Here is a 288,358-nt window from a genome sequence, read left to right on the forward strand (position 1 = left end):
TGGATTCGCCATTTTGAATTTCTGTATTCTTTTAATTTCACATTTTGCATCTGAGAAAGTTTCCAAATGTATAAAAAATTATAACAGATACCAATCTATTCATTTATAGTGCACTTCTAGATGTCAGTAACAATGCTAACTATGTTTACTTGGAATTTGACAAAACATGTTATCATTAAAACTGAGCTAAAAACAGATTAAACCGAATCTACATACAATCTACATACCATTTTTTAGAAGAAAAATTCACCTTTACAATAGTGCAAAGAAAACGAAAATATCTCCTTTTTTGACTAAGTTATGAATTCTTAAATATGTTTCTGGTAACTATAGTTACCAGTAGGCGTTAAAGGGTTAAAGTATAAGGCATATGCAAAAATGGTTTATATAAAAGTTGTAATGTATTTCGTACTCTTAGCAACTGTGTATTCAGATTTTACAAAATTGAAAAATTTTTTAAACCACCTCCCCTTCTCATTACTTTCAAAAATTTTTAAGTTGTTCTTAGGGCAAAAATAAAGAGCATCGTATATTAAATTCATTCATATATAACAATAGAAACTGGAGACGATTACAGTTTTTAATTATAATTACATAGAGCTATAAGCGCCGTAAGTAGGCGCTTTTGAATTACGCTGTACTCGATAACTGCGTCTTGTTATCGAGTTGATATTTTCCCATTCTGCAAGATAATAAGAATTTAATTCTAATGACATTGTAACATATTACATAAGATATGAACAAGAGCAGAGATTAATTTGTTGATGTAAAAATAATATTGTGTGCCAAAGGATAGGGATGCTGCGGATAAGGACATAATTCTCTGTATGCTGACAAAAGCTTACCTTGCACGTAAAATAATAATCTTGGTAGGATTCGAATGCTGCTCTTAAAAAAAAAATATTACTTCAATATTGTTTACTTGTCTGTTCTACATGTAGTATGCTACATGAACACCACTAATCACACAGCACTAGATAATTCATATGTTCTGCTACAATTTTTGAAGCAGCGATGGAACAATAAATTAACGTTAAAGACGGGCAATCTGCTTAAAAATACTCATGCATACTCGCGCATACTCATATATACTCGTCATAATTTTTCGCTCTATACGCTGAGCGGGCTTGAGAGTGCAAGAAACGAATATAAAAATGAAGAAACGAGTAGAAAATAAGCTAAAGTAGGTCAAAAACGGGTAATATGAGGATAAAAACGGTGAAATATTTTTGTAAGGGAAAGTAATAGCTGATGAAATAAGACAAAAATTTGAGGATTAAAAAGGAATGAAGATCATTTGTTTTTTACTCTACATTTGTTTATGTACCGAAGTAATTTATTAAAAGTTGAACTTACTAGTTGTCACCACTTTCAGATTGTACCAATTGGTTAAACACAGACGTTTCCGATAACTGTATTCATACAATTGTATAATTAACAAAATCGCATATCTATAGTCGTTCACATAAAATTCGTGATATTCTTTTACGAGTTTATGAACACGGAATTAGTAGAACTGCGAATCTCTGTGCACGAGCTTACGTATCGAAAACTCTGAAAGCTGTCATTTATAAATACGAAAGTAATTAAATCACGTTAATTTCGAGTGTTCATGAACTTATAAAAAGTGTTGCAAACTTTACGGAAACGTAAAGTCCGCTTTGCGTGTAATATTAACTCGGTCGTTTGACTCCAAAAATTTGATAATAATCAAATAGTCGCATTTGCAATACTGGATGTAGTAAACGAATATGTACAGACTATAATATATTTCTTTACGGCTTGCTGACACTAAAGACAATTAGATAAATCAATGAAATCAGGACACTTCATACACATTCGCTGCGAAAATACTGTTAGATGTTGCGCATAATTTAGGTCAGAATTAAAAAGTTTATTTAAGATTGAAAACAAAGACGCAATGTAGAACAGATCTCTTGAGCCACATGCACTCTGAGCAGCCACGCATTCGCATACTTATAATGATATAATTAGTATTTATTATGATTATGATACAAATGTTACATGGTTAATATCTTTATAGTAAGTCGGCAGTCAATGCTGGTCTCTGTAACACCGCCACCACGTTGAATGATCCTCATTATGTTCTAGAGAATATATATCTTGAGAATATTCTCGTTTCTTTCTATACTTCTCTAGGGCATAATTGATAGATCATACGGGGGCGTATGTCGGCTCAGGTCCCTAAGTATCTCCTCCTCCATCTTCTTCTTCTCCTTCACCATCAACTATTTACATAATTGCCTTGCGGAATCTCCGTAACATGCTGCGTTTATTTTATTCAATAAAAAAAAAAAGAAAAAAAGACGATTTTTTACATTGCTTTATCCAAATTTCCAGTCGCAGCGTATCAACATTTCGTCGCAATCTTTCACCGATTTTTTTCTTCAAATGAAATATGAATGTGATCACGCGTTTTTGTAGTAGAAGTACAATCTGTAATAAACGCGTTTGTGTGATACTTCAGATATACGAACATCTACAGTGAAATATCGTACAAAAGAAAAAGAAAACTGAAGCAAAAAACGAAGTGAAGACGAACAGAACCAATAATATAATACATCTGCGCCGTCGTTATTAATTATAGCCGAGACATCTACTAATTTACGGTACAATAACGTGCTTTTCGTACCTATTGGACGTTTCGTATATCACTATCTATTGTTCATTTCTTCTTACGTGGATATATATAGAATTTTGTACCAACTGGAGTTACTCGCGATCTTGTTCTCTCGGAAAAAATTCATATACTCTGATCTCCCCATTGTTTTTTTCTTCTATACAAATCTCATTAACATATTCTACTCTATCAATTAATCTTAGCGAGATACTCAGTAAATTATGACGTTTGTACAATTCTAAAGCAAACGTATCATTTGATAAGACGCAAATATAAATTTCTATAACGGATGTATCATTTCGTAAAATTATTTATGAATTATACAAGACGCTGAGTATCACGCTAAATACGAATTTGCAAACTACATCGCTATATTGGGGGGTTACCCAAATTCTAAGAAATTGAGACAAGTACAAATTCTCTTGGTTATTCTTCAGGCTTTCTGGAGAACTCACCAATTTAAGCACTGCTGCTTCTTTCAATATCCGGATAAAACTAAGCTATAATCATTAATGTGATACAACAGATGTAATGAGAACAATTTGGAAAAAAAAATAAACTATTCGCGAAACTTATAAATGCGATAATGTACAGCAAAGGGGAAAATTGATATTACGAAATCGAGCAACATGTAATAAAAATATTAATATAACATTGCAGAGACAGAAATTGCTTTGATGGAAATGAAAGATTTTTACAGTTATATACACTACTATCTACAAAAATTTCAATGTTTGGATGTTAACATACTCTCCGTATTACGCTTGTGTTGCAATAAATAGTTGATATAATTCTTTTATATAGGCAATTTTACATATGCTACTGTACAATATCGAGTGTAAAAAATCACTTATATCTTCATCGTTCCGGTTTCACTGAATACTCATCTATCGATGTAAAAAAAATCTACACAACATTAGACTCAAATATAATTTTTACAAAATATCCAATATTGAAAATACTTTGCCATAATGTATAATTTCAAAATAGCATTACCACATTATCATTTATAGAATTGTACAAATAGATTGAGATGATTAAATTCATTAATAAAATAATTATTTGCTTCACGTGTGCACACGAATATGCGCTCGTAAAGCATAGTAAATTAAAGCTGCTTATTATTACTCATTATGTTACATTTTACTCATAGGTCAAATTTGTCCATATCTTATATCTCTATTTAAATCGTAACACACTTGCTAAAATGTTAACAGAGCAAGACAGTTAAGAAACGTTGGAAAGACCGACCCTGTAAGACAGTATTGAATTTACGTTTTTGTTAATCCTCCAATATTATGCTATCAGTAGTAGAAGTCCGGTCTCCAAACCTTTTTTTTTTCTTTCATATACACACTTCAATTCTGATAGAATCATATCATTGGTAATAAAATAATTTTATAATATTAAGTCGATCGTATATCAAACTTAGAGACGTCATTTAAATCAACGTTTATTCTTTCTGAAGGCATTCAAAATAAAGTATGAAATAGTGTTTTCACCATAGGATCATAAATCAAACTGAATGAGATATACTATAGAACGAATATTAGATGAATTGTGGATAGACATAACACTTTGGAAGATTGACAATGTACACATCCTGTCCATTCAATTGTGGCTTTTACAAATTATATTTTTATATATCACAGAATGCATGTGGTAGATGTTCACTATTTATGTATATTGTAGAAAAGGAGTGTATATTGGAGATATTAAATTATATAATATAAATATATGAGTGTCCTTGAAACTTTTCATTATCTTTAGTGTCAGCTATCGGTAGAATACAAATTATACAATTAATATTACTAATAGTAATAAATAAATATTGTATGAGATATTTCATGTTGAATATTTCTTAAAGTAAACGCATTCAGATCATAGCTGCATTTCTTTTATGTCGTGGCAACAAGTAGATCAACAAGTAGTCAGTTATTGCATATTAATATCCTCTTGCAATACAATATGGAAAGTTACAAAACATTAAAATATTTCAGAAGAATCTTTTCAGCGCATATAAAATACACATATACTAGACATATCTGCATTATAATGCGCAATAAAAATAATTTAAACTGCTCATTAATTCATGTAAATATATGAGTGATATACATATAACTTATTAATATATTTAATTTGATATATTTCCTACTCAAGTTATTGTTTCCAGTTATAGAGACGATAAAATGAAGTTATTCCTTAATAGTTTAAGGAAACAACACTAATGTTCTTTTGAAACTTAAAGTAAGAATAGGATTGAAATGTCTTTAAGTTACACTTCCTGGTGATTAATATGAATCAAAAAATGATTACAGCAATAACATTTAGCAAATATCTAATATACAGATATTAAAACATTTCTTTTGGTTACTTTTCATATGCGTATCGAATAATTTTTTATTTAACATGCACCGTATGTATTATATGGATGGAATCGTAAACTGGTAACATTTTATAAAAATGGAAAATTCATTCATTGACGCCAGTAACGATTATCATGCTATTGCTTCGTGAATTTTACGATAATGATGAAATCAAACGAATCTTTATAACTGAAATAAATTTATATTGACAAGAGTTTTGTTTAACAAATTTCTCTCTGAATAAATAGTTTCAAAGATGATAAAGATTAAAATAATTTTGAAATAATAGAATAAAAGTAAAGAATTTTACGTAATCACAGTCGGTGCATCACGACCAATATGTTGACAAAGTTCACTTAATTCTAACGCGATATTAATGAGAGGCTTTAAAACCAGTTGTGCGTCTTTCACAAAAGTAGATGGATCATCCTCGTAACTATCGATATACATACGTATAGTAGCACCAGAACTTCCTGTTCCGGATAGACGGAATATTATACGAGAACCATCCTCAAACAATATCCGTAAACCCTACCATATAAAACAACATGACTAGTTTAAAAATATAAAACTATCATTACTAGTATAAAATGATAAAACATACCTGTTTCGTAGCTTTGCTACCATCAACAGGATCTATATAGAAATAATTGTCTGCTTGCTTAACAACATATTCTTTATTTTCGTACTGCAACTTTCTACCGATAAATTCTGGTTTTTGAATCAGAGCTTCGATGCCCTGCATCATTTTATCCGCGCTCACAGAGTCGCAGTTTTCATAATCATACCTGAAATCAGTAGACTCTTCAGAAATTTGAACAGACAAGAAGAATTAATACAATGGTCCTTAAATTTATTAATTTGTGATGCACTGTAAAAGATAACCATTTTGTGACGCCGTTTTTGTACAAAAATATATACTTTACAAACATTTTTCAGTAATATTATTTATTAGCTGTAAAGAACTATTATTCTAGAAGCAGCTCACATACACACACACACGCACCCACACATGCACATACACACATACCCGTACATCCACACACACACCATACCTACCAACCAATGTCATAGATGTAATAAAATTTTATATAAATTTATTTATCTTTTTAATATATGTTCATGATGTTCGTAGCACACCTAATCACTTTTTGTAATGTATTATTTGAAAATCGTTAATTAATGTTACACAACATGAATATGAGAACCAAAATAGCAGATTATTGATACATGCCTAGTAAAGAAATTTCTTCCATAAAGTTTCCAATGGTCCAATAAAATATTCTCAACAGACTTCCCAAGTCTTGCAATCACATTAAGCCATGCTAAGCACGCCCATATACCATCCTTTTCGCGAATATGATCAGAACCAGTACCAAAGCTTTCTTCTCCACATAGTGACAAATCTCCAACATCCATTAAGTTCCCTAAAATTTATATGAAAAAAAAAATTAATAATTTTTACACCAAACTGACTTTTATAATAAACTTATAATTTATAATTTTTATAATAAATTTATAACAATGCCAGAAAAAGATCTCATATACCAAAGTATTTCCATCCAGTAGGAACTTCAAAGAACTTCACATTATTCTTCGCGGCAACTCTGTCAATAGCTGCAGCTGTTGGCATAGACCTAGCATATCCTTTAATACCAATCTTTTGGAAGTACGGAATTAGTTTTAAATTAGCAGCTAACACTGCTAAAGAATCAGAAGGAGTAACAAAAAAGGCCTTTTCGCCCAAAATCTATAAAAATATGAGCCATATATTGATGTTAAAATAATATCTTATACAAACATGCTAATTTCTTATAATATTTTGCAACTGATATTGTTTACCATATTTCTATCTCCATCTCCATCAAATGCTGCACCAAATTCAAATGGTCCTTCCTTCATAGCAATTACTAAATCTTTGGCATAAGTTAAATTTGGATCAGGATGCAAACCACCAAAATCTTCTAATGGCTTTATATTTACTAAGTTTGTATCATCAATACCTAATTCATCACTAAATATTCGTTTTACATATGGCCCTGTAACTGGAAATTAAAAACAATTCATTATAATCTCTATTTATAATATTCCAAATTTTATTTTTTCATAAAAGCAAAAATGAAGTATAAATTATATAATATCTAACCTCCATTCATTGAATTGATGAGAACTTTAAATGCTGGTTTATTAGCATCACCTTGCAACAATTTTTTAATACTTGTGAAATCAAAGATTTCTTTCATGAGCTCCACATAATCATTTATAGAATCAATTATATCAATAGTAAATGGTTTACCATCAATCTCGATTGATATAGTTTGTATTTTATCAATATCTATACTAACATCAGAAATAGTTCTATAATGTTCGAGCGTTTTAGTAATCTCATATATTTTACTTGTCACACTGTCTGGTGCGGGGCCACCATTGTCACAATTAAATTTAATACCAAAATCAGCATCAGGGCCACCAGGATTATGCGATGCAGTTAAGACGATTCCGCCTTGTATTTTATACTTTCGTATTATAGTTGATACAGCTGGTGTTGAGAGAATACCATTCTGACCAACTATCAATTTTCTAACCTAGAAAAAGTGTAATTTTGTGATAATAATTATAAGAGAATTATAAAATTCGATTAAATTTTTTTTCATATAAAACTAGCAGTACTATTAATCGTTTAATATAAATCTTGAAAAAACTGTACTTTCTCAGCATAATATGTAACACTAGCAGAATTTCATATACTATATGCTATATATAGACAAATGCTTCCGGATATCACGTTTCAAGCTTGTTAAAATTATTTGGCACTTATTTGCCTTTAATATACTTTCATATCTTAGTCTCATAACCTCGGTATAAAATTGCCAATATCTATATCTGACTCAGATTGATCATTCATATCGTTCAATATAAACTATGCGATATTCCTGATAATAGTTTGTTGCAAATGAATCAAGTAATTGACCTACCCCATTTGCTGCGGCGATCCGAATGATTTTTGCCACCGCTTCTTTCCCGTAAAACCGTCCATCACCGCCGACAACGAGAGTACATCCAGGCAACTGGTCACCCAGAGCTTGCAGTATTGCCTGGATAAAATTTTCCGTATAGTGCTCCTGCTGAAAAACCTTCACAGCTTTTCGCAGGCCTGAAGTACCCGGCTTTTGATCCTCATACACTCGAGTGTTCACCGTAAAACTCGTCACTGTAGCGGACATATTTCTGTAATCGAAGGGAAACGTTACGATAAGAATGTAATACCTAACTCATGTATTTCGACTGACAGACAAATAAGCTAAAAGGAGATCGTGCTCTCGCAATAGTTATCCGATAACTGTTGCTGGCGAGCTGAACTTTGCCTGTCAATGACACGTAAGGACACAGTCGCCGGCCCATCGCCATCTTTTCTAGATCGCGCGCGCGCTCTCGCGACAGTTGCGCGCACGTGTACTTCGTCAAATCTCTTTAGCCACTCTTTAAAAAGAATGCACGATGTTAAACCCCTCTGCACTCTAAACGAACATACCTACGAAGTAACAAATCTGTCTTGATATATATGGTGTGCCCGAAAAAATAAAATCGAAAATAAATGTACACAGATAATGCAATTAAGAGAAAAAGAAAGAAACTATTGGGAAACTCTTACCTTAATATTTACTTAATATTTAAACAATGAATAGGAAATATTTTGCAGTTTTCGGAAAGTAATGGTAGAAAAATTTAAGACAAGTAGTTAACAGTATTAATAGGCAACAGTATTTAAATCAAGCTTAACACATATATCAAATATATTTGTTAAATACGTCGTTTCTACTCAAAATCTATAGTATACATAACTGTAGAATTAAAATAATTAAAATAATTAATAAATAACTAAAATTTAAAATAACTAAATTGAGCCTGCACGCGATATTAATGTGAAATAATAATGATACAAAATTTAATAAAAACCTGTCTAGTATATAAAACAAACGTTTCAACCCTGTATTTGGCACTCATCAGTGATTAAGAATATGTTATTATGCTGACCAACTCATTGCCATCTCTGCTATCTTTTAAACTTGTTGAAAATAAATCGATTCACATCCTTGGTAACGCACTGCACTTCCTCAAACCATGAAGTCAAAGTGGATAAATAATGAGTCAATTCCATATAATTGCTTTTCTGGATCTGTATACCACCTAACTCTCTTGATACGTGAAAGGGTATCAGGAAATGCAATGAAAACTCACTTGTACTCTTCATGTGACAATTTTTAATGATGTTAAGCCAAAACATTTCAAATTGAACGTGACACATATATGAAGCAAGATTTTCATACTTGACATATAATTTAATATAATGCAAACAGAAATCTTACATGTTTGTATGACATGTAGGAAATACAAACATCGTCAGTGTACAAAATTCACATCCCAGCAAATACAATGTAACATATAACATATTTGTTAGCTGTAATTTTCTACTCAATAATGCAACTGTTATACAAGGTGTCCCACTTTAAATGAGCCAAGCAAAAATCTCGAAAAATATGAAAGATACTAAGAAACATTTCAGACAAAAGCTGCATAGTTTCAAAGGGGATATAAAACAACTACATAATTTTGTTCACAGATGGCACCATTTTCGAGATTTTCACTGATCACTTTTCTTAAATAGAAACCCAAATTTTTTATTGTATCATCTTTTTCTACCAATTAATTTTAATATCTTTTATCCGCAACATTTTGTTATTTGCCTAATATTTCTTGAGATATTTAAGGAAAGCTTGATAACATTTTCAATATTTAACTTACGATATCTCGCTAACTATTCGTCGGAAGAAGAAGTAATATTAAATTTTTTTACTCTATTTGGTCTCAGAAGAATATAATGTTACAATAGTGCCTTGACTTTTGTTAATTTGATGATTTTGAAATCTCCAAAAATCGATAAGTTAACAAAAGTCAAAGCGCTATTATAACAATATATTCTTCAAACCAAATAGAGTAAAAAAGTCTAGTACTATTTTTTCTTCCGACAAATAGTTAGCGAGATATCGTAAATTAAATATTAAAAAAGTTACTAAGTTTTCTTTAAAAATATTAGGCAAATAAAAAATGTTTCAGACAAAAGTTGTTAAAATTAATTGATAAAAAAAGATGACATAATAAAATTTGGGATTTCCATTTAAGAAAATTGATGATCAGTGAATATCTCGAAATTGGTGCCATTTGTAAATAAAATGATATAGTTGTTTTATGTTCCCTCTAGAACCATACAACTTTTATCTGAAACATTTCTTAATATCTTTCATATTTTTCGAGATTTTTGCTTGACTTATTTAAAATAGGACACTATAAAATATAACTGTTATATAATATAATCTTATATAATACAACAGTTGCACTGTTAAGTAGAAAACTACAACAGATATGTTACATGTTACATTTGTTTGTTTGTATTTACACCGGGATGTTTATACATGAAAGATATCTAAGGACATTGAAGACAGTAAGACTCATTTAATAACAAAGTGTCTGTCTGCAAATTAATGCCGTTTATTGACTGTTTTATATGTAACTGTTTTATATGTCTGAAATCATGTTTTTTCTATGCTATAATTTTCTTATGCTATAATATGACATACAGTCTAAAATTTCGGAGTTGTATCGTGATCAAAGTCATGTTCATTGTTCATCCACCATCGGTGGGTTTCCGTATAATTAATTCTTTTATATTCCCGTATTATATTCAGGTCTGTAACAATCTACAATCTAGTTTTATCCGCATAACATGCGTCACATTGTTTGCAATATAAACGGTGGATCATACTTCTGTGCACAAGTAAACTTTTCAGCATTGGCAGAATATAGAAACGCAGCCTTAATCTCTAAGTACTACGTCACAGAACAGCATTGCTTTAAATTAAGATAGCAGCATATAGGGTGTCGCAAATACATTGTATGCACTTATTAGATAATATAAAATTTTTATATTCGTTTATAATAAAAATAGTTTTGCTGCCTTAAAGTATCTCAAATACCAACCATTCTTGCAGAAAAAACATAAATACAGATAACTGAAAACGAATGTAAATAAAGAGTCGCATGATCACATCATGAGAAAAAAGAAAGACTTTTGAAATAAATGTAGCGCACGCAATGCGAACATTTCGGACATTTATATTAATGGAATCACTCCAGTAATTTATGAATTAGTCGAGCATCAAATGAGCATCAAATGATCGATTATATCTTACCTTTCTGTCTACAATAAACACCAATGAACACATATCTCGGACTCTAAGATCGAAATGAAGAAAATGAAGCGATCAGAAGTGATCAGACGCGTATGATTGTAGCGGAAAACAAACGATACTCGCAAATTAGTCTGAGTCGTACTCAACGTCGGTTTATTATCTTACTGCACGCGTTTTATGATCAATTACAAAGCGTCGGTACTGTCGGAGAAAGCAGGAGGAAAAAAAGAATCCGTCAAAGAATCGCGTCGCGAACGCAATCGTTTTCCCTGATCGATGTCGCGATCAGCGCGTTTCAAAGTCGCTAGTACGCGTACGAGCAGACGCTCGATGAAAAATGCGCGTGGAGGGAGCGTGTTGCGTCAAGGATAACTGATATAAAGTTCACGAGTTTATAAAACGGAGATGAACTTACTTCAAAAGCCAGTTTTCCGAGCGACCACGCGGCCAGACACGCGATGTTGCCGAAATAAAGTGTCCGTTCAAATGCTTCTCAAAAGCCATTATCGTCCGCCGTTTATCTCACAGTGAAAGCATATGGAGAAATCGGTCGTTTAACTATATATATATATATATATCTATAACGAAAAGAGTCGGATCGGAAATTTTTCAACATACGTCAGTTCAACGGCGGCTCACTGATATCGGATGTTATACTTTTGTCACGCGTAACTTCCCCCGTATTTTTTTCGATGTTCCGTAAGTAGATATTTCTAAATTTAATAAGTGTGCAGTACGTATCTTGATAAAAATGGGTATACACATTATAAGAAAGGGGGAGTACAATTGAAATACTCAAATATTGGATTATAAGAGAAATAATTGCAGCTTACTGGCTCCGTACGCATCTCTTACGAAACGAAACATTTGATATTTTCGTTCAAAAATGATGACGCATGACGTGAAAGAGGATCTCGTCGTATATGATAACATATTAACACGACGTAGGTTATTTAACGGCGACCTTGTTTAACTACCGTCATCGGTGAGCATACATTTTTATATTTTGTATTATATGCATCTTCAATATTTTCGCAAAACTGTACCGACGCACAGGGTGCAAATTTAACAAAAAAAAAAAAATTATTTTATTACAGAAACTTTAATCGGTTCCGTCAAAAATATATTATGTATAAATCTCATATTTACCGGAGCAGCGAAACGCCGCCACCAGACAGCGAATCCGAAAACGCGCCGTTGCTCTCGTCGGAGTCTCACACGAGCCTAGAGCCAGCGGTGTTGTTTGGTGATTCCGAAACAAGCGACTTTGATCCGAGCCCGACAGGCTGCTCGTTCAAGTACAGTATTTATAAAATGGATCTATCCGCGAATTTCCTATATTTACAATCAATCGTAAAACTCTATATGTACCTTATACATGTTGTACGAATACATATAAATTTTCACGACTAGATGTACATGTTGGTTTATAGGCAAAAATCACTCTGGACGAAAATATCACGTGCAAAACATTCGTTGAAGTACAGAAGTGTTCTTGAAATATAAATCTACTTCCAAAATTTGTCCCTCACGTCACGATGATTTCTATTCAACCGATCATACTCGCGATAATTGCATTCTCAAATCTTCTTTCTTGTATTAATAGTGATATTTTTTATCTTATTGTATGGTTATGAAATTTACCTAATAACAATAACAATTCTAACTTCCAACAAAAAATTGTAAAAAATTATATACGCTTATTTGTACGTCATATGCGTAACTTTTGCTCTGATCGGAAAATTCTCCTGAGTTCGAAAAAATGAAACCTGAAAATTTGAAGAAATTTTCTGATCAACATTATTGTATCAACATAAACTCAATATTGTTTAAAGAAAAATACGGAGTGCCCGCCGTAACATACGATGAAGCTCATGTGCGGATAGGAGGGGTCAAGATAGAAAAGAATAGAAAAGTCATGTTCTACTTTTAGAAAAATCACGTAAAATTAACGAGTTGTTCATGGAACAAGATTGACAAATTGCGTTGAAGAGGAAAGGAACGAAGTTTCAATATAATACTAATTCAGTTAAAAAGAACAGTATTGATTGCTGTTAGGAAACGATCGCGCAGTCAGCCATTTTCTGTGCTGTCTCACTATATCGTGTGCGCTGATTCGTCAATCTTCTTTCATTAATAATTCGAAATTTTACATGGTTGTTTAAAAAATATATATGAAAAGACTTCTTTTATTCATTTTGACCCGGTCTATCTGCACGCAAACTTTATCATATGTTGTAACGGACATTCTGTATATACCTGTTTTCCAAACGTTTGAGCCTTTTACTTTTTTCTCGACATATCTGATACGCAATAAGAAAACCTATCCTCTGAGCATCATTCAAAAATAAATACTTTTATTGGGAGTTCCAAAGTGCGTCAAAAAAAAGTATTCGAACCATATTCTGCGAAGGAATATTTATTGTACATTCAGTTTTAAAGCAATTTCAACATCACTTTTGGATGTAATTCGGAACACAATCGATGATTCAATGAAAAAACTTATTTTTGAAAAAATAAAATAAAAATAAAGTTCTCTCATTGGGTATGTGCTATGCTCCAAATTGCGTTAAAAGTATTCAAACTATTTTGACACCCAGTATACATATCTGTCATTAACATTACTATTGTATCTTTTATTTCGTTAGGTATGGGAGCGTTGATGCTGCTAGTAATAGTACAATTTTAACAGCGATACCGAAAAAGCCACTACCTTCGAATAATAAATTATTCGTTTGTGCAGCAGAAGATCTGTTGTGCAATCTTAGCCGTGAGAACAATTACGATAGATACAACATCGATCTGGTAAGAGAACAATACAAGAGTATAGTACGTAACAAGATACAAATAGCCATTAATTTTGATTGAATCGATTGATGACAACTAGATCGACGATGAACGCTAACATAGCAATGCTATTTGCGCATAACGTTTTCGTTTTCAGGTATTAGTGGATGAAAAGCCCGACGTGAACGATTACATACTCGGAGGAGATCTCAAAACTGGTTCGCTGCAGTTTCAATCTAACATCGTACCGGCATCACGCAAAGATCTCAGGCCAAAACAGAGCTCGTTGGTCACAATGTGAGTAACTTTATGGTACGAGAAGCTGACGCGGTGTTGGCTATATTTCTGAAATAACATCGCTTTATGCGAAGATCTCCGATACCGCATTGATAATCAGTCTAACGTCATTGAAATCATTGATATACTTTCATCCGTAGTAAGTAGTGTCCTCGATTACGGATAAACTCTCAAAGATTAAGATTATGCAATTTATTTTCCCGCTCGTCTCTCTCCACATGAATTTGTTAGAGAGAACAGAAAACATCATGACGCAGTATGATTCAATATCTCGGGACTCCGACTAAAATATATTAACGTATACAAAATATTAAAGTATCCGGCAAAAGTTTTGACGCGCGGATAGATTGTATACAGAGTGTCCCATTTTAAAGGATCCTCACTCAAATATCTCAGAAACACTGCGTTAAATCGAAAAATGTTTCAAACAAAAGTTGTATGGTTTCGAGGGGGATATAAAACTATATTATTTTGTTTACAGATGGCGCCACTTTCAAGATATTCACTGATCATTACTTTTCTTAAATGGAAACCCCAATTTTTTATTATATCATCTTTCTCTACCAATTAATTTTAACAACTTTTGTCTGAAACATTTTTTTATTTGCCTAATATATTTTGAGATATTCAAGGAAAACTTGGTAACTTTTTCAATATTTATCTTACGATATCTCGCTAACTATTTGTCGGAAAAATTAATTTTTTTTACTCCATTTAATCTCAAGAATATATTATTACAATAGCACCCTGACTTTTGTTAATTTGATAATTTTGAAATTTTCAAAGGTCGATAAGTAAAATGATATAGTTGTTTTATGTCACCCTTGAAACCATACAATTTTTGTCTGAAACATTTTTTTTATTTACCGCAGTGTTTCTGAGATATTTGAGTGGATCCTTTAAAATGGGACACCCTGTATATATACGTATGTGAGTTAGGTAACTTTATTAAAAATTATTTATTTTCTCATCCTATTAACTAATCACCATTATTTTCTATTATCTTTAATACATTGGTTAGTGTAAAAGTTTTAATGGATTTTTCAAAGATGTGACTAATCTAATTTTATGGCAACACTTACAAATATAAATATATAAATATATTGTATGCAAAGTATGACTTTTCTAACGATATTACACACACACACACACACTTTGTCTACTAACCATTAAATTATTCACAGTATCGTTATCAATAGTTAGAAACTGTCCAGATCGTTGCTCATCTTTCAGATTAAAATTATCACATCGAAATTTTGAAAACCATTTTTTATCTTATGAATGACGCATGATTCTGATAAACTTGCTTAATGTTTCTTACTGTAGTTCTAACTTTTACATCTTTTCTAAATTCATAAAACATGATATGCCAAGAGAGAAAGAGAATGAACTTCTTTTTAGTTATACAGGGTGATCCGAAATTCCCGCATTCGGAGTACAGGACATGATACTTTATGCTAAAATAAATAACTTTTTCCTTTAGCAAAATTGTATCCGACAAGTAGTTGTTGTAAAAGAACGTGTTAAAGTTAACGAATAAGTGTTCTTGCCTATGTGGCGCTCAGGGCCGGCACACGTGCCTCACTCGCGTGTACCTAATCAGTGACTAATATTCATAAGTAATGCATTTTAAGACGCTCATACGGCTCTGTTGTGATTAGTTTACGACATCTTAAAACTGTATTTAAGACAATCTTAAATAATAAGAATCAACTATGAACAATAGCGGGATTTGACCTTCTTCCATATTGTATTGCTTAAGTAATGAAAAGTTAATAAAATAAGTACTGCCTTTATTTCTTACGTAATAAATAAATAAAAAATTATCTGAGTGTACAATATCATCTGAAAATAAAAACAAATGTAAATAGTAATATACTTTGCGAATTGTGAAATCCCGGTATTGTTTATAGTTAATTTTTATTATTTAAAATTGTCTCAAGTACAATCTTAAGATGTCGTCAACTAATCACAACAGAGCCGTATAAGCGTCTTAAAAGATATTATTTATGAATACTAGAATATTCACTGACTAGATACACGCGAGTGAGGCGCGTGAGCCGGCTCTGAGCGCTACATATATCATATAAGAGCACTTATTCGTTAACTTTAACACGTTCTTCTGCAAAAACTACTTACAGGACATAAAATATTATGTCCTGTACTCCGAATGCGGGAATTTCGGATCACCCTGTATATCCGATAATTTTTCTCACCAAAGAAATGCGATCAAAGCAAACCAATTCCATGTTTATATGACAGCTGAGAATATCACTTTTCCAGTAATATTATGATATCTAAATTTTACTGAACAATATGGCATTACCAATAATGACGTCTATTAAAATTGGGTGCGAACTTTAGCACTCATCCAGTACAATATATTTCTTAAATCTATTGTCCAATATTTTAGAAGTTGATTTTTAAAATCATCTTATGAAGAAAAATTTATACATATATATGTCAAAAACTTCGTTTTAGAGATATAAATTGTTAAAAACCCTATAAAATTTTTCTTTGTAATGCACGAAAGAGATTATTTTTTCAAATTCAAACCAGTGAATAGGTAGGGTATCACCTTTGTTTTTTATTTATTTCAATGTTTATTTTTTTATTTAAACTCAATGGCATAAAAACAGGATTCAGGTAGTACATTAAAACCCCGAATTTTAATGATAATAGACGAAATCGAAGTTCTTTTTTTTTATATTTTTATTTCATTAATTATAGCTGCAAAAAGTATCGTTGATAAATTTTAATAGAGTTCTCAGTTTAGAAGATATTTGCGTTTCGATATTTTAAATTCCGTCTTTACACAAAATATCAGCAACTTCTGAAACAGCGCCAATGCTTCAGAGTTTAGAGACCATTACGACTTCGTCATATCAAGTACGTTCGTAAATGTACGCTAAGAAGAAAGAAATGTACAAGTAGAAATAGAATTAATGTGAGACGTTATCAATGGTAAACTATAATGTTTATCTCATGTCATTTATCATATTTTCTCATATACACGTCCCGTTCAACAGTCGTATCTTCATAAATCTTTTTTTTATGCGTTATGACGTAGTCATTTATCTCCCTTAGATGGCTGATGGTAGCGAACTCCAAACTTGCATCAGCGCATCTTCAATTCTTTTTATATCGCTAGCGGTACAATACGTGATAGTAGAAATTATATGGTGCATACACACATTACGCTATATTACAAATGTCATCGCGGTCAAGCAATCTCGCGTTCCAAAAAGCAATTGTTAATAATTCGTGATTTGTCGGTAATAAATACTGCGTGTGTGCATACACGGTAAAGTTTATTCGTGCAAAACAAGAAATTAGCTCGTACAACTGATAATTTGCTAATCGTACGAAAACACAGCACAAGATTCGGAAATAACAATCTCTTTTTTGGCTTTGTGTCGCAAAGAGTGACTTCTTTTTGGAAAATAATGAAAGAAATATTTGTTTTAGTGTCACAGAAGCAGAGACAAGTTTCTCAAATTAATCAATATCTTGTTTTTCATACAAAAAAATGATTGTCACTTATTACAAATAGCGAATTAATTTACGATAGTCATTATTTGCAACAAACGAATTGATGATTTGTAATTGGCAAAGCTGCCTAAATTCTAATCAATTCGAGCTTCATCGCACAGTGATGCGCGCGCGCACTCACCCGACACATATTCGTTATTAATCTACATGTGACTAAATAACCTAAATATGTCTCCTTAGGCACTCACAAACGCAGACGTTTCTACAGTTGAGCCTATTTGCAGATCGCGTCATTTAGGACAGAACTCACCCTTTGCGTGAACGTCGTTCCTGCTGTGAACTCGTGGGCCTCCTCGTGAATAAGGATTCATGTGTCCTCGTAGTTGTCGAGCTTTCCGAGCAACGAAACGACTAATCGGGAACGACTAATCGCTAACTTTCGTTCCCGCGTCTGAAAGACGAGCGTCGGGACAGTCGTGTCGCGTGGTCCGACTTTCGCTGGCGATTCTCGGAATCCTCCGCTCGTTGCCATACATCATGTCAGAATACTCAGAGTAGGTTTCTCCTCTTTCTGACTGACACCGACCGAAGACGCGGCACGGCAACACGGCTCTCGTTTTCAAGACGCGGGAATACAAAGAGAGGAACTATTAACTGTTAGCGCGCGCTGCTAGCGTCCACAAGCGCCGACGTCGTCTCCTCGCATCAGGTCGGACGACGGTCGGAACGCGCGCGCGGCGCGACGTCCGAAGCGTCTGGAGCGCGGCGCGACGGGACGCCCAAAGGGGTTACCGCACCGTCTGTTGCCCGGGCAACAGACGACCGGCCTCGAAGGTGAATGCCCTTAGCCAGTAACCCACCGCGCCAGGTCTTCTCTACTGGGTGTACATACCGACCGTACATCCACTTTAGGTTCGGAGGTCACGAACCTCTCTTCCTCCCCCTCTTACCTTTCCTACCATAATATTCGATATCGAATAGATGTGTTTGTAACTTTTTTTTTAATTGAAATGATACTTGAATTATATAATTCTACCTACGAAACCAAATAGACATCGTACATACCATATATTTTATATAATTATATACTTATATATATAAACAATATCATATCCCAGTAAGCACGATATTACATGTAACGTGCATATTAGTTGTAATTTTCTACTCAACAATATAACTGTTATATAACACATGTGTTATAACACATATGTTATGTAACAGTTATAACACATGTGTTATATAACAGTTATATCGTTGAGTAGAAAATTACAACTAACATGCACGTTACATGTAATATTGTGTTTGCTGGGATATTTTCAAAGAAATTGATAATATAAACTTACAAACACTTATAGATTTTCAATATGGAACACGATACTTGGTTCGTCATTGTTGACGATGCCGTGGGGAATCGCAATGGCTGGATTCTTTCCTGGAATCATCATTATTCTAATGATGAGCGGCTTATGCCTGTACACTGCTTATCGTCTTATAGCCGTGTACAAGTATCATGGTAAGAGAAATTTCCTCCTGTGTGACAAATCGATATTTGCAATACATCATATTGGAAGATTAATTATAATTATGTTCACAAAGGTGGCGGAGAAAATATAGAAGTTGTAGACTTGAGTCGAATATATCTTAACAAATGGGCGGAATATATTGCCAAGATCTTTAGTATTGCTGTACTGATGGGCGCGACTATAGCTTATTGGATATTAATGGCTAATTTTCTATATAATAGTGTTAATTTTATTTATGGTAAGATTTCTTATCCTTAAGATAATAATAAAAACATAAACAAAAACAAATGGTAAGATATATTGTTTACAGATAACATAGCTGGTTGGTCAACATATTCTGTACCTGAGAATATTTCACATATAGAAGGTATATGTAACATAATTTTCACATATATATATAGATAAATTTCACTTAAAAATATTTTTGATATATTGATATATATCTAAATTTATCGATTTAATTACAGTTTTATGCCCGAAGAAAGAGCTCCATGGTGATAATGACACTATTACAATCCATGAAAAATCATTTGATACACTAGGACCAGCGTGGGACCTACACGCGACAGTGCCTGTATTTTTAGGATTACTGATATTTCCTTTACTGAATTTTAATAGTACGACATTTTTTACAAAATTTAATTCTCTCGGTGAGTATATAATATTAGTACTATTTGTATATATTTATTTCTTATGTTTTCTTAAGTTTTCTTAACAAAACCTAATTTTAATTCAAACCTGCAAATTACATCAACTTCTCAATATATTTCGCAGGAACAGTATCAGTTATATATTTGGTCGTTTTTGTTATGATAAAATCCACATCTTGGGGTATAAATATGAATGGAATAGAATGGAAAACAAGTTGGATAATACGGCCTACATTTCCAGTCCTTACAGGGATGTTGTCGCTATCGTTCTTCATCCATAATATTATAATCAGTATAATAAAAAATAATCACAATCAAGAAAAGAATGTAAGTTATATTTATATTCCATTTTCTTATTGTGAATATACATGCAGATTAAATAGAAATGGTTCTATTTTTAGGGAAGAGATTTAACTATAGCATATATTCTTGTCACAGTAACATATATTATAATAGGATTGATGTTTTACATATGCTTCCCTCTACCTAAATCATGCATTGAAGATGTAAGTATGATTGTAGAATTTACACATACATATATCATATCACAGTATAGTATAAAAACTGTTAAGCTTACAAAACTTAAGTTTGTTTTATATTTTGCAGAATTTATTAAATAATTTTCAAAAATGGGATGGCCTTACTATAGGTGTTCGTATAGTACTACTTTTCCAGTTATTGACTGTTTATCCTTTACTAGCATATATGTTACGTATCCAATTACTCTCATCAATATGTAAAACAGTATGTAATAGGAGTTTAGTGCTTGTTGTTAATCTCATATTAGTTTCCATATGTATTTTGTTTGCAATGTTTATGCCATATATTGGAACTATCACTCGATATACTGGCGCTTTAAGTGGATTAATTTATGTTTTTACCTTACCAAGTTTACTGCATTTATCAATCTTGAAGAGACAAGGAAAATTAACTATATGCTCTGTATTAATCCACTTAAGTATACCTGTTATTGGAATTTTAAATCTTGTTCTCCAATTTTTTATTACAGATAAATGATCAAATAATTAAGTTATGATAGATTATATAACATGCATATACATTCATAATTTTTTTATATAATGTTAATTATATCTTAATACATATATTTATAGTTCCAGAACTTTCTTAAAAATAACTTTGAACAAAGCAAAGAACATCAGGTGCAAATTTAAGAAAGCATATAATCAAAGTTTGCAACACTTTTTTTCAATATATTTTGTATTGTACTTTCTATGTAATTTTTTATTAATCTTTAAGATATCTATTTTTCTATTAAATATAAAAAGCATCACAAAAAAGTACACTACTATAAGCGTCATAAAAAGTGTTGTAACTTTTAATCAATCTGTACATAATATTATGTATAAAAATAAACTTATATATATATATATATAAAGGATAGTAAATAATTTATTTAATAATAAAAATATTAAAAAAAAATGTAAATTTGTATTTTTTTTATGATTAACACAAAGGTTCTGAATATTCTATATGATGTTATATTTTAATAAATATATCATATTAAATATACTTCACAATTAATGTTATATCTTCTATCCTGTTAATATTATATTCCCTAATAATTCAAGTTGAAAATATATATGTTACCTCAAAGTTGTTTCTGAGATATACTGTAAACCCAAACAGTATCAACTCCATGTCCAATTGTCATAAAAGGATGTGTATTAGGAAGAGGAAATCTACATGCAATTACAAAGGAATCCTTGCACAATTCACTATTAAACTTTCTTTCAAGATCTTCCATCTGTAAAAGTATTATAACCTTTTGACATCTATTATAGAAATTGGAAGAATTATAATAAATATTTAAAAATATATTCTATGTACCATTTGCTCAACACCAAATATAATAATGTTGTCATATTTCTTCAAATTATATTTCCATAGATCCTGTTTAAAAAAAGCAGTATTCTGTGACAAACCATTTATCAATGCTTTAAATCTTGAATACCATACTAGCCAGGTATTTAATTCAATGCCATGAGCTTTAAAGCCAAGCTTTGCTGTGGCAAAAACCTATTTACAAATTAAAATTATTTTCTCAACCATATTAATAATAAGTTATACAAGCATTTTTATGTTCCAAATAACTGCCATTTTTAAATTATACTTACAATACGTCCATCTCCACTACCAAGATCAATTAAAGTACCAGAACGGCCATTTAACGCTTGAATAACATTTTTTATCTGTTGATTTGTAGCTGGTACATATGGTAAACATATCTTCCGAAATGCAGGACTTATAAATGGAAAACATATAATACTAATTGCAGTTGCAATTCCACCTAATAGTGGGCATAATATATATAGAATACAAATTAATACAAAATTATTGACACAAAATAACAAACCTGTAGCTGCAATTAAAAATAAACCAATTCTTGATGATGATTTTTGTGATGCATTAACATTATTTTTGTTAACAGAGAAGTATTCCATCTCAATAACGTATCATTTAACCGTACATAAATTCTTATATTATAAAATAAATGTACATGAAAGATTTTATATTTTATGTGAATCGTCTATATGTGTAATTTTGCTTTTATAGATGAACTCCACGCGCATAACGCTACATCAAAATTTGAATCTAACCTGATCTGTGTAATGTATGATCGTATAGGTTAGATTATATTATCTCTGAAAACACGCGAAACATTTTACACGAAAACACTTCCATCTGAGTAATACAATACATAAGACATTTTTATTCTGATCTATTTTATTATAAAATTATATTAGACGTATATATGTTTATCTATATAATTTTGCCTTAAAGTGACTGAAAATTTTTCGAATACTCGTCGAAATATGGCAAAGCTTAATGCAAAAATCGGTCCGTCGATCTTAAACGCCGACTTAGCACAGCTTTATGAAGAATCACAAAAATTGTTGGACAATGGCGCAGATTATCTACATTTGGACGTGATGGATGGTCACTTTGTTCCTAATCTTACGTTTGGTCATCCCATTGTAAAATGTCTTCGTAATAAAATAAAAGATGCTTTCTTCGAGACACATATGATGGTATCTGATCCGGAAAAAGTAGGTGGCAAAAATGTTTACATATAAGATATTTAATTAAAACTATATATTAAAATAAATTTATATATCATTGCATAAATAATTACAGTGGATTGTACCTATGGCTGATGCAGGAGTAAATCAATATACATTTCATGTTGAGCCAGTAAAAGATGTTTTTCTAGTCTGTAGAAAAATAAAAGAAGCAGGAATGAAGGCATATAATATTGATTAAAACTTAATGTTTCAACTAATTTTAACTCATATTAATTGATTTCTATAAAAGTAGGTTGGTGTGGCACTCAAACCAGGAACACCTGTGGATGTTGTATGCGATTATGTAAACTTGGCTGATATGATCTTAGTGATGACTGTGGAACCTGGCTTCGGTGGTCAGAAATTTATAGAATCAATGTTACAGAAAGTATCATGGTTGAGAAAAAATTACCCTTTGTTAGACATTGAGGTCGATGGTGGAGTTGGACTTACTACAATTGAATCTTGTGCAAAGGTATATGTTAATTTATTAAAATTACAATAATCTATAAATAATTTCACTAAACAATCTGGCTTAAATATGTATATATTAAAATTACTTGATCATACATCTATTATATTATTTTTAGGCTGGTGCTAATATGATTGTATCTGGTACAGCTATTATAGGTTCTACTGATCAGGCTAAAGTGATTACCACCTTAAAAAATACTGTCAATTGTTATTTGAAACAATGAACATTCAAAATAGTGATAAGTGAAAATAATGTGAAAACAAACATTTTTAAGAAAATACTTTATATTTTTATAGAAATGTATATGTACAAAAATCCATATTTTTTTATATAATTAAGTTATAATTAATATGGTATAATCTAATGGTTATAATTAATAGAGTAAGATTTAACAGTTACAATTACTATGGCAAGATCTAACATAATTTTAGAGATAAAATACAATATGTATCTATTTATCTCGACTATTATTTATTTCTTTAGCTAGTAATTTTTTTTGATACCAATTTAGTCCTTAGTTCAGCTAAAGTTATAAGGACTGCTTCTTCTGTTCTGATTGTTTGTGATCCTTGTTGAGGGCATGTGTTCAAATATTTGTGAAACATCAACGATGGGTCATCAATGTCCAAATATGGATCCACATCAACTATTGCTTCTAATCCAGCAAGACCTCCAAATACTATAAGGCAATGATGATACTCTAGACTCTTTGCTTCTATTTTGTCAATTAGTGTTCCCTTGTCAGATGTCCCAATTATCAAATCATATCCATCTTTGCACTGACAATTTGTTATTACTTCTGTTAGATTTTTAGCTAACTTGACAGTGTATCCCCAGTATGTACCAGTTTCTGCACGTGGTACATTGGGTGGTACTACGATACCATTCAATTTTTTAGAGTTTGGTTGATTGGGTGGTATTTTTACAGTCACTCTCAATCCAGGTATTAGCACCTTATCAACATGAACATCATTCACAAGTCCGACATTTACCTGAGAACCTTTGCCTACTTTTATAGGTTTATTTGTAACTATCCCTTCACGGTACAGAGAAATGTCATCTTGTTTCAAATGATGCGGTGCATTTAAAGGATTTAAAACACCTGCATATTGTAGATCTTTGTGAATTGGGAAGAAATATTTTCTCAGATATTGCGGACATTCCATATACTGCAATATTCTGGCTAATTGGAGACATCCAATTCTGGCCTCGCCGAGCACATCATCCTTCCTAATCTTCCTCTTTTCATCTTCTGTGACATCGCCCTTGTCATCAAATACTATGATCTCATCTACATTATAAATGCATGCAGCACGCGCGATCTGCCCTGCTAAATACGTCCGCAACTCCGGAGACTGTGCATTGTCAAGAATAGATCCAGGTACCGCTATACTCACTGTGCAGATATCCGGACGTTCATACTTTGCATCTTCCACGTACTCCTTCGTTTCGTTCAATTCTTTCTCTAGTTCCATTTTTCTAGCTTTCTTTATTATCTTCTCTTCTTTCCATTGTTTTCGCAATTCTTTCTTTTTCCGATTGTATTCCTTCCAATCTTTGGGTTTTGAGACGGACATTTATTCTTCCCCGAAAATTATCTAGTATCAACAAATAGACACTAATAATTCCTAAAATATTTTATTCGTAAAGATATTTCTTTGTATTGCAGCTCCTATAAGAGAAAAGAGTTTAAAAGCAGTTACCGGTGTTTTGGCCCACACCAATTTTCACAGCTGTTTAATGCGCCATCTGCGCGCATTTTAAAGCTGGAACCAGAGAGGAACGTGAGAGCGGCCAACACAGTGTTTTCGACGACACCGATTTTTCGCACTGGAAAAAGCCGCCATCTGCATCCATTTTTAGAGGGGAACTACGAGGCTACATCCACATTCAGGTTTCGGCGGTAAAACCTGTATGTGGTGGCAGTCCGTGCTACATCCATTTTTAGGCGGTTTATGTCCGTGCTAAAACCATAATAGCATATTTGACAAGCACGGTCTCGCACATTGTTACGCGTTTATAACATGAATTAACATGTTAACATGTGCAAAACAAAAAAAGAATTGACATTGTGTATGATTAATATCATGAAGATCATACGAAGTGTCCGGTAATTAGCTGCCAACTCGAAGTGTGAGGGTAGATTGGGTTGAGACAAACATAAAAGTCCCATACCATTTTACGAGATTCGCAATAATTATCGAGTTATTAATGACAGAAATCTGAGGAGTAAAAATGCGCCGACATAGATAATTCGAAAAGCGTTGCAGCTGCTCGGGGCAGCGATCATGAATCTTTTCCCTAACGTGAACTAATAAAAAGTGAAAGACTTCTGTGAATCAGTGAAAAATGAAAAATTTTATATGAATTTGTGAAAATCGAAATATTTCACACGACAATTGAGTTATTCAACATGGCAGTTGCGCGTTTTGGACAATGAATACCAAAGAAATCAAAATGATCAAAATAATAATGTCCGTGTAGTCCGAAGGATATTACGTGACACACAAAATCCGTTTGATATAATATCCAAAGAAAATGTTTCAAAATATGTACGTACAGGTAATATAAACCTTATGTACCGACGAGATATACTACAAAGACTGATGACCTTACGGGATTTAGCGTACCAGAGAAATTTCCCTGGTGAGGCACTCGGGTGAAAGAGACCGTCTCGCATTTAGCGTAATAAAATTTAATAGAAACTAATACTTTTCAATCCTTTTCTTCGGATCAAAAAGATTCAGAAATCAGACATATTCAAAATGTCAATACTTTTTAATACGTTTCAATTCGACATTTTATACAGAAAAGTAGGACGAAGGGAATGGGATGGGCAACGATACATCATGCGTCCCCAGATGTGTCAAATCGTTTATTATAGAGGAGACTTTGATAGGGCAACATGTATTCGAATATTTAATCGTCCCATGGACCACTTATATATAATAAAAAAAAAATTAACGCGGATAAATGAACGATTCGTATCAATTTTTCCTTTTCTTATAGAGCAATGAAAGAGTAAATCAGTATCGAAAATCGAATACCGATTAATACCATAAATCAGTGTCAGAAAATTGTCCAATGACAATTTTTCTCATTTTTCAGGTAGTTACCCCTCTAATCTCATTCAACAAATTAACTCGGATAAACGAACGATTCGTATAAATTTTTTTTGTCTTGTAAAACAATGAGAAAATAAATCAATACCGAAAATCAAAGACCGTTCAATATCTAATATTTTCATCAAATTAACGCGGATAAATGAACAATTTGTATCAATCTTTTTTTCTTTTATAGAGAAATCAAAGACTAAATCAGTATCGAAAACCGGATATTGATTAATACTATAAATCAGCGTTAAAAAATTGTCTATGTGCAATGACAAGTTGTTTTCATCTTGCAGGTACTTACCCCACTAATTTACTCAACAAATTGAGTCGGATAAAAGAACGATTCGTATTCAATTTTTATTCTGTTGTAAAGAAATTAAAGAATCAGTCAGTACCGAAAATTGAAGACCGATCAATATTTAATGTATTCATCAAATTAACGCGGATAAATAAACGTTCCATATGATTTTTTTTTTCTTATTGAGAAGTGAAAGAGTAAATCAGTACCAAAAATCGAATGTCGATTAATACCATAAATCAGTGTCAAAAAATTGTCCAAGTGCAATGACAATTTGTTCTCATTTTTCAGGTACTTACCCCTTTATCTCATTCAACAAATTAACTCGGATAAACGAACGATTCGTATCAACTTTTTGGCTTGTAAAACAATGAAAAAATAAATCAGTACCGAAAATCGAAAACCGTTCAATATCTAATTTTTTCATCAAATTAACGCGGATAAATGAACAATTTGTATCAATCTTTTTTTCTTTTATAGAGAAACCAAAGACTAAATCAGTATCGAAAACCGGATATTGATTAATACTATAAATCAGCGTTAAAAAATTGTCTAAGTGCAATGACAAGTTGTTTTCATCTTGCAGGTACTTACCCCACTAATTTACTCAACAAATTGAGTCGGATAAAAGAACGATTCGTATTCAATTTTTATTCTGTTATAAAGAAATTAAAGAATCAGTCAGTACCGAAAATTGAAGACTGATCAATATTTAATTTATTCATCAAATTAACGTGGATAAATGAACGTTCCGTATGATTTTTTTTTTCTTATTGAGAAGTGAAAGAGTAAATCAGTACCAAAAATCGAATGTCGATTAATACCATAAATCAGTGTCAAAAAATTGTCCAAGTGCAATGACAATTTGTTCTCATTTTTCAGGTACTTATCCCTTTATCTCATTCAACAAATTAACTCGGATAAATGAACGATTCGTATCAACTTTTTGGCTTGTAAAACAATGAGAAAATAAATCAGTACCGAAAATCGAAAACCGTTCAATATCTAATTTTTTCATCAAATTAACGCGGATAAATGAACAATTTGTATCAATCATTTTTTCTTTTATAGAGAAACCAAAAACTAAATCAGTATCGAAAACCGGATATTGATTAATACTATAAATCAGCATTAGAAAATTGTCTAAGTGCAATGACAAGTTGTTTTCATCTTGCAGGTACTTACCCCACTAATTTACTCAACAAATTAAGTCGGATAAAAGAACGATTCGTATTCAATTTTTATTCTGTTGTAAAGAAATTAAAGAATCAGTCAGTACCGAAAACTGAAGACCGATCAATATTTAATTTATTCATCAAATTAACGCGGATAAATGAACATTTCGTATGAATTTTTTTTTCTTATTGAGAAATGAAATAGTAAATCAGTACCAAAAATCGAATGTCGATTAATATCATAAATCAGTGTCAAAAAATTGTCCAAGTGCAATGACAATTTGTTCTCATTTTTCAGGTACTTACCCCTTTTATCTCATTCAACAAATTAACTCGGATAAACGAACGATTCGTATCAACTTTTTGGCTTGTAAAACAATGAAAAAATAAATCAGTACCGAAAATCGAAAACCGTTCAATATCTAATTTTTTCATCAAATTAACGCGGATAAATGAACAATTTGTATCAATCTTTTTTTCTTTTATAGAGAAATCAAAGACTAAATCAATATCGAAAACCGGATATTGATTAATACTATAAATCAGCGTTAGAAAATTGTATTGATTGAATTGAGAATCAGTCAGTATCGAAAATTGAAGACCAATCAATATTGAATTTATTCATCAAATTAACGCGGATAAATGAACGATTCGTATGAATTTTTTTTTCTTACAGAGAAATGAAAAAATAAATCAGTACCGAAAATCGAATATCGATTAATATCATATATCAGTGTCAAAAAATTGTCTAAGTGCAATGACAAGTTGTTTTCATCTTGCAGGTACTTACCCCACTAATTTACTCAACAAATAAACTCGAATAAACGAATGATTCATATCAATTTTTCTTGTCTTATAAAAGAAAAGAGAGAATAAATCAGTACCGAAAATTGAAGACCGATCAATATTTAATTTATTCATCAAATTAACGCGGTTAAATGGACGATTCGTATCAATTTTTTTTTCTTGTAGAGGAATGAAAGAGTAAATCAGTACCGAAAATCGAATATCGATCAATACCAGAAATCAGTGTTAGAAGATTGTCCAAGTGCAATGACAATTCGTTCTCATTCCTGAGTCTTTCCCGAGTCGAAATATTAATTCTACATTGATCCTGCAAATTGCATCCAATTTGAAAAATCAATGTAGAATATCCAGGTGCGCAATAGTGAACAAGCTTTGTCCTACCTGAACGTTACATCTGGCTACTCTCGCAGTCTCGCCCATGATGAGTCTTCAACAGCGACGTATTCCGCAGTTATTTAATACGTTTATTTCGATAATGTATATGTACTTAATCCTTATATTCTTAATTTAAATGAGCAATTTTTGTTGATTTTGATTATATATTCGCTTAACAGCGCAAGAAAGAGAACAAAGATAAAAACGTAAATAGAACTGCCTTTGTTAGAACTGCGCGTGAGATAAATATATAAGGATTAAATAATCATATAAGAATTAGAGGAAATGTGGGATGAAAAACACTTTTTATTCTCATCATTCTTAAAGTTCTTTTTTCCTTTTTTCTTCTCTTTTTTTTTCTTTTCTTTTTTCTAATGAGAATGATGAGAATTGTAGCTCTTAAAAGAGCTGAAGCTGCAAAAAGACAACGGTTATGTCTAATAATGCTGTTTCACTAATAGAGATTTTAATTCTGATTCGATACAATAAGAAAGATAAACAAGAATGAGAAACGGACATTCTAGCAGATTCTAAACGAAAACAGCAATCTGAGCATTATTAGACGAATAAAAATCAACACTTGTAAAATTTATATTAGATTCTAAGATCATTATTCATAGTTTTTTTTTAATTATGTGCAATTTTTCATTGAGAACATAATTAAAAATTTGTATTCATAAACCTTAGCTTGCCTCAGCAACCTTGCTTGAATAGACATTCATATTTTACGAGAAAAGAAAAGTAGAACTCATGTTACGTGAAATCAGTTTAACGAATAATCAAATCTCAAGCTATTTTTCAAATGATAAACTATGAATGCTGATCTAATTTCGACTCGGGTATGTCCTTACTTCGAGTAAGGTCCGTTAAAATTAGAAAAATCCTACGTAATAATAATTACTCGAGGTACCTCGAATATCATACATGATGTATCGCTGTCCTCGGCTGCGTCTCTCGGCGCGCTCCGAGTCCTCTCTCCATCCTGACTTCTCGATCCGACGTCTTCCTTCTAGTTACTCCGTCGCAGCACCCCCGGATACTCAATCGTAGCACTGGCGACGACACTGACTCTAGCTCTAACACTCGCGCAAGTAAGATTCGGGGACAAAGAAACGCGTATTAATCGACACTGCTCTGCGTCGCGGCATGCGCGTCGTTCGTCGGCCCGAGGCGCAATGTCCTTTCCGCAATCACGGAGTCATATATAAGTGTATGAAAACAAACAATCGAGAAGGCACGGTTACCCCCCACCTTGCCGATCAATGTTAATGCCTGCGTCGTCCGTTAGCTGAAAATGAAAACAACTCGTGTTTTCAAAGCATGCCGGAGAGAGAGAGTCGCTTCAAACTTCACAATAATTATTTACGTCTGTTCCAAGAATCATATTATGCTGAATTCAAACTGTCTCTATTTTGACATGACATACACGAGATCTGCGATCGCATCATTGATCTTTCTTTGGACAAGAAAATCCTGAGAGGAACGCTGTTCGAGAATATCACATTTTATGTTTCAGGTGCCTTGCAGATTATCGAATCCGATGTAACAGCTGTTATGAAGAATGATGAGAATAAAAAGTGTTTTTCATCCCACATTTTCTCTAATGTAACAGCTGTTACATCGGATTCGATAATCTGCAAGGCACCTGAAACATAAAATGTGATATTCTCGAACAGCGTTCCTCTCAGGATTTTCTTGTCCAAAGAAAGATCAATGATGCAATCGCAGATCTCGTGTATGTCATGTCAATAGAGACAGTTTGAATTCGGCGTAATATGATTCTTGGAACAGACGTACCCAGATAGCCAAACCTGCGCGAGCAGATTTCGAACAAAGCCTGCTATCATAGTTTGATGGCAAATAGACAATAAATTTAAGAATCTGTTATATGAAATTATGCCACCAATCTGCGGTCAAATATGCGCCAGATCCTGCTATCGGATATTTGGCGGCAGATTTGTAGCAAAAACTGCGCAAGACTTGCAGTAATTTGATGGCAGATTGGCGGCAGAAATCGAGCAAACTCTGCGCGCAAACTCTACGCGTAGTTTGGCAGCAGGACCTGCGAGGTTTCTGCCGACAATCTGCTCGCACGGCCTGTCGCATAGGTCCTGTCGACAAAACACGAGCCTAATGAGGACACAGATGGCTATGGCTTTGATGTGGAGATCTGATCGAAATTGGCGTCAATCTGCGCGCATTCTGCTAGCATTTTGCTTGCAATGGGTAAATAAGTATTGTGAAGTTTGAAGCGAGTCTCTCACAGGCATGCTTTGAAAACACGAGTTGTTTTCATTTTCAGCTAACGGACGACGCAGGCATCAACACTAATCGGCAAGGTGGGGGGTAACCGTGCCTTCCCGATTGTTTGGTACGCTTATATATGACTCCGTGATTACGGAAAGGACATTGCGCCTCGGGCCGACGAACGACGCGCATATCGCGACGCAGAGTAGTACGAGTGTCGGTTAATACGCGTTTCTTTGTCCGAATCTTACTTGCGCGAGTGTTAGAGCTAGAGTCAGTGTCGTCGCCAGTGCTACGATGGAGTATCTGGGGGTACTGCGACGGAGTAACCAGAAGGAGGACGTCGGATCGAGAAGTCAGGATGGAGAGAGGACTTGGAGCGCGCCGAGAGACGTGGACAGCGATACATCATGTATGGTATTCGAGGTACCTCGAGTCATTATTATTACGCAGGATTTTTCTGATTTTAACGGACCTTATTCGAAGTAAGGACATACCCGAGTCGAAATTAGACCAGCATTCATAGTTTATCATGTGAAATATGATAAAATAGCTTGAGATTTGATTATTCGTTAACCTAATTTCACGTAACATGAGTTCTACTTTTCTTTTCTCATGAAATATGAATGTCTATTCAAGCAAAGTTGCTGAGGCAAGCTAAGGTTTATGAATACAAATTTTTAATTATGTTCTCAATAAAAAGTTGCACATAATTTAGAAAACTATGAATAATGATCTTAGAATCTGATATAAATTTGATTGTGTTGATTTTGATTCGTCTAATAATGCTCAGATTGCTGTTTTCGTTTAGAATCTGTTAATGTCCGTTTCTCATTCTTGTTTATCTTTCTTATTGTACCGAATCAGAATTAAAATCTCTATTAGTGAAACAGCATTATTAGACATAACCGTTGTCTTTTTGCAGCATCAGCTCTTTTAAGAGCTACAATTCTCATCATTCTCATTAGAAAAAAGAAAAGAAAAAAAAAGAGAAGAAAAAAGGAAAAAAGAACTTTAAGAATGATGAGAATAAAAAGTGTTTTTCATCACCCATTTCCTCTAATTCTTATATGATTATTTAATCCTTATATATTTATCCTACGCGCAGTTCTAACAAAGGCAGTTCTATTTACGTTTTTATCTTTGTTCTCTTTCTTGCGCTGTTAAGCGAATATATAATCAAAATCAACAAAAATTGCTCATTTAAATTAAGAATATAAGGATTAAATACATATACATTATCGAAATAAACGAGTATTAAATAACTGCGGAATACGTCGCTGTTGAAGACTCATCATGGGCAAGACTGCGAGAGTAGCCAGATGTAACGTTCAGGTAGGACAACGCTTGTTAATTATTGCGCATCTAGATATTCTGCATTGATTTTTCAAATTGGATACAATTTGCAGGATCAATGTAGAATTAATATTTCGACTCGGGAAAGACTTTTTTTTTATCAAATCCTAACTTGTGGAAAACTATCGATTTGAATGTCGGCAAGAAAAAAACGAAGATACTTTTGTTAGATATTTGACAAAACGCTGGATCGGTATTTATCCAACGCTTAAAAAATAACACTGAGAATGTTTTAGTTGGATGAAAATTAATAAATTTTCGTTACTTTCCGCTTGCGGTTTTCGATCGTTAGTGGCGATTTAGAGACGGAGAGAGGAGAGCGAGAAAGAAAGAGAAACGTCTTGCCAGGATTTCTGCAGACCGGTTCATTTCGACAGATTCGGTATTAAAATATTAGACGTAGAAAAAGTAAGAATGAAAAAAAATTTTTTATATTAGTACAGAAAGTCCGACGTACTTTTATCAAATAGAGATCAGTAACCAAATTTTCTACAAGTTAGGACTAGGATAGAGAAAACGTCAAATCTTTTGCGACGATGAAATTAAACAGCAATATAAATTTTGATTTACGATATTAATCGATATTCGATTTCCGGTACTGATTTGCTTTCTCATTTCTCTATAAGAGAAGAAAAAATTAATACGAATCGTTCGTTTATATATCCGAGTTAATTTTTTGAATAAATTACAGGGGTAAGTACCTGAAAAACGAATAAGAACTGAACCGACGAATGAGAACGAATTGTCATTGCACTTGGACAATCTTCTGACACTGATTTCTGGTATTGATCGATATTCGATTTTCGGTACTGATTTACTCTTTTATTTCTCTACAAGAAAAAAAATTGATACGACTCGTTCATTTATCCGCGTTAATTTGATGAATAAATTAAATATTGAGCGGTCTTCAATTTTCGGTACTGATTTATTCTCTCATTTCTTTATAAGACAAGAAAAATTGATACGAATCATTCGTTTATTTGAGTTAATTTGTTGAGTAAACTAGAGGGATAAATACCTGAAAAATGAGAACAAATTGTCATTGCACTTGGACAATTTTTTGACACTGATTTTACGGTATTGATCGATATTCGATTTTCGGTACTGATTTACTCTTTCACTTCTCAATAAGAAAAAAAAAATCATACGGAACGTTCATTTATCCACGTTAATTTGATGAATAAATTAAATATTGATCAGTCTTCAATTTTCGGTACTGACTGATTCTTTAATTTCTTTATAACAGAATAAAAATTGAATACGAATCGTTCTTTTATCCGACTCAATTTGTTGAGTAAATTAGTGGGGTAAGTACCTGCAAGATGAAAACAACTTGTCATTGCACTTGGACAATTTTCTTGACATTGATTTATGGTATTGATCAATCTTCGGTTTTCGGTACTAATTTATTCTCTCATTATTTTATAAGACAAGAAAAATTGATACGAATCGTTCGTTTATCCGAGTTAATTTGTTGAATAAGATTAGAGGGGTAAGTACTTGAAAAATGAGAACAAATTGTCATTGCACTTAGACAATTTTATAACACTGATTTATAGTATTGATCAATATCCGGTTTTCGGTACTGATTTAGTCTTTGATTTCTCTATAAAAGAAAAAAAGATTGATACAAATCGTTTGTTTATCCACGTTAATTTGATGAATAAATTCAATATTGATCGGTATTCGATTTTCGGTACTGATTTCTCCTTTCATTTTTCTATAAGAAAAGAAAAAATTCAGACGAATTGTTCATTATCCGCGTTAATTTGATGAAAAAATTCGATATTGAACGGTCTTCGATTTTCGGTACTGATTTATTTTCCCATTTTTTTATAAGACAAGAAGAATTGATACGAATCGATCGTTTATCTGAGTTAATTTGTTGAATAAGATTAGAGGGGTATGTACCTGAAAAATAAAAACAAATTGTCATTGCACGTGTGCAATTTTTTGACACTGATTTATAGTATTAATCGATATTCGATTTTCGGTACTGATTTACTCTTTCATTTCTCTATAAGAAAATTAATAAACAGAAAATTAATACGAATCGTCCATTAGTCCGCGTTAATTTGATGAATAAATTAGGTATTGATCGGCCTTCGATTTTCGGTACTGATTTATTCTCTCATTTCTTTATAAGAGAAGAAAAATTGGCATAAATCGTTCGTTTAACCGAGTTAATTTGTTGTGTAAATCACAGCGGTAACTACCTAAAAAATGAGAAAAATTGTCATTGGACAATTTTCTGACACTGATTTATGGTATTAATCGGTATTCGATTTTCGATACTGATTTATTCTTTCATTGCTCTATAAGAAAAGGAAAAATTGATACGAATCGTTCATTTATCCGCGTTAATTTTTTTTTTTATTATATATAAGTGGTCCATGGGACGATTAAATATTCGAATACATGTTGCCGTATCAAAGTCTCCTCTATAATAAATGATTTTACATGTCTGAAGACGCATGATGTATCGTTGCCCGCATCTCATTCCCTTCGTCCTGCTTCTCTGTATAAAATGTCGAATTGAAACGTATTAATAAGTATTGACATTTTGAATATGTCTGAATATGTTCTGAATCTTTTTGATCCGAAGAAAAGGATTGAAAAGCATTAGTTTCCATTAAATTTTATTGCGCTAAATGCGAGACGGTCTCTTTCGCTCGGGTGCCTCACCAGGGAAATTTCTCTGGTACGCTAAATCCCGTAAGGCCATCAGTCTTTGTAGTATATCTCGTCGGTGCATAAGGTTTATATTACCTGTACGTACATATTTTGAAACATTTTCTTTGGATATTATATCAAACGGATTTTGTGTGTCACGTAATATCCTTCGGACTACACGGACATTATTATTTTGATCATTTTGATTTCTTTGGTATTCATTGTCCAAAACGCGCAACTGCCATGTTGAATAACTCAATTGTCGTGTGAAATATTTCGATTTTCACAAATTCATATAAAATTTTTCATTTTTCACTGATTCACAGAAGTCTTTCACTTTTTATTAGTTCATGTTAGGGAAAAGATTCATGATCGTTGCCCCGAGCAGCTGCAACGCTTTTCGAATTATCTATGTCGGCGCACTTTTACTCCTCAGATTTCTGTCATTAATAACTCGATAATTATTGCGAATCTCGCAAAATGGTACGGGACTTTTATGTTTGTTTCAACCCAATCTACCCTCACACTTCGAGTTGGCAGCTAATTACCGGACACTTCGTATGATCTTCATGATATTAATCATACACAATGTCAATTCTTTTCTTTTGCACATGTTAACATGTTAATTCATGTTATAAACGCGTAACAATGTGCGAGACCGTGCTTGTCAAGTAGGCTATTATGGTTGTAGCACGGACATATAAACCGCCTGAAAATGGATGTAGCACCGAAGTGCTACATTATTGCTATTGTAACCCGAAGTGTGAAGGTAAATTGGGTTAAGACAAATATAAAAATTCCATACCATTTTGCGAGATTTGCAGTAATTATCGAATTATTAATTACAGAAATCTGACGAATGAATGCGCGCTGAAATGGATGATTGGAGAAGCGTCGTAGCCTCTCGGGTTACAGCGTGGTCCAGTCGACCTAGCAACTATTGGCAGCGTCCGGCAAGATGTAAATGAGGCAAGATAAAACAATGAATAGCGGCGCGTTGTCCTTCCCTTCGTCGCGCATTGGCATCAGTTTTTGAATCGACTGGGCCGCGTTGTGGCCTAAGCAGCTGCAACGCTTTTTCAATCATCTATGTCAGCACGCTCTTATTCCTCAGATATCTGTCATTAATAACTCGATAATTATTACGAATTTCGCAAAACAGTATGAGACTTTTATGTTTGTCTTAACTCAATCTACCTTCACATTTCGAGTTGGCAGCTAATTACCGGACACTCTATATATACATACATGTTTACACATTATTATATGTCACTAGTACTGAATCATATGACGAAAGTAGAAAGATAAGCCTTGCACAACTTGCTTGATAATATGCAGAATATTAAACGGGAGTACGAGGAGTGCGCCGCACCCGGGACGACCAAAGGCCGTCAGTATTAGTATAAAAAAAAAATGTATAAGTCGAATGACGGAGATATTTTGAAAGTCTTGGGTGGTCATTCTAGAAAAGAAAGGTCGTCCAAAATTCTGCGGGATTGTTTGTAAAAAAATGTCATCAAAAATTTTGCTTCAAAGCGGCGATGAATAATTTCATACCCGGACAGAAGCAACCCTTAGTATGGCTCTAATTAAGGAAGATTTAAGAACATTGTCTTCTTTAAACTGTTCTCCTATTAGATATCGGATTGTCGATACGTCGGACGTCGAATGCAGTGTGAATCCTCCATAAAATTATTTTTACGTTTGATTTAAGCTCCAAGGAGCTTGAAATTTTATTACATACTATTTTTGTGTGATAGAACAAGTATAAGTTTATTTATAGTTTATTGTATTACAAAGATTATATTGCAAAGATTTATGTTCAGTTAGTAACTTGATATTATTTATAACAAATGTACATATACCAGAGAAATATATATACAGCTCATTTATAATTGAACTTGATGAAATTTCTGTACACGCAGATACACGTACACAAGTACGATTGTACTCGACATTCTATGGCTTTCTCGACGATGTCTTTGCGCTGCCCTAAATTTGTCTTGAAGATATTCTCGAAGCGTTCCGAAAATATCCTCGTTCTCTCCTAAATATGATCTGCGAATGTTATAAAGGTGTCCTGTAAATCCGATCCACAAAACGTCCCCAGGATGTCCTTAGCACCTCACATTGAACATCTTTATACTCTCCTGAATATTCGTCCTGTGGCTGTCCTGAGGACATCCTCGTGCTTTCCTGAGTATGTCCTGAGAATATCCCAAAAGCATCCTAAATGGGACGTCCTTTGGTGATCCTCAGGATGACCCATGGATCTAACAACGTCTCTACTTAGTTCCAGGACATATTCAGGATAATCCTGAGGACGTCATGTGCTATTTGGGTATGAATACATTACGAACTTCTGAGAAATTCCAATCATGGTGCATATAACATCCCTAGTCATTCTTCCAGTATTCTTTTACGAATTCCTGAGGAACTATAGTTCAGAAAGGAAGAACACTTTGTGAATATGTTGAGAATTAATTATGCTATCTGGGTGCTTATATGTAAAAAAAAGTCCTTTTACAACTATAAACAACTTATATGTAAATGGATATATGTGCTAAAAACGAATTAAAGTGGACAATATGAGAATAAAAACAGTGAAACATTTTTGTAAAGGTAGATAGATAAATAAATAGATAAATAAATAGATAGAGATAGAAAGATAGAAAGAGAGAAAAAAAGAAAGAGTATATTAATATTTATTAATTAAATAGATAAATAGAGAAAGAGAGAGAGGGGGAGAGAGAGAGAGAGAGACAGAGACGGAGAGAGAGAGAGAGAGAATATTTTAGCAAGTAGTTTTTTAATAAAATATATTTATATTATAAAATAAATTATTATTTTAGTTACTTTTTTATCTTGCAACAACTCAAATTTGTTGTATATTTTAATTACTGTTGTAAATGTGCAAATTTATATATATAATGAAATGTATTAATTATCTATTTATTTATTTATTATGTTTCCATGGAACCAGTGCTATGAATCAAAACTCGAAAACATTGCTTCTTTCTATTTGCACATGCAAAGGCTGGTATTTAGAGTCAGATCTTATATTCAAGACCGTCTTGAATCTTCAGATGCTTTTTAACTAATAGAACGATGCATACAGTATCTGAAGATGAACTTAAGATGATCTTGAATAAAAATGTTAAACTTCACAATTCATCGGTTACACGGTTACACATTATGCAGAAAATATGCACCATGGAATTTCAACCTGTATGCGTCTAATACGTCATATGTTGGAGTCGGTTATTATTAAACTTATATTACACTATAGGAATTATTTTTATGATTTATATTTATTTTAATCTTTAATATAAAAAAGCTAAAATGGCACGCGCTTGTAATGTTCTAATTTATCTACAAAAATTATGTATATAATGGACAATAAGTTCTTTTTTATTATAAATTTATAAATATTTTTATTATAAATGTAATTTCTTTTATAACATACAGTTTAATAAACAATATTTCTTATAAATTTATACCATATCAAAATCATCCCTCTGTAACAAAAAAATATATATATGTAAATATCACTTAAGATATCTATTATTTAAGATGTAATTTAATTATAAGAAATATTTTGGGATAAGAAAATTCTTACTTCATTATTGTATTCTAGTACATGTTTTCTAATAGCAGATGTATCTACCCATGTCACAAAGTCTTCTAAATTCCTATAAAATATTATTTTATTTCTCAACCATACAACATATAAAAAGATATATTGTAAAATTTTTTCACTGTAAAATTGAATTGATTAATAATAAACTAAAAAGATATATATTACCTTGTGACTAAAAATGCAGGATCCTTTACTACTTCTACACCAACTCTGACATGACCTTGCTCTATTAATTTAGTTGCTATCATTATCGTTTGACTCATTTTGCTCCGTACCATAACTACTGGCAATCTTCGTCTGCAAAATGAGCTAGCAGTTACTTTCTGAGTTAGAGACAAGTCCCATTTAGTGGAGATTAATCCTAGCATATACAATTTCTCCAATAATAAAGCACTTTGCTCAATACGATAAGGATGGTCAGGATCTATCTCTTTGATTTTTCTACCCAACTCACGTATTTCACATGCCAATTTGTTGTAACTATAAAAAATATATATTATTTCGAGGTAAATTTAAATTATATCATGATATTTATTATGATATATCATGATATTTATATTACTTCAATAAATATCATAATTACATAGTATAATCAGCTCTCTTCTGAATACCATATCGTCTCAAGATTTTAACCTCGTGAAGATTATTATCAGCTGACCATGACATAAAATCCACCTTCTTCAGTAGTTTTTGCTCATGATATTTTAATTTTCGTACCATTGCGAATTAATTATTTATGGCAAACGTTTCACAAATTGGTCTTTAATCTTAAAAATAAATAACTTTTTCTTCTTCTTAAGGGTTTATAGGAATTAAGTAATAAGTACAAATACTGAATTCACTTTAGAGACTTCATGCGGCGAGAATAAGAAACAACGTTTTTATGGCTAGTTGCCACAATATGCGGTACGATCGCCGCGTGGCGGAAGTTGGCTAGGGAATATTATGGTAATCAATGGCTGTATTCAGCAGACTCAACAGTTGGACAATATTACTAGATTTCCCACTGAATCTCGCTCCTGATTGGTAAATAGTTCTGGGTCTATGAAGAATTTAAAAGAATGTTCCAATCACAGACAATAATCACTAAGCGCTCTCTGATCACTTTGTTCTACTGAACGCGGCTATTGACTTTCATTCTTCTCGAGTCGGGATACGTTCCGAAAGTTGCAAAAAAACGGTTACAAACTTTATGTCCGCGACCGTACGACAAGCGTTGCAGGGTCCTGTGTGCAACCGGCCTTAATATCACTAGACATTCTGTTGCGTTCATTTTCGTTTCCGTCTCCGTGCGTCTCTGACAGGTTGTGTACAGGGTTTCTAAGTTTTATAATTTTCAATTTAAAAATCCATTCAATCTATTGTAGTAACGGCATATGTTTCTGAGATTATAATTCTTTCCATTAAATATAATAATAATCCTCCATATTTGCCTATTAGTATTCATGAGAGTAAAGTTATTTTTATTAGCTATTTATATAACCTAATAACCTGACAACTCACAATGTACTATTTTGATTTATTCGAATATTGTTACAGATAGTAGTGAATAATTCATAAAAATGGCGAAGTCGAAAAATCATACAAATCATAACCAGAGTAAGTATTACTTTGTAGTGAGCTATTATCATTGTTGAAACTTAAAGACTATGTTTAGAGACAATGTGCTAAAGATGATTTAAAAAAATTTTTTGAGATTTTACATTAAATATAATGAAATATTTGATATTGCCTGCAAATTAAATGTCAAGATTTTAGAATTGGGTTGTGATATTTTCTTTTAGATCGTAAGGCTCATCGTAATGGAATCAAAAAGCCCAAAAGATATAGGCATGAATCTACACTTGGTGTAAGTTTTCCACAAGTCTAAGATGTTTTATCATCTTATTTATTTAAGTTATGTGTGTTTATAATATTTAGCTGAGTATTTTATTAATATATACATATATGTATGTGTGTATATATATGTATATATACAAGGTATATATGAATTTATGTTACAACTTTTTACTACATAATTTAGCATTGCTGACATCATTGTAGTTAATTGAGTTGTATATAGATATTGTATGCATCATGTCATTATGGGCAAGTTCAGATGATTGCCTCCTGGGCTACTTGAGCTAAGATCCAAATATGAGAAAGTATAGATACTTACATGGTAATGCATTATGAAAATATGAAAATAGCCATAAAAATTATGCCTGTGATAGGACATATTTTAAGACTCACATAACATTTTTTATTATATTTTTATAATGTATTATTATGTTAAGTATCGACACCTTTTTGTATTAGGATTTTAGCTCAAGCAGCTAAAAAACTAATCACCTCCACTTGCATATGATATGATGCATGCAATATCTATACCAGACTCAATCAACTATAATGCTGCAGTAATGCTAAATTGTGTAGTAAAAGGTTGTACCATGAACTCATATACTCTCTCTCTCTCTCTCTCTCTCTCTCTCTCTCTCTCTCTCTCTCTCTCTCTCTCTCTCTCTCTCTCTCTCTCTCTCTCTCTCTCTCTCTCTCTCTCTCTATATATATATATATATATATATATATATTATATATATATATATGGTGTGTGTGTGTGTGTGTGCGTGCGTGCATGTATGTGGGCGCGTGTATGTGTGTGCGTGTGTGTGTATATATATACACATATATGTATAAAAGTATTTTATTTTTTAAGTTTCATGATACATTTGTATATACAGAAGAATTTGTTTACCTTAGTAATTTTTTTACATTTCTGAATTGAATATCATATATCTTTTGAAATTTGGAAAGTCAATAAGATATAATGATATTATCATGAAATAATATTTGAAAAAGTTACATATATATACAGGATGCTTGAAAATTCTTGATACAACTATTATATATAGATAGAAGTAATCATATTGAAAAAGAAAGTTATATCTTGTAAATTTTGCAGTAAACAGAAATTAAATGATATGAATAAATGGACATATGGGAAACAATAAGAATTTTGTAACATCTAATGAAAGATTGCTTCCAATTTGAAAAATATCTTTTTTATAATCTAACAAAGATAAGTATTAATTGATAGCACAAGGCAATGTAACATAGCAAGCGGTATATATTGTAATACAATCCAATATTATGCAATGCTTATTAAGAGATTGTCAGTTGATTTAAACATCTTCTATGAGATTTTAAACTAATAATAATTGGTGTAATGGCTCACTTTATTATATCATGCATACATATTTGCAAATTTCTTATTAATAAATTAAAATTTTAGATGGTTCTTTGCAAAAAACTTTCTATCTCATTTTGATGAATTTTACTTGTACATGAGTAAACATGCATAAATTAAATGAACTGTGTCTATGTATGTATATGTCCTATTCAAAATTATCCTATTTGAAAATATGTAAATATATTTTACTGTATACCAATATGTTCATGTATATGTGAGAAAGGTTACATGTTTATTTTGAGCTTTAAAACTTTCTAGTAAAGAAATTTGTGACAATTACTACAACATAACATTACATTATGTAAAAAAGTTCAATTGTTCCATTAAGTATAAATGCTTTATCGACTTAATTAAAAGAAAAATGTTACAATTTTTTTCTTTCACCATTTGTATCTTTTTTCTTTAATGTAATTTAAATATTTATTAAATAATTAGTTTTATTTACAAGCACTATGCATTCATTGTTTTTATATGTATTCTTCAGATGGACTTGAAGTTTTTGAGAAATCAACGTTTTGCTAAGAAGCATAACCTTAAACCAAAAGCTCAAAAGAAGAGGGCAGAAATGCGAAAGGCTTTACGTGAAGCAAAGAATAAATAAATGTGTTGTATAAACTAATGATTTTATTAAAATAATTTAAAAAACATTTGTCGTTAAAATACTGTCTTATCCGTAGCCTATGATTTAAAACTTTCAATAAATTTTATAAGAAATATGTATTACCATGAAAATAACTGAAGACTTCTAATATTTTACCATGCAATTACTGATTAATGACAGAAGCGAGAATATACATGCTCTAAAATGATAGCAAAATATATATTTGATATAAGGAAACAAATATAAGATAATACTTATAATTGATGGACCATTAGGCGATTGTTGGTAATTCTTTGGTACATGTATCTAAGCATACCAAACTGTATCAGGACGTTTTCACGTATTTGATACTATGTAGTAGAGGAGTACGGTTTACCGTTTTGGTATAACTGGACCTCGGGAATAGTTCAAGGGATGTTTTATAACAATTTGGCGGTTATGTATATCGTCTATGAGGCACAATATCTCTTGTAGTAAAAATTGTATCGCGCGTGACTCTGCAACGTTTGATACTGCTGACGCTTTATTTGTTAATGATAAATTGTTGACTGCCAAATTTCAAAATCTGGCTGTGTAGGGACCTCGGAAATAGTCCAAGGGATATTTTATAACAATTTGGCGGTTATGTATATCATTCACGAGGCAAAATATCTTGTTTTAAAGTGGTGGCTGGAAAATATTCATACACATACACACGCCAGTACTAATGCACTGCTCATATATACGCTAATACTGATACATTGCTCGCGCGAGCGCAAGAGTAGGAAGGTTGGGTCATATAGACTGCACCATGATGCAGGAGAGGTACACTTTCTGTGTTATCTGCACCAAAAGATATTTTGCCACGCAGGCATCATATTTAAAGCCAGCGGCACACGGTGCTTGTTTTCGTACTGGATTGCTTGCTGGATGAAAATATTGCGTTCTGATTGGTGCATTTCCATCCATCTTCGGAAATGTACCAATCAGATCGCAGTATTTTCATCCAGCAAGCAATCCAGTACGAAAACAAGCACCGTGTGCCGCTGGCTTTATTTTGTCTCCCTCCCCTAAACGCAGCTGGAGAATGACGTATGGGTACACCCTTCTACCTAAAGCCATATACCGAACTGAACTGAACTGAAACTTATTTTGTAAACAAAGTAAACAGCATGTCAATGGATCAAGATGTTATTGAGATGAGAAAAGATGCGGATGGAAAAAACAAAAATAAAATTTTTTGTACATTTTGCCCTTCAAAAATGCTTAATGCTGGAGTTGCTAGGTTAATAAACATGGAGGTAAGTATTATATAATTTAAATATGTATTAATATTTTTATATCAAAGAAATTTATAATTATATTATTTAAAATTACACGTTATTTTGTGTAAATATTATGTATTATTATTTGTTGTTAAATATTCTTGTATACACTATTCATAACCAATGACCTTGTCTTCTTTTGCCTCTAGTGCGGCATATAAACTTTTTCTTTTGATTGCTTTAAATTTATTTTTATCAGATTGAGTTATTAAATAATGATTATATCCAATATAAAACATTCTATTTTAATTAAAATATACAATTGATTGCAGTTTGCGCTACCTTACATACATAGCAAAGGAGAAGGTCTAAGCAATCAACCAGAATCCATTTCCAATTATTGGTTAGTGGAAGATATGTATACATTTGAAAATATTGGTGTATCACACACAGTAGATAATGTCAAGTACTTAGCTTGTGCTGATTGTGAAAGAGGTCCAGTAGGATGGCATGATTTATCTACCAAAAAATCTTACATTGCACTGTGTAGAGTGAAACATGAATAACACAATATAGTGAAATCTACTTAATAATAAAATAATTTTATAATTTTATACTCACAATATGTGTGTAAACATGAGCGTATAAAAAAAATTTTGGATCTATGCAAGTATGAGATAATATATATGTAATTACTGTTTGTGAACATATAATTGATAAATATGCAATGTCTATATAAAAATCTATATTCTAGGTTTATATCGAAATAAATTAATTTCTTTTGTATTTGTCAAAAAATCCTATCTTTAAGGAAGTTGTATAAAGAATGTATAATAGTAATCTACAAGTATACAAGTTACTATATGTATATATATAATATCACTGATGCAAAGTTATTTTTATTTTATGTGTCATTGTATAAAAACCAAGTTGATATTACATATAGAGTAATAATTGAGCAAGAAATAAATACAACTTATACAATTTTAGTTGACAATGTAATATTTAATTACAATGTATGTTACAAATGCAGCTGATAAATCAAATAGTAAATTGTCATCCAGATCAATAAATATAACTATAATTAAAAATCATCTATAGTTAATATATGAATTTGTGTGAATCAATTATATCATTATATATTGTTTTTTGATATCTTGTCTTGAATACAAGTTACATAAACAAGTTACATGTCGTGCATTGAATACAGACACAGATCAATAGATGATTAATCTTATGGGTAGCGTTATATGCGATATTGTATTACGTGAGTAATACACATGTAATTCTCTTTTTCCTTCTCTCTCTCCTCTTAATGTGTTTTGATATATGTATGTATAATATTTCTAATATTTATGATATTTTACTTATATATAGTTTGTAAAGTCATTTTTAGTTTAGGTAGAAAACTATTATGTTATATGTATTTATTTACATTTGTTTCATTTTTTAATCTTAATTAATTTTGAGCAAAGATAGTCCTGTGTTTGTGCAAGTCATATCGTGCTGGCATCTGATAACATTACAGTTTTCCTTCTCAAAAGCATTATTGAAGCAAAATATATTAATTTTTATTTTATACGGACGTATGTAATGTATTATACAATTTGAATCTCACTAATTGATAAGAAAATAACCTTGATTATCTTAATCATGTAAACATCAACATTTGCATTATTGTAATAGCCTAAACAGCAAAATCTGCTTTTGCAGATTTTGCATAGTGTTTGCTGCAGATTTTGTTAAAAACTTGTTAGCAGAAATACAATAGAATCTGATGACAGAATATGATGATTAACGACAAACTAAACAGAATCTATATTCATATGTATTATTCCATGTATTCTGAGATAGACAAATTTCGGCATATTGTCTGCGTAGGGACTGAATTCGAGAATTAAAAATAGTAGCATAAATACGTAGAGATGCGTCCTCTTACAAGAAACATAGGAGCATATAAAAGAAGCAATCTAGTACCATGAACATTATGGCATGCAACCATGTATCGTGTCGGCAAGAGGATGCAATTAATCAGCAATATAATAAGCTGATATTTTATTGCAAAGTATAAGATAATAAATATGTATTTTTTACAACAAGTACATTACAAATATATTAATTTACGTTCCAATGGTATCATAAAATATATGGTAAATGCTAGCATGCTATTGCCAACATGTCTGTCTACTTGGGTCCAAATAAAATATACCGCAGATTCTACTCGCTTTTTATCAATTTGTGTAGATTCTGTCAACAGACTCTGTTGATAGAATATGAGCCTAATACAAATGTTTATGAATTCGTCGATAGACCCTCGATCGAATTTGATTGGATAAACTTTTGATCGAATTTGTCGCCAATCGAATTTGCCGACAGACTGTTAACAGATTGTTTACTGAAAGTAAGACTACGAATAGCGATAAAAATGCTGATTGTATAAGAAGTCTAAATACTGCATAATAAACTGCAACTAAAACAGAGTCTTTAACACACACACATATATATATATATATATATATATATATATGTGTGCGTGCGTGCGCATATGTGTGTACAGGTATTCAGCATAATGGCTGGATGATTTTTTATACACTTTCACCGATTTAAAAAGAAAAGTTGTAAGATGAACGTTCATCTGCTATATACAGATTACAACTTGCAACAAATTTAAAACAAAAATTTTTTTTATTGAAGCTCAAAGTACTTTGAATTTTTTTAAGAATCTAATTTAAAAGAATCTATAATTTTAGTATATGGTAGACTTATCAATTTAGAAATCAGTAGTACGATTTCGATCAATGCATTGATGCTTTTTTTGAGCTAATGAACTCTATGTATCCATTAGATCGTTTAAATATAATTTAAACAATTTATTCGCTTTCACATTATTTCATGTTATGGTAAAAATGCCGAATAGGGGACTCCGCTCCTATGACCTTGACCTTGACATATGTTATCAAGGATACCTTCCTGAGTAACGTGCAAAAAGTTTTAGCCGTCGCTCGTTGTTTATTAAAAAGTTATTGCTAAAAATTTTCATAAACGCACAAGTTGAAAGTGCGTTTAGCACGGCGCGCTCCCCCATCTCTCCCCCCGTGCTAAATGCACTTGTATCTTACGACTTTATCTTTATGGGAAAAAGTTCGAAATGAAAGTAAGGTTAGATTAAGTTACGTTACATTGTGCACGAATTTTTTACCAGAATTAAATAATTTTATTCAAGAGTATTCGTTATACAATGCTCACTGTATGAAGACATTTCAATAACTGAACGAGCTATATTACCCAAATGCTACGAACAACAGCGACAACCTCTAGACGTTTCAAAGCAAATATTTACGAATTCGTTTACAACACGAACAGGAATAGGTCGAACTACAATATAACGTAATCTAATCTAACTTTATTTCTATTTCCAACTTTTTCTCATAGAGATAAAGTAGTAAGTTGCAAGTGTGTTTAGCACATAGGGGAGGGATGGAGGGGGGGCGGGGAGGGGGCGCATAGCGCGCCGTGCTAAACGCACTTGCAATTTACGTATAAACCAAACTTTTTTGCTAATAACTTTTTAACAAATAACGAGCGACGGGTGATAATATGTCAAGGTCAAGGTCATAGGAGCGGGGTCCCTATTCGGCATTTTTACCCATGTTATTTCTAATATCTAAGAATATACGTATTATAGGAAAACATTAAAACTGCATCGTACTTATGAAACTTCTTTTGTTTATAACTTTCCAATAAACATTTGCATTATTTATAAACAGTTTTACTTTATTTATATTTTATTTATAAACGTGTTTCTAAGAATGCGAAGCCTCTTCTCTGTTCACGTATATGTAAAGTTTACCGTATCTAAATGTACACAGTTTCAAAAATTATGCTCGATTAATGAAACTTTTTTTGTTGTTGAAACTTTTTAACAAACAACGAGTGACGGCTAAAACCTCTTGCATGTTACTCAGAATGACGTCCTTGACAACATATGTCAAGATCAATGTCATTATAGTATCCTCTTCTAAATAGGAGTTTTATCTAAAAAAATATTTCAGACAAAAGTTGTTAAAATTTATTTGGTAGAAAGAGATGATATAATGAAAAATTAAGGTTTCCATTTGAGAAAAGTAATTATCAGTGAATATCTCGAAAATAGCACCATCTACAAACAAAATAATATAGTTCTTTATGTTCCTTTTGAAACCATATAACTTTTTTCTGAAATATTTTTCTCTACGACCACTCCCTGCAAAGTTACGAGGGGTGATAGATTAAAATTGGACATCCTGTATATCAATTTTAACAAAACTGGCAAGGTATGTCACTACTTTTAATATTTTATAATAATTAAAAAAAGAAAAGGAAAATTAATTAGTCACAATGTATAAATATATGTTTTTATTAGTTTAACAGGTAACAAAAAGTTGATTAAAACAATGAACAAAGATAAATCTGCAAACTATTTTTAACACATCTGCATAACGCATCTGTTTTGTTGTCAGTTTGATATATCGAGATCTGCTGCGTTCCTGGCGTCAATTTGTTATCAACGTGTTCGACACATCTGTTCTTTATTGACCACCAATTTGAGGTATATTGTGACCATGAGATATTGTTGTATTTATGCGGGTAGTAATGTATGCTGACAATATTTGCAATAACAAAACTGCTTAATGTCTATCGACAATCTATCGTCATTACTTTCTACATATTAGATTGCTCTTTTATTAATCTGCCGTGTACTTTGACCCACTGATGCTATTGCAATTGTGCAGACTATTTATTAACGTTGTTTGCGCTAACAAAGTTACTTTGATGTTTACAATCAATCTTTCGTCAATGCTTTCAATAGATCTGCTCGTCATTCATCGTCACTTTGTCATGTAATCTGCCAACTGATATTGGTGAACTTCTAGTGGAATTGTATTCATAGTGTTTTTAATGATAAAGTATGTTTTTAGTATGTAGCATTTTGGCAAATAGAATTTCTTATCTATGTTTGCCTTCACAAAAATGGTTATTGGGATATTTATTATTTTCCATGAAATTTATTTATGTTTTCTAATAGTGTAAATAACGTAGCTTGTACATTGTATGTTTAATGATTATTTTTAATTTGCATTTTTCTTCACTTATCTTGGATATGTATATAGCAATTGTACACAAATTAAAATACATGGTTTTACGAGATCGCAACTATATTATCCGTATCATATTGACGTATATATACAATATAAAACGCAAAATCAATAGATTTATGACAAAATTTGTTATCATTCGAAAATGACAAACTTATCTACCATGTGACATATATTTTATTTATGTATAGACGCGTAACACAGAATGATCCTTTCCACGTTATAACAGGTACAGTAAAAACATACGAAACCAATAACTAATATAAATGATGACATAGGAGATAACTATGATCAAGAAAATGATTCCACTAGTCAAAAATTCTTATTTTTAAATGAATATCTAATTTAATCCCTTAATATCAGGTTGCCCTTATGAAAAAAACCCTCAATTTAGGGTATTAGCACTCAAAAACGTTTAACTTTAAACACCAATAAAAATGCCCAATTTTGGATGTTATACACCGAAAAAACACTCAAATTGGATGTAATTTCGGATCATCAATTGAAGGTTACACCCAAATGACGGTTAACGCTCAATAAAAACCCTCAAAATAATACCCAAGAAAACTCTCAAATTAATACCCAAATAAAATCTTGAAAAGAAAACCCTGAAATTAAATGCACCCAAATTTTGCAATAGACGGCAATACATACAAATGAAAGCATATGTTCGTGAAATCTTTGTTTATTTGTTGTTTTCACTTAAGAACTTAAAAATAAGCCATTGATCGAATAAATAAATAGGCTAAATATGCTTTCATTTAATTGTATCATATTCATTTTGATGATATTCGTTTCCAGTGTAATTATAGAGTTAACCATCAAATGTAATACTCGAATGAGGTGTAATACTCAAATGAGGATATACAGAGTGTCCGGAATGTGATCATTAATATTTTATGTACTGGTAGATTGAGTGTAGCCGAGAATAAAAGTCATGTACCATAATGTCAAATTGGCAATAGTTATCGAGTTATTAATTGAAACATGTGAGCCAATGAGCGCGTAGAGAGCGCTGGGCGGCTGTCTCTTGTCGCTTGCGCTCGCTCGCTCGTCATTCTCGCTCGCTCGCTCCTCGCCGCGCGCGCACGCCTCTTGTCGCTTACGGTTGCCTCTCGCCGCGCGAGGTAAGCCATTTTCTTATACACAGAGCCCGTCCTGTCGCTTTCTCGTGCACTCATTCGTTTACACATTTTAATTAATTACGGAATAAATATTGAAAAAAATTGTAAAATGGCACAGGACTTTCTTAATTGTTTTAACGAGTTCTGCCAGTACACAAAATATTAATGATCACATTCCGGACACCCTGTATACCGAGTGCTTCAGACCACCCGAGTCACCCGATTTTTTCATTAACGCGACATTTTAAAGAAAAATATTTCAAACAAAAGTTGTAGGGCTTCAAAGGATCTATTTACTAACGTTATGAATTTGACCTTGGGATAACTTTGAAAAGTCCAGTCAAGATTAATATAAAAATCTTAAATGGATACCCCAATTTTTTATTACATTATCCTTTTCTAACAATAAATTTGAACAACTTTTGTCTGAAACATTTTTTTATTTACCTAATATGTTTTGAGATATTTAAGGAAATTTTGATAACTTTTTTAATATTTAACTCACGATATCTCGCTAACTATTTGTCAGAAGAAAAAGTGGTACTAGACATTTTTGCTCTATTTAGTCTCAAGAATATATTGTTACAATAGTGCACTGAATTTGGTTAATTTGATGATTTTGAAATTTCCAAAAATCAGTAAGTTAACAAAAGTCAGGGCACTATTGTAACAATATATTCTTGAGACTAAATAAAGCAACATAGTCTAGTACCACTTTTTTTTTCGACAAATATTGGGGACTTGAATAAGTTCTCGCTGTTTCTTCATGAAAATGAATGCTTTATTTAAAAAAATTAGTAAAGAACATGTCATTGAAAGTATTGTCCATCGCTAGCTACTACTTTCTCCCATTTTTCTGGCAGCATACGAACCATGTCGAAAAAACGACTCATCTTTTGAGATTATCCACGAATCGACCCATTTTTTGGCATCTTCATAAGAATGGAAGTGCTGCTCAGCCAGGCCATGAGTCATCGATCGGAACAAGTGGTAATCGGAAAGAGCAATGTCTGGTGAATACGGCGGGTGGGGTAGGACTTCCCATTTGAGCGTTTCCAAGTAGGTTTTAACCGATTTTGCAACATGTGGCTGAGCGTTGTCATGCTGCAAAATTACTTTGTCGTGTCTCTCCTCGTATTGCGGCCGTTTTTCCTTCAATGCTCGGCCCAAACGCATCAATTGTAGTCAATAGCGATCTCCCGTGATGGTTTCGTTGGGTTTGAGGAGCTCATAATATACTACACCTAGCTGATCCCACCAAATACAGAGCATGAGCTTGGAACCATGGATATCGGCTTTGCCGTCGATGTTGATGCATGGCCGGGCTTACCCCACGATTTTCTACGCTTCGGGTTATCGCAGTGTATCCACTTTTCATTGCCAGTCACGATACGATGCAAAAAAACCTTTCCTTTTTTGCCGTTGGAGCAGCTGTTCACACATAAAAAAACGTCGTTCGACGTCTCTCGGCTTCAATTTATTCAATACGGCACTCAATTTCCTTGCCTTTGAATCATTCCTAAGGCTTTTAAACATTTGGCAACTGTTGTGTGATTAACTCCTAATGATTCTGCAAGTTCATTTTGCATTTGATATGGGTCTTCATCGAGTAATGCTTCCAATTCTTCGTCTTCAAACTTTTTCGGTGCGCCAGAGCATTCTTTATCTTCAACATCAAAATCATTATTTTTAAAGCGTCTAAACCAATCTCTGCATGTTGTTTCCGATAGAGTCGTCGTAAGTCTCCACAAAAATTCTATGTGCTTCAGCTGCAGATTTTTTTAAAAAAAGTAATGCAGTAAAATTCCCCGCAAATACTCTTTTTCTGGCACAAAATTCGACATGTTTAACGCTATGAAAAAATATGTTGTTTACGCTTCGGCGGAATAACATATACTGTCACTTCAAGCCTAATGGTGGAGTTTCACGATGAAGTTGGCTGTAGTATTGCCCGATGCAAAAAGGCTAAGATAACACCATCTGTCGGGAAACAGCGAGAACTTATTCAAGCCTCCAATAGTTAGCGAGATATCGTAAGTTAAATATTGAAAAAGTTATCAAGTTTTCGTCAAATATCTCAAAAAATATTAGGTAAATGAAAAAACATTTTAAACAAAAGTTGTTCAAATTAATTGGTAGAAAAAAACAGTGTAATAAAAAATAAGGGTTCCCATTTAAAAAACGCAAGTTGACCTCCAAATGACCTTGAAGGTCATGGCCAAGGTCAAATTCAAAGTCACCATCAAGCCCATTACTCGATTTTCTACAATTTTTATATTTAAAGTTTTTCATGAAAATTCCTGCAAAGTTATCCGGGGGTTTCGGTATTTTTAAGACACCCTATATAAATCGCATGTTTTGGCTATATTTATTTATTTTTATATTGCTTTGAATGGAAAAAGTGTTTCAAGAATTGGTTTAAGCGTATACAAAAATACATAAATGTTAAAAAGGTATATTTTGAAAAACAATAAAGCCATTGTTCAAATTTTTTTGTTTTTCCCATAAACTTCTCCGAAACTTTTGCAACAACCTACGTGAAAACATCAAGTTGATCTTGACCTGACTTTGATAATGCCATCCAAGGTCAAATGGATATTAACGTTGAATATATCTCTTCAAACTTTACAACTTTACAACTTTCGCTAAAATTTTTATTTTCAAAATTACATTATGAGATATTCGACTGTATCCAGATCTTTGGCGCACTTTGTATATGTATTTATACTTTCAAAGAGCCTTTGGTTAACTGAGACTTTTCTACAACCGAATTTTTATTATAATTTACGTTTTTTGCTAGAAAAGATTCTAAACTTTGTTCAACGCGCGAACATGTGCATTTGAGGTTGATGATAAAAATCCAGTTAAAGAGATTCTTACGTACAAATATAAATAATGTGGCTCACATGTCGCTGCTTAAAACAATGCTGCTAATGATATAACAATGTAGTCGTGGGACTACTTGTGTCTTGGTCCGTGGAAGATAAAATTTTAACAATACTAATTAATTCGCACATTAGCATTCCTATCATCTAATGGTTCATATTTATTCACAGCGTAAAGTGTACCAAAGATAATATATTAAATAATTTGTTATCCTTGTCTATTCGCATTGCTACCTGGCTCCAAATACGTTACATTTATTAAAATATTTATTAGGAAAATATACATATAAATTTCTTCTTACGAGTAATAAAAATAGTACAAATGTGTTTTTAAATAACTGAACATTTATTTAAAAAATAATTCGGGACCTTACATGTCTTATTGATTATATCGCGGATATATTTGCGAAAAGATATCTTTTTTGCGAAGAAGATAACTTTTTTGACGTTTTTGGACTTAATAAAAATGACTAAAATCTTTTACAACAATTACAAATTACAATTATAATTACAATTACAATTACAATTACAAATTACAATTACAATTACAAATTCATTGTAACGATTTGCGCTGGAGCCCGGTTGCAAATCACAAACTTCTGACCGTTCGATTCGTTTTATCCGTTAGCAATAAGGTTAATCGTAGTTTTAAACAATACAATAGTACAATTGTTTTTAATACCCGATCCTATGCAATATTCGTTGTGTCGATTGCAAATATAGATATTTTAAGTGTCATTCATAGCGAATACAGTAATAAGACGAATACAATAAATAAAAGATCACAGCGGATACAATAATATAACGATTATATTGTTATAATATAACGAAACATAATATGCAGTATAATGCATATATGTTATATATAACATACATATTATTTAATTTTCCATTCAAATGATGTTACAATTATACAACAAAAATATATTATATAAATAACACGTTTACATATATACAGAATTATATATATAATTGTTATATATATAAGGGGTGTATCGTATATCTTGACTATCTGACATATTTCGGTTATATTCAATGGTATGAAAAAATGTCTGAAGAAAAGTTGCACTGTAAGGGAATAATTATGACGGTAAAAAAATTTTTTCCCAATTTTTCTTTTATTCTTTTCGGGGATTTAAGGTCAAGATAATTTTTTTGAATGGAATCATATTTGTCAGGGCGATTTTTTAATCGGCATCAAATATATTTCAGTACCTAATAAGCAACTTATAATCTACAGATGATTCTTGATACAGGAAATACATATATTCGAGGAAAACAAAAAAAGGGAAATAATGTTTTTTAATAGAAAGATTTATTTTAACAAGTATTCAAAAAGTGATCTCTATCAACTTTAATATTTGAATATGAAAAATAAATTACTTTTTTATATTCTTCATTATTTCTAGTATGATAAAATTAGAGAAATTGCAAAATTCGTTTTCGCATGTTTTGCAGTGCTGTAGGTGCTGTAGGTTTTCATTGAAAATTTTATTTTTAAATATTCCCACAAAAAAAGTTAATAGAATCTGATAACCGGCTAGCAAATTTTAATATCTATTGAAAAGTATAAATTTCTTATTATTCTGTTTTCCTCAAACATATTTATTTTCTATGTAAAAAATTATCCGTAAGTCACATAGATTACTAAAATCCATTTGATACTGGCTATAAGATTGTCCAAACAAAAATATTTCATTTCATTTAAAAAAATGATCTTGATCTTCAATCTTCGAAAATAATGAGAGAAAATTGAGAAAAAATATTTTTATCATCATAGTTACTCCCTTGAACAATGCAGTCTTTCTTCAAACATTTTTTATATTATCAAATACAACAGAAATATTTCAGATAATCGAGATATATGAAACATCTTGACACATATATACTTACATATGCGCGCGCGCACACATATTGTGTATATATGCATGTGTTTATGTATACAGAGTGTTTGACGATGCATATAAAGCTCTCGCGTACGTGTAAATTATACATCAAGTTGAGCAAGGGATTTTTCTATTTTGCGAGCAACTACGTAAAATTTAAAGTTATTAATTAAAAAAGACTTGTGAGTGAACTTGCGTGATCTCTTACGTGAACTATGATGGCGACATAGGCTTATAAATTAAGTCAAACTGAAAAAAAATCATGTATCTCTTTCTTTCTCATTCTTCAAAAAAACACATAATTCTAACTTATTAATTAAAGAAGATTGATATATAATTGTACACAATTATTTACAAATATTTTTTAATTAATAACTCAGAATTGTACGTGGTTCTTTGAAAAAAGGAGTGGGGGGATACATAGAATGTTTTTATTATTTGTCTTAATCTATAGGTGCACGACCACAGACGTTACACGCGCACACACACACACACACAGACATACATACAGAGTGTCCGTCACAATACATGACAAGATTTGCGCATGTGTGATCGGTAAAAGGACCCCGCATAGATCTTATGGGAATGTGCCCTCGGTTAAATTGGATGGAATTGAAGTATGTTATGGTCCTCGACATCTCGAACGAAAGTCTCAATAGGCACGACTCTCTAAATTCAATAATTTTCCGTCCAGAGAGGTTTAAAGTAGCAACCTCTCAATGAAAACCTATAGTTGTACTATGCTTTTTCACGAAACAAATATATGAATATCTCTCACACACACACACACACACACACACACGCACGCACACACGCACGCGCGCACACACACACGCGCGCACGCGCACACACACACACACACACACACACACACACACACACACACACACACACACACACACACACACACACACGACAAAAAATATGTAAATCCGACTGGTTAACCTCCACGTGGTATATCTTGACTAATGCCAATACTAGCGGTACGATTTCTATATGTATATGTGTGTATATATATATATATATATATAGAAAGAGAGAGAGAGAGGGGGAGGGAGGGGGAGGGGGAGGGAGGGGGAGAGAGAGAGAGAGAGAGAGAGAGAGAGAGAGAGAGAGAGAGAGAGAGAGAGAGAGATATTCAATATTTGTTTCGTGAAAAAGCATGGTACAACTATTTCAGGTTTTCATTGAGAGGTTGCTACTTTAAACCTCTCTGAAAATTATTGAATTTAGAGAGTCGTGCCTATTGAGACTTTCGTTTGAGATGTCGAGGACCATAACATACTTCAATTCCATCCAATTTAACCGACGGCACATTCTCATAAGATCTGTGCGGGGTCCTTTGTGTGTCTATGTGTGCATATCGGTAGCTGAAATATTAGCTAAGTTGAGTGAGTTAATGTTTTCTTTAAATTAATTATTAATAACTATTATAAATTATTTAACTATTAGGAGGTTGCATTGAAAGCGGCTGTTTTTTTGTGTTTTTTGAGCATTTATTTCAATAACAAAATGTATGAATACATCAGTCAAAGTATTTGCCCTCGGAAGCTGTGACATTTTCCTATTTTTCTGGCAAAAGTTGAGTCCCGCGACGAAAGAACGGTTTGTTTTTTGAGCCAATCTATTCAGCAACCCAATTTTCGATTTCTCCGTGCTTATGGAAATGTATATATTCCATAGCATATTGCATCGATCAGAAATCGCTTGGAGTTAGGTCCGGAGAATACGTTGGGTGCCGGAGAATTTCCCATTCGAGCTCCATCAGTGTTTGTTTCCCAACAACATAGGGCCGAGCGTTGTCATGATGAAGAATCACTTTTCGGTGATTTGAAGCAATTCATGGTCGCTTTTCCACCAAATTATCATTCAAACGCTCTAATTGTTATCGATAATCGTTCGGCGATGACTGTTTCGTTCGGTTTTAACAGCTCATAATACACGACACTCTCCATATCTCACCAAATAGAGAGCATTGCTTTGTGACTATGGATATTTCGCTTTAGTGTCAACGTTGATGGTTGGCTAGGATCAACTCATGATTTCTTGTGTTTCGGATTGTCGAAATAGATCCAATTTTCATCGTCAGTCACGATACGTCACAAGAAACTTTTCTTTTTATGCCTTGTAAGCAAAGAAATCGAGATGTTTAAACGATTAGCAATGGCATTTTCGGTCAATTCATGTGGCAGCTATTTTCCTTCTTTCTCCCTTCTTTCCTATCCCAGTCAGAACCATAACGTTGATTCGACATCGATTAAGGTTGAATTAATGTTAATTCAACATTTTATCGATCATTTCAATATTAAATCAACGTCGAATCAACGTTATAGTTGGGATAGCTTGTAAACGTTGTGAAATGGTTTATTTATCGACTTCGAGCTGTTGAGCCAATTTTTTGAATTTTTGAACAGGGTTTTCTTCCAGTAGAACTTGCAGTTGTTCATTTTCGAACTTTTTCGATTGACTTGTCCGTTGTTTGTCGTGAACGTTACAATCACCACTTTTGAATCGCCAAAACCAATCTTTACATACTGTTTCCGATGGAGCAAATTCACCATAAGTTTTCGCAAGCAATTGATGAGCTTTAGCTGCACTTTTTTTCAAATCGAAGTAGTGTAGAAGTATACATCGGGAAAACAATTTATCGTGTTCCATTTTAATTCGGTTATAGAAAAGCACTTGTGTAAACGAAGGATGGCGTTTGATGGCTGAATTTTAGTGGGAAATGTCCACACTTCAAAATGACATAAGAGACATCTATTACTGTCCACAGCATACACAGCTAGAGTTATCTACATATGAACAGCGGCTTTCAATGCAAGCTCCTAATAAATAACTGGATATTCACGTAAATTGCAAATATTTCTGCCAGAGACATAACGTTCGTTTTATATGTTATATTTAAGTTACGTTGCTGTTATATTGTTATAGCCAATAAATAATAAAACACAAGAAAATATAACCATTTTTAAATAGTCATTTTAGAGTTATGAATGGAAATTAAATAACTTCAATATTAATAACATATAACAGAATTTAGATTACGTACATGTTACATTTATATGTTATATATAAATTATATTCTACATTTGCTGAAATCGATAACGTAACGATGCAACCAACGTCACGGAGTAATTTTTTTGTTTTCTATCTGGAATTATGATTTAAAGTTCCATAAAGTCAACAATGAATTCAATGTACACGGCAAAGAGAAACGTTAATATTGTACATGTGCGTGTGTATCTGTATGTGTGTATGTGCGTACATACCAGTGCGTCTGTATTAAACTTTACGTAAGAGGGATTAAGGATTCAGAAGTGTATCGATAGTTATCGTAATCTTCCCGTGATATGTAGATAATGACTTATATCTAATTTATTCGGCTTACTTAGAGCATACACGGAATTTAGAATTCGAATAAAAATTTCTTGTGAAACACCGAAATATATATTAATCCGATGAATGTTTCTTGCACAGCACTAAATAAAACATACGAGCGCTGTATAGGCATTACACGATGCTAATTCTCTTCCACGAATTAAATTTTGTATATGGCTCAAAATTTATCGCATTAAATACACATATATTATATTGCAATTACAAGTAAATAACAGATACGGTAAAAGTGATGCTTAGAGAGGGGACTCCAATGGTCTTGATTTTAAAATATAGATGTCACTCTCCTTAATAGTCTTCAAAAAATTTTAACCGTCGCTTACTGTTTATTAAAAAGTTATTAATAAAGAAAATTTCATAAATGAAGCATACTTTTTCATAATAATGTATATTAAAAATGATAAATCGTACACGCGTATATGCATATACTTCTATAGTCTATAATTCTATATATCTCAAGATCAAGATTATGGTGACCGAGATGAATCCCCTAACCTCACTTTTACCATAACTGCTTCATCATATGTTGGTAGACCAACATTATTTTCTTTTTCTTCGATATAATTGGTAATTCCCTAGATAGCCAAATCTGCGGATAACAAAATAGCAGATCCATAGCCTACTGTGTCCTTATTGTGCTCATGTTGTGTGGAAACAGACAGCGTCTGTTGAAATAATCTTATGGCAGGTTGGCGGCAAAAATGGCTATTTTTGTTATTATTAACAAACGCTGTCCACAGAACACGAGCTTAACGCAGACACAGTAGATTATGAATCCGCTGTGGAATTTTGTTATCCGCAGACTAGCTATCTGAGTTATGATTTTATCATAGATAAATATCAATTACACAAAGAATTATGTGATTCTTGAGTTTGTAGTGAAAAGTGCTACGGACGTTCCTGGAAGTTGGTCTCAGAAGAAATTTAACTATGCACGTTACTGCCTCTCGAGCATGCTTCGTGCATAGTTACTCCATCCGTTGTTGATAATGAAGAATGGCTGCAGTATGTACATAGCCCATATTACACCGTCCCGATGAAAATATCTCGCAAAATGTTTACACGCAATTACATATCATACTGTTGTCATGAATAAAGTACATACATGTTTTACGTGTAGCGCGCATCCGCATGAACTCAATAAACATCAAAACTAAGAAATATTATATTAATATCACTATTTTCCACTCACCAATGTAAGTTGTAATATATATATGTTGTACGTAACAGTTACATTGTTCAATAATAAATTATAATATCCATTTAATGTAGATGTTAGTTGGTGTTTACCCGGAAACTTGTCATCGATGGTACAGAATGTACATATTATTTTACGAAGTGTTTCGCTATCAAATGCCACAGCGTGTAGATTTCACACTTGCCTTGTTCGATAAACAACTGATAGGTTTTTTCTTTGTAATTTGATTATGTGGCAGTGCTTTGAATAATAAGATTTTAATAGACGCGAATGAATTGCACGAAGAATATCAGTTATGAGCGTTATTTTTTGATGAAATCAACTTATACGGTGAGAGTATTCGATATAATATTAAGATGTTGAATTAATTCTGATCTTTTGTCAATTTTTTATCTTTATTTTAAAGAAATGGTTAAATTTACATCAATCAAAATATTTTCTGTTGTTAGCTATGACTTTTTTCTCATCTTTCTGGCAACATAGAGATTCTGCGATGACAATGATCTGTCTTCCGAAGCAATCCAATTAGACACCTATTTTTGCACATTCTCGTAATTATTGAAATGTGTATCTGCCAAAACGTGCTGCATCGATCGGAATAGATGGTAATCAGATGCTAGCTCTGAAGAGTATGCTGGATGCGGAAGGATTTCTCATTCGAGCTCTAACAATATTCGTCTAATGGTTGAAGCAACATGTGGACGAGCATTATCGTGTAAAAGAATTACTTTGCGTCTATGGCTTATTGCGTCTGGCCTTTCTTACATCAATTCTATGGTGTATATTGGCCTTTTTTACATTAATTCATCATTCAATTTCAATTGTTGCTGATATCGCTTCCCCGTAACTAGTTCATTCACTGTTAGAAGCTCATAGTACGCCATATCTTCTATATCCCACCAAATATAAAGCATTACTTTGTGACCATGAATGTTCCGTTTTAATTGATGTTGGTGATTGTCCTGGATTATCCCATGATTTTTTTCGCTTTGGATTATCAAAATAAATCAACTTTTCATCTCCAATTACAATTTGCCACAAAAACTCTTTCTTTCTATCTGGCAAACAAAACATGGCGATATTCAAATAATTTGCAATGGCATTTTCATTCAATTGGTATGAAACCCATTTGCCTTCCTTTAAATCTTTCCCATGGCGTTTAGAAATTGTTGATTTATCGACGTTGAGTCAATTGTTTTTCCGTTTGAGCAGTGTTTTCACTCAATAATGCTTGCAATTCAGAATCTTCGAATTTGTTTTGGTTGACCAATACATTCTTTATCACTCAAATCAAAATCACTACTTTTGAATCGTTGAAACCAAAATTTAGTTGGAACACGATGGAGCTTGATCACCATAGGTTGTAATAAGCATTTCATAAGTTTCAGTTGCCGATTTTTTTAAATCAAACAAAAAAAGTAATGGATGTCGAAAATGCAATTTATACGATCCATAGACGCGTATAAACAATGAAAGTATCAGTAATAATAGCGCGCAACCTGTTAAATGTCATAGAGAAATGTCAAATCTTTCAGTGTTGCCAGATTTCAACATTCGTATTAACTATAGCTTGTTACTATTGCTAGGAATCAGAATTAATTCAACCTCCTGATATATTCTTAAGACGGATTTCTTCGTAAGTTATGAATTGCACAGAGATTATTTGATAACGCGTATACGGTTCAGTGGCTGCGGAGTTCAGAACGGAATGGATCAAATGGATAAAATAGATTTATATAAAAAGTAGTTTATCATCTAAGTATTTTTTTATTTTATTACGTATATAGAATTCTCGCGCAGCTGTGTAACTTCAAGTACATATGAAACTCAAAATGATCTATCACAAAGCGGGCAAGTCGAAAGTGGCGTAGCGTAGATCAAAAGGAGCAACTTATTTCGTCTTTTTGATGCGATGAACGGATATATCATTGATGACAGATATCTTGCCTGTGATTAATATTGAAAAATTTGCTCCGTAATTAAAAATATGGGAACATTAAAATTACTACACAACTACCACACGACTTTTTCTGGAATTTTCTTATTTGTCGTTTTTACATTAATTAGTAAAACCGTTTTATTACATCTATTTACGTTTATTTGTCTCGTAAGTTTTAAATTGGGAAAGTCGCCAATTGTATATTTACTACTAACAAAGTTGCTCGTTCCGAGATGCGCTACGATCTTCTTAGAGTTTGTTCCCGCGGTAATGCGACGTTTTATTGCATCCGACCATTGCATTTTGTTATACCTTATCTGCACACAGGGGTCAAGAAGCAAACGCATATGATTACTATTCCCTTTTTTCTCCTGCCCATGCATTGTTATATAGAAAAAAGAAAGCAACAGTTCCCTGTTTATTTTGAAAAATTCGTGCTCAAGATGATTTCGTTTCCTTTTTCATCTGTCTTAAGTTTGAAGAACATTAATATTATTGCGTAGTCTACATTGTATTGTGTCATGGTAGCGATTTCTTCTGAAAGTATTGCGACATGCGTACATGTATATGTATGGGTTCTTACGCGAATGCATCCAAAAATTCTTTTGTTAAACATCAAATGCATCCTCTGTTCATCTCGTACATTATCCCGCTTATTCTGTCAAAGATTTTAGTATCGGATTTAATGACGATTTCCATATAATCTTAGGAAAATATGAGATTTATTTTTAAGGCCGCTATAAATTTTTTAGGCAATTCGCATAAATACATAATAATTTTTATTATTTATTAAAAGGCTGCGACATTAGCTTCGGTTATTTTATCTTCGTTATTTCTCATGTCGCTAAAGTCGTTAATGACAGCGCGTCGGCTATTGTATTTAAATCATTTATTATAAAACTAAAATATAGCCACGACATCGTCCGTTTGTCATTTTATTATCGTTCTCTCATAAAAATATAATATTGTAAACATTGCCGGCAATGGCAAGCGAATGCATTTAAGGGTTTAAGTCGCGTTTTAAATTATCTAACTGGGTGTTTCGCTGACAATAATACTCATACTTCATCACAAAATCTTCTCGAAGACATTCCTGCTTGATTTATTTGCAACGTGCGATGTGAGTGTTCAGAATTAGAGAAATATACATGCTTACCAGTGAATCTTTGGCAGTCAGTTGTGAGACGAGATGTGTTAATGAATATTTATCGTTCATGTTCGGTTTCTTCGGCGTCGTTTAACGATAACTGCAATTTATATACAAAGTGGCTCCAACTACATAACTGTAGAGAGTTATGGAAATAATACAAATATTGAAAAAAAGTACAAGTACTGTTGTGAAAATAAGATAAATTATATTATTAAATATTGATCAAGACGTTTTTCATTACAACATATGGCGAATAGAAATCAGTGCTAATCATCGTCAAAGATATCGATCTTCACACGTTTTTTGAATCTGAACGCGTGTTCGTCGTCTGTATGTAGGCGTATGTGCGTACGTGCGTGCGCTTGGCTCCATTTTCACGCGCGCGTGTCTCATTATATATAAAAAAATCGATTATATGCGCCTCGCAATGATGACAGCAAGATTCGCATGCCTTTATAATTAAACATTATATCTACGCGTTTGCTGAATCTCGAGCGACGTCACGATTATCGAGAAGATACCTGTTTATGTATGTTAGCTTCTCTTGGTCTGATAGATTTAATATTGCTGGACAATAAGTAAGACTCAATCAGTACAAACAGTACGCGCGTAGTAGGCGCCTCCGTGTCTTCTAAAATGTGTAATATTATAGATAGTAGTAACTTGTAATAGTAGCAATAATACGATAATAGAATAGCAACTGTAACAATACAATAATATAATATTAGTTGCGACAATAATAAAAGTAGTAATAGAGTACTAGTCATAGTGACAGCGGTAATAGTAGCGGTTGTAGTTATAATAGTATTATAGTAGTATAGTTATATTCATAGTAGTAGCACAGAGCGACGTGGCACCTAAGTACGCGAGCTACACGCAGAGATTTTAAAACAGACGCCGCTTAACATATCGCTTAACAGACAGTTTATCGGCGTGTCTCAATGAGGACAATGTGTAGCGTTGGTATTACTTTCAGTAATGTCTAGGTAGACAGAACCTGTCAGAGCGCTTTGTCGCGCGCGGACCGACCTAATCGTCCTTTTTTTCTCTCTCCTAACTCTCTCTCTCTCTCTCTTTCTCTCTCTTTTTCTCTTTTCTCTCTATCTTTCCTTCCTCATCCTGACTTTCCCTTGCTCTCTCTCTCTCTCTCTCTCTCTTTCTCTCTCTTTTTCTCTTTTCTCTCTATCTTTCCTTCCTCACCCTGACTTTCCCTTGCTCTCTCTCTCTCTCTCTCTTTCTCTCTCTCTCTCTCTCTCTCTCTCTCTCTCTCTCTCTCTCTCTTCGTCCCCCCTCTCTCTCCCCTTCTCTCTTTCGTTTTCTTTTCTATTTAAGAGAAAAGAGGAAGGTATTCGCAACATTTTACATTCCATCACTTCATTATGCTAATGGCAGCAATTTCTCTTTTCTTTGACTTACAGCGTCGTGATAAATGTTTATACCGACTGGAAGGGATGGACTTTTTACTTCCCTGATGTTGTATATCGATACCTATTCAAGTATCCAAATACAGAATATCTCATGTAGAAATGGAGCTACTCGTAGATGCGTTATAACGAAAGCTTCACATTCAGTTGTCCCGAACGCATCGAAATGGTTCGTTTCGATTGTTCTCGTAGTGTCTCCGTTTTTCCCTAAACGTTCTTTACGACACAGAAAAGAGACGCGTTACCACGAAACATTTCATAGCTGCTCCTTTCTTTCTTCTTACGAATCGTTTTACATCCGACGACAAATTCGCTCGTTGTATCTAATCTCCAATTATACAAGCGGCGCGATTATACAAGTGCTTTTCTATCGTATGTCTCTTGGCGACCTTCGACGAATTAAGTGCGGCACAATGAGTCCAAGGATCAATACCGACAGAACGCGGATCACGAATTAGCGGCGTGCACGAACGACATTTCTGTTGACCATGCTGCATAGTGAGGTACAATGTCTTACATTAGTACGTTTGATCATCATAAGCTAAGCATCATTCTCTGCTTGGCCGAGCTTCGCTTGCAGCATCCTACTTATGTATATCAATCTACCTACTTATAATTATCTACATACTCTATCTATATCTATCTTCCTACCTACTCAATGTAAGAAAGAAAAAAGAAATGGAGGAAAGTGTATGTACGTGGCTGTACATGGTCGAGCGATCGCGAATCTACTTGTTTGGTAAGAGTGCTTTCAAGAGCTATCACACGTGAGAGAAGATGAAGAAGTCGTAGACGAATCCACCGTGAGTTCACACTTTCTCTTACATCATGTCCCCCGACCCGTATTCTCGAATTACTGCTTAACTCTTCCTCTCGTCGGGAAGATCCTCATACTTCAAGTGTCCCGCTTGTTCATTTTAAGTAATCCATTTGACTTCACTTGTAAGATTGGCGGTCAAGAAACTCGCAACTCCTGTCAGAAATCCCGACTTCGTAATTTGTGTTTTAGCCACGCGTTGTCCTTTCTGCGTTTACCATATAGATACGAACGTGATGCGAGTTCTCGCGATTATTAGCGTCCTTGCCTTTGTGTCTCTTCGAGACGATATCTTCAGTCTTGGGGAAAAGCTCGAACCCACCGTAGATCCGACCCACGCAACCGAGCATCGTTATTGCCTGTCGAGAGGCTTCGTTGTCGCTCACATCAGCGATGAGATCTCTCAAGGATCGTTGTGCGCCACTCTACGAGATGCCTTTATAGTGAACGAAGAAGAAAGTGAGGAACACGAAATAGGCGACTGGGAAAGTAATCCTGGCTATCACGTCGATCGTCTTCGCAACTCTAATCGGATGTGGCGGTTCTTTTTTTCTTAGCTGAAAGAAAAAGATTTCGTTATCGCGATGCTTTAGAGCAACTGTTGCGCCAGCAACGTATCAATTGCTTGTAAATTTCAATAATAAAATAAACTAAAAAGATTAACTATTAACTATTAAATATTAAAAAACTTTTTTTAATTATTAGGGCGAATCTTTTCACATGCAACATTTGCTATATATGCACGATCAATTTTATTACCTATCAATGTAACAAAAAGCTTTTGCGATGTAAGGAAATAGTAGATCTGACTTCTTGGATTGATACTGCGTTTATCGTTAATTTATTTTCGATGTTTTCTGAATGATTTTAATTCATTTCGTAAAGGAGAGATAAAAGCTGAAACTATCAATTCTTTCTTTATCAAACTAGATCTTTCCCCAACTAACTTGTCTTCGAAACATCTATATAAAAAAATTTCTATAGAGAATTGATAGTTTTACGTCATTCCTTTCGAAGAAGTGAATTAGAATATTCATTGACTGGAATAAATTGATGGAATAAAACGGTAGACGCGGTACCAACACGAGAGCCAGATCAATTATTTACGCAGACTATATAGAATATAATATAGCCTACGCAGACTATATAGAATATAATATAGCCTTAATATTCAGGATAAGATTATTAGCATTTTCTAATCATACGAATTCCTTTCTAAACATTAACATAAAATTATCATAATGATATGAGAAATGTACTGTTTTGACAGTATTTCATCTACTTTGATTAATCAATGCACAGTAAATAAATATTGCTTATAAAATCAATAATTAATCAATTAAACAATTCTAATAATTTAGTTATACAAAATGTTAAAGCTATTATGCCGGTTTCTGTATAAATTTTACAGTTAAATACAACCGAATACATATACTAGGTGCGCAACTAAGTTTCCGGGTTTTTTGATCAATGAAAAATGGAAAATTTCAAGAGAAATACAAAAAATGGTTTATTCAAAGTATCGTCCCTTGCTAGCTACACATTTTTGCCATCTCTTTGGTAATACATGAATACCGCGACGATAAAACGACGCGTCTTTGGACCGAAACCATTCATCCAACCAATTTTGCACTTCTTCGAAATTGGCCAAGTGTTGCCCAGCCATGCGCCATCGACCGAAACAAGTGATAATCGGAAGGGGCCAGATCTGGCGAATACGGCAGGTGCGGTAGCAGATCCCATTTCAGCGTTTTGATGGTATCTTGGACGATGAAAGTGCGATGGCACGGAGCGTTGTCGTGCTGCAATATCACTCGTTCGTGTCTCGTGTTCCATTCTGGCCGTTTTTCGAGCAATGCATGGTTCAAATTGATCAGTTGTTGTCGGTAGCGATGCCCATTGACAGTTTCGCTCGGTTTCAGCAGCTCATAGTACACGATTCCTTTCTGGTCCCACCAAACGCAGAGCATTATCTTCTTTCCGAAGCGATTTGGCCGTGCCGTCGATGTTGATGCTTCGCTAAGTGAAAGCCACGATTTTTTGCGTTTGGGATTCTCGAAATATATCCACTTCTCATCGCCAGTAACAATTCGATGCAGGAAACTCTTTCTTTCATGCCGCAAAAGCAAAATTTTGGAAGTGGCTCTTCGATTTTCCATCTGTCTTTCAGTCAACTCATGCGGCACCCATTTTCCTCCCTTTTGAATTTTTCCCATGGCATGTAAATGTTTGGAAATACCTTGGCGAGTCATATTTAATACCTCCGCAAGTTGATCTTGTGTTTGCGTATCATCTTCATCCAATAATGCTTGCAGATCGGCGTCCTCAATTGTTTTTGGTCTTCCGGAGCGCTCCTTGTCCTCAGTGTCGAAATCGCCACTTCTGAAGCGTTTAAACCAATCTTCACAGGTAGTTTTCGATGGTGCATGTTCGCCGTAGGCCTCCTCAAGCAAACGACGTGCTTCAGCTGTACTTTTTTTCAAGTTAAAGCAGAAAAGCAAAGCTTCCCGCAAAAGCTGTTTATTTGGCACAAACTCGACATCTTCGTTGTTAGAAAAAATATTTTTGCGTTACGATATGTGTTGGTATTACAACTGGTTATTGTTAACAGATGCCCAAGCTATAAAAAAAATACAACTTCAGACATGTATGTCGATTACATGTGTCGTTAGCGCCATCCATGTGTGAAACCCGGAAACTTAGTTGCGCACCTAGTATAATGAGGTACTCCATTTTAATTTAAGCAATCAATTTCTGAAAATCACAAGGTTCTAAAAATAGTTGCTTCTTATAAAAATGTTATGACCTCGGGGAAGACATAAGATGGTGCTATTGATTTGACCTTGGATAGTTTGAAGATTATATGAAGGTCACCTTAAATTTCTTAAATGGAAACTCATTTTTCATTGCATATTTTTATAGCTTACCTTGAAGTCTTTTCAAAATATTGTAATCAGTATTTTTTCATTGAGTACTTTTCAAGTTATAAGACTTGGAAGTTACAATACGGCCGACATTAGCCTTCCAGCAAAAAACAGATATATAACTGTTACATGACAGGATAATAAAACGGAATGTAACACGCGATAGAACAGGTATGTAGGATAGAACAAGTTATATAGAGTTAATTGTAATTTTCCACTTAAATGTACTTACAATTATATAACAGAAATATATCCCGTAAATAATGTTATTCTAAAAAGTTATATTTATATTAAATTATTATACATAATATATTTTTGTTGAATTTTGATAAATTTATCCATTCGTATGGTTTAGACAATTTAATGTTTTATTATCTTTTTAAAATAATAAAAAATATGTATATTATATTTCGTATCGTTGCACTCATACATGCGTAAGTTTCGAGCTTGTAGTAGGTTAGTGGTCACTTATCATCCCTTGGATGACCATATTGTTCAATGCTTGACTTAAATGATCGCTCAAGATCTGCTGGTACCAATGGATTTTGACAATACCTTGTTGGATTATGTTTATATTGGGTCTATGCATAATTCCGTAACGAAAATTGAATAAATTTCAAACGCAAAATATTTAGCAAAAAAAACGGTTTTGATCAACTAAATATGTTCCATTCAGTTTAATGACTTTCTGTCATCTCTCCACGAGCTTCATTATTCCTCTTTCATAGAAGCCCTGAGATCTTTGGGCAAAGAAGTCATCCAAATGGTTTTTGAGGACGTCCAGGGAACTGAAGGTTTTATTATTCAAATTGTTCTGTAACACCCGGAACAAGTGATAGTCTGAAGGTGCAAGGTCCGGACTATACGGTGGGTACACCAAAAAAACATCCCATCCAAGCCGCAATAACTTTTGCCGGGTCATCAAAGAAACGTGCAGTCTAGCGTTGTCCTCGTGGAACACAACGCCCTTTCTGTTCGCCAATTCGGGCCGTTTCTGATCGATTGTTCGTTTTAATTTGGCCTGTTGTGAGCAGTACTTGGTCGAATCAATCGTTTTGTTGGGTGGCAGCAGCTTATAATAGACGATTCCTTTCCAATCCCACCAGATACAGAGCATGACCTTCTTCGAGTGTAATCTAGCCTTTGCGACCGTCTGAGCAGCCTCCCCGCATTTCGACCATGATGTTTTTCGACTGACATTGTAGATAATCCACTTTTCATCGCCACTTGATCATCCGCTTTAAAAATGGTTCGTTTTGATGGCGTTTGCGCAGCAAATCGCAAGCTGAAATTCAATCCTTTAAATTCTTTTCGCTCAGTTCGTGCGGCACCCAAACATCAAGCTTCTTTATCCTAAGCTTCCGTAAATGTCTCGAAACAGTTGATTGGTCAATGTTGAGGTTATGTCCGATCTCTGTAGTCGTCAAATGTTGGTCGGAGTCGATTAAAGCCTTGATTTGATCGACATCAGTAGTGACTGGCCGACCAGAGCGAGGAGCATCTTGAAGATCAAAATCTCCGCAATGAAATTTCGCAAACCACTTCTGACACACACTTTCGCTTGCGGCATTCTCTCTGTACACGGTGCATATCTTTTTGTGAGTTTGCGACGCGGTTTTGCCTTTTCGGAAATAAAAAAGCAAAATGCACCAAAAATACACGTTTTTTCCTTCCATGTTCAAAATATAATTAAACTTCGTATATGTCACGATCTCGATGAATACTTTCTTAAAATGTCGGCACGAATTTCTGCTGTCACTTAATGTACGACACTTCATATGTTTGATACATGTGCGAACGGAAAAACAACTGCGAACGACATCTGTCGGAATTTCGCTACGGAATTATGCATAGACCCAATAATATATTCTTACTTCACCCAAAAACCATTATAATGATATATTTGCTGGTATAAATATTGGAAACGATGTAACAATAACCACAATACGACTAATATTGATAGAATATATAATACGTATATCAGCAAATCAATAAAAAATGACCACTTCTAAAATTTTAATCGAAAGTTGTAATAAATTAGAGCAAACAATAAATTTATTTGCAAAATACAAGATACAAGACAATTCATTGATAATTATGACAAGATTTATGTTTGTTATAATCAATAATAGAGCAATATAACAATTTTATGACACAGTTATATTGCAGTTATAAAAGAAGATTAAATAACCTCAATATATTAATAAGATATAACAGTTATATTATGTATTACTTATACGTTATATTATGTATTTGCTAGGATTATTCAAGATATACCATACGGAGGTTGCCCGGTCGAATTTATACCTCTTTTGTGTATATGTGTGTGTGTGTATGGGAGGGGGACATTTTTGGCGAGTTAATTGTCGAGTTCTTCATTCAATGTGAAAAATAGCAGAAGTATTGGGATTGGGACTACCAATTTGGGAATCGATAGCTGAACCCTGTCCTCCTGTTATTGTGTCGACATTCTTTAAGTATCAGGAGAATATCAACAATTTCAATGGGAGAGTAATCTGACTTTGTTATGATAGATGCGAGACAATTCTGTTTTCTAAAAGATTGTTCTAAACTTGAATTGCATTAAATTGAACTTGCAACCGTATGTCACAAATTTTCTTCAATCGGAACGATTAGATTGTAAAACGTGCTTTCATTAATGAACACGATAGTAATGGCATTATCTATGTAAATTTCGAATCTGTGTAAGCAGACATACCTCACTTGATTTGACCTCTACGTCGCATACCTTTGATAATTCTAATGCTGACAGTACTGTAACTTTAAGTCATACATATAGATATAGATATATATATATATATTCGAAAAGTACAATATCTCATGAAAAAATATCTTATATTGTGTTTTGGAAAGTTCTCGAGACAAGTTATAAGAATATGCAATGAAAAATGGGGGTTTCTATTTAAGAAATTTAAAGTGACCTTCACATAATTTTCAAACGACCATTTAAGGTCAAACTAATGATATTATTTTATGTTTCCCTCGAAATTATAAAATTTTTGTAAGGAACATTTTTTTCTAAAATTTGGTGATTTCCACAAATTCACCTTTAAATTAAAATGGGATATCCTATGTATATATGCGCACATGCTCATAAGATTCAAATTAATTGATCTTGTTCGAATTCTAAATGTCCTCTAACATTTTTCTCTCCCTAGGAGAATAGCATACTTCAATACCTTTTTAAGTGGTTTTTTATTATTATAAGACATAACATATATTTAGTATCAGTAAACTCTATACTATATTGGGAAGCTCACTATAGTGCTTAACATCCAAGCATAAAAAGAAAAAAGACAAATAGCTTAGAAATTATATCTTTTTCTGTCTATTAAGTTTTGATTAGTCAACGATTTGCTATGATCCTTACTGCAAACCTTAGCTTTACTAACATCCATAAATTTTATTGTAGATATGAAACTTATTATCGCACGTCTTTACGTCTAATATATCGTTGAAGTCAATGTTACAATCAATGTTTTTGACTCGAAGAGAAAAAGACAGATTGATTATATTTGTCCTTGTCTTTTATCCTCCCATTTGAGTGAACCTTCCAGTATAATATAGAATATGCGTAAAGTCCGTTCTATAATAGATGTAATTTAGTCGTTTACTCCAGGCATATATTTTCTGGCAAAGCATTTTCCATTAATGCCTTAACTGCTAAAATCTGATGATCTCACTTAAGGCTTAAGGATTGCGATTTCAAATAACAGCGGAAAACGTTTTTAACCAAAAATTGAGTCATAATTTTGGGCAAAAGGCTAAAGATTTATTAATTTTATTATGAATCGGAAATAACACTTACCTCGGCGGTGCAACCGTTTGTTGCTGTGTGCGTGCAGGGGTTAGGTCCGCAGTTAGTACAGGTAACGATCTCGTTGGGTCCAGTAGCACCTCCGGTGGTAGCTCCACCTTCCCGCTTCTTTTTACCCTGCCGACAGGGTCTCCGTAGAAGAAACTTATATTCTCAACAACAATATGTTATTTGAACAACGATCCACCCTTTCGATTTGCGCTCTTTCTACGTCTCCCCTCAGACCCGAAATTTTGTTCTCCTTGAATCTCCTTGAATCTATACGTGCTTAGACGAGTCTCAATTTTCCATGTTTCCCTTACGTATGTAACAATCGAATTTTTATACTTATCAAATGAATATATTTCAAACAGTTGGTAAATATGAAAGCAGAAACATTACAGTATTATATACGCGACACTTCGTTGCACCGATACGACAACGCAGTAATCGATTTTTCGCAGGGATACATGGGATGATTAAATAATCGTAGCGCGGCTTCTTACAAGCGTAATGACGTAAGCGTACTAAAGGCTTTGGTAAAGAGGCAATTAAGCTTGCGCCTAAAGGCGTGTGACATTTTCGAAAAGGATTGACGTAGAGACGCATCGGAGGCGAATAAAGTACGCACATAGCTGCGTTTAAACAGGCGGAAAACGTCCACTATTTTTGCGTATGTCTTGCCGAAGCGATTTAATGGTGATAGTTACCGTTTCGAAACAACGTTAAGAGCTCTCGATTCTATATCGAAAGAAGGGAGAAGCTGATGAAAATAGCGAGCGGTCTCCTCTGTTTAAGTAAGAAAGTGACACATACGTTCGTTTCTCTAATATGCGAGACTGATATAAATTTTACTACCTCCCATTACCTCAACGAATCATTACATTACGAAAGATTACGTATGATAAACTTCACTGTCGCGGTTACGTGAATCGACAAAGAATGTATAAGTAAAATATCGAAAATCACAAGGATAGATCATCTTCGCTTGCTACAAGTATTATCGAAGAGTGAATCGTTGCTTTTTATTAGTATTTAACGTTTCTAATATATACGTTATATCAATCAACACTTTCGTGCCTCTGTGTGTGCGTATAACTTACGAATTACATGCCGTATAAATCTCATCTACTCATGGTGTTCTACATCGGACTTAAACGGCTTGTTCACAATGAAAATGATTTTTTGCAACACATATTCGCGAATTATTTGCACGCGGAAATGCTGCTGCGATTTTTATTGCTAAGAACTAGAATCGTTAATGTCGATAGTTTTCTTTACGGTCAGTCGGATGCGAACATCATCTTCGTATAAATAACTGTACATTTCTAAATTATTCATTTGATAAAATACTTCTTCGAATATAGATCCTTTTACAAGATATATTGCAAGTGTCACCAACTAGGTTTTCGTAAAATTGCAATTTTCGAAGTTTTATAGGAGGAGAAAAATGATAAGAGAAGTACGAATAAACTACAGCGTTTATTTAAATTTATGTGATAATATAAGATCAACTTAGTATCGTAAAATGAGACACTTTGAAGGTAAAACAGTTCCGAGATAACGTTAGAACAACAATTTACTTCTCGACTCACTTTCTCCGTGATCTTTACGTTTCCGGTAAAACTTCGCGAATTTTCAAACGGATCCCCGCACCGCCTTATTGCGTTTCGAAAAATATTTCAAGCTTATATTATATCAAGCTTAGGAGTAAATTTCATGACAAAAGCGATTTGTCAGTACCATAGTCAAGGCGTGATTATACGTACATAATACATGTATATATGTCGCGAGCGTGCGTACGCGCATTGAATAGTGCAAATGTCCCGAGACTATTAAATCTTGTAAACAATGCACTACTGAAAGAATTATCTTTTTTATAAAAGTTATATAGTTTAAATATATTTATTTAACCCTATGCGAATGAGGCGAATAAAAATCACACCCTGAACTATGTGAGGTTTTGGAACCTAGGAAACAAGACATGGCAAACACAATATTACTTGTGATAAACCTATTAGTTGTAATTTCCTGCTCAACAATATAACTGTTATATAACGCGCGTATTACATAACAGTTATATTCTTGAATAGGAAATTACAACTAATAGGTATGTTATATATCACATTGTATTTGCTAGGGAGTAACATCTTTTTGAAATCCAACTAAAGACGACAGTTCTTCACACTTTGTCTTGATTTGAGGCAGAATGCGAAATTTATTTGCTTATAATACAGCAGTTTTAAAACTATCGGGATTAATTTAACTCTACATAGTCCGCAGGAGGTTAAGAGGGCTATTCTAACGTGCTTACCCAACTTTCTTGGGATGAATTTAACGAGTTGGTAAAAAACTTTAAATAGAAAAAGTATCAAGTAGCACACCTTTCTGGAGAAAGCATAAAAAATCAATTATTTTTGAACTTTGATAAAAAAAACTTTATATTGAAAAAAAGATTAAATAACAACTTTTTTTTGGAAACCGCAAACAAATAAATAACTTTTGTGTACAATATTTTATATTTTTTGATAGAAAAATGTCAGGTGCCTTTCTATTAGAATTTATTAACAACTCTCCAAATTTCTCCAAGGAAGTCAAGAGTACTGCATTAGAATAATTTTATCAAATAGAACTTTTGGAACTGTACAACTTTTGTAGAAAACATTTTTTTTCATGAATATGTTGTTTACGAAATTTAATTGTCCTGGATTATTGGCATTAGTCTGTATATACAGGGTGTCTCGTAAGCCATTTGAACGCTCATATGCATGTAAAACACATCAAATTGAGTAGGACCGCTATCACTTTGCAAACAATTACTGTGATCGTATAGAAAATAGCTGATTGCGAGATTGTCTTTTAGCAGCAATCAAATTGGATGCCTGCGACAAATAATTGTCCACGCGATGCTTACATCTTTTCTCTGCTTTTCTATGTTATTCGATATTGATTTATGAAGTCATAGTGGAACAAGGCTTATGATATTCTTTGTTTTATATCTTCTTTCGTAATAAATAACTCTACAAACTCAGTTATCTTTGGCATTATTTTTATCTGTAGTATAACTCCATAGAAAATAATTTAGTGGTGAAAAGTTCGATAAACGAGATAGCCATCGAATAGGTCTTATAAGACTAACTCATCTGTTCACAAATTTTTTATTCAATAACATGCGTAGATCTAGCAAAATGTGATGGTACTACCTTTGGTAGTGTAGAATCACGTACCACTTCTAACTTCTAATGGAATATGACTTCATACATTTTCTATTCTGTCTGCATAGAAACTTTTTAATAAGAGTTAAGAAATGTTTAAAAATTAATGAGTAACATTTTAAACGTGATAGAACGAACATGATTGATGAAAAAAGTGCACCATTATTCTTGTCACACTTGTCTTAGTCCCGTCACTGAAAATTTAAATCCCCATTACTTTTAATAAATTCATTTTAAGAAAAAAAAATATTTCGAAAAGAAATATCTTGATCTTTCCTATAAAGTACGAAAACAAAATTACAAAAAATTATGGAATTCTATTAAAAATTTTGAAACTTTTTTTCATCCAGCATAAAAAAGGATTGGAAAAAAGTCCAATTTTATATATTTTATAAACCCCATAATTATAAAGTTCCTTATAAGACAAGATATATAAATAGTTTAAATCAGTACATTTAGTTCCAAAAATATTAATTTATAATATTTTATATGGGTCACTTTGCATACCACATACGTATGCATCACACACACACGCATCCATCGCTTATTTTTTATTACACTGTTCTTTTCTATTAGTTAATTTGAACAACTTTTGTCTAATATTTTTTGAGATATTTGAGGAAAACTTGATAACTTTTTCAATATTTAACTTACGATATCTCGCTAACTATTTGTCGGAAGAAAAAGTGGTACTAGACTTTCTTGCTTTATTTAGTCTCAAGAATATATTGTTACAACAGCACCTTGATTTTTGTTAATTTGATGATTTTGAAATTTTCAAAAATCAGTAAGTTAACAAAAGTCAAGGTGCTATTGTAACAATATATTCTTGAGACTAAATAAAGCAAGAAAGTCTAGTACCACTTTTTCTTCCAACAAATAGTTAGCGAAATATCGTAAGTTAAATATTGAAAAAGTTACCAAGTTTTCCTCAAATATCTCAAAAACTATTAGACAAACAAAAAAATGTTTTAAACAATAGTTGTTTAAATTAATTGGTAGAAAAAAACAGTGTAATAAAAAATAAGGGTTCTCATTTAAAAAATGCAAGTTGACCTTCAAATGATCTTGAAAATAGAGGTCAAGGTCAAAATCAAGGTTATTATAAGCTCACTTAAATCCCTACAACTTTTATTCAAATCATTTTCCTTGAAACTTCAATATTGAAGAATTATTTGGGGTGGGACATTAAAATGGGACACCCTGTATAGTAATCCACATAAAATATTATAAGTATATATTGCTCGTATTATATTGATTGTATTTAAGCCTAGTTGTTTTTAATGGAATTTTAATGAAATTTTAGTGGAATTTTACAGGCATATATAGTATTTACTAAATGTAGTTGAGTGCTACAAGTGCAAATATGAAGAAACATTCAGTTTCCAATATTTAATTTTTAATTATGTGGTTAAATGAATTTTTTTAGAATTATATATAAAAGAAGAGTAGAATTCAGGAATGTGTTATGCTGAAATGTTTTATTTTATTAATGTTTAACAAGACTATAAATATTAATGTGTTGAAATATCATTATTAAGGAAAAACACAAGAAATTGAAAATGTTTATTTTTACATTTATTTTTTTACATGTTTGGATATAATTAGCATTTAAACAATAACAGCTGAAAATTAATGTCTAGTTCATATTTTGTGATGCTTCAGATGCAAAAACCTATTATTGTATGGTTTCATACGAATTTGTAATTTTGGTGGTCAATGATGTAATTTTAATTACAAATGATAGACTGATATAGGAGGTGAAAGATTTGAGCATTATTTAAAAGAAGTAAAATTTTTATTTAGTTTAGGTTTTGATCACAATCATTTATATTAGATTAGTATAAATCTATTTATATTCAAGAAAAAAAAATGAAAAAAATAAGTCTTCTAATTTCCTGTTTCTTTCTTGATAATAATACTTTAGTACATCAATGTCTATAATCTTGTAAGATGTTAATAAAACATTTCAGAGAAATATTTTTAATTTTAGTCTTTCTTCTATATGGAAATCTTAAATATTGTTTATTTAGTCATAGAATTAAAAATATAATTAGACATTTTGGAAATTACACACACACACACACACGTGTGTGTATATAATTTGTATATAGCCGCACTTGTGGCATACGACTATATTCAGTAAGTGTTATATACCTCTATAAAATTTCACTAACCCGTATCTACCTGTATATACCGGATGTTTCATTCCAATTAATCCAGTCAATTTTCTCTGAAATTATTGATAATATAAAAATATATTTCAGGACAAAGTGGAATGGTTTCGAAGGGGACGTATGGTCATATTGTTTCTAAATAGATGCGCCAAAAAGATACAAAGGTCACTTCCACTTTTTAAAATGGAACTGCTGATTTTCAAATAACTACGATTATAGCCCATCTCAATACAATGATTATAGATATTCAAGGCCACGGACGAAAAAAAGTTGAAAAACAAAAGTTTGTCATTTATACTCGAATACGCGTCCGCGAGAATTAATAAATATATATCCTAATTCGTTCTCTGAATAATCTATCGACCTGTGATAGGAGAACTTCGTGATTTCAGAAATTGATTGTTTAAAATAAAATAGGACACCCCGTGTATCATGTGAGACACTTAAAATTCTTAAATCACATCTTAAATATTTTCGCTATTTTTAGAGATGTGAAAATGTAATTATGGAAGTTGTATACGATAATAAAACGGCCATAATATACTAGGAATAATTTTTCTTGTGGGTATAGGCGCTTTAGAGATTTTAAAGTCATGTCCCTTTCTTTTCTTTTTTAAAATAGCACGTTATGCTTTTTCATCTTTGAAGCAATGTTTTTAGCAGATGTTCAGATAATTTCAACAACCTATAATACAAAGTTATTCGGCACAAACAAAAAAGTAAAACAATGACTCTAATGTTATAGGAGATACTCGAAATGATGTTTGTTTGCATCAGTTTCATCAATAAAGCAATAGATGATGGATTCAAATGATCATCACGAATATTAAATTTTTAGCAATTAAATTAAATTAAATTAAATTAAAAAAAATGATATAGAGAAACTAGATGTAATATGACAATGATCGTTGCATTTATAATATATAGTACTAATAATTCAAGAGACATTGAATCAATAAACGTATTGTTTCATGAAATAAACTTACGGCAAAACTATTACTTATTCTAAGGATAAAAATATAGTATGCTATTTAAAAAAACCAGTGATTTTAAAATCTCTGAAACACTTCCATCGACAGGAAAATTATTACTAGCATATTATGGTGTTCTTAATATCGTGTAGCTTTCGTAATTACAATATTTTCATATCTCTAAAAAGTGGAGATATTCAAAATATTCATGATAATTTTAAGTGCTTTATATATATCTGGTATATATCGGATTGGTCAGAAAGAAAATTTGCTCGAATTTTATCAAAAGATGTCATTGGAAGTTAATATTAGAAATACTAGAAGTATTGTCATATTTCTAATATTTTATATGATTCTGAAACATCATTTTGTAGTATATAGCTTTGTTAATTGAAGGTAGTATCGATTTAAAAATGAAATATATGAAAATATATTTTAACTGTCTTGTGTATTTTTTATTATCGCATGAATAAAAATAATGCAAGCTCAGTAGGAGATTTATACGATACAGAGACAACAAGTTTGAAATTCGAATTGGTTCGTCAAATTTAGAGTTAAGATTTTTTTTTGAGAATGCTTCATAATTGCTATCTTTTAAAAATAAACAACACATTATCAGGAAAAAGATTGCTGAGACACTCCAAATATCTAAAACATCAATTGTAACTCATTTCATCAGAAAAACAGAAGTACATTTTTTAATCGATATGATATGTAGATGCTTCATGAATTGTGTGAGAAAAAGTTTAATTAGTGCCTCTATTTGTGATTTATTCTATAAACGTAGTGAAAACAAGTTATTTTTTAAACGTTTAGAACGGGAAATAAAAGATTGATTATTTACAACAACATTGTGAGAAGGAAGATCCTGAGATAAAAGAAACGAATCTTTATCGAGCTCCGTGTTTGGTGTGATTGGAAGGGAATGGTATACTATGAGTTTTTACCAAACCACAAAATTATCAATTTCAATAAATACTATTTATAATTATAAGCTAGCTGAAAATAGTGATGGATGAAAAATGTTTGGAAATAAGGAAGTAAGGAGTAAAGACGTTATTTTTCATTATAACAACGTGAGAGAATATTTGTGTTTTTGATTATCTGCAAAAAATTGTCGGATTTTGGTTGAGATGTTTTACTTTACCTATTATATTCTTCTGATATTGCACTTTCAGACTATCTATTATTTTGTTCACTTTAAAACAGCTTAAACGATAAAGAATTTCAATCTTTGGGAATTGTTAAAAATTACTTGGGTAAATTTTTTAATGAAAGATCGTCCCAATTTTACACTGATGAAATAATGAATTTATCTATATTTAGAAGATGATTTGACATTGTCTAAAAAAATAGTGCTTACATTATTGATTAAAGTTACATCTTAATATTTAATTTTTAAGTTTTAATTGCTGCAGAAATCCGGACAAACTTTTTGACCAATCCAATATATACACACGCACACATGCACAAAAATAAATTTCAATTATTTATACATTTCATCATTCTTTGCATAGAACCGTTATATGACTTGAAGCTTCGAGCAGTTAGATTGACATTAGTTATATAATGTTAGTCTATTACTACATACCGACTTTGCACCGATAAAAGAAGAAAATTCATTTTAACCAACGAGTTACGACTTTATGAAAACAGCTCTCCTGCTTTATTCATTTTAATCGGGATTAGAGACAATTGGTTTTGATGATAGTTATGCAAAAAACGCTGGAAGCACTTGGTACGTAATTATTATTTTATAACTATTTCCATTTTCTTCATGACTATTTCCATCTTTTGGCAGCATGCCAATATTTTAAAGCTTTTCTACTGTTTTAAATATATTGTTTGTAGATGATGGTAATGTCCTTATGATCACAATACGCTAGCGGCTATAATACTTTTATCTAAAATTTTGGTTACATTCGTTGCTACATTATCACATATATTGATAATGGCGGTAGATAAATGAAAAAGTATATACATAGTTAACGAGACATTATGATGATTATAATCAGAGAATTGTAACATGACATAAAGGTTATCTCATAAAAGTGAAAAATCCTGGTCGCTGATGATGAAACGAAAATGATTAAAATGATCGCGAAAGATGTATCGATATTTCTTGATCAATGCCTTCACACCGAAAACAAATAAGTGTATCAATTATAAGATTTAAAACATCTTGCAAAATAAATAAAAAAAGGTTTGAAACGTTACTAAATTGTTGATAAAGTCATTGGCTAATAATAAAAATATAAGCAAAGACCACACATAAAACCGATGTTAATTCAATTACGAAATAAAATGATATTAGTAAAAAAGAGAGGAAGATAAAAAAAGAGAAAAATCATATTTTATCATATATATACAGAGTGTCCGAGATCTTTTGGAAACGAAAAATTACGAAGATTAATAAGATCAAACTGAAAAGAAAAGTCAAGTAATATTTTGCAAAAGTCGCAATAATTATTAAGTTATTAATGATTGAAAATGACCACATTTAAAGGCTCCTTTAATTGATAACTTGAAAATTTACGTACTTATTTGCAAAATGGTAAAGGACTTTTTTGTTCAGAATGACCTAACCTACAATTATATAACGGCTATTTTATCTAGCGATAGATATGAGTATATTGAACTTTGAACTTGGAATCTTGAACCTGTCGCTAGGCACAATAGCTGTCATATAATTGTAAGTTAGGTCATTCTGAACAAAAAGATCCTTTACCATTTTGCAAATAAATACGCAAATTTTTCAAGTTATCAATTAAAGGAGTCTTTAAATGTGGTCATTTTCAATCATTAATAACTTAATAACTATTGCAATTTTTGCAAAATGTTACTTGACTTTTCTTTTCAATTTGATCTTATTAATCTTCATAATTTTTCGTTTCCAAAAGATGCCAGACATTCTGTACAGGTTGTCTTGCGTAAGGTGGCTGTCATATGCAGATAAAACGGGTTCAATTGAAGCAAAGTTCTCTTTCCTTTTTTAAACAACTGCGTAAAATTTCAGTTTATGAGTGAAAGAAAATAAGCAAATTAGTGCGTGCGATGCTATAGGACGGCGTGATCGCATTCAAAACGGCTGATTGCGCGTTAATTTCTTAGCAGCGATCAGTATTGAATATTACGACAAACGTCTACACGCTGTTCGCGTCTTTTGGCTGTCTTTTATTATTATCTGATGCTAATCGCCGTTAAGGTCACATACACATATCTTTCGAAATATACTTAAAATATACTTAAAATACTGACAATACTTAAAATACTCTTGCTGAAACATATTTCAGTTGCTCCGAGATTATCAATAGACTGTGTAGCTATAAAAATCGTAACGTATTTACAGTAATGTTACAGATAACATGAATATAATTAATAATAATCAGATATAATTCGACATTCAGTAATGACAGTCAAGAACAAGAAGAACGATACAACTTATTTAAAAAATAAGATATATAAAAGTGACATTAAAATTGTGAAAAATTTGTAATTGGTACATAAAATATTGCAAATTTTATTGGAAACTATTGCCAAAAAATTTATTTTTAAATAACGAAGCAGATATTTTAAATATTGTTAAATTAATAACAGAACGAGAGAGAGAGAGAGAGAGAGAGAGAGAGAGAGAGAGAGAGAGAGAGAGACCATAAACAATTGCTGAGAATACCGTAGCTATATCTTTACAGATGAAAGATTCAGATAAAAAACTCTTTAGATAAATTAATAATTAAGTTAATTAATGATTAAAATTATAAATTACATCATTGTATAATTGAAAAAGAAATGAACATAATGACTCTTTCCTGTGTAGAATGACAAGAGACACACATATATTTAACTTTCTATTAAAAATTATAAAATCAAATTAGAAATAAAACAAAAAATTGCAAAAGTTTTGCGGTCTACAAAACAGCCAGCTGCCATATACAGGATGAGGCATTTAAAACAGGTGAATAACTTTGAAAATATGCAAGATAGAAAAAAAATATTAAATACAGAAGTTGTAAAGTTTTAAGTGATGCATCACATAGCAATACTAATATGATTTTGGACAACGTTATTAAGGTTACAGGAAAATCATCTTGAATTTTTTAAATAGAAATTTCCACTTTTTATTATATCACCCTTTTCTACCAATCAGTCTAAATAACTTTTGTCTGAAACATTTTTTTATTCACCTAAGATTTTTTGAGATATGTAAGGAAAATTTGGTAACTTTTTCAATATTTAGCTTACGATATTTCAGTAACTATTCATCAAAAGAAAAAGTAGTACTAGATTTTTTTGCTCTATTTGGACTCAAGAATATATTGTTATAATAGCGCATTAACTTTAGTTAACTTGGTGATTTTTAAATTTTCAATAATCATTAAACTAACAAAAGTTAGAATACTATTGTAAAAAAATATTCTTGAGACCAAATAGAATAAAAAGGTCTAGTGTGATTTTTTCTTCCTTTCTTCCGATAAATAATTATTGAAATATCGTAAGTAAATATTGAAAAAGTTACCAAATTTTCCTCAAATATTTCAAGAAATATTAGGCAAGTAAAAAAATATTTTAGACAAGAGTTGTTTAAATTAATTGACGGAAAAAGATGATAAAGAATGGGGGTATCTATCTAAAAGATTCAAAGTGACTTTCCCGTAACTTTAATGACGCTGTTTAAGATCAGACTACTATTATTACATGATGTATCAAAACCTTCTGTATTTAATATTTTTTCTGTCTTGTATGTTTCAAAGTTATTCAGATAGCCCGTTTTAGGTATCTCACTCTGTATATTACTGAACTCGTCCTACTTCCGGGATATGTGCAAAATCAGATGCAAGTCAGGGAAAGTAATTCCCTTGAATATATATTTTTTTAAAGATAGTAATTTTTACTCTTTTACAGTACGCTGCAAACAATTTCGGAATACTACTGTCAGTACTTTTAATACATTTCGGAGAATGATTTGAGAAACGACCGTGCTTTCCCACGCGACATCGCACATGCTGATTCGCTAATTTTCTTTTACTAATAACTCGAAATTTTCATAGTTGTTTAAATGATAAAAAATGGTGGACTTTCTTATTCAGTTTAGCCTGTTTTATTCGTACATGAGCGATTGACCGTTCTACGTGGAACATTCTATATACAATGTATTTCATTTTAATTGCTCCAGGCAAATATCTCGAAAAATATTAAAGATATGGAAAAACATTTCAGACAGAAGTTATTTAATTTAAAAGGAGACATAAGAACAGCGATATCATTTGGTTTACAAATAGCGCCATTTTCGAGATATTCACTGATCGTTACTTTTCTTAAATAGAAATTTTTATTATATCATCCTTTTCTACCAATTTGAATAACTTTCGTCTAAAACGTTTGTTTATTTGTCCAATATTTTTTTAAATATTCAAGGAAAACTTGGTAATTTTTCAATATTTATTATAGCTTATGATATTTCGATAATTATTTGTTGGGAAAAATCGTACTAGACTTTTATTCCGTTTGGTCTCAAAAATATGCTGTTACAATAGTGTCTTAAATTTTGTTAACTTGATTTTGAAATTTCCAAAGGTCATCAAGTTAACAAAGTTAGGGCAATATTGTGATAGCATATTCTTGAGATTAAATAGAACAAAAAAGTCTAGTACGATTTTTTTTTCGATGAATAGTTACCGAGATATCATAAACTAAATATTGGAAAAGTTACTTAATTTTCTTTAAATATCTGAAAAAATATTAAGCAAATAAAAAAATATTTCAGACAAAAGTTGTTCAGATTAATTGGTAGAAAAATATGATACAATAAATAAATTTAAAATATTATACAAATAAAAAATGGATTTCCATTTAAGAAAAGTGGTTATCAGTAAATATCTCGAAAGTGACGCTACCTGTAAACAAAATGATATCGCTGTCTTATGTCACTCTTTAAATCAAACAACTTTTGTTTGACACGTTTTTTCATATCTTTCATATTTTTCAAGATATTTATCTGGGGCGATTAAAACAAGGTACCCTGTGTATAAAATTAAAAATGTAACATGTGTAAAGCGACACTGGATTATCGAAGTGATTAAAAAATAGTTAAGTGTATCTTCTTTCATTATCGGACAAATTTTGCTCTTATTATAAACAACGATGTTATCCTCGTGAAGGCAACGAAAATATTGAAATTTTAACACACATTGAATAAAATTGTAACATGCATACATGCACATACATAATGCACCTCCATGCATTTCATGCATAATACGTACATTTTAACGATTCTCCGTTATCAATATAAAACGCAGGCCAGATGCGAGGAAGACGAGGGCAGACGGAGTGAGGAATATATATATATATATATATATAACGAATCAACGAAATCTTATTCTCTTTTTTTATAAATGCACAGCAATTGCTCTCATAAGATTCTATTAAGTCAAGAAATTAATATTTATTATTGAAATCATAGAATCAAACTAAATTATTTCTTGAACGAAGTCAGAGATTATGCTTGGTAGAATGTCTATTTTTCCAGCTCGAAATTTGTTTGAGAATATAATAAAGTTGCGAAAATTGACTGCTTTCGTACAAGTCGAAGGAAGTGAGTCTCTTCTCTTCGTTGTTCTGTGCATTTACATGTAACGTGCACTTGCATCGTAGAAAGCATGCACTTACCGTACATTAATAGAAGAAAACAAAGATAATAAAGACTAAGTAATAGAAATATGTGGTAAGAGATCTGTGGTACGAGGGAAGGAAAATTTCAGTCCGATGCTAATAAAGTACCAAGAAATAAGTTTGTGTGGAAGTGTCTTGCCTTAACGAACGTCTCCTGTTCGTTATTAGGAAAGCATAAACATTTTCAGGCTTCATTTTTACAAATATATATATATATGTGCAAAATTCCATTTTTTAAAAATAACGTTGTTACTTATGATAGTGGACGACCTATTTCTCTATGATATTATATTCGAATGTATATTCGAATATAAATATCAGAATTTCAAATTTCAGAATATTGTCAAAATTTCAAATATATATTATAGTCACGTTTTCCATGAATTACTACAAAAATAAAAATGTTCCTTTTGAATGTGAAATGCGCGTTACTCAAATACGAAAGTGAATATTATACAATTTTATAAATATCTTTCCCTCGCACGAAATTTTTGCATTTCTACCTCCATGCTTCTCAGTACTCATTGCAAATATAGATATAGAAGAGGAAATAGAAAAAATGTACGATCCCCGGGATGAGAACGAGAGTGAGAGTGTCTGTGTTTATATGTGTATCTGGCGTTTCGTATGTCTTTAGGGCGCGGTTAGGACCTTGCACGTGTATTGTTCCTTCTTTTTTTTATCGATTTTGCTCAACAATATTAAACACACAAATGTATATGTGCCAGAATTTTCTTTCAAATTATGACTTTTTCACTCCATCTTTTTTCTATGTACCCCTCATGATTTCAATAATAAACACGGGGAAAACATTTTGTAACTCACAATACGAGAAACAAATACGTGTGAAGTCGTGACCACGCCTTAATACAATGTGGGATCTTACCAAGGGGCTGGCCAATATAATCCCTATCCTGCTGAGCACCGCTGGGAGCCGCTGCAACATCACAGACACCAAACAAAGAGACTTACTCACCAACACTTCCACCAACCAAATTCTTACTAATCGTGTTTATAACAGAAACAGACAGACAGAAAGAGAAAGAGAAAAAGAGAGGGGCGGGAAGAGAGAAAAATGTATATATCTGTATGTATATATGTGTATATCTGTGTGTGTATGTGGGAAAGAAAAAGATAAAAATGGAGGAAAAGAATAAGAAAGAGAAAGGAAGCAGGGTGAGGAGGGGAGGAGCGCGTTTGATTATTCTTATGTTATTTTCATTCTCAATTCTCGTTTATATGAAAAAGAAGGTAAATAGGAATATATATATACGAATATCTCAAAGATCTACGAATGTTTGAGGATAAACAATGTATTAAAATCCTTGAATAAAGAATAAAAAAGGAATAATGCGAAAATAAAAAAATTAAGATAATGATAAAAAAATAAAAGAAAGAGAGAAAGAAGGTGATAAGGCTGAAGGAGAGAGGGAGAAAGAGGAAAGAAAGAAGAGGATAAGAAAATGAATCGTGAATGGAGATATTAAAATGACAAATCGGCAATGAGAACTAAGTCAAAAGAAAAAGTGAAAATAGAAGAAATTAGGAAGACTGATGGAGAGAGAGAGAGAGAAAGAAAAAAGAATTAAATGGCGGAGACATGCATATCATAGCCTCTTTCTAAAGTGATGTGCAGTGATAGGAGATCGTGGGAATAAAGTCGCGCACGCGTATTAAGCAAACACTGTGAATCCTCAATAGTATACATTTTTTAAATATAAGGTATTATTAGGTGTGTAAGGGAAAGGAAATGTCAAAAAAATTGTAAAGAGAGAAGAAAATTTCTGTAAATATTAAATATAACACTTAATAAACTTTCTATGTATTATTAACATATATTAAAGTAAACCATTTTTTTTTAATTATATGAATCACACATACACATGTAGAGGCGCTCTATGCAGCACCTAGTAACATTTGTGGAAACAGAGTATGTAAAATTGTAACATCAGCTTACGCACGCGCACGAAGATTCCCACGGAGGGAAAAATCGCACGATCTCCCATCACCGGTTGCGAGTACTTTCGAAAGAATAACGCGTTATTTATGCCAGTGGTGCTCAAACTTGCTCCGTGGATAGGCTATCTGTCTGTTTAAGATTGTTGGAATACGGACGACTCGTTTCTCTTTCTTTTCAAAACGTGTCTCTTGGATATTTTTATACGTAAAACCCGAAATATTGATTAATATCACAGTTAACGAAAACATTATTGTCAAACGTTTTTGTAAAATATCAAGAATCGATCGATTTATGTTTCGTCATCGATAAATATGTAATACGATTCACGTGCAATTTTTTCATGGCATTTTTGCGAGCTCGCAGTGTATCGGAATGCATTTGCTGCCGCAATTTGGCAGAAAGTAATACTCACATTCTCTGAAAAAGAAAAGATACGAATCGAGAGGAAACTATATAGATATAGAAGAGTCTGGAGAGATGCAGAGATTAAAAAAATAATACTGTGTTTGTGCAAGGTCACGCCAACAAGTTCACATGTGCAGAATGTAAACGCGATAAAAGAATGTGTGACCTATCAAGAAGTATCGGACACCTCGTGGAAAGTCCATTACACATAAATATGAAAATATAAAACAGGAAACGTATCGTGACACACAATCGTCTATTCATCCGCGCACTCGCACGACAGCACAATTGATGTTGGGAAGTACATTCAGAAATTTACGGCTTTTCATCGCGTTCACATTACCAGGATCTTTGACCGCAAGTATGAGAATCCAGTCATATGATGAATGTAATATGATCTTGGACACATATGTTTACCTGGCGTTTATTTCCGTGCCGTTCGAATTAACCGTTTTCTCGTCTTCTTGCGAATTATTTCTATTGTATCAAATGAGAAAGATGATCGCGATTATGGTCTTACAAATAAAATATGATACAAACCTCGCGAAATCTACAGTCTTAATTGGCTTTTGCTGAAGGAAAGCTTTTTTCTCCTAATACTATGTATCGTTGACACTGGTGATCTTCATCTAATAAAGTTGCAACGTCTATCATCAGCTGGCAAAGTCACAACTCTGAGATATGTCAACTGGAGGGCGTCACTCTATATTTATTTATATGCGCGAATGCGACAACTCTAGGTTGTTTATGACATTCAACAATGATGATTAGCATTCTCGGTCGTCGATGTTAGCGAATAGGGCGACTAATCATTCTTCCACAAATAACATCTACCAACCTTATCTGATATGAAATATACAGTCGTTACTAGAATCGGCTTAAAATGTTTCAAAACGCCCTGGAAGATGCACGTACATATCGGACAATTAATTATAACTATGTAAAATTAAAGGAAGAAAATTCTGCGTTACTTCATACAGGATGTTCAAAAAGTTCCGGTATGGCCAGGTAACTCTTGAAATATTGATTATCGTAAAAAACTTGCAGGAAAAAAAAGAGTAAAAAATTACGTTCAGATATGTCCTTAGTCATGTTGGCCTTTGACCTCTAGAAGTCGTTTCAAAGTCATTGAACGTTACATTTTCATAAGTTACGGTACGGTCGGATAAATCTGGAAATATTGATTGTCGTAAGAAACTTCTTAGACAAAATGCAGGGAATAAAAAAGGTATTCAAAGGTGACCTTGACTTTTGACCTTGAAATGACCTCTGGAGGTCAAAGGTCAACATGACTAAGGACATATCTGGATGTAATTTTCTACACTCTTTCAATTTCCGCTATCAAAAACACATGCTTCTATTTGAAAAAACGCGGTAGACCTTTATTTGACATTGAAGGTTACCTCAAGGTCAAAGGTCAAAGTCACCATTGAATACCTTCTTTATTTCCTGCAACTTTTGTCGAAGAAGTTTTTTACGATAACCAATATTTCAAGAGTTACCCGGCCGTACCGGAACTTTTTGAACACTCTGTATATTTCAGAATTATTTTGTTCTTGCGATTATCTTGTTGCGAGGTGGCGGTTAGACTAGCTTTAAACCGATCCTAGGTGTTATAGCCACTTCTGAAAAAATGATCTCTGTATCGTCTTGTGTTATATTACGTATTTTACTCCGCGTTAATTAATATTAATTGCGCGAGAAAGGCAGTACGGCCCCATTTAAATTCACATTGCTAAACATTCGTGACAGGAGTGCAATATATGCGTCACGTTGACCAAATTATCGAGGACACGCCAATTAGCAAAGTACCTGGGTAACGGGGTTCTCGCCCGGACGATAGACAACGTTGTGCATCGGCCGTTTGCGACCGACGTAATTCACGCAGACGAACTCGAGCAGACTCGCGTAGATGAAACACATGCATACGCCGTCCCACACGTTCATGGCAGTCAAGTTCGAAACGACGGGCAGCGTTCCCCGGAAGCCAGTCGACGTGGTGAAAAAGTTGAGCATAGTTGTTACACCTGAAACACGACCGATACTATATTCATTTTCCATTGTGTTTCTTATTTACTTATTTTTTCTTTCTTGTGTAAAATGTTATATATGCGGGTAAATATGCATAAAAGGTAATACCTTATCGATATTTCTTATTTTAAAATATGCTAAAGGCTAAAATTCTGAATAATTTTTTTTAATATATCTATAAGGGGGTCATTTGTAATTTCCAAGATATTCGATTTTAAAGTATGAGAAAGTAAGAATGAAAGAAGGATATGTAAAAGTCGTTGACTTTTGCGCCCAGCCGGCAAATGAAATTTGTATGTTTTTTTTTATAGTTTTTAGATTGCAGAATCACGTGATACAATTTATTTTCCATAAACATGAAGGGAACATATGTAAAAATGTGAAAGAATGAATAAATAGGTACGAATGTGCCATAAGAAGGAGATATACAGGGTATCTTAGAACTTTGGGACACGGACTGCTTAGGTTTAACATTGAGCTAAGTGGGAGGAACAAAAAAGTCCTGTACCATAATGTGAAAATCGTAATAGGTTTTTAGTAATAACCGCGTAAAGTTTAGCGATTTCCATGCCCATCGCAGCCTATAGACGCTCTGCGGCAAGTTGTGTGCGTAGAGGCTGAGCGATAACGCGTCTCTTTGACGCGCGGCGTCAAAGCGCCAAGACGCCATAGCGATAGTTAGCGATAGTCAGATTTTCACATTATGGTAGAGGACTTTTTTGTTCCTTTCACTTAGCTCTATGTCCCTATGGAGCCCGTGTCCCAAAGTTCTGAAACACCCTGCATAATGATCTCTTTTACAGAATGTTCGAACCCTTAAAAACCATGAAATGACATTTTATTATGATAGAATTGAAATAGAGAAAAAAACCAATGTACGAAAAGCTATATAACGATATATAATTTGATACAACCTAATCTAATCTGACCTCATCTCATTCACCCTACCATATCCTACAGATATGCATATATCTCAAACATTTTCGACAATAATTATTCATCAGATTTTGAAAATACCAATGAAAACTCTTAAACTCATTTTCATTACTGCGTAAGCGAGCGTACACAATCGATCCTACCAACACATACACGTGCGCGCATACACGCAACTAAGAGCACGCATACTTAGCCACAAACACATGACCGCAACTCCCGAGCTATGGATTAAAACTGACCCTTTTCAGGATCAAATGATGTGCAAAATCCGATCGCGCCTTCCCGCAGTGCATATCGGGTAACGCTGATGCCGACGATATGAGTGGAATTGACACAAGGGTTAATTATAATGTCATTAAATAGAGAATTAAATTGTCATTAAGGATCTGCGATTTATGAGTCCAGAATTTAAGCGTATGGGATTAAAATGTCTAGGTTTTCAGGATAAAACTTAAGGGTCTGAAGTTTAAGAATCTACGGTTTAGAAGTTTAGAGTTTAAATAAAGTTAAAAGTCTGGAGTCTAGAGTTTAAGAGAGGGGAAGGTAACAGTCAAGGGGCGAAGCGAGTATACAGGATGATGAAAAAAAATGAAAACCCTTAAAAATCTCGAAAGATATAAGTTTTACAGAAAAGTGCTTCAGACGAAAGTTATAAGGCTCAAAACGATGTATTTACTGATCTTATCAGTTTGATCTTGAATGGCGTTGCCAAGGTCAACTTATTTTTTTAAACAGAAACATTTTTTATTATATCATCTTTTTCTATCAATTAATTTGAACAACTTTTGTCTGAAACATTTTTTTATTTACCTAATATATTTTGAGATATTTAAGGAAAACTTGATGATTTTTTCAATACTTAACTTATGATATCTCGTTAACTATTTGTTAGAAGAAAAAATAGTACTAAACTTTTTTACTCTATTTGGTCTCAAGAACATATTGTTACAATAGTTCTCTAACTTTGTTCTCTAACTTATTGACTTTTGGAAATTTCAAAATCATCAAATTAATAAAAGTCAGGATGCTATTGTAACAATATATTTTTGAAACCAAGTAGAATAAAAAAGTCTAATAGCATTTTTTTTCCGACAAATAGTTGGCGAGATATCGTAAGTTAAATATTGAGAAAGTTTCCGAGTTTTTCTTAAATATCTAAAAAAATATTAGACAAATAGAAAAATGTTTTAGACAAAAGTTATTCAAATTAATTGGTAGTAAAAGATGATATAATAAAAAATGGGGGTTTTTGTTTAAAAAAAATAAGTTGACCTTGACCTGACCTTGGTAACACCATTCAAAGTCAAACTGATAAGATCAATATATACATCGTTTTAAGCCTTATAACTTTTGTTTGAAACATTTTTCTGTAAATATATCTTTCGAGATTTTTAAGGATTTCCATCTTTTTTCCTCACCTTGTATCTGACTCTCGTCTTATATTCTTTGAGTTTCCGTAGGTGTATTCCTTTTTATTTCCGAACTCTATCACAACAAAATATCGTACATTTCATGGATTTTGAGGGTTAGAACATTCCGTAAAAAAGATCATTACATATCTCATTCTTATGGCACATGCGTGCTTATTTACTCACTTCTTTCACATTTTTACGTATGTTTCCTTCATGTTTATGGAAAATGAATTGCATCACGTGATTCTGCAGTCTAAGAACTATAAAAAACATATAAATTTTACTTGTCAACTGAGAAAGTCGATGACTTTTATACATTTTCCTTTAGGAAATTCTGATAAATACAATTTTTATAAATTAAATATTTTTTTATTAATTTATATCTCATTAAATTCTCGTTAAAAATGCTCACTTTACTAAATTCATGAATTTACTATATTTGAAAAATAAAAATATTCTAAAAATAGTTAGAAACCCCTACGTAAGGTTTAAGTTCATTAAGCCTTACACAAAGGTCTTTACCTATTTTTGCAATATTCCGGATATGATAGATTCATGAATTTAGTAAAGTGAAAATTTTCAACAAGAATTTAATAAAATATAAATTAATAAGAAAAACGTTAAAAAATGTTTATTAGAAATTGGTCTCCTAAATTTCATTTTTATCTTCTAACACTTTAAAGTCGAATATCTCAGAAACTACAAACGATATAAATATATTATAAAAAATGATTCCTAAAGAATAAAGAATTTTACTTCTTACAATATATTTTATAATATATATGGGGCATTCTCTGTCAAATCTGACACTCCCTTTATCCAAAAATTGAAGCAACAAAAAAACTGTACCCGGGTTAATTTTGAAGCTATGGATGTGTACTTCCATTTAAACCGTGGCCTTTTCAGAAAACCAATATGACGGTTCCAATATGACGGCTTGAAATCGGAAAAATTAATAGGAAATTTATTATTATCTAATTATATCTTTCATATCGGGTAAAATTCATGGAGTAAAATGGTTTTTGAGAGTTTTCGAGAGTGCTCCAAACCAATGATTGGATTTTTCATTTAACCTCTTTTAAAGGTTAAAAACGATTTTATTGCCAATAAACGATTTTATTAGATTTTAGGGCCTGTGTTGGGACCAGTCAAAATTTTTAAATAGAAATCCCTATTTTTTACTAAATTTAGACTACGCCTTACTATATTAGCTTAACAGCTTGGTGTTTAACCTGCTTAACCTGTATGACGCGAAAGATACAGACAGTCGATCCTTCAAATATCTAATATATACTTTTAATAAAAAGAGGGAATAATATTTAGAAAAAATTTGTCGAATGTCCGAGACCTGCCACGTAAGAATAAATTTAACATAAAGGGAGGTTAAGAAATATATAGTGACAGGTTAGCAACTTTCAAGCACTATTGCCGATTCACCGAACAATCATGAAACATGAATATTCAGATGTGATGCGTCTGATTGATAATTTTCGATATAACACATACTGACATTTGTATATACACTGGAAAACAAAACAGTTTCGACAGTTTTTTGTTTTTTACAAACGTTAATAACTAGTCTAGTTGTAAAATTTGAGAACCACTGCTCAAGGTTTGCACAAAAGATAGTAAGTCTCTTTAACCCCAACTGTATGTGTCTCTCTAACCCACAGACTTTTATAGTATAACGAGATTGCTAACTCCGACTCAACACATGACCCTAAAAAGTATGTACCGTCCTGGTAGTCCGACATTTACATTTGATTGGTTGAATCAAAACATATTTCCTCTATTTGCATCGGCCATATTGCTTATGTAGCCCTTCTCCTTGTGGACTATCAATTTCATGCATGCGCAGATGCTTGATTCCCTTATCTAACACATACTTTTTGAGGTCAATGTTGTGCTATAGTATACGAGGGAGTTAGCAATCTAGTTATACTATAGAAGTCTGTGATTTAATCCCACAATCTTGAGACTTCTCTTTGTATTAAGTAGTAATTCTCAAATTCGCAACTATACGGATTACTAATGCCATTAGGGAAAAAACTGTCAAAACCGTTTTGCTTTCCAGTGTATTCCATATGCTTTCAAAGAATACATTAAAGCTTCTAGTTATCAATATAGTATAATATAAAAGCCTGTGTATCTCCCGATACTGATTATTATTAACAAAAGACTCAAGTGGCTAGTCAGTTTTCATCTATTCGTGCCGTCCCATTGCATTGGACGCGCTGATTTACTAATTTTCTTTTGTTGATAACTTAAAATCTTACATGATTGATGATAGTGATCCCATTATACAGTTTCATAAGTTCTACATGCACATCGTTTGGCCATCTTATGTAGATATTCTATCAGTTAGTCGAAGAACTACAGAAAGAAAGAAGGCACAATCGAAAAGACAGCAGATGTGAAGATGAGAATAATACAATTTCATCTGAATTCCCTATTTTATATTAAATATACCGCATGAATATGTTGTATTTCGATATATGTAATCAATTATTTTTTTTCATGCCGCTGTGCATGAGCCACTCGAGGTTAATCATTTTGATTAACTTACTTTGAGTGATTTAATGACATTAGGTCGAGATAAATCCGTCAATTTTTGAGATATGAGGTGGTACTCGTTACGCGAACTCACCGATCATCACTCGTGCCGGCACGGCATTCCACTCGAGCCAAAATGTAATGAAGGAGCTGGTTACCAGAATAATGCCGGGGATGAAAACTGTAGTGAAGTAGAAGGCGCGATCCCGTGTGAAGATCAAATCCACTTTCAAGCAGCTGTAATTACCTAAGTCATGCATATGCAACTTCATTTTCCATGTTGACGTAAAGATTGATGAGTATTTATATTTTCAGAGAGCAGAAATAAATTAGTATTTGAATATCGATTTGAGTGTGGAAACGAACCATTAATAAATATATATATCAATATAAATATATATTTCAAATGTTCTCAAGTACCGAGCGTCAAGTACCGTCTCTTATTTACTATTTATAGTGTGTGTGTGTGTGTGTGTGTGTGTGTGTGTGTGTGTGTGTGTGTGTGTGTGTGTGTGTGTGTGTGTGTGTGTGTGTGTGTGTGTGTGTGTGTGTGTGTGTGTGTGTATACATGCATACACGCAGGATATTCATTTAAAAAGATTCGACACATTTCAATATGTTTTACAATATGTTCTGTACGAAATGTACAATGTTTTGTACGAAAAAATATTGAGTATAAAATTTGTAAGGCTTTAATAAAAATACATGTTTATTTTAAAAAAATATATATAGATCGCGGTTATCAAGATTATTCCAAAAAAGGTCCTTTGTTTTCTCAAATTGAAATAGGTATTTTTCATTGCAGGTTTGAAAAAGCAGATAATTTTACGTTCATAGTTTTTTCGAAAATGACTTTTTAATTTCTTTACCGAGTAAATATTAGAAAAAATTGAAATACATGCATGACTTGTGACCTTAAGTGTGCATGGTAAACACGCACGCGTATGTATATTTTTACGCGAGAAAGGGAGGAAGGAGAGGAAGAGAGGGAGAGAAGAGAGAGAGAGAGAGAGAGAGAGAGATCGAATGTGAGGAAGGAAGAAAAGAAGAAGGAAAAGAAGGGAAAAAGGAAGAGAGAAGAAAGAAGAGAAAAAGAGAAACAAAGAATGTGTGAAGAACTATTACAGTTTGTTTTTTCATTCTTATATCATCTCCAAAATGTGTTCTTCATTTTTATTTACATAAAAAATAAATTGTTTTCAAATTTTTTTCTTATGTTCTGAAAAATTTGTCTTAGGAATCGATTTACATACTTCAATTATTCTCTTTCTTAAATCCTGGATGACATTTATCGAAATTTTGTAAATGACTAATTTCAAGCGCCCCATAAAATAATCTGATATCGACAAATCAAAGAACGTTGGAGGCCATTGAATGGGCTCGCATTTGCCGATCTACTTAGAATATTGGTCGAACGAATATTGGTTTAACGACTAATGTATAAGCTTTTTATTTTTAGAGACGGATTTCAATAATAAAATTTAGTTGACTATGTTTGAAAATGTTAATCTTCTTATTATGCAATGATTAAAAAATCAAGTAGGTGAATACATTAGCTTACATCTAGACAAAAATTTAATGCATTTCTAATAAGATTGGGCTCCTCACCACTATGTAGTGCATGTATGTCAATGTCGAACAGCCGATATCCTAGTAAGTGAATTGGCAGACACGGAGTGCATTGAGTGACCACCAAAGTGCCCTGATTTATCACCATTAGATTCTTTTTTAAGATGCTTAAAATTATAAAATTTTAGTGAACGAACCCTACGTTTAAAAAATAAAATAACTGAAATATATATCAGACAGGCAAGAAAGCCATGTCGTTTTATTTCTATGTAAATAAAAAGTAATTTTTTCATACAAAACTTTACTATCTGTTTAATTCAACGACCTGTTGCCATCTATTTGGTAGCTTTATGATTCTGGCCTTATAGAACTTCTGAACCTTATTGGTGAAAAACTGATCCAAGTTTTATAGCCTCATCAGAATCGAATTTTTTTCTCTTCAAGAAATTTTGCAAAGAACGAAATAAATGGTAATCTAATGATGCAAGGTCAGGCGAATATGGTGGGTATAATAACACATCCCACCTAAGCTGTAACAATTTCTGGCGGATAACCAACGATATATGTGGTCTAGCATTGCCATGGTGAAAGACAACACCTTTACGATTTATCAGTTCTGGGCGCTTCTGCTTGATTACTTCGTGTAATTTGTCCAATTGATGACAATACAATTCTGAATAAATTGTTTGATTACGTTTAAGTAATTCAGAAAACACAATAATTGTAATCCACCTTGTAATCCCACCAAATAGATAGCAAAATCTTCCTTCGGTGAATGTTTGCAACTTTAGAAGTGCTTTGTGGCAATTCATTACGTTTGCTCCACGATTTTCTTCGTCCCACATTGTCGTAAACAATCCATTTTTCATCACACATTTGTTTAAAAAATAGATCTTTCTGCTCACGTTTCAGGAGAGAATCCCTAATATTGAAGCGTTTGATGAGATGAATTTCAGTAAGCTCATGTAAAACCCAAATATCGAGTTGACGTATCTAAATTGTTTTAAATGATTTTCAGTGCTCGCATGTATATTTAGCTTCTCAGCGATCTCCCGTGTTGTACAATGGCAGTTGGATACGAGCAATGCTTTTATTTTGTCGTCATCGACCTCAATTAGCCAGACTGTGGTACATCTTTCACAGAAAAATCTCCTGAACGAAAACGAGCAAACGCTGACATTGGCATTCTGTTAAGGATTCCTTATCATACACAGCACATAACTTTTGACGGGCTTGCACAGCGTTCTTTCCTTTTTGGAAGTAAAAAAGTAAAATATGGCGGAAATATTTGTTTTAATTTTCCATTTTTAACTCAATGTCAAACAAACAATTCTTTACGGAATGATGCACTTTTTCTTTTTTTACAGAAAACTTGAATGTCAGCTGTCAAATGATATAAAGATTATAGGATTTGGAGTGAAGTTAGTTGCGTTTAATGACAAGTAAAGCCATTTATCTGTAAAAAGCGACATGACTTTGCCAATTTTATAGCTAAACTGAACACGGCTACGACGCTACGGCTCGATTAGCTCGAATGTTCTTTCTTTGCTCGGCTTCCCTTTGATCTTTTAACATTAATTTCTTGAAAATTATTGCGGATTTTGCAAAACGATATGAAACTTTTGTGTTCGTTTTGACCCACTCTACGTCTTCATGAGAGATTATTCAGATAGTCTGAGACACCCTGTATATATTTACATATAAAAAGTTATTTTTGGAATAACCATGAAAACCGCTATATTGTTATATATATTACCATCATATATCCTCTACAAACCCTAAATTTTTACATAAAACATTTCTTCATACAATGCAAACTTTAGATAATATTGAGATGGAAACTTTTCAAATAATTACCTTGTGTGTGTATGTGTGTGTGTATCCCATTTTAAACAGATCAGACGAATATTTTCAAAACTGAACTTGATAGACAAAACTATTCCAAACAAAATTTATAAAATTTTGAGGAGAAATAGATGACAATCTTGGATTTTAACTACCTTCGCCAAAATCATATGAAGATAAATTTTGTTTTCTTATAAAGAAACATATAGAAGTGTCTTCCGCCCATTTTGATAAGCTTAAAATATGTACATCCAGCCCAATAATCCAGCCCAAAGTAACAAAGAATACAAATTATTTTTATACAACATGTCCCAGAAAACAATTGTGCTACAGCTCGTGACGTAGAACGGATTAAGGCGAACAAAAAAACCCTATACCGTTTTGCGATATTGGCAATAATTATCAAGTTAATTATAGAAATCTGATAAATGAGTGTGCGCCGAGATGAATGATTGGAGGAGCATTACAACCATTTAGGTTACAGCGCAATTCTCAAACAATTCTGTTGATTCAGCAACTGCTACTGGCGAGACCTAGAAGCAGCAAAATAAGACTAGCTATTCTATTCTATTCTATTCAATATTGGCTCTATTCTATTCTATTCTATTCAATATTGGCTCTATTCTATTCTATTCTATTCAATATTGGCTCTATTCTATTCTATTCTATTCAATATTGGCTCTATTCTATTCTATTCTATTCAATATTGGCTCTATTCAATATTGGGGGGAAATAAGACTAGCGTATAGACAAATAGCGATACATTGTCCTTCCTTTCATCGCACACCGGCAACTAGTTCCTAAATCGACTGCCGCGCTTTTACCCGAATGGCTATAATGCTTCTCCAAACATTCATCTCGGCGTACGCTCACTCCTCGGATTTCTATAATTAATAACTCGAAAATTATTGCGTATATAGTAAAACAGTATGAGATTTTTGATCTGCCTTAATCTGTTCTATGTCTCCACGAGCTCCAGTACTATTGTTCTGGGACATCCTGTATATTAAAATTTACGCTTGATCGTATCATATCGCATATATAAAAATATATTATATTATAAATTGGGTAAACAAAGCTTCTATGTTGTACAATTTGACAGTGTTAATGTACGCGCGGAATATTTTGCTGAACATACAACGCGTTAAATTAGGTGTTTTGGTTAATTTCTGCTGTTCACATTTAAATGACTCTAGCTGCAAATGTAGTGAACAGCTGAATTTTTATTGTGACAGCTGGAACTCATGCTATATTAAAGATTAAATGTTTTTCAACAGAATTCAGTCACCAAGGTTTACTTTTGCAAGCAATAATATTGTTTTTAAATCAATTCAAAATGGAACGCAATAAGTTTTTTTCGATATGTTTTCCTCCACTACTTTGATATAAAGAAAACTGCAGCTGAAGCACATCGAAATAGAGGAAACTTATGATGATTCTGCTCCATCAGAAACAACATAGAGATTGGTTTTGATGATTCAAAACTGGTGATTTTTATGTGAAAGACAAGGAACGTCCACATCAGCCAAAAAAGTTTGAAGACGCCGAATTGCAAGTATTATTGGACCAAAATCAATCTCAAACACTCAAGGAATTGGTTAAAGCACTAAATGTTGCAGTTTCAACAGTTTCTCACCGTTTACATGCAATAGGAAAAATTCAAAAGGAAGGAAAATGGGTGCCATATGAACTGACCAAATCGAACATGCTGAACTGTATATCCATTGTCACTGCTCTGATTGCTAGGAAGAAAAAAAGAGTTTTTTGTACCGGATTGTCACTGGTGATGGGAAGTAGATCCGTCATGATAATCTTAAACGTAAAAAATCATGGGTAGATCCAGGTCAACCATCTACATCAGCGTCAAAACGTAATATTTATGGTCATAAGACATTGCTCCATATTTGGTGGGATCAAAAAATGTGTTATGTATTATGAGCTATTAAAACCGAATGAAATTGTTACGGCTGACCGGTACCGACAACAATTATACAGTTCGAAACTACCATTAGATCAAAAACGACCACAACGAAAGACACACACCGAAAGAAAAGTAATTCTGTTGCACGATAATAACCGGCCACATGTTGCAAAATGTCAAGGAAACACTGATAAAGCCCGAATGAGAGATTCTTCCGCATACCATGTATTTTCCAAACTTGCCCCGTCTGATCCTCATTTGTTCCATTCAATGCAGCATAGACTTCAAGACACACGCTTTCAAAATTACAAAGAAGTCCGAAAGTGGGTGGAATAGATTGTTTCAAAACCTGAGTCGTTCTATCGTCGCGGAACTTATTTCTTACCAGAAAGATGGGAAAAAGTAATACAAAACGATGGAAAATATTTTGATTAATTAATCAATTATTTATATCAATTAATCAATTTATTTTGTAACTGAAATAAATGTGTTTTTCAAGCGATAAAGAACAATGGAAATTAACCGAAACACCTAATAAATATGATCGATCTTACATTTCCGTATATTGCTTCCGTAATAATTACGTCACATATTACAAAAATAGATATGTAAACTTCTCATAAAAAACATTTCATTTTCAGAAAGAGTACATATTATTATAAAGATAAAGTTTGGAAATATATGACTATTGTTGTATATAAAATAATTGGTATTATTATTATTGTTATTGTTATATTGAAATGTTTTATGATTACATATTTTGCATATCAATATTAATCGTTTCTTATTATGAAGAAGTTCGAAGAGGACGTATTGCGTATATTTATCAAGTGAAATAGGCGACTGCGCATGCGTCACTGGTATATGGAAGTGTTCTTATTTATTTTTTCAAAAACTCGTATGTCAGAAAATAGCATTGTTACATACAGCTGGATTCGGTATAAAATATTCTTTCATTTAGTGAGAATAAAATTTTTAGATTATGAAAAACATTGATAAGTAATGGGGCTATATTTAAAATTTTAATATTTTTTTTTTAATTGAGAATGCTGTTGCGAAATATTCTTCATACTATTGCATTTTTATTCAGCAAATTTTTTTCTATTTCTTATACTTCTGATGATGCATACTCCGAAAGAAAAATATGAATTTTTTTCAAAGGGTTATTTCACTCCTTTAAAGGCCGATTGAACATATATAAAAAGATTCATATCCCTTATTTTGGTCTCAATTACTATATATTTTAAGCTGATCCAAAGCGGAGGAGCACTTCAAACACTTCCATGTGTTTCCTTGTTAGATAAAAAATGATACTTTTTTTTTTTTATAGCAGCTTCTAACAAAATTGTAGAATTCTGTATAGAAAATATCTAAAACATGTATGTTCTAAGTCCAATAGTTTAAGAATTACTTAGCAATAAAGAATATAACTTTATTAATTTCAATCAACAATAATGTTTGTGAATTTATGTGTTGTGTACATATGTGCGCATGTACTTGCGCTTACATGTGCGTGAATAGGTGTAGCCCTGTTCGTAGCATTATCCACGATCAACACTAAAGATGGGTATTTGATGAATATTTGATCTCTTTAGAGTGCTTGAAAATGATGATTTGTCAAAATCCTACTTATTGTGATACGTGGAATATCTGAAGTTCTTTCAGTTTTTCCTAAATTTATGTAAAGATTAATAACAACTATTCCTAAAACATTGATAACTTGCGGACCATCGTCACGAGCTAGATCTCTCGTAGTCTAAGAGCGCATTCATACCTGGGGAGAAAAACAGAAAGCAGGAAGACAGCAGCCAAGAGAGTGACAGAGGCTTAGTTTCCACCGAAGAATTACTTCGCATCTGCTGCAGCGTAGAACTAAATTTAAGCCGATGGAAACGCGTCTTACTAAGCTCATGTCACTCCCGCTTCGATCCACAAATTTTATCGGAGTGTCAGCAAATTGATACCCAAATTTAATCGATGGAAACGGTTGAAACTAATTGGAAGTACATAGTACTAACATTTCTTAATCACTAGAGAAATTGGTGACGACTACAAGATAACTTTCATATAATCTAAAGTGCAAGCATTCCTTTACGAAACGTTATTGCCATGACATTTATCTCATATTATTAAAATTATTCAGGTAAGCAGTTACATTTATATAAAATAAATGTCAACAACAAGATATTCCGAACAAGAAATATATGATCACTTAAGTTGGCTCTACTGAAATATCAATTCTTATTGGATCTTCCTCACTTCTACTCTGCTTCCACTGGAAACAGTACCCTAATTCGATCCTGCATCGAAGTAGAACCGAATTGACGACTACAATGGAAACTAAGCCACAGAGAAAAACTCTCGCAAGAGAGAAATAGACTATCAGCGCCATTTGTGATTGGCTGCTGCCTTTCTGCTTTTCTACCCAGGTGTGAATGTATCCTTAAGGTGACGTCCCATATTTTTCGCGTAATGCGTAACTGCGTAACCAATCAGAAGTGTTATGCGTTTCTGGTACGCATATTCTAGAAATCGTATATTGTTTTAGCGTTTACACGATTTAAAAAAAAAACATATATACGGTCGCAGACATGAAGGTTGTCACTTTTTTTTTAATGACTTTCGGGACGCATCCCGACTCGAGAAAGATGAGAGCTGCTGCTCCGCCTGCGGAGCATGCCTGCACAATAACTCACAATGAAAGGCGAGAAATGAAATATACGTGGTAGGACATAAGTATGTCAACAATCATTGCGTTTAGCGGAGAAAACCGCTCAATGAGCGATTAGTGACTATTGGTCCTTACTGTTAGATTCTTACATTCAGACCAATAACGTTGACAAATTATTCAACAGTTGCTCAACCGTTGAGTGTCGTGAACGCACCCAATTCTTACATTTTGAAAAATCAGCAGCGGAAGGATAGATACATAGTGCAAGTCATTTAAATGGGAATGCGTCTTTTGCAAGGTATTGAACAGGTATGTATAAATTTTAAGTGAAATCGTATTTATTTAGTCACTAATCACTCACTGAGCGGTTTTCTCCGCTGAACGCAATGATTGTTGACATACTTATGTTATACGTCTGGCTGAATGCGCTACCTATTACCATAACGTGGTCTTTACCTATGCCTTTATTGGTTAGGTTTACATGAGTTACTATATATCCTATATATAAAGTATCCCATAATTTGCAATAAGGAACTCGTGAAGATGCAGAGCGGATTAAGACAAACATAAAAGTCCCATATCGTTTTGCGATATTGGGTCTATGCATAATTCCGTAGCGAAATTCCAACAGATGTCGTTCGCAGTTGTTTTTCCGCTCGCACATGTATCAAACATATGAAGTGTCGTACATTAAGTGAAAGCAGAAATTCGTGCCGACATTTTAAGAAAGTATTCATCGAGATCGTGACATATACGAAGTTTAATTATATTTTGATTATTAATTATATTTTAATTATATTTTGAACATGGAAGGAAAAAACGTGTATTTTTGGTGCATTTTGCTTTTTTATTTCCGAAAAGGCAAAACCGCGTCGCAAACTCACAAAAAGATATGCGCCGTGTACGAAGAGAATGCCATAAGCGAAAGTGTGTATCAGAAGTGGTTTGCGAAATTTTGTTGCGGAAATTTTGATCTTCAAAATGCTCCTTGCTCTGGTCAGCCAGTCACTACTGATGTCGATCAAATCAAGGCTTTAATCGACTCTGACCGGCATTTGACGAGTACAGAGATCGGACATAACCTCAACATTCACCAATCAACTGTTTCGAGGCATTTACGGAAGCTTGCGATGATAAACAAGCTTGATGTTTGGGTGCCGCACGAACTGAGAGAAAAGAATTTAATAGACCGAATTTCAGCTTGCGATTTACTGCTCAAACGCCATCAAAACGAACCATTTTTAAAGCGGATGATCACTGGCGATGAAAAGTGGATTGTCTACAACAATGTCAGTCGAAAAAGATCATGGTCAAAACGCGGGGCTGCTCAGACGGTCGCAAAGGCTGGATCACACTCGAAGAAGGTCATGCTCTCTGTATCTGGTGGGATTGGAAAGGAATCGTCTATTATGAGCTGCTGCTACCCAACAAAACGATTGATTCGACCAAGTACTGCTCACAACTGGCCAAATTAAAGCGAACAATCGATCAGAAGCGGCCCGAATTGGCGAACAGAAAGGGCGTTGTGTTCCACCAGGACAACGCTAGATCACACATTTTTTTGATGACCCGGCAAAAGTTATTGCGGCTTGGGTGGGATGTTTTGGTGCACCCATCGTATAGTCCGGACCTTGCACCTTCAGACTATCACTTGTTCCGGGCGCTACAGAATAATTTGAATAATAAAACCTTTAGTTCCCTGGACGTCCTCAAAAACTATTTGAATGACTTCTTTGCCCAAAGATCTCAGGACTTCTATGAAAGAGGGATAATGAAGCTCGTGAAGAGATGGCAGAAAGTCATTAAACAGAATGGAACATATTTAGTTGATTAAAATCGCTTTTTTTGCTAAATACTTTGCGTTTGAAATTTATTCGATTTTCGCTACGGAATTATGCATAGACCCAATGTAAACACAATCCTATTATAATAGGTTTGGGATCGATCTGAGATCAGATTCGTAATCAGCGACCCCAAAAATCCATATATACAGTTTTCAGTCCAGGTTTTCGAGTTTATAGTTCAAAGTTTACAGGTTTAATGTGAATGCTCATGAGGTTGTTGGGCTATAACGGCGCAGGGTTTGAAATTCATCATGTTATCTTAAAATGGCTGTAACTTTGCAAGGAAAAATCGTAGATGACCATTCGACAGCTCATTTTGAAGGGAAAGAGTAATATTAAATGATGCAATTAGAAGAAAAGAGCTAAAAAATTTTGTGCGTCCTATACATAACCTCAAAAGTAGTCCAAAAAGCCATTTTTCGAGTATATAACCTCAAATATCTCAAAATCCTGACGTGATGGGCCAATTCTGACCTCGGATTCGGATTCTACGCAGAAAATTACTTGGGAAACGACCCCCAGCTGCCCAACAACAATCATGATCCCATTTTTTGTAGACCTGTGTTATTAAATCTAACGAACGGGCGTGCACTGAGATATTATTGCAGAAGCATTACAGCTACTCGGGCTATAGCGCGACTCAATCGATCCATTAAGTGGTATCGGCGACAAGAGGAAGGAAAACGCGCTGTGTACTCGTGTCTTATTTCGCCGTTTTTACGTTTTGTCGCACGTCGGCAATAGTTGCTATAATAGATCGACCAGGCCACGCTATAGCCCGAACGGCTGTAATGCTTTTTTAATACCATCTCGGCGCGCGCTCATTTGTCAGACTTTTATAATTAATATCTCGATAATTATTACGAATATCGCGAAATGATGTTTGACTTTCTTCTTTATCTCAATCAGTTCTATGTTCACATTAACTATGGCTGTATGAGTTATCAAACATCTTGTATAATCATATATATCCTTATGAAAAAAGAATAATATCAAATGAAAAAAAGGAAGAAATAGTTTTATTCTAATAAACGTTGACATCATGTGCTATTAGAAACATAAACATTTACTTCGATTATATTTGTATGACAATACTTTTTTCGTTGTGGACATATATGATTATGCTTTATTAATGGCCATTTATAGATAAAATTCATATATGATTTTTTATTCCTGGAAATCCATACATTTAAAGAAAAGAAATATTTTTTTTATGGTTTGTCCCATTAATTGCATAAGGACTTTCTTCTGCTTATATATGATATGAAAATTTGGTAATGCAAATATCTTACGTTACAAAATTGAAAAATGGTTATAACTTTGAAAGTTTAGGTTTTTTGATCTATATTTATTAATCATTTTTCTACCTGGAAGAGAACACATTCTGAACCTAATATTTTAAATTAGGTGAGCTTTTATTGATATGTAAAGTAATTCAATATATGAATAATGATATGTTTCATTCGTATATTATTGATCTTTAAAAATAAGATTTTTAAATTCAAAACTAAAAGAGCGCTTCCAGTTTTTAGCATATTACTCTTAAACTACAATAGATAAAAAAAATGTTTAAAACAAAAATGTTAATGGTAAGTTCAGGTTTACAAAGTGATAAACAAAAATTTAACGAAATTGTTTATTGCCAAACATATTTTCTTGTTTTATTTTTAAGAGCGTTTATATCCTCATAATAACAAAAGAAATAGAGCATTTTTTCTAAATTCAACTATATATGTATATGGTTTTCACGATATAATACTTTATTATGCAATTTCATACAGAAAACTTTACATTTAGCACGTGCAGTTGCACGTTCGACACCTATATATTGTCCCTTGCTTCCTGCCTGTACATTTATTTATAAAGATATAGAATTTTAAGTTCATTAAATAATAATATTTAATGATATTAATTTATTAAGGTATATGAAGTAAATAGTAATAATACAATAATAAACATATACAGTGTGTCCAATAACTCAGTACAAAAAATTCATAGAGATATAGAGCAGATTAAGACAAACATATAGGGGAAGGTTGTTATCATTGGACCGGCTCCTTCGATGAGCCACCTCCATTATTCTGTTGTTATTGACAGTGCTATCTATTGACTGTTTAGTGTACTATATGAAGCTTGAAAATCGCCATCTTGACTGTGAGTTGATCCACGCACAAACAAGGTTCCTATACAAGAAAGTAAGATTTTTGTACTTTTCTTCTAATTTATCAGTGTTAACAAAATATGGATATCAGTGAGACGTTAATAGTGTTTTAGTTGTTATTGATAATATTCAAAACTGTATTAAATCAGCGTTATTTAGCCATATTAACATTGGAAGTTCACTTTGTTATAACCGAAGTCACGGACGTATTACATATCGTCTGCTAGTTGCCTTCAATGAGCTAGCCCGAGTTGCTATGAATGGGCTGGTGGCCCAACCATGGAAACCATATCGAGCCTAATATTTCTTCGACTTCTTCGAGTTGTACAATAAAATGTCGTTGTATCTGATTTAGTAAAAGCCTATCACGAGTAATTAAATCGATAATTAGATAACGATCTCATTTTCTCATTATGGTATGTCTCTTTTTTAAGACTGTACAACAATTTTTTCGTTTTGTGACAACCATTGTATTTGTTTGATGGAGTAATTTGTGTAAGATTAATAATATTAGTAATAATTTAATTATTTTGTGCGATTTTAAAGTTTTCAAGGTATGGTTATTGTTCTTTTTATACAATTTATAAATTATCCTCAAATTCTCATTTCCATTTAAATTATTTCTAATAAACAAAATTCAATGTTATTTCGTAGATTTTCACATTATTTTATGGATACAAAACAGTAAACAAAAATCCTATTCCTGATTTTAAAGTAGTATTTAATGATTCCGTGTGAATAATGGCAAGTTATCATTAATATGTTTCAATGTATTTTCTGTGGTCTGTGTTGGGTTCTAATCAGCTTTTTATATTTACGAATCATGCTCAAAATAGTTTTAAACAATTTATTAGCTTGTATTAAGGTGATATTGTGTTAAAAAAATAAAATAGCAACCGGCGTATGCATAGAAACTCCCCGGCCCAATGAAGGTAACCAGTTTCCTTCATTGGGCCAACGACATTTATTTTTATTTTTTTAATATTTACTTAATATTTCATAATTATAACGGCTATTTCTAGATATATGTGTAGTATAAAAAGTAATATTTACATTAATATGCACAAAACTGTAAAATTGACAAATTTGACGATTTTATAGAATGTTTTGTTTAAGTGGCCCATCGATAGCAACCTTCCCCTAAGTCCGTATCGTTTTGCGATATTTGCAATAATTATCGAGTTATTATTATATATTTATCGAGTGACAGAAATCTGACGATTGAGTGTGAACCGAGATGGATGATTGGAGAAGTGTTGCAGCCATCTAGGCAAGAATTCGGTCCAGTTGACCCAGCAACCGTTGCCGGCGCGCAGCGAGACGTAGAAGCAGCGGAATAAAGCTAGCGCATAGTTGAATAGCAATGCATTGTCCTTTTCCTCGCTGCGTGCCAGCAACAGTTCCTAAATCGACTGGATCGCGCTGTAACCCGAGTGGCTGTAATGCTCCTCCAATCATTCATTTCGACGCGCGCTCATTTGTCAGATTTCTATAATTAATAACTTAGTAATTACTGCGAATATCGCAACGATATGGGACTTTTTTGTTTGCCTTAATCCGTTCTCTATCCATTCACTAGTGCTGATACCATTGTTTTGGGATATTCTGTATATATAGGATGTCCCATTTTAAATGCCGCATGCAAATATCGCGAGAAATATGGGAGAAATGTTTCAGAGAAAAGTTGTATGATTTGAAGAAAGGGACCATGATGAAAATATGGACTTGATTGATCTTGCGTGACCTTTTCAAGACCAGGTTAACATGATCCACGTTTTCTTAAATGGCATCATCTTAAGTTTTTATTACATAATTTTGTAGCCTTTGTCAAGACGTTTTCAAAACACTATCTACTTCGGTTTTTTACGCAAGCCATTTTCAAGATGTGAAGCTTCAAAATTGACATACCGCTGGCAATCGTATTACTTGATATACATCGCAAGGAAGTTGAAGAATCCTACTATCTTTTGTCTGTTATAAATAAATACTTCGAATTTCATCTCGAGCTGCTACTACGAATTTTTTATCGACATAGGTTCGTATCGTTAAATATTACTATTCGCCTATTGCACTTTTCCTCACTGATATTTCTCATTTTTGTATTTTATTCATTCCCACAACTATACTTCTGATCAGTTTTATGATGCCCAATTATTTTCTGGAAGAAATTATGGACATGGAAATTATGGTAGCTGTTTGCATAGGAACAAGTGATAATAAGTTTCGGCTTCACTCATTTATACACAGCTACATCTAGGAAAAAGTCAATTCAAGACGTAGGAACGGCGAGATAAAACACGAATAGCGGTACCATAGACATATAGTATACCTAAACTGTATGTTCACATAGAAAAGGTACATCTTTTTAAACTCACGTAGCAAAGGATGTACGTACTCTGTTTTATGTCTGTACGTTCTCTCTTGCTTACGCGAGAGAAAGAGAATAAGGGGAGATGCAATATACTATGTCTATGGCACTTGCCTCCCGTTACTTACCTTTCATCATGTGTGTGACAGAGGACGTACAGACATAAAACAGATTGCATTCTTTTCCACGTGAACTCTACCATCTCTACCAACTCTTGATGGTTGTCTTAACTCTTTTGAAATTTGGGAGAACATGCAGTCTAAGTATACTATATCTATGGACGGCGCGTTCTTCTTCCCTTCGCCGTGTGTCGGCAACAGTTGCTGGATCGACTAGGCCGCACTCTTGCCCGAATGGCTGCAACGCTTCTCCAATCATCCATTTTGGCGCATATTCACTCATCAGATTTCTATCATTAATAACTCGATATTATGAAATATAACAAAATTTAAAATATAAATTAAATTGTAAATAATATAATATAAATTAATATAATATAATATCAATTAAATTAAATAACTAAAATAAAAATATTATTATGAATATAATAAAATGGTATAAAACCTTTATATTTGTCTTAATCTATTTTATGTTTACAGGAATTCCTCGCAGTGAGTTATGAAATACTCTGTATATAATCATTTCTGATAATTTGGCCATTGATATTCTTCCAACAATTACTTTTTCACATAATTATTTAATGTATTCCGCGTTACTTGACCTATTCCATAATACTTTTTCAAAATCTACTTTTAAAAAAACTGTTATAATACTTAACTTACTACCGGTAAACGAAATTAATTAGGTCTCGTTCCCGTGTGTTCTTTGCGCGTGGGATAATCCGAAATATTAATGTAATAGCGAATTTGATCGTTCGCATTAGTGCACACTGACAAGTAACTTTTACCAAATATTATATGTCGATTGTTTTCATTTTTAATGGAAGCTGATATAGGAACCCAAAAGAAGATAAAATGTGAAAAAAATTTACTCAATATTGTTCAGAACATTTATACAAACGGATGCACTACTCTCTACATGATCAAAGATCAAAGATACTCGCAGATATTTTTTGTAACATTATCGAGTCCCTTTCACGGCGGCTTGTTGTTGCAGTATGGTAAGAGGCGGCTATTCTGTTTATTAACAGGTGGTCATAATAATATATATATATATATATAACTGGATAGCGTATCTTGAAATATAAACGGATAATAGAATACTCAATAGCGAAACCTCTAAGGTAATGTGGACATTCGTTATTAGATATTCTACTATCTGTTTATATTTCAAGATGTTATGTGTGTATGTATATGTGTGTGTGTGTCTATGTGTTTACTTATTTTTTTATATAGAATTATGACATAAATCAGTTACTATAATAAAATCTCATAATTCTGTCGAAAAATGTTTGTGGTCACTTTATCGTAACTTTGAAAAAGACTCAAAGTCAAACACAAGTCATCGTCTTATGTGTCCCTTGAAACCAAGCAATTTTTATTTCAAACATTTCTCCTAAAAATCTCTTATTTGTTTGCGAGATATTGTATCACACACAAACTTGTAGTCTTTGTATAAATGTTCTAAAAAATATTAAGCAATTTTTTTTCACATCTTATCTCCTTTTGAGCTCCTATAACAGATTTCAAAAGATGAAGACAATCAGCGTATAATACTCAGTAAAGGTTATTTGTGAGTATGAATTTTACTAATACCATACATTTGAATTGTATTCACTATTCAAGTGCATTCAGAGAAAGAGAAAGAGAGAGAGAGGGAGAGAGAAAGAGAGAGAGAGAAATCACTAGTCGATAGATAAAAACTACTCTAGTGTAGCGTTGAATTTATATTTGAACAAACGAAACAAAATAAAAAAGAATAAAAAATATTGATTTTTTTAATGGTTATATTATTAGGTGTACAAATGAATAATCCAAATTATTTTAAGCAGTTATGAAATCAATTTTAAATTGAATAGATTTTCCCGCTCTTTTGTGATTATGCAATGTTGACATATAGCTATTAAAAAGAACATATAGTTTGGCGAAAGGCCCAACATAATCTTCAAAAGTATTCAGTTTAGTATAGTCAAAAACAGATAAGGTGCATATCCGACACTGCATTCTTTACGAATTCCAACAAAGAAAAAATGCTGCAAAATGCGTGTGAATCGATTTGTTCCTTTCTCGGCGAAGGTGTTGTATCGTACGATGTGTGCGTATTTTGGTTTAAGTGGTTTAAAAGCGGTAATTTCAGTCTAATCGACAAACAACGCTCTGGAGGCCCTCCGAAGTGCGATAATGATGATTTGGAACAATTGCTTGCTGAGAATTCGGCACAAACACAAAAAGAACTTGCAGAACAGTTGGGAGTAATGCAGCAAACGATTTCCAAACGCCTACATGAGATGGGAAAGATCCAGAAAGAAGGAAAATGAGTTCCGCATGAACTCACTGAAACCAACAAAAATCAACGAGTGGCAGCGTGTCTTTCTCTTCTCAATAAGCAGCGTCGGAAGTCTTTCTTGTGAAAAATCGTTACGGGCGATGAGAGATGGATACTCTATGACAATCCGAAACGTAGAAAGTCATGGGTAAATCCCGGCGAATTATCAAAATCGGTCGCAAAACCCAATCGCTTCGGAAAGAAGATTCTTCTCTGCATTTGGTGGGATATCAAGGGCGTGCTTTATTATGAGTTGTTGGAACCGGGTGAAACAGTTACTGCGGACTGCTACCAACGTCAATTAATCTGCTTGAGTCAAGAATTGAAACGAAAACGCCCGTATACTAGCAAAGGAGAACGTCCAGTGAAATTGTTGCATAACAATGCCAGGCCACATATTACTTCCAATACAAAAGACACCATAATGAGTCTTGGCTGGGACGTCTTGCAGCACCGTATTCACCATCCGATTCACCATCCGATTATCACTTGTTCCGGTCGATGCAACACGCCTTGTCCGATATGCACTTCCAATCAGTGGATGAGATCCGAAAATGGCTTGACGACTTTATCGTGTCCAAAGACGTAACATTTTTCCGAGATGGAATTCATCAGCTGCCTGAAAGATGGCTTAAAGTTATAGAAAGCAACGGCGAATACTTTGATTGAACAATTTAATTTACTTTCTTTTAAAATTAACCTTGAATGTAGCTGAAAAAATTGGATTATTCATTTGTACACCTAATAGTTTGACTTTTTTATTTTTTTTTAATTAGACTAGCTTTAAATTTTTGAAATTTCATTCCTTTTTTCTTTAACACCGTTATACACATATTTCGTTTTAAATGCAACCTAGTTAAAAACAAAGCTGTAATTAAAAAACGGGAGAAATTAATACGTAAAATGGTAAAGAATGAGAGGAGTATATTATTGTAAATGGATTATTAGAAATATTAATGTGTAATAACTAATGTGTAATACAGTTTAACGTGTAATACAGTTTGATCAAAAACAAAATTCTTTATAATTATGTCCATATATTTTTTATATAAACTAAATCTTTAAGAAAGCGTATCTCAGTCTGTATTCTACATTAGATGAATTTGCTTCATAGTATATCTAGACTGCGTGTTCGAGAAATGGGGTAGAGCTCACGTAGAAAAGGATGCACTGTGTCTGTGCGTTCTCTCTCGAACATTCTCGATGGAAGGGGAATAGGGGAAGAGCAGTTGCTAACATAGACATATAATACCTAGATTGCGCGGTCGCAACATCTCCCTTTGTTAGAACGCGTCAAAAATTAGAAAGAGATAGTTGCTGTACAGGTCTTTTTCTAAAGACGCGTGGTAGGGCAAAGAAGAGTTTGGTGAAAAACGAAAAAGGTAGGTAGAAGGGAATAGAACGATATACGTAATCTCCACTCCAAACATTATCAGACGAAGACAGAATGGGTGCGTTCAGCGGAGAAAACCGCTCAGTGAGCGATTAGTAACTATTGGTCCTTACTGTTAAATTCTTACATTCAGACTAATAACGTTGACGAATTATTCAACAGTTGCGCAACTGTTGAGTGTCGTGAACGCACCTAATGGTACCCCAAAATATGCTCTCTCTTTCTATATTTAACGACTTTTCGGCCGTCTAATCCAGTCAGAACCATAACGTTGATTCGACGTTGATTTGACGTTGAAATGGTCGGTGAAACGTTGAATCAACGTTAATTCAACTCTCATCGACGTCGAATCAACGTTTTAGTTCTGCGTAACCTATACGACAGTATAGCCACTGTTTTTTTTCCGATATAGTGATTAACCTAGATCACCGTGCTTTCAGCTCATCCCGAGGTATGTACAAGTACAACCGCTGTACTGTTGTTAGCAACTGCCTTCCTTATTCCCCTTCTATCGGGAGCAAGAAAGATCCTTTTCTACGTAAGCTCCACTTCCATTCCCCGAATACATAGTCTAGATATACAATATCTATGGCTTCAGTGCTGTACTAATTTAACACTGCACCAAGATCGATTATATCTATCTAATGCTACACGGAAGCAGTTTTGTATTTGCATCATGTCAGGGAAGCCAGAGTAGTATTGGTGCATGTGCGCTGAATTCGCTATAAAACCGTAGACCTACGCATTTTTGCCAGACGATACCATCAGAAGAAAATTATGTGATTAGAAGGGAAACAAAGAGATAGTACTAAAACGAGTGGATCAGGACTCAGTCATCTTTTATGAAAAATACCCCGAAATTTTTGGTGTTGACCGTTAACTTAGATATCAGTTGAGGTTTTATTAATTTTGGTACCATTGCAAGTACATCAAATAGTTAGATGTGACGTTCATTTTGTGTACTATTTCGGTGTTATCGTCAAACATTTGAATATTGGCTAGGTGTAACTGTTAATAGGTATGATTTATAGTAGTGCTCTCAAATAGTTGTGACTTTTATTTCGATTGTCATTTGCTATGTTAATAGGATGATCAAAATGACAAATTTTGATCACTTTAAAGCAAATTTTGACTATTTTCCTACAGTTTCAGACAAGTAAAAATGTATTTAGCGACCCAAAAAATATAATATCATACGTATAACTTATGTTATATTTTTTGGGTGAAAATTCTTTAATTTCTCACTATTTCTAGTGTATCCCATAAGAAGATACCTTTATTTAGGGATTACACTGTTCTGAAGGCACTTTCATTTAGGAATTACATTATTCTGAGTGTATACTTATTTGAGGGTTCTTTTTTGGATTTACTATTATTTCGGTGTTAATCACAAATTAATGACCCGAATTTATTATATACTATTGAACATTTTTTTGATACTTTTACGTCTGTAAGTGGGTGTTTTTTTGTGAAGAACAGTCCGAATGGAAAGACGACTAACGAGTGAGAGTAGACACTCTACGCGTGGTATAAACGTGGAGTCCCGTATCGCTGACCGTGATAATAAAAAACGGAAAAAAAGTTGTTTTGGACATGGAACTCCGGTAGAGAACAAGCTACGAGCTCGTACCATGAAGAACAAGCTCGTACCATGAAGTATTTTATGCAACAGACTAGTTTTATGAAGACCCGTCAAAGTTAGGAGCCAACAGAATGTTGTCGAATGAGGAAAGCAGAAATAAAAAACACAAAATACGACGCCTAATATCGATACAGCGTGCCACGGTGCTCAAGAGTCACATCGATCACTGGAAATCTTGGATCCTGCAAGCTCCCATTCGGTTGTCAGTTCGTCACTGTACGGGGTGTCCCAGCAATTGAATAAGAACACTATGATGTGGTGAGAAAGCGAACAGTGCAGCTATTAGAGCAAGGACAGGCGAGATTTTCCGAGTTGATAAGATGATCAGTTTATATAACCGCGTATTGTTTTGAGAAAAAAAGAACTGTGCCGTTGCCGATTTTTAAAAGCGCGAAAATTGCGGCTGCTATCGCTTCACGATGCTTGTCGCAATCTGTCTTGCCACGCAATCAATCGCAATGTGAGAATTCCGTATCTTAGTCGTTTTTTGTAACTGTCGTAGTATTTGGGCGAGATTATCAGCCGCCGCTTAACATCAGTATGTTGAATCGCATGTCGGCGATATAATTAGTTGGAGTGTATTACCAGGAAAATTTTGCTAGTTAAGAATTTGTTAATTATTCAGTATTATATTGTCGTCTTAGGGTGACTTTCACCAACTCCAATTAATCTAAGCAATGATTAAAAATAGCACGGTATCAAATTAAATTCTAATAGACATGATTATTTCATGCTTAACAATTTTCTGATTATATCAGGAGGTTACATTGAAAGCCGCTGCTTTTTGTATTTCTTCAGCATTTATTTCAATAACAAAATGTGTGAATACATCAATCAATGTATTTGCCTCCGGAAGCTATAACTTTTTTCTACTTTTCTGGCAGAAGTTGAATTTCGCGACAAAAGAACGGTCTGTCTTTTGAGCCAATTCATTTAGCAATCCAATTTTCAACTTTACCGTAATTATGGAAATATGTATCTTCAAAGCGTATTGCATCGATCGGAACAGATGGTAATCGTTTGGGGCCAGGTCCGGAGAATACGTTGACTGCGGAAGAACCTCCCATTCAAGCTCCATCAGTGTTTGTTTCATGGCTATAGTAACATGAGATCGTGTGTTATCATGGAAAAGAATCACTTTTCGGCAATTTGATCCAATTGATGGTCGTTTTTGCATCAAATTAAATTATTCAAACGCTCCAATTGTTGTCGATAATGTTCAGCGGTGACTGTTTCGTTGACGATCTCGGTGACGGTTTTAACACGGTCGTGGATGTTTCGCTTTGGTGTCGACATTGATGATTGGTCAGGATTAACCCATGATTTCTTGCATTTCAGATTGTCGAGATAGATCCATTTTTCATTGCCGATCATAATACGCCACAAGAAACTCTTTTTTTGATGCCTTGCAAATAAAGAAATCGAGATGTTTAAACGATTAGTAATAGCATTTTCGGTCAATTCATGTGGCAGCCATCTCCCTTCTTTCTGGATCTTTCCCATGGTTTATAAACTGGAAATTGTCATGAAATTTATCGACTTCGAGCTGTCAAGCCAATTCTTTAAGTGTTTGAGTAGGGTTTTCTTCCAATAGAGTTCTTACATTTGTTCATCTTCGAACTTTTTCGATTGATCTAGCCGTTGTTGTCACAATCATCGCTTTTAAATTGTTGAGACCATTTTCTACATACCCATTTTCTACTGTTTCCAATAGAGCAGATTCACTATAAGTTCTCGCAAACAATCGATGCAAGCTCCGGCTGTATTTTTTCTTTAAATCAAAATAATAATAAGAAATACAATCGAAAAAATAATTTATCGTGTTCCATTTTAATTCGATAGTAGAAAAGCATTTGTGTGAACAAAGGATGGCGTCTGATGACTGAAATTTAGTGGGAAATGTTTATACTTTAAAATGATATAAGAAACATTTGTCACTGCCTACAGCATACGCAGCTAGAGCCATCTATACGTGAACAGCGGTTTTCAATACAGCTTCCTAATGTATGCCGTGCGAAAATTTAAAATCTACCCTCAAAGTATTCCTTTCATTACTGTTCCTGATTGTAATGCTGTAAAGCACATACTTTGGAACAGCGAGATCTTAATTCGCATTACTAAATGGAGCCTCGAACTGCAAAATTCCGATTTTAAGATTGTACATCGTTCAGGTTCGCGCATGAGTCACGGACAACTTGAGCAGGTTCTTTGATATTTTAGTTATTGAGGATACGCAGCTATATGTGACTCGTTAAACTGATTATGTAAATCTTCTACTATTTCTTTTAAATTACCACAGTAGGTATTGAAATATTAATGAAAAAAACGTTTCAAAAGCGTATGCATAATGCGACGGAACGAATTCTTTAAGCTAAATCTTATTTAATAAGCAAAAATCTATTGCAAAATTTTATCTGAAACTTAGTTTTTGTTAAAAAGATAAGCAGTTTACTTGTTTCGGGTTGGGTACAGGACGTAGACAGGGACGGCACAACTCACTATCAGATGTAGGCGTTTACGTTAAGACTTAATATGATAAGTTTATCGATGCATAAAATAACATTGTATACAACATTTTTCTAACTTCCGTTAATGATTGTATCGAATGTCACGAAGGAGATTTGTAAAGGCAAAAATGCGTTTCTCTTCTTCACAAACATATATGATTACACAGTAAAATGCAACATTTGATGTCTCTGTTGTTCAACATGCACATGAATTAATGTGGTCGCCAAGCAGCAAAGTAATACGAACGTAATAGCAAATGAAGTGTTTCAAATTAATTATTAAATTAAGATAATTATATAAAATTTTATAAAAGTAAAGAAATTATAATTAAATTAAAATAAAGTGTTTTAACATTTGAGGATAAAATATTTGATTATGCGAGCATTCCGAAATTGAAAAATAAATTTTAAAAATATAAACGAGAGAAATGGAAAATATAAACAAAAAAGAGTATTATTCACGCTTTAAAAAGAATAAGATACCCTTATTTTGAGAAAGACCGACGAATTTGTATTCCTTTGTAAAAATTATTTATCTTGAGAATAACAGTTTTTACGCTTGTCAACATACACCGAGTTTCCGTAATATTAAAGAATTTTATTTTCAATTTTACATTCGGTTCGATTGTGAGTTGTGGACTTTCCTTTGTCTTTCTGGCGGGCAAAATTAAAGAAAACAGAGATTAACACACCGCGCATCGGTCGCAACCTAACAGAAATTATGAAAATGGTGTTATTACATACGTCGATGAATTCATAGCATTAGACGCTTAACGTAAATGTCTGCGTTTAATGGTGAGTTGTATTTTTCCTACCTATTTCATACATACTTATTCATACGAACTTATCTTTATAACTCAAAACCTAAGCTTCGGATAACTTTGGTAAGAGGAAAAATTATCTTAGAATTCGTTGAATGAAGAACATGTTATTTCAAGGGCAGCAAGATGTTCTTAATTGCTTTGTATAGAGAGCTATTGAAGTTTATATATAAATTTTTTTAATATGTAATATTTTTTAAATTTTAACAAAAATTATTCTTACTTGGTTTAATTTTCTTTATCTCTCTTTATTTGGTTTAATTTTCATCTCACTTTCCTTTGCAGAAATTTATATAACATCTATCAGCAATTTAAAAAAAATTTTTTTCCTTATATGGATATTATTTCCTTTTATATTGTTTAAATCGGACGAAAAAATGAGAAAATATGAAACTTTTTTCAATTTCTTCTATTTTGAAAAATATTGACGACAATACAATGTTCTACGACATTCGCCGAACATTTGAAATTTATTCACAATATTACTTGTGTTAATAAATATAAATATTTGTGACTATCTAGTCCTATACCTACAGTTCAGGTTGACTACGTCTCAAATTGTAAAAAATTCTGAAAATGCCTAACAGCAAACGTAAACAATTTATTAGTGACGTTCAAGCAATCCACGAGTAACCATACCGACACCAATACTGTGTACAGCGGATTCTATTATTTCTGCTAAGGTACAGAATACTATGTATTATTTCTAAATTGATATTGCGGATTCAATATTATATCATTAGTTATATAGGCATACTAATATGGACATAAGAAAGACATTATTTCCATACGCTGGACCATGGATGTCTGTATATTACAATAAGTTCTTTCACCCAAATATTTGCCACGTTTGCAAGAAGACTATGGAAATGGTAAATTTGACATGTTATCGGTGTTTCTCCATCTCTTATTGCTCCGAGGATCATAAAAATTTGCATCTTCCTCAACACCGCGAGATTTGCACAGCTATAGGAAAGTCTCTGAGGAACAACCCGCAATATCTCACTCGCCGTTTTACTCTGGAGGAATGCTTCGAAGCACAAGATAAATTTTATTACTCAATTAAACAGAATTTAGGGCGTGTACTTAAGAGGTACGAAAAGCAAATGTTGACCTTCGCTAGATTATGCTTTATTTGTCATCAGCAGACCGGACTGTATTCCTGCAAAAAATATTTGTCCGTCGACTATTGTCTACAACATAAAGAAGAATTCGAACAGCAACATACTCGCGTAAGCGAGTAAGCAGCTACACGCGTGACATAATTGACGCATGCGCAGTAGGTTGCGGAGGGAATAAATGCACCTAATATTGTTTCAAAGTGTTTTGGCATTGCGACTGATGCTCGAATGGTTCGCCGGAATTTACCCATGACTTTCTGCGTTTCGAATTGTCATAGAGTATTCACTTTTTATCGTCCGTAACAATTTTCCATACGAAAGGCTTTCTACGCTGCTTATTGAGAAAAGAAAGATACATTGCCACTTGTTGATTTTTATTGGCTTCAATGAGTTCATGTGGAACCTATTTTTCTTCTTTCTGAATTTTCCCCATCTCATGTAGGCGTTTGGAAATAATTTGTTGCGTTACTCCTAACTACTTTGTAAACTCTTTTTATGTTTGTGCTGAATTCTTAGCGACCAATTGCTCCAAATCATTGTTGCCGCACTTCCGAGGGCCTCCAGGACATTCTTTGTCACTCAGACTGAAATCGTCGCTTTTAAACCGTCTAAACCAAAATGCACACACATCGTACGATACAGGATAACATTTTATAAAAGAATAAATAGTCTTAGAATTTGCTCAATAATACGGTATATTAAGGATAAGAAATTGTTCCGGATCACCCTATATATGATTAAAAATAATTTACTCCTTTATTCCATTTGTTATTATGAAAATGTAAAAACTTTTAAAAATAATACAAGAGAACATTTTTTTAATAGATACCTTTTTAAATTTTTGTTTATATATCACTTTGTGAAGCTTTACTTAACATTGACTTTCTTATTTTAAACATTTTTCTCTATCTTTTATAACTTAAGAATTATACGTTAAAAATTAGAAGCACTCTCTTGGTTTTGAGGTTAAAAATCATATCTTTAAAGGTCAATATGGTAAGAGAGGCACGAGTGAAACATACCATTATTCATGTATTGTGTTATTATACATACCCATTTTACATCCAAATCTAAGAATTCGTGTACAGAGTATTCCTTTGTTACTAGAATGAGCACTATCTAGTATGAGTATTATCCTGTAAATCTGGAACCTTTTTTTAATATCTTGTATGTATGTGTGTATGAGTGCACATGTGTGTGTGTATGTGTGGATTAAATAATTTGATTGAAAGCGATTTATTCATTTTAGGAAGTGTGTAATTGCCATTGCTTTTTATTATTTTTCTATATTTTATATCTGTAATTCGTAAATGTTGCTATAAAATTAGATCAGTTATGATATTTAAAAAAAATCTATTAAGATTTCTGCTTTTCCATTATTTTATATACAAAGTATAACCTTATCATAACTCAGTACGAGGAATTCATGGAGATATGAAACGGATTAAGATAAATATAAAAGTCCTACATGGTTTTGCGATATTCGTAATAATTGACCCAGCAAACACAATGTAACATGTAACTTACTTGTTAGTTGTAATTTTCTACTCAACAATGTAATTATCATTATTATATAATTATATATAATATAATATGTTTATTATGTAATTATATAATAATTATTATATAACATAAGCATTATATAACAATTATATTGTTGAGTAGGAAATTGCAACTAACAGATATGTTACATGTTAAACTGTGTTTGTTGGGGACTTGTTAATCATAGAGATCTGACGAGTGAGCACGTACCGAGATGGATGATTGAAGAAGCGTTGCAGTCGTTTGGGCCACAGCATGGCTCAATCGGTCTAGTAACTGTTGCTGGCATGCGGCGAAACGTAGGAACAGTGAAATAAGATTAGCGCATAGCCGAATAGTGACGCACTGCCCTTTCCCTCGCTGCGCGCTAGCAACAGTTGTTGGATCGACTGGGCCGTGCTCTTGTCTGAGTAGCTACAACGCTTCTCCAATCAACCATCTCGTTACGCGTTTATTCATCAGATTTCTATAATTAATAATTCGATAATTATCGCGAATATCGTAAAATTATATGAAACTTTTATGTTTGACTTAGTCAGTTCTATGCCTCCATTGCTATGGCTCCATGTTATAGCTACATAAGTTGCAAAATATTCTATATATGTACAGGGTAACCCATAACTCAATACAAGGAATTCATGAAGACATAGAGAGAATTAAGATGAACATAAAAGTCTTATACTGTTTTGCGATATTTGCAATAATTACTGAGTTATTAATATGAGGCAGAAATATGATGAGTGAGCACGCGCTGAGATTGGAGAAGCGTTGCAGCCATTCAAGCAAGAGCGCAACCCAGTCGATTCAGCTGTTGCCGGCGCGCAGCGAGGAAAAGGACAGTGTGTCTCGATAACTATTGCGAATATCGTAAAACGATGAGACATTTATGTTTATCTTAATCCGTTCTATGTTTCCACAATTTCCTTGTATTGACAAGGAGATGGCAAGACATGTAAAATCGATAATTGAATGAGACATATTTCATTCGAATGGAGGAATTAAGTACATAAAAGCCCTAAAAGGGTTTGCGTGCATGGGCCTTCGTTTGTGAGAAATTTGCAATTAAAAAACAGCTACATGTTAAGTGTGGTAACTTGGAATCAATAAGCGTCAAGCGCGGATAGCTGCGAAAGCTAAGGCGCGCGCTAGTCATTTATCGTCTACGTCCGAGGAGTATTCGAGTCCTCGCAGTGCCAACTTTTTTTCTTTTTTATAATATTATGTATTACTATATTTTATGATATTTCTATAATATTTTAAATATTTGGTAATTATGCATAAAAGAGGCCCCCCTCTGATTTAATTTATTTTTAAATATGTTGTTGCAGAAGTCTTCCTGAGTCGTTTCATATACATATACGGTCGGACACAAATACCTTCGGTAATACAAGTTGAGAAACGATGAAAGTAGTAAATATGAAAATTTATTTAAAGTAATGAATCACCGAAGCATACACACACACACACACACCGAAGAGGGGTGCGGGGGGGCCTTCGGCCTCCCACCCGTACCCCCCCTCGTCTGTTCGAACGTCATTGGTCTTGCGTCACGTGGAAAATCGCAAACTCATGTGACACAGAACAATACGACTTTCCATATGAAGTGAGTTTCGTGGCGATTATCACATTTTTTGATGCAATGGCTGAAATCTTCCCAATTCCCAATGATAGTACTGAATAAATCATCATTAAACATTTATTTTTATACTTGTTATTTCTATCCTTTCTCAACTTGTATCTCCGAAGCTATTTGCGTCTGACACTTATATATGTATATGAAACGACTCAGAATGACTCCCCCAACAACATATTTTAAATAAATTAAATCGGGGAGGGCGCCCCTTTTATGCATACTAGGTGCGCAACTAAGTTTCCGGGTTTTTTTGATCAATGAAAAATGGAAAATTTCAAGAGAAATACAAAAAATGGTTTATTCAAAGTATCGTCCCTTGCTAGCTACACATTTTTGCCATCTCTTTGGTAATACATGAATACCGCGACGATAAAACGACGCGTCTTTGGACCGAAACCATTCATCCAACCAATTTTGCACTTCTTCGAAATTGGCCAAGTGTTGCCCAGCCAAGCCATGCGCCATCGACCGAAACAAGTGATAATCGGAAGGGGCCAGATCTGGCGAATACGGCAGGTGCGGTAGCAGATCCCATTTCAGCGTTTTGATGGTATCTTGGACGATGAAAGTGCGATGGCACGGAGCGTTGTCGTGCTGCAATATCACTCGTTCGTGTCTCGTGTTCCATTCTGGCCGTTTTTCGAGCAATGCATGGTTCAAATTGATCAGTTGTTGTCGGTAGCGATGCCCATTGACAGTTTCGCTCGGTTTCAGCAGCTCATAGTACACGATTCCTTTCTGGTCCCACCAAACGCAGAGCATTATCTTCTTTCCGAAGCGATTTGGCCGTGCCGTCGATGTTGATGCTTCGCTAAGTGAAAGCCACGATTTTTTGCGTTTGGGATTCTCGAAATATATCCACTTCTCATCGCCAGTAACAATTCGATGCAGGAAACTCTTTCTTTCATGCCGCAAAAGCAAAATTTTGGAAGTGGCTCTTCGATTTTCCATCTGTCTTTCAGTCAACTCATGCGGCACCCATTTTCCTTCCTTTTTTCCCATGGCATGTAAATGTTTGGAAATATCTTGGCGAGTCATGTTTAATACCTCCGCAAGTTGATCTTGTGTTTGCGTATCATCTTCATCCAATAACGCTTGCAGATCGGCGTCCTCAATTGTTTTTGGTCTTCCGGAGCGCTCCTTGTCCTCAGTGTCGAAATCGCCACTTCTGAAGCGTTTAAACCAATCTTCACAGGTAGTTTTCGATGGTGCATGTTTGCCGTAGGCCTCCTCAAGCAAACGACGTGCTTCAGCTGTACTTTTTTTCACGTTAAAACAGAAAAGCAAAGCTTCCCGCAAATGCTGTTTATTTGGCACAAAACTCGACATCTTCCTTGTTAGAGAAAATATTTTTGCGTTGCGGTATGTGTTGGTATTACAACTGGTTATTGTTAACAGATGTCCAAGCTATAAAGAAAACACAACTTCAGACATGTACACATATGTCGACTACATGTGTCGTTAGCGCCATTCATGTGTGAAACCCGGAAACTTAGTTGCACACCTAGTAAATACTAAATATTTTTATTATTTTCTATAAAGCAAAAATATAATGCACACATATACAATAATATCTGTCTTATTATATAAAAAATAATAAGAATAAACGTTTTAATTATTTATTATAAAATTCAATTTTATAATTATTGTACATAGATATTATTGTATACGTGTGCATTATATTTTTGTCCTATAGAAAATAATAAAAATATTAAAAATATTATATAAATATTATAAAATATAGTAATACATAATACTTAATACGTAATATATAATATTATAAAAAAGAAAAAAGTTGGCGCTGCGAGGACTCGGACATTCCTCGGACGTAGACAATAAATTACTAGCAGGCGCCTTAGCTTCCGCAACTATCCGTGCTTCGCGCTTATTGATTCCAAGTTACCACACTTAACATGTTAAGCTGTTTTTTAATTGCAAATTTCTCGCAAACGAAGGCCCATGCACACAAACCCTTTTAGAGTTTTTATGTACTCAACTCCCCGCCCCCCCCCCCATTCGAATGAAATATGACTCATTCAATTATCGATTTTACATGTCTTGTCTTCTCCTTGTGAGTTGTGACACGTCCTATATAATAGATAACACTTATTGTACTGAGTAAAGGATGTTTAGTAAACACGGGTCGAAAAATAAATATATCCTTTCAGAAGTATAAATATTTTTCGAAAATGTTTTCTTGATAACGCAAGTTATTAGATAACGCAAGTATTTATGTGCTTCCATTGATCACGCGTGAATAAATAAACGAATATTTTACCATTTTATTATTTCGATGTATTGATTTTACTAAATCGATTTTCAAGCGTAGTTCTTCCTTATCATGATTTTTTGACAAATATATAATTTTTGTTTTTTGATGTGTTTCTTGATGAAAGGTTACAAATATGATACATGCGCGATGAGACTCTTTAGCATTTAAGTAGAACATTCGTCAAAGAATGGATTAGATGAAGTGGACTAGTTGCACAGCTTCCTTGATATCCTGATTCAATTCACTGGATTTCTTCCTACCGAGATGTAAAAAGCTTAGTTTACTTTTGACTCATAAATAATATACGAGAATTATATCAGCGAATTTAAGATGCAACTGATCAGATTTGAGGAATATCAGGATTATTTTTTTTGAGAGAATTTACAATTTTGTAATTTGAAGATGTCAAATGTATAGAGATGAAATAGAATGCTCACATAAAACATTTATTACAAACAAAGCAATAATAAAATAATAATATATTAAGACACTCATTTCTTTGTTTCTTCATTGCACATGATTAAAGAAAGTGTACAAATAATTTGCGTTATTAAACTCGGAAAACTCGGTTTGTAATTCTAAAAGGAATAATTCTTCGATCTATGTTTACTAAGTATTTTTTATTCAATATAATAAGTACTATTTACTCTAGAAATTTTTAAACTCATTTTTTTTTTAATATCCTATGTACAAAGTGTTTAGCATAACGATTCACATGATTTTTTAAACACTTCCGATAGTTTAAAGAAAAAGTTGTAAACGTTCATCTAATTCACTTAAGCTTGCAATAAAAAGATTTGAAAAATATTTTCTTTATAAAAATCAAAGTCACCTTGAATATTTTAAAAGGCACCATGCAATCTTTTTTAACATACTTGTCCTTTGTCTTCTTAACAGCCTTCACAAAAATTGTTTACATATCAAATAATCTTCATATGTTCCATTTAATATAAAAAAAATCAAATCCATATTGTTAGAGTCTTTTTGCCACTGTAACTAGTGACAAAGTTGTCTCGGAGAAAACAACTTGTAATGAATTATTTTACTTGCTTTGTGTATGTACATACATACATGTATACAAACACGCACACACACTTTTGTTCTTTGTTTTATAGTAGTACAATTAGGAAAAATATTTTGTTGCTTATGTAAGTGTATGTATGTAATAATGTACTTATATCTCTATTAGAATTAAATACATTAAAGTGATATTAAAAACGTGACATAATGCTGGATTTTTATTGCGTAACTAGTGATGAAGTTGTTCGAAGGCGTGTACTTCAATATACGAAGAAAAAAAGAGGTAGAAAACAGCATGTAACCATTTTCAATTTGTGGCCACCAAACTCCACATTTGCGAAAGCACTTCAAGCTTAGCAAAGTACTAACGTGAGGGTTTTAAAGAAGGATCTGTCAAAAGGCTGGCAGGCATGAAGAGGAACATCTACGATTAGGGGGAACATCAAACTAATACTTCAGTTACGAACAATCCTACACTCCATACATTTTCTTGCTTATGTTTGTTGATTTATTTTCCATGTCGGAATAATACTAGGCATTGGTTCGATAATTACGACACAAGCAATAGTCATCGTTGTGTATATTGTTAAATAATTTGAAGCTCCTGTCTTATTTGGATTTGCTTTGGGAATTAATTTCAAGCAAGGTTTTTATTTCACGTTGAAAATATTCATCTAAGAACGCAGATAAAAATTTCAGGGTAGGGTCATTGTGCAAATAAAAATATAATATGAAAACAAAGCGAAGCTTATACTGGATAACGCGAGTAATGACGATATAAAACCCCGACAAAAATTTTATTTGAAGGCTATTCCAATTTCACGGCCCGCAACCAATTGCGCCCGGATAAAGTCTATACAAATCCTAGTGCTATATGACATAAGCTCATCAAGAATTAAGCACCAATATAAATTATGAGAACAACAGATGCCAAATTAAATATAGTGATATGTACTTTTATGAAAAGAAAATCTCCCTTTCCCTTTCTTGCGTTTGTTCCTTTCTCAAGGACCTGCAACGCAGAATTAAATATGCATAGAAAAACAAATTTTCGGCGCTTCAGCATTCGCAATGATCTAATTTCCAATTTAATGACCTCCATATATGGTCAATATATCTACTTATCGTAAATTTATCATCTACTTATCATCTGCCAACTGTGCGACAATTTTATGCCGCAAATTAATGCTATATGCGAAGCAACATCGAGTAATCTACTTGGGACATCTTGGCATTTCGAGTTTGGTAAACTTGGTCCTGTCTCTCTCTCCCTCACTGTTTCTTCTTCGAATTGTTTTATCAAAAATATTAGACTCGCGTCGAAGAGATAGAAGTAATTTACCTTGCTCCTCAAACCTGCGCTGGCACAGCGAGCACTTAGAGTCTCCAAATTCATCGAACTGGTCCTCGTAGTCGACCATGATCTGTCCGTCAGCTGCAACAGAACAGCCCACGATCTTCCTTCCTATCTTTTCCTCGTGTTTTCTCTTTCGCATTTTTCTAGCTGCTTTTCTCGAAAGGAGGATTAGGCCTCCGTAAAGTGCCCGAATGTGATGCTTGATCCACGATAATGCTTAGACCTTACTAACAATCAATCTTACATCCCCCCTTCCCGTGCGGATTTTACGAATCATTTTCTAAAACTTACTGTCGCTTTACCTTCGTTTAGTCTTGTACTTTAAACGGTTTACGGCGGTTGCAATAATGTTTTTTCATCCCTGTGTACAACGAGCAATAAATATGCATATTAACGAATGATAAAAATAATCTTAGACAATGTTAAGTTAGTTCAGAATGATCTAACACGAGTTAAGTATCGATGTTGTATGCAATGCAAGACTGAGTAGTAGTCGTATAAATGACAGAAGGAGTAAATGTCATACACAATATAAAATTGGTAAAAGTTTTAATACTGAGAAGATAAGAGGCCAAAGGTGAATTCAAATTTCAACATTCTATATACGTTCTTTGTATCTTATTGGATCGTGTACGCTTCCCCTACCCATAAATCTTTACTAAACTATGATAGCATATCCTTCACTGTAAACAGATTAAGCATACTCATTTTCCACCATGGTTGAGTCCTTTAGGGCGAAACGTATTAATTAATACGACCATTTGAGACAATGAATTTGTTTAGATGTTTCTTTTTATGACATCTTTTAGTGACAATTGCACTTTGGATATTTCCGGTATAATGATTTAATTTATAGATTTCTTTTCATTCGCATTTATGATTAAATGTTTCCTTACGTCTATAACAATCAAAAGATAGGTCTGTAATACGAGAAGCACGATAATGCTTGGTACAATGAGAATATATTACGAGACGTATTCGTAGCTCGTATTTTGACAGAAAGCAGCTTTCGTTAATTAGATGGTTTTCAAGATGTCAATATGAAAAAAGGCACGTAGCTAAAAACAACCCATAGATCTGACATGCTGCAAAATTCCACACCTCAAAGTAGGAAGCCTCTTGCCGTAGACCCGAAGATCAAAAAGCGATCTAAAGTTTATCAGCTTGCCAGCAAAGTCAATTGTTTTTGTTTTTTACATACACGTAAATCCTATTTCTATCGTAGCAGAAGCCATCAGTAACGATTAAAGTTTTTACATTACGGCAAAACGCAATTCTATATTTGTCACACGGCAAAATAGCACGACGAATTTTTCGCAGTTTTTTTTTTTTTCGAAATCCTTCGCTGTAATTGTCGATACCGCAGCGAACGTATCGATTGCAAGCGCGAGAAGGCGAAGGAAGAACGTTTTCGGGAATGAAGAACGTTCAATGAAGAGTCATCGTAAGAAAGAAAGCCTCACCCCAAAAGCAAACCACGGCCAGCTCAGTTGAAAAGCGAGACAGGATCCAAGGTTGCCAATATGCATCTTCTAGGACAATCTAGGGGATCTATTTCCGTACGTGTCATACACTTGTCAAAATATAAATACTAATGTTATGACGTCAACTAATAAACGAGAGGAAATAGCACGGATATATTACTCGTTCACTGCTACGTTCACATGCACAAGTGATTCTCTTGTGCGTCTATGTACAGCTATATATGTACTATGTGCTCGTGTATCGTTTTGTGCGCGGCACTCGATAGGTTTCTCTTTGCGACAGATTTATTTCACAAAAAAAAAACACAAAAAAGAATACACACACGTAAGAAAGAAGAAAGATCCTCTGAGAAAGCAATAAATAACAAGTGAACGTATCACTTGGAAATTAATTCACGCTGTTAACGTTTTCTCATCACAATATCAAATTAAATAAAATTATTACAACGTATTTAACACACTTCAAGCACGTTCTGTAGATCGTATTGTATCGTATATAAATCTAGAATATACGTAAAGTTACGATGTGTATAAATATTTATTGTCTCAACATAAGGAAATATACGTAATTATTAACAATATATAGATCGTAAAAGTAAAATATTGCGCGAAGGAGCCCTATATTACTATTCCCACAAAATGCTTCCTTTGCTGAAAAAAATAATCAAATAAAAATATGCCAACTGCGCTTTAATTTTACTAAAAGTTTTAGAACATTTTAGGAAATTAAGCTTGTTACATATTTCACAAAACAGGATAGAAATATAACGTACGCTGCTATATAATCTCCATGCGTGTGAACTTACCTTTTAGGCATATCTCATTAAAATCAAGTGCTCCATAAAAATTACCCACGACATCAATCGTTCTCAAATAAACGAGGTTAAAGTAAATAACAAAAACAATAACAGCGATGAAATAAAACTTGAACTTGAATTAAGATTCACTATCGGAGGATGTTCAATCAAAGTCATTGTGTTTTAACGATTAACTGAATTGAAAGATTAAAAAGTTAAATTTATGCTAAATAAATGATATTGCAAAAAAATGTCTCTTTTGTAATTTATAGTTGCGAATAGGAGATATGGGATTAAGGATGTTTCTTTTCGGCAATAATGTCGGATTTATTGATCAGAAGGCAAAGCGTCAATAGAAACGATGATTGGTATCACTTTGAATGGAGCAAAGGCTTGAAAAATGCATCGGCTCAGGTGCTTCGATCTAATTACTATTGTAAATGTCGCATTAATTGTTTGCTTAAAATAGCTTAAAAAGAAAAGCTTAAAATAAAAAATATATTTATTTATAATAAAGCCAACGTGTTTATTTATTTGTAGAAAAAATAGGAATGTTCTGATAGAATTATATTTTTACGAAAATTCGTTTGCGATGTAAAGTAAATACGCCAATTTCTGGATATTTAAGAATACTATGAAAAGAATTATAAATAAAAATTATAAACAAAATAAAATTTAGTTATAAAGAAAATCTTCTTAATCAATTAATGTACATATTAAGAAAATTATTCAACAGTAAAAATACGTTCATTAAATATTGATTTAAAAATATATTTAATAAATGAAAAATTTTATGAAACGTATGTATCGATATCTGGAGATATTTATTTACATAATAAATTTATAATAAAATCGACAACTTTTTTTATTTTATACCAAATTATGAAAAACGTTAACAATTCTACAAAAATCAAGGTAAAATGTGTTCATATATAATTAGTTATAATATAATATAATTATTTATAATTATCACTTCATCAACAAAGCTTTTATTATCTTATTTAATATACTACACGTTATTGGTCTTACATTTTTTCAGGTCGTTTTATTTGTTTTATTTGTGATATTAATATTAATAATATAGAAAATCCAAAAGTGGAATTAATAACATTTAGGATATTAAATAAAATAATATTAAAACCTTTTTTTCGATGAGACAATAATTAAATATTTGATCTGATTCTCAAATTGGTGTCGTATATTGGGATTTGTTTCCGAACATGTTTTTGTGAACATTCCAGTTCACTTCTTCAGGGAGAGGAACGACCTGAAAGAGTTCAGATTGTTTCTCTGCTTGAAGAAGTAAATTAAAATATTTACGAAATATTGGAAACTAATCCATGATGAACGGGACACCAACCAAATCGAGCATTAACTATATACATGTACTTAATTTTCACTAACAAATGATCTTTTTTATTCTTATAATTCAAAATAACTTTATTAATCTCATGAATAATTCATTATTTTTCATTATAAGCATCAATATGATTCGAAAATTCTTGCTCCATTATACTAATAAGTAAAATACTTAATTACTTTACAAAAAGTGTTTGAATATTACAGCTAAAATTAAATCTTTAAAACATAAAAGAACATATTTCTATTCTATATTAAAATTTAAATTATTTTGATTTAAAAACTATATAATAACGAAAGTATCCAGATATTGATATTTTATCTCAGTGGATAGAGAAAAAAGGACATGGAAAAATTATATTTCAGTCATTCATAAAATAAAGAACACAAAGATATGAAAATGTAAATTGCAGAGTGCATCTAGTAGTAACTTCTCTATAAGATGCACATATCATGTTTAAACAAATCACGTTCCTTTCGTGAACAAATTTACGAAAACATGCGATTGTGTGCACTCACCTCGCCAGCTCACTTTGATCGGACATGTGATTGTCTGATTCTTAATGAGATACGCGTTTAGTGATGTTAGACTCGGGCTTTTTCGCAACGTACCCTCGTCGTTCTTCCACACATACGTAATTGCTGTCTGCTCGTACGATACTGAAAGATAGAACAAAAGTGGTTTTGCATAAATCTAACTAGTCATAGCTATTGACAATGCAACTTTTTTTTCTTTTTTTTTTATATAAAGCGGTCATGACGAAAACTATGTGACTTGAGAAAACTGAAGACTTGATACTCACTGCTTTCAATCGCGAATGAACACAATGGGTCGTCAAAGGGGAAGATATTAAGTCTACCCTGGCAGGATAGGATAAGGTGACGCCTGCAAGAAAAGTATATATATATATATATATATATATAATAGTATATAATCTATTCATATAAATATAAAGAAAACGTAACACTTTAATTGTTATAGATTCCAAATAACTCGAGAAAGTTTGTGAAAGTGTTTTTTTCAAACCTTTCATGATAATGCTTTCTTATGTTTGTATTTTCATCTAGTTCAGTTTAGCATATTTAGCATATAAAATATTGATGTTATAAGTACCGCATAAGGTAGTTGACGGTGCCGTTACGATATATCCGCAAGGCAAAGTGAACGGGGATGATGGGATCCTTGAAATCTCCATGCATTATGAAATAAGTATCCGGTAACCAAATATCCTCGTAATGATGAATCGCATTTAAAAACTCATATTTGGATCTATTGCTATAACGCAATCGTGGATCGTACCACTGTTGCTGCAGCAGAAATTCCACCTCGTATTTCTGTGAAAGTAAGAAGAAGATCAAAACGTAATCTAGCTTTTATTTTATTTCAAAACTATAATATATTTGTGAACTATTTCGCGCGTTTCACAATTTACAAATATTTTTGACATTTTGTAATCGACACTTTTACAAAATGCTCGATGCCGCCATTTGCGACTACTATTCACCACTTGAAGTTAAATATTAGGCGTTTCGGTTAATTTCTGCTGTTTTTTTGCTTGAAAAACATATTTATTTCAATTATAAAATGAATTGATTAATTAATCAAAATATTTTCGATCGTTTTATATTACTTTTTCTCATCTTTCTGCTAAAAGATGAATTCCGCGGCGATAGACTCCGGTTTTGAAGTAATCCATTCATTCACTCATTTTCGGACTTCGTAATTTCGAAAGCGTATGTCTTGAAGGCCATGCTACATTGAACGGAACAAGTGAGGATCAAATGGACCAAGTCTGCAAAATATGCGATATGCGGAAGAATCTTTCATTCGAGTTCTATCAGTGTTTCCTTGACGTTTTACAACATATGGCCGAATATTGTCGTGCAACAAAATCACTTTTCTTTTGTTGTGTGATATTTTGATCCAACGCTAGCTTCGAACTGTATAATTGTTGTCGGTATCGGTCAGTCGTAACAGTTTCATTCGATTTTAAGAGCTCATAATACATAACACCTTCTTAATCCCACTAAATACAGAGCAATGTCTTATGATCATGAATATTGCGTTTTGGCGCTGATGTAGATAGTTGGCCTGAATCTACCCATGATTTTTTACGTTTAGAATTGTTATAATGGATCCACTTTTCATCACTAGTGACAATCCGATATAAAAACACTTTTTTCTCTGCCTGGCAATCAGAGCAGTAGCGATGGACACACGGTTCAGCATGTTCGTTTTGATTAGTTCATATGGCATCCATTTTTTTTCTTTTTGAATTTTTCCCGTTGCATGTCCCGTTGAGGTTAGAAACTGTCGAAACTGCCTCATCCGATTTCTTGAGTGTTTGAGATTGATTTTGGTCCAATAATACTTGCAGTTCTGCATCTTCAAACTTTTCTGGCTGACCTGGACGTTCCTTGTCTTTCATATCAATATCATTTCCGAATCGTCGAAACCAATCTCTACATGCGTTATTTCTGATGGAGCAGAGTCACCATAAGTTTCCTCTAATATTCGGTGCGCTTCAGCTGCAGTTTTCTTTACAAAGTAGTGGAGGAGAACATATCGAAAAAACATTTTTAATTGATTTAAAAACAATATCACTGCTTGCGAAAGTAAACCTTGGCAGACTGAATTCTATTAAAAAACGTCTTTAATATAGCATGAGTTCCAGTAGTCATAGTTCATTACGTTTGCAGCTGAAGCCATCTAAAGGCGAATAGCAGAAATTAACCGAAACATATAATAATTTAATTCTTAAAAGTGTCATTTCATTTTGCGTTAATAATAATACAATATAAAACAAAGAAATACATAATTATATTACCAGACTGGATTCGTCGGGAGAAGCCAAACTTAACAGCAAAACGCTCACGTTTACAGTCAAGGTTCCTGAAACAGCAAAGAGATACGATATTAACTATTAAATTCCGAATCGCCCGATCGATCATGAAGTTACAAAGCTATCGATATTTTCCATTTTTCTATATTAACAAATAGAGTATATTTCGTGCGGTTTCAACGACGATTTTGCTTCAATGTTTATAATAAATAAAGGATATATGATTATAAGTTACGGTAAACGTTTGATAAGCTAAAATAAATTTTACGATCACGAAAGTATTCTTTCGACAAATTACTGGAATTTATGTGTCATATATTATGTATATATTATAGATCGATCGGTGTAGAATTTTTGCATCGCATAGAAATCGTTCGATATAATTTCTATGCGATCATTAACATAAAGAGAGTGCAACCTCTTTTAATATATTACTGTGATCAAAAAATAAGGTGAATTTGTTTATAAAATGAAAAATCTTTATTTATTCTTCCAAATCAATTTCATCGCCTTCAAAGTACTCCCCGTCCGACAAAATGCACTTATGCCAAGGTTTGTCCAATCCTCGAAACAGTCAGAGAAGTCTTTCCAGGATGGCCTTCAATACTTTTTTCGATTCGGCTTTTATCTCCTCAATCGAGTCGAAACGGTGTCCCCGGAGCGGTCTTTTGAATTTGTTGAACAGCCAGAAGTCGCACGGTGCTAAATTAGGCGAATACGGTGGTTGTGGAACGATATGGGTCGAATTTTTGGCGAAATGTTCTCGAAGAACCAATGCAATGTGGGACGGTGCATTATCGTGGTGCAAAAACCAAGAATTGTCTGCCCATAATTCTGGCCTCTTGAGGCGAACAGCTTCACGCAAACGATGCATAACACTCAAATAATATTCCTTGTTAACAGTTTGATTTCCTTGACGTGGCTTTCATCGGTAGATGTTGATGGTCGTTCGGGGCGCTGTTCGTCTTGAACTCGTTCTCGGCCTTCTTTGAAATCTTTGTACCACTTGTAAACATTTTTTTGCGACATAGCCTTATCAACAAAGGCCTTCTGCAACATCCTCAACGTTTCCGCGGCAGAATATTCATTTCGCAAACAAAATTTAATGCTAATTCTTCGCTAAACAAAATCAGACATAGTAAAAATCGAAAAACTCACTTTTGTATGTTTACAAAAACAGGTATAGCTCTGCAGCAATTGAATATATTGACATGAAACTCTGCATAGATGTCAAAGACAGTGCTACCAACCCACCAAAAAATAATTTCATGATTTTATAGTACCCGCGAAGTTTAAATGAAAAATTCATCTTATTTTTTTATCACAGTAGTATATATATATATATATATAAATCGTAAATATATAGTTATTTTTATATCAACATAAGCTTATGCTGTTAAGGAATACGCTGAAAGCTTTCTTCGAGCCATGCTGTGCACATGCTGCTACTACTTGGAAAAAAGCTTGAGGTCGTGGTTAGGACTCGGATTTGTCTACGAACTTTATCCTAAAACGGCTAATGTGGTGACGTATCTTTCCCATCAAAGTATGTAAAAGTTTCTTCCGATTAAAAATGCGTTCACTCTCGAGGAAACATCGTAAAGAGAGTACTCTGTTCTCACGTAATGTCGTAAAGAAATGACCAATAACACTATCTAATCATCAATCATCGCCATCATCTAGAAACAGACACTTGCGAACATTGTACCTTACTAGAAAATATGTGTATGTATAGATCACTCACTACTAACAATGTTATTAAACTCACATAGCAAGTATCACGATACTACATTATCACACGACAAACGGTATAACACTAGGCAAACAGATCTCATTCGTCAGAATAGAAAATTAAACTACATATTTCATTCTCTAGGGAAGAGAGAGGGCGGACTACTACAAGACAGCGTATTCTACTTGAGATCTGGAGATCGTGGATTTGTCTTCAGATACATCTGTCCTCGAATATAATCCTCATACACATATCCTTGATCTCCGCGATTTATCATATGTAAGAAGGACTCGAGTCCCAACCAGCGATCCGGTCGCGTATGAACGTAATTAAGATAGATTTGTTTACTGCGAGAAGTAGACAAGATAGAGTTGTGGATCAGAGATGGGATATATGATCTCTCCATAGTTTATTCTGATGATTTGCGATTGATTCTAACGTTTGAGTATGAGAGCCCTGTGAACAGAAAGACACAGCCGTATCTTTCGCCGGACTGATTTCGATGACACTATATTCTTTCGCGTATCGAAGAGATATTTTTCGAAGAAATTCGCAATATTCTGTCGTTTTATATTATTTTAACGATACCTATATATTACATATATATAATATGATCACATTGATCATAGACGTAATGAGCTTTGGAGAGAAACAAAAAATCATTGACGCGTTGCCGATTTATAAACACGTCATAATCGATCTTTTATAAAAACGTATCGTACACGGTAAAACGAACATTAACAAGTCAATGCATTGAGCATAAAGGTCAAGCTACTTTGACTGGAATGTAGATCCTGCGATCGACGGCCAACTTTTATACTGACATAATCCATCTCAACTTGCTACGCTTATAGGTGATGGAAGCGGACAGCATATTTTATCGCGGTAGCTTATTCGTCAGACTCGATTTTCTTTCTCTCTCTCTCTCTCTCTCTCTCTCTCTCTCTCTCTTTCTCTCGACAGTAGCCGTTATTAAGAGACATCGGCTCTCTCCACGGAAACATTCATCTGTAAAAATTAATTCGAAATGGCACTTGCTGATAAATATACAGCGTAAATGTCGGAGAAGCGCAATCAGGTATTATCCGAATAATTTAGCGTCATTACTAATTTGAATAATTTGAATAATTATGGAAATACTAATGTTATCTGAATACAATATTTAGTTTGCAGCGTGAGCAAAATAATCAAGAGTTTTATAAGCCGCCGAGGACGAGCATTTTATATTATTCGAAGTGGAGGCGGAAATAAGCTTTCGTTGGGTTATATTCCATCGATTCTCACGTAAGGGAAGGTCTATATGTGAATGAAGTTTTGTAAGTAGTGTCTGAGCACTGCGATCGACTGAGATCGACATATTGGAGTAAAATCGGGAGATGTAGTGAATGAGAAACGATTTGTAATGATTGCAGAGGTCAGGAAAGGTCCGCTGCCACAACTAAACATACACATCACAAGTCACAGTCCCACAGACACGAGCTCGTAGTGCGAATCATGATTGTATCTCTCTGTTTACTGTCAAACATTGTACAATTAAACATCGAGTTCACATCATTCCTTAGTTGGTCAATAGTGTTATAGATAATGCCTTATTTATCTGTCCTTTTGTACATGTATATATGTATAAATGTACGAATACATGTACGAAATTGCTAAAATACTAAAATTATACAACAAAGGTTTAGGTCGACAGTATCGATCACCAGTGCGAATAATGCATTCGGACGGATAATGATTTTATATTAATACTCCGACACCATTCCTGTTCCACAAGTTCTATTTTCTTTTTATCTTAAACTAATTCTTAATCTTTTATTATCCGTGAAAATTTAATAAATAATAAATAATTAACTATATGTATATGTGTGTGTATGTATGTGTGTGTATGTAATATTATATAAATAAATATTAATATATATACATATATTGTACAAACTGATACAATTGATTGTATAGACTGAAACAAACCAATGAATGTATTGTTTTAGTACCTTTTCCTAAGATATGATAAATTATGTAGTTTATTGCGATAAAATTAAATTAATTTTCACATATATTGTACGAAGATACACACGCATATGTGTATATTGACCCTAAATTCTCGCATGAGAGGCCAACACACGTCTCATTCAGTACTTAACTCGACCAACTATTGCATCAGTCATTGATTAATAGTCACCTACAATTGGTTATATTTGCGACTATAAGTATATAGTATTTCTCAAAGTATTCAATTATTTAATTTACTCCGCATTAAATCAAAACAAAAATCTAACAATCTATGTGAAAGTAGTAACGAATCAAAGTACAGTCTTCCTAGAAGTTATTCCTAAAAGATATTCCTGTTAAAAAATTTTCACTTCTCGAATTATTAATACGCATTAATTATATATTCGCAAACAAAAAAAATACATTTTAACATATTAGCATTATATATTTTGCATCTTAGGTTAACAAATTTTCGTAATATATTCAAGCTAGTAAAATAATTTTTTATATGTTTATATATTTACATATATATGTATATATGTGTGTGTATATACATGTGTATATGTATTTATATATATATATATATATACATACATACATACATATATACATATACACACAAACATATACACGTATATATACATATATAAACGCAATTTATTAAAAAAAAATTCGGATATAAGGTCGAATAAAGGAAGTAAGTCGAATAGATCGAGTCGGTACTGAATAAGTTGAGTAGACCAAATCACGTTCAAAATATCATGATAATAAGTATATTATATTCTATATGGATGACATTACTTAATAACAAGAAGTAATATCTAAAGAACGGACCGCGAAGGTGAGTGCGGAGGTATTGGTGCGGCGTGTAGTGGTTATTGTTCAGGTTCTTGGGGTCGTTAGAGAAGGTCGATGACCGGTTTGTCAAGCCGGTAGTGTCACCAGGCCATCTCATTCCACAGCAGAAACCAGCATCTGTAACACCCAATATCCCTTGCCTACGTTTTATCCTTTATTTTGTGTAACTTTTCGTCTATGTCGCTTAAATTTATGTTATGTTCTCATAAAAAATTGCTTAATTATCGACTCTCTAGATTTCTTACTCGAAGCAAATTTGCTTTCTCTGCTTTATTATATTTTGCTTGTGATTAAATCTCGATCTACACGGCTTATCTTTTTAAGAATCACTTTCAAGTATAAAAGGTAATTATTACACATAAGGGATTCAACTCTAATCGTTTTGTCTGTTGGATATGTTGTTAAGAACTGTTAGATATGTTGTTAATTGCCTTCCAAGTTTTATAGTCCTTATCCTTTTAGGTTTTACAGTCGACTTTTATTCATTCGTTAAAAAATTATTAAAGAGAAATGTAATTTCTTTGGTAATTATAACTTCTTTGGTAATTATTTCATTTAGAAAAGTCAGCTGTTGGAACTTGGACTTTGATCTTGATACAGGATCTTCTATTAAGAGACTTCATTTTAGATGAATAAAAGAATTTGTTTTTGGACAATTTGTGATATTTTTATTCCAATCCAAAATACATACTGTACGATTAAGCGTGGAACACAATATCAGCTAAAAAACCGCCTCGACTTTTCTTGCAAATCTTCATTCTTTTGAACAAATTTTTCATCACATTTTCAATTGCATCTCAATTTTGCCAATGACAGTTTAAATATTATCTTTAGGCGCCTAAAACGTTTGCGGAGCATTGGTGTAAATCTTATCCTTCATATAAAGGAAGATGTCAGCGGTGTCAAATCACACGATCATGGGGATCAATTGAAGTCTCCGTTACGCGAATTGACACGTTCAGGAAATTTCTCACGTAATAATGCGATCATGTCACGGCTTGTGGTACGTATCCGTCCCATCCTGCTGAAAATAAACATCGTCCAATTCCAGTTCTTCAATTTCAGGCCAAAAAAGCCAGCATCTTTTAGTATCGCAATCCATTTACTGTGACGATAGCACCGTTTTCGAAAAAATACAGCCTGATGATGCCGCGAGTCCAAAAACCGTATCAAACTGTTGTGGATGGAGAGGTTGTTTACTAATCACTCTTGGGTTTTCAATGTCCCAGAAGCGGTAGTTATGTTTATTGACGTAGTCTTGAAGGTGGAAATGGGTCTCATCACTCAAAATGATTTTCTTGAAAAAATCAACCGCTTACATTTCGAATACTCAATTGACGAATGTACGGCGTAGTACATGGTTAATATTAATACTTGCGTTACAAGTTGGATCTTGTAAATATATAGGCCACGATCTCTGTGCAAAATGCGGTACTGATTTGTGAAATGTCCAATTGTTGCGAACGTCTTGCAATAGACAAACCTGTTTTTCATTTAGATTTTCCACAATACTTTCAGCAACAGCAATAATGTTTTCGGTTAATCTGGTTGGTCAAGCACAAGTTGGTTTCTTAACATCACTAATCTAGCCGAGACGTTCAAATTTATCGATTAAATTACTGGACAAGAAGGCACTTCTCTGCGACCGGAACTGGTACGGATTTTTCAAACTGTGTTTGTAAAATTTTCACCATATTTGTAATGAATTTTTATCATTTTCATACCTTACTCAAGCAAATATCGATCTATTGTTATTAACCGCATAGTTTTTACTCGCCAACTATCAAATATGATAGCTCCATTTGTGGCAGATAAAAAATGTCGCAAAATTTAAAAGGAAATCTCTTAATGGAAGACTTTGTATTGTTGAGGTCATCTTACTAACGAGGAAATATATGGAAGCGTCTCCCTTCGATTTTGATGAGCTTGGAATATGACGTAATCTAGATCAAAATAAGGAACACATATTTTTTTTATATATATCCAATCGGTCTATTAGATGGTGAAACACTTTTTTGAGACAAAACGGTATCTTTTTCGTAGCATGCATCGATAAAAATATAAGAAATAAAAAAACTTTCCGAATAAAAATTAAATGAAAGAGTACTTTATAATGGTGCTTCTAATTTTGTAAAAAATATTATAATTTTAAACATTTAAACACCATTCCAATTTTTTATAATCTAAGATTTTTGTTCCTATCAAATGAAAAGATATTTCATGTCAATAAATGGATAAATTCAACCATATATATAGGGTGTACTATTTTAATCAATACACTTGAATTTCTTAGAAATCATGTAAGATATAGAAATCCTTTTTTACGAAGTTATATGGTGCCGAAGAGTTCATATTTTAATAAAAAGGAATTTGACCTTTAGTAAAAGCGTGATCATACCGAGGTCAACTTAATTTTTTTAAATGGTAACATATTTTTTTAAGCACCTATGTTTGTAGTCCTTATTATAAGCTGAACGCACTATAACCTAAAATCGTCGAAGGTCAAATAGCCAAATACAATTATTCTTTTTATACACGTTCAAATTTCGTCCCTGGCTATAAATGCAGAAGACAATACAATTTCTAAATGATCATAGCACATTTGAAAGCATTACTAGCGAACTATTTTAGCAGACTGTTGTAAAAAACAGGCCGGATAGGATGTCGACAGCGGTTAGTCGCTTACAAGTGAGTCGCGGCACCTGAGGTTAGATCGCCCATCATGCATTGTTTGTTCCGCCGGCTGCCTTCTGTACGGCGGTCTTGTAAGCTTGTACTTGGTAATGTAACTTTCGACGACTTTAGATTCAGTTAAATAATGCTTTATAAGAAAGACTACAAACATAGGTATTTAACAAAATATGTTGATATTTAAAAAATAAAGTTGTCCTCAATTTAATCTTGACGCTTCTACCTAAGATCAAATGTTTTCTCAAAATATATTTCCCTCGATACAACTTCGTAAAAAAGGATTTCGTCATATCTCGCATAAAATCCGAAAAATTTAAATGCGTTGATTAAAATAGGACATACCTGTATAATAATGTCATTTTCCGACATATGGACTTCTCGGAAAATAAATGGGAACACTTCCATATATTCTTAACGTTATTCGTAGCCGCTTACCTTCTCGATATGTATAAGCAACATGTTCTTTTTAAACTTTTCCATAGTAAGGGACGATTAATATTGATATGTAGAGTAATCATAAAACATTTCAATATATAATAATAATACGAATCATTTATATATAATAATATTGGGTTGGCAAATAAGTTCGTTCGGTTTTTGTTTCAGTGTAAGTTTCATGCGGATTCGCTTTCCTTTTCTCAGCGCTATCGTGCAAATCGAATACACATTTGAAAGGTTATGTTTCACTGTTTATGTTGTGCTGTGTTTGATTTAGCTAACATCAGTATTGTGTGTACTGCGTAGCTGTGAATATGGAAATAAATAACGTGCATTATCGTCACATTTTGCTCTATTATTTTAAAAAAGGCAAACGAGCTGCGAATGCTCATAAAAAGATATGCCGTGTGTATGGAGATGATGCCTTAACAGAACGCGTATGCCAAAAGTGGTATGCCAATTTCCGTTCTGGAGATTTCGACGTCAATGATGCGCTCCGCTCCGGTCGTCCGACTGAGATTAATTCAAGTAATATTAAGGCTATAATCGAAGTAAATCCATCCAAATCGCTACGAGAGATTGCTACAACATTGAATATATCCCACACAAGCATAGAAAAGTATTTGCGCCAACTGGGATATGTTTCTCGGCTTAATGTTTGGGTGCCGCATCGATTAACCGAGGCTAACTTGACCACACGCATATCCATTTGCGATTCGCTACGGAAACGCCAAGAAAACGACCCATTTTTCAAATGAATGGTGACAGGTGACGAAAAATGGGTTGTCTACGATAATGTAACGCGTAAAAGATCATGGGGGCACAGCAGCGAGCCATCGCAAACAACCTCGAAGGCGGGATTGCATCCAAAGAAAATAATGCTCTCCGTGTGGTGGGATTTCAAGGGTGTCATCTATTACGAACTGTTACCGTCAGGCAAAACGATTGATTCAACTGTATACTGTTCGCAGTTGACGAAATTGAAGCAAGCAATCCGCACAAAACGTCCAGAATGGGCAAATCGCAAGGGTATCGTCTTCCACCACGACAACGTCAGACTTCATATGTCATTGACCATTCGGAACAAATTGCTTCAGCTCGGCTGGGATGTTTTGCTTCATCCTCCGTATTCACCGGATCTTGTCCCTTTCGATTATCATTTATTCCGGTCGTTGCAGAACTCTATGAATGGGAAAACCTTCAAGGATGAAGAGGCCGTTAAAAATCACCTGGATTGGTTTTTCGCCGATAAGCCCCAGACGTTTTACGAACGCGGCATAATGAAGTTGGTGGAAAATGGCTAGAGATTATCGATAAAGATGGCCAATATATAATTGATTAAAATTTATCTTGTGTATCAAAAAATTGTGTTTTATTCTACTCTAAAAAACCGAACGAACTTATTTGCCAACCCAATAGTTAACTGTTATATATTCTCATATTTTGTTTTTATGAAAAGGTATATATATATATATATATAAAAGGTATATATATATACGTTCTCTGAAAATAAAATTTCATTTATGAAAAATTTGTTTGTCTATTTTTGCAATGTATAACGTACTATGATGGTGAACTACTACGATGGTGGCGATGTACGAGTTGCAAAATCGGTCTTCTTCTGAATGTACCCTGATTCCATTACATATACTGAAAACGTCAGTTATATTAATAAAATCATGCATAATTATATAATATGATATTGCTTTTAAATAAAATTTTCCACCGTAATTAATCACACACATACACACACATATATACACATAAGATTTTATAAACAGATTATATCTAATAATAAGGCAATATTATTTTCTGAATATTATATAATTAATTATATTTCAAATATATTTGTATGTATAATATTTATAATTTTTAAGGTGAAATGCTGTTCAATACAATATAGCAAAACTGTATCTAATATTTAAATTTATTTAAATTTTAAATAAATTTAATTTTTAAATTATATTGGAATTTCGTCTATAAAAATGATGTGTTGATATACAATGTGTATAAGAAGTAAAACCATTAATATGGTAATTTCAATTTATTTAATGTTAGCTTCTGTGAATATATTGCGTAGTACAAAGTCATAAAACAATAACATACATAAAATGGAAGAGGAAAAAATAAGGAATGTGTCAACTCTTTCAAAATGAAAACATAACCTATTATTTAGTAGCTAAACTGCACTAATCAAATGTAAATGTTTTATCTCAATATAATGAAATAAAAGTAAAAGGAAAAATAGAAACGACGCTACAACAAATGTAAGAGGACAAATATGAAATGAAGGAAAAGAAGTCATTTGATTTTCAAAATTCATTCGATATGTTGGAAGTAGAAGCAGTAACAAATGATGATGATGAACAACAATGATAACGACAACAATAATAACAACAATAATAGGAATAGAAAGTTAAAGAAGAAGAAGAAGAAGAAGAAGAAGAAGAAGAAAAAGAAAAGGAAGAGAAAAAAGAAAAGAGGAAGAAGAGAAGAAAAAGAAGAGATAAAAGAAGAAGAATAAGGAAGGAGAAAAAAGAAAAAAAGAAAAAAGAGATAGAAGAAGAACAAGAAAAAAAACAAGAAAAAGAACCAGAAAAAGAATATTTTTGCTACAGCATCGAAATCAGGAAAATTAATTTATTATTTTGAGACTTGGTTGAAATGTTTGTTGCTAATATTAGCTCTAAATTAGTTTTATTATGACTTGGTCATTGCTTAAATTTAATAAAAAAAAAAATAGACCAGATTCTGCAAAAAATATTGTTTTTCTAATTATGACCGCAGTAACAACAGGTTAAAGACAATCATTATATGCATATGTTTTTCGCTTATGGAAAAATTGTATAAAACATTTATTGGACATATACTGGGTGTCCCATTTTAATCCGGCCGGCTGAATAAAATTCGAGGATGATATTTTCCAGAAAAAATGTCAGACAAATGTTGTTCAGTTCTAAGGGGAACATTCGATGACATCAACAATTTTGACCTCGGGTGAAGGGTTCAAGGTCATGCAAGGTCAACTTTTTTTCTTAAATGGGAACCCCTATTTTTCACATCGGCAATCGATTCTACGTAAAAAAAAATGAAACTTTTGTCTGAAGCATTTTTTTTATAACGCAAACTAATTTCACTTATTCAGCCTCCAAAATTGAAATTTTCAATTTTCTGCATTTTTTACTCGAGAATGGTGGGGTTTGGGGGGAAATTGCAGAAGACAAAAAGTTCTTGGAATGCTGCAAGAAATTCACTCGAATTTTCGCATGCCGAGGGTACTGGACATGATGAGATAAAAGATTTTTTCCAAAACATTGGCGGAAAAAAGTGCACGATCAACTATGCGAAAATTCGAGTGAATTCCTTGCAGCATTCCAAGAACTTTTTGTCTTCTGCAATTTCCCCCCAAACCCCACCATTCTCGAGTAAAAAATGCAGAAAGTTTGAAAATTTCAATTTTGGAGGCTGAATAAGTGAAATTAGTTTGCGTTATAAAAAAAATGCTTCAGACAAAAGTTTCATTTTTTTTTACGTAGAATCGATTACCGATGTGAAAAATAGGGGTTCCCATTTAAGAAAAAAAGTTGACCTTGAATGACCTTGAATCCTTCACCCGAGGTCAAAATTGTTGATGGCATCGAATGTCCCCCTTAGAACTGAGCAACATTTGTCTGACATTTTTTCTGGAAAATATCATCCTCGAATTTTATTCAGCCGGCCGGATTAAAATGGGACACCCCGTATATACACACGTATGTGATGCTTTTAGATTTGGAAATAAAACTTTGTGCACGCAATATTATTAGGGGCATACAAAAATGTCCTTCGTTTTTAAGACAATGTTTTTTATTAATAATATTATAAATGACACAGTATCTTTAACCAAATTTTTTCCGGCATTATCTACTACTTTTCGCCATTTTTCAGGCAAGAAATAGATACCACAATTAATGAAATCTCTGCTCTTAGAATGAATGAAGTTATCGATGAATTGTGGCATTTCCTCAACATTGTGAAATCGTATATTACAAAGACCGTGCTGCATAGAACAAAATAAATGAAAATCCGATAGGTCAATATCTGGAAAATATACCGGGTGTAGTAGGACTTCCGATTGTAATTCCAATAAAATTTCCCAGGTTGTCAATGCAGCATACAGCCTGATATTGTTGTGTACGAGATACACGTAGTACACGATGGCGCAATGTTGAGAAAGTACAACAATTCATCGATAACTTCATTCTACGAACAATGACTACTATTATCGTGATATTCATCTTTTACCTAAAAAATGGCGAAAAGTAATAAATAATGGCGGAAAATATTTTGATTAACGATACTGTCATTTATGATAATATTAATAAAAAACATTACCTTAAAAACGATGGAAATTTTTATATACCCCTAATCAATTATATTTTAATTATATTAATTGTAGCTAATAATATTTTATTAAAATTATAATATATTATATAACTAGAAACGTTATTATAAAATACTTTTTTAAATCACTTAATTTTTATTCAAAGGTTTTTTCTATTTCTTATATTTTGGACAGTGCATTTAAAAAAATACCGAATTTTTTCAAAATTATATTTATCCCTTAGATATTTTATCTCTTAGACCGTATTGGGCACATAAAATATGTATCCTTTGTTTTTATTTAGATTACATCATATTCCAAGCTTATCAAAATCGGAGAAGGATACTAACTTTCTTTATAAATAACGTTTAAAAGGTTTTGGCCATCGCTAATTGTTTATTGAAGAGTTATAAGCAAAAGAAGTTTCATAAATATGATATAGTTTTTCGACGTTGTATACATTCAGAAATAGACAATACAGGAGATTTATGAAAAACAGATGTATAAAATAATATATATACAGGGCATAGGAGAATGCTCTTATATATTGTTTTACATACACACATTCGTTTTGCATAAATCTCCTAATGATGTATATTTTAATAATTATTCTAATACCTACTTTTTAATATATATATATATAACATTGGAAAATGACGTCGTATTTATAAAGTTTATTTCGTTTATTTAATTTTTCAATAAACAATTAACATTGGCTAAAATCTTTTGAACGTTGCATACAAAAGAAGGATTGAGGGCATCTCTCGTCGATCTTGATGAGCTTTGGATATATTGTAAAGCATTAAAAAATATTAGACTCATATTCTTTTTATATGCGTCTTTTTATCTCGAGATTTAGGAACTGAAAAAACCTTTCGGAAAAAACAGACTTTCTATTTTTTACAAATATTTTCTAAATTATGAGATATATGAAAAAATGTTTCATATAAAGATTGTAGAATAATTTATATTTTTTATAACGATCTGTTGAAATAAAAAAATTCAAAATTTTTAATATCCGAGAAAATATTTAAATTTAATTATTAATTAATTTAAATTATTAGATTAAATATTTTGGAAACGACATGATAATATTGTGCTACAGACGTCGCACTGTGAAAGTAAGTAGATAAAGTAAGTTAGATTGTGTTATTAGATTGTGTTATTTCTCTTCACTTGCGCTATGTTTTATAATTATCTGGTTGGTCGGTAAGTCTTTTCGTATTTTGAGTTGTCCTTGACATGTCTATATCCAAAACAAACCACGAGAGAGCATGAAAAGGGCGATTGTTTTGAATTCACCTAACCTCACCGCACTGTTGTAGACGCAAAGCGCTTGTGAACTATTATAAGTTTATAACAAAGATCGCAAAATGGAACTTTCAAAGCAGTAAATTAGGCCAATTTTGTTACACGAATTTAAAAAGCGCAAAAGCGTCTCTCAGATCCATCGAAATTTATATGAAGTTTTCGGATAAGATGTGATTACCATCATTACAATTCATGTCAATTTTGGTTTGAAATATTTTGAAATGGTGATTTTAACCTGGAGGACGAGCCCAGGTCCGGAAAGCCTTTGGTCATCGACAAAAAGCGCTTGCGAAGCAGAATCAAAGACACCGGATATTATCACTCGCAAGCTTGAGACAAAATTCGACATAGTTCATAGAACCGCCGTCAACAGTCTACCCCAACTTGGATTTGTGTTAAAATTGAACAATCCTAATAATTTGATAACACATTACACGAAATAAAAATGTATAGATCAAATCTGTGTTCGGATCATTAATCAAAGATCATAATCGTGACCATCTTTCTAGTATTATATATGGATAAATTTAATATTCAATGCTCTTCAATTCTTGTTCATACAAAACTTAAAGATTTGCAAAAAGAAGAAGGGGATGAGAGGGTATTAGAAATTTTACATTCTTTTTTTTTAATTTTAATAGACTGTTGCAGGAAATATAAATTATTCCATAATTTTTATATGAGACATTTTTTCATATATCTCTTAATTTAGAAAATATTCGTAAAAAATGAAAAAGTTTGTTTCCTTCAAGATGTTGTTTTAACTTCTAAACTTCTAAAACTTCTAAACATTGAGATACCCACGTAAAGAAACACTATCTGTCTAATATTTTTTCATGTTCTAGAACATATCTGAAGATCATCAAAATCTATAAAGAACATCTCCAATTCTTTCCTTGTTAGTGAAATTATTTTAACAATATATAAAGTGGTCCACATAAAGCGTGACAACCCAAAAACTCTAAAAATATTTGTCATATCAAAAAATTATTCATGACAATTTCATGCATTCGAAAGGTCTTTCTAATTATATAAACAAAAGTCCGCTCCCGCTTTTTCTTGAAGGAGAGTGAGAGGTAACTTCGTAATCCCTAACAGGACCTCCTATAAAATGTTACACATTTGAATTCTACGCGAAGAAATAAATAAACTTTATCTGGAATATTTCTTTAAAAAATACTTTTATTAAAAGTTATAAATATTTAAACTTTACAGTAAAGTGCATTCAAGCTAGAGTGATAAAACCATAAATTAAATAAAAGACTTCATAGTTTTTCGTATTTTTTACTTTATTACACATTCGAACTTGTCGACTCGTTGACCATTCACATTTAAACACTTATAATTCTTTTTACACAATTTTGTCTAACTCTAAATAACATTTCTAGAGTCATATCAGCGCAAACTTCACATATTCTTTGTTTTAAATCTTCTTTTGTCGTAGGTGGTTGAAACATAAATTTTTTTTTATGTATCCCCATAAAAAATAGTGTAATGGTGTAAGATCAGGTGAACGAGAAGATCATTGAATAGGAGCTTCCCCACCTATCCATCTGTCACCAAATATTTCGTTTAAAGGAGTACGCGAAGCTCTGGAAAAATGAGGAAGTGCACCTAACTAAAAAATTATGAAGCCTTTCATATAATTTATGGTTTTATTACTTTAGTTTGAATGCACTATATTATAAAATTTAAACATTTATAACTTTTAACAGAAATATTTTTTAAAGAAATGTTCCAGATAAAGTTTACTTATTTCTCCCTGTAGAATCCAAATGTGTAAATTTGTAGGAAGTCCTATTCGAAATTACGATGCCACCCCCTATTCTCCTTCAAGGAAGAGAGGGGGCGGACTTTTATTTACATAGTTAAAAAGACCTCTTAAATACATGAAACTTTATCACAAACAATTTTTTGATGTGACAAGTATTTTTAGAGCTATTGAGTTGTCACATTTTACATGGGCCACCCTGTATGTAAATCAAGATTAAGGCCATTAGAACTGATTTCCCTAAGTTGAATTATTCTTTTGATAATTGTTAATAACTTTTCAACAAATAATAAATGCCGACCAATATCTTTTGAAGAATATTCTTGACAACATATCTCAAGAACAAAATGATGAGAGCTGAGTTCTTTACATATGGAATAATTACCGAAATTATATACTCATATATACAGGGTGTTAAAAAAGTCTGGAAACGGTCTCGAAATATCTCGAAAACGAAACCTTTCTGAAAAAAATGTTTCGAACCAAAGTTGCAGGGTTTTAAAAGTCCTATTGAATCATCATATCCGTTTTACCTTGAGTGGAGGAGTCAAGGCGAGGTCAAGGCTAACATGTTTTTTTAAATAGAACACCTAATTTTTTATCACACAGTATTTACACAGTATTAAAAATGACAGCGAGACGTTTCCAAAACATTACTTGATGACCTATTTTTGTTGAGAATTGTCTGGGTTATGAGCTTTAGAATTTATGGTGCCGCCGACATTAGTATTATCCAGGACCGCGTGGAAGTTACATGGTCGGACTTTACACCCTTATGTGTATGTGTGTGTGTGTATGTATGTGTGTGTCAGCAGAGATAAGGACCCTGCGGTTCGTCACTCCCGCAATATTTAATGACTCCAAACCCTCTCTGCTGTGTGTATGTGTGTGTGTGTGTGCGCGCGCGCACGCGCGTGCGTGTATATGTAGACGGGTTTTTACTGAATTAAGTGTTCAAATTGTCTTCCGTCTACTGCTTGACAATGACCTAATAAAAGATGAAATTCATTTAAAACGTATCGTCTCATTTCTGGTGAAATAAGATTTACTTAGTGCAGTATGCGCTTCCTAAGGTCTGTCAAGTTAACAGGTTTCGTTGCGTACACATTGTTTTTAACATACCCCCATAAAAAGTCCAATGGAAAAAGATCTGGTGATCTAAAGGGCCACTCTATTTCTCCACGTCTTCCTATCCATTAGTTTAGAAAAGTATCAGTTAAAAACACACACAAACGGCAGAGAGAGTTTGGAGTCATTAAATACTGCGGGAATGACGAACCGCGGGGTCTTTATCTCTGTTGACACGCACACACACACACACATAGGGGTGTAAAGTCCGACCATGCAACTTCCACGCGGTCCTGGATAATACTAATGCTGGCGACATCGTAAATTTTAAAGCTTATAACTCAGACAATTCTCAACAAAAATAGGTCATCAAGTAGTGTTTTAGAAACGTCTCGCTGTTATCTTTAACGCTGTGTAATAAAAAATGGCATATTTCATTTAAGAAAATCATGTTGGCCTTGACCTCGCCTTGATTCCTCCACTCAAGGTCAAACGGATATGATTATTCAATAGAACTTTTAAAACCCTATAACTTTGGTTGGAAACATTTTTCTCAAAAACGTTTTTGAGATATTTGACCGTTTCTAGACTTTTCTAACACCCTGTATATATACATATATGTATATATATATAATATTCCTTTCTATTCGAACTTGACTCGGATCGTTATCTTTTTTAGATATACTATTGTGATTTGATTGATAGGTATATGTGTATGATTATATGATACTTTTTATAGGAAGTAGTGTTTTTAGAAAATTGATGAGAATTGTGTAAGTTTCTTAGTGTACGTGTATGTGTGTGTGTGTGTGTATGTTTCCATGACACCAAACAACCTTTGCCCACGTCACTTCCTTTCTTCCGATTTTCCATAACATCAGACTCAATTATTAGTACATCATTATTCTCATTTTTATCATATCATCCAATAAAGCACGAAGTCTTTGCTATATTTGTAAATTATACGCGACACCGAGCAATTACAAATCGAGGGCACTCCGTGTAAGAATCGGTAATCTATTGTCGCGCGTGACTCATATGAAACTTCATCTCACTGATGAAGTTTTCGTACAGCTTTGTACACGAGCGTGTTAGGCTTTTTGGATATCTGACATTTTGTCTGGAAAACAATCTGGTTCATGTATTTTTTTTCTTTTACCACGTTAAATATTAATTACATATTCATATGCATTGTCAATGTTTGATGGAACTTTCATGTTCTCATAGTAATTAAATACATGTAAAATATGTAAAATTAATTGATTGTTGAAATGCTGATTTCGTTTTCAAAAAATAGGATAAACGACATAAAGTGTACGGAACACTGAAATTAAGGAAACGAAGATCTCTCTCTCCCTTTCTCTTCCCTTCTCTCTCTCATTTTCTTCCTCCCCTTCTCTGGTTTGTAAGCTATTTCTTTCTATTTTCAAATTCCACGGTCTTGTTCAGAATCAGATTTAAAAGCTAATCCCGTATATAGTTCTATATGTAAATATTGAAGATTATTTTTAATATATAACAACAAAGTGTTTATTGCAGATTTTATTAATTCTAAAAAAGAAACTTCGCAAACTAGAAAATTCTGATTCCGATGGATTACTTGGCATAAATGTAGGTTAAGTAAATAGACGAATTTATTAGGTGTGTGAATTAATTCGGTCCATCTGGCGGTCAATTGCTGTACTATGTCATTTTCTTACCACAAATGTCTGCAAAAGGCTTTATTTTTTAGTTTTGATATCTGGCAATAATATTCAGTTGATAAACGTTTGGGTTTGTAACAATAACATCGTATTTATCTGATTCGAAAATGTCGAAATTCGAGCCAAAAAAGCATCATTTCCGGGAAGTTCTCATTTTCTGTTTTCATTTGAAGAAAACAGCCGCTGAAGCTCATCGAAAGCTCGTAGAAGCTTATGGTGAAAGTGTTCCCACTGATAAATCATGCAGAGAATGGTTTCGACGTTTCAAAAGTGATGATTTTAGTGTCGATGACAAACCTCGTCCAGGTCAGCCGAAGAAGTTCGAGGATGAGAAATTGCAGGCGCTAATCGATGAAGATCCGTGTCAATCGCAACATGAATCGCGCAATTGTTGAATGTTGATCAATCAACAATTTCTATGCGTTTGGCAGCCATGGGGAAGATTACAAAGAAGGAAAATGGGTGCCATACGAACTGAAAGAAAGAGACATCGAGAGGCGAAAAGCCGTATCTGAAATCTTGCTTCCCAGGCAAAAAAGAAAAGGTTTTTTGCATCGTATTGTGACTGGAGACGAAAAGTGGATATATTTCGATAATCCCAAACAAAGGAAATCCATTAGCGACCCAGGAAAACCATCCACATCGATACCGAAAGCAGAATATTCACGGCAAGAAAGTACTGCTGTATATATGGTGGGACCAGAAGGGTGTAGCGTATCATGAACTATTAAAACAGAGCCAAACCATCACTGCCGAACTTTACCAACAACAATTGATCCGTTTAAACAACGCATTGAAGAATAAACGGCCGGAATATGTAAAGGGACACGACAAAGTGATCTTCCAGCACGATAACGCTCGATCACATGTTGAAGAGATTGTGAAGGCCACCTTGGAAGCACTTGGCTGGGACGTTTTATCTCACCCGCCGCATTCACCAAACATTGCTCCATCCAATTATCACTTGTTCAGATCGATGATACACGGGCTCTCGAACCAGCACTTCAACAATTATGAGGAAATAGAAAAATGGCTCAATAAATGGATCGCTTCGAAGAACAAGTCGTTTTTCCTTCACGGAATGCAACAACTGCCAGACAGATGGGAAAAAATAATTAGTGTACTTTTTTATGTTTTTTCATTATAATGTCTTTTTTGGAAGAAAAAACGGACCGAATTAATTCATACACCTAATAGAAAGTTTCAGTTAGTGCTGGTAAACGAATTGAAAGAGTAAAATCTCTTCTCAAAGATACAGAGCTTTTTTGACTTTTTTTATATATTTCATAAACTGTACGAAATATTGAAAAATGTTTTACACAAAAGTTTTATAGCAAAAATACTTATATTTAACTAAATTATTCACATTTCGAAAAGAGTTATTTCCAAAAATTCACCCTTTGTACTTTCAATATGGTCCGATTATCTGTTGTTTTAAAATTTTAATTTTAATCAAACTTAATATAAATGTAGATTTGGTAAATAGTTAAATTTAGAAAATTTGGTAATTAAAATAGTTAATTTAGAAGATTTTAATTGATGCTGATAAACGTCTTAAAAGAATGAAATTACCGTTTAAATATGCATAGGGTTTCGCTTTTCAATTTGGGTTGTTTGATAAGTTTCGAGTCTGAATATGAAGATTACTGGTAACATAACATTACTGATCGCAAACTGTTGCAAGGTGTGAAAGCTTTTTAATAAGTGTTCCCATAATGTTCAACCATATGCAACGTTTAGTTTTGTTTTAACAGTCAGTTGTAGTATGCATGTCAGTATATTTTTCAACGATGAAAAAAATCGAATATTCTGTTCCGTGATTAATTACTTGAATCTAAAAGGGAAAACCCCAACGGAAATCAAAATCTAGTTGGATCAAGAGACACGGTAGTGCCTCGCGTCAAGTTCAGTTCTGTTTATGATAACTCTGTTCCTTCATTTTTAATGATAAAAATTTGGATTGCCGAATTTAACCGTGGCCATAGAAGTATGTTTAATGATAAGTACCTAGGTCGCTTAAAAACTGCAACGACTGAGGTCGGAATAGTCGACAAAGTGCATCGAGTCATACTGGATGATCGAAGACTGAAGGTCAGAGGAATAGTAGATGCCGCAGGCATATCTTCTGAATATGTGCTCAAAATATTACATGAAGATTTTGATATGAAAAAGCTAATTACCGCATTTGCTAACGTTGGACCAAATACGCATTCGACACAACATTTCAACGAAGTGTTTGGGCCGGTTTAACCGTTTGAAGCATGATATGCATATAAGTCACACCTTGTCGAACTGAATAAAAAAATATTTCTTTACTTCTTATTTTTCTGATAATACGTACCCTAAGGTTTTGGATATCGTTGATTCCGAAAATAAAGTCGAAATTTCAAAATTCTCAAAACTTGTACTAATGTGGCGGTTTCAATTTTGAAAAAAACATAGATTGCATAACATTTATCGTAACTAAGAATTTCGCTCTGATAATGTCTTCAAATGTGTTTTCCGGGGGGTTTCGAGGCCGCTGATTACGGATCTGAAGTTGAAATTGAGAAACTCAAGATGGCGAACTTAATATGGCGGATCAAATTGTGAAAATTAGATCAATTTGCAAATTGTATATACAATTATCTACACAATCCGATATAGATCAGTCTAATTTTGAGCATTTCGATCCGCCATCTTGAATTTTGAAAAATTATAATTTCCACTTCAGATTCGTATTTGGATTGAAAAACCCTTTGTAGAAGAGTCGGCGAAAATTGCGCGTGAGAAAAAATGTATGCTACAAAGGGTTAAGCGAGATATAAAGGATGTTTTGCGTCGACTGTTTGTGATTGTTGACGAAACATAAACTTACCACTACACACCTAAAAGCAAGAAACGGTCAAAGCAGTGCACTTCAGGCGAACCTGCTCTGAAGAAGGCGAAGATGTTTCATTCAGCCGGAAAAGTTATGACAATTGAAAGAAATCGCAAAAAATGACTGTATTTGAAGAAAAAGATGCTTTCTTTTACCAGGACAACGTACGAGCTCACACATCTGCAATCATCAAGGCCAAATTGCATGAATTACGTTTACGAATTAGGTTCCCCTCTCTCTATCCGCCCGATCTAGCCCTCTGTGACTTTTTTATTTCCGAACATCGGTTAAACTAAATACACAACATTTTCAAAGTTGGTTTATGAATATATTTTTATCTACAGGTGGAGCTTATAATATATACAGGGTGGGGGGTTATAAGTTTACAACCCGAAATGTGAAGGTAGATTAGGTTAAGACAAACATAAAAGTCCTATACCGTTTTGCGAGATTCGCAATAATTATCGAGTTATTAATGACAGAAATCTGAGGAATGGGAGCGCGCCGACATAGATGATTGGAGAAGCGTTGCAGCTACTCAGGCCACAGCGCGGCCCATTCGACCTAGCAACTGTTGGCGGCGTGCGGCGAGACGTAGGTCCGGCGAGATAAAACAACGAATAGCAGTGCGTTGTCTTTCCCCTCGCCGCGCACTGGCAATAGTTGCTGGATAAACTGGGCCACGCTGCGGCCTAAGCAGCTGCAACGCTTCTCCAATCATCTATGCCGGCGCGCTCCCACTCCTCAGATTTCTGTTATTAATAACTCGATAATTATTGCAAATCTCGCAAAACGGTATGGGACTTTTGTTTGTCTTAACCCAATCTACCTTCACACTTCGGGTTGTAAACTTATAACCCCCCACCCTGTATACAGAGTGAGGTAATAACTATTAGGACCTTAAATATCTTCGAATCTATAAGGCCCACAGGAAGATTCGTGTGACCAAAATTATACGGTACGAAGGGGACTATCATATAGCGATAATAATTTTTATCCAGGTGGAGGTGCGTTGGAGATATCAAGGTCATCTTAATTTTTTTAAATGGGTCCGACATGTTTTTTTTCCATAATATAATAGAGGAGCTCGAAACAAATTCAGAACTTACGACACAAGATCATTGAACAAGATTTAAAGTAAAAAAAAGTCGATAAAAATATATTTTTATTATTGAATGAAATTTACGTTTACAGAAGATGTTCGAAGTTATGGCCATCATTATCGATGCAAGACTGGATTCTTCCGATCATTGATTGACTTGCTCTTTTAATAACGTCAAGAGTTATTGATATACAGTCGCGGACATAATAGTATGTGCCCGTTTTTTTGCAACTTTCGGAATGCATCCCGACTCGAGAAAAATGAGTCACTGTTGCGCCTGCGGAGCACGCCTGTGCAGTGACTCACAACGAAAGGCGAGAAATGAAATATACGCGGTGAAACATATTATAATAATACAGACTCAGATGAAATGAATACTCCAGCATTAAGTGGAAATGAGGGAACACAGAACAGACAAGAATCATCCGATGTAAGTCTTATACTCCGGGGGACATCCGAAAAAGGTAGAGATAAAACATGTTTATGTTTTTAAAATAATACGAACTTAATTAAGAGAATTAAGCTGCATTACGATAATTACGATTCTGTTATACATTTATATGTGATTTATTGTTTCAGCAACAGCCATCTTCTATAGCAGAAGCAATGATATTAAATACAGAAGCAGCTGTTATATAACAGCTGCTTATTATTATAATATGTCCCACCGCGTATATTTCATTTCTCGCCTTTCATTGTGAGTCACTGCGTGCAGTTGGACTTTTTACTCTATTTGATCTGAAGAATATATTGTTATAATAGTGCCCTAGCTTTTGTTAACTTATCGACTTTTGGAAATTTGAAAATCATCAAATTAATAAAAATTAGGATGCTATTGTAACAATATATTCTTGAGACTAAATAGAGTAAAAAAGTCTAGTACCATTTTTTCTTTCGACAATAAGTTAGTGAGATAATTCGTAAATTAAATATTGAAAAAATTACCAAGTTTTCCTTAAATATCTCAAAAAATATTAGGCAATTAAAAAAATGTTTCAGACCAAAGTTGCTCAAATTAATTGATAGAAAAAGCTGATATAATAAAAAATGGGGATTTCCATCCATACTTTTAAGAAAAGTAACGATCAGTAAATATCTCGAAAGTGGCGTTATCTGTAAACTAACTGATATAATTATTGGAAGATATAATTGTTTTATATCTTCCTTAAAACTATGCAACTTTTGTCTGAAATATTTTTCCGTATTTTCCATATTTTTCGAGATATTTGCTTGGGGGATTTAAAATGGGACACCCTGTACTACATGTATCATGACGTGTACTCGTATATCAAGTCATTAAAATCAAAAATTTCAGATTCCCTTGTAAGTGCCGGAATTACAAACTGATTATGATGGATGAACAGAATATTAGAATCTTATTTCGTATGTTATAACGTATAACGGTGATAATACACTGGGTGTTCCCGTTATTTCTTGGCAGATGTTAATAACTAGAGGTGCTGGTACTATTTCCGCCATATAAACACAGCCGTTATTACCAGCCACGTATACGATAGTTTGGCATGGAGCTGTTAATAACTCGGGCACCCCGCGACCCTATAAAATATTATAAATATTACCGTCTGGCGTATTTCCAATCTCAATTGAACCGCTGCCGCGTAGAATCACAATTTCGTCCGACTATATTAATGAGGGTTGTGAATACATCGAGAGAAAAACTTCTTTACCTTTTCAGTGGGTTATTTAAATAGATGTGCCATACGGCGATGAAATTTTCAACGTTTTCCACTAGTCAGATATGTGACAAGTGGTAGAAGAGCGTTGAATTATAGAGATTCGATCCATAATCTTGCGAATACTTCGAAAATTCGAAGAATCCTATATCCAATGTCCTTTTGGTAGTAACTCTAAGAGCAAATTGCTTCCTCACGAGATGCATGAAAGAGTCGTAAAGCGGAAAACGTCGAATCAAATGGGCCGGAGGTAGTAAATGAATGCTCGCTATCAGCTTTGTCTCTTAGAATCAATGGAAAAAGACGCGCGAATTTTGTTTTAAGAGACTCAAACCGACTCGAAACTTGACAAGTGTGTCAGCAAATGAAAGGAACTGGGACTAGACATTAATAATAATTCTACTCGCGAATGCACGGCTTAAAACAGACACAACTGTTCCTCCGAGCACACCTCCTCTCTCACTTTAATCACGTCTCATTCTCTCGGTCGCGCACATCTTATCGCGTTTCTATATATATATATATATATATATATACGTATATATTTCCCACACTTCCTTCCTTTCATATTTTCGAACACAAGTCGATTTATAGAGAGTACCCTTACAACGAGGGGTGAGCAGTGAGCTGTGGTTGTGTGGTGCTGTGTGGTGGTAGCGGTGCCGGTGATGTTCGAGGTGCTCTGGATGGTTAGGGTCTTTTGGGTACGAGGTCAGGGGTGTAGTCGTCTTGACGGGTGTGGAGTGGGGACCTCAGTGTACCTTGGACCGGGGGCAGAAGCCGCTTGTCGTAACGCTTCGACAGCAGCAGGTCGTCCAGGATCTCCTTGTCCGACTTGCCTTCCTCGAAACTGCAACACAATGCACTGTAGGTGCATTCGGAAGCAACTTGGCAAGTTTACGTCATTGCGACGGTGCGTTCTCCGCTCGAGCTTCTTGCAAGTGGCCTTCTGGCTGTCTGGGTACCTCGAAGGTCATTCCACTCGATCACGGCGACGAAGAATGATATCGAAATATAATCGATAAATTTTGATCAATTAACGAACTCGCTGAAATTCTATAATAAACTCACGCGAAATTGGTACGATTAATCTTCCGACACAGCGCGACATTTCATCGAATGAAAAGACTCTACCGATCATCACCAGCAGACTTATCGACCTTCGAAGTGATCGAGCGTAACGATTATCAAAGTTGCGTTTAACGTTCTAAGTGTAAAACGTATGTCGCGTTTTTGCGACTGAAATGTACTTGTATAAAGATCTACTGGCTCGATAGAAATAGACGCAACAATCTAATACAATGTACGAGACAGCATCTAGCTCTGAACTTTATCGCGTTGCTATATAAGACGCTACCAGAGTCACAACTGCTCTTTTGCTTCGATCGTTATGAAATCACAATCGCTAACTCTCATATTAATCTACTTGCGCTAAGACATTCGATGCATAACGGTATCGATACGATAGAAAAGGAAGAAACTTTTAAGAGTATTTCTAATATAAACACCGCATCCAACTTCTTCCATCGTTCGGTACGGATCGCAATATTAAAACAAAGTAATAATATCGTTCCATTCTCGATCCAAAATATTCTAGATTATATGAGCCGCATGCAAACATCGTGATTTCCATCTCGGTCTTTTCGACCAAGTTCAGTTATTTTGATAAATAACTGAACGAATTTCTCGAGTAATCAATTATACACATATTTACAAGAGCACTTTAGAGTAAGGAAAGAAGAAGTATGCTTGGGACGATCATTGGTACGGTACGTAGTTCAGCATCGACCGTAACGGTTGCAACTGTTAGCTGCAATTGAAGAACTCGAATCGATATTACACTAAGTTAAACCAAGTGGAGCAATTTTTACGACAGAAAAGGCAGAAGTTGAAGGTAATATATTATTTATAGACTACCTGTAGAAGAAACAATCAATTATTTTTATTTTTGCTGATTTTTTTCTAAAGCGTTATCAGAGCTCTCATTGACTCTCCCATGCGCCGTTCATTACGTTAAAATAGTTGAACCACTGATGAAGCAAAAAGTATAACATTTAATTGAATATATATTAATCGTTGCCAATAATACCGCCTTCCTTACTCTCTAAAGAGCGAGACATAAATATGCTACGATCGATACAATCGGACCTAGCTTCTCGACTCGTCGTCTTTTATCACATTCGCCCTTCCTGATGATACTTCCATTTTTAATCTTGGCCGCGTCTCAAAGGTTATTAATATTTTCGGTAACATCGATTCGGCAACAAAGGAATCAAGTTGCAGAAGTTGGACGACCGAGAAGCTAAGAGACGATTCGTACGGAGCAATTATCTTCTTATGCAATACGTACATGTCCTCGGCACGCGCGAGGGTGACAAGAGTAAAGGCAAGCGTGAGGATACAAAGGGAGGTGAAGATGAGGGAGCTTGCGAGGGAAGTGAGTGAAAGCGAGAGGATGGACGAGAGGCGGCCGCCACCACCCGCACACCGCCCTAGCGCCACCCAACCCATTCTATGTCATCTGAAACATAAAAGTAGCATCATGATGTTAAATAGACGTCCGATAACATACACACATACACTTACATGCATACACGTACAAGTGGCTTTAAGTTTCCTTAACATGTTTGCTACCAGCATCATATACGTATAACACATTGATCTCTCATCAAAGAATCAATCACCAAAGTATCATACACAACACACATACACACACACATATAAAGTGATACCGAAAAAGGTGACCAAACTTCGGTACTGTATTCTACTCTTCCTAAGGATGAAAAAAGTCGTATAAACATAGGTCCGGAACTCTTCTTTTCCGAGATATAAACACTTTTTTGTTTATGATTGAGTATTGTAGCAATGTTTAAAGCTTACTTAAAGAAATTGCTGGAAATGATATCCTTCTGCAAAAATGCATACTTCACATCGATGTTGCAGATATTGTCAAAGACGTTCAAAAATTCTTGGTGTATTCCGAATTTTTTCACATGAGGCAATAATCCGATCTTTTAGTGTTTCCAGACTATCAATAGTATTACCATAGACTAAACTTTTAAGGTGTCCCCACAAATAAAAAAAGAAGTTAAGGCAGGGGAGCGTGCAAACCAGACGATTGGTCTTCTTCTGCCAATCCATCGATTAGTGTAATTGTTATTAAGATATTCTCTAGCAATTTGACTAAAATGGGCCAGAACTCCATTATGTAAATCACATTCGAGTGCGTGTTACCAATGTTACATCTTGTTATAGTGTAGAAAGTTCAGTTTCCAAAAATTGTATATAATTTCTACCATTGAGTGTAAATGGAAGAAAAACTGTCCAACAACCAACTCTTCAATCATTTCATCCCACACGTTGCATGAAAACTCGTGTTAGTGTTGAAATTGATTAACAGCATGTATGTTAACTAAGTTACAAACATTCCTACAATATTTACAAGGAAACCGTCGGAACTGTCCCTCACCGATTTTGATGGGCTTTGGATATGTTGTAGAGCAACAAAAACTATTAGATACGTATTTTTTTATCGGCGTATCTCAAGGTTTAGGGAGTGAAACCTCCTAAAAAAAAACTAACATTTTCATTTTCTGCGAATATCTTCTAAAGTACAAGGTATATGAAAAAATGTTTCCTACAAAAGTTTTGCAGTACTTTATACTGTTTACAACGATATATTCAGATTTTTCAAAAGTGTCAAAATTTTCAACCTTCTCCCCCCATCTTTTTAAATCTGCAAAATTAAAAAAATTCATGAGGAAAAAAATTAAAAAGCATTTGATGCCGAATCCATTCATATATAATAATACAATATGGTCATGATTAATTTTTAGAAAAACGAGATGATATCGTGCTATAAGCGCCACGCTGTATTATAGATAGGTATTGTGTTATTTCTTTTCAGTTACCCTGTACTTAATAACTGTTTCTTATGTATATTTCCTCAATATGCATGAGAATAATTAATCTTAATGACACAATATTCAACTTATTACATAAAATAAAGATGTTAGATAGATGAACGTGCATATATAGGGTGGACCATTTAAGTTGATAATGCGAAATATCCCAAAAACGAAGCATTGAAGAAAGAAATGTTTTAAATAAAAGTTGTATGGTTTAAAAAAGGATGTATAACGGTGCCTTTAGTTTGACCTCGAAACATGTATTTAAGGACAGATGAAGGTCAACTTAATTTTTTAAAATTGGAAGTCCAATTTTTTATTATATCTTCTTTTTTTTACCAATTATTTTGAACAATTTTTGTATGGAACGTTTTCTTTCTTGTTTAATATTTTTTGAAATATTTTAAGAAAACTTGGTACTTTTTCTTTTTTTATTATTATTATTTGTCGGAAGAAAAAGTGGTACTAGACTTTTTACTTTTGGTCTCGAGAATATATTGTTAGAATTTTTGTAACAATATATGCATTTTGTTAATTTGATGATTTTGAAATTTCCAAAGATTGATAAGTTAACAAAAGTTAAAGCACTATTATAATAATATATTCTTGAGACTAAATAGAATAAAAAAGTCTAGTGCCATTTTTTCTTTCGATAAATAGTTAGCGAGATGTCATAAGTTAAATATTGAAAAAGTTACCAAGTTTTCCTTAAATATTTCAAAAAATATTAGTCAAGTAAGAAAACATTCCATACAAAAATTGTTCAAAATAATTGGTAAAAAAAGAAGATATAATAAAAAATTGAGCTTTCTATTTAAAAAAATTAAGATGACCTTTATCTGACCTTAAATACACATTTCGAGGTCAAACTAAAGACACCGTTATACGTCCCTTTTTAAACAATACAACTTTTATTTGAAACATTTCTTTCTCCAACGCTTCATTTCTGGGATATTTCGCATTATCAACTTAAATGCCACCCTGTATATGCACGCTCATCTATCTAACATCTTTATTTTATGTAATAACTTGAATATTGTGTCATTAAGATTAATTCTCTTGCATATTGTGGTATGAGAAAATATGCATAAAAGACAATTATTAAGTATAGGGCAACTGAAAAGAAATAACACAATACCTACAGCGTGGCGCTTATAGCACGATATCATCTCATTGTTCTAAGAATTATTCATGACCATATTGTATTATTATATATAGATGGGTTCGGCATCAAATGCTCTTTAATTTTTGTCCTTATAAAATTTTTTAATTTTGCGAAATTAAAGAGATGGGGGAGAAAAGTTGAAAATGTTGATACTTCTGAAAAATCTGAATATACCGTTGCAAACAGTATAAAGTACTGTAAAACTTTTGTAGGAAACATTTTTTCATATACCTCATACTTTAGAATATATTCGCATAAAAGAAAAATGTCAGTTTTCTTCGGGGGGTTGTTTCACCCCCTAAACCTTGAGATACGCCGATAAAAAAAATACGTATCTAATAGTTTTGTTGCTTTACAACATATCCAAAGCCCATTGAAATCGGTGAGGGGCAGTTCCGACCTTAGTCCTAGGTTTCCTTGTTAGTACATAACAGTAAGTTCTCTTTATAATAATGCTCGGAAAAATTTCGTTTTATTTTTATACATTTTTCTATTCTTTATTTCAAGTCTTTTTAAAAAACACACAATTAAAATATATATTTTCTTATATTTTATATTTATATTTATGTTTATTTGATGTAATTTATATTTATATAATGTAATTTTTGTACAAGTTTGACGAATATTATTATTTGTCTTACTGATTTTTGAAAATTTCAAAATCATTAAATTAACAAAAATCAGGGCACTATTTATAACAATATATTCTTGACTAAACTAAGCAAGAAAGTCTAGTACCACTTTTCTTCCGACAAATAGTTAGACCTCTTTGAAGTAGGCAGGACCAAATCGACAGAATCGAAACGCACCTATTAAACTTTTTAGTACTTATTTTGTGCTAATTTGTGCTACTAATAAAAATTTTGTACCTCGTGCTGTTTTGAAAAAAATCGTGGCGCTGCTATCTTCATATGAAGCCAGCAGGACCACAACAAAAAATAATTAAAAATTAAAAACAAGTACATAAATAGAAAAAGCATAATTTGTGCTAATTTGTGCCATCAGAAAGAAGTTCATATTTGCATTCAGTTTCAGAAAAACAACACTTATTAAATTAAAACCCAGAAATCAATTTGAAACGTCAGTATCCGCTCTTATGAATAGACTCGAACCGCAACTCTTGCAACAGATACCGCTTATTTTGTGCTACTAAAATATGTAATTGGAGATTTTGTGCCCGCGGCATTTTTACAAAAAATCATTCAAGAACCAGCTTACACTCAAAAGTAAAGCGCCACTTGTGGTCAGCAGAATCCAGCCGCGACTTTTGCAAAAGATACCGCTTATTTTATGCTACTAAAATATGTAACTGCAGATTTTGTACCCGCAGCATTCCTATAAAAACCATTCAAGGATCATCTTACGCTCAAGAGTAAAGTGCTATTTGTTATCAGCAGAATCCAGCCGCGACTTTTGCAAAAGATACCGCGTATTTTGTGCTACTAAAATATGTAGCTGCAGATTTTATACCCGCGGCATTCCTACAAAAACTATTCAAGGACCATCTTACGCTCAAGAGTAAAGTGCCATTTGTTATCAGCAGAATCCGGCCGCGACTTTTGCAAAAGATACCGCTTATTTTGTGCTACTAAAATATGTAATTGCAGATTTTGTACCCGCGGCATTCCTACAAAAAGCATCCAAGAACCAGCTCACGCTCAAGAGTAAAGTGCCATTCTAGCCGCGTCTAGCGGCGTCTAGCTCTCTCTCTCTCTCTCATTTCGTCAGAAAATGGGTTCATTCAACCAAACATATTTTCCGTGTAGACTTGAATAAAACGATAGGACACGATGAGTCTCTACGCGAATTCTATCATATTCTAACAATTAAATATTCTCCTAACGATAGAATACAATAGAGTACGATGAAAAGTATTCATCGTACTCTATCTTTACGCGATATCATTTCTTTCGGATCCGATGCAGCAAAACGATAGATTGCGATAGAAAACGATGAGAATCTCTGTAGATCTCATCGCTCTCTATCGCTTTCTCCTTTTCGATGTTTTCCTTGATCAAAGAACTTTTGAATCTTGAACTTTACAATTCAATATGAGCTATCTGTGGTACCTCATAAAATAATCTCATAATTGTAATCGCGAATATTCAGCGGCCATATCGGCGCGAGCTTAGACGCGGTGCGGCGGGATGTAGGAACGGCGAGATAAGGACATAAACATTGGCGCGTCGTCCTTCCTCTCGTCGCGCGCCGGCAACAGTTCCGTTGTCGACTGGGCAGTGCTCTTTAGCCTGAGCGGCTAGATGCTCCTCCCATAACGTCTCGACGTGCATTCATTCCTCAGATTTCTGTCATTAATAACTCAATAATTATTGCGAATCTCACAAAACGATATGGGACTTTTATATTTGTCTTAACCCGCTCTATGTCTCCACGAGCTCTGCCAGATTAGTTATAAGACACCCTATATACAGAGCAATGTCTTATGACCATGAATATTGCATTTTGGCACCGATGTAGATGGTTAGCCTGGGTCCATCCATGATTTTTTCGTTTAGAATTGTCATAATGGATCCACTTTTTGTTACCAGTGACAATCTGGTACAAAAATACTTTTTTTCTGCCTGGCAGTCAGAGCAGTGACGATGGATATACTATTCAGCATGTTCGCTTTGGTCAGTTCATGTGGTACCCACTTTCCTTCCTTTTGAATTTTTCCCATTGCATGTAAACAGTCAAAAACTGTCGAAACTACAACATTTAGTGCCTCAGCCAATTCCTTGACTGTTTAAGATTGATTTTGGTACAATAATGCTTATAGTTCGGCGTCTTCTGCAATTGCAGTTTTTTTTTTATATCAAAGTAATAGAGGAGAACATATCGAAAAAACAATTTATTGCGTTCTATTTTGGATTGATTTAAAAACAATATCACTGCTTGCAAAAGCAAACCTTAATGGACTGAATTCTATTGAAAAACCTTTAATATAGCATGAATTCCAGCTGTCACAGTTTATACCAAATTTGCAACTAGAACCACCTAAATGCGAACAGCGGAAATTAACCAAAATATTTAACAGCGCTGCAAAACTACATTGTATTTATGAAATTTCTTTTGTTTATAACTTTTCACAATAAATAATCAGCGATAACCAAAATCTTTCGAAAAGTATTTGGTAAAATGCCTACAGAACATATGTCAAAATTAAAATCATTAAAGCTAACTTCCTTAACCTGAATAATTGCAAACATCAAATTTTCAAAATTTTTTAATAAGCAATAATCGATGGCTAAAATCTTCTAAATGTTACTTAGGAAAATAACCTTTATTAAATTAAGGTTATAAAAATTAAGGTATTAAAATTAAGGTTATAAAAAATAGGTTCCTTTTATTAAAGGTTTATCTCAAGTCTTCTACGTAAAATGCTATTATAACAACGCGTTTTCCAATGATAAGTTCACGATATCGTGTCAATAAATGATACTCATTTATAATCTTTTCTATATATTATTGTGACATATTAATAAAACAAAATATATTGGTGGAACAAAAGACTGACAACATAAGGACGATTTTAAACAAAAAATTGTTAAATTGTAAAAATTGTTAAATTGTAAAAATAACATAAAGACGATCCTAGAGATAAAACAAAATGTAATCTATGTAGCGTATACGTTATAAAAATTTAATACTGATAAGTTTGTGATTAATTATTTCTTTCGTATATTAAAAATACTATTGTTAGTAAGTGCTAGTAATTCAATTACTGCGTTTATAATCATTAAATATTTCAATGTTTAAAATGGTTAAATATTAAGATGATTAAACATTATTATAGAAAAGTATTATTGGTTAGTCAGTAATAAATGAATATTGCTCAGTACTTTCACCACTAGCTATTAATGATTTTGAATACCTAACGATTATTAAAACAAAAGATTTTTAATATTTTAGAATAATTTAATAACGTTTCACATTAGTAATTAGTATCTAGAAGCAGTGTAGAAGTAGTAAAGCATTAATAGTTGAATTTGTTATAATTCCCTACGATATATTTTTTAGTATGCCGTTTCTTCTATCGAATCTTAGAAATATCCAGCAATTTGCTTTAGTTCGATTTATTTGTCGAATATTATAAATAATTTGAAAGTAAATATTTGCGAAAACAATGTAATTTTTTTATAACGGGGAAGATAAGCACACATACATCATTTTTCCCATAGTTATTATGAATTGTATTATATCATGTTCTTTTTTCATTACTATGTTTTTTTCAATATTATACTTTTTGAAGAAACTTTTATAAGAACATTTTATAAGCTATTACATCCTATTAAGATATCAAGATTCAGTAACGTCACCAGTTCAGTTGCCGTTCATTCATTCAAATAAAACAACGCTAGTCACGATTAAAGAAAAGATGATAACCGGTGAATCGAAATCATGAGAGGACACATTTTTTTTATAAATTAAACGAAAATGTCAAATATTGATTTATTTTATCTTATTTATTTCTATCTAATTCGCTTCAAACAATATTTTGCAATAATAATATAATAAATTCACAATAATGCATAATTAAATACTGCCCAAATAATTACTGAAATATTGGCAGTATTCAATCATTATAAATTTCTTAGTAATTCCCAGTACTAAATTTTTATAAAGATATTTTTGATGCATAGAAGTTATTATGAATGATGAAGATTTTTAAAGATCAAGGACGGGATATGTTGCTAAAACGGGTATATTGTATAATAGTTCCGTTTTAATTGTAATTATGAGCTAAATAATGAATGCTGTGTATTTTTGATAAATTATAATAATAACTACAATATTTTCTTTCAGAAGAAGATAAATGAAGAAATGAATAATTGTCAAGTTTTCCCTTATTTCGTGAAAATAATGTAATATATATTGCATCACATCCGGAAAATATAGTTAACACTTATGGTACATACATGCGCATGCGCTATCTTGCATGTACATATACATAACACATATATATGTGTTAGTTTGAATGGCAGTGAAAACATAATTTGTCGCTGCTTTATAAATGATTCCAACGGGTCGAGCTAATCCTATTTTGGTGAAAGTATTTTCGCGGACAACTTCTATGAGAAAAGCCTTGACTTAACCAGATTGCTATACCAATCCACTTAGAGACGAAAGCTCATATTCCAATATTGATGGCAACACCATATTCATACTCGACGACAACACATAACTGTGTGCAATTATCACTTCTCCAACCGGTGCATTTTAATCAAACAGTACAGCTATTTTTACCAATTGCTTACGCAGAACATGGCAGGAAATGAGCTGTAGATTACATAATTAATCTAGGTGAAAATAGTGTAAAACCCTCCTTTTATAAAAACTGTATAAAATTTTAAATAAAATTTCTATCGTACTTTACTTTTTTCGGATGGCGGAAATAGATAACTTTTTTGTATTTTCTATAACATAAACTTATGAACATAAACAAGGATATAAATGCTGTTGATCCGGCGCAAAAATTTCTGTTTCTTTTTTCCTTCTTTAATATTTTATTATGAATAGGGAGCAACATCTATATAGGGTGTCTAATTTTAATTTATCACCTTTCGTAACTTTGCAGAGAACGGTCGTAGAGAAAAATGTTTTAGACAAAAGTTATTAAAATTAATTAGTAGAAAAAGATGATATAATAAAAAATGAGGTTTCCATTTAAGAAAAGCAATAATCAGTGAATATCTTGAAAGTGGCACCGTTTGTAAACAAAATGATATAATTGTTTTATGTCTCTCTTGAAATCATACAACTTTTGTCTGAAATATTTTTTCCTACGGCCGCTCCCTGCAAAGTTACGAGAAGTGATAAATTAAAATCGGACATCCTGTATAGACATTGACATAGCAGGAGTAGTTCACGAGGCAGTATATGACCATAAGAAAATTATACAAGCGACGAGTACGCATGGAATAATAACTATACGTCTTGCATACGTCATCTCGAATACGAAACTCGCTACGATACACTTAAGTACGTGTTAAATCGTTAAATATTGAAGATATGAACGAGACGTCACTCGTAGGGTCAAATATACGAACATAACGTGGTGTTGCGTGCACATAGTATCATCCTGAAATTATGGTGAACTTACGTGATAAAATTAGTGAAAGCTTCCATGTGAATAACTATAAAGCAACACCTCGATAATAATTGACCGCATCAGCTTTAATATGGAAACGTAATTCCTGGCCCTTTTATTAATCGCTTTGCGAGCTACATGAAATAATTTAACGAAAATCTGCTGAAGTTCCTAAAAAGTTAATGCGAGTCAAAACAACGCTAATTCCATTCGATGTTAAATTTCTTTATTTATTCAGAATCGTATCTTTATCCCACTGTGGGGGTAAATTAATTAGCATTATTTGTAAAGACAATTCTCACACGAAATGTATGTACGCATATTTTTGCCCGCAACTTTTTAAATTTGCATTTCAGATTACAATGCGTACTTAAACAAATATAATCTGAAAGCGAAAGCAAAATTTCTATATAAGCAGACAGAGGCGTTTTTACTCCTCTATGCATCGAATAAATTTCTATGCGTCGCACAGATCCGAAGCGTTATAACAGTGACACATTGACATCATTGTGGCAGGGAAAGAAAAAGGGAACACCGAGCAGTGGTAGTGGGCGATGGTAGTCAGACCGGCAGACGTGCAGTGGTATGAACGTTACCAACAGCATACAGCTGATGTCGTCCGATCAATACGGGGCGTTGCGGCACGGAACGTTATAGCTACGTCAGCTATACTACACACAGCTACTGTGGATCAGCCCATTCCATTCTGAGAGTCTGCGACTCATTTTCACGCCATGCTTGTCACGCTCTACCCTTTGTATGGCCTCACAAATCTCAACTCGTCCCCTCTTTGTTTGCCGCAATGTGTCGTCGGAAGCAACATCGTACTAACATATGCTTGTGCAGCCATTGGACACTTTGTTTTACCTCTACGTGAATTTCTAAATCAGAAATAATATCAAAGATTCACGAAAGTCTGGAAGACCTTTGCAGGATACCAAAATTATCAAAATTGAAACGTGTCTTGGGCATCGCTCATGATGTTTTTCGATCATACGTGTTGTACAATTAATGTGATTAATTGGTACGGCCAGCGTAGAAATAAAAAGGGATGTATGTGTCCTCGAATGATTTCACGCATGTTCTTTTCGTTCTCCTCACTTGTCGCTTTATTATCTTGGAGGAACTTGATCCTGTTAGCGAGTGTCTATCAAATCGGCGAACTTATTGACGCAGTTAATGTCGCAAGAAAGGAACTTGACCGTTGTCGAGCGGCAGTCGCGAGGTGGAGGGAACAGGGGGTTCCAGAATAGAAGAGGTCAACTTCATCGAGGCTGTTTAATCATGTCGTGGCACGAATCACGACGGTACGAAGAATCACGCAAAGCGGAAAGACCGAGCGGGGTAAGGAATAAGCAAGGGACAAGGTTACATAGACGATGCGGTATAATCGTGGGAGAAACGAAAACGGACGGTGTCACTAGGACAGATAATGACAAGTGGTTAAAACTCAAATTCCGAGCCTTGCGAGTCCTATCTAAAATAATAAAAGTAATGAAAACAATAAAAAAAAAATTGAACAAAATCACCGTTATTCGTAAAGAAACCATTTGTTACGTATTTCCTCAAAATAGAAAGATATAGGGTTTCTGTTTTTACGCATACTATTATTATATGCGCTATTGTTTCGCATATATGTCTATCGTCAATCTACCTTAATGTGAGATATGTGGCTGGTCGCAGTGGATGAAGCAGGCTGTTGCTATTCGTTGTGTATATTTTCCTCTTCAACTCTTACAAACAGTCATCCTCATGCTCGGCCCTCTTCATCCACTTTCACGAGTGGAAGTCCTTCAGCGTTTCATTGTCGTCTCAGCATGCACAAGTTGCCATCACCATCTGCGAAAAAACAAATAACCTTACTAATTACGATACGATTTTCTTGCGTTAACAATCGTGCGTGGGGAAATTTCATTTGCGATCAAGATGGGTAATTGTGCTTCTGGAGTTCTCGCTGATAATAATATAACGGTAAATATGAGTTGACGGAAGAGACATATCGACAATTCACTAAAAATAATATTTATCGTGTAGCATGAGTGAAAATGATAATCAACGTTACAAATTAGGAAATAATATAGTTAGCTACATTTAAATTTTCATTGAAGATACATCAGTCTGATTTGCTCAAAAATCCAGGAGTAAAGTACAATTTCAGTGCTATTATGAAATATTTCGTTTAAAATGGATATTTTATACATGTTTTGAACATAGGACATTGATTCCAATATATGTTTTATCAATATGATTTAAACAAATGATTAGAACATGATCTTTTAATGAAACATTTAATATAAAAAAAGACAGATTTTTTAATGTAAAATGATTAATATGATTAATCTGGTTTACTGATAAAGACATTTTTAAATCATTGTACTTTTAAATAACTCTCTCTCTCTCTCTGTCTCTCTCTCTCTTTCTCTCTCTCTCTCTCTCTCTCTCTCTCTCTCTCTCTCTCTCTCTCTCTCTCTCCTTTTGCGGATGCGCGCACGCACGTGTATGTGTGTCACTTTCTCTCTATTTCCCTCTCTCTACCTCTCTGTGTCGTCATGTTTATACTTAAGGGAATTTTCCCTCTCCACCTATCTACTATCGCCCAACGTCAGCAACATTACTTCAACGTCGGGTTAACCGAGGTGGAATTGATAATCTATTTACCAATGTCATTCTGAAAATCCTTGGTCTGCTTTCCTCCTTTCAACGTCACTCAAAAAAAATTTCGTCTTAACGTACAGTGTGTCCCGTTTTAAATGAACCAGACAAAAATCTCGAAGAATATGAAAGATACTAAGAAATATTTTAGACAAAAGTTGTATGGTTTCAAGACATAAAGCAACTATATCATTTTGTTTATAGATGGCGCCACTTTCGAGATATTCATCATTGACATATTGATCATTACTTTTCTTAAATGGAAACCCAATTTATTTATTACATCATTTTTTTCTACCAATTAATTTGAACAACTTTAGTCTGAAACAATTTTTTACTTGTCTAACATTTTTTGAGATATTTAAGGAAAATTTGGTAACTTTTACAATATTTAACTTACGATATCTCGCTAACTATTTGTCGAAAAAAAAATTGTACTAGACATTTTTACTCTATTTGGTTTCAAAAATATGTAATTACAATAGCGACCTGACTTTTGTTAATTTGATGATTTTGAAATTTTCAAAGGTCGATAAGTTAATAAAAGTCAGGGTACTATTGTAACAATATATTCTTGAAACCAAATAGAGTAAAACAGTCTAGTATCACTTTTTTTTCCGACAAATAGCGAGTTATCACAGCGATAGTTAGCGAGATATCGTAAGCTAAATGTTGAAGAAATTATCAAATTTTCCTTAAATATTTAAAAAAATATTAGACAACTAAAAAAATATTTCAGACAAAAGTTGTTCAAATTAATTGGTACAAAAAATGATATAATAAAAAATTGGGATTTCCATTTAAAAAAAGTAATAATCAGTGAATATCTCGAAAGTGGCGCCATCTGTAAACAAAATGATATAGTTGTTTTATATTCCCTTTGAAACCATACAACTTTTGCCTGAAACGTTCCTTAGTATCTTTCATATTTTTCAAGATTTTTGCCTGGCTCATTTAAAATTGGAAATCCTGTATAACTTTTAATAATTCTCTCTCCCTCCCTCCGTAACTCCCCTTCTTCTTCGTTACACTCCTTTTTCCTTTATTTCATGTTTATAAATGAGAAACAGAGATTACAAATTGAGAAGGAGAGATTGATGTTGTTCTCGACGTAAATGTGTTTCCTAAGTACTTTATATTTCTTTTTTAATTAATGGTCAATGTTTATTTTATTTTTCTTGCTCTGTTGAATACTCGTTCGTTTTGCAATTTCGTTTTTGAAGTAAGATGCATTATCATTTAATAAAGACATCATTATGTCGCGTCGGTAATTCCATTAATTATTATTTGCTATAGTTATTATGTATAGGAATGATTATATCAAATCTTATTGAGATTTCGGCATTCACAACTCTGCTATTTCGAGCTTGTACGAAGGACAGTCGGATAGATTTAAAGTCAAGACAGGAACAAAATATTGTTCTTGGGGTCGAGGCTAAGTTCAATATGCGAGAAGACAGTACTTATATACAATTATATTTATGTCTCTCGAATTCTGATACATCACCCAGATGGTGACTTAAAGTAACGTATAGAGGTATCGATCAACAAGTTATATAGGTACCTCAAGAACACGTAATATAACCGATTGTGTAAAGATAATATGCGGGATAATAGGATTGGCCGACTGGAATTATACTTGCACGAGATATATTCTCAATTGTGTTGGTGTTGTTAATGATGTTACGGGTAATCAGGATGTAAATGTTAGTAAACGTAATGTGTGGATTTGCTTGCAGTTGCTAACATACAAATGCGTAATAATTTGTAATTGGCGTTGATTTTATCATTACAAAAATTTAATACTGCTAAATTAACAATTAATTACCAACTTTGTATATTAAAAGTACGTTATTCGTAAATTCTAGTGATTCAGTTACTGAACTCGTGATCATAAATATTTCAGCGTAAGTGGGCAATAATTAAACACTATAACAAGAGGTGGTAATAATTAAACGCTATTACAAAAGAAATATTACTTTGTTGATTAGTAATAAATTAGTTATCCAATAATTTCATCACTAGTCACTAATAATTTTAAGTATCTAAATAACGGTTATTGAAATAAAGACTGCTAGTATTTTAAAACAATTTAATAATGTTAATAATGTCTCGCATTAATGATTAGTACCTAGAAGCAATTAATATGAAATTTGTTATAATATTTTTCTGCGATATATTTTATAATTCGTCATTTCTTTTATAGTCTTAGAAATGTCCAGGAATTTATTTTAGTCCTATTTATTTATCAAATATTATAAATAATATTTTGAAAATAAATATTCATATAAATTTTTGACAACATAATTTTTCCCCTGATTATTATGAATTATTTTATACTATGTTCTTTTTCAATCCAACTTACTTTGATTTAATTTATTATAATATTTAATAAAAAATTAAAAAATTGTATATAGCGTAATTTGATATTATTCGTTGTACAATGGAGACTACATCATATTAATTGCAAATTGATTATTGTTGCGTTGTTTTCAATATATGTCGTCATTACTATACTTTTTGAAGAATATAAAAACATTTTATAACTTTATAACCTACTAAGATATTATCACAACTCAGTAGCGTCACCAATTGCCGTTTATTTATTGAGAGAAAACAATGCTGATTGCTGTTAGAAAAAGAATGATATATGTTATAACCGCTGGATCGGAATCGTGAGAGGACACTTTTCTTTATTATTTAAATGGAAACATCAGGCATTAATTTATTTTGTCTTATTTGTTTCTATCTTATTTACTTCAAACAATATATTGCAATAACAACGTAATAAAATCACAATAATCTATAATTAAGCACTAGCCAAATAATTACTGAAATATTGGCAATATTCAATCACGAATTTCTTAGTAATTCCAAATATTAAATTTATAGGGCATTAATTTATTTTTTTCATCGCAACTATGAAATGCGGTATTATATTTCCCATTTCTGTTTGATTGATTATACCAATAAAAGTATTCGACACTTTAATGTTCGTTGAAAGCAAAAGGAACTTTTCAACGGCGTAAAGTTTTAAACTCTCTCTCGCTAAGGTATCTTGTAATATTTTATTTAGCTAAACCGATGATAAGCCAAATGCTCGTCAACTCCACAATTACAACAGATGAATCTATTGTTACATTCAATAGCGTAATTATGATCGTAATTATGATCATTTGTTAACAATTCAAGAATCGAAATTTTATATTCTACTTTCGTTTATTTAAAACTCAGAACGACAGTTAACAGAATGGTAAGCTGTTAACCTAGTAGATTTATATTTTCATACATTTTCTAATATATTTCATATATATTCTCATATATTTTCCTCTTAGAATGTAATTTGCTCATTTAGTAAAGATATATCATGTGATATATGCTGCAGAGCAGTTTTATGCCAGGTTTTTGTGCCAGATATCAAGCTGTTTAAAAAAACGGTGAGAGCAATAGGCGAACAATTTGGCAGACGCAAATACATCTTATATCTACGCTCTGCGTACAAGCGTATTTCGAATCTACTTCCAATTTTATACGCGTTTCTGATATGCAAATTACGCGCGAGATAATGAAAATACAACGGAAATATTGTGATCGATAGCGAAAGTACAATTCCAATAATGATCGATAAAAAGCAGCCCGTCGATCTGTCGAATCGTGATCAATGATGTATAATATATCCCACTAGTAAGTGTAACGGCACGCACGTCGCATATAGTATATTTAAACATCGGTATAGATTTATGGATATATATATATATATATACCTCAACATTCTTTTTTTCGGCAAAGAACATTAATATTGTGCAGCAGGGGTATGGAAATAATCAATATCTAGAAAGAACGAGAAGGCAAGAGAGAGAGAGAGAGAGAGAGAGAGAGAGAGAGAGAGAAAGAGAGGGAGAAAGAGGGAGGGAGGGAGAGAGAGAAAGAAGGCAAGGAAATATTGATGAGATTTAAATATTACAGTATTCCCAAGCTACCTGTACACTCTCAAATTATGTCGTGACTAATTTACTCTAGCAAGTCTGATCGCAAATATTCTTTGGCACGCAGACGATATGAAACGGTGGTGAAACTATTTGACATCGGATCCTACATGCGGACGCACACGAGAATCCACGAATGTAGCCAAAAATTCGAAGTTCGTTGTTATAACACGATGCGATGCAATGCAATGTTGCAAGTCTCGTCGCATCCAAAGGAGTTTCAAGGAAACATTCTACGCTAATAATTACTGTGTGACGGAAACCGATCATGTCGGGAAAAAATAACATACCACATTTCGGTAAACTATCGCAATAGAGGGCCCACCTCCTGTAATTTGGATTTTGTTTTATATTTATAAGGATCATGATTCTTCTGAGTGACTTCTTAACTGTCGCTCATTGTTTATTAAAAAGTTTCATAAATAGAACGTTTTTAACACCGAAACATTTTTAACACCGTATAGATAGATTAAGCTTTATAACATTAAAACATCTACAGCCTAATTTAATTTTACCTAACCATCTGTATGGTATAAGAAATATACATCTCATTTATGAAAGCTTTTTTTATTAATAATTTTTTTATTAATAATTTCTTAAAAAACAACGATTAATGACTGATACTTTTTAAAGGATACTCATAGGATATATTATATACCTATATATAGTATATACAGGGTGGCCCACGTAAAGTGTTACGTGGGCCACCCTGTATATATTACGTTACGTAAAGTCCATAACTTTAAAAATATTTATCAAATAAAAAAATTGTTCATAAGAAAGTTTCATGTATTCGAGTGGCCTCTCTAACTATATAAACGTAAAGTCGCCCCAGCTTCCCCTTTAAGAAAAGACGGGGATAACTTCATAATTTTAAATAGAACCCCCTATAAAATGTTGCATATATAGATTCTACGGGAAAAAACAAGTAAATTTTATCTGGAACATTTATTTGGAAAACGTTTCTATCAAAAGTTATAAGCATTTAAATCTTTAGCGATTTCATTCATGATTGAACTCCATTAACACAAAGTTCGCGATATAACAAAAACAAAAAAGACCTTAGAGTACATAATTGATGTTAACCAAAAGAAACATAAATAAACACATTTATCGGGAAACGTAAATACAGATCACAGACAAATACAGATCATCAGATATTTAGTTAGTTTTGAGCTGGTTTTTCTCCTATTAAGTTCGAAAATCATGGCTCGTTTTGACGTGGAAGTTAATATGTTGCTAATTCTGGGAGAATGTGAGAAAAATTATCGACGTGCAGTGCAACTATTTTTAGAATGTTACGATATTCAAAAATCGCATATGGCATATATTACGAGTATAAGGTCACTCCTTCCAAAGATTTTAGTCATTGCTCATTGTCTATTACAAAATTATTAATAAATAAATTTTTGTATTAGGTGTGTGAATTAATTCGGTCCATCTGGCGGTCAATTGCTGTACTATGTCATTTTCTTACCACAAATGTCTGCAAAAGGCTTTATTTTTTAGTTTTGATATCTGGCAATAATATTCAGTTGATAAACGTTTGGGTTTGTAACAATAACATCGTATTTATCTGATTCGAAAATGTCGAAATTCGAGCCAAAAAAGCATCATTTCCGGGAAGTTCTCATTTTCTGTTTTCATTTGAAGAAAACAGCCGCTGAAGCTCATCGAAAGGTTGTAGAAGCTTATAGTGAAAGTGCTCCCACTGATAAATCATGCAGAGAATGGTTTCGACGTTTCAAAAGTGATGATTTTAGTGTCGATGACAAACCTCGTCCAGGTCAGCCGAAGAAGTTCGAGGATGAGAAATTGCAGGCGCTAATCGATGAAGATCCGTGTCAATCGCAACATGAATCGCGCAATTGTTGAATGTTGATCAATCAACAATTTCTATGCGTTTGGCAGCCATGGGGAAGATTACAAAGAAGGAAAATGGGTGCCATACGAACTGAAAGAAAGAGACATCGAGAGGCGAAAAGCCATGTCTGAAATCTTGCTTGCCAGGCAAAAAAGAAAAGGTTTTTTGCATCGTATTGTGACTGGAGACGAAAAGTGGATATATTTCGATAATCCCAAACAAAGGAAATCCATTAGCGACCCAGGAAAACCATCCATATCGATACCGAAAGCGGAATATTCACGGCAAGAAAGTAATGCTCTGTATATGGTGGAATCAGAAGGGTGTAGTGTATCATGAACTATTAAAACAGAGCCAAACCATCACTGCCGAACTTTACCAACAACAATTGATCCGTTTAAACAACGCATTGAAGAATAAGCGGCCGGAATATGTAAAGGGACACGACAAAATGATCTTCCAGCACGATAACGCTCGGCCACATGTTGGAGAGATTGTGAAGGCCACCTTGGAAGCACTTGGCTGGGACGTTTTACTTCACCCGCCGTATTCACCAGAAATTGCTCCATCCGATTATCACTTGTTCAGATCGATAACACACGGGCTTTCGAACCAGCACTTCAACAATTATGAGGAAATAGAGAAATGGCTCAATAAATAGATCGCTTCGAAGAACGAGTCGTTTTCCCGTCACGGAATGCAATAACTGCCAGACAGATGGGAAAAAATAATAGCAAGCGATGGCAAATACTTTGATTAATGTACTTTTTTATGTTTTTTCGTTATAATGTCTTTTTTGGAAGAAAAAAACGAACCGAATTAATTCACACACCTAATATTATATAATATTAGGTTCATCGCAATTCTGTATTATCGTTTTTTTATCCCTTTATGTAAAGTTCATAATTCATGTGGAAATATAAGCAGTCTTATATTCTAGTTCCAAGCATCAGTCAACATCACAAACTTTAATTTCTCATATCTTTGTGATAAACAAAGAGCAATGGCAAAAACTTTTTGCAAGTTAGAGCCATGTTCTCGACCAGCCATGTATCAAGGCTATCGAAATCGGTGAGGTCACTAATAATATCAATATATTTAGTTTATTTTCTTATATTTTTATAATGTCGAAAAAGCACCTTGCGCCACATACGATAATTTTTATCGAGTCACGCGTCAGTTGGTATCTATATATCGTTGAAATTACGACACAAATAAAAGAAAAGCCATCACGACTTTGTACAAAACGGCCGCGACAAACCGATGAAGTCTCGGCGTTAGGTGCGTGCGTCGTATCAGTCTGGCTGGCACGAAAAGACACTACTGTGTCATGGCCACAGAACATGGCCTCCCTTAAAGAAACGAACATTTGTCAGAGATATAAGCACGTTTAGTATTCTATATGGTATTTTTTGCAAAGGAATGACATATATGAGAGCAAAAAGTCAAATATTTTAAACGTTTTTTCTTTTAAAGTCGTTTTTAGCGTTAACTTAAAATTTAGAGTTCGTTAATGTATCATGTTCGTTTTTGAGATCTCTCATCCAAAATAGATAATATATAGATTTTTCTGGATAAATGATTTAAAATGACATTATTACATGTAATATTGTTGGCATAACTTTCATACTAAAGTATATCGTAAATCGTGAATAAAGATATCGTGCTAATATTAAAGATTCCGCACTTTATTCGTTGAGTTGCAGAAAAATATCAGATCATATTGTAAGTCCTTTGTTACTATGATGTGGTAATTATTATAACGATGATTATTGACTCAAATTCTGTTAAACGCACGCGCGAGTAACGAAGTTCCTTTGTACTTTTTAAATAATTTATCGAACTTATCGTTGCCCTTGCAGAAATTTAATACTGGGAATTACTAAAAAAATTTGTAGTGATTGAATACTGTCAATATTTCAGTAATTATTTAGTCAGTTTTTAATTATAAATTATTATAAATATATTATGTTATTATTGCAAAACATAATTTGTAGCAAATTAAATAGAAACAAAGAAGGTAAGGTAAATCAGTGTTTGATGTTTTCGTATAAACAAAAAAAAATATAATAATAGCAAAAATATAATAATGAAAAAAATATAATATGAAACATAATAATTATGAAAAAAATTATACTCATCTTCCTTGTTATCAAAAGTTTACGTTGTTTTCGTAAATATTTACCTTCAGAATATTATTTATAATATTTGATAAATAAATAGAACTGAAACAAACTCCTGGTCATTTCTAAAACTATAAAAGAAACGACACATTACAAAATATATCATAGGAAAATATTTTAACAAATGCCAGTATTGCTTCTATTGGGTGAGTGCAAAAGTTCGTGCGGAGTTTGTGAGTAAAAGTCACACAGTGATTAGGCAAACAAAAATCTTTATTCAATCAATGATATATTCTCCATCGTTTTCTATAATCTTTTCCCAACGTTCTGGCAGCATACGGATGCCTCGATCATAAAAAGCGCGGTTTAGATTCGAAGAACGAAGAGACGCCGTTTTTTAAGGCCTCCAAAGAGTTAAATTTTTTTCCATTTAAATAATTTTGCAATGACCGGAACAAGTGATAGTCAGATGGTGCGATATCAGGAGAATACGGTGGATGCGTTAAGACATCCCATTTCAGGCTCTTCAGTTTGCGCAGCGTCTTTTTCGAAACGCGTGGTCTGGCGTTGTCGTGATGAAAGACGACTCCCTTGCGATTTGACAAAATCGGACGTTTCTCTTTTATTTCTCGATTCAGATTGGTTAATTGGCGACAGTACTTGTCCGAATCAATCGTTTCGCCAGCGGGGAGAAGCTCGAAATAGATTAGGCCCTTGCAATCCCACCAAACAGAGAGCATCACCTTCATCGGGTGCAAACTGGCCTTTGGCATTGCGTCACCATGCTCACCTGATTGTTTCCATGTCCGTTTGCGCTGAACATTGTTGTAGAGGACCCATTTCTCATCGCCCGTCACTAGTCGATCCAAAAACGACTCGTTATTGAGCCGCCCGAGTAAAGAAACGGCTGCAGAAATTCGCTTGATTTTGTTCTTCTCGGTCAGCAAATGGGGCACCCATATATCGAGCTTCAAATCGAATCCCATCTTTTTTAAACGCCGAAAAGCGGTTGATCGGTCAACGTTTAGTGCTGTAGCAACTTCTTCTGTTGAAATTCGCGGATTATTGAGCACTAAAGTACGCAAAACATCGTCATCAATGTCAGAAGGTCGACCAGAGCGTGGCTCGTCTTCAAGGTTAAATTCTCCGCGCCGAAATTTAGCAAACCATTTTTCCACAGTTCGTTTAGCTGGTGCTTCATCCTGATAAACATCCTGAATGTTTTTTACGGCTGCGGCAACGTTTATTCCCTTCCGAAACTCGTAAAGCATAACATGCCGTAAATGCACCTTATCGATACTCATTTTTAAAGTGATATTTCTCGAAGCAGTTTGTATGAAAACAAATGATTTTTTTTTAATAACAGCTGAAGACGTCACCTTTCCAACGTTATATAATATGTAGATGGAAGTATTAATGACAACACTTTACGACGCTTATAACTCCATCTATTGAAACTCCGCACGAACTTTTGCACTCACCCAATACAAGGTACTGATCGCCGATGTGGAATGTCATTAAATTACTCTAAAATATTAGCTGCTTTTATTTTAATAATCGTTAATATTCAAGATCATTAGTAGTTAGCGATGAAAGTACTGAATATCATTAATTTATTAATTTGATTAATCAATAATATTTTCTGTAACAGTATTTAATGACTAAGCACTTCAATCACCACCACTTTGAATGCTAAAATATTTGTAGTCACTATGAATTCAATAATTGAATCATTGGGAATTACTAACAACTTGTGATACACAAAATAGGTAATTAATTTACCAATTTTACTAATTTATCAATATTAAATTTATACAAAGATTAGCTTCAAATAAACAAAATACCATAAGAGAGACTGATGTGGCATTATAAATCATTAATTGTAACTCATTTAGAGAAACTTAGATACTTCTGTTTAATAGTTATGACGTTTAATAGTTTAATAGTTATGACGTGTGGGGTGGGTACCTTATGAATTTAATGAAAAAAATCGTTTAGATTGCATCTTTATTTGCTATTTGCTACATAAACATAATAGAAACGAGTTATTTTTTAAATGTTTAGTGACGAGCGGTAAAAATACATCATTTACAACACTGTAAGAAAAAAATAAGGAGTAAGAGAAATCCTCCAGAGGATTTCGTAAGAAGAGGCTCCATTAGCGCAGCCTAAGGTCAGCCTTCGCTCAAAGAAACTTTTATATTTTTGCTTTTATATTTGTAACTTTTATATTTATACCTTATATTTGATAAAACTTGAAGGAAACAATATATTATGAGTTTTTACCAAATAATGAAAAGTTATCAAATTTTAATAAATACTGTCTGCATTTACGCTAGTTAAAGATACCGATTGACAAAAAAAGTTTGAAATTGGCGAGTCTCGTAAGGAAGTTGTTTTTCATCATGATAATACAAGACCACACATGTTTTTAGTCGGAAAAAATTGTTGAACTTTGGTTGGGAGAGAGAGAGAAAGAGAAATAGAGAGAGAGAGAGATAGAGAGAAAGAAAGAGAGAGAAAGAGAGGTCTTATTTCACCCATCATCGCATCTCCTGACATCACCTTCAAACTACGCTGGCTTTAAAACAGTTGGAACGGTAAAAAATTAAAATCTTTAGAGACCGTCAAAATTTACCTGGGTAACTTCTCTAATGAAAAGTCAATTCCATATCGAAAGAATAATAAAACTACCTAGAAGATAACTCGAAGATAATTCGGTCTAAAAAAGTGTCTAAAAAAGTAGTGCATACATTATTAAATACGTTTCAGCTTTTAATATTTAATTTTTTAATTTTAACTGCTACACAAATATCTGAAATTTTCTTACCAATCCAATACGAAGTAATAATCTGATATTTTAAATTTTGCCTAAATGCTTGATCTGGTTTTCGGCTTTCTCTCTCTCTCTCTCTCTCTTTCTCTCTCTCTCTGTCTTTCTCTCTGTCTCTCTCTGTCTCTCTCTGTCTCTCTTTCTCTCTCTCTCCTAACCAAACCCTAACCATGTTCATTGTAAATCTGAAGTTCTCTTTCTAAAGTTTTATAAACATTCCGTTCATAAAACTCATTTTTTCAAGCAGAAGAACGGTCTGAAATTTCTCCCTGAAGAGATGAACTGGAATATTCACTAAATATTGGAAATAAATCCACGATGGACACAGGACCAACACAGAAGAAACTAGATGAAGCAAAATATTAAACCCTTAACTAAATTCTGTGGATTTTTTGCTTAAAAGTATTTGTTGAAATAAAAAAGTTACAACAATTTGTTTTAATTAAAATAATTATTATCAGCTTCGACGATTCTCTGCCATTTCTCAAGCAAGAATTGGATTTCACGGCGGTTGAATGGTGGCTCCTTGAAGCGAAAGAAACTATCGATCTAATCATTCGTTTCATCGGCATATCGGAAGCACTGTCCTTTAAAGTCATGTTGCATGAAATGAAACAAGTGATACTTCGAAAGCGCAACGTCTGGAGAGCAGGCAAGGCGAGGAAGAACTTTCTAATCTAGATCTGATATAGTGTTAGCGGTGGTTTGAACAACGTCTGATCTAGCGTTATCATGTTACAAAATGATCTTCGACTATTTTGACGCTGCTAGTAGATTTTATTTTCCTAAATTTTCCTTCAATTATTAACTAATTATTAACTGTAGCGCTCCGATGTTACCGTTTATTACAGATTTTAGCAACTTATGATATGCGACTTCTCTTCTCATCCCACTGCCATGCAGAGAAGAACTTTGTTGAACTGTGAAAAGCGCGTCTTGGAATATGTGGAGCTGCTTCGTTCGCATTTTAACCAACCTCGTTTTCGATTAATCTTGTCGAAGTATATCCATTTTCATCACCAGTTGCAATTTTCTAAATTAAAGAAAATAAGAGAATGCAATGGCGAATGCAATGGCGAATGTACATTTTGAATCAAACTAAAAATATATTTATGTCAACGCGAAATGACTTGTCATAATTCTTTTTTACAGCAGAATAAACAACTTGTGATGAATAAAACAAACATGGTCAAAAATATTCTCTCACCAAACATTAACGCTACTTTAATGTAATGTAATTCATAAAACTCAGTTAAAGGCCTGATAGTAATCAGTGCTATTGAAACTTATTATGTAACAATAACTTCGCTTTTACTGCAGCGTACTTCATACAGCTGTACGTGCGTACACATGACGTAAGTTACTTATTGTCCTAGGTAATAAGTAACTTACGTCATTATGAAATACTAACGCCCACATCTCAGGCATATGTATATCGCTTCACGCGTCCAAAGGACATTTTTCTAGTAAACCAATAGCGCTCTCCGCTATTATCTTCTACATCTACATTTCATTCCTCAGTTCCTGTATCTCATAAAGTACATGAAAAAAAGTCGCACAAAGAAGACTCTAAACATTTAAAATTGTTTCTGTATGTCAAACTCGTAAATACCAATACGCATATTTATTTCATCTTAAACAGCTACCGAGGCGAACATTAAATTTAAGATATCTGCCAATGATAGAATAGACAGTTAACACACGTGAGATATCTGATATATTAAAGACAAGATCTATTTCAAATCTTTGTACTGATGTTAAATTATTCTCACGAGTCAATCCAGATGTTCGTGACTAACACTAGTGTGTGGAATGTCTTATTAGTTAGTCGACCATATCAAAGAGAGACACGCGGTAGGTGGGTGAAGGTTGCAGTAAAAGTCGTGATTACGGTTACGAAAGAAGTGTAGGTCGGCGATATGACGATCGATTTTGCTTGCCGATGTAAAAAATAAATGCTATTCTTTTTCTTCCGTTCTTCGTCCATGTTGACGAAAGATGAGTGTCATTATTTTTGAATAGTCGAGAAATCATGAATCCCAATATATGAATACTTAATATAATTAGGAATTCGAATTGGTCGAATTAGCTCGAGCCATCTGATCTGATTCTTTAGAAAAGTTCTCTTTCGCGTGCGGAACATATGAACTTGCATATTTAAAAAGTCGATCGACTTATACCGTATCTCAAAACAGACTATAGCGATTATACCTAAATATTGTTTTTTGATGACTAGTGTTACTTATATGTCCAGACAATTATTCATTAAATTAGATATTGCAACGTGTACATTGATATAAATTGCTCGTGAGAGGTTAAAAACTTGCGAAATGCATGTATACAAAAGCGCAAAGATAATTATAAATAAATGGTTGATCGCGAGGGGATTCCATGCCGAAGATAAATGCTGGGAAAACACAACGGGAGACGGCAAACTCGTCTATTCCTGCAGACACTAGAGTAAGCCATGTGTTTTCGTTCTCATGTAATTTTCTTTCATTCTTGACATGCGGTCGATCTCAATGAGCGATCGTACCGATTAATAAGTGATTTATGAAAGCCGTGACACCGTAGTGTCGCATATATCTGACGTGTATCAATAGTCACAATAAACTATATACTCCTATTATAATTTCACGAGAGAAAAATTAATATCACGCTATTGAGGACTTTAACAAAATTTCCGGATGCTCCCAAATTTCATCAGCATTTTTAGCTTTTTCAAGAGAAAATAAGAAAAATAAATATATGCAAAATGCCCTATTTATCATAAGCACCCTGAATATCTCTACTTCTGTAGAAGATATTGAAAAATTTGAGCATCTTATCTTTGAAAGCATCAACATTATAGTTATAAAACGATGTCCTTCAATCTCGTCGTCTTGAAGACTATTTCAATGTTTTTTCGTATTACATATTTTTTATCATATAGTATTACAATAAATATCAGAAATTCTAAAAATTATTCAAGACTGATGTGAAGCCAAGAGTCATAAAGTAGAATCATTAAATATCAACATTATAGTCTTCATCAGAAATACAGACCGAAACCGATTCAGTCTCTTAATTTCTAAGATAATGAACTTGCTTTCACAAATTCAGTGAAATACTTAGGAGTCCTATTTCTTAGGATATCCTAATCGATAAACTGGAAACAACACCTTATGAATTAAAGAAAGAGATATTATACGTCCATCCATTTAGCGTGTAAAACATGTAGCATGACAATGTAGAAAGGCTATCCAGCAACCAGCAAATAACAATAACAGTTATGTTATTTATAATCAACAATGTAAATATAATATAACACGTGTGTTATATAAAAGTTACATTATTAAGTGGGAAATTATAACTAATAATAAGTTATATATTTATCATTTAGTGTTTATTAAATATGAACAAATCCTAGAAGTTAAAATCTAAAACAGAAAATCCTATAGGGCTCTATAAAATAGTTTTATCAAGATGTATATTATATATGCCATGATAATATGGTGGCTCAATGTGGAAAAAAGTGGAAACTAGGAACTTGCTGAAAAGCTTACAGGATAAAATTACCTGAAGGCGACAATAAAAGCCATAATAACTGCACCTACGAAAGAGCTAGAAATAGTCTTCTGTGTATTCTCTTTGGACATGATTGAAGTGGTCTAGTACTACAGCATACAATATCTAGTAAAGTCAAGGGAAGAGTCAAGGGAAATGGAAATACAGACTAAAGCATACTAAGCTCAGATGGTTGCAGGGATATCTTTTTACTTTAAAATAAGACAAAATTCTGAGAAAATCCCAATGGCACAAGAGTTTCGAAGTATATGAGATTCAGAAAGCTAATGAAGCGGAAGCATTTTTTCAAATGAAGATCAGACGAAGGCTGCCAATATTTCAGGCTTATAATAGAAATAATGTCGCCCAGTAGAACAGAAGAACTCTCGACGATAAACAAAATGAGGCTTGGAGCCATAAATGGACTCTTGATAGAACATACGGCTTGAGAGCCCTTTCCTATACATATTATATAGGGTATATTCCATGTAAAAACCCTATTCAATATAAAAATGGCGCACAGCAGGGAATGTCGTTTATGTAAGTATGGTAGGAAGGACAATGAATATATATTAATGTCATTGTTCGGCCCTGGTCTGAAAGAGATACAAACTCTGAGACTAAACTTTCCTAGAATCCAAAGACATAACATTCAAAGAGATAAGCGAGTAAAGTTAGCAAAACTATTATATCTGATTTCAGATAAAAGACTAAGACTACAATTACAAATAAAATTACAAGATTTATAATAAGTTAGATTGATCTATATAATTTTAGTATATATACTATATCCACTTGCAATTACTACTATATACAGGGTGTCCGGAATGTGATCATTAATATTTTGTGTACTGGTAGAATTCGTTAAAACAATTAAAAAAGTCCTGTGCCATTTTACAATTTTCTCAATATTTATTCCGTAATTAATTAAAATGTGTAAACGAATGAGCGCACGAGAATGCGACAGGACGGGCTCTGTGTATAAGAAGATGGCTTACCTCGCGCGGCGAGAGACAACCGTAAGCAATAAGAGGCGTGCGCGTGTGACGAGGAGCGAGCGAGAACGACGAGCGAGCGAGCGCAAGCGACAAGAGGCGGCCGCCCAGCGCTCTCTACGCGCTCATTGGCTCACATGTTTCAATTAATAACTCGATAACTATTGCCAATTTGACATTATGGTACATGACTTTTCTTCTCGGCTACACCAAATCTACCAGTACACAAAATATTAATGATCACATTCCGGACACCCTGTGTAGTACTATTACTATCATGTCAGTAGATAAATTGAAATAAATTCAATAATTTATATCATTATGACCTTTGAATGACCTTAAGTCTAAAATTTTGTTTTATGACTTTGAAAAATTATTTAATTAAATTATTTGATAAAACTGTTGTTTGCATGGAAAATATTAAAACGTAAGAAGTTTCACCCATATCATATTTTATACCAAAAACTTCATGATAATCATTTTGAAAATTATGCCCAATTTTGTGGGTAGACATTACATAAAACTGAAGAAGATAATATTTTTTTTGGCATTTTGTTTAGAGATGAATTCACATTTACAAATCACGATCAATTACATACAAGAAATATGTATTATCAGTTCATTAAAATTCTGTATTACTTCATCAAGTAATATATCAAAAACTCAAGAATAAAGTTTATAGACTCTCTTTTTATCAACAAAACATTAAATATTGAAAAACATCACAATTTTTTGCTTAAAATTTTGCTGGATTTATTAGAAGAAATTGTACAGATGGCAAATATGATATAACATGATGAAAGTCCAGTTCATAATACATATGCATTAGATGCAATGTTTTCTAATTGATAAGTCAGACGGAGCAAACGTAATGTAGCTAATTCGTTCATCATACTTAACATCATTATATTTCATCTTAGTATCTACAATACCATGAATATGCATGAGTACATTAAAAATGTTCATCATAGTATACAATCTGATATACAGGTTGCTTCAGAAATAGTTGGCCAAACTTTAAGAGCATATTTCACTTATTGTAAGGATGAAAAAAATCATATAAACATGGGTTCGGAAACGTTTCCTTTTCAAGTTATAAACATCTCTTTATTTCAGTCGCACTGCTCGAGAGTTCCTGTATAATATTAGGTCAATCGAAAAGTTCCGTCCGTTTTTTTTGCAAAATATGGCTTTATTTAAGAAACAAAATGAAAAAGTACATCAATCAAAATATTGTCCATCGTTAGCGATGACTTTTTTCCATCTTTCGATCAGCAAGCGAATTCCGCGACGAAAGAATGACTCATCTATGGAGGCTATCCAATCAGAGACCCATTTTGCGACATCTTCATAAGAATTGAAGCATTCGTCAGCAAGTGCGTGTGCCATCGACCGAAACAAGTGGTAGTCGGAAGAGTCACAGTCTGGTGAATAAACCGCATGGGGTAACACTTTCCAGCGAAGTGCTTCTAACGTTTCCTTAACAGACTTTGTGACGTAAGGCCGAGCGTTGTCATGAAGCAAAATCACTTTATGCTATCACGTTTCATATTCTAGTCGTTTTTCGTGCAATGCTCGGTTCAAACGGATCATTTCTTCTCTGTAGAGATCCCCTGTGACTGTTTTACCACTTTTCAACAGCTCATGGTACAGCACACCCTTCTGATCTCACCAAATAGAGAGCATTGCCTTCTTTCCGCGGATATTCTGCTTTGGCGTCGATGTTGAGGGTTGGTTGGGATCGGAAATAGTTTTTTGACGTTTGGGGTTGTCAAAATGAATCCATTTTTCATCCTCAGTGATGATACGATGTAAAAACTCCTTTCTTTGTTGCCTAGCAAGCAGAATTTCGCAAGTAGTTTTTCGCCTTTCAATGTCTCTTGGCTTTAGTTCATATGGGACCCGTTTTCCTTCCTTGTAAACCTTTCCTAAGACTTTCAAACGATCGGAAATGACAGATTGAGCACAATTTAATGTTTCTGCAAGTTGCTTTTGCATTTGACATGGGTCTTTGTCCACCAATGCCTACAATTCTTCGTCTTCGAATACTCTTAGCCATCCAGAACGCTCTTTGTTCTCTACATCAAAATCACCACTTTTAAAGCGTCGAAACCATTCTCTGCATGTTTTATCGGAAGCAGCATTATCATCATAAACTTCTACAAGCATTCGATGAGTTTCAGCTGCAGTTTTCTTCCAATTGAAGTAAAAGATTAACACTTCGCGCAAATGACGCTTATTTGGCTCAAATTTCGACATTTTCGATGCAATGAAAAACAATGTTATTGATGCAAACGTATACTTTTATGTACTGAATATTATTGACAGATGTCAAAACAAACTATTAAGCTTCGTTTAGACATTATAGGTTAACGACAGTTCTAGTTATAGCTACTTGTCGCTAAACGGACGGAACTTTCCGATTTACCTAATCATTATATCAATAGATAGATTGATAGAAGAGGACCCATTGCTTGGCTTACATGCCTTCCCGATTTGAACCCTTTGGATTTTTATTTATGGGGACATGTTAAGACTCTCGTTTATGATACTCCGTTGCTACTGTGGAAGTACTCCGAAATCGTGAAATCGAAATTATCACTTCGTGTGACAAAATATGAAATACTCCGGGAATTTTTGAACGTCTTCGACAATCCATGCGACGTCGATGCGAGGCATGAATCAATGTGGAAGGAAATCATTTCCAGCAATTTATATAATAAAATGTCCTTGCAGTTCAAATATTGTTAAAGTCTGTAAGTAAAATAAATAAGAAATGTTTATAATTTAGAAAGGAAGCGTTTCCGAATCCAGTTCATATGACTTTTTTCATCCTTACAATGAGTGGAATATGCTCTTAAAATTTGGCCAACTATTTCTGAAACACTCTGTATATAAATCCGATATATATAAATATTATATAATTTTTTATATTGTTGAATGAGAAATTATAATAACATCAGTGTAGTGTACTTTTAGTTTATGTTTATTGAGACTGTGTGACAAAAATTATTTAACATTTCCAAACTTTTTTATTCCTCTTGCATGCTAAGCATGATAGATTATTACTGTTGTCATTTAATATAACAATATCACGAAGTGAATATCGCTTCCTTTTCACGTTTTATCGATATATACAATCACGCAAGTTCAGCGCGCGTGTATATTCATTATTCCTCCAAGAAAATATAAAGTAAGCTCGTGGTGCAAAATGTAAGAATCGATAAGAATCCTCACACCTTATCGATGGCGCTATGAAACGAAATGACCGGACTAGGGTCGTGTTAACAGACCTGCGTGCTTCCACAACCACCAGATTACCGTGTTAATTCCGAAATAGTTTAACCCACTTGACTAGTCTCCTTGGAGAATAATTATTTACTTCAAGAAAAAATATATTATCTATGCTTACGCAATCTTCGAGTCATAATACATTTTATATCTTGAGCTATCTCGATGCATGCGTGCGTGCTGCGTGTATATGTGTGTGTGTATGTGTGTGTGTGTTGTGAATGTCCGAGAAATGTATAAAAATAGAATGAACATAAGCAAAGTTTCATCTAAAGGTAGGTATACATTGAAGGAACAATGAACGGACAGCGAATCTGAACAAACTATTACTGTTTGGAAAATAAGTACACCTTAATGAATATGAACAAAATGTTCGATTTGCGTTCGAATCAATTCGCTCATATATGAAGTGATTTATCAGAGAAAATTTAAGCACAATGTGGACGCGCATTGTTACACATTCATCATTCAGTCCGATTTTATTTAACAATAATTTAAAATTATTGCAGATATTCACTAATTTTGGAATATATTTTTTTAAATATTTTCTCTTTAAATTAATTACTATTTCCTTTATATTACGTACGATTATGATACGATTTCTTTTCTTTTCTTTTCGCCCGCAATTATAATAAAACTTGCACTTGCAATATTTATAGACTGATATTTTCCGATATTTTTCATGAGTGTAGAGAACACAAAATTTAACCGAATGCGAATATTCGTTGCGAAGTGAAAAAGAAATAAATAATAACGAACGCGAATGTGAACGAACATTCGCGTTTGATGTTTGTTCGTTGTTTGTTCGCTCAGTGTGCATCCACCTTAAAGGTGCATATAGATTGAGCGAATGAACAGCGGCGAACACGGATGAGACCCGATTGACTACGTTGCGACTGGATATAACCAATAGTATTACTCAGATTTAAACTAACCTAACCTAACCTAACCTAATTAATTAATTTGACTGGCTGTGCCCAATCGTACTCTGTAAAATTGGGATGTCCCTCCTACGAACACCAATACGAATAAACAGTGAATTCGGTAAATGTGCGCTGATATAATAAGTATTCACTGAAAGAATGAATGTGTCAATTGGAACAAGAACTCAATAAATGCTCAATAAACGGTCATACTACTGGATATATCCAGTAGTATTTTGTCAAATTCACTGTTCTTTGTTTATTCGTTGTTCATACGTTTAGAATGTATATCTATTTTTTATTTTATATCTCTTCATGAGCGGATCAGATCGAAAGTGAATCGAATGCTGACGAATGTTCAGTTCATATTTACTGTGGCATACATATTTGCGCAATTCACTTCGTTGTTCGTTGTTCGCTATCCGTTCGCTATCCATTCGCTTATATAGTATATATGCACCTTAAGATGTTTCTGTCAACAATTTACTAACAATCTGTTAACTTTATTAATAATTTGTTAACAGTTGACAATGCATAACACTGGACTATAAAAATTGTCAAGAGATTGCAAAGATTATACATACAGTCCCATTTTAAAGGATTATACATACATGTCCCATTTTTAAAGACCCTCTCAAATATCTCAGAAACACTGCGTTAAATCGAAAAATGCTTAAGATAAAAGTTGTTTAGTTTGAAGGGGGACATAGGACAACGATAGCATTTTGTTTATAAATGGCACCACTTTCGAGATATTCACTAATTATCAATTTTCTTAAATAGAAAACCTAGTTTTTTATTATATCATCCTTTTCTACCAATTAATTTAAACAACTTTTGTCTGAAACATTTTTTTATTTGCTCAATATATTTTAAGACATTTAAGGGAAACTTGGTAACTTTTCCAACATTTACCTTACGATATCTCACTCAATTCGTCGAAAGAAAAAATAGTATTAGACTTTTTTACTTTATTTACTATCAAGAATATATTACTATAATAGTGCCCTAACTTTTATTAACTTATCGACTTTTGGACATTTCAAAATTATTAAATTAATAAAAGTTAGGGTACTATCATAGTAGTATATTCTATCACTAATAAATCGATAGGCGTTATTAGTTTTTCGACAAAATGACTTTTTTAATCATTTGTTTAAATAATTATTGTTTAAACAATGAGAAATGAAAAAAGAAAAAACTCGTATCTATCTATTTTCGATTTGTCTATGAATCCAGTAGTTAGTTTTGCTTGAAATGCAATAGGCAAAGCATAGGCCGTAGCCACTTTTATTGTATTCTATTTGTTTATAGCGTTTTTATAAACAAAATACGCTTCGGACGAAAAAATAGCATATAGAGTTTTTCTTATTTTATCCTGTAGAGTTGGCATTATTAGTTTTTCGAGAAAATGACTTTTTCATAATTTATTTAAATATTTATTTTTTTTATTAAACAACGAAAAATGAAAAAAGAAAAAATACGTATTTTTTTTTCAATTTACCTATGAATCTAGTAGTTAGTTTTTTCATATCACTGCTGGTTTCGGCATGGGCTTTAATGCGTTCACGCGATTTACCTTTTTTAACATTTTCTGCTGTTAATTATATTAATAGGAATGCAATAATCTAAAATCGACCCTGACAACTTTCTTCCAATTGAAATGACCTTTTATTTAAAAAAAAAAATTTATTCCGATACATCAAGAATTGAGTCCTACAGATTGATTTGTAGGACTAAAAAATTCTCTAAAAAATTCTCTTTTGTCCCACTGTGCGACGTACTGGCATATTATATTAAATGTTTGCCTTATATTTATTTTGTATTCTGTCATAAATTGTCGCTGCCGTAAAAAAGCCTATGTTCATGTTTTGTGACTTTAACATATTGTATCAATATATGTAGAATAAAATTGTAAATGGCTGCGTTCAGCAGAACAAAGTGATCAGTGAGCGCTTAGTGATTATTGTCTGTGACTGGAGCATTCTTTTAGATTCTTCATAGACTCAGAAGTATTTATCAATCATGAGCGAGAATCACTAAGCGCTCATTGATCATTTTGTTCTTCTGAACGCAGCCAATGTATATTGATATGAACATCTCCATTTGATAGGAAAATTTACATAGTGGATCTTTTTGCGGCAGCGACGATATATCATAATCGCGCTCACGATTCACAATCACGCCGAGAAAGCCAAAATATGCTCGGACGCGCGTTAACGCAGTTGAGTCGAGAAGGAGCGAGAAGGAGCGAAGATTATTTTTTTTCTCGCTCGGCAAGGTCGGCATGAGGCGACGCGGCTTCACACCGATAGGCGGAGCAGCAACGTTGGGTGCGTGAAGGCGCATAGAGAGGACGTTTCCCTTCGCACGCTGCGGTGTGCACGGGCACGTTTCACTTTTCAGCAGCACTGGTTTACACGCACATCACAAATGTTATACTTTTGGAATTTCCCCTGGGATATATACATCGATAAGGAATGGATATACAAATGGAAAATTATGCTGAACAGCAATCTACTTCTGACAACATTATATAAATATATATTTTAAGCTTAGAATAAATTTATTTCTTGGAATAAATTTAAGAAATGAATTTTTGTGATTTCTTTCAATTTACTAAAAATAGCTTTAAGCAGATGATACCTTTAAGCAATAATACTAATGACAGTCATCATATTACTCAGAAGTTAATACAAAATTGATGTGATCAATAAAATGATCATTTCTGTTTTCAAATATAATGGTTGCTGTTAGAACTTTACATCGACATAAAAATATCAAGACGGGGAAATGTTAAGGCAATGTAAGCAAGGAAATTGTAACTAATTTACGGTAAAAGAAAAGTTATATACTTCAGTTCATTCAACCCAACCTGCTATCATTCGCTTACGAATACTTATAAAATTTACTTTATTCATGTATAATGAGATCCAGGGACGTAACAATATTAATAACTTAACTTAATTAAACTATACAATTAACAATAAATGAACGTAGCAAAATTTTAAAGATGGTACATTCATTACAAGGAATAGCATAAGAAAATTTATAAATTTTTCAGAAACAGAATATTTAAAATTTTCCAAAAATGGATGTAAGCGTAATTTCACGAAAAGTCATTGTATTTAAAAAATTTCCTATTTCATTCCAAAGAATAAAATCCTTATAAAAATTTAATACCGGTAATTTAATGATTAATCACTAATTTTATTTATTAAAAGTACTGTTGTAAATAATTCTTAATATATTTTCAGTTGCTAAGCTCCTAGTGATGACAAGCATTTCAATAGATAAGGTGGTAATAATTAAATACAATTATAGAAAAATATTATTGATTGGTCAATAATAAAGTGATGCTACTCAGTATTTTCATCACTAGTCACTAATGATTTTGAATATCTAACTAATAATTATTAAAATAAAAGTTGCTAGTATTATAAAGTAATTTAATAATCATATCAGTCATTGTAATATTTAGAAGCAATGATTAATATTGGGATAAAGTCTAATATTTTTCTACAATATATTTTGTAATTTTGTAATTGATTGTAATACTTAGAAGCAGTGATTAATATTGGGATAAGGTCTATATTTTTCTACAATATATTTTATAACACACCGGTCCATTTACAATCTTAGATATGTCTAACAAGTTTCAATTCTACTTATTTATCAAATATTATAAGTAAATTTCTAAACGTACTTAAATGTTTGCAAATTGTTTTATAACAAGAAAGGAAAGTATACATTTTTTCGTAATTATTATGAATTATTTTATATTATATTTTTTTAAATCTAACTTACTATTTTATCTAATTTAGTATAATGGTTAATTAAAAATTTAAAAACTATGATGTTCTGATTTGTTATTACCCATTATATCAATAAAATTGATATATATATGATATCGATTGCAAATCTATTGTGTTGCTGCGTTGTTTTCAATATATGCCATTACTATGTTTTTTGAAGAATATATAAGAACATTTTGTATATGTATTCCACCATGATAACTCTCATCACAATTCAGTAGCGTTATTAGTTCCTATTCGATTATTGAGATAAAACAGTATTAGTTGTAAGTACGAAAAAGATGGTGATACACTGCTAGATCGAAATCGGGAGAGGGCAAAATATTTTTTATTATTTAGACGAAAAAATCAAGTAATGATCTATTTTATCTTATTTGTTTTTGTCCAATTTATTACAATTTGGTATTTGGAGTATTTTATGATAATAATAAATTCACAATAATTCATAATTAAGCATTGATCAAATAAGTATTGAAATATTGGCAGTATTTAATTATTGAAATTTTTTTAGTGATTCCTAGTATTAAGTTTCTACAAGGATATATTTTAAAGAATATTGTTGAATTTAGAATTTATTCTTTTCTTTTCTTGCTAACTTTTCAAAAGATATAAGAACATATTACATTTTCCAAAAATTAGAAATTTGATGGACTCTTCAAGATGAAATAAATTATGATCGTAATTTTATGATGATCTTCATAAAATATTTTCTCTGCAAGTTAGAAAAAGATAGAAAACATTTTTCGCGAAGTTACAACATATCAACGTTATCTATGTATTTTTATAAAATTACCGTCAGTAGTAACATTATTCGATATGTACCACAATCATCCGAAGACAAGGCAGGAACTTGCACTTGGAATACGCAGTACTTTTAAGTGTGAACACATACATGATGCAGAAGATATATGCAGTAACATCTTGATGTGCATCAGATAATTTTAGAGAAAATAAATTCTGCAATGCTTATGAGAAACATAAATTTATCTATGTGATAATTAGAATGTAATTTAGTGGATTACAAACATCACTGTCCTGCCGCGAGTTGGAATACTATATAAAGTTGAACATATTGGTAAAAATCGTGACGCAAACTCACGTAGTAATTTCCTGCTAATTAGACTTTTTACCCATAGAATGCTCTATTCAGATATTTTTGTGTCGATTATATATTTAATATTCATCAATCATTTCCCGAAGACATGTTAATTTGCTGAAAATTGAACAAAATAAGATTCCGTAGAGATGGCTTTTTCGGCAAACTTGGAATTGAACAACATGAAACGACAATATAATTTACATAATTCCAGCTGACATGTCTCAATAATAGAGATACAATGGCGAATTAAGGACCGTAAGCTACTGAATGGCATACATGCATAAGAAAATTATAGAATCAAGGTTAAGCATTGTTACGTCTTTGTGTTTCCCACTACCTATTAGTATTAATATTTTTCATAGCACAACATGAATTTGTCGATAAAATCTTGTGTACTCATGAATCGAAAGCTTCGCGATTTGTAAGTAGCTCGTTTTTTGTGATTCTATTATATGAAAGCTTCATTTCCATACATAGTAGGAAAGAGGGAGAATGAGAAAAGATAGAAGAGGGAAGGGGGGAAAGAAGAGAATCACAGAGAGAAAGAAAGCAATAGAGAGGACGAGAGGGAGAAAGGGAGAGAGAAAGAGAAGGTACATGAGAGGAAAAAAATTGTCATTGGTGAAAAAACTATTTTATTCGTTTCTCCGTAGGAGGTGCGATAGTAGTTTCAATAGGGCATCTTCTTGTCAGGCTTATTCGCAGGAATTAGCAATTCCCCATAATAAAATGTGATTTTTGTTTCTGGCTTTGCGAAAGCCGATTCTCGTGTAACATGTTTGACGGGCGGATGCAAAATACGACACTGCCTCTAATAGACTGGAAACTGCTCCACAGGGACTCGTCCCTGACAGTCTGACAGGTCCCGATAAAAGTTTCTACGACGAACGTGTAGATGGGCATGTGTTATATATCACAGACACCTACCATACGTCATGTATTACGACTTCGCACGCCAGCATCAGAGAAAATAAGACAATGCGATTCTTTTGCGAAATACATTGACAAACTATCCGACGATTGACATTACAAGTTTTTCGTTATTTTACTTCTTTTTTTTTTATTTAATAAAGCATAGAGATATTTAACGGAATAATATTAGGTATTTCGATAATTTCCGCTGTTCGTATTTAAATAGCTCTAGCTACAAATTTGATGAACTGTGATAGCTGGATGCTATATTAAAGATTAAACATTTTTCAATAGAATTCAGTCTACCAAGGTTTGCTTTTGTAAGCAGTGATATTATTTTTAAATCAATTCAAAATGGAACGCAATAAGTTCTATGTTGTTTTTTCGATATGTTCTCCTCCACTACTTTGATGTAAAGAAAACTGCAGCTGAAACACATCAAATATTAGCGGAAATTTATAAGTGACTCTGCTCCATCGGAAATATGTAGAGATTGATTTCGATGATTCAAAAATAGTGATTTTGATGTGAAAGACAAGGAACGTCCAGATCAGTTAAAAAATATGAAGATGCCGAACTGCAAGCATTAGACCAAAATCAATCTCAAACATTCAAGAAATTGGCTGGGGCACTAAATGTTGCAGTTTCAACAATCTTTGACCGTTTATATAAAATAGAAAGAATTCAAAAAGAAGGAAAATAGATGCCATATGAACTGACCGCAGTGAACGTGTTGAACCGTGTAGGGTAAGTCCGGGATAGATGGACATAGTTTTTTTAATTGCAAATAACTCAGCTGTATTATTGCAATAAATGGTCAACAACATGTTAACACATTCAGTAGAAGATAATGTTTAAAGTACAAAAGAGTTTTTGTGGAAAAAAATTCATGGGATGCCAATAATAACGAAATATTAAAAATATTCTGTGAGGGATAGATGGTCAGGTGTCCAGGTGATAGCTATCCAGGTTAGATGGTCATATGTCAAAGAATAGTTGGGCATACGTCATCTCTAATGGTAATGAATTTTTAGGTTAAATACAGTGTTTTTAGTCGTTTAAGCTCAGGTCTAATGTTGTAACTTAAAATAAACCGCACTCGAAAGGTATCTTTCCGACGTGTGAAACATTTTGGAGGTTACTAAAAACATAAAACATTTATTTATTCACAATAGCAGTGTTTCTGGGCATGAGAATGAATTACTACCACAGTCGTGGTACATCCAACTCGCAACTGATCGATCAGCACTGACGCCTAGCATATATTAACAAAATTATAGCAATTGACCATCTATCCCCTATGCCCATCTATCCCGGACTTACCCTATCTATTGCCACTGTTCTGATTGCTAGGGAGAAAAAAAGAGTTTTCTTATATCGGATTGTCACTGATGATGAAAAGTGGATCCATTATGACAATCCTAAATGTAAAAAATCATGAGTAGACCCAGACCAATCATCCACATCGACGCCAAAACGCAATATTTATGGTCATAAGACATTGCTCCATATTTGGATCAAGAAGGTGTTGTGTATTATGAGCTCTTAAAATCGAATGAAACTGTTATGGCTATCCATTACCATGGCTATCCATACCGACAACAATTATACAGTTTGAAGCTAGGGTTAGATAAAAAACGACCACACAACAAAAGAAAAATGATTCTGTTGCACGACAATGTCCGGCCACAAGGAAACGCTGACAAAGCTCAAATGGGTGCTTATTCCGCATGCCATATTCTCCAGACTTAGTCCCGTTTGATTACCACTTATTTCGTTCAATATAACATGGTCTTCAAGACACACGGTTTTGAAATTACGAAGAAGTCCGAAAGTGGGTGGATGAATAGATCAAAACCTGTCAAAACCTGAATTATTCTATTACCACAAAATTCATCTTTTATCAAAAAGATGGGAAGAATAGTAATACAAAACGATGGCAAATATTTTGATTGATTAATCGATTCATTTTGTAATTGAAATAAATGTGCTTTTTAAGCAGAAAACAGCGGAAATTAATTGAAACACTTAATAAGAATAGTTTGAGCGAAGGAATTTCATGAAGATCCACCAGAGAATCTAACATAAAATTTTGATTTTTTATGACAGTTAAACGGATCCTCCTGAGTAATCTTGTGAAGAACTTTGATGCTTATATTAAAATTGTAAATATGTTTTCTAATAAAGAAAAAATCGAAAGAAAGAAGGCGATAGAAATCAATGGAATTTACAAAGAATCTTATTGTTTTCTTTCGTAATACTTTCATTTCGTTGCATCAAATCCGAAAGAAATGACATTATTTTCTACTGTCTATCGTTCCCTGTTAAAAAATATTTAACCGTTAAAATGCGATAAAATTCGATCGTTTAGTCAAATCTACACGAAGAAAAATGTCTTGCTTGAATGAACTAATTTTCTAATGAAATATGAACGATTCAGAAAATTTGATTGAAAATATCAAAATTCTGTTCAAGTTAACCAAAAATCTTGATAATTTAAAATAAATTCTGATAACTTTAACCGAAATTTCTATATCGTTCATATTTTTCAGAAATATATCCCATTGAATAATTTTCTCCGTGTATCGTGAATAAATTACTGAAAATCTGTTATAATTAGTATTTATATGATAGAGTTAACGACAGGAGAAACTTAAAGTACTTTATCATATAATTACAAAAGAGAGCTCATCATTGCTAATTGTGTATCAACGATACTTGATATAAAATTGATTCCTAGATGTAATTACAACAAAAGGTGCATCATAATCTATCGTCAAGTCATTAAGGATCAAGTCATTAAGGAACTTATGTATCGTATAATTATACAGAATTTAATACATTATGGCTAAGTAATTCGCGCATCTCTCTAATTCTCGAATAATATGCTTAACAAAGGGGAACATAAAGAATCAATATTTCGACTGCTCTATCATTTATTTTAAGCAATGGTTTCAACTGCTCTTATAAACTGTTCTATCAATTGTTTTAAGCAATAGTTTTGCGGTAGGCTTCCGTTAATCCATGATTTGTGGAAAAGGAAACGATGCGAAACGATAAAAGAAGTCGATGCTGTAAATAATATATTTATAAAAGGAACAATTAAGTATCATTAAGTATCATTAAGTATCATTTGTGAATTTTGCGGTACTCCTTTAGCAATGCAAAATTCGTAAGTACAATACAATATAACATGATAAAAAACAAAATTAGAATTGTAGATACTGTAAATAACGACAGACAGCGAGACATAGGAACGGCGATCAAAAAATAAGCAGTGACGCATTATCTTTTTCTTATCCGCGCGCTGATAATGGTTGCTTGAACAATTGAAACGCACTTAACCCAAGCAGCTGAAACACTTTTCCCTTATCACTTCGACGCGCGCTTATTTATCCGATTTCTATAATTAATAACTCGATAATTATTACGAATATCGCAAAACGATATAGAACTTTTTTATGTGTTCTACGTTTACACAAGCGGTGGCACAATTGTTCTGGGATGTTCCATATGAATATACAGGGTGTCTGAGAGATTTTGAGCCAACCAATTTGTATAGGTAGAACAGGTAAAATGAAATAATAAAGTCATATAAAATTTTTCAAGAATCGTAATAGTTATTAAGTTATTAATTAAAACGTCTCGGCCAATGAGTGCACGGAAAACAGTAGGCTGGACTTGACAGAAATATAAAGACAATAAACAAGACAAATGACTTACTTCTGAATACTCGTAGCAAAGACAATTAGCTGATTGCATGAAACGAGTCAACAAGATCCTTCCCTCGTCTTCAATGGCAAGATGCACTAACGCCCCAGCTGTGCTCTACAGTTATGCACTAAAGACCCAGTCTCACGTCTAACTTTTGCACAGCACATAAAATCACTTTTCTCGACGGATATCTTGCATGTCCGGGAAATCGTTCTGCATAGATGCGAGTATGCTCTAGAATAAATTTCATTTTTTGTCGCGGAGGAGCACGATGTATATCAAACAATTTCACGTGTCCGTCGGATCATTGTCGTAGACGACGATCATAAACAAAAAATGATCATTGTATTTTACGGTCTGCATGTACCCTTTTGTATGTATGCTTCTGTCGTGTCCGGCCTACCGTTTCTCGTGCGCTCATTGGCTCAGACGTTTTAATTAATAATTTAATAACTATTGCGATTCTTGGAAAATTTTATATAACTTTATATTGTTCAATTTCATCTGTTCTACCTATATAAATTGGTTGGTTCAAAATTTCTCAGACACCATGTATATATATAATAATACAAAAAAATTGTAGAAGAAAAAGTTGAATAGTGTACAGGAAGATCTATTTTCTTATGAATTTACTTTTTTTTCATGAATTCACCTAAAAATCCAAATACTCTCTTTTTTTATAATGGAATTATATATATATTTTTTTTTATGTAGATCGGTTTCACAAAATAGTCTGCGTAAAAAAGTATTAGGGTACAATATAATAAAATCAACAATTTATGAAATATTCCAAATTTTTGATAAGCCATATGCTTTAAAAAAGATGTTTGAACGTTTTGCCTTCGTATAGTAAACATTATAAATCATTTCTTTATTTTTTTTCACAACACAATTAAAGTGGTCACTGTTTATGTTAGAGCAATATAATCTGATTCATCCTTTTAAGTCTTCCGCAAAAACAAATGAATGCGATTTTATTTTTGAAGTAACCTTATAAAACCTTAAAAAAATCAAGAAGAGTTAAATCCAAGAAGCGTGGTGGTTATGATGTTATACTATATGTTTTATATATATTATATGTAAACCAAATTTCTACTATGTATTATATATACTAATTATATACTATATATAAACCTATATATAAATTATATATAAATTATATATAAATATATAAATTTTCAATATTTTTCGAATAAATCTTGTATCATTTTCTGTTTGTCGCAAAAAAGGAAAAACGATAGAACCATATACATTATATAATCTGATATCATTACGATTTACAATTAGCTTTGATACATTACTTTTAGGTTTCAAAAAGGACTCGTATTCCCGTAAATTATGTTCAAGCTTATGAAAATACGTTCATGTAGGTTATACACGTTTAGGATATATGTTATTTTATATTTTTGCAACGTGGATAAAATTTTCGTTGCACAGCACAAGACAAGTAGAAAAATTTACTTTTTCATTATTATGTATGATAACATTTTCATATACAATAACGTTTGCGTGATAGCTTCCGCATAAATTAAATCTTACTGTGACGATAAATTGCTTGTAACTAATAGAATATTGTTGATCGTAGAGTTTATATTCTTAAGCGGTAGCATGTTGTTGATAGCTGACATTACGTCCGCAAATATTTACATCTATGAAATATTTTCAATATATATACGATGTACAAACATACGATTTATTACAAATGTAAAATATTTTAAGAATTGTTGATTTTTTATATTGATCTTTTTTTTTACATTATGTTTTACATATATGATATTTTTTTATACAGACTGCTTCGAGCAACCGATTTATATTAAAATAATAATAATAATAATTATAGTTCATTTCATCACAGAACTTTATTCTTTTGTCAAAACTTTTTTCTCGATTAGTGTTTAGGTAACAAAAATTTTATAAAGATAGAAACCAATATATATTTAAGACTTTATGAGATAAAATTTTGTTTATGTCATTTGCTTGTCTTAATCTTAATAATAATGAGTAGGAATTTTTAGCTATTTGCAAAATGTATATACTCATCCTCTTCTGTCGCATCTCTTGATCTTTCAGTATGTGGTCCATTTTTCACGTTTCTTATTTCTTTAAAAAAATGCTATGATAGATATGATAGATATAAACACACATACACACACAAACACACATATATACACAATCTTTTCAGGGCTAAATGTGGCCAAGCCGACAAAGCAACCTCTGCTGCTGTATAGAAGTTTGCGGAAGAAGTACCGAATACTTGAGTACGTTGATACTGGCAGCAAATCAACATTAAATTCTTTTAGCTCCTAAATCAAAGATCTGAAATTGACATTAATATAATGTTTAGGAAGATCTCGACGTCAACTATAACTACTCATAAAAGTGAGGGTGGGTACATTTAGATTTTTTTAAATAATCTTTGCGGGTCACTCCGAAATTATTTCAAAGTCACACAAATTGCTATCCAGTAGAATTTTTTAAAAGCTGCATATTTCGCCTAAAACATTTTCCTATAAAACACAATTATTTTGGAGAGAACTGGCTGTTTCTGGACTTTTTGACCACCAATACATATACAAGCACACACATATGTGTGTGCGAGCACACAGAGAGAGAGGGAAAGGGAAAATGGGAAAAGGGAGAGGGGGGAGAGAGAAGGGGCTGAAGACCGTAAAAAGAGCTAAGAAGAGGAGGAAAAAAGAGAGATATATGCGCATATATGTATGCGCTATGTATGTACAGGATGCACATACATAGCGCATTGAGGAGACTGAATATATAAAACAATAAACCAAAATGAAAAGAAATGTTTCAGGCAAAAATTATAGGCTTTTAAAAAGAATATAGTGTTGCTATTAATTTGACCTTCGGATGAATGTCAAGGTCAATTTCATATTTTTGGATGAGATTCTAATTTTTGAAACATCTACGTTTGTACGCTTTTCATGACAAATTCGTGGGCCACACATTTAAGATTATTCAAGATGGGCTACAATCGTAGATGTTTAAAACATAGCAAAATTTTGTTCAGAAAAGTAAAAATGTCTTTCATATCTTCCTAGCGCTTCGATTTAAGAAAAAATGACATGACCAAAATATGTCCCCCTTGGAACCATTTCGTTTTCATCTATGAAATATTTTCTTTTTTTTTATAATTAATTATCATCAATAATTTCTAAGAAAATTGATTAGGTTAATTAAAATGTACATAGGATTCCGTATGTATAAGATACTTTGTATATAGGAGATAGCAATTAAATTAAAACACTTAAATATATAAAAAATATGCAAAATGAGATGAGACGTTTCAGGCAAAAGTTGAAAGACTTCAAAGGGAACATATGACAGCGCTAGTATTGATTTATTTAACTTTCAGATAGAGTATTAAGATAGAGTGTTAAGTGAAATATCAACTTCATATTTTTAACTTCACGATATTTTTCACGAAACACTAATTTTCTAAATATTTACATTTACTATTTTTTTACACATATAAGCGTCTCGATTACCGTATTTTCTACGAGGTCTGTATACAGAGTATCTTATATACAGAGTTACATACAGGGTATAGATTTTAATCAATCTATCAATTTTCTTGAAAGTTATTGATGATACAAAAAATGATCTAAATGAAAGTAGAAGGTTTCGAAGGGGACATATTTCAGGGAGTCATGTCATTTTTTCTGGATGGAAGTGCCAAGAATATGAAAATCACCACTTTTTTAAAAGGAATTGCCTATTTTTAAACACCTATGATCATAATCCATTTCAAAATGAATATAATCATATACTCAAAGTCACGAATATAATTCAATATTGACATTTGACAATCAATGGGTACGGAACCGCATCGCATTACAGATCCCTCGTACTTGAAGAAGAGCGTTCCGCATTGATTATGTCAAGCGACTCGTTGCGTTGGTTCAAGACATAAGGGGAACATAGTAAGTTTTGACTTGCGGAAATGAGCTGAAATGAGCAGATCATGCCAAACTTTAATTAAGTCATTCACAACTATCTGGAATCATACTGACGTTGCGATCCTTATAATTAGTTAGGATATTTAATTTGGTCCCCTGTATATTCGTTGTACATTATTATACGTATATGCTATCAGAGATCGAAAGATCATTCAAAGAACGAATTGAAATGTGTATTAATGCCCGCGGATGCATATTCAAGTATAAATTTTTATTTTTCAGCTTCTTTATGTCTATGACCTTGAGTATCTATGATCATTGTATTCGTTTTCAGGTGAGCTATCTTCGTAGGTGTTTGAAAATGAGCATTAAATTTAAAAAAGTGGAAATGACCTTCGTATCATTTTGACCTCTACTTAAAAAAAAAGAAAATAACCAAAATATATCCCTTCGAAACTGTTCCATTTTTATCTGAAACATGTTTTTTGTATCATTAATAATTTCGAAGAAAATTAACGATTGAATTGATTAAAATTGGACAGCTTATACAGCTTAATGTTGCTTAGTGACGCATGTTGAGGGCACGTCTTTGCCTGATATACTGTGATTTTCACGAATGATATCCATTAACGGGTAGCATTATATCCTTTGCACGTTGTGATATGTACAACGTCGCGTGTTAATGGATATCACCAATCGCGAAAATTACATCATATCGGTTAGAGATGTGATCTCGATATTGCACATCAAAGAGCTTGTCTACTTAGATGCGATGCAAAACTAGTCAGATATAGCGCATTATAACGACGACAAGGAGCATGAAAGCAGCGTTAGCACCATAATATCGAGCTTGAGACACAACGAAGAAAGTAAAAAATCATGAATCAGCCTCTTTTTGAAAGCCCTATACTAGGTCATGTTGTTTCTTCTGTTTAAGAGCGTCTGTCAGAATAATTGAAGAGACCCGGTGACCATCAGTGGTTGCCAAGTCGGCGTTGATTTCTAGGTAATGATTTGAGGCCGGCCCGAATGTCCGAACACTTATGTCAAGGTCACATTACGAGACTGGAGACTTGTATGTCATTGTGACTGGATTCACAAGTTTGTCGGGCTTTAACAAATGTCAATGTCGGTAACGATGCTAGTTAGTTCTCCAAATTTTTTACAAATGCGTTCAATTACGGACCTTATCAATTACAAACTTGTCTCTTTGGAGTATAATCAGGAATTTTATATTTTGCCTCACATCGGGAACTTCAGGATATCTTTGGTTAATGAGAAAGCACTTATTCGTCAATTTTTTTGGTTTTAGCAGGAAACATTTTTAATTTTTTAAAACGAAAGAAACACGATATAATACGACAAATAAACTCTAGAAGCATAAATATTTGGTTTTCAAATATAAAAGTCGGAATTTTCTCAAACTATGTAAATTCGATCCAGGCTCATTTATGATATTGTATAAATAATGAAATCTTGTCACGGATTAACCAACGCGCTTATTTGTGGATTGGTCACTCCACTGATCTAAAGATTTTCTAATTTTATTGATCGAACGAGAATCCACCTTATTCTTTCGCTCTCCGGGAAACGCCTGGTCCGTCAATATTTCCAAGGCAAATCAACACATTGATTGAAATGGGAGCACAGAGGAATTTAATTCCTGCCCTCTCAGCCTCAGTCCTATTGATTCGATCTCCATTAATTGATTAAGTTCGTCCCCTCTTAATGAAATTAGATATTCTAGACGAATGCTTTTAGGTATCTGTTATAAGTGTACGAAGAAATGAACAGAAAATCTTTTTTAAAAACCACTATATCCTAATGTTCGTATGAAAATTACAATACTACGTCCATTGTTGAAAATAACCGCGAAAAGCAAAGAGAACTACGTTCGATGTTAGCTTACAAGTAACAATATTAGTAACAATATTGTTCGAAATAACGTTATCTTTTATATTTTTTACAAGAGCTATTTTTATTTTATAGAATGCGACAATCTGTTGCATTTTTGGTATTTATAAACATAACAGAAAAAACTGCGTGGTACACTATACTACCGCGCCCGCCATTGGCCTACTGCACTAGTTATATTTCCGCGTGGTTATATATATAACAAAGTGCATAGTGGGACATCAAGCGCGCCGATGCATATTGGAAGACGGCCAGCTACGAATTATTCAAGCTTTGCTATCAAACAATCTGACGCTAGAATAAATATATCGGAATTAATAATAAATTGTAATAGTTAATAAATTATAATAGTTAAAAATTTTCAAGTAATATATATCATTTTGTTACTTTTTCAACGCATATAAAAAAGGAGAGAAATAACTTAGTGATAGAATGTAAATTACAATTGTATTATCATATTAAAAATGAACTAAGAGAAATAATTATAACAGTCTAATCGCACGTGTTAACAACATACATATCTGAGTAGATAATGCAATAACTATCAAGGTAACATATCAACATGTGATGCTCTGTCAAAAAACATGAAATTTTTGTACACGCTGTAGACAGGAATCTCATAAGATTTGAATCTCTAACCTAAAATTAAACCCTTTTTTCGTCGCATTATGAGATTCCTGTCTACAGCATGCACAAAAATTTCATGTTATTTGATAGAACATCACACGTTAATGAAATACGATCGATGGCCTTGCAGCGCTCAACTTTGCACGGGATCGCCGTAAAGAATTACAGACCAAAAACAGACCAAAATATGTAGGATTAAAATTTTTTGCAGGATCTTTGTTATTTCACTCTTCGCCAACCCTAAAACTACATCGCGGGGTTTATTTTTGGACGAGCTACCGTCCGAGACTCTCCGTTGTACCATATTTGCTATGACGGCAGATATTGTTTTTACTGATCCGACCGGATGACTCAGCCGGTTCTAACATTATCTGCCGTCACTGTGAGGAGGTATCGCTCATGATTACTTGCGTATAAGCGTAGCGCTTAAATGCACCAAAAAAGTAGTGGAAAACATTTTTGCTATGACTATGTATTAACAATTCGCATTAAGTGGACCAGCAATGACAAGCATTGAAATTGAGGGAAGCTCAACAAGTCCTAAGTAAAAGCAAGCAGAATTTTAAGCTTAACCTAGTGATGCACTATTAGAAACATAGTTTTTAGTAAGTATGTGATAACTACAACATATTGGTGCTAAAAGAATTGAAAATCTTCAATGCATTGTGTTATATAATTTTTATATTGTATAAGCATGTAGCTATTAAAAAATTCTCATATCGCTTATATTTCATTTGTTACTTACGCTTAAAAAATTCATTAAAGAAAACTGTATCAACTAGCCCCGGTCTCCCTTATTGTATTTAGTTGAAATTGAATGCATTCTTCCAGTTTACGTACATAAAAAAGTATGTTGATAAAGTGCAATTGTATAATATGCCGGTATTTTTTTTATATCTCATACATAATACGCTTCTGATCATTAATTTCCTATTTTACATTACTTATTTACGTATCCTCTATTATTTTTCAAGGTTTCAAGGTTCAAGGTCGGTATACTTATTTAATACCGTGTATGTATATATATATAATATATATATATATATATACATATGTATATATATATATTGTCAATTTATACAAGATCCTCAAAAAGTTCGGAAACGCTCAAATATTTCGAAAAATATGAAAGATACGAAAAAATAAGCCTGTTCGTTTTATCTGCACTGCTGAACTGGTGCATTAAGTTAAAATGAGACAAACGTAGGTTTTCTCACTTCAATTTGTTGCACCAGTTCAGTAGTGCAGACAAAACGAACAGGCCTAATGTTTCATACAAAAGTTATAGGACTTAAAAAGATCTATTTAGTCATATCAGTCATATCATAGGTGGCGTTGCTAAGGTCATATAAAAGTTAACTTTGTTTTTTTAAATGGAACCCGTTATTTTTTATTGGAAATTCTTGTAGCTTATCTTGAGAGCTTACCAAAACACTATAATGAAGTCATTTTTTATTAAGTTCTTTCCGAGTTATGAGTTATTTCGAGTTGAAAGTTACACTACCGCCGGCATTAGCATTACCCAAAGTGTACCGCGTAGGGGTTGCACGGTCAGATTTACACCTGGCGCGCGCGCGCGTGTGTGTGTGTGTGTGTGTAGATAACATTTTTCAAGCTACTGTTTTTTACTTTTTCAATTAATCATATGTTCAAAATGTTTTCCTTCTACTGTTTGGCAATGAGCTAAACGTTCATAGAAACTATTGATCACATGGCTTATTTGTTCTAAAGTGATCAGAGATGCTTCCTGCATTATTCGATTCTTTAGGTCTTCCAAATTACATGGTTTTGTCGTATAAACCTTACTTTTGATGTGTCCCCAAAAAAAGAAGTCAAAAGGAGATAGATCAGGTGATCTAGCAGGCCATTCAATGGCACCTTTCCTACCTATCCATCGATTAGGAAAAGAACGGTTTAAAAATTCTCGAACTCATACCGCAAAATGAGGTCCTGCTCCATCTTGCTGGAACCAAACATTCTGCATGTTTGCGTCAAATAAATTTTCAATTTCAGGAATGATATGATCTCGCAATAAATTTTCATATTTTTCAGCATTTAAATCACCATCTATGAAACATGGGCCTTTAATACCGTGACTACAGATCCCTGTCCAAACATTCAATTTTATGTGGATATTGTGCGAAGATCACTCATCCAATGTGAATTTTCGTCACTCCAATATCTACAATTGTGGCGATTAGCAGCATCATTTATTTGAAATGTGGCTTCATCAGAAAAAATAAAATTTAAAAAGTTAGCATTATCATCACACCGATGCATCAGTTTTTCACAAAACTGAATTCTTCTATCAAAATTATCTTCCATAAGTTCTTGAGCGACAACAATTTTATACGGATAATATTTATGCTTTTTTAAAATGTTAGAAATGCTGCCTTCACTGATATCATGGACTTGTGCTGTTTTTGATATGGATAAATGAAGATTTTCCTGAAATGATTGGAGAACATCCAAAGTCTTATCATCATTAGTTGCGGATTTTGGTCTTCTGCTGCAAGATCGGTCCTTAACTGTTCCCGTTTAAAAAAAACGAGTCATTGTTCTGCAAACGGTGGATTTAAAAATAGGATCGAGATCAGAATGTATAACATTGAATGGATTAGCTACTTCTTGATATGATCTAATATGGTCACCAAAACCTCGATAAATAAGTAGCAATATTCTTTCTCTTTTGGTCAACATTTCTCAGAGAAAAATGTGATATTATAATCGGAAAAGGAAACAAAAGAGACAAAGAGCGAGATACGAGCGAGCGCAACTCATTTTTAGAATATGTAGACCGAGAAGCATCTCTGATCGCACCTGCACGCGGTACACTTTGGGTAATACTAATGCCGGCGGTACTGTAACTTTCAACTCGGAATAACTCATAACTCGGAAAGAACTTAATAAAAAATGACTTCATTATAGTGTTTTGGAAAGCTCTCGAGATAAGCTATAAGAATAAAAAATAAGGAGTTCTATTTAAAAAAACAAAGTTAACTTTTATATGACCTTAGCAGTGCCACCTATGGTCAAACTGATATAACTACTAAATAGATCTTTTCAAGCCCTACAACTTTTGTATGAAATATTTTTTCCTATCTTTCATATTTTTCGAAATATTTTAGCGTTCCCGAACTTTTTGAGGACCCTGTATATATTAATGTATATATACATATTAATTTGATGACTTTGAAATTTCCAAAGGTCGATAAGTTAACAAAAGATAGGGCACTATTGTAACAATATATTCTTGAGACTAAATAGAATGAAAAAGTCTAGTACTATTTTTTCTTTCGATAAATAGTTAACGAGATATCGTAAGTTAAATGTTGAAAAAGTTATCAAGTTTTCTTTAAATATCTCAAAAAATATTAGGCAAATAAAGAATTGTTTCAGACAAAGATTGTTAAAATTAATTGGTAGAAAAAGATGATGTAATAAAAAAATTTGGGTTTCCATTAAAGAAAAGTAATGATCAGTGAATATTTCGAAAGTGGCGCCATCTGCAAACAAAATGATATAGTTACTTTATGTCTTTGAAACCATACAACTTTTGCCTGAAATGTTTCTTAGTACGAATCTCATATTTTTCGAGATTTTTGCCTGGTTCATTTAATCCTTTAACGCTTACTGGTAACTACAGTTACCAGAAACGCATATAAGAACCCATAACAGTCAAAAAAGAAGATATTTTCGTTTTCTTTGCATCACTGTAAAAATGAATTCTTCTTCTAAGATATGGTATATAGATTGTATGTAGATTCGATTTAGTCTGTTTTTAGCTCAGTTTTAATGATAACATATTTTGTCAAATTCCAAGTAGGCATAGTTAGCATTGTTACTGACATCTAGAAGTGCATTATAAATGAATAGTTTGGTATCTGTTATAATTTTATATATTTGGAAGCTTTCTCAGATGCAAAATGTGGAATTAAAAGAATACAGAAATTCAAAATAGCGAATCCAATATGGTGGACACGAAAATCAAGAAATTAACCTATTTTTGTAAAACCTGGTGACCTATAGTTTTTTATGGCAAAAAATGAAGGGACGATTGACTATCTAAATGATGATCTATAAGATATTCTTCTGAAATAATAAGCTTGACGCTCTGAATGATAAACTTGTGACTCATAAATATAGTAAAGTTTCAGCTAAAAAATGTCAAGCTGACTATCAGAGTTATGTGGTATAGATTACCCTTCATTTTTCTCTGTATAGGTTGCTCATTTCGTATATGCTTTTAAGATCCAAGTCATATTTACCAATAAACAAAAAACAAACGATAAAAAAAACCAATATAAAATTCTGATATTTTTGTTATCACTACTTATAGTCTCAGTTCAAAAAAACTCAAATTATATTCTTAAAACACTTATAAAAAAGTCGGGCGTTAAAGGGTTAAAATGGGATACTCTATATACATTACATTATGTTATATTTTTTTCTTTTTTATTAGAAGCCAAATTTTTTTATCGATATAAATGACGTGTTTTAATTATCAGTTTGATTATCAAAATAATCTGCGTTATTATCGTTTAATGTGTACCATCCATCAGGCAGGTGTCGAATTCCATGGCGATAGAAATTTAACAGTTTGGAACCAATAAAGTCAGCAATAAATTTTCTAATATCCTTCATTGTTTTAAAATATGTGTTAATTAAATGATATTGTAGCGTCTGAAATAGATGAAAATCTAAAAAAGCAAAGAATAAGTCTGTGACTGGGTCACATTTCTTGGCTGATTTTTCTTGCTGCCATCTCTTTTCCTTTCGCAGCATCTAGGCTACTTGCGAAGACGTAAGACTTAAGCTCGACAAACGTAAGGACGATATAATGAAAATTATATAGCACATTGATGCGTATTATTCCGCACGTTGTATATATATAGTTGATATTATTACTATCGTTGATGTTATTATTGTTAATATGTTATAAAAGTAACGTTAAACAACAAATATGTATATTATATATGTGTTGAATGAATTCAAAGGTTCGTGCCTGATTCCAATAGATGTCATTAAGAAATTTATATGGTAATGTTATTAATTGTTATGTGTACATATTGTATATCGTTGTAAAAGTGATATTTAGTTGTCACTGGAGCGAGAAACTTGTGTGTCTTGATTAAATTTACGTTGTAGAAAAACAATTTTGAAATTTTGAAAAAACAAAAAACGTATATTTACAGTATATTACGCTTTATAAGCTTCGGAAGGATGTAACGGAAGGTTGAAACCGCCATAAAAAACATTCAAATCACATTCACGGTCTATTAGGATCGTGCACCAACAATTCGAACTGTTAAGAAATGATCTGCGATATTTAGACGTGGTGATTTCTATCCTTGACAACTAGCCATTAGTTTCTGGCCGACCTTTTAGCATAAATGATGGCATTGTGCGCAATTTAGTGCAAAGTAATACACGAATTTCAACAGAAGAGCTTACTGAGAGATTCAACATTGACAGGTCGACCGCATTTCGACATTTGAAAAAGATTAAGTTCATTTTGAAGCTCAATGTATGGGTGCCGCATTTGCTAACCGAAGCGAACAAATTGAATCGAGTTTCTGCAGCAGTTTCCTTGCTTGGCTGAAATAAAAAGTTGTTTCCGGATCGACTGGTAACTAACGATGAAAAATGAATCCCACAACTCCATACAACTATGTTCAACGCGCACGCACCTGGAAACGAGCAAATGGACTTCATAACAAAAAACTAATTTGGATTCTGAAAAAGCGATCTTCTTTTATTTCGTGAAATTGCAAAGGAATTTATTTTAAGCAACTCTCTGTTGGCTAAACAATTAATTCTGACAAGTACTGTCAACGATTAGACAATTTAAAGACAGCAATCCAGGAGAAGCGTCCAATTCTTCAAGCGCAAATTACAGAAAATGAAATGGGATATTATATCGCACCCACCGTATTTTCTTGATATCACATTTGTTTCGATTATTGCAAAACAACTTAAATAGGAAAAAATTGCATTTGTAGAAGCGATTTAAAATCGATTTAAAATGAATCGTGATAAGTGGTTTTTTGGCATGTACTTCTTTACTACTTTGATTTGAAAAAAACTGCAACTGAAACGCATCAATTGATTTCTGAAACTTATGATGAACAAGCTCCATCAGAAAGAACAAGAGAATGGTTTAAACGATTCAGACGTAGTTATTTCAATATGAAAGACAAAGAACGTTCCGGATAGCCAAAAAAGTTTGAGGACGCTGAATTGCAAACATTATTGGATGAAAATCCAACTCAAACACTCGAGGAATTGTCAAAAGTATTAAATATTAATCCAATAGCTGTTTCTAAGCATTTACGCGCCTTTGGGAAAAATCCAAAAGGGAGGAAAATGGCTGCCATCCGAGTGAGTTGTCTGAAAATGCCATCTTGAATCATTGTCGGGACTTTCTTGCTTGCTAGCTCGAAAAAGTTTTTTATAGCGCATTGTGACTGTCGAAAAGTGGATTTATTTCAATAATCCCAAGCGAAGAATATCATGAGTAGACCTCGGTTAATCATCCACATCAACGCTAAAACAAAATATTTACATTTATAAGGCATTGCTCTGTATTTGATGGGACCAGGAAGTTGTGTTTTATTATGAGCTACTGCGATTGAACGAAACAGTCACGGCTGACTGCTACCAACAACAATTGTAACGATTGAACAATAAATTAATGTGAAAAAGACCGTCAAACGTCAGTAATCGACGAAGTCATTCTTTTGCGCGACAACTCGCGATCACATGTTGCAAGAACTATAAAAGAAACATTGTTGGAGCTCGAATGGGTAATTTTCCTGCACACCCAGCCTATTCTCTAGACCTGGACCTCATCAGATTGCCACCTTTTCTGATCGATGCAACACGCACTCTCCGATATTCTTCAATTACGAACAAGACCGAAAATGGGTGAATAAATGGTTTTCTTCAAAAACAACTTGTTTTTTCATTTAATTTAACTTTTGCGAAATTTAACTTTTGCCAGAAAAATAAGGAAATGTAACGTAAAAATAAAAAAAAAATACAAAAAATGGTGGGAAATATTTTGATTAATGTATTAATTTATTTTCTTATTAAAATAAATGTGTTTTTCAAGCAAGAAAACGAAGTTTACAATATTAAAAGTTTGTTTATAAAAACTAAGTTTATAATATTACATAATAAACTTATATGCAAGTCTTAAAATTTATATGTACACAAAATTAACATACATGTTCCATTATAGTGTTACTATTTAACTTTGTAATATACTAATAATGATAATAATAACAACAACAATAAGGTTAATGATAACAGCAACAACAATAACGATAATGTCATTAATAATATTTATTTTACAAACAATAAACGTACAGCATATGGGATAATACGCGTTAAAGCTGCGTACGATTTTTGATATCGTCCTTGAGCTTAAACGTCTTATATCTCCGCGAGTAGGTTAAATGTTACAAAATGAGAGAAGTGGAAAAGATCAGTAAAGAAAAATCAGTCGAAAAGTACAACTTTTGGACTGATTTAAAGAATAAGCTGAACATGGTAGAACTTTCCAGCCTATATTAAAAATATAGCCCATATAGCACACAAAGTTGACAAAACGTTGCAGCAACATTGCAGCAATATTGTTGCAATTTCTGTGCTATATAGGTGACATTTTTTTATTTTTTTAGCAATATACATATGATCAAATGTTATCACGAAACAGAATGATTTTGCAAGGTCCTTTATTAGTGTATAATCTCCTGCGCTTTAACTCACCGCTCAAATTGACGAACTGTTGCTGGTAACGAGTTATTGTAACTGTTTTATCCGCACATAATTCGTAATAATTCATAATGAAAAATATTTTTTTATACCCCATCAAATGCATAATAAAACCTTTTTAATGTGAACGTTAGATTTCGCGATCGAAGTTGACAGTTGTCCGAGGTCTATTTATAATTTTCTACGTTTCGAATTGTCATAGGAAATTCATTTTTCATTGTTAGTAATAGCTTTATATAAAAACTCCTATTTCTTGTTTTATTTATTAATAGTTTAAACAGCAAAGACAAGACTGTATCGAAATAATATGTTTCGTTATCAGTGCTCAGCACCTGCACAATTGATCTCCTCTCTATAAATTTTTCCCAATTACTGTGGACGAACAGAAATGGCTTAACGAGTTATTTCAACCTGTGCATCAAGCTCTTCTTGTGTTTTAACGGGGTCTTCACTGGGAATGGCTCTTATAATATTTCATTTTGAAATTTCAGACTTTAATCAGTACGCATTTCGTTTTTCAAATCAAAGTTTCCCCTCAACGAATCTGTGTTAATATTTTTTATACGTCTTGTGAGTTAGCACAGCATTGCCAAAAACCGGACAAAATATTTTTGTGATCTTTTTCAACATTCCTTTCAGTTGCAATATAAACAAAATTCAGCACATGTATCATATATGTACGAGTACTTTCAATCAATTATCGACAATCAATTATCGACAATTGCTCATTATTATTCGAAATTATGTTCATCATTCTTACGATGTTATATGTCATTTTGTAAATGTAAACAGTGATGACTTCTTTAAAACCGCAATTGTATGTGTATGAAAGAGAAAGAAGAGAGAGAGTGAGAGAGAGAGAGAGAGAGAGAGAGAGAGAGAGAGAGAGAGAGAGAGAAAGAGAGAATAACTAGATTTAAAATATTAGGTGTACAAATAAGTTTTAAAGCGTTTTTTATGTGACGTATACTGCTGGTTTACAAATCAGAAATTCTCCCGAGGTTTTGTCCCGAGTTTTATGTGACTGTAACCGGGCCAGAGTAATAAAAACGACGCAGAAGTTGGCTCAGCATTCAAACGTTCTTAAACGTTGGTAGATGAAAGATGATAAGCGATAAAGCATTTATTCATTACTGCATTCGTTACGAATTTCACCAAGGGAAAGTGCTGCAAAAGCATGTGCATCGATATGTTCTGTTCTTGGGGAGAATCGAAAAGCTGTATCGAAAAGCACGTATGGATTTTGGTTCAGGCGGTTTAAAGCTGGTGATTTGAGGTTAGCGATCGAGAACGTAGTCCCGCAGAAGGTTGAACATGAGCAATTGCAAGCATTACTGGATGAAGAAACTGCTGATCGCTACAAGCAACAATTGCTGCGATTGAACGAGGAACTCAGTCGAAAACGTGTCCATGGCAAAGGATTGCGCCCCGTTAAATTGCCATGATAACGCCAAACCGCATGTTGCGAAACGATCAAGGAAACATTATTGATGCTTAGCTGGGAACTTTTGGAGCACCCGGCATATAGTCCCGACATAGCCCCTTCAGACTATCACTTGTTCCGATCCATGCAAAATGCTTTGGGGCAGAGCACAGACTTCTGCATAACGCATAATACATAACGCATAAGAGAATCAACTAATCAAAGTTCTTCATTTCTATCTTGAGGAGGGAAATGAAGAAAACTAATTGGTTTATTCTCTTATGCGTTATGTATTATGTGTTATGCAAAAGCCTGTGCTCTTGCCCTTTGTCTTTAGTTCACTTCCGGATATTTGACGAACTGCAAAAATAGATTGACGACTTCATCGTGTCATACGACGAATTTTTTTTACTACTGGAATCCGTCAGCTGCCTGACCTATGGCAGAAGATGATAAATAATGACGGCGCATATTTTCATTAATAAATGTATTGTTCTTTTCTCTCAAATACATTTTGCGTTGTCTTAAAAACACTTTAAAACTTATTTGTACACCTAATATTTATTAAGAATGGGAAAAACTTAAAATACCGAAATAATTTGCACTAATATAAGAAATACGAAAAGAATAATGTAAATGTTTATCTGATATAACGTTTCGACGATCACTATACATTATCAACATATTTGTTCGTTATTTTGACATTCTTTAATACGCGTATCATATTAACTTTTAAACTGTAGATCACTTGAAAACACAACGATAGTTATGTGGTGCAAACTTAGCGCTAATCATTACTATGTCTCACTTTCATGCGTTGTACATTATTAAGAAATGTTAACAAATGAAAATGACCAAGAATACTGTTCGCATTCAGAAAGTATTGAGCGTCGAACACTTTTAAGTGTTGATTAATACACAGTGAACGTTGAACGTTAGCTACTTAGAAACACCAATCGCATTATGTAGGTCAAAAGGAAAAATATTTCTTTCATCTTTTCTTGTTGGCTAATTACAATATATAATATATCAATATTCCTTCGATGCATTTAGTTAGCACGCAACAAATATTCGAATAATCAATTCGACAAAGTTCGATGAACAGGTGAAAGGACCTCAGTGTATAAAAGAGACAAGTGGTACGCAGTCAGCGCGCGTTCTAGTAAAACTGAGTCAATAAATTATTTTTAGAATGGTTAGTCGAAGTTGAATTAACGATCGATCCTGTGGCAAACGAGGTCGATCGATTCGATCGAGGTAAACCTCAACTTATTATTTACCCGAAGTCAAGGCGATTCTGTCATTTCGTTCCATTACTTTCTCCAAGTAACATTTTTGCTTCAAATTTTTAAGGGAAAATTGAAATTAAATATTTTCCACCTTATGTATCAACATATATACCGCAATTAATTACTCAGTTACAAAGTTTAACTTCAGCATATATGTGTTTTCCAAATTTCTTTGAACTCATATTTCAAACACACCGGGGGAAGCGAAATATCACAATTTCAAGTATGTGCGTATCATGAAAAAATGAAAAGCGCGAGCGATAATAATTTCGCAAATTGCACGCACGGCTTAATGACGCAACAGGAAGGACTAGGTCAAAAGTTCACCTGCTCCAAATGAGCGACCATATTCGGTTCACCAGCGCTGCCAACCTGACATTCTTGTAATTCCCAGAAAGTAATTCGAAGAACGATATTTACAAACCTTCGTGTTCGCGGGATGAAAACCTTCTTCAGCCTAGAAATTCTTCGAAAAGCTTCATCAAATATAATCACTTAATTTGTACAACAAATATATACACACCCGCGCGCACATGTACAGAGTGTAACAGCAACATACAGGTCAGTATGACGGGTTGCTTGTCCTTATTCGGATGATAATGCAGAGGTTGCCGAAAAAGTCACTCGTTGACTTTATTGATAATGATATTTGCAGTGTTCTCAGTTATGACAAATGCAACTAACTTTGCACTATGATCAGTTGTGACAGTTTATCGACCGTTTACCGACAGGAGTCGAGCCTCATTGAATTAGAAAAAATGTTTAAAAAATGAAACTGAGAAATAAATATTACGGAATAAAACAAAATAAACAAGAGTAATACTTAAAGAGATAAATAATACAACATATTTCCTTGTTTTGCATAATTTCTTAATTGTTTTCTCACGTTGAAAAGTTCGATAGAAATTGAAGATTAGAAAGGACGATACAAAAATATTTAAAGGTCTTACATACTGTATTTCATCTATGTTTCTACGAAAGATTGCTTCTGCAAAAGTATGAATAGACTAGAAACGCAGTATAAATATTGATTGCAATTTAATCGACCGCAACTATCAAACTGCAAAAAATTTCACAACTGATCATAGTGCAAAGTTAGTTGTATTTGTCATAACTGGGAATACTGCAAATATTATTATCAAAATAAAGTCAATGAGTGACTTTTTCGGCAATCTCTGCATTATCATCCGAATAGGGGCAAGCAACCCGTCATACTGACCTGTATGTTGCTGTTACACCCTGTACATATACACGTACATGAAAATGTGGAGAAAGCAAAATATAGAAAATATATAATATTACACGAAATGCTCATTGAATGTACGCATTTATATCCTTGCACTGGATACATTCGCGCTAAACATTCCTCTTGTACCTTTTTCTACAAATCATCTTACGATATGTAACTTCTTTTTCAGATAAAATTGGTATATCGACAGACTTTTTATAAACATTACAATAAGGCTAAGTTTAAAATATCAGATTATCCTATCAACGTCACATGTTATCTATAATTATCGAAGATTATTCAATATTTACGGAACAAACAAAACCAATTAATTCCTCGTAACTCGATTTAAATACCGCGTACGAATACGGTATTTTACCAGATGTATGTACACGGTACATTATTAATTTTTAATGTGTACTGTAATTATGATTATAAAACACATACTATATAATTATAATTATTAATATATGTCAATATGGCGGCTATTACCTAGGCAAAAAAATATATTACAATAATCTTCAGAAAATACATGTATGATTTATTATACAAATAACCTTTCCTATGTTTATGAAGGAGAATTCTCGCATTATAATTCTTATATATTTTCATATATTATGTTATATACTTCAATATCTATATATTACGTGTCTTTATATAACATTATATATATATATATATATATATATATATATATTCTTGAGACCAAGTAGAATAGAAAAGTCTAGTACCATTTTTTATGTCGACAAACAGTTAGCGAGATATCGTAAGTTAAATATTAAAAAAGTTACCAAGTTATCCTTAAATATCTCAAAAAATATTAGGCAAATAAAAAAATATTTCAGACAAAAGTTATTCAAATTAATTGGTGGAAAAAGACGGTGTAATAAAAAATTAGAATTTCCATTTAAGATTTTTATGTCAACCTTGATAACGTTTCTCAAGGTCATTCCAAGGTCAAACAAGGTTTGACAGTCAAGGTCAATTATCAATATCTGATAGCTTTTTTAAGCCCTACAACTTTTGTTTCAAACATTGTTTTAAACAATCATTATCTTTTGAAATAATTAGCCGTTCCGGAACTTTTGGCAGACCCTGTATATTATCATATATGTATATATCTCATATATATTTTTTCAGGAAACGATACATGTATACTTCTGTACAGGGTATCCGATTTTAATCTATCACTCCTCATAAATTTGCGGTCGTAGAGAAAACCGTTTCAGACAAAAGTGATATGGTTTTAAAAGGGACGTAAAACTACTATATCAGTTTGTTTAGAGAAGATTCCACTTTCGAGATATTCACTGATCATTATTTTTCTTAAACGGAAACCTCAATTTTGTATCATATCATCTTTTTCTATCAATTAATTTTAATAACTTTTGTTTGAAACAGTTTTCTCTACGACCGTTTCCTGCAAAGGGTGATATGTTAAAATTGGACACCCTGTATATACATATTTATGTATATGTAGAAAGGATGGATGTCTCTGAAATCGAACTGTAACGGTATCAGTATATCTCGTCTCCGGTTCGTCGGCTCACTCGATTATTCGGCACATCTCCCATCCGTAATTCGAAATACAGCACCTTCTTGTGAAACCACTAATGCGATTACAAGATTGCTCATCGCGGATTTATCGGCCCTCTAAATCGGATGATCCGCGCTTAAGTGACTTACTGTGCTAGACTACAATGATAGACTAGTGATAGACTACAATGTATACTACGTGACTTTGTGGATGGACATTAGCAAGCGATAAAAAATGCAGTTGACTTTCAATCGTGTGCATTAATATAAACGAGCTGCTCAGAGAAACAAATAGATCAGTTAGATGCTACATTTGAAAAAAAAAATATATCAATACTAATTGTGACTTTTATGCCAAGGTAAACGCAAAAGTTTATAAGCGCTAGCATGGTTCACCGATATGATGTCATGAATTAAAATTGATCTGCAAATATAAATAACGGAAAATATCCAAAGTACAAGATTGCGATTGCGCAGTAATTTTTGCAAATTATCGACAAAAAATACGACAAGCGCGTGGAGGAATAAATAATTCGTTCATGATTCAGAGTAACAGATATTTTTATATTTTCGTTTGATCGCACTGCGCCCAAGGGGACACGTCTTTCAAATTTTGGATAAAGATTTGGATCTTTCGGATATCTCCAAGAAGCACTTTTTTTAAAAAGTATACTGTCCATTCTTAAAAAGCATATTATCCAATAACCGTTAAAACTTTCAACTTTAAACTTAAGCGGCTCAATAATTCTATTGTACAACATTCTCACCTATTCATTCGAACAGCGTTTACTTTGCGATAAATTAAACGGGCCTCGAGGCTGAGTATCATGCACATTTCCGCATTCGTCGGGTGTACATTTACCGTTCATACGATGGAAAATTCAACATGTAACCTTTGAAATTCATCTATCCTCGAGGCTATTTGCCACGTTTCATCTTTGCCAACTCTCACACATGCACACTCACTGTCCTTCCCTCAACACCTCCCTCCTCCCATCCTCATTTTCTCCCCCACTCTCTTCCCTACCCCGCACCCAACTCACCATATCCTCTCCTCTCGATTTCATCATCCTCCCAATCTTCCGCTCCTAATATGCAAGTAATTATTTACGATATATGTTTGCCTGCTAAATACAAGTGTATTCAAATATAGCTATCATGTCACGATTAAAGAAAAAATATATATAGAGTAATAAAATATAGAATAATAAAGGATTAAAAAAATAATATAGAGAAATAAAAGAGGCTGAAAACGACAAGGAGTTTCTCTCTTCCCGTCGCTCTCTATCCCTCCTTGTACTTTCTCTTGCTCTATTATTCCCTCCCCCTTCCTCCCCCACCCTTCTCTCCCCCTACCTCCCTCCTTCTCTCTTTCGCTCCGACTCTTCTTTCCGCTCCTGTTCCTTCCCTCACTGTCTCCCTTTCCCTTTCTATTTATTCCTTTCCTTTAATGAGAATTAGTATTATAAAAAATAGAATTTTGTTATAAAATGATGCGAACAGTTACGTTCTAAGTTTGAAAAACTTTAACCTGGTATTGATGAACTTTGCATGAAGAGTCGATCTCATAATACTATTCGTATATTATAATATTAATTAAAATTAGAATAAATCCTTAGCTGGTTAGGAGGACATTGAGAAAGCGTCTCGTATCGGAGGATCCACTTTCTAAATTTATTATTTTTCCTCAATTAAAAGAAGCTCGTGGATGTCCTTCACGAGCATGAACCGTTCATTTTTTCATACACGAAAGCAGAAGTGTGACCGTGAATGGCAACATGCGCTGAAAGCATGTCCCCGAATCGAGAGACGGGAAAGCGTTCCTCGGACGACCTTTTCTCATGCTTCTTCTCTTTCTTTTATATTTTCTTTGCGCGTCCTTACGTGACGGCAATCAGTCTGTTAACTAGACATTAAGGTGCAAAATATTAATCGTATAATAATCCATCGTCGAGAAATTCCTCGATAACACCACTCGATAGAGAAGGAAGGACGAACAATCGGGAAGGAAGCAGACAATGCGAGTTACTTAGGGCAGAAATTATAATCGTTAAAGATGTATGGTTGCAATAAATCTCATTCCGGTAAATTTGTAACATTTGGCTGAACGTCAAATTGAATATATAGAAACTGTCGGCAACATTACAGACGCACGTGTGTATCAACTAATCAAAAGATCTTTTAATTATCGCTGTAATTATATATGCGTTACAATTGTTACATTACACAATGTGATGCATTACAATGTATTATATTGAAATCTAAAAGTAAAAAATAAAAATGGTACTAAAAGATCGACCTGATAAAATCTAGGGAATAACACAATTTTACCAGAAAGTCACAATTGATACTTCAGAATTGCTGGCAATCGTCGGAAAAAAGCAGTGGCTGCGCATTACATTAAAGTAAAACAGGAGACGAAAATGAAGAAACAAACTTCGTTAGCAATAGTTTTTTGTCCCATTATGATAACGGAAGTGTATCTCTATTACTTTTGATGTCAGAATTCGATCATTCTGACAGGATTCGCAATTCTGTCTGGGAATTTCCTGGGAATTTACGCGAACGATTTTCGGGTCGAAGAACACACGCCCGGAACAACCACCGTCATACGGTCAATATTTTCGCTAGTGCTAATTATATCATCGTGATGATTAGCGTGACGCGTATATTTCTGCGAATATTATCAAACAAATATTGCATACTAGCGATGATTGCACACGCGCCACACACGCGCGCGCGCGCGCACACACAGAGTCACATACATATGCACGAAATTATTGTGCAATTTGGCTGTCGGAGCAGCTGAAAGGAGATCCCAAAGGAGTCCCGGGCAGTCAACGAAGGCAAAGACCATTTCGCTGTTAGAGACCGCCAACATGAGGTAGATCGAACTTGGGACCTTGTGTCAACTATCCCGAATCTCGAGAGAGCTCGGCAACAGACAGAGCGGACGGTGGCTCCCGCGCCACTTATGTCATCTACGACGAATGTTTTTGGCGAACGTTCAAGGGACTCACCGAGAGTAGACAGACGTGTCGTTTCTCCGTAGCTCGGCGATTCGCCGCCCCGCTTCCTTCTGCTGCTGCACTCTGCTCCACTTCGTCTCACTCCCTCGGTCACACTAGAATTTCTTCCGCAAAACCGAAAACGGCCACTCGCACGAGTTTTACGTTAGTGTGTGAACAGCGAAATGTTCACGGGCGAATAGCGCGCGCGCGCCCTTGCGATTATTAGCGTATACATCACACGCACGGTATGTATGTATGTACGACGCGTATAGTCACGTTATACGTAATATATAAAACAACCGTGACAGCATTGACGACGGCGACGGCGACGGCGACGGCGACGGCGACGGCGAGAGCGCACGGCTAACGCAAATGTCGCATTCACCCGCGAGCTTACGCGGTAACCTTCGGACTGACTATGGGGTAGATTCGGGTGCCGCGCGGTTCGTGCCGCTACACCGCTGCCACCCCTTGAGCGTAGGTGTTACTAGCCGCCGCCGCTCTGTCGACTATTGTTCCGCGAAACGATTGGTTCGTTCGGCACGTTTTGAATTTCGCTGCTGCTGTGTACAAATTGTTTACAAGTGTACGAGAGCGATCTCGCTTTTAAACCCTAAGCTGTTCGCTCTGATATCAGCAGCCGAATTTCAGAAATGCACGAGCGATGCAGCTCATGCATCATCAGTTCATCCTTTCGAGACTTTCATATTGCAGCACGACAGATTTAATTTCGCGAATTTCACGCGATATCGACTCTTCTGGTTTTTATAACGTGCGCATGCGCACTACTTCGATTACATAGCGATGACGCAGAAACGATGGACGTCGCTAAATCTACATACAGGGTAAGGAAAAAAGATGGAAACTCTTAAAAATCTCGAAAGATATAAGTTTCGCAGAAAAGTGTTTCAGATAAAAGTTATAAGGCTCAAAATGATATATTTACTGATCTCATCAGTTTGACCTTGAGTAGCGTCGCCCAGGTCAGATTAAGGTTAACTTATTTTTTTTAAACAGAAACCCTCACTTTTTATTATATCGTCTTTTTCTAGTAATTAATTTGAACAACTTTTGTCTGAAACATTTTTTTATTTACCTAATATGTTTTGAGATATTTAAGAAGAACTTGATGATTTTTTCAATACTTAACTTACGATATCTCGCTAACTATTTGTTGGAAGAAAAAATAGTACTAGACCTTTTCACTCTATTTGGTCTCAAGAATATATTGTTACAATAGTTCTCTAACTTTTGTTCTCTAACTTATTGACTTTTGGAAATTTCAAAATCAAATTAACAAAAGTCAGGGTGCTATTGTAACAATATATTCTTGAGTCCAAGTAGAGTAAAAAAGTCTAATAGCATTTTTTCTTCCGACAAATAGTTGGCGAGATATCGTAAGTTAAATATTGGAAAAGTTTCCGAGTTTTCCTTAAATATCTCAAAAAATATTAGGCAAATGAAAAAATGTCTCAGACAAAAGCTATTAAAATTAATTGGTAAAAAAAGACGATATAATAAAAAATGGTGGTTTCTGTTTAAAAAAATTGAGTTGACCTGGACCTGACCTTGGCAACGTCACTCAAAGTCAAACTGATAAGATCAGTAAATACATCGTTTTGAACCTTATAACTTTTGTCTGTTACACTTTTCTGTAAAACTTATATCTTTCGAGATTTTTAAGGGTTTCCATCTTTTCTCCTCATCCTGTATACATTCGCGCATTTTATGCGGTAGATCGCTTTATCCAGTCGCGGAGTACCATTATCATCAAGGAGCAGCAACATGATACTTTTTGGAAACATTAATACCGATAATCATTTTTCGACTGACGATGAAATGGATTTTGACAGAAACTGTTATTACGAATACAAGAGGTATGTCCGACTTGAAGTAAGTCACATGTGCGTAATTCGAATTTGTATAGTCAAAGGAAGCAAAGTTGCAGTGCTTTGATGAACTTTAAAACGTGTCTGATATGTAATAAAAAAATTCAATCTTCTTTAAAACAAAATCTTTTTTTTATTAGACTTATAAGCGTTACAATATTTACTAAAAAGGAATGATGTATTCATTCTTCTTCTGATTATACAGGAATTTGCGTTGATCCAATCGCTTAGGAGCTTATCAATACTCGGAAAAAAATTATCCATATATAATTATATAAAATCATATATGATTATTATGTAATTATAATTATATGACAGTAATTATATGATTACAATCATGTATGTAAAGCTTGTTTCTATATCTGAACATGTACAGGGTGGTTCACGTAAAGTGTGACAACCCAAAAACTCTAAAAATATTTATATGTCGTATAAAAAATTGTCCCTGACAATATATAACGTATTCAAGAAATCTTTCTAACTAAACAAAAGTCTGCCTCCCTCTCCCCTGAAAAGCGGTGGAGGCTTAACTTCATAATTTCAAACGGGACCTCCTATAAAATGTTATTGTACATATTTGGATTCTACGGGAAGAAACAAATAAACATTATCTAGAACATTTCTTTAAAAAATACTAGTATCAGAAGTTATAAACATTTAATCTTTAAAGTAAAGTGCATTCAAATTAAAGTGATAAAATCATAAATTAAATAAAAGACTTCATAGTTTTCCACATTTTTTACTTTATTAAATGTTCGAGCTGTTGACCATTCATATTTAAACATTTATTAATTCTTTCTACAAAATTTTGTCTAATTCTAAACAATATACTAGCGCGAGCTTCATGTATTCTTCGTTTTAAATCTTCTTTTTGTCGTAGATGATTGAAATATAACTTTTTCTTTGATATATCCCCATAAAAAATAGTTAAATAGTGTAAAATCAGATGAACGAGGGAGCTATTGAACAGGACTTCCTCGACCTATCCATCTGTTATCAAATATTTAGTTTAAAAGAATACACGTCTGGAAAAATGAAGAGGTACACCATCTTGTTATTAAGTGTGTGAATTAATTCGGTTCACTCTTTTCTTCCAAAAAAAGACTTTAGTGTGAAAAAACATGAAAAAGTACACTAATCAAAGTATTTACTATCGCTTGCTATTATTTTTTCCCATATGTCTGGCAATTGTTGCATTCCGTGACGGAAAAATGACTCGTCTTTCGAAGCGATCCATTCATTGAGCCATTTCTCTATTTCTTCATAATTGTTGAAGAGCTGGTCCGAAAGCCCGTGTATCATCGATTTGAACAAGTGATAATCGGATGGAGCAATGTCTGGTGAATAGAGCGGGTGAGGTAAAACGTCCCAGCCAAATGTTTCCAAGGTGGCCTTCACAATCTTTTCAACATGTTTCGTGCTGAAAGATCACTTTGTCATGTCTCTTTGCATATTCCGGCCGTTTATTCTTCAATGCGTTGTTTAAACGGATCAATTGTTGTTAGTAAAGTTCGGCAGTGATGGTTTAGTTCTGTTTTAATAGTTCATGATACACTACACCCTTCTGGTCCCACCATATATACAGCATTACTTTCTTGCCGTGAATATTCCGCTTTGGTATCAATGTGGATGTGTGTTGGATGATTTTCCTGGGTCGCTAATGGATTTCCTTCGTTTGGGATTATCGAAATATATCCACTTTTCGTCTCCAGTCATAATATGATGCAAAAAATCTTTTCTTTTTTGCCTGGCAAGCAAGATTTCAGACATGGCATTTCGCCTTTCGATTTCTCTTTCTTTCAGTTCTTTTGTATGGCACCCATCTTCCTTCTTTGTAAATCTTTCCCATGGCTGCTAAACGCACAGAAATTGTTGATCGATCAACATTCAACAATTGCGCGAGCTCATGTTGCGATTGATACGAATCTTCATCGATTAGGGTCTACAATTCTTCGTCCTCGAACTTCTTCGGCTGACCTGGACGAGGTTTGTCATCGACACTGAAATCATCACTTTTGAAACGTCGAAACCATTCTCTGCATGATTTATCGGTGGGAGCACTTTCACCATAAGCTTCTACGAGCATTCGATGAGCTTCAGCGGCTGTTTTCTTCAAATGAAAACAAAAAATAAGAATTTCCCGGAAATGATGCTTTTTTGGTTTGAATTTCGACATTTTCGAATCAGATAAACACGATGTTATTGTTACAAACCCAAACGTTTATCAACTGAATATTACTGCCAGATATCAAAACTAAAAAATAAAGCCTTTTGCAGACATTAAAGGTAAGAAAATTACATAGTACAGCAATTGACCGCCAGATGGACCGAATTAATTCACACACCTAATATTAAGTCGTTAAATATGAAATGTCAGATTTCTTTAAGTATTAAGTTCGACAGTCGATATCTCTGACATTTCTCCTTTGCAGTTTTTGATTTTTTTTTCTTGTGAAGGTACATCATCACTCTTTCAAACGCATGTTTTAGTTTGTGATTATCTTTCGAAATGTCTTTGTTACCGATCTTTGTGTAACCATGGATAAGTTAAAAATTAGTATTATTTTCGAATATGAGTTCCATGGTGGAACCAATGCAACGCAGACAACTCGAAATATCAACGAAGTGTTTGGTGAAGATGTGGCTAATGAACGCACAGTAGTACGTCGATAGTTTGAAAAGTTTCGTTCTGGCGATTTTAATCTTGAAAATAAGCCACGTGGGCGACTCGAGACCAAGGTGAATAATGATGAGCTGAAAGCTGTAGTGGAAGCGGATACATCTCAAACTACGCGTGAATTAGCATCAAGGTAACGTTATTATTTCAACGATATTGGATCACTTGAAACAAATCGGCAAGGTAAAGAAGCTGGATAGATGGGTTCCGCATGAATTAAACGAGCGTCAGAAGAGAAATCATTTCGAAGCTTGCTTCTCTTTACTATCACATAGAGGCGAACCATTTTTACATCGTTTTACATGTGATGAAAAATGGATTCTTTTCGACAATCGCAAGCGTTTGGCATAATAGTTGAATAAAGATGGAATGTCGAAACACAGTCCGAAACCGAATATTCATCAAAAAAGCTAATGGTGTCTGCTTGGTGGTCCAGCGCTGGTATTTTCCACTAGCTTCATGAAGCCTAGTCAATCGATTATAGCGTATGTTTACTGTAACCAACTGGATGAAATGCTGAGGATGCTTGCAATTAACAAGCAAGATTGGTCAATAGAGACAGGCCAATCCTTTTGCAAGACAATGCTCAACCAACATGTTACACAAACAACGCTGTTCAAACTACAGGAGCTGGACTTGGGAACTCTCTGTCACTCACCGTATTCACAGCATTGCACCAGCTGACTACCATTTCTTCCAGACAGTGAACCACTTCTTGCAAAGAAAAATATTCAATTCTTAACAAGTTGTGGAAAATATCTTCTGCGATTTTATCGCTATTCTTCAGGGTTCTTCACCGTTGGCATAAATAAGCTACTGTTAAGATGGCAAAACTGTGTCGATAGTTTGGGCGCATATTTTAATTAATTGTACTATTTCTAGTTTGAGATATAATAAACCAAACTTTTATTCGAAATCGGACATTTCATATTTAATGACCTAACAAAATCACATTTCTTTTCTCACATTAAGTGATAAGTTTTCCATAAGTAGAGGAAAATGATTGCTCAATAAATCACAGTAGGATTTTCAACTATGGGGATATATAAAAAAAAGTTATGTTTCAACCACCTACGACAAAAGAAGATTTAAAACGAAGAAACTTGCGCTGGCGTGATCCCCGAAATATTGTTTAAAATTAGACAAAATTTTAAAAAGGATTAATAAGTGTTTAAATGTGAGTAGCCAACAGTTCGAACATTTAATAAAGTAAAAATATGAGAAATTATGCTCTTTTAATTTAATTTATAATTTCATCACTTTATAGTTTGAATGTTCTTTACTACAAAATTTAAATGTTTATAACTATTTTACAAAAATTACATATGATAATTTTTTCCAAGTATATATTATAGAGTATTCAGCGTTATAATTTGCATGAATTTTAGACATGATTTAAAGAAAAGTTGTAAAATAAACATTCATTTACTTTATACAGGCTGCTAGATTTGAAACAAAACTTTTTCATTAGAAAATTAAAGTAATTTTGAATTTTTTAAATAGCACCATGCAATCTCTTTTACATAATATTATAAAGAATTTTAAAGTGAATTTCGCATTATCGTAACGCATTATTATAACTTACATTATTAATAAAAGTGGCATTTCTGATATTGCGTTGAGTTCGTCTTAAAGTTTCCCATATATATATCCCAATATATATATATCATATAAACGATTACATAGTACCATTTAAAAAATTCAAGATCATCTTGATTTTTATGAAGAAATTGTTTTGTTTAAATTTTTTTATTATAAGTTGCAGCCTGTATAAAATAGATGAATGTTTTCTTACAACCTTTTTTTAATCTTTTCTTTTTAACCTTTTTTTTAACGGAAGTGTCCAAAAATCATGCGAATCGTTACACTGAACACGTAACAGTATATATTCATTCTTCTCAATTTATATATATTTAACAAAATAATTAAAAGATCAAGAAAAATATCGAAAAAATGAGCAAATCTCAAACGGCTGTAATTTTGGAAAAATGGAAATCTAAATCTGAAAAATGAGTTTTAAAGCTCGAAATTTCTGTTTCCCGAAACTCATATTTCTCACTTTCTTCAATTATATAATTCAATCCTTCAATTCTTCAATTATATAATAATTTTAACATACAGGAAACGGTTAGATCGACTTGTGGAATATTGTTCCAGATGCGCTAAAGCACATGCTATAATTGATCAAAATTTTCCAAATTAGGTTAATTCCGTCGTAATTGTCATCCCAAAAGATCGCGGGATATAGACCATCCATAGAGAACGTATGTTTAGAATCCCACCTGAACTTATGGAAACTTATGGAATTTTGGAAACGCAGTGAAACTTTGATTTTTTTATTTTATGCCGAATATGTCAAAAGATTATGTTTATGTTAGTGAAAAAAGTTTTCTACCACGAGTTTCATTTCTATTTTCATTATAAAAAAATTGTTTGTCGAAACAAATGAAGTGTTCCTGTATAACATATGCATCGATATATTTAAATATATCATATTAAATATATCACTACTAAAGAATTATCGAAGTACAAAAAAATCAATGATTTCTTTTTCAAGGTTAAAATATTAAAAGGTACAACGATTTCAGTCGATAAAATTTTTTAATCACGTTGCATAATTTTTTAAGTTTATATAAAAAAGTGAGAAATTGCTAATTTTTACGTAATTTTCTTTTTTTCAAATAATTTTTCAAAATGACTACTTTTTCTTCAGTCCCGAATAACTTAGTGAAATGAAATCGAAATCAAAATCTAAAAAAATTTTCGCAGGAAAAAATTCAAACTTTCACACAGAATAAATAGACAAATTTTTGTAAATTGTTTTTGTGTACATGCTGACAAAGCAACAAAAATATTTCCCGTTTCGTCGATTTAATTGTTTCCTGTATGTTAAAATTACTATAATTAAAAAAAATAAGAACAGTTGTAATTTTTGGAAAGTAAAGATTTCGACAGAGGGAGCTTCAAAATCCATTTTCCAGATTTGGATTTCCATTTTTCTAAAGAAAATTACAACTATTTGAAATCTGCTCATTTTTTCGACAATTTTTTTTTTATTCCCGAATAACTTGGCTGAATACATAAATTAAACGTTTACAAATAGAATAAAACAAATACATAATTTATAAAACTTATTTTAGGTATGAAATCATTACTCTACAATTCTATAAATGTTAACAGATTATTTCAACACATCATTCATAATAACACTATACACTACTTGAAATGTATACAATGATAGATAAGACATACTTTTTTGCTAATAATTATAAGCGCTTTGTCTTTCGATAAATTCTATTAATAATTTTAATCGTGCATCAGTAAAATGGAATAATGAAGTCTTCACTGTTAAAAAATTGATTCTCATTTCTTCACGCTCCTTCTTTTCCATTTCGTAGGTAAATATTGATAGTATGTCAATATCATAATTATTATCTAAACTCGTGAAATGTTTAATAGCGCACTTACATCATGGATTACTATTAAATTCAATAGAAAAAATTCTTAATAGTTCAAACATGAATATCAAATTAGTTCCTTATATAAGTAAATTATTATGTTCTAAAAATGTACCTTAATAATAGCTCTTTTATAAGATTATCGACGAGCGAAATTTTTATATTTAGATGTCGCTTATGCTGAATGAAAAAATATATATTCTGTACTATTACAATTACAATCAACATATATTGGGCTATAACAGTAATTTATTATGTCAGAACGTGAAAAAAGAACAAAATAAATTCCATAATTCGTTTCGAGGAATTCATGGAGACACAGAGCAGCTTAAAATAAACATAAAAGCCGCATACCATTTTGCGATATTCGCAATAATCATTGAGTTATTAATAATAGAAATTTGACGAATGAGAGCATACTGAGATGGTGTAGGAGGAGCATTCAGCCGCTCGAGAGGCCTAGTTAAATAGTGAGTCGATCAATTAACCGCTGCCGGCGCGCGATGAGGGAAAGGATAACGCGCCACTATTCGTATCGTATCATGTTGTAGAATTCGTATCGTACCATGTACCATGTTGTAGAAATCGCAATAGTTATTAAGTTATTAATGATTGAGGATGACCACATCTAGAGACTCTTTTAATTGATAACTTGAAAATTTACCTACTTACTTGCAAAATGGTAAAGGACTTTTTTGTTCAGAAGGACTTAATCTACAATTATATGACGACTATTATGTCTAGCGATAGATATGAGTATATTGAACTTTAAATAGTGAATCTTGAATCTGTCGCTAGGCACAACAGCCGTCATATAATTGTATATTAGGTCATTCTTAACCAAAAAGTCCTTTACCATTTTCAATTATTAATAACTTAATAACTATTGCGATTTTTGCAAAATGGTATGACTTCTTATGACCTCTCTTCTCAGTTTGATCTGATTAATCTTCACAATTTTTCGTTTCCAAAAGATCCTGAACATATTGTCCCGAGAACATCTTGCATACACTGAATTGATCCCAAACCTTAAAACTTTCAAAACTCTCAATAACATAAAAATGTTTATAAAACTTAATCAATCCGGTATAATCAACTCAACGCTGTTTCCGTCTTCAGAAACAAGAAATTTAGAATCTTTATAACGCAAAAGATTCATACGTCTCTGAACTAACCATGCTGTGTAACCAAGTTTGTAAAAAGGTGGTAATTTTTCGAAACCACCAGCGATCGCCAATGAATCGTTGTAATCCCATTGTTGGTCCATGAGTTTGTGCGCGTGTCTTTTATTCAAAGTTTTTAAAGTTGAATCTTCCAACGTCACAGATTTTGCAGGTAAAGTCACACGGCCCTCTAATAAAGCCAAGAAATACTGCACCTAAGAAATAAAAATTTTGGAAAGAATTTATTAGGCTTACAATATAAATTACAATATAAATTAAAGTATTTTGTTATAATAAATTAAAAACAAAGTTACCAATATATTGTTATGTTTAAAATTATTCTCATATAATTATGAATAAAACGAGATAGTATATATTTAAATATACAATAGAATTATCAAAATAATTATTGGACATAAAATATCGATAACTGTTTAACTATTACTATAACGTGTACTTAATGACTACACATACGCACATACATATACACACGCATACAGGGTGTCTCATAATTCAGTACGCAGAATTCGTGAAGACATAGAACGGATTAAGACAAATATAAAAATTTGCCGACATGCGGCGAGACGTAGGAGCGGCGAAATAAGATTAGCGCATAGCCACATTGTCCTTTCTGTCGCCGCATGCCGGCAACAATTGCTAGATCGACTGGGCCATATTCTTGCCCGAGTGGCTGTACTTCTCCAATTATCCATCCCGGCGCGCGCTCATTCATCAGATTTCAGTAATTAATAACTCAATAACTATTGCGAATATCGCAAAACAGTATGTGATTTTGCCTTAATCTGTTCTGTATCTCCACGAATTCCTCATATTGAATTATGGGACACCTTTATAATAATATTTTTCATGTTGGATTGAAGGTGTAATCATATTGCTTATGAGCAAAGTTATGTGCATTCCCGCACAAATCTCGCGGTATTTATTGAATTATTACGGTGTATAATTATTTATCGCGTCAATAACTAGCATGAATTATTACCTGTATATGGAACATAGGAAACGGTACAACTAATGTAGGTATTCCAACTATACACATCGTAGGATGCTCAATATTAATCAAATGTTTGTAAAGTGGCTTTACATAGTTATCGTCCACCCGTATGTCGCAATTTTCATGTAAGGAAGGAAAACTATATTTATATCCAGTGCAAAAAATAAAAGCATCTGCATTAACAGTGGATTTGTCTTTAAGACGAATCGTAGTTTCATGTATACTTTCAACACCTGCGATTTGTATCATGTTTGGCGGTAGAGGACTTGTGAATCTATAAGAATAATATAACTAAAGAAATAAAGAAATTTATCATCTACTATTCATCTACTATTTATTTCGTCACTCCACTTTCTTTCTAATTTTGTATTTATGGAATTAATTAAATGTTGCTTAATAAATCTCAATTAATTAATGTTTATAGATATAATTTAATTGATCACTTACCGGTCGTGATTATGGCTTAAGTACACGCGAGTTGCATGATTCGATAAATCGATCCCTATATCGATACCAGATGAACCGGCACCTAACACTATCACAGTTTTCCCAGAAAACTCTTCAGGTATTCTATAGGCGTGACTGTGTAATATTAAACCCGGGAAACTTTCGATGCCAGGTATAGTTGGTATATAAGGATCAAAGTAATGTCTAGAAAAAAATTAGAAGAATATAAATAAAAGTTTAATATAGCAACATCATTAATATAATACCATAGGTATAGGGTCAAGTTACAAAAATCAGTGTAATTGAATCTTATAGACTTTTGGATGCTGAATATGAATCTGTTCTTTATGACATCAGATTTTTGAATAATAAAAGGTTAAAACTTCAAAAGATCTTCAATTTTGGTCATTTTTGACGGTTCATAAAGTGTTAAATCTGGAAACAGGAATCAGTGGAGGCGATTTTGATAGATTTTTTTATATTGAATATAAATTGATAATTCAAATTACTCTATCACATCAGATTTTTTTAATAATCAAAGGCTGAAATCTAAGAAAGCATTACTTACATTCATTTTTAGTAGTGTATGAATTGGTCAAATTTCACAATACTGAAATCAGTGAAAGTTATTTTTATGAATTACACTAGAATTTCTTTTTAAAGCGCATGTCTTTAGAACATATTTCATTTCTGAAATAATTACTTGGATTAATTTTTTGAAAATATAGAGTGTTAATGAAGAACAAGGAGAAAGGTTAATATGTTGACGTTGGTGATGTTGATGTTAATGATATACCATTGGCATCTTAAGTATGACAGCTATAACATGTTTCATAGATAAAGGAGCCATAAATTTGTGTTTTAGTCATAGATTTCAGCTAATGGTTACTAAAAAATCTAACGTGATAAGTTAATTTAGAGTATTCGTCTTCACCCAAAAATCTATAGAAATCACCTACACTAATTTCAGTATTGCATAAAATGGGGTATTAAAAATGATCAAAATTTGAAGTATTTTTTGTAGTTTCAACCATTCATTATTTTAAAATCTCACGTAATTTGAAGAACAGTTTCATTTTAGCATCCAAACACCTATAAGAAATCGGTTTATTTATTTTTGTAATTTTCAGAAGATTAAATTTTGTAAGTTGTCTGTATATTCTTCAACATTTAGTTTAGTAACATGCAAGACTTCTCACCCATTGCAAACCATAATTGCATCGAAATATTGAATTTCCGTGTTATTTGTTTTTAAATTTTTTACTCTCACGAGCCATCTATCACGGCTGCAATCGGCAGATGGTTCGAAACGAACTTCTTCCACTCTTGTATTAAACTGAAGAACAAAAATTAATGTTATATTTAGTGAGTTGAATTAGCATGCAATATTTTTTATATTAAAAGCTTTTATATTAAAAGAGAAATATAGTTACATGAATGTGTCGATGTATATCGAAATGCTGGGTGTAATTTTTGAGATAATTTAAGACTTCTTGATGGCTTATGCAACTAGGTTCTTGTGCTTCCATTGTCATATAATCCGGAAAATTCATAATCTTTGCGGGCAAATTTGTTCTAAACAAAAACAGAAAAAACAATGTAGTAACAAGAAACAATATAGATCAATACCTTTATCAGAAAATAAGTTCAAATCTTTTTAACTTTGAAGTTAACTTATTTCACTACGTTTATTTTGATCAATTATGTTAGAAGCAAGAAAATACACATGCTTAAAAATTTTTTGCAAAATGTATTGAAATAAAAACACGTCTATAAAATAATACTTGCGATTTATTAAACAAATTTGTAAAATTGAACATTTTTTTTATTTTAATATTTAATAAATGGAAAAATAACGAAAGCAAAAATAACGAAAATGATAATATTTACTGAGTATGTAAATGTAATGATAATATAAGATGTTCTTTTTAACAAACGTGATAAAAAATATCAGCATGATATAGATATATGATTTTTCTTGATTTCAAATATATTCTGTAAAAAATGTGCCCGGAATTTCAAAAGTCTCGCAATGAAGTATCGAAAAAATTGTTTTGTGTGTAAGCTGGTAGCACTGTACACTAATTGCCACGCAGAGTTTGGACGCAATCGGTCAAGCAGTTTGTTTACTGCAGCTGTTTACGTTAGTCGAGTTCGAGAGTGTTTTGTGATTTTCATAATGGATAAAGAACATTCGCAAAAATGCCAGTTTTTCAGTCCCCGATTTTTTAATTGAATTTTATGCGAAATGATAGCTTATGATGAGACATTAATCATAAAAAAGTTTTACATTGAGCATATGATTGGCTTCGGAGATATAAAGGGTCAAAGTGGTCACTACCTCCTAAGAAAGTATGACACTAATAACGCTTTATCGCATGAATTTCGCATTTTTGCGAAATTGGGTATCTATGGGTTCTTTGAGTTGCTGATTACGAATCTGATGTCAGATTTTAAAAATTCAAAATGGCGGATGTAACATGGCGGACACAAATAGTGAAACAATCATCTATCCCAAGTTAGATCACTGTACTTTGAGATTCACTATACAACAATAGATAATATGGAAAACAATCAATTTCTTGGGTTCCCTCAGCTTAAGCTAAATGATTTATATTATCTCAGTCTTGGTCCATATCAAATAAATAATTTCATCTCATATTACGCTGAACATCAAAACAAAGGAATCTTTCTTGTGCACAAGTTTCAACCAAATCTTAGACATCGACCTGCTACTATTAATTATGAAAACTATGGTATTGTAATTGAAGATCCCTTACTTATCAAAGCTTATATGAAATCACGGTACCGCAGCGGGAAATATCACATTTTTGTTCCCATGGACAAATTCAAATCCGAACGAGACTCAATAAAAGAATATTATTGTACGTTCGAAAGTGGCGCTCGAACTGTCGGCTGTTATGCCGATACGCAGTAACGTTATGACGATAGTCTGGTACCTTGGATATGGTCATTATAACGGAGTGCATATACCTAAATCCGAAATCTGTAATGTATTCATAACCATTCACAGAGTGAATTTGAAAATTAATTAATTTTGCCTTCACTGGTTGGATAACATTTTCATCTTGCCTTCACTAGCTGAATAACCTTTTCATCTTGCCTACACTGAAGGTAAACGTAAATCTGAAAAAAAGTTTGCAATTAGCTAGCCGAAAAAACCATAACATAACAGTTCCAATAAAAGTAAATGATTGTTTCACTATTTGTGTCCGCCATGTTACATTCGTCATCTTGAATTTTTTAAATTTGACATCAGATTCGCAATCAATAACTCAAAGAACCCATAAATTCCGAATTTCGCAAAAATTCGTACGATAAAGCGTTATGTCACATTTTCTTAGTAGATAATATTAATTATATTACAATATATATTATAATAGTATTATAATAGTATTAGTACTAACTACTTTGACCTTCCATATCTTTGAAACTAATCGTATGCTCAATGTGAAAGTTTTCTGTAATTAATGTTTCATCATAAGCTATCTCTTGGCATGAAATTTGATTCCAAAATCGAGGACCGAAAAACGGGCAGAAAATCCATCCTTTTTGCGGAGGTTCTTTGTTGAGCAAAGAATTTGTCTTAAATTTTGTGTTGTCAACAAAATTTCTTGTATCGAATTCTTAAAAATGCTACAAAAAGCCTTTGGTGAGTCATGTCTGTCAAAAACACAAGCGTATGAATGCATTGAAGCGTATAAGGCATTGAAAGAAGGCCGACAAGTGCCTTCTTTCAATGCCTTATACGCTTGCCATGCTCAAGGCCATGCTCACTGTTTTCTTTGATTATCGTGGTATTGTGCACTCAGAATTCCTTCCAGATGGACAAACCGTTAATAAAGAATATTATTTGAGCGTTATGAAGCGTTTACGTGAGAATGTTCACCGGAAAAAGTCAGATTTATGGAAAAACAATTTTTGGATTTTGCACCATGATAATGTGCCGTCGCACATATTGACTCTTGTACGCGAAGTTTTGACCAAAAACTCAACAAATGTCATCGACCAAGCACCGTATTTTCCAGATATAGCTCTGTATAACTTCTTCTTGTTTTCTAAATTCAAAGGCGCACTCAAGTTACCACTTCAAGACATGCGTTTTCAATCGATTGAAGATATAAAAGAAAATTCGCAGAAAGAGCTCGAAGCAATACCAGCTTCAGCGTTTGAGAAGTGTTTTGAGGATTGGATTAAGCATTGGCACGTTTGTATTGCATCCGATGGAACCTGAAATTTTGAAAGCGACAAAATCAATACTAATGAATAAAAAATTTCGTATTTTATTGAGTAATTCCGGATATTTTTTTTACAAAATGTATACTATCTTCGAGAAGTTTATATTTCTTTCAAATAAATTTTATAATATATATTTAACATATTATTAACAATAGAATTATTCAAAATTTTCACAAACTCATAATATACATTATAATAATATCCGTGTGAAATTTTAAGGCTCATAATACTTTTCTGACATTATCAGTCAATATAACAAAACAAAAAAATATGAGACTGTTTAATAAGTCTATAATTTTGACAAGAGAGATGACGCTCAAATCGCAAGACTTTATTTTTGACATATGCCATCTTATTTAAGTACGCACACAAATTTCAAATAGATCTGTCAAATAGAAATTTTTTGATAGTGTTTAAAAGCGGATAAGTTTGTGTTTCTTTGTTGCAATTGGAAAAAAGTAAATTCCGTGTGCTGATAAAGCATTATCTTTTGAATGAAAAAATTATTAAAGAAACTGAAAAAAAGTTAAAAAAAGGTATTACAGGGACTCTGCTCTGTCATGGAATGATTCACAATTCTTGTGGAAAAAAACACTCAAATATTGAATGTAGATACTCAATGTTTGAGTGTTTTTCCTGTATGAGAAGTATTGCATTGAATTTCGTTATGGCCATACAAGTACGAATAATGCTGAGCGCTCAGGACGTCCGAATGAGGTCACAACTGAAGAAATGGTCAATAAAATCCATAATATTGTGTTGAATGACTATTGAGTAAAGATACGCGAGATAACTAAAATGGTAAATATCTCAGATGAACATGTTTTCATATTCTGCATGAACATTTGAGCATGAGAAAGCTATCAGCAATATGGGTGTCGTGTTTGCTCACAGTTGACCAAAAACAGAATCGCTCGACCATTCCGAGACAGTGTTCGGACATGTTCAAGCGCAATCCAAGTTTTTGCGATATTTAACCGTTAATAAAACATAGATCCATTACTACTCTCTAGAAATGAAAAAGCAACCAAAACAATGGATTTCTCCTAACGAACATGCTCCAAAGAAGACAAAAACGGTTCCATCGGTCGGAAAGGTCATGGCTACAATTTTCTGAGATCCGCAATATTATGCTTCCTTATTGGATCGATTTCACGTTGAATTGAAAAGAAAAGTGATCCCACTTGGTGAAGAAAAAAATTCTTTTTCACCATGACAATACACTAGCTCATACGTTTATAATTGCCATGGCCAAAATTATCGAATTGCGCTACGAACTCATCTATCCTGTTCTCTGGATTTGATCCCTTCTTTCTCTTTGTAAATATAAAAAAATGACTTGATCGAAAAACATTCGCATCGAACAAGGAGATAATCGCTAAAATAAATGCCTATTTTGTAGAATTTGAAAAATCATATTGTTTGGAAGGTTTAAAGAAGTTGGAAAATCGTTAGGCAAAATGTATCGTATTCAAAGAAAACTATGTCGAAAAATAAATCAAATTTCGGTAAAAAAAGTTCTTTCATTTCAAAGTCACTGACTTATCAAACAACTCCCTGTATATGCTAAAAATTCTTATACAAAATATATTAAAATAAAGACATATTTATAAAATAACGCTTAGGATCATTTAAGCAAATTCGTAAAAGCCTCTCCTTTCGCTATAATAAATAGTCATGAAATTAATGAAACATTCGCTCTTTAACCTAGCATGTTAGGTACAATCACTCGTACGAATAATTTTATTATTCATACAAATAATAAAATTACTTATTATTACTGGCCAATTTATTACAGCCAGTAATAAGTTCTGTAAGGGTATAAAGTCGAGATAAACATAATATTATTTCTCTTCTCTTTTTTGAACTAATTAATCCTAAGGGTTTCAAACAAAAAGTCGCTAAATAAAAATCGCGTTTTATTTTTTAATAACGACTCTCAAATATCTAATCACTTATCTAAACGAAACGAAAATAGGAAAGAGAAATGAGGAGAACGGGAAATGAGGGAAAAAGAAGGAAAGATGAGCTACATTTCAGATTCTTAGAGCCTGATTCAACTATAATACATAATTATAATATATAATCTCTTGGAATATCCAAGTCATACACACTTTTTTTGCACCTCATAGATCCAGTACGAAAAAAGGCGATCACTTTTCATGATTTTGCGGCTAAATATGTACCATATGTGCTATCTGACATACTTCACTGTCATTATTAATTTTACATATAAAAATAATTCTTTATTATGATATTCATGATTTTCCAATATAATATCCACGATTTTCAGATGAGTTGTGTAATACTACACAATACTACATAATTTATTATGTATAATATATAATTTATAATGAAATCTAGAGAGGGTCGAAATTGTCGATTCTCCTCTTTTGATCAGTATCCCACATCAAAAATCATAATCATTTGTGTCCGCATTCAGTTTGTATGATAGAGCCTGCTAACATAATTTGACAGCAGATTGGCGGCAGAAACCGAACAGTTCCTGCCGCCAAACTACACGATCTATTCCCCAGTCAGAACCATAACGTTGATCCGACGTTGATCCGACATTAAAATGGTCGATGAAACATTGAATCAACGTTAATTCAACCCTCATCGATGTCGGATCAACGTTGTGGTTTTGACTAGATCGGTTTCTGTCGCCAATCTGCCGTTAAATCATTACAGGCATTATACGGTTTCTGCCACAAATCTAATCGCATTATCTGTCAGTAGGTTCTATCACATTTCTGGTGTCAGTTTGACAACAATCTTTTAATCTGATAGAACAAATTCTATGCTGGACTTATTGCCTTTTAGTATCAAAAATTTGTAACAAGCTCTGCTTAGAATATATTCGCCCAAGTTTGGCTATTTGGCTATATTGTTTGAAATTTAACTAATTAGATGTAAATATCATTTATACAATGCATACAAAATGTAAACACGACATTTTAGAGACATGTTTCAGACAAAAGTTGTAGGGCTTCAATGGATCTGTTCACTGACGCTATGAATTTGATCTTGGGATGATCTTGAAAAGCCTAGTTAAGATCAACATAAAAATCTTAAATGGAAACCCCAATTTTTTATTACACCGTCCTTTTCTACCAATTAATTTGAACAACTTTTGTCTAAAACATTTTTTCATTTACCTACTATTTTTTAAGATATTTAAGGAAAACTCGTTAACTTTTTCAATATTTAACTTACGATATCTCGCTAACCATTTGTCGGAAGAAAAAGTGGTACTATACTTTTTTACTCTATTTAATCTCAAGAATATATTACAAGAATATGTTACAATAGCGCTCTGATTTTTGTTAATTTGATGATTTTGAAATTTCCAAAAGTCAATAAATTAACAAAAGGGCACTATTGTAAAAATATATTCTTGAGACCAAATAAAGCAAGAAAATTTAGTACCACTTTTTCTTCCGACAAATAGTTAGCGAGATATCGTAAGTTAAATATTGAAAAAGTTATCAAGTTTTCCTTAAATATCTAAAAAAATATTAGGCAAATAAAAAAATGTTTTAGATAAAAGTATTATTCAAATTATTCAAATTAATTATTCAAATTAATTATTCAAATTAATTAGTGGAAAAAGACGGTGTAATAAAAAATTGCGGTTTCCATTTAAGAAAAGTAGTGATCAGTGAATATCTCGAAAGTGTTGCCATTTATAAACGAAATAGTATAGTTGTTTTATCTCGAAAGTGGTGCCATTTGTAAACAAAATAGTATAGTTGTTTCATATCCTCTTTGAAATCATACAACTTTTGTCCAAAATATTTTTACTGGAAATGCTTCGTTGAAGAATTATCGAGGTGCGTTTTTTAAACGTACCTTAATATGGGACACCCTATATAGGGTGGCCCACGTAAAGTGTAGCAACTAGAGTTTCTAATCCCGGATACAATTTAGGATCCCGGGATTTCGGGATTTCTTAGATTCCATCCCGGGATTATATACAGTGGCGTGCAAAAGTTTCAAGCCATAGTATCTTTTTAAGATACATGACAATATATTGATTTACTCTAAAAATTAATTATATAAAATAGTTGACATAACATTTCTTACAAATAATAGTACAGTTACAAAATTTTGAAATTATATAGTTTCTATTTATTTAATCATAAATAAAAATAATTATTTTTTCTTTTTCACATTTGAAAGTGACTTTAAACATAATAAAACAAATTTTGTTACAAAATATCTGATCGAGAATCCCGGATTCGAGTCTGTGTTGCGCCAGTTTATCCGCGAAATTTAAAATAGGAAACTCCCTTAATATTTCAAACAAATAAAAATAATATATGGAATTAAATTTAAAATATAAATACACACTTCTCTAGCAAATGCTCTAAAACATCAGTAATAAGTAATAATTATTCAAGCAAAATTTTTGTAAAACTAAATCTAAATTTAAAAACTAAATTAAAAATCTAAATCTAAAAACTAAATTTTGTAAAACTAAAATTTTTGTAAAATTTTTGTAAGTATTATATAGACACTAAGCATTAAATTTTGAAATCCTGGGATTTGTGATGTTGAATCCCGAGTATTTTCGGGACCAAAAATTTGGCCGGGATCCCAGAATCCTGGGATTGGGAACCCTAGTGACAACCCAAAACCTTTAAAAATATCTGTCGTATCAAAAAATTGTTCATGACAAAGTTTCATATATTCGAGAGATCTTTCTAACTATACAAACAAAAGGCCGCCATCGTTTTTCCCTGAAAAGATGGGGAATAACTTCGTAATTTTAGAATAAAGTATTTTACAAATCTGCTCAATTGATTGGAAATATCATTTTATGATTATATATTTTTATATTGACATGCTTTGTAAAAAATTTTAACATATATTTTTTTACTTCTAACATCATCATTTGAAATGATTACAATGTGAAGTCATCTTAGAAAAAAAATTTTAGAAAGGAAAACCTTAGAAAAAAAAATTAATTGAAAGCAACATCAAACCTGAGATTCTGATACATGCTGGAGTGAATCGGTAAACCATTTTCATCTAGCCCAACTTGCTTCATATAAACCCATGTACCTCCTATTTCGCCAGTTTGCTCATAGGTCGTCGCTTCAAATTTCGAATTTCCCACTAAGTGTCTGACTGCGCACAAGCCAGCGGCACCGCCACCAATCACACAAACCTTGATCTTTTCCTTTTGATCCGCCATCTATAAAATCTATACACACTTCGCTTTCGTGCGACGATAATCAATGAAATCTTGGTCTTCACTCTTTTTCCTATCGAAAATTCGACAAATATTTGTTATTATTTAAATGTTGCAGAAACGTACATCAATCGACATCACAATGTGTAACAATAACTTTATTTAAACACGTTACGTAACTTGTTACTTATATCCTCTTTTGCGTAATAAACGAAGCTTGACGAATAACATTTGCCACTAACGTGACATTGGCTACGTTCAGAAAACACAACGGTTACACAACGGTTAAGTAATTCGTCAACGTTATTGGTCTGAATGTAAGAATCTAACAGTAAGGACCAATAGTTACTAAGCGCTCAGTGAGCGCTTTGTTTTCTGAACGCAATCATACTTTACGTTGGAAAGGTTGCGCACTTGTAGGTAAAGTAGATCATTTGGTGAATGACACGCGATTTTAAAGTAAATTTAATAATTTAAAACTGTGCCATGGTTTTTTCTAAATGAAGAAAACTGATAATAGATTGTGTCTTATAATAACACGCACCTTTTTATAGTTAACTTGAGCTTGTATAAAACGGAAAAAATAAAAAACCACAAGCATATCGTAGTGTTTGCCTTTGATTTCTATCTGTTGACACTTGACTAGTTTTGCGGTTTGATAAGCAAGTGTTCAGTTACACGTGATTGTCATATGATTCTAGTGTCTTTAAGATAAATTATAATTATTGTCTATATATATATATATGGTATTGAATGATGTGTTGCTTATTGTAGTTCATTTTAAAATTGAATTTAATATATTTTATATATTTTCAATGTAATATATTGTCAATTTTTATCAAAACTTTTTTATATTTTTAATGTATCTATATGTATATAAATTTGTTCTTTAGAGCTGTTTCTTTTGACTTTCTGACTTTTTAACCTTCCATTTTTTCATTTTCTTTGTTCCACTAAAGATCAAATATATATCTTTCATTTTAAATGCTGACAATATAGCCAGCAAATACAATATTACATGTAACGTGCATGTTAGTTGTAATTTCCTACTCAACAATATAACTGTAATATAACACATGTGTTAATTGATTACGTAATATTGTGTTTGCTGGATAGTTTAGTTCTATAAACTACTACTGTAAATAACTATAAAGAATAAATTTTATATAACTCAGTAAACAAGAAACATCGGATCACTATTCTGGAATAATATAATTAATATTAAATATGTTTCTGCAATGTTTCTCTATAAAATTTTGTAAATGTTTCTGAAATTTCTGGTATTCTGATATTTAATAATATTGCTCTTTTCAAATATTTAAAAAATATTTTAAAAACATGGGACGAAATATATTCTATATATTACTAAAAAGTAAATATGTGTGTCTAGAAAATAAGGAATGTGAAAGGTATCTCAAACAGCAACATGATATTATTCAAATATACTAAATTTATATTAGAAACACTATATACAAAATGTATTTGAAAAAGGGATAATATCCACATAATATTTCTTACAGTATATCATTTCGCAATCATTTTCAGCACTAATACTGATACACTGAATTTCTCAGCAATGTTTTATTTAATCGTCAAATGCTATAACCCTGATAAAAATTTAATGCAACTTTTAGGCAGTTATTGGACAATTATGTCACTTTTGTCTAGTACCTGAAAAATAAAACATTTAAAATCCCAATCAAGATAACGCTTTTGCTGCAGTTACTGTATATGAAAGATATATCAAATTTATTCATTTATAAGACAGAAAATAGATAGATTCTTATAAAATTTTAATATTGGAAATTACTGAGAAATTTGCAGTGATTAAATAATATTAATATTTCAGTAAGTATTTAGTCAATACTTAATAATGAATTATCACAAGTTTATTATATGATTATTGCAAAATATTATTTATCATAAATTAGAGAAAAGTAAATAAAGTATATATTACATATATAAAATAAATCAATATTTATATAATTATATATATATATATAATAAATCAATGTTATATAATATATATATAAAATAAATCAATGCTTGATGTTTTCATCTAAATATTTAATAAAAATAAAATATGTTCTTACGATTCAATAGTTCCCTTATAAAAATCTAATACTGGTAAATTAATGATTAAATACTTATTTCATATTAACACTATTAATTATTATAACATAGTATTAATAACACTGTTGTCAGTAATTCCTAGTGATTCAATTACTGAGCTCGTACTAATCAGGAATATTTCAGTGTTGAGTTGTTAATGATTATATACTATTACAGAAAAATATAAATTAATATTACTCGATAGCTGTATCACTAGTCACTAATAATTTTGTGTACTTAAATAACGATTATTAAAATAACAGTTACTAATAGGTCCTAAGGTAATTTAATAATTTTTTACATTAGTGATTAGTACCTACAAACGATGATTAATACCGAGATTTGTTACAATATTTCTCTACAATATTTTGTAATACATTGTTTTTTCTACAGCCTTCGAAATGTTAGCAAAAAGTTAACTTGTTTAAGTTCTATTTACTTATCAATTATAATAAATAATACTTTAAAAAAGAAAATTGCGGAAACAATGTAATTTTTTATAACAAGGAAGATAAATGTAAATTTTTTCATCATTATGAATTATGAATTGTTTTATATTGTTTTTTTCAATCTAACTTACTGCTTGACCTAATATATATACTAATATTTAATTAAAAATTTTGAAGCCAGAACATTATACTGATTTGTTCCCGATAAACAAGAAACATTAAATCTACCTTTTTAGATGTTGATATGTACGATTTTTTATCGTCTCTCTTTGCATAATATTTCTTAAATATTATACCAGCATTATATAATGAAATGACTTTTGAAACATTTTTGAGATACTTTAAAAACATAAACAGAAATATTTTTGTAATGTTATTGTTATTAATGTAATACACGATTAGAAGTAAATATTAACATCAAAGAATATATGTACGCATAGAAGAATAAATCAATCTATACTTAATTTTGGTCGTCACTAGAAAACTGTTTCAACTGCTGATAATTAACCGAAAGACAATGAGGCGCGGCACCACAAGTCCCGCGCCTGATGAATGCCAACCCGATAACGTTCGGAAAATTTCGGCCATCGCCGAATAGGCGAATGTACCGAAAGTAATCAGCTAATTTAGATTCAAGCATCGAAATTATCCAATTAAAACGGGAGCGAGAAGAACCGAAGTTGCGATCATATGACTATAAAAATCGCGAACTCGATATTTTTTATACCAATTGTTGATTAACCGTCTTCCACGTGCCGCATATTATTTAGACCTGGCTCCGTCTGATTACCACTTGTTCCGTTCAATGTAGCGTGACCTTCGAGACACGCTTTCGAAATTATGAAGAAGTCCGAAAGTGGGTGGATGAATGGATTGCTTCAAAATCTGAGTTGTTCTATCGTCCTCATCTCTTACCAGAAAGATGGGAAAAAGTAATACAAAACGATGGACAATATTTTTATCGATTAATCGATTCATTTTATAATTGAAATAAATGTGTTTTTCAAGCAAAAATAATGGAAATTAACCGAAACACCTAATATACAGGGTATATAAAAAGTACCAGGACGGTGAAATAGCACAAAAACTAAATATTTTAGAAAAAAATGTTTCAAATAAAAATTATAGGATTTCAAAATATCTATTTACCGACATTATGAGTTTGACCTCGCCAAGATGGCGTCGCCAAGGTCAAGACAAGGTCACCTTGAATTTTTTAAATCGGACTCCCTATTTTTTATTGCATATACTTATAACCCTTCTTCAGATCTTTTCAAAGCACTATAATTTTTTTTACTTTGAATAAGCCGTTTCGAAGTAATCGAGCTTTTTATGATAAGATGTCCAGTCAATCAAGATAAGATCAAAGAAGTATCCAGCCAGTCAAGGCAAGATCCTTACAAAAGCGTTTGAGAATAATGTTAATCTCTAAAAGAAAATGTAAAGTCTAACGAATAAGCTAGGAAACAAAAAGATTTATCCAATAAATAGAAATTTGTATTAATTAGATAACAAAATCGATAATTCAATTAAAGAAAGAAAAATCAGTAAAAAAAATAATTTATCTTTTCCATATGAAACAACGCGTATTATGTACAAATAATGTATTCTACTTCAAGTCAAATTCATTGCAATTGATTTGAAATGATTCGAAGGTGAATTTTAGTGCTGTTATAAATTTAGTACATTAATATTACTTTTTTAAATATTACATGTGTCTGAAATATAAGTCATGAAATTGCTCCAGCCACTGGCTGGACATCTTATCATAAAAAGCTCGATTACTTCGAAATGGCTTACTCAAAGTGGAAAAAATTACAGTGTTTTGAAAAGGTCTAAAGAAGGGCTACAAGAATATGCAATAAAAAATAGTGGGTCCAATTAAAAAAATTCAAGGTGACCTTGTCCTGACCTTGGTGATGCCACCCAAGGTCAAACTCATAATGTCAGTAAATAAATCTTTTGAAACCCTACAATTTTTATTGGAAACATTTTTTTTTAAATGCTTAGTTTTTGTAATATTTCACCGTCCCGATATTTTTTATACACCCTGTATATCGAATATCCTATAAAGTTACTCTACATATATGATGCACATATAATATTCTATAAAGTTACTCTACATATATAAATCAACATGACAATTTTATTTAGAAAATACTGTTTATTGCAAAACAAGTTGCATATCTCTTTTGTGTTTGCGCGTACGAGCGCACACACTCAATGTGTGTGTGTGTGTGTTTGTGTGTATGTTGTATGCGTGTTCATGTATGTGTCTGCAAAGGGATATGATGTAAAATAAATATTCTCATACGTACAAATGTACATATGTGCACGCAACTCGCCAGTTCGCGAGTGATTGTACATCGATTTTTACAGTTTGAAAATTAAAAGCTACATACTTCTATAGAATTCTTATTTTATAGTCGACTTTTTACAGCTATAGTCAAATATTAATTAAAAAGAGGCTAGAATGTCACTGAATGGGGTCCCAGGTTCCTTTGCTGCTACTTCGAATGTCTTAACAAACGCTTTTCTTTGAGATTCTTTAGATAGCTAAAATTATAAACGATAATGTAAATCATGAAATATATGTGAATTAATTAAAAAATAAGTTAATCTACCTTATGATAAAAATCTGAAGCAGCTATACACAACATCTTTTTGTCTTCATATTCATACTTGCCAATTCTCGATTGAACGTATGGAAACCTATCGCAACTATGGCTAAGGAAATGTATTAATTCTTCGTAAAAATAAAATTATAAAATTGCTACAATATGAGAAGGATACAACGCTCTCAACCAATGATTCGTTGACGCACTAATGAAGAAACAAGACAAACACCAAGTCGACATTGCTATTGGCAAACTTTGGATAAAATTCGGTAGACTGAAGACTACCCAGTCCTGAAGAAGCTCCATTTCTGTGCTATTGCACGCTTTCTCACAAACCTGCAAAAGAAATCAGATGTTTATTTATTTTGCAGTAATATTGCATTCATAATTATCGTTCCACAAACCTTAAAAACAACAGCAGAAAGTAACCTCTGATGTGGTTGATGCGGCGACAGAAATTCTCCTACGACTTTCGTTAAGATTTCCGATGGTGGGAAAAAATCTCCAAGGACACCGGAGAGCACAGTACATAATATTTCCACTTCCATAGGATGTCCTTTCCGAATTTTATCGAATATCGCGGAAGTACGTTCTATGGATCTGACTAATGCTTCTGGCTCTACGTCCGGCAAAGGTTTCTCCGCGCCGGGTTGATTCAGTCGATCGGCCGCTTCCGTGTACATACATGTCAGTAGAAGTTGCAGAGCTGGCAGCGCTAGCAACGGGCTCGGTTGTTTTAGCCGATCTATCGCAACTTTAACAATTTGCTCAGCAACTTTTCCGATTACGCTTTTCGTCGCGACGAGCCTCTCAAGACCCTGTCGGCAAATCGACAGTCTTCGTACTGAGCGTTACCTGAGTAATTCTGTGAATAGTGCCGTAACATACCTGTAATAAGGTCTGGTGCAGGCCATACGAAATATTCGGAAACATGATTAGAGAAAGGACTAATTCTAACACAGCCGGTGCCTCCGTGTCCGGTGGAGTGTCTTCCGCATGTTCCAATAGAAAGAATACCAGAGCCCACATTATTCCTTGATGTTCTTCACTCTGACTGAGAATGCTGCATTAACAAAAGAATAAATAAGTCAAAAACTGCATGATTATACCGAATAAGTAAAAACAGATAAGTCAGTAAATCTTTAATACACTTGGTAAATCACTATACCTTAACTTCTTGATTAAATTTTTAATTTTGATTTTAGAAAGTATCTCACAAAAAAATATTCTGTTTGAGCCACATTAAATAATTAAGATTAATTTCTTGTTTCATATCTTTTTTTTTTAATTTCAAGATTGTCTATTTGATAAAGGACATATTTTTTCATATGTTGTTATAATGTAAAAACAAACTCAATTTGCCAATATTCTTAAGATAATCTTGAAATCTAAATATTTATACGAAAAACAACTTCATAAATTCCTTGTTTCTATTATGAATATATAAATTCTTGACAGCGTAATCTTTTTACTGTTGCATGATATTCTACCACAATATGCATTCAAAATGCTGGTCGTTCGTATAGCAACAATTTCTTACATGAACAATAATCAATAAATGACTTTAATGCATCACGTGACTTACTCATGATAGAATCGAGAATCGAGAAATATACCTCCATATCTAGATTTTCATCTGAATATTATCTAGAAATTCATTTCAAGGTTATACTCCCAATAAACTAAATATTGGTAATACATCAGTATATTGGTAACAAATTCCATTAGAATATTATGGTCATGACTATTTGTGTCCATTAAGATTGTACAGAGAGAACGATTTAGTTGAATCTAACAAATGCTTATTTAGAATAGTCGAAATAAATTTTTTGATTGATCGAACAAAATCTTGTTTGACGCAACAAAAACATTTCGTTGGAACTAAGCTGCAACAAAATATTTTTGTTGCGTCAAACAAAACTTCGTTCGATCAATCAAAAAATTTATTTGGACTATTCCAAATAAGTATTTGTTAAATTCAACTAAATCGTTCTCTCTGTGTATAAGACAAAGCCTGTTGACATAACTTGGTAACAGATTGGCGACAAAAACTGAACAAGATTCACAATATATTATATTTAAATAGTTATGGAACAATATACAGTGTGTCCCATTTTAAATGCCCCAGGCAAATATTTCGAAAAATATGGAAGATTCGGAAAAATGGTATTGGTAGAAAAAGTGGTGCTAGACTCTTTTACTCTACTTCATCTTAAGAATATATTATTATAATAACGCCCTGACTTTTGTTAATTTGATGATTTTGAAATTTCCAAAAATAAGTTAACAAAAGTTAGGGCATTATTGTAACAATATATTCTTGAGGCCAAATAGAGTAAAAAAGTTTAGTGCTATTTTTTCCTCCGACAAATAGTTAGCGAGATATCATAAGTTAAATATTGAAAAAGTTATCGAGTTTTCCTTAAATATCTCAAAAAATATTAGTCAAATACAAAAATGTTTCAGACAAAAGTTGTTTAAATTAATTGATAGAAAAAGATGATATAATAAAAAATTAGATTTTCTATTTAACAAAAATAATGATCAGTGAATATTTCGAAAGTGGTGCCATCTGTAAACAAACTGATATATTTATTTTATGTCCTCTTTGAAATCATACTTTGAAATCAACTTTTGTCTGAAACATTTTTCCATATTTTCCATATTTTTTCGAGATATTTGCCTGGAGTATATAAAATAAGATACCTTGTATAAATTCTGCTTGTTCTTTGTCGTTAGTTTGTCATCATACTGTGCTAGTAGATTTATCGTATTGTATTTCTGCTAGCAAGTTGTCAACAAAAGCAGATACATTATGCAAAACCTGCTTCTACAAATTTGGCTACCTGGACTGTTACAGGTTACTGAAATCTTTATATTAGCTACAAAATTATATGAGAAAATATTATATTCTATGTAAAAGCTGTCAGTCCTTCATAAAGTGAGACAAAAAGTGGCAATAATTTCAATTATTTGATGTGCTCCATTGAACAAAACATATTCTTCTTAAATCGCTTTTTTCAACATTAAAGGACCAAAAAAGGTAACTTAATTTAATCTTAAATGATTTTAAAATATAATAATCCACTCCGTATGTTCTATTGTGATAAATGAAGTGATATAAAATTTGATTAAATTACCCGTTTGAATTTTGTGGATCAATATGTTTCTGAATGTATTCAATAGCTAGCGGATGTATGATATTCATTGTTTCCTCACATTTGGCCAATACCGCGCTTTGCAGTAAATACAGAGAACCATGAAGTGCGGAAACTCTAGCAGGCAAAAATCCTGACTTTAAATTGATATCCACTATACGTTTCACTTTGTCCAAAGTATCAAAGTCCTACGAAATAATATCAGTTGAAAGAAAAACATAATTTCTTCGTTCTCTTCTATTAAACAGATAATCCTCGATTAAACTTCCTGCTCTTACCAATGGCGTTAAAACGGCAGCAGCTTTACATATCGAAACAGCCAAGTATTGGTGTAGGATCGCATTTTCCACTGGATGAACCTTCGATACTTCCAAACATATGTCCAACATCCATTGGTATTGTGACCGTTCAAGAAAGAGTTCCGAAATTGCCAAAATGGATTTGATAATCTCCGTTAGCAACTGTACAGGCGTGTTAGCCTGTGGTGAAAACCAACTAGTGTAATGTTCGATGAGAAAACGCAGACATGAGTCCAAATCAAGCGACGCAGACATTAATGCGTCGTTTCGTCTGTTTTTCAAATCAAGAACAGACACGTTCAATTTATCTTCGTATAAATTGCACAGTGACCATAAGTAAGAGACCGACAGTTGGCTGTATGTGAATTTGTCAGCAGCCGCAGTTCTTTCTACATTCCCTCTGTGAAAAATGTGGTCCAATTTCAATCCGTTTTTATTTTCCATGTCATTCATGTACTCGTACTTCCACAAAAGTAACTCTTGAATCGCAAAGAGCTTCTGGGAGCTAATTTTATGCACGGAAAGTTGAGGATCTCTGGGGTGGTGGATCAAAGTGCTGGCTTCAGGATTGCCAGGACATGGCAACAGAAGAGTTTGTAATAATAATTTCGTTATTGCTTGAATCGTTAAGCTGCTAGCTTGAATCAAGGATGCTACTTCTTCTGACGGAGTGTTCTCATTTTGTAGGAAATTAAGAACGCTCAGAAATGCCATCCAAATCTCTTCGAATTGCGACCTGGACGTCCAACCTAGTAAGTTTACTCGATAAATAAACTGATTCAAAATATCTACTTCCTGCAGAAGATTAGACTCCGACGATAACAGTGGAAAGTAACACTTGGTTGAACTCGAACCAACGACGTGCCAGTCACGTTGCCACACTAATGGGGGTGTCAAAATGTAAGAGTTTACTAACGGTTGTCGACTCACGCTGACAACAAGTGACTTTATCGTATCGAATAAGTACGGTGGAATGTTTTTCGTGGAACCTTCCGTTTGACATTTTTCCAGCCAAGCTACTATCGACGCCATTTGAATACACGCTCGTGCGTAATCCTTAGTGTTCTCGTTTTGCAGAGCTGGCTCTAATGCTTGTGAATCTATGACTGGTAAAGGATCTATCGTCGTTAATATACTCTCAACGACTTTCGTCAAGGAGATTGCCGCGGAACATACCCACGTGTAACGAGTGCTGTCACCAAAAATTTTACTCGGTGCAACGTGTCTCAGAATTTCCGCTGCGCAACTCAACGCAAGATCCATATCGTGTGACCTCAATTTTCTGACATTTGTTTTGTCGGAGTGGATCATCCAATGCGCCAATTCAAGACACAGCATGGAAAATTTGGCGATGTCTTCCTCGAATTTGACATCGATCTTCGTCACATTGTATTTGGCCAGTTTCGGCAATGTCTTCATGTAAATTTTAACCGTTGGGATTATCATAAAAAGGATCTTCCAGTAAAGAGTATCGCTCAATAGCTCATGAAATCTAGCCGCATATTTCAACTCCTTTCCGCTAGTGTTGTCTACTTCTGGGTTGTAAATCTGATGCGGCTTCGGCGTAAGCTCGCAAAGATAACGAATATGCTCTAGTAAACACTGTTTGGCGGCAACGTACAAAGGGCTTGCATCGAAATTAAAGTCTTTCTCAATTTGTGCTTTACCGAATTCTAGTTTTTGGCACCTCTCAATACTAAGTTTTGTCCCTAACATTATACAATGTTTTAAAATATTTAGATTGAACTCTTTACAGGAGAGAATGCTCAAACAATCATCGAAGTTCAAGTCCTTCAATAACTGCGCTAATTCCATAGGATTGTTGCTGGCGCTTGTGTGACAGCATCGCAATTTTACTTGAGACAAAAACCAATTTCGGTCCAACTGAATGCCCTTTACAGTAGATGGATTGAAGGGCCGGCATTGATCGGGCTCTAACGGCGACAAGTCGTAATACTGCACAGCCAACTTGTTCAATAAACTGATTAAACCACCATGTTTTCTGGCCAATTTAGTCGTCTGCAAATTGTCCATAATCTTTACAATATCATCCTTCGACAACTGACTGATCACATCCTCTGCACTCGTGGTCAACAATATCTCCACTCTGCGACTGGCAATTTTCGCCGCCATCCTTGATAAAGCAAGATACTTCGTGGATAACAATCTCGGTATTAAGGTCACTATGACCGCACCGCTTTGCGAATGATGAGCACCCTCGATACACTGCAACAGACGCTTTATGAAACTAGGTTGCGACAGATCAATGCACTTCGTTGCGATAGCTTGTACCAGAAGCCCACTAGCTGCAGGATTTCTGTGTATAGCCGTACTTAACAGATCTCTAATTGGAGATTCGGTGGCAATGTTAATAGCCTCCTCTATGTGATTTACCAACAACCACGTTAGTGGTTCCACATCGTTTAGATTCTCGCATATATAATCACAGAATAGTATAATGCCTCCTTTTCGTATAATCTGTATATTTATGCTACTAGTTGCAGCACACAGTTTTTTCTCGTTCGACCAACTACGTACGATACAGTCAGTATTACCGCTGCTGTTCAATATTTTCGACCAGAAGGACATCTCGTTGTACCCCAATAAGATCATCAAATAAGCCCATTGGCACATCACCGTCGGACACATGTTTCCGACACTGAGCATTAAATAGTTAAGCTGATCAATGGGCAGTTGCTCCTCGTCCGGTGTGTTGCGCCCCTGAATCATTTGCATCGTTGCATTCGCCACCTTACAATGACTACCGGACTCAAACATATGAATGCACAATTGCAAGAAAAATGCAAACTGATGCACCAAGTAGTTGTCATCAGCTGTGTAGTCAGAGAAGCCAACAAAAGGATCCGCGGATTTATGGTTTATCAGACCAAGCAAATTAAATACTTTCGAGCTTATCAAATTAATCACTTTGAATATGAATTTGGCCAGTATCTGCTCAGGTGGCATTTGGTGCGATTGAGCCCCTAATACGTTCAAGGGGTCCGTATGCCCAAAGGAAGATTCCTGCAGTGAGAATAGATGCGACACATCCGACACGCATATACTGAGATCCGAGAGACGCGCCAGCATCGCTTCTTCCTTGGCGCAAGAAATTAATGAGAGAAGCACAACATTGATCATACCCAACCATCGCTTCAATTTCAGAGTTGAAGCTGATGGGGAGACTGATACAGTGAACAGTATTCTCAGGAGGGGATCTACCGGCCGGAATACCGTGGGCGAAATAGCCGCAAATAATTTAACCAGTGCTACATGAGCCTTTTCAGATTCTATCCTGAGTTTTCCAGTTGCCAGTATCGGAAGCACGGTGTCCATTGTTAATCGGGACCATCTGCGCCATTTCTCTTCTCCATTACCGTCTCCACTGAACCTTGACTCCGCCAAACAAAGCGCTAAAAGCTCGATAACTTGATAATACTCCACAAGGCGCAGCAACATAGCTATCAACACATCTCTCGTTGTTTCTAATTCCCGCTGCTCGACTGCACTCAAACTACCGTTACGAATAAGAAATATATCTTCGATGACAGGTGCGAGCGCAGGTATGCAATGCGAAATTGCTGGCTGCCCACTCGCCATCAGACCATCGCATAATTGAATTATCTTTGGTATACCTATTATCGCTTTGGAGTGATTCTTTTCATAAGACAGATGAACCAGGAAATTAAACATTTTCGGTAGAAGCTCCTCGGTTTGTTGCATATGACCTTCTTCGATAAATTCAAACTGTTTTAAAACAAATCCGATGAATATCTTATCTGAGTCTAATAGGCAGTAATTAACTTTCAATTGAACCAGTTGACTCAATAGCATCAGAACTTGGCATTGCAGCGCGATGTTACTAGTAACAGTATACTGTTTCAACGATTTTATAACCATCGGTTCAAAAAGCCGAATGAAGGAAGCCACCGATCCTTTCTGATCTGAAGATCGCGCCAAGTTTTTAAATACCGACGAAAATTTGCGGTCACTTTTTCTACGTAATAATCCTATCCACCTAAAAGTGAAGAAAAAGTTATCATATCGATGTTTAACACTAGAATTACTGAGTGATTAAAAATGATCGGTAAATTCTTATAAAACTTTACCACTATTATTCTGTAAAGTTATGTTCGTCTACCTCACTAACAAGGAAACCGTCGGAACCGTCCCTCACCGATTTTAATGGGCTTTGGATATGTTGTAGAGCAACAAAAAATATTAGATACGTATTTTTGTTTATCGGCGTATCTCAAGGTTTAGAGTGAGCAAGGGTAAAACAACTTCTCAAAAAATATTTTCATTTTTTGCGAATATCTTCCAAAGTACGAGATATATGAAAAAATGTTTCCTACAAAAGTTTTATAGTACTTTATACTGCTTACAACGGTATATTTAAATTTTTTTAAAGTGTCAAATTTTCAACCTCCTTCCCTCTATTCCTTTAATTTCGCAAAATTAAAAAATTTCCTAAGGCAAAAATTAAAGAGCATTTGATGCCGAATTCATCTATATATAATAATACAATATAGTCATGATTAATTTTTAGAAAAACGAGATGATATCATCGTACTATAGGAGTCGCGTTGTAGATAGGTATTATGTTATTTCTTTTCAGTTACACTATACTCAATAACTGTCTCTTACACATATTTCCTCATACCACAATATGCAAGAGAATTAATCTTGATGACACAATATGCGACTTATTAGTACAAAATAAAGATATTAGATAGATGAACGTGCATATACAGGGTGGACTATTTAAGTTGATAATGCGAAATATCTCAAAAACGAAGCTTTGGAGAAAGAAATGTTTCAAATAAAAGTTGTATGGTTTAAAGGGAGTCATACAATAGTGCCCTTGATTTGACTTTGAAACGTGTATTTAAGGTCAGATGAAGGTCAACTTAATCTTTTAAAATAGAAAGCTCAATTTTTTATTATATCTTCTTTTTCTACCAATTAATTTTAACAACTTCTGTATGGAACATTTTTTTATTTGCCTAATATTTTTTGAAATTTGTAAAGAAAACTTAATAACTTTTTCAATATTTAACTTACGATATGTTGCTAATTATTTGTCGAAAGAAAAAATGGTACAAGACATTTTTATTCTACTTGATCTCGAGAATATGTTGTTACAATAATGCCCTGACTTTTGTTAATTTGATAATATTAAAATTTTCAAAGGTTGATAAGTTAACCTACACGTTTCAGGGTCAAACCAAGAACACCATTGTACGTCCCCCTTTAAACTATACTTTAAACCAACTTTTATTTGAAATATTTCTTTCTCCAATGCTTCGTTTTGAGATATTTCGCATTATCAACTTAAATGGTCCACTTTGCATATGCACGTTCATTTATCTAATATCTTTGTTTCATTAAGAGTAATTCTCTTGCATATTGTGGTATGAGGAAATATGCATAAAAGGCAGTTATTAAATACAACTGAAGTGCAACTGAAAAAAAATAACACAATACCTATCTACAGCGTGGCGCCTATAGTACGATAATATTATCTCGTTTTTCTAAAAATTAATTATGACCATATTGTATTATTATATATGGATGGATTCGACATCAAATGCTCTTTAATTTTTGTTTTCATAAAATTTTTTAATTTTACAAAATTAAAGGGATAAAGGGGAAAGTTGAAAATTTTGACACTTTTGAAAAATCTGAATATACTGTTGCAAACAGTATAAAATACTGTAAAACTTTTGTAGGAAACATTTTTCTATATACCTCGTACTTTAGGAGATATTCGCGAAAAATGAAAATGTTAGTTTTTTTGAGGGGTTGTGTTACACTCCCTAAACTTTGAAATACGCCGATAAAAAAAATATGTATCTAATATTTTTGTTGCTCTACAACATATCCAAAGCCCATCAAAATCGATGAGGGACAATTCCGACGGTTTCCTTGTAAGACTTGTAGTGTTTTGAAAACGTAGAGGTCCATACTTGTAAATCGCAGAAGAGGCGAAAGATAATTTTAAAATAAAATTATAAGGCGTCAAATATAAAAATATTAAATCAATTTGCACATCTAACATATAACAGTGCATTTTATATTTTTAATGTTGAATAAGACTAAAAGAAATATTTTTTTCCAGACGCATAAGGTATTTTTTTTAACTGTCATTTGACCTCTCGGTGGGAATAAATTGCGTTAATTTTGTTATCAAAGATTATACTTACCCATTATCCGGTTCATTTTCACCTCTACAATTATTTCCGATAAATTTGATCGTGCTCGCCATTTTTCTCGCTGGGTATTGAAAACATTGATTGTAAAAGCCCCTGTCATCTTGCAACGTGGTACACCGATCCATACTCTTCTGCACGTCCATTTCACTCCATTGCGCGTACACATTCGTGCCAAATAAACATTTCAACAGTTGCTGCACGCACTGGACCGTTGCGGTCGGTGACAATGTAACAGTGCTTTTCAAATAATATAACACTTCTTCCGCTATTCTGCCTATTTCGTTGACGGACGCGACTTCAAGTATCTGAGAAAGAACGTCCAACGTCGCATTCAATAAAGACAGATACATTTCACTGGCTTCATATTCCAGAGTAACTAGATAATTAGCATGCGCTGCTTTTAATATATCATATATCTTCATGTAATGCGGTATACCGACAAACGTTCCCATTTGATCCTTGCCGCTCTTCAAGCCTCCGATTTTCTCTGCTTTCTCTTTTGACTTCTGTTCCGACATGATTTTCTTCTTGGGTGACAATGTTTGCGCGGACGATAAGGACGACAACACGGGCTTGACGCTGGCTTGCATCTGCACTTCGTCAATTACGTAAACGAATATGTGCAGGACTCGTGTGATATGCGTCAATAACAATTCCATGTGATTGTCCTTACACATACTCCATAATTTCGTTGGGTCACCGTTGGTCTTGAAGTTACAGATAGCTGATCCGGAAGCCAGATTTCCAGCAAGGAGGATTAGATGCCGATGTGTGGAGAGATCTAGACTGATAGCTGAAGACGTTAGCAAAGACAACGTCAACGACAGAAGACCACTGCCTACGGGAGAAGGAATCATGTCGCTTGTGGAACTGCCGTCACTTGCATCCGACCGGTCGTTCTTTTTAGATTTTTTCAACACTGTTTTTGGCAGAATGCAATCCCACCCTCTGACGTAAACCGTAGTGGAATAAGTCTCGCTCAAACGAAAAAGAGTCTCGCAGCAACCGTATATTAGATATTTCGAGGAATGCACCGTCAATATTTCTGTCAGAATATTAACTATGCGAGACAAAGAATATTCCACGCTGGGATCGTAATTTGCTCCATTATAGTGATTTAAAAATACAAACGGTTCGATGGACGTGTTCACAAATGGCTTGTGTTTGTCTTGGCACGACGAAAGTTCTAAAATAGTTGACGTTACAGAGTTCAAAAATTGCTGAGTATATTGTGTCGCCTTCTTTGTAACACTATCTTCTTGAGAATGCCGGTAATATAAATAAAGAATACTTCTAAAATAACGAAAAACGTAGTACATATTAGTTTAAATGCATGGAGTAACGAAACGATGAAATTAGAAATATATCTTACTTAACAATAGCATCTGACGCCGCATGCCTCACTCTTTGGTCTTGATCGCCTAATAATGTTATCATAGCGTCAATAAAATGTTCTTGAAATAATGATTGTCCTGTTATATGCTCTATCGTAATATATGACAATTTACTCAGTAAATCGACTAATTTTACTTTTACTAGAAAATACGGATTCTTCACAAGTTTTGGCAAAGCAGTTAAGATGGTAAGACCGTGTTCATTATCGACAGAATCCAATAATTCCGGTAAACAAAAGTTCAACGCATCCAATGTTTGACGACACGTCGTTGCGGAATCATCGTTCAAACCCTGTACATTTAATAAAAATAATCACAAATTGAAAATATTCTTATTTATTTAGATCGACGTTTTCTAAAACATGTATACTCACGTTTAGAAGTAATTTTATCATATCTCCAAGTAATATGTCTTTGTGTCTTTCTTGAATTGCGCACTCAGCTTTAAACTTCTCAAAAGAGCCACCGTATTGAACAAAGACGGACTTTAAACAAATTCCGATCACCATCGCTATATTGCCCCTGATCTGAGGATCTGGATGATTGGCAAATAACAAGATGTCTGCAATTAATTGGTTGTTTTCATTGCAGCAGCTAGATTCTTTGATCACAGTCATCGTAAGCAAGTGTGGATAGAGCTTCAAGATGTAACCCACGCATGTTAGAGCAAGAGATTTTACACTAACACGGAACAATTTGTCTGGCATTAAATGCTCAGCTTTGCCGGCTAATAAAAAGGACGATACTAAATAGCGACAACAAAACTTGACAGGCATATCTGAGTCTGTAAAACTTCCAATATCCGTCTCATACAATATGAAATCCACAGAAGACTTTTTGGGAGAAGCGAATGATACAGTAGTTTCTTCAGAGTAATCCTCTTCTTTTGTTTGATCATTCAACAAGCTTGAATATGGTGCTTTTTCTGATTTTTCAATCTCACTTCCGACATCACTACCTTCCTCAACAACCTCATCTAAAAAATATTAAAATCTTATATTTGTTAAATTACTAAGATTATGTTTACATGTTTATTCTTACTATCAATAATTCCGATCTTCAGGCCACAATAATTTTCCATTATCTTCCCTTTCATTTCTATTATGTCATTTGTACATTCATTTTGTGGTTGTAAATTGTGCATATCTGGTGATATAGTTTCTGCTTCTACAATCCACTTATCTATGTTTGAAGTAATCTTTGGAACATCCATTTCGTGTAGGCTCAGAACTGAATCAGAATTTCCATCATGAACAGTGCTTGTACTAGAAATACTCAATTGACCCAATAATGAAGTGGACATTTGATTTAATATTATTTTGCTCTGAGTTATGCCTTGTGATGACAATAAAACAGATACCAAAGATTTTGGAGGCATTTTCAAAAGTTGTACCAAAGTTTCTAAAACTGCATTTACAATGTTATGCTCAGAATGCCATTTTGTGTAATGCAAACATAATTCATATATACGTAAAAGATTATCTATTTGCTGTGTTTCAATATCTTCAGGCTCTAAAGGTTTACATATATGAGGTAAGATGACTCTTAGGCATCCAAATATGCCTATAATAGTAGACGACTCAATACTTCTTGCGGGCATAATTACATCTGATAAAACAAACACCATTAATTAATATAATCTTTTGCAGATACAAAATGCTATAAATATTCATCATACCTAATAAATAATTTAACACATAATTTAAAAAATATTGTGGTTTTCTACAGTTTATACATGTTGTCAGAATCATGTTTGCTGCTGCTCTACGAAAAACTGCTTGAGTAGAAGAGATATTCTCAAAGAATACTTTTAGTAATATCTGCAATAAATTTAATTCTATATTAATTATAATATTACCATAAATAATATCTCATAATAGTACTGATTACTTACCTTGACATCTTTGTCTGTCATAAATGGTCCTAATACTTTTAAAATCAATGGTAACGACTGCGATAATGTTTCAATTACTATATCCTCAGATCGACGTGCAATGATAACTATGCATGGTATCAAATTTGATACATATGCTTTACCTCTTGAGGGACGTATCATATGACTTAACAAACCAAACCTCCACAAAGCAGCCCTCATTATACGTGCAGGTCCATTTCTTTTTATTTCATTATAAAGTTCTATCTGAACTTTAACAATATTACTATCAACAACTACCTAAATAAATAATACCATTTAATATTCAACAGGAATATATATAGTAAACAACATACATGTTTATGTATACTCTTTGAATATAATTCTTTAACAAAACTTAAACAATACTTTTGTAAGTTTCTAGAATTAATCATAAATTGACGAATAAGTCAATAAAAATATATGTACACATATATACATATATATGTATGTGTATATATATATGAAATGTAAAATATATATATAATAGTATCAATATACCCTTATAATTTTATTGAGGGACTCATCTGCAATTATCCTGATATCTGATTCCTCATCATTACACAATGCCAGCAATGTTTCAATGGTAACAGTAAGAATTTGTGGAAACTTGAGATTTTGTCTGACAGTTGAAGAACATATTCCTTCAACGATAATTGTACAACATGATATTTTCTCTTTCCTATTGTTAACGAAAATTCATTTCTATCAAAAAGAACAGAAATTGACAGAAGTTTTCCAGTTATCAGAAAATGTTTATTGTTTATACCTTGTTCCGGGATCTGATACAATATTAGAATCTCGCAGTGAGTTTAATGTTTCTACGGCTTTAAACACATTATTAATATGAGTCATGCTGATTTATAAATTTTGACAACTTTTTCAAAAAATATGTTTGACAAATGACATGTTATTAATCTTCACCTATTCAATATAAATTTACACTGGTTCACGTCTACTACATCATTGATGTCGTCGATGTTGAATATGTTGAATTTATTCTTTTTCTATTTACACCAGAAAGAAACTTGAGGGCGGTCGTATATGGATTTCAGGAGACATATTCTCTAACACGCCCTCTGAGAAAATACAACTAAACTATGTCCAGAGAGAAGCTGAAAAGCGGCTATCCTAGCGCATCAACGAGATATTAATAAAGGTCTATATTCATAGTCCGATCTTATATTTGAGACCGTCTTAAGTTCATCTTCAGATACTGTTAGATACAAATACAGATACAAATTATTTCATTGGCTACGGGGTATTTGAAAGTGAACTTAAGACGGTCTTAAATATAAGACCTGACTATGGTCGATATTCATAGTCGAGTCTTATATTTAAGATCGTCTTAAGTAGAGATCCTTAAACAGATATCGGCCAATGAGTGAACGATTGCTGATTAGCTCGCGTCGCATGGAGTAAAACCGGAAGTGAGAGAGAAAGATATATATTTATCGTAACCAAGTATTCATAGTCAGGACTTATTTGTAAGAACATCTTAAGTTCAGACTTAAAACGCTCTCTAGTTTCATAATCGACGAATAAGCAAACATTTGGGCAAATTCTCAAGTTGTAACTTGATCAAGACGATCTTATTGTAGAACGCCTTATTATGTTTCATAAACATTTCTTATTTGACATAAGCACAGACTTAAGATGTTTCTATTGCTTGTTATTTCATAGACTACGTTTACACGGCTTCTAAAGCCAGCGGCACACGGTGCTTGTTTTCATGCTGATTGCTTGCTGGATGAAAATACTGCGTTCTGATTGGTGAATTTCCACCCATCTTCGGAAATGTACCAATCACAACGCAATATTTTCATCTAGCAAGCAATCCAGCACGAAAACAAGCACCGTGTGCCGCTGGCTTTAGTAACACTAATGTTATAACTCCTACTTAAGGTGAGTTACGTTTACATATTTACGCTTATCTTATTGTCACCAATCTGAAATAACTTACCAACTTTCGAGTGAAGTGAGTCAAGGATCTCCATTAGTGTCCAATATAAACCCAGACAGCACACGGATGTCCATTGGACGTCCGTTATATGTCCATTTTCTTTTACAAAAGACGTCCATAGGACATACATAGGACGTCCGATGGACGAACATCGGAGATCCTACAGGTCCGATGTTCAATAAGGACATCTTTGTTACGTCCAATTATGTCCACGGACGTAAATCGGACATATGGACATAAATTGGGTGTGAAACGTACATCCATTAGATGTCCGGTACTGTCTGGGAAAGGACGAAAAATTAAATGATTGTGATTGTAGTCTGAATATAAAAGAATTAGAATGTAAAAAGAATAGTATGTAAATAAATCAACAAATAAAGTGAACTTTTAGATTATATTATGAATTTGAAAATTATAAAATATGTATATATCTATATAGTAAAATTTATATAATAAAATATAATATTTAACTAAAAGTGAAATTAAAATTTTAGGTTATTAATTTTGGAAAAAATTAATCATGGATAATATGCAAAGTGTACGCTCGTTTGCCATATATTTGAAAATAGTAGAAAATATGACTATGCAATATACAGGGTGTCTCAGAACTTTGGGACAGGCATTTAGCTCTATGTCTCTACGGAGCCCGTAGGGACATAGAACTAAGGCCCGTGTCACGATGGCGTCTTGGCGCTTTGACGCCGCACGACGGTCAGCGCGAGCCGCGTTATTGCTCAGCCCCTACGCACACAACTTGCCGCGGAGCGTCTATAGGCCGCGTGGAAAACGTCTAACTTTGCGTTATTATAATTAAAAAACTATTACGATTTTCACATTATGGTACAGGACTTTTTTGTTCCTCTCACTTAGCTCTATATCCCTACGGAGCCCGTGTCCCAAAGTTCTGAGACACCCTGTATATTATATGTACGAAATATTTTGATTAAACGGCGAAAGCGTCAAAAAGAAATTATATTACAACTTTACTTGAATTCAATACCACCAAATCATTTGCTTGATCTCGGACCCGTATTACAATTTTCACGACAAAGGCCGGTATTCATAGTCGGATCTTATATTTAAGACCGTCTTAAGTTTATCTTCAAACTTTGTACAAAGCATTTCATTGGCTATAGAGTATCTGAAAGTGAACTTAAGACTGTCTTAAATATAAGACCTGACTATGAATACCAGCCATAGTGTTCGTTTATACGTCTTCTTTACGTCGATGTAGAAACTCTAATACACGTATTCATAGTCAGGCCTTATATTTGAGGCCTCTTTATATCCATCTTTAGATGCTGCACGGATTATTTTATTAGCTACAGACTATATGAAGATAAACTTAAGGAAGTCTTAAATATAAGGCCAGACTATGAATACGTCCACATGGCCGGTACCCAGACAGCACCGGGCATCGAATGGATGTACGTTTCATATCCAATTTATGTCCGTATGTCTGATTTACATCCGTGGACATAAATTGGACGAAACAAGGATGTCCTTATTGGACATTGGACCTGTAGAACGCCCGATGTACATCCATCGTACGTCCTATGTCTAAAGTTGTGACAAACGTATGTCCTATGGAAGTCTTTTGTAAAAAAATGGACATATAATGGACGTCCAATGGACATCTGTGTGCTATCTGGGTATTCATAGTCGAGTCTTATATTTAAGACCGTCTTAAGTTCCTCATCAGATATCCCGTAGCTAATGAAATAATTTATACAGCATCTGAAGATTAACTTAAGACAGTCTTAAATATAAGATCCGACTATGAATACCGGCATAAAGCCCAGTCCAGAATAGGTTGCAAATACCCAGTTGCTAGTGAGTTCAAATATTACAATTAGAGAGGAACGTGAGAATAGCCAACACGGTGTTTTCGACGACACCGATTTTTCGCACTGGGAAAGGCCGCCATCTGCATCCATTTTGAGAGGGGAACTACGAGGCTACATCCACATTCAGGTTTCAGCGGTAAAACCTGTATGTGGTGGCAGTCCGTGCTACATCCATTTTTAGGCGGTTTATGTCCGTGCTAAAACCATAATAGCATATTTGACAAGCACGGTCTCGCACATTGTTACGCGTTTATAACATGAATTAACATGTTAACATGTGCAAAAAAAAAGAATTGACATTGTGTATGATTAATATCATGAAGATCATACAAAGTATCCGGTAACTAGCTGCCAACCCGAAGTGTGAGGGTAGATTGGGTTGAGATAAACATAAAAGTCCCATACCATTTTGCGAGATTCGCAATAATTATTGAGTTATGAATGACAGAAATCTGAGGAGTAAAAGCGTGCCGACATAGATGATTCGAAAAGCATTGCAATTGCTCAGGGCAGCGATCATGAATCTTTTCCCTAGCGTGAACTAATAAAAAGTGAAAGACTTCTGTGAATCAGTGAAAAATGAAAAATTTTATATGAATTTGTGAAAATCGAAACATTTCACACGACAATTGAGTCGTTCAACATGGCAGTTGCGCGTTCTGGATAATTCAATGAATACCAAAGAAATCAAATTGATCAAAATAATAATGTCCGTGTAGTCCGAAGGATATTACGTGACACGCAAAATCCGTTTGATATAATATCCAAAGAAAATGTTTCAAAATATGTATGTACAGGTAATATAAACCTTATGTACCGACGAGATATACTATAAAGACTGATGACCTGATGATACGGGATTTAGCGTACCAGAGAAATTTCCCTGGTGAGGCACTCGGTTGAAAGAGACCGTCTCGCATTTAGCGCAGTAAAATTTAATGGAAACTAATACTTTTCAATCCTTTTCTTCGGATCAAAAAGATTCAGAAATCAGACATATTCAAAATGTCAATACTTTTTAATACGTTTCAATTCGACATTTTATACAGAAAAGTAGGACGAAGGGAATGGGATGCGGGCAACGATACATCATGCGTCCCCAGACGTGTCAAATCGTTTATTATAGAGGAGACTTTGATACGACAACATGTATTCGAATATTTAATCGTCCCATGGACCACTTATATATAATAAAAAAAAAATTAACGCTGATAAATGAACGATTCGTATCAATTTTTTTTTTCTTATAGAGCAATGAAAGAGTAAATCAGTATCGAAAATCGAATACCGATTAATACCATAAATCAGTGTCAGAAAATTGTCCAAGTGCAATGACAATTTATTCTCATTTTTCAGGTACTTACCCCTCTAATCTCATTCAACAAATTAACTCGGATAAACAAATGATTCGTATAAATTTTTTTTGTCTTGTAAAACAATGAGAACATAAATCAATACCGAAAATCAAAGACCGTTCAATATCTAAATTTTTCATCAAATTAACGCGGATAAATGAACAATTTGTATCAATCTTTTTTTCTTTCATAGAGAAATCAAAGACTAAATCAGTATCGAAAACCGGATATTGATTAATACTATAAATCAGCATTAGAAAATTGTCTAAGTGCAATGACAAGTTGTTTTCATCTTGCAGGTACTTACCCCACTAATTTACTCAACAAATTGAGTCAGGTAAAAGAACGATTCGTATTCAATTTTTATTCTGTTATAAAGAAATTAAAGAACCAGTCAGTACCGAAAATTGAAGACCGATCAATATTGAATTTATTCATCAAATTAACGCGGATAAATGAACGATTCGTATGAATTTTTTTTTCTTATAGAGAAATGAAAGAGTAAATCAGTACCGAATATCGAATATCGATTAATACCATAAATCAGTGTCAAAAAATTGTCCAAGTGCAATAACAATTTGTTCTCATTTTTCAGGTACTTACCCCTCTAATCTTATTCAACAAATTAACTTGAATAAACGAATGATTCATATCAATTTTTCTTGTCTTATAAAAGAAAAGAGAGAATAAATCAGTACCGAAAATTGAAGACCGATCAATATTTAATTTATTCATCAAATTAACGCGGTTAAATGGATGAGTCGTATCAATTTTTTTTCTTGTAGAGGAATGAAAGAGTAAATCAGTACCGAAAATCGAATATCGATCAATACCAGAAATCAGTGTTAGAAGATTGTCCAAGTGCAATGACAATTCGTTCTCATTCCCGAGTCTTTTCCGAGTCGAAATATTAATTCTACATTGATCCTGCAAATTGCATCCAATTTGAAAAATCAATGTAGAATATCTAGGTGCGCAATAGTGAACAAGCTTTGTCCTACCTGAACGTTACATCTGGCTACTCTCGCCCATGATGAGTCTTCAACAGCAACGTATTCCGCAGTTATTTAATACTCGTTTATTTCGATAATGTATATGTACTTAATCCTTATATTCTTAATTTAAATGAGCAATTTTTGTTGATTTTGATTATATATTCGCTTAATAGCGCAAGAAAGAGAACAAAGATAAAAACGTAAATAGAACTGCCTTTGTTAGAACTGCGCGTGAGATAAATATATAAGGATTAAATAATTATATAAGAATTAGAGGAAATGGGGGATGAAAAACACTTTTTATTCTCATCATTCTTAAAGTTCTTTTTTCCTTTCTTCTCTTTTTTTTTCTTTTCTTTTTTCTAATGAGAATGATGAGAATTGTAGCTCTTAAAAGAGCTGAAGCTGCAAAAAGACAACGGTTATGTCTAATAATGCTGTTTGATTAATAGAGATTTTAATTCTGATTCGGTACAATAAGAAAGATAAACAAGAATGAGAAACGGACATTCTAGCAGATTCTAAACGAAAACAGCAATCTGAACATTATTAGACGAATAAAAATCAACACTTGTAAAATTTATATCAGATTCTAAGATCATTATTCATAATTTTTTTAAATTATGTGCAATTTTTCATTGAGAACATAATTAAAAATTTGTATTCATAAACCTTAGCTTGTCCCAGCAACCTTGCTTGAATAGACATTCATATTTTACGAGAAAAGAAAAGTAGAACTCATGTTACGTGAAATTAGTTTAACGAATAATCAAATCTCAAGCTATTTTTCAGATGATAAACTATGAATGCTGATCTAATTTCGACTCGGGTATGTCCTTACTTCGAATAAGGTCCGTTAAAATTAGAAAAATCCTGCGTAATAATAATTACTCGAGGTACCTCGAATACCATACATGATGTATCGCTGTCCTCGGCTACGTCTCTCGGCGCGCTCCGAGTCCTCTCTCCATCCTGACTTCTCGATCCGACGTCCTCCTTCTGGTTACTCCGTCGCAGCACCCCCGGATACTCCATCGTAGCACTGGCGACGACACTGACTCTAGCTCTAACACTCGCGCAAGTAAGATTCAGGAACAAAGAAACGCGTATTAACCGACACTGCTCTGCGTCGCGGCATGCGCGTCGTTCGTCGGCCCGAGGCGCAATGTCCTTTCCGCAATCACGGAGTCATATATAAGCGTACGAAAACAAACAATCGGGAAGGCACGGTTACCCCCCACCTTGCCGATCAATGTTAATGCCTGCGTCGTCCGTTAGCTGAAAATGAAAACAACTCGTGTTTTCAAAGCATGCCTAAGAGAGAGAGTCGCTTCAAACTTCACAATAATTATTTACGTCTGTTCCAAGAATCATATTACGCTGAATTCAAACTGTCTCTATTTTGACATGACATACACGAGATCTGCGATCACATCATTGATCTTTCTTTGGACAAGAAAATCCTGAGAGGAACGCTGTTCGAGAATATCACATTTTATGTTTCAGGTGCCTTGCAGATTATCGAATCCGATGTAACAGATCAGGGAAAGTATGAATGCGTCGCTATGAATAACATGCGTGGGTACGGAGTACTCCAAGTCAATCACGTTATATGTGAAACGTATGTATATTTAATATTATATAAAACTTACCTTTTTAAACAAAAAGGTAAAAAAAAAGGCGCCAAGTAAAGCGCAACACGTATTGTGTTATTTTTAGAAGTATCAAACTCAAATTATTTTTTTTATTATACATATGTGTACATAAGTTTTTACAAGTAAAACTTATAACTATAATAAAACTCTGCAACACTTTTCTACTGTACAAAAGAAGTGATATATTAGAACAGTAGCGCCAACTAAAAAATTCCGACTTCTTATTCCCGGAAAATTCGTCAAACGTCAAACGAAGGGCAAAAAGTGTCGTCGCTCGCGAGCCGATCAACACAATCGGCGCGATGTAAACATTGCGGACCTCGGCGGCGGTTGAAGCAAGAGAGACTTGCCCTTGGGCATCTTTTCTTTTCTCGAAGGTTCCGGGACAATGAGGGAAGTGCGAGGAGGCCTTTCAACTGTACGCGACATTGATTTACTGCTTATTGGTTATTGAAAATAAAGAAAATTATTCTGTCGAAGCATCAGATATTTCTTAGCTTTATGTTAATTAAAGAGGAATGTGTACGTTTAGAAAATATGTTAGCAACTAATTGTACAGAATGTCAAAGTTGTTGTAAGGCCGTTTTCGGAGAATAATTAAGGGTCATGGTAGCGTTAAAGAGTGGAATTTCATCTCATGCGAATTTTGTCTCGTTCTTATTAAATGTTAGATTATCCGCTGCGGACAATAACTCTTCTACTTTTCATCTAATCTTCAATGATAATAAATAACATTTAATTGCATTCGTTTGGCTTTTTTTTATTTCGAAAATAAAAAAATATATACCAGGGTGAGATTTCACCCATGACAACATCAACGTGATTTTCTTTAATGCTTTTTTTAAAAGTTCAAATATTTCGTCGACTCGCGGGATATTTATAAACGGAGTCTCGTCGCGTTAATTAACATGTGCTCCTCCGAGCGGATCAAATGCTCACCGACGGCCATTGTCAGTGCCACGAGCGAATGTCCGGAGCGGACGGGATGTTGAATTGAGAAGCAGGACGAAGGGAACGGGACGCGAGCAACGATACATCATGCGTCTCCAGACGTATCAAATCGTTTATTATACAGGAGACTTTGATACGGCAACATGTATGTAGAGGATTTAATATTTAATATGTACTTTTATTTTCCCTGCTCCTCACCCCCTGCTCTTTTTAGACCTTCGGGCATAGTCTGGCATAGAGATAGTAACTATGGTTGCAGCACGGACATAAACCGCCTGATAGTGGATTTAGCACGAACTTCCACCACATGCAGATTTTACCACTAAGACCTAAAAGTGGATGTAGCATCGTAGTTCTCCTCTCAAAATGGATGCAGATGGCGCCCATTTCCAATGCGAAAAATCGGTGTCGCCGAAAACGCCGTGTTGGCCGCTTTCAGCTTCCTCTCTGTTACAACTGAAAAGAATTAAAAAGAAAACTATATTACTAATAGAAACTGAAAAAATCGTGTTGGCGATTTTCAAAATTTATAAATCGATCCTTGAATCGATTCAGTTCCAAAAAATAAATTTGAAATCAATCTTTTAGGCTCCGATTAATCGATCTTCGATAAAATCGATTTAAAATCGACATTCTTAGTATGATGTACAAATCCGACCGAACAACTTCCTCGTATGTACATCGGGTAATGCGAATGCCTGCGGTATATCAACTTTGAAGCTTCATATCTTGGGAATAACTTATGCAAAAGACAAAAATAGGTAGTGTTTTGAAAATGTCTCGAGAAGAGCTACAAAATATGCAATAAAAAATAGGGCAGGTTCCATTTAAGATTTTAAAGTTGACCTTTACGTAACTTTCAAACGACAATCCAAAATCAAGCCAAGGTCACCACAAGATATCCCCCTCTGGACCCTACAACTTTTGTTTGTTTGCTTGAAACATTTTTCGCAATCTGTCTTATCTGACAAAATATTTCCGATTATCGATTAAAATGGACCACCCTATATAATAAGATTTTAAGTTAAATATATATTATAAATATTAAAATTTAAACTGGAAAATAATTATGTAACAATAATATGTTCAATACAATGCTCCACAATAATTATTTACATTAGTAGAAAAAAAAATTAAAGTATGCTAAAATAAAACTTATTGATAAAATACATAATTATATGAATAATAATGACATAAATAATAAATATGCCATATATAAAAAATATAAATATATATTTTTCTATAATACATTAATTAATAAATATATTGTTACACAAACTTGTATACACCCTATATATTTCTTTTGTATAGAAAAATTATGGCATTAAAATTAATACCCTATAAAAATTATAAAATTATGTATATATAAAAATTATGGTATGTTATATATCAAGCATTTAACCTTTCTTAATCAACTAATTCTAGCAATTGTTGTAGGATATTTTCTAAGTTTTCATCATTATTCTCCAATAAGATATCCCATGTATTTACATCATCCAAATCACATTCTGTTTCTGCATCGTCTACACCTTAAATTAAAATTTAATAAATTCACTCATAAATTTTTTTGGTACAATTTTAGTTTATCTATGTCATACCTAATGTATAAATCCATCCACGCTTTTGTCTGATTTCATCAGAACAAATTATACGAATAGTTTTACATATATCTCCATAGTTTTTTGTGAACCACTCAATATCACTTTTTCTTCTGAGGTCGCTTACTATCCATATTGGTTTGTCCTTTGCTGTAGAACGTTTACATATATTTTTATAAAAAGTCATGTTTTAATGTTATTTTAAATATTTTTTTACTAACATTTTAATTTTTTTAATCAATATTACATTTTAAATTATATACCTTTATACATATCAATAGCAGCTCGACAAAAATAACCACTATCTTTTGCTCTCATACTCTCCCCCCATTCACACATTTTAATGCGATATTCCTCCTTGTATTTTCCATCCCCAAGCAATTGATCCAAATCAAGATTCAATAACTTGGCCCAGTGAGTTTTTATAGGTCCTGATAATCGTATAATTGTGCTTCCTTGTGGACTAAGCCTGGATTTTATAAAAATTGCTTAATTTAAGAAATAATAAAAAAAAGCATATACATCATTCAATGGATAATTGATATAAATTCATTAAAATGAAAAATTTATTCTGCAAATATTCTACAATATTTATTCTACAATACTTATAGATTTGATATTATACAAATGCTTTTTAAATTTACATATTAAGAATAGTCTTTAGTAAAATTGCCTAATGTAAAGACATAAAAATTATATAATATAACATTATATTATATATGTTACATATAACAATTATATAATTTTAAGTTTATGAAATATTATAAATACCTTTTATGTAAAATATCAGTAATATAATCCTTCCCTGACTTTCTTTTGCCACTAAATAATAAGATCCTTTTTGGTTTTAAAGTGTCTGCCATCTCTATCAAATATGTAAAATGAATGACACATAGAAACATACAAATAGTTCACATTTCATTTACTGATTGATTTATTTACGTTTATATCTTACTGGCTGTTTTCCAATAAGGGTCACAGAGGATACAGTGTAACACTGCGTTCAACATAGAATGTTCTTCTTCCAACAATGACAGTATTACTGCGTTATACAACAAAAGTCAAAGTTGCAATATATAAATTATATCAATACTACCAACATTTCGAAATATTTTATCTAATAAATGATAACCATTCTTATTCCTTAAGTACGAACGTAACCTACAATAATAAATATATTCGACTAGTGTGAATGTAACCTACAATATATAAATATGTTGCTACATGTATTCTTATATTATACTGACTTATGCAAGGAAACATAATAGCACCTATAACGAAAGTTGAAGATAAATATGAAAAAAGTAATTAAAACTTATTATTTTTTATGTCTTGTTAAGATAAATTTCTTCATACCATCCTCTTTCTATTTCCTTTCAGAGCTATTTGTACGTAAACATTGCAATAATGTAATTGACCTTTTGGAAAATACTTATTCCTTTAATTGTTTTAGAATCATATGCTTAGGGTGCGTTCGGGGAGCACGCTGTTAGCGCAAACATTTCATTCTTTGTTGTTCATTAAATATAAATATACAACATTAAATATAAATATATAATAAATATACAACAAGGCAATGATGCACACTCGTGGAACTTTTCCCACGTGAAAGCGCGTTGTGCGCATGCGTAAGCAACGTCACAGCTTACATCAGCTGTTTCCACGGTGTAGTCGTCATAGACATAGTAAGAATAGACTGCGCGTGTACTCTTGTGAAGACTGAAGATCAGGTAGAAAGAGACAGAAAGCAAGTGCCGAGTATCTTTCTTTCTCTGCTCACGCATGCGCAGTGATGCGTAGTAATATATAACGTGCTATATACATGATGTTAGGTTAAAAAAAGTTGTGTAATGTTAAATAAAACCGTTTAAAATTTAGAGATAAATGTGTTTCAACTATTATAAACTACGTGTAAACATTTATATTGAAACGATTAAATATTTTATACATGAATATGTGTGGAAAAGTTGTAATAAAAATATCAATATTACAAAGTAATATAATCTTTATTAAAAAAATATATATATATTTTTATATAAGTTGTTGTTTATTTATTGATTTTTGAACAAGGTTATTTTATTATTTTTCATCCGAACTCGTATCGAATCTGCGAATGATGTACTTTCATGTTTTAAAATTAAATTAAAAAATGTTTTCAAAATTAATTTAATTATTTGGTTTCGGTGATCAAAAAGTGGACTTTGATCGAATATATGATTATTATAGTCAAATATATGCACAGGAATGGAGCGTACAGCCTCACATATGAGATGTGCAAGAATATTTTTATTTGTAAATAGTCTATGTTGATTACATCGTACTATTTTATATGCTATCTTACATATCGTAATCACATCATTTGATGCTTCACATAAGTTGCCTCGATCCTTTATCTGTATAAGTTTACTGGTACGCTCTATATTCAACTGTTTATATGTATTATTTGAAAGTAATTGCTTGCATTCTGAACAATTAATTCTTTTTATAATAGTTTTAGCAACATATCCTGATATGTAAGCAATGATTTCTTCAGCATATTCATTAACTTTTTTATCATGTACACAATTATGCTCAATAAAGATAAGATCTGAAGGTTCGTCTTCTAAAGATCTTTCTTCTAAAATAGTATCTTTATTTTGTTCTACATGTTCGTTAATTGTTTGTATATCATTCGTAGATTCATGTGAAAGTGTTAGCAATACAGTATCTTGTGGAATGCAATTAGCATTCAATGAGACTGATACATTCGCTAAATACAATATCTTTCTATATGACATCTTAAATTGCTTTACGCTAGGATTATTATTCCAACCATGCATTCTTCTAATCAATGAAAAAAAAGTTTCGATATGGTCCTGTGATAATTTATAAGTAAGAAGAAAGTTTATTACATTTACATTAAATAATTCTTCTGCTAATGCAATAACGTTCTGCAAATTAATTATAAATCCAACGAAACCTGTTTTGAGGATGCTTTGCAATACGGGAACATCATTTATTGTTAAGGAAGCAATGTAATGCATAAAAGTTTTAGCTTTATCTTTAATAGTACATAATGTATTTCTTGTTATTGCATGTTTATTTTCAGTTTTATTGTATATGTTACGTGAATTTAAGATATCAAATATGTCATTGAAAGTTTTATAAAATGTTGCAGTAGTTGAAGCTCCTATAAATCTTGGTTCTTTTAATTCATATTCTAAAAACGTCAATGCATCAGCCACAGAATTACTTAATGTTTGTGCTGCTAGATTAACTTTCATCTTTTCATTAAAAACTGTATATGTCTTTTTCGCATTTTATTGGCAACAACATGTAATTTTTCCACAGTTTGCACATTTACTAATTCTTTCAGAAAGTTCCAACTTATTACATTTTTGTCTTTATCTTTAATAACCCCTTTACTAATTGCATTCCTCACAAGCTTCAACATGTGACATGCATCATAAAAAATATAAATATTTTTAGATTTGTCAATAGAATGCTTAAAATACGGAACAATATGTTCAAAATTGACGTGTTTTAACTGTGCGCCTAGTATCTCGCACATTGCAATATTAGAAGTTGCTCCATCAAATGTAATACTAATAACGTAAATTGCTTTTTCATGGAGAATACTTAAGATGTTATTTAATAAATTTGCTTTTTCCTTACCATTTAATGCCTCGATAACGTAAAATGCAATTGGGATTTTAAAATGATCATTTATGCACACTAACATAAAAAGAAGGATATGGGTAGCAAGTGGCAGACTGTCAGACTTACTATCTTTAATACCCAATTCAATAAAACCGTGTAATTCTTTGCCGTCCCAATCAACTTTTTTCTTAATATTCATTTCATCAAAAGTTATATTGAAAACTAAGTTTTTTCCTTTCTCTCTAGCATTTTGCACCTTATCGAGTATAGTTTTAAACGATTGTTCAGATATACCGGAATTACTACGAATTGTCTGCGTCCACATGCGCAGTGTACTGGGGTGAGATAAACTTTTTAAAAACATTTTTCTTACATACAAATATGCTGCAGGCGAATGAAAATGTAACGTGCATGCAAAACTTTTTAAACTTTCGGGGAACGACTTCTTTCGCTTCTTATTTAACATTGTAAGTAGCAACTGTTGCATAATAGGTGACAATATATCCTAAATAAAGAAAAAGGAAGTACAAAATATAGATATAAAAACAGAAGAAATCAAGGAGACAAATGGTTGTACGCATAGACATATACATAATAACTTATTTAGAACGAAGATATAACATCATTAGTGCATTTGTAGATTTGTAGATTGAGAGGGTATATGTATACGCACAACATTTGTTATACCATATTTTTAACATGATGTAGAAATCAAGTATTGTTCTACCATTTGCTTCATTATCATGGACCTTTCTATAAGAGTCAATATTATGATGAAGTCACATTGTGATTGGAGAGTTATCATGAACTTTCTTATAAAAGAATAAACATTGTGGACAATGTGAATTTCAAATCTTTCTGCGAATGGAAAATAGCTAAACTCAACTTACTTTGATTGCATGTATACCATTATTTGTTATAAAGTTTTTACTTTTCAGGTCCTGAAGCAAATCTTTATAAGTTAAAACTTTCTTCTGCATACGGTGTTTCTTTTGCCACATATTTTTTGTTTCATTTCGAATATATGACACATATCTTACAAACTGCTCCCATTTTGCATCAGACACAAAATCTGTTTTACGGAAGCTTTTTGTAGCATGTTTAGAAGTGTTTACAAATATTTTTTTAATTTTTGAGTTTCTAAAATTCTCTTGCGACAATTTCCTGAAAATAAAATTTTGATAATTTATAATTTGTTGGAATAATACTCGATAGGAAAAATTATTTAAATCTTTAGATTTCTCACCTTTTTCTAATGTGATTATTACTGTGGTTGCTATGGATGTTTATGTTATTAACATCTTCTGCTACATGTGTATGTATATCTGCATCTGTGCCCGTAATGGAATTCTTACTCGTATTTTCACTATAAAACAAAAAATATTCACATACATTAATGTTTTATCTTATATATTACGATAATTTTATTTTCCCTTTAGGTGTATATCTTAGTGTATCTTTAGTGTTTCTTACCTATTTCTTTCATTGTCTATGCCATTATTTTCTGCTGTATTTATATTTATATCTGTGCTTAAATTGGTATCTGTATCCTCCTCCACATGTTTACTACAAGACAAAATATTTCAATGTAATGGATTTATTGCATCTTCCTGTAAGATTATTACATGTATGTTCTTATTTATAATTTAACATTCTCACTAATTTTCTTCCGCGAAAATTAATGGAACTGCAGTCTTTCTCAATATTTTATTTTGTTTATATTCATTCATTTCATGATAGTCATTTTTTGTAAAGTGGTCACTGCATATTTTTGCTCCTTTGTAAAATACATCACGGCCAATAACGTGAAACCATTTTTTTCGCATTTCTTCATTTTTTGGGATTCTGTAAATTTTTTACATATATATTTTCACTTATATATATGTGTATATATATTATTAATTACGATATGTTTACATTCATATTGAATACAAATATATTTTTTAAATTACTTATGAAATGATTGTGGATAAAGAGGGTTTTCTTCCACACCACAAATATAGCACGTAGTAACCATTTTTTAAATTATTTTATTCCTTGTTTTCTCCGTGAATATGTATATGCTATGGTGCGTCGACGGATTCGATTAACTGTAGTCAACAAAAACTTTCAGCAACACACCAGCACTGACACAACACTGACAGAATAATCAGTTTTTCTTGAAATGAAAATGCGAAACGAATGTCCGAGACATTAGAAGGAAAGTAGAGAAATAAAGCTGCAGAGAAACGCGGACAGAGCAGTTAGAGAAGATCTTCCAATGTGATTCTAACCTTCACGCTACCCTTAATCCTGCTATGACCGACATGCGCGTGTGATCGCAGGGAAATTAAGCGCGTAATAATACGTTGATATTAACTTTATAAAACAGAGCATCTTCTAAATCGTGCAGCAAATAAACTGGGAACCGACTACGCACCTCTTTTCAACCGCATACAGCTGTTTTACTACTCTTTTTCGCTCCCCACTCTTTCCCCACTCCTTTCCTTGTGTGAGAAAGAAAGATACTCGGCACCTATTGTCCGTCTCTTTCTACTTGATCTTCAAGTTTTGGCCTTCACACGCAGTCTATTTTTACTATGTCTATGGTAGTCGTACTAGGTGCAAGAATCATACATAGAAATATAGGGACGGAGCATATCGTTGCGGGGGGAAACTATTACGAAAGGGAGCGGAGGTAAATCTGCCATTTTGGTGTGCCCGTTTTTAATTGGCTGTTATTCTGCACAAGCTTCGTGATATGATCAAAGCATAGATATAGGAATATAAAGACGGAGCATATCGTTGCGGGGAGGAAGTTATTACGAAGAGGAGCGGAGGCAAATTTGTCATCTTGGGCCGTGTTCTAAAATTCACTGCCAGTACTAAAAATATATAGTTTGTGTCATGCAAACTATAACTTTTCAGTGCTGGCAGTGAATTTTGGAACACGGTTTGGGGTGCCCGTTTTTGATTGGCTGTTATTCTGCGCAAGCTTCCTGATATGTTGATCAAAGTGTGTGACAGTTAAGCCAGCGGCACACGGTGTTTGCTTTCGTGCTGGATTGCTTGCTTGATGAAAATATTGCGTTCTGATTGGTTCATTTCCATCCATCTTCGGAAATGCACCAATCAGAACGCAGTATTTTCATCCAGCAAGCAGTCCAGTACGAAAACAAGTACCGTGTGCCGCTGGCTTTACAGAGAAGAATAAGATAAAGGTGCAAAAAATGGTATTGTTTTGTACCTTCATGCAAAAATAGATCTGACTGTTAAAATTGGAAGCAAAATATTGATAAAGAAAACTGCCCAAAAATTATATTCTATAGGTGATAAAATTTTATATTGGGTGCTTCCGATAACCTGGTTAGAGCATGGACATAAGAATATATGGACGGAGCACAGAGCTGCGTGGTGGTCCATGAAGGGTGAGGGGAAAGAAATGTCTATTGTAAAGCCCCTTGCACAATGTCAGGCAACAGGCAATAGGAATAAAAATAGATCAATCACAATAGATTATTCTTGTAATAGTCGATTGTGATTGGTTTATTTTTATTCTTATTGCTTGTTGCCTGACATTATGCAAAGGGCCTAACGGATATGAAAAACTAAGATAGCGACAATCGCTAGTGTCACGGAATGTTATATATTTCAACATAAAAATAATTACTGTAAATAATAAAGAAACAACTAATATTAATATTATTAATCTATTAATTAAACAAATATTAATATTAAAATTTAATTGATTAATAATATTAATATTATTAATCAAATAAATTTTTCAAAGTAAATTCCCAGATAGCACACGGATGTCCACTGGACGTCCGTTATATGTCCATTTTTTTTACAAAAGACGTCCATAGGACATACGTTTGTCACAACTTCGGACGTACATCGGACATGAACGTCCAATGGACGTATATCCGACGTCCTACAGGTCCGATGTCCAAATAAGGACATCCTTGTTACGTCCAATTTATGTCCACGGACGTAAATCGGATATACGGACATAAATTGGACGTGAAACATACATCCATTGGATGTCCGGTGCTATCTGGGTTACTTCTATGATTAAATCTTTTGAATAGAATTCTGACATAAAAGGAAAACCACATAATGAAAATAAAGTTAAATGAAATTTTATTATAATAAACTTATTAAATGAGTTTATTTCTCCTAAAAGATGAATATCCTGATTGTTATTTATTAAATGAAAGATTACCCCAGCCTTTATAAACAATAATGATTTAAAAATTGCATGAGTTAATAAATGAAAATATGATAATAAATTAAATCCTACTCTTAAAATTATTATTATTAATCGTAACTGACTCAGTGTTGATAAAGTAATAATTTTTTTTATGTCATATTCAAATCTGGCTATTAGACCAGATATAAACATTGTTAATATTGAAATTAATGTAAGCTAGAAGAATATGTAATGAAAAGTAGGTAGTTCCATTTAAGAAATTTAAGATGTCCTTCATGTGATCTTCAAGAAACTATTCAATGTCAAACTAATGGCATCATCTTATGCACTCCTCAAAACCATACAACTTTTGTCTGAAATTTTTTTCTACAATAAAAAATAAAAGTTATTTGGGATAGGATTATTAAAATAGGCCACCCTATATACTAAAAATAATAGATACCGGAAAAATTAGCAAGACCTCTGCGCAAGGTGTCGGGGAGGGAATACAGGCGTAGTTCCCCTGACTCCCCTCACCACGGTCCGAACGATAGGCACTCCGCAGGGGTTTTAGCCGGTAAGAGTTCGACATAACCCCCGATCCCCCAAGGGGTCAGGGGTATCCATGAGGATTTCCCCTGCGTGACCAAAAAAAACGACCTCTGCGCAAGGTAGGACGTATAATTAATATATGTATTAAATCTTCGCCTTACTAAACCAAAGATATAAACTATTCTCCGCTATAATTTAAACTTTATAATATAAATTTGTGCTTTTGATTAAAGCAAAGCATGATGTGAATAATGCTCTGCTTTACTACGGTCCCGTAGTATTTTTTGACTCCAAACCCTCTCCACTGTGTGTGCGTGTATTGTGACCCTAAAAGGACCAATTTTGTGTGTATGTGTTTCTTCAGTCAAAATTCTGCCCCCCTCCATTCTCCCTCGCTGTCTCTCTCCACTATTCTTCTTCTCCTTCCCCTTACATTAGTTATTTTCTTGCCATTACTGCAGAAGATGCCAAGCTTATAAGATGATGGAGAGAGACAGTGAGAGAGAAAGAGAGAGAAAGAGAGAGAGAGAGAGAGAGAGAGAGAGTGTGGAGGGGGGCAGAATTTTGACTGAAGAAACACATACACACAAAATTGGTCCTTTTTAGGGCTACAATACACGCACACACAGTGGAGAGGGTTTAGAGTCAAAAAATACTACGGGAGTGATGAACCGTGAGGTTCTTATCTCTACTGTGACACACACACACACACACACAAACACACACACACACACACACACATGCACGCACGCACGCATGCATGCACACAAAAGGCGTAAATCCGACCTCCGCGCGGTACACCTTGAGTAATGCGAATGCCGGCGGTATGTCAACTTTGAAACTTCATATCTTGGGAATGGCTTACGCAAAAAACAAAAATAGGTAGTATGTAATAAAAAATAGGAGATTCTATTTAAGAAAATATCGATCACATTGACCTGGCCTTGATAAAGTCACTCAAAGTCAAGTCCATATTTTTATCATGTGTCCCCCTCAATATTCCACAACTTTTGTCTGAAACATTTTTCCATATTTAAAGCCGTTTCCGAGACCCAGGGGTGGGGTCGGACTTTACAGATACCCTGTATACGTGATTAAAGAAATATTTTAATTATTAAAAAAATAATTGCTTCCTTAAGTTTTAATTAACGTGTTTTTACTCCTTCATTACTTTTTATTACGTATATACATTCGAATGTTTTTATATACTTGGTGTTTTTTTTAATTACGTGTACAGATGTGTACCGTAAACTGTCATTAATTAGAATTAAATAATCAAAATCTTGGTAATTTCTGCGCTGTCTAATAATCTTATATTGCTAGTATTACTTTTTTTTGTTAGAATATCAGAAAGACACAGTTGACGTCAAAAATAACTATAATTTTTAATGAGGTGGATCATAAAAAATTTATTTGAATGCATAAGCAATATGTCTACAGTTTACTGTCATTCTAGTTCGAAAGAAACGTTTTTTCCCTCAAAGTGCAAAGTGATTCGCATTATTTACGAAACAATATCGATATTCTCCTTCGTGATCTAATAATCGAATTGAGCCATTTTTAATATACTAATATAGCACAAGTCAGGACTTGACCTCGCCGAGAAAACATTTTGCGAAAAATTCGTATTGTCATAGTACTCTTCGATCATCTTATCATCTATTCAATCTTTGTACTCATGTCTATTTTTTTCACATAGACAATGTGATTCAAGCAAAAAGTAAGATTTCGATTTAACATTTCTCAGGAAAATGTACTTATAATTTTGGTTATATACGAGTACAATGCGCAATAATCAAAATTTTAAGTACCTCGGTCGAAATGACAGGATCTATCGACTATTCGCTAATTAAAACAACGTGCAATTATGAACGGCTTGTAAAACAGTTTGTTGACTGTGGATATCGCAGGTGTACTGTTTATCACTTGGTTTCCAACTGGACTTAATTACCGTACCCTTAATTACTGACGTGTTAATGACAGGCGGTAATGATAAATCTTTCCATTCGAGGAAATGTCAATCTCTTTCTCGATAAATTGTAATATTTAGACGTGATACAACCGTATATTTATTTTTGAACTCTCTTTTGTTCCATTGATTATTGTGAATTTATTTTCCTTTTCTAATTCCGCGCAAAGCAACGTCAGGCTTTTAAGTCAACATTCACATTCTACAAAACTGTAGCTGCTTGTTCTGTAATTAGCACGAGTCGCTTCGGTTCAGTAAAAGTGTTCCACAGAACCACTTTATTTGCACGGCCTACTTGTATCGATACTTCTGCCTTCTTATATGAATCTGTGTTTTGCTTTGTTAGTCAATTTTACAGTTATTTCTATGGATAATGACATATCTAAAAATAATATTAAAAGATTTTTTTCTTATTAATGAATGACTTACAATTAGTCTATAAGTTGACGAGTAAATTGTTCTTAGTAACGTCTTTTTAGTAACATTTAGTTAAATATGCTAAGTTTCTCTCCTCTGGTGCCACTTAGTTTTTTTATTTAGAATTTAATTTAAATGTTTAATTTAGATTAGTTCGAAAGATTCCACTCTTTTAAACCTTCTTCCATTGTCCAGCAATTGTTGTGATCGTGAAGCCTTTCTTCGTGAGATTAAAAGATGTCACAATTATTGGGTTGGCCAATAAGTCCGTGCGGTTTTTTACTTATAAATGATCGATGATTATTTTTATAGAAGGTAATAACTATAATGAATTAGCGCCAATAATTTTTGCCGGGTTTGTAGAGATGTGTGTGGCCTAGCGTTGTCATGGTGAAAGACGATGCCTCTACGATTCACCAATTCTGGACGCTTTTCGTGGATCGCTGCATTCAATTTATCCAGCTGACTACAGTACACATCTGAATTGATCGTTCTGTTCTTCGGAAGTAGCTCGTAGAACACAACACCCTTCCAATTTCACTAAATTGATCTTGTTCAGGTAAAGCCCTGTCTTCGAAGTGGTTCGTGGCGGTTTGCTGCGCTGCCCCCACGATCTTTTGCGCTTAATGTTATTATAGACGATCCATTTTTCGTTGCCAGTTACCATACGCTTCAGAAATGGATCGCTTTTCTCACGTTTTCCGAGTGAATTGCTAATAGAAATGCGTTGGATTACATGAGCTTCGCTCAGTTCATGCAGAACCCAAACATCGAGACGGCTAACATAATCAAGTTGATGCAGATGATTTTCCACGCTCGGTTTCGATATTTGGAGAATGTCTGCAATCTTCCGCGTCGTGTAGTGTATATTGGTGTCGATTACCGCCTTCAATTTGTCGCTGTCGATCTTATTTGGTCGGCCTAAGCGTGGTTTGTCTTTGACGGAAAAATCTCCGCAATGAAATCTCGCAAACCACTTTTGGCACACGCGTTCTTTTATGGCATCCTCACCATATATTGCACAAATCTTTTTACATATTTGCGCCGCGTTTTAGCCTTTTTTAAAATAAAAAAGCATAATATGCCGAAAATGCTCGTTCTGGTTATCCATTTTCAAATGACGCAAAACACACAAGATACACAAGCAATATTTACATATATTTTTTAAATACACGTTGAAATGTCATTTGTCAATGACTATATGCTTTTAAGATTTTTAACTGAAGATAAAACTTAGCAAAACACCTTGAAGTCGTCTATCGAGAAAAATCGCACGGACTTATTGGCCAACCCAATATATTAAGTAGATGTCCATTTCCATTTCTCTTTTACTTTTGTTTGTATTTATGTGTTTGTTTGTTTGTATTTTACATGTGCATTATGTTTTTATCGTATTATTTCCCTAACAGTTCACTTAGATTTCAAAAATGTTCAGAGTATGCAAAAAAGTAGATTACGTATATTTTTTATATATTCGAGATATACACCATATTACACAAAAATTATATTGTAAAATGAAATAATTTTGCCTCAAAATTTCATGTTTTTCTATCTTAAATAAAAGTTGAGAGAAAATATTAAATATTATTAGTCATAATATTTTTATACCTGTTCAAAATGAATGGATGAATGAATAATTTAAACTAGCATCTTAAATTCTCGGACTTTGTAAAATCTTTAAATAAATTTTTGAGAATTTGAAATAATATAATAGAACTTAGGTTATTTTGTTCTGTATATATTTTTATATATAAATGAGAACAGCATATTCTTTGAATTAATAACTAATGTTACAACAAAAAGTATTTAATGATAGATGTAATCTGTTGTCAACCTGGAAGTATGATGTTAAAAAGGAATTTATAGAATGTAATTACAGTGGTGTATCTGATTACTTAAAATTTGGTGGTATGACACCTTGTAGAAAATAAGAAAAGAATTTATTTTGTTTTGTAAAAAGACCATTTAAAAGCAAATTATTAGCATCATGGAAAAGGAATAAGGAAACAAAACTTGACAGATTCCAAAACAACTTTTTTTTAAATGGAACTTGAAATGTGCGTTGTAAAAATGTAAAATGATTTTCTGGTTTAGAATAAGGTTAACTGCTTAAAAAGGAAACTAACACCATCTATTTGAAAAAACCGAAATTACTTTCTGAACAACCGAGTAGTTAAAAATACGTAACATACATATGTATATTATTATAATATAAACTATATTAATATATTATAATATAAACATAATTTTCACATAGAATATTATTTTTCAAAATGTTAAAGAGATCCCTAATGAAAGACTGGCAAATAATATATATATGATGAATCAAGTGATGGATACTTGGAATGTGATGAAGATCACATTTCTCACAAATGCACATGGAGGTTTTAATCTTGCAAACTGTGAAATTTATGGAAATAGTAACTGAACATATTCACTATTTAGTTTCCAGGAAAAGATCATATATGATTATATATAATTATATAAAATTATATATAATTATATATCAATTACATATATAAATTATATATAAATTATATATAAATTACATATAAATTTTATCTATATATAGTCATATATATAATCAAATATGACCTCATGGAAAAAGAATTATGTTAAATGAAAAAGGAAGAAATGGTTTTAATCAAATAAATATTAACATCATATACTGTCAGAAGCATAAGCATTTACCTCGATTTTATTTGTATAACATTTTTTTCGTCATATGGATGTATATGATTATGTATGATTATATATGGCCATATACATGAACAAAATTTACACATGATCTTTTTTCCCACTTATTATTTTCCAATAACTAATTCATTCATTTTTTCTAAAATTTACATATGTAACGTGTTATTAAAAATACTAAAAATATTTGTTACATAAAAATATTAAAACTTTTGTTACGTATTAATTAAAAATATTTGTTACAAAATCCAGGGTTACATATTTGTGACACATTGAGAAACATACTCATTATACCTACCTGTTTGCTATATTCATGTGTGTATAACTGAAATTCTGCAGTATATTGTATAAAACAATTTTTGTACAAAATATTGTACAAAAAACAAACTATAATCTGTGGACGTTTTTCTTTGACCCGCTATAGCAGCGACCGCATTAATTTTTACTTGAAACTAAGAAAAGCCTCAGCTTGTCAAAGTATCATACTGTAGACGCGCGGAAATACTAATCCTATTCCCCGTGAATTATCACTCTTCTAGTAGATGTGAATTTTGCTTAAATTTTGACATATGACGTACATTAAAAACTAAACATATTGAAGGAACTATAGCGGTTTCGATATCCTCGTTTATGATGCTACCGTATTGGAATGATAATGACGTCTCTTCTTCTCTAAGCGAAGACGCGAGCGAACGCAAGCTATGTATGCGTTATGTATACAATAGGTATGATGTCACCGGTCTCTGCTCGGTATTTGGTACACGGGTTACGCGTGATTGGCATGAAGAGATCGCGTCGGACGATTTGGTTAGCCGGTTCTTCGCCATATCCAGCTATCGACGACCACACGTGATCCCTCGACGGTGCGGCGGGACTACTCGATACCGGAAGTCACGAAGAACGTTAGGAACCTGCGAGCGTGCGTAGTGCATGCGTATGGTAGGTTCTTCATTCCGGCAGGGCCTACCAAAAATTATTTTTCAGTTATGCTTCCGTTATTAAAGCCAACTTCGAAACTTCTTTATTATTTCTTAAAAAGTCAGTTATTACACAGAAGTTATGCAGCAAGCTTCCGATAATTATATCTTGTTGAAAATCTCTCAGAAATTACAACTCAAGTTAAACTAGATAAAATTGATATTTCGAATAATATTCTGTGTCAATAATATTCTGTGTTTTCCTCATTTTATTAGATTGATAAGAAATAAAATTATTAAAAAGAGATCTAAAATTAGTTTCTGCATTTAATAAGATTAGATGATTAAAATTAATAAAAAAATTAATAAAAGTTGAATTATTACAATTAATTGGGATTAATTTAATATATAACATTCCTCTATACAGGAGTAATTTGTTTGTAAATATTTCCAATCTACTCTTCTGTTTTATCAATTTCTTCGAAAAAGGATCAATGTAAACAAACGAATTAACATCGCTCATTATTGCGTCCGCGGAGCAAGGATTTCTAGGTATGTCGCGAGTGCAGGAGGCTGCATGTGTGAGAGTGCGCAGCAGTTTCATTAACACTTCTGTGCCCGTGCATTTTACGCTACCGGTGAACAACGGAAAGCGATAATCTGCGATGAAGAGCGGTGAGAAGAGAGGCTGAAACGCTTCGACATCAGCCAATGGAATAAGAAGGTAAAAGACTTCATTCCTTTTCTCTCCCCTCTTCCCCCTAAAGGCCACTTTAGTGTACACAAGTACACACACGTCCTTGCTCTACGTCTTCGAAAGTACGACGCCCACGCACTCAGTTCTTTGGCGAACCTCCAACCTCGTGCAAATGCAGGTGCTTTCAAGATTGACTACTCGGGTCGAAGTGGTTTTCTCATGCTCGCTATTATCTGTTTTCAAAAGTTTTCTGTGTAAATATTATTGAAACTTCAAACTTCTGATCCTTTTGAACTTATTGACCTCTTTCTCTTTTTTCTTTTTTTTTTGTTTTACTTAAGAGAGTTACGCGATCGTGTACTCTCACGCATAGTGACTCTATTCGGCAAGTCAAAAAGTGTTAAGATATTGTGAATTTATTCAATCGTAAGTACAATCAAGCATGAAGATATTAATCAGAAATTTGCAATCTTGTTGAACAAGGATAATAATATAAAATAATAAATAATATAAAATAATTTATGAACTTGATTCGTAAAATTTCGACTAGTGTCGTTTTGATGAAACATATTTATTAAATTAAGAAGTTAAAATTTCGTAGCAACTTTTTCTTCGTTAACTGGACGTCTAGAAGGCAAGATGTCGGCATAGACGATGTTGTTCGAAATTCGGCTGTGCCACATCCAGCCAACCAAACGGCCAGGCAGCAACGTACGTTTCTGTTAATATACAAACGCGAAAAAGTAACTTTTTTATTTAAATATAATATGATATTTTCCATAAAAAAGGTTCATTTCGCTATTTTCAAAGGAATTAACATTATGGTTCTAAATGAATACATTTTTTTATTTATCTAATTCTTCACAAAATTAATTTTTTATCATTTTTATCTCTTACCCGTTTTTTTCCTTTGGTAAAGAATATTACAAGAGGTAAGATTATTTAAACTTACCTGCTATACCGCCATATAATACAGAAAAATTGTATATATGTAGGAATCTTTCACCACAATATTGCAATATTTCAAAATTGTTATGGAATGTTACTACAATATTACTGAGGGAATATAGCAACGTTAAAATATCTACTTTTAGAAATATTGCATCGAAATATAATAGAAAGAATATTAAAATATGACGAATTTATATTAGTTCATTATTGCTGGAGTAATGACACATGTAAGAATATTTTTATTTCTAATAAATATTAGAAGCATATGGAAATATATAAAATAAGAAAAGCTAAATGTAAACACATGTTCGCAATAATTGCATATTGCAAACACACATATAGTGCATGTCCAATACACACACATACACACTGTGACATAGCAGTCTGTAAGTGTTGATACAAAGCACAAAGGCCACCGAAAAGAATCTTGTTGCATTGGTCGCATAAAATTTTATAGAAAAATCAATTAAATTATAGATAATTAGCAAACATATTAGCAAAAAAAATAAAATATCGGACATATCGTGAATTTTGCGTCCCAAAGAGTCCTCGAACTCTTTGGCCTGCTATTAGCGGAGGAGGAGCAGGACGACCTAGAGATTGCCAAGAACTCGAAGAACAGAACGACAAAATACGCGGGATAGAGCTCTAGGTGGCCATAAAAGAATTAGATGCTTCCGAGTAATATCATCCTATGTAGCTATCGCAAAGATGAGGATACCGAAGCTGAACGTGTGTATATAGCAGATGACTGAAATAGGCGAGTAGGGAATGAGGAGCGAAACAACTATCAGGCTCCTAGAGATATTGTCACTTGAGTCACAGATTGAGCCGAGAAAAACAAAAAGCGAGGAAGAAGAAAAGACAAAATCCAGCAAAATAAACGGCTGGACATCAAAAGTTGATTGCCGAATTCTCGTAAAGAAAGCGGATTTCGTCGAAAACAGAAGAAAAAAGGGCAAGAATACGTGCTGAGTGTCGAGTGCTCACTTTTTGATAGTTATCTCTCGAACGCGTACAAATTCAGAAGTGCAATCGGCAAGTGCGAAGTAACCGAGTACACATTATTAAGAGAACGCAAGCGAGAGAAAAAGAGCGTATAAGCGAGGGCGGAAGAGAGCGAGCGAGAGCACACAGAGGAGCAGCGATCCAGAAGACCGCACAGGGGGGCGAAAGGCCCAAAAACCGGACATTCGAGCCAAATATTAAATTTGTAAAAATATTTAGTTTTGGCATGTTTTCTTCATACTTCAATCTATTTAAAAATATGTTTTAGTTATCGAATATGATTGAAACTCCTACTGAAAGTATTTAACAAAGTTCACACTTGGTGCAACTAGTAAGGGTCCATACATATTTTCGACACATATTGCGTTAGAGAATTGTCACATTAAAATTATACAAGATCAATAGCTGAAACATTTACAACATAAAAGTGAATGTTCTAAAACTTCATATTAAGATTATCGTCATATTAAAAAAATATCTGGATATGCATAATAAATATATTTAAAATAATGGAATTCATACAATCGGGATTCAAT

General features: G+C 33.0%; 13 protein-coding genes across 44 annotated transcripts; 4 read left to right on the plus strand and 9 right to left on the minus strand.

Moving 5' to 3' along the window:
- Positions 1-2,065: 2,065 nt before the first annotated feature.
- On the minus strand, positions 2,066-18,640 carry Pgm1 (phosphoglucose mutase 1). Of its 4 annotated transcripts, none has more exons than XM_011142514.3 (8): positions 18,142-18,640; positions 7,983-8,235; positions 7,154-7,592; positions 6,850-7,052; positions 6,556-6,757; positions 6,242-6,434; positions 5,612-5,795; positions 2,066-5,538 (listed from the first exon to the last, which is right to left on the minus strand). In XM_011142514.3, the coding sequence occupies exons 2-8, from the start codon at positions 8,229-8,231 to the stop codon at positions 5,314-5,316; spliced, it is 1,695 nt and encodes a 564-aa protein (XP_011140816.1). In that variant the 5' UTR covers positions 8,232-8,235; positions 18,142-18,640; the 3' UTR covers positions 2,066-5,313. The 4 variants fall into 4 exon arrangements, with proteins under 4 accessions (XP_011140816.1, XP_011140818.1, XP_011140815.1 ...); XM_011142516.3 differs by lacking the exon at positions 18,142-18,640 and adding an exon at positions 12,405-12,422; XM_011142513.3 differs by lacking the exon at positions 18,142-18,640 and adding an exon at positions 11,671-11,800.
- On the plus strand, positions 11,104-21,088 carry LOC105184007 (sodium-coupled neutral amino acid transporter 9). The gene is made up of 12 exons (XM_019841839.2): positions 11,104-11,954; positions 12,084-12,240; positions 12,353-12,553; positions 13,904-14,060; positions 14,200-14,339; positions 19,187-19,344; positions 19,428-19,592; positions 19,665-19,721; positions 19,822-20,004; positions 20,129-20,331; positions 20,406-20,510; positions 20,611-21,088. Exons 3-12 carry the CDS (start codon positions 12,384-12,386, stop codon positions 21,019-21,021), a joined length of 1,749 nt encoding a protein of 582 aa, XP_019697398.1. The 5' UTR covers positions 11,104-11,954; positions 12,084-12,240; positions 12,353-12,383; the 3' UTR covers positions 21,022-21,088.
- Positions 19,238-22,517, minus strand: LOC105184008 (protein FAM173B). 3 transcript variants are annotated; one of them, XM_011142522.3, is made up of 5 exons: positions 22,379-22,517; positions 22,140-22,312; positions 21,853-22,041; positions 21,613-21,769; positions 19,238-19,361 (listed from the first exon to the last, which is right to left on the minus strand). In XM_011142522.3, the coding sequence occupies exons 1-4, from the start codon at positions 22,464-22,466 to the stop codon at positions 21,614-21,616; spliced, it is 606 nt and encodes a 201-aa protein (XP_011140824.1). In that variant the 5' UTR covers positions 22,467-22,517; the 3' UTR covers positions 19,238-19,361; position 21,613. The 3 variants fall into 3 exon arrangements, with proteins under 3 accessions (XP_011140824.1, XP_011140823.1, XP_025161651.1); XM_011142521.3 differs by lacking the exon at positions 19,238-19,361 and adding an exon at positions 20,853-20,968; XM_025305866.1 differs by lacking the exon at positions 19,238-19,361 and having other exon boundaries at positions 21,498-21,769.
- Positions 22,518-22,687: 170 nt separating this feature from the next.
- Rpe (ribulose-phosphate 3-epimerase) lies at positions 22,688-23,841 on the plus strand. The gene is made up of 4 exons (XM_011142512.3): positions 22,688-23,072; positions 23,161-23,268; positions 23,341-23,562; positions 23,678-23,841. Exons 1-4 carry the CDS (start codon positions 22,839-22,841, stop codon positions 23,783-23,785), a joined length of 672 nt encoding a protein of 223 aa, XP_011140814.1. The 5' UTR covers positions 22,688-22,838; the 3' UTR covers positions 23,786-23,841.
- Positions 23,842-23,903: 62 nt separating this feature from the next.
- LOC105184004 (putative methyltransferase C9orf114 homolog) lies at positions 23,904-25,347 on the minus strand. 2 transcript variants are annotated; one of them, XM_011142509.3, is made up of 2 exons: positions 25,266-25,347; positions 23,904-25,160 (listed from the first exon to the last, which is right to left on the minus strand). In XM_011142509.3, the coding sequence occupies exon 2, from the start codon at positions 25,137-25,139 to the stop codon at positions 24,042-24,044; it is 1,098 nt and encodes a 365-aa protein (XP_011140811.1). In that variant the 5' UTR covers positions 25,140-25,160; positions 25,266-25,347; the 3' UTR covers positions 23,904-24,041. The 2 variants fall into 2 exon arrangements, with proteins under 2 accessions (XP_011140811.1, XP_011140812.1); XM_011142510.3 differs by having other exon boundaries at positions 23,904-25,190; positions 25,266-25,337.
- Positions 25,348-39,062: 13,715 nt separating this feature from the next.
- LOC105187935 (U3 small nucleolar ribonucleoprotein protein IMP3) lies at positions 39,063-40,232 on the minus strand. Its single transcript, XM_011149088.3, has 4 exons — positions 39,830-40,232; positions 39,412-39,726; positions 39,226-39,298; positions 39,063-39,124 (listed from the first exon to the last, which is right to left on the minus strand). Exons 1-4 carry the CDS (start codon positions 39,964-39,966, stop codon positions 39,101-39,103), a joined length of 549 nt encoding a protein of 182 aa, XP_011147390.1. The 5' UTR covers positions 39,967-40,232; the 3' UTR covers positions 39,063-39,100.
- Positions 40,233-40,398: 166 nt separating this feature from the next.
- Positions 40,399-43,122, plus strand: RpL29 (ribosomal protein L29). Its single transcript, XM_011149087.2, has 4 exons — positions 40,399-40,550; positions 40,786-40,845; positions 41,031-41,095; positions 42,960-43,122. Exons 2-4 carry the CDS (start codon positions 40,809-40,811, stop codon positions 43,074-43,076), a joined length of 219 nt encoding a protein of 72 aa, XP_011147389.1. The 5' UTR covers positions 40,399-40,550; positions 40,786-40,808; the 3' UTR covers positions 43,077-43,122.
- Positions 43,123-44,089: 967 nt separating this feature from the next.
- strat (RAB interacting factor STRAT) lies at positions 44,090-45,079 on the plus strand. Its single transcript, XM_011149086.3, has 2 exons — positions 44,090-44,356; positions 44,653-45,079. The coding sequence occupies exons 1-2, from the start codon at positions 44,228-44,230 to the stop codon at positions 44,884-44,886; spliced, it is 363 nt and encodes a 120-aa protein (XP_011147388.1). The 5' UTR covers positions 44,090-44,227; the 3' UTR covers positions 44,887-45,079.
- A 19,238-nt stretch (positions 45,080-64,317) lies between these two features.
- On the minus strand, positions 64,318-222,612 carry pHCl-1 (pH-sensitive chloride channel 1). Of its 15 annotated transcripts, XM_025305886.1 has the most exons (15): positions 222,193-222,612; positions 169,361-169,545; positions 158,893-159,063; positions 157,304-157,392; positions 137,518-137,658; positions 132,948-133,012; positions 131,234-131,454; positions 130,923-131,005; positions 130,639-130,779; positions 126,465-126,557; positions 94,442-94,594; positions 89,228-89,442; positions 85,937-85,987; positions 72,031-72,147; positions 64,318-65,834 (listed from the first exon to the last, which is right to left on the minus strand). In XM_025305886.1, exons 3-15 carry the CDS (start codon positions 159,051-159,053, stop codon positions 65,703-65,705), a joined length of 1,662 nt encoding a protein of 553 aa, XP_025161671.1. In that variant the 5' UTR covers positions 159,054-159,063; positions 169,361-169,545; positions 222,193-222,612; the 3' UTR covers positions 64,318-65,702. The 15 variants fall into 15 exon arrangements, with proteins under 15 accessions (XP_025161671.1, XP_025161678.1, XP_025161673.1 ...); XM_025305893.1 differs by lacking the exon at positions 94,442-94,594; XM_025305888.1 differs by lacking the exon at positions 85,937-85,987.
- Positions 222,613-231,235: 8,623 nt separating this feature from the next.
- Positions 231,236-243,041, minus strand: LOC105190062 (flavin-containing monooxygenase FMO GS-OX-like 4). The gene is made up of 6 exons (XM_019844597.2): positions 242,078-243,041; positions 234,263-234,404; positions 234,029-234,165; positions 232,830-233,033; positions 232,371-232,656; positions 231,236-231,585 (listed from the first exon to the last, which is right to left on the minus strand). The coding sequence occupies exons 1-6, from the start codon at positions 242,287-242,289 to the stop codon at positions 231,286-231,288; spliced, it is 1,281 nt and encodes a 426-aa protein (XP_019700156.1). The 5' UTR covers positions 242,290-243,041; the 3' UTR covers positions 231,236-231,285.
- A 3,950-nt stretch (positions 243,042-246,991) lies between these two features.
- htt (huntingtin) lies at positions 246,992-261,463 on the minus strand. 2 transcript variants are annotated; one of them, XM_011152550.3, is made up of 15 exons: positions 261,213-261,458; positions 260,945-261,125; positions 260,426-260,704; positions 260,210-260,351; positions 259,573-260,139; positions 258,906-259,507; positions 258,510-258,823; positions 257,129-258,430; positions 250,902-254,940; positions 250,606-250,811; positions 248,354-248,528; positions 247,870-248,283; positions 247,641-247,801; positions 247,472-247,559; positions 246,992-247,403 (listed from the first exon to the last, which is right to left on the minus strand). In XM_011152550.3, the coding sequence occupies exons 1-15, from the start codon at positions 261,296-261,298 to the stop codon at positions 247,305-247,307; spliced, it is 8,655 nt and encodes a 2,884-aa protein (XP_011150852.1). In that variant the 5' UTR covers positions 261,299-261,458; the 3' UTR covers positions 246,992-247,304. The 2 variants fall into 2 exon arrangements, with proteins under 2 accessions (XP_011150852.1, XP_011150853.1); XM_011152551.3 differs by lacking the exons at positions 246,992-247,403; positions 247,472-247,559; positions 247,641-247,801 and having other exon boundaries at positions 248,044-248,219; positions 261,213-261,463.
- Positions 261,464-269,648: 8,185 nt separating this feature from the next.
- Positions 269,649-272,772, minus strand: Pmvk (Phosphomevalonate kinase). 5 transcript variants are annotated; one of them, XM_025305874.1, is made up of 7 exons: positions 272,164-272,772; positions 271,763-271,968; positions 271,579-271,672; positions 271,071-271,276; positions 270,808-270,957; positions 270,612-270,738; positions 269,649-269,665 (listed from the first exon to the last, which is right to left on the minus strand). In XM_025305874.1, exons 2-6 carry the CDS (start codon positions 271,815-271,817, stop codon positions 270,617-270,619), a joined length of 627 nt encoding a protein of 208 aa, XP_025161659.1. In that variant the 5' UTR covers positions 271,818-271,968; positions 272,164-272,772; the 3' UTR covers positions 269,649-269,665; positions 270,612-270,616. The 5 variants fall into 5 exon arrangements, with proteins under 5 accessions (XP_025161659.1, XP_025161661.1, XP_011135598.1 ...); XM_011137296.3 differs by lacking the exon at positions 269,649-269,665 and having other exon boundaries at positions 270,568-270,738; positions 271,763-271,849; XM_025305875.1 differs by lacking the exon at positions 269,649-269,665 and having other exon boundaries at positions 270,568-270,738; positions 271,750-271,849.
- A 1,095-nt stretch (positions 272,773-273,867) lies between these two features.
- On the minus strand, positions 273,868-277,189 carry LOC105180936 (uncharacterized). Of its 7 annotated transcripts, none has more exons than XM_025305870.1 (6): positions 276,806-277,188; positions 276,399-276,536; positions 276,106-276,291; positions 275,920-276,012; positions 275,693-275,812; positions 273,868-275,610 (listed from the first exon to the last, which is right to left on the minus strand). In XM_025305870.1, exons 2-6 carry the CDS (start codon positions 276,461-276,463, stop codon positions 275,328-275,330), a joined length of 747 nt encoding a protein of 248 aa, XP_025161655.1. In that variant the 5' UTR covers positions 276,464-276,536; positions 276,806-277,188; the 3' UTR covers positions 273,868-275,327. The 7 variants fall into 7 exon arrangements, with proteins under 7 accessions (XP_025161655.1, XP_025161653.1, XP_025161654.1 ...); XM_025305868.1 differs by having other exon boundaries at positions 276,866-277,184; XM_025305869.1 differs by lacking the exon at positions 276,806-277,188 and adding an exon at positions 276,720-276,799.
- Between the last annotated feature and the right edge of the window lie 11,169 nt (positions 277,190-288,358).

The sequence above is a fragment of the Harpegnathos saltator genome, unplaced genomic scaffold (assembly GCF_003227715.2).
Source record: "Harpegnathos saltator strain DR-91 unplaced genomic scaffold, Hsal_v8.6 scaffold720, whole genome shotgun sequence".
NCBI classification, from domain to species: Eukaryota; Metazoa; Arthropoda; class Insecta; order Hymenoptera; family Formicidae; genus Harpegnathos; species Harpegnathos saltator.

Coding starts and splice junctions, on each gene's coding strand:
- Pgm1 (XM_011142513.3), bottom strand. CDS start 11,759: ATGGCTTTTGAGAAGCATTTGAACGGACACTTTATTTCGGCAACATCG. Junction 8,236..11,670: donor TCGGAAAACTGGCTTTTGAA/GTAAGTTCATCT, acceptor CTTCGATTACAG/AAATATGTCCGCTACAGTGA. Junction 5,796..6,241: donor GGAAGAAATTTCTTTACTAG/GCATGTATCAAT, acceptor TACTGATTTCAG/GTATGATTATGAAAACTGCG.
- LOC105184007 (XM_019841839.2), top strand. CDS start 12,384: ATGTATAAATCTCATATTTACCGGAGCAGCGAAACGCCGCCACCAGAC. Junction 19,593..19,664: donor TAGTGTTAATTTTATTTATG/GTAAGATTTCTT, acceptor TATTGTTTACAG/ATAACATAGCTGGTTGGTCA. Junction 19,722..19,821: donor GAATATTTCACATATAGAAG/GTATATGTAACA, acceptor ATTTAATTACAG/TTTTATGCCCGAAGAAAGAG.
- LOC105184008 (XM_011142522.3), bottom strand. CDS start 22,466: ATGGAATACTTCTCTGTTAACAAAAATAATGTTAATGCATCACAAAAA. Junction 22,042..22,139: donor GTAGTGGAGATGGACGTATT/GTAAGTATAATT, acceptor ATTTGTAAATAG/GTTTTTGCCACAGCAAAGCT. Junction 21,770..21,852: donor TATTTGGTGTTGAGCAAATG/GTACATAGAATA, acceptor ATACTTTTACAG/ATGGAAGATCTTGAAAGAAA.
- Rpe (XM_011142512.3), top strand. CDS start 22,839: ATGGCAAAGCTTAATGCAAAAATCGGTCCGTCGATCTTAAACGCCGAC. Junction 23,073..23,160: donor TGGTATCTGATCCGGAAAAA/GTAGGTGGCAAA, acceptor AAATAATTACAG/TGGATTGTACCTATGGCTGA. Junction 23,563..23,677: donor CAATTGAATCTTGTGCAAAG/GTATATGTTAAT, acceptor TATTATTTTTAG/GCTGGTGCTAATATGATTGT.
- LOC105184004 (XM_011142509.3), bottom strand. CDS start 25,139: ATGTCCGTCTCAAAACCCAAAGATTGGAAGGAATACAATCGGAAAAAG.
- LOC105187935 (XM_011149088.3), bottom strand. CDS start 39,966: ATGGTACGAAAATTAAAATATCATGAGCAAAAACTACTGAAGAAGGTG. Junction 39,727..39,829: donor AAGAGAGCTGATTATACTAT/GTAATTATGATA, acceptor TATTTTTTATAG/TTACAACAAATTGGCATGTG. Junction 39,125..39,225: donor TACTAGAATACAATAATGAA/GTAAGAATTTTC, acceptor TTTTTGTTACAG/AGGGATGATTTTGATATGGT.
- RpL29 (XM_011149087.2), top strand. CDS start 40,809: ATGGCGAAGTCGAAAAATCATACAAATCATAACCAGA. Junction 40,846..41,030: donor TCATACAAATCATAACCAGA/GTAAGTATTACT, acceptor ATTTTCTTTTAG/ATCGTAAGGCTCATCGTAAT. Junction 41,096..42,959: donor GGCATGAATCTACACTTGGT/GTAAGTTTTCCA, acceptor TGTATTCTTCAG/ATGGACTTGAAGTTTTTGAG.
- strat (XM_011149086.3), top strand. CDS start 44,228: ATGTCAATGGATCAAGATGTTATTGAGATGAGAAAAGATGCGGATGGA. Junction 44,357..44,652: donor CTAGGTTAATAAACATGGAG/GTAAGTATTATA, acceptor AATTGATTGCAG/TTTGCGCTACCTTACATACA.
- pHCl-1 (XM_025305886.1), bottom strand. CDS start 159,053: ATGGGTTGGGTGGCGCTAGGGCGGTGTGCGGGTGGTGGCGGCCGCCTC. Junction 157,393..158,892: donor CTCGCGCGTGCCGAGGACAT/GTACGTATTGCA, acceptor ATTGTGTTGCAG/TTTCGAGGAAGGCAAGTCGG. Junction 72,148..85,936: donor TTATATTGGCCAGCCCCTTG/GTAAGATCCCAC, acceptor CAGGGTAAAAAG/AAGCGGGAAGGTGGAGCTAC.
- LOC105190062 (XM_019844597.2), bottom strand. CDS start 242,289: ATGGCGGATCAAAAGGAAAAGATCAAGGTTTGTGTGATTGGTGGCGGT. Junction 234,405..242,077: donor AGCATGTATCAGAATCTCAG/GTTTGATGTTGC, acceptor GTTTTTGTTTAG/AACAAATTTGCCCGCAAAGA. Junction 234,166..234,262: donor ATATACATCGACACATTCAT/GTAACTATATTT, acceptor TTTGTTCTTCAG/TTTAATACAAGAGTGGAAGA.
- htt (XM_011152550.3), bottom strand. CDS start 261,298: ATGACTCATATTAATAATGTGTTTAAAGCCGTAGAAACATTAAACTCA. Junction 258,824..258,905: donor TGATAAAATTACTTCTAAAC/GTGAGTATACAT, acceptor TTAAATGTACAG/GGTTTGAACGATGATTCCGC. Junction 248,529..250,605: donor GATCCACAAAATTCAAACGG/GTAATTTAATCA, acceptor TTGTTAATGCAG/CATTCTCAGTCAGAGTGAAG.
- Pmvk (XM_025305874.1), bottom strand. CDS start 271,817: ATGTTGAACGCAGTGTTACACTGTATCCTCTGTGACCCTTATTGGAAA. Junction 271,673..271,762: donor CCCTTATTGGAAAACAGCCA/GTAAGATATAAA, acceptor CATATTTGATAG/AGATGGCAGACACTTTAAAA. Junction 270,958..271,070: donor TGCTATTGATATGTATAAAG/GTATATAATTTA, acceptor AACGTTCTACAG/CAAAGGACAAACCAATATGG.
- LOC105180936 (XM_025305870.1), bottom strand. CDS start 276,463: ATGGTTACTACGTGCTATATTTGTGGTGTGGAAGAAAACCCTCTTTAT. Junction 276,292..276,398: donor TATCCACAATCATTTCATAA/GTAATTTAAAAA, acceptor AAAAATTTACAG/AATCCCAAAAAATGAAGAAA. Junction 275,813..275,919: donor ATAGACAATGAAAGAAATAG/GTAAGAAACACT, acceptor TTTGTTTTATAG/TGAAAATACGAGTAAGAATT.